At 37.5% G+C, this 211,974-nt stretch overlaps 31 protein-coding genes, 2 long non-coding RNA genes and 2 pseudogenes across 55 annotated transcripts in view; 21 read left to right on the top strand and 14 right to left on the bottom strand.

The window, feature by feature from the left end:
* Window positions 1–1,293, bottom strand: part of LOC103325136 (pyruvate dehydrogenase E1 component subunit beta-3, chloroplastic-like) — a 2,726-nt gene extending 1,433 nt beyond the window's left edge. The window contains exons 1-3 of the mRNA XM_008227274.3: window positions 977–1,293; window positions 791–894; window positions 620–663 (exon numbers count right to left, since the gene is read on the bottom strand). Of these exons, the coding sequence (XP_008225496.1) occupies window positions 620–663; window positions 791–894; window positions 977–1,076 (248 nt within the window). The 5' untranslated portion in view covers window positions 1,077–1,293. The remainder of the gene's footprint in view (window positions 1–619; window positions 664–790; window positions 895–976) is intronic.
* Window positions 1,294–2,226: 933 nt separating this feature from the next.
* On the top strand, window positions 2,227–4,660 carry LOC103325137 (DUF1365 family protein). Its single transcript, XM_008227275.2, has 5 exons — window positions 2,227–2,596; window positions 2,704–2,809; window positions 2,887–2,979; window positions 3,620–3,820; window positions 4,075–4,660. Exons 1-5 carry the CDS (start codon window positions 2,301–2,303, stop codon window positions 4,309–4,311), a joined length of 933 nt encoding a protein of 310 aa, XP_008225497.2. The 5' UTR covers window positions 2,227–2,300; the 3' UTR covers window positions 4,312–4,660.
* Window positions 4,661–8,039: 3,379 nt separating this feature from the next.
* Window positions 8,040–9,151, top strand: JAZ8 (jasmonate-zim-domain protein 8). Its single transcript, XM_008227276.2, has 2 exons — window positions 8,040–8,269; window positions 8,721–9,151. Exons 1-2 carry the CDS (start codon window positions 8,102–8,104, stop codon window positions 8,925–8,927), a joined length of 375 nt encoding a protein of 124 aa, XP_008225498.2. The 5' UTR covers window positions 8,040–8,101; the 3' UTR covers window positions 8,928–9,151.
* Window positions 9,152–11,116: 1,965 nt separating this feature from the next.
* Window positions 11,117–14,770, bottom strand: GOX3 (Aldolase-type TIM barrel family protein). Of its 3 annotated transcripts, XM_089048303.1 has the most exons (13): window positions 14,629–14,739; window positions 13,902–13,979; window positions 13,619–13,792; window positions 13,351–13,475; window positions 13,134–13,180; window positions 12,888–12,965; window positions 12,613–12,737; window positions 12,414–12,480; window positions 12,247–12,309; window positions 12,092–12,161; window positions 11,882–11,982; window positions 11,538–11,642; window positions 11,117–11,425 (listed from the first exon to the last, which is right to left on the bottom strand). In XM_089048303.1, the coding sequence occupies exons 3-13, from the start codon at window positions 13,753–13,755 to the stop codon at window positions 11,240–11,242; spliced, it is 1,104 nt and encodes a 367-aa protein (XP_088904429.1). In that variant the 5' UTR covers window positions 13,756–13,792; window positions 13,902–13,979; window positions 14,629–14,739; the 3' UTR covers window positions 11,117–11,239. The 3 variants fall into 3 exon arrangements, with proteins under 3 accessions (XP_088904429.1, XP_008225499.2, XP_016648659.2); XM_008227277.2 differs by lacking the exon at window positions 13,902–13,979 and having other exon boundaries at window positions 14,629–14,770; XM_016793173.2 differs by lacking the exons at window positions 13,902–13,979; window positions 14,629–14,739 and having other exon boundaries at window positions 13,615–13,730.
* Window positions 14,771–16,216: 1,446 nt separating this feature from the next.
* On the bottom strand, window positions 16,217–18,136 carry LOC103325140 (uncharacterized). Its single transcript, XM_008227279.2, has one exon. It carries the CDS (start codon window positions 17,913–17,915, stop codon window positions 16,497–16,499), a length of 1,419 nt encoding a protein of 472 aa, XP_008225501.2. The 5' UTR covers window positions 17,916–18,136; the 3' UTR covers window positions 16,217–16,496.
* A 992-nt stretch (window positions 18,137–19,128) lies between these two features.
* On the bottom strand, window positions 19,129–22,177 carry LOC103325142 (uncharacterized; annotated as a pseudogene).
* Window positions 22,178–26,739: 4,562 nt separating this feature from the next.
* LOC103325199 (cotton fiber protein) lies at window positions 26,740–27,824 on the top strand. The gene has a single exon (XM_008227344.2). It carries the CDS (start codon window positions 26,852–26,854, stop codon window positions 27,620–27,622), a length of 771 nt encoding a protein of 256 aa, XP_008225566.2. The 5' UTR covers window positions 26,740–26,851; the 3' UTR covers window positions 27,623–27,824.
* A 2,094-nt stretch (window positions 27,825–29,918) lies between these two features.
* DEG5 (DEGP protease 5) lies at window positions 29,919–32,614 on the top strand. Its single transcript, XM_008227281.2, has 8 exons — window positions 29,919–30,239; window positions 30,507–30,656; window positions 30,822–30,884; window positions 31,029–31,118; window positions 31,480–31,602; window positions 31,841–31,928; window positions 32,033–32,107; window positions 32,377–32,614. The coding sequence occupies exons 1-8, from the start codon at window positions 29,976–29,978 to the stop codon at window positions 32,481–32,483; spliced, it is 960 nt and encodes a 319-aa protein (XP_008225503.2). The 5' UTR covers window positions 29,919–29,975; the 3' UTR covers window positions 32,484–32,614.
* A 502-nt stretch (window positions 32,615–33,116) lies between these two features.
* On the bottom strand, window positions 33,117–33,759 carry LOC103325143 (Small nuclear ribonucleoprotein family protein). The gene has a single exon (XM_008227280.3). It carries the CDS (start codon window positions 33,569–33,571, stop codon window positions 33,224–33,226), a length of 348 nt encoding a protein of 115 aa, XP_008225502.1. The 5' UTR covers window positions 33,572–33,759; the 3' UTR covers window positions 33,117–33,223.
* A 214-nt stretch (window positions 33,760–33,973) lies between these two features.
* On the top strand, window positions 33,974–38,884 carry LOC103325145 (RNA-binding KH domain-containing protein). The gene is made up of 8 exons (XM_008227283.3): window positions 33,974–34,320; window positions 34,680–35,294; window positions 35,981–36,472; window positions 37,038–37,277; window positions 37,545–37,811; window positions 37,899–37,954; window positions 38,057–38,153; window positions 38,304–38,884. Exons 2-8 carry the CDS (start codon window positions 34,704–34,706, stop codon window positions 38,433–38,435), a joined length of 1,875 nt encoding a protein of 624 aa, XP_008225505.1. The 5' UTR covers window positions 33,974–34,320; window positions 34,680–34,703; the 3' UTR covers window positions 38,436–38,884.
* Window positions 38,885–41,379: 2,495 nt separating this feature from the next.
* DELTA-OAT (ornithine-delta-aminotransferase) lies at window positions 41,380–47,150 on the top strand. The gene is made up of 10 exons (XM_008227284.2): window positions 41,380–41,748; window positions 42,254–42,362; window positions 42,625–42,855; window positions 43,207–43,366; window positions 43,570–43,625; window positions 43,832–43,984; window positions 44,273–44,370; window positions 44,899–44,979; window positions 45,765–45,998; window positions 46,851–47,150. The coding sequence occupies exons 1-10, from the start codon at window positions 41,591–41,593 to the stop codon at window positions 46,987–46,989; spliced, it is 1,419 nt and encodes a 472-aa protein (XP_008225506.1). The 5' UTR covers window positions 41,380–41,590; the 3' UTR covers window positions 46,990–47,150.
* Window positions 47,151–53,047: 5,897 nt separating this feature from the next.
* Window positions 53,048–55,549, top strand: LOC103325147 (F-box protein At5g46170-like). The gene is made up of 2 exons (XM_008227285.2): window positions 53,048–54,539; window positions 55,134–55,549. The coding sequence occupies exon 1, from the start codon at window positions 53,311–53,313 to the stop codon at window positions 54,517–54,519; it is 1,209 nt and encodes a 402-aa protein (XP_008225507.2). The 5' UTR covers window positions 53,048–53,310; the 3' UTR covers window positions 54,520–54,539; window positions 55,134–55,549.
* A 3,917-nt stretch (window positions 55,550–59,466) lies between these two features.
* On the bottom strand, window positions 59,467–67,896 carry TCP2 (TEOSINTE BRANCHED 1, cycloidea and PCF transcription factor 2). 7 transcript variants are annotated; one of them, XM_008227287.2, is made up of 5 exons: window positions 67,566–67,896; window positions 67,404–67,447; window positions 67,071–67,225; window positions 64,549–66,561; window positions 59,467–59,726 (listed from the first exon to the last, which is right to left on the bottom strand). In XM_008227287.2, exon 4 carries the CDS (start codon window positions 66,089–66,091, stop codon window positions 64,592–64,594), a length of 1,500 nt encoding a protein of 499 aa, XP_008225509.2. In that variant the 5' UTR covers window positions 66,092–66,561; window positions 67,071–67,225; window positions 67,404–67,447; window positions 67,566–67,896; the 3' UTR covers window positions 59,467–59,726; window positions 64,549–64,591. The 7 variants fall into 7 exon arrangements, with proteins under 7 accessions (XP_008225509.2, XP_008225511.2, XP_008225508.2 ...); XM_008227289.2 differs by having other exon boundaries at window positions 67,137–67,225; window positions 67,566–67,889; XM_089048225.1 differs by lacking the exon at window positions 59,467–59,726 and adding an exon at window positions 61,552–61,715.
* A 6,909-nt stretch (window positions 67,897–74,805) lies between these two features.
* On the top strand, window positions 74,806–76,389 carry LOC148918498 (uncharacterized). The gene is made up of 2 exons (XR_016125695.1): window positions 74,806–74,942; window positions 75,068–76,389. It is a non-coding gene; the product is annotated as an uncharacterized LOC148918498 (long non-coding RNA).
* INT2 (inositol transporter 2) lies at window positions 74,821–78,250 on the bottom strand. The gene is made up of 6 exons (XM_008227290.2): window positions 77,861–78,250; window positions 77,658–77,728; window positions 76,711–77,046; window positions 76,509–76,616; window positions 75,620–76,222; window positions 74,821–75,504 (listed from the first exon to the last, which is right to left on the bottom strand). The coding sequence occupies exons 1-6, from the start codon at window positions 77,991–77,993 to the stop codon at window positions 75,022–75,024; spliced, it is 1,734 nt and encodes a 577-aa protein (XP_008225512.2). The 5' UTR covers window positions 77,994–78,250; the 3' UTR covers window positions 74,821–75,021.
* Window positions 78,251–83,259: 5,009 nt separating this feature from the next.
* On the top strand, window positions 83,260–84,553 carry LOC148918499 (glutaredoxin-C9-like). Its single transcript, XM_089048988.1, has 2 exons — window positions 83,260–83,758; window positions 83,875–84,553. Exon 2 carries the CDS (start codon window positions 83,933–83,935, stop codon window positions 84,359–84,361), a length of 429 nt encoding a protein of 142 aa, XP_088905114.1. The 5' UTR covers window positions 83,260–83,758; window positions 83,875–83,932; the 3' UTR covers window positions 84,362–84,553.
* Window positions 84,554–86,320: 1,767 nt separating this feature from the next.
* Window positions 86,321–90,801, top strand: LOC103325151 (endoplasmic reticulum oxidoreductin-1-like). The gene is made up of 10 exons (XM_008227291.3): window positions 86,321–86,798; window positions 87,181–87,312; window positions 87,558–87,813; window positions 88,027–88,137; window positions 88,393–88,511; window positions 88,899–89,003; window positions 89,165–89,367; window positions 89,470–89,593; window positions 90,079–90,257; window positions 90,347–90,801. Exons 1-10 carry the CDS (start codon window positions 86,652–86,654, stop codon window positions 90,348–90,350), a joined length of 1,380 nt encoding a protein of 459 aa, XP_008225513.2. The 5' UTR covers window positions 86,321–86,651; the 3' UTR covers window positions 90,351–90,801.
* Window positions 90,802–91,168: 367 nt separating this feature from the next.
* Window positions 91,169–93,215, bottom strand: LOC103325152 (uncharacterized). Its single transcript, XM_008227292.3, has 3 exons — window positions 92,868–93,215; window positions 92,068–92,180; window positions 91,169–91,530 (listed from the first exon to the last, which is right to left on the bottom strand). Exons 1-3 carry the CDS (start codon window positions 93,007–93,009, stop codon window positions 91,450–91,452), a joined length of 336 nt encoding a protein of 111 aa, XP_008225514.1. The 5' UTR covers window positions 93,010–93,215; the 3' UTR covers window positions 91,169–91,449.
* A 655-nt stretch (window positions 93,216–93,870) lies between these two features.
* On the top strand, window positions 93,871–96,355 carry LOC103325153 (Transducin/WD40 repeat-like superfamily protein). Its single transcript, XM_008227293.2, has 3 exons — window positions 93,871–94,621; window positions 95,035–95,332; window positions 96,042–96,355. Exons 1-3 carry the CDS (start codon window positions 93,965–93,967, stop codon window positions 96,110–96,112), a joined length of 1,026 nt encoding a protein of 341 aa, XP_008225515.2. The 5' UTR covers window positions 93,871–93,964; the 3' UTR covers window positions 96,113–96,355.
* Window positions 96,356–96,745: 390 nt separating this feature from the next.
* Window positions 96,746–98,922, bottom strand: LOC103325202 (pentatricopeptide repeat-containing protein At1g11290, chloroplastic-like). The gene is given in 2 exon segments (XM_089048182.1): window positions 96,746–96,863; window positions 96,865–98,922. Coding segments are annotated over 2 exon segments (2,091 nt in total). The 3' UTR covers window positions 96,746–96,830.
* Window positions 98,923–99,072: 150 nt separating this feature from the next.
* LOC103325154 (LEM3 (ligand-effect modulator 3) family protein / CDC50 family protein) lies at window positions 99,073–104,668 on the top strand. 3 transcript variants are annotated; one of them, XR_016125152.1, is made up of 10 exons: window positions 99,073–99,378; window positions 99,600–99,945; window positions 100,660–100,721; window positions 100,813–100,887; window positions 100,995–101,111; window positions 101,911–101,981; window positions 102,752–103,049; window positions 103,632–103,921; window positions 104,086–104,169; window positions 104,309–104,668. XR_016125152.1 is itself a non-coding variant. In XM_089048183.1 (8 exons), exons 2-8 carry the CDS (start codon window positions 99,870–99,872, stop codon window positions 103,923–103,925), a joined length of 993 nt encoding a protein of 330 aa, XP_088904309.1. In that variant the 5' UTR covers window positions 99,073–99,378; window positions 99,600–99,869. The 3 variants fall into 3 exon arrangements, 1 of the variants encoding a protein (XP_088904309.1); XR_513618.3 differs by having other exon boundaries at window positions 104,101–104,169; XM_089048183.1 differs by lacking the exons at window positions 104,086–104,169; window positions 104,309–104,668 and having other exon boundaries at window positions 103,632–103,925.
* Window positions 104,669–114,459: 9,791 nt separating this feature from the next.
* On the bottom strand, window positions 114,460–128,110 carry LOC103325206 (uncharacterized; annotated as a pseudogene).
* LOC148918500 (uncharacterized) lies at window positions 118,738–120,870 on the top strand. Of its 3 annotated transcripts, XR_016124902.1 has the most exons (6): window positions 118,738–119,256; window positions 119,373–119,422; window positions 119,529–120,190; window positions 120,265–120,348; window positions 120,459–120,581; window positions 120,721–120,870. It is a non-coding gene; the product is annotated as an uncharacterized LOC148918500 (long non-coding RNA). The 3 variants fall into 3 exon arrangements; XR_016124900.1 differs by having other exon boundaries at window positions 119,373–120,190; XR_016124901.1 differs by having other exon boundaries at window positions 119,373–120,190; window positions 120,773–120,870.
* A 5,742-nt stretch (window positions 128,111–133,852) lies between the features above and the next one.
* Window positions 133,853–134,501, top strand: LOC148918501 (galactosyltransferase family protein). Its single transcript, XM_089048942.1, has one exon. The coding sequence runs from the start codon at window positions 133,984–133,986 to the stop codon at window positions 134,266–134,268; it is 285 nt and encodes a 94-aa protein (XP_088905068.1). The 5' UTR covers window positions 133,853–133,983; the 3' UTR covers window positions 134,269–134,501.
* A 2,085-nt stretch (window positions 134,502–136,586) lies between these two features.
* On the bottom strand, window positions 136,587–141,083 carry RH1 (RNA helicase 1). The gene is given in 10 exon segments (XM_008227296.3): window positions 136,587–136,874; window positions 136,876–136,949; window positions 137,205–137,310; window positions 137,954–138,158; window positions 138,757–138,944; window positions 139,343–139,520; window positions 139,720–139,871; window positions 140,088–140,342; window positions 140,444–140,678; window positions 140,812–141,083. Coding segments are annotated over 10 exon segments (1,563 nt in total). The 5' UTR covers window positions 140,931–141,083; the 3' UTR covers window positions 136,587–136,823.
* Window positions 141,084–142,808: 1,725 nt separating this feature from the next.
* CIPK23 (CBL-interacting protein kinase 23) lies at window positions 142,809–148,682 on the top strand. Of its 2 annotated transcripts, none has more exons than XM_089048939.1 (15): window positions 142,809–143,605; window positions 144,590–144,652; window positions 145,054–145,125; window positions 145,197–145,331; window positions 145,480–145,560; window positions 145,774–145,827; window positions 145,897–146,022; window positions 146,141–146,230; window positions 146,345–146,464; window positions 146,550–146,675; window positions 146,845–146,961; window positions 147,132–147,188; window positions 147,287–147,361; window positions 147,988–148,066; window positions 148,180–148,682. In XM_089048939.1, exons 1-15 carry the CDS (start codon window positions 143,426–143,428, stop codon window positions 148,206–148,208), a joined length of 1,404 nt encoding a protein of 467 aa, XP_088905065.1. In that variant the 5' UTR covers window positions 142,809–143,425; the 3' UTR covers window positions 148,209–148,682. The 2 variants fall into 2 exon arrangements, with proteins under 2 accessions (XP_088905065.1, XP_008225519.1); XM_008227297.3 differs by having other exon boundaries at window positions 145,224–145,331.
* Window positions 148,683–149,192: 510 nt separating this feature from the next.
* Window positions 149,193–155,355, top strand: LOC103325157 (IAP-like protein 1). 8 transcript variants are annotated; one of them, XM_008227298.2, is made up of 8 exons: window positions 149,193–149,380; window positions 149,787–150,054; window positions 150,531–150,654; window positions 151,292–151,638; window positions 151,741–153,517; window positions 153,843–154,096; window positions 154,300–154,401; window positions 155,033–155,355. In XM_008227298.2, exons 1-7 carry the CDS (start codon window positions 149,325–149,327, stop codon window positions 154,369–154,371), a joined length of 2,898 nt encoding a protein of 965 aa, XP_008225520.2. In that variant the 5' UTR covers window positions 149,193–149,324; the 3' UTR covers window positions 154,372–154,401; window positions 155,033–155,355. The 8 variants fall into 8 exon arrangements, with proteins under 8 accessions (XP_008225520.2, XP_008225521.2, XP_088905058.1 ...); XM_008227299.2 differs by having other exon boundaries at window positions 149,194–149,380; window positions 155,039–155,355; XM_089048932.1 differs by having other exon boundaries at window positions 149,194–149,380; window positions 154,300–154,385.
* Window positions 155,356–155,847: 492 nt separating this feature from the next.
* On the top strand, window positions 155,848–157,047 carry LOC103325158 (Mitochondrial transcription termination factor family protein). Its single transcript, XM_008227301.2, has one exon. It carries the CDS (start codon window positions 155,923–155,925, stop codon window positions 156,865–156,867), a length of 945 nt encoding a protein of 314 aa, XP_008225523.2. The 5' UTR covers window positions 155,848–155,922; the 3' UTR covers window positions 156,868–157,047.
* A 670-nt stretch (window positions 157,048–157,717) lies between these two features.
* Window positions 157,718–164,723, top strand: GPS1 (geranyl diphosphate synthase 1). Its single transcript, XM_089048940.1, has 12 exons — window positions 157,718–157,898; window positions 157,980–158,075; window positions 158,461–158,541; window positions 158,683–158,754; window positions 160,208–160,336; window positions 160,759–160,845; window positions 161,478–161,549; window positions 162,104–162,189; window positions 162,976–163,108; window positions 163,389–163,478; window positions 163,944–164,042; window positions 164,222–164,723. Exons 1-12 carry the CDS (start codon window positions 157,755–157,757, stop codon window positions 164,399–164,401), a joined length of 1,269 nt encoding a protein of 422 aa, XP_088905066.1. The 5' UTR covers window positions 157,718–157,754; the 3' UTR covers window positions 164,402–164,723.
* Window positions 164,724–164,750: 27 nt separating this feature from the next.
* On the bottom strand, window positions 164,751–168,039 carry LOC103325159 (Chaperone DnaJ-domain superfamily protein). Of its 2 annotated transcripts, none has more exons than XM_008227303.3 (7): window positions 167,246–168,039; window positions 166,094–166,659; window positions 165,933–166,009; window positions 165,764–165,829; window positions 165,477–165,566; window positions 165,181–165,357; window positions 164,751–165,068 (listed from the first exon to the last, which is right to left on the bottom strand). In XM_008227303.3, exons 1-7 carry the CDS (start codon window positions 167,722–167,724, stop codon window positions 165,024–165,026), a joined length of 1,500 nt encoding a protein of 499 aa, XP_008225525.2. In that variant the 5' UTR covers window positions 167,725–168,039; the 3' UTR covers window positions 164,751–165,023. The 2 variants fall into 2 exon arrangements, with proteins under 2 accessions (XP_008225525.2, XP_008225526.2); XM_008227304.3 differs by having other exon boundaries at window positions 166,094–166,638; window positions 167,246–167,906.
* A 4,764-nt stretch (window positions 168,040–172,803) lies between these two features.
* On the bottom strand, window positions 172,804–176,512 carry LOC103325160 (Tetratricopeptide repeat (TPR)-like superfamily protein). 2 transcript variants are annotated; one of them, XM_008227305.3, is made up of 3 exons: window positions 173,798–176,512; window positions 173,583–173,651; window positions 172,804–172,946 (listed from the first exon to the last, which is right to left on the bottom strand). In XM_008227305.3, exon 1 carries the CDS (start codon window positions 176,368–176,370, stop codon window positions 173,893–173,895), a length of 2,478 nt encoding a protein of 825 aa, XP_008225527.2. In that variant the 5' UTR covers window positions 176,371–176,512; the 3' UTR covers window positions 172,804–172,946; window positions 173,583–173,651; window positions 173,798–173,892. The 2 variants fall into 2 exon arrangements, with proteins under 2 accessions (XP_008225527.2, XP_088905064.1); XM_089048938.1 differs by lacking the exon at window positions 173,583–173,651 and having other exon boundaries at window positions 172,807–172,946.
* A 658-nt stretch (window positions 176,513–177,170) lies between these two features.
* LOC103325161 (Metallo-hydrolase/oxidoreductase superfamily protein) lies at window positions 177,171–181,685 on the top strand. Its single transcript, XM_008227306.2, has 10 exons — window positions 177,171–177,542; window positions 177,632–177,767; window positions 177,999–178,126; window positions 178,545–178,692; window positions 178,782–178,887; window positions 179,552–179,610; window positions 180,240–180,275; window positions 180,352–180,461; window positions 180,649–180,710; window positions 181,220–181,685. Exons 1-9 carry the CDS (start codon window positions 177,379–177,381, stop codon window positions 180,704–180,706), a joined length of 945 nt encoding a protein of 314 aa, XP_008225528.1. The 5' UTR covers window positions 177,171–177,378; the 3' UTR covers window positions 180,707–180,710; window positions 181,220–181,685.
* An 897-nt stretch (window positions 181,686–182,582) lies between these two features.
* Window positions 182,583–184,282, top strand: LOC103325162 (uncharacterized). Its single transcript, XM_008227307.3, has 3 exons — window positions 182,583–182,885; window positions 182,974–183,039; window positions 183,594–184,282. The coding sequence occupies exons 1-3, from the start codon at window positions 182,712–182,714 to the stop codon at window positions 184,113–184,115; spliced, it is 762 nt and encodes a 253-aa protein (XP_008225529.2). The 5' UTR covers window positions 182,583–182,711; the 3' UTR covers window positions 184,116–184,282.
* Window positions 184,283–188,739: 4,457 nt separating this feature from the next.
* LOC103325163 (Remorin family protein) lies at window positions 188,740–192,342 on the top strand. Its single transcript, XM_008227308.2, has 6 exons — window positions 188,740–189,055; window positions 189,682–189,850; window positions 189,992–190,678; window positions 190,850–191,285; window positions 191,444–191,525; window positions 191,793–192,342. The coding sequence occupies exons 1-6, from the start codon at window positions 189,026–189,028 to the stop codon at window positions 191,997–191,999; spliced, it is 1,611 nt and encodes a 536-aa protein (XP_008225530.2). The 5' UTR covers window positions 188,740–189,025; the 3' UTR covers window positions 192,000–192,342.
* A 2,961-nt stretch (window positions 192,343–195,303) lies between these two features.
* On the bottom strand, window positions 195,304–202,147 carry ARF6 (auxin response factor 6). The gene is made up of 14 exons (XM_089048937.1): window positions 200,944–202,147; window positions 200,266–200,378; window positions 199,955–200,053; window positions 199,813–199,869; window positions 199,575–199,730; window positions 199,327–199,411; window positions 198,980–199,070; window positions 198,536–198,700; window positions 198,333–198,455; window positions 198,105–198,177; window positions 197,803–197,950; window positions 196,544–197,673; window positions 196,198–196,388; window positions 195,304–195,719 (listed from the first exon to the last, which is right to left on the bottom strand). The coding sequence occupies exons 1-14, from the start codon at window positions 200,984–200,986 to the stop codon at window positions 195,524–195,526; spliced, it is 2,670 nt and encodes an 889-aa protein (XP_088905063.1). The 5' UTR covers window positions 200,987–202,147; the 3' UTR covers window positions 195,304–195,523.
* Between the last annotated feature and the right edge of the window lie 9,827 nt (window positions 202,148–211,974).

The raw sequence follows: 211,974 nt of genomic DNA on the forward strand, positions 1-211,974 counted from the left end.
CAACTCACAAGATAAAGATACACCCGCTTATGCATAGGGGACCATATGCAGTGGAAAGGGAAAAAAAGAAAGTAAATTCAATACATTTCAATTCAAAATATAAGTCAACCTACAAGGACACATCCAGCATGATTGTCAACTATTCATATTTTTATCTAATTAAGGAAATTATGAGCGTCTTATACTAAACAGTAAACAATGCATGTCTTCATTGCAGACCTAACAAATACACTTCCTTTGCAGGCATGTCGAGACTCAAGCATCAATGTAAAAGATTGCAAATTTTCGCATCTACGCACAGTAGAAAATGTAATTCTCATATTGTCATGTACAGACCCTGTTTTACAATTGCTTAAATTTTTACTCTTAAACAATTGAAGATAACAAATAATTGGAAATAAAAAATCTGACAAGGTGTAAATGTCATGCTAATGCTAGCCTACAATAGCGATACTGAATCTTAACACTGAATTACAGGCAAAAACCGCACGTTTGATAAGTGCAAAAATGTGAACTTGTGATGCATGAGCATCAAGTTTAGCCAAAAACAAAAGCTCACAAGCAAGCAAAGAAAAAGCAAAAACTGAAACTTTGCAATCCCAACAATATAAAAACATACCCAGGTTTCGATGCCGTCGAAGCCGCAGCGCTATCAGCCTTTGTCTAGAAAAAAAAAACACCCACAAGTAAAATCAGAACTCCACGCATTATGAATAACAAATTCAACACAATTTTCAAATCAATAGAAAAAAAAAAATAAAATTCAAAGAGAAAGAGAAAGATGATTAACTGCAACAGCATTGGTAATTAGCTGATCGGCCCGACGAGCTCTTGAATTCGGACCCGACTTAGACCCGGAATCAGATCTGACAACAAAGAAGCTCGCTTTCCTCCCTGAATCAAATCAATGAGCAAATAAGTAAACAAAAATAAATCAATGGCGCTGAAGAAAAGGCTAAAGAGGACCAGGGCAGACCTGGGAGGGATCTGCGAGAAGGGAGGTGAAGCTTCCTTGAGTTGGAGGAGACCGATATAGCAGCCGAAGTAGCTCCAAAACACTGAGAGACGGTAGCCATTGAATTTCAATTTTCGAGCAGAAATTGAAATTCCAAGAAACCAATTGAATAAAAAATGAAGCTAATGAATAAGAATTGGAGCGAGAGAGCAAGTTTATATGAGGATTTGGGCGGAGGGATTGAGAAATGGGTTTGGCGATTTAATTGAGAGGGCTTTGCATTCACAGAGCGTCCCGCTTAGTTTTCATCGCCTCCATCTGGCGTTCTCATCCTCTGCATGTGGGTGTTGCACTACAATAGTGGAGAACAAGCCACGTAAGGGAGAAATGGTGGAGAAATTACGGGATTGGGTTTGTGTGTTTGAAAGGGGTTACGTGGAGAGTTGTGAGTGGGGGTTGTATAGTGCTGTGGAGGAGGTTATACGGTGTGGATTAAAGTTGCCGTTGGTGCTGTTCTTGTGTGAGGCACCATTTGGTGGCCTAGCTTAACCAACCGAAACGGGCAGCTCGTTAATGTCAACGTGCAGCTCACGTGATACCATTCATTAGAGAATCAAACGGCCCAAATTATTGGGTTCTAAATTCGCAAGCCCACCTCGGTTTAAGTCGAAATTTTGGGTTCCAACATTTGATAACCAGAGTCATTCATTGATAAATGATCATTAAGAGTCATACTCGATAGAATTGAAACAAGAATTCTCTTTCTTTATCATCAATTGAATCATTGTTCGAGACCCATAATTCTATTTTATCGTTTGCCCAAGAGTATTGAGTTTAAAGAGGAACCCAATCCTATAAAGTCACTCTATAATTACTCTGATCCCTAAAATATATAGCCTCATTTTAGACATGTGTGTTATATTGTTTGATTGTCAATTAAAATCAACTATTTAGATATAACCAAATTTGTTCGATAATGGTATGGAAAAGTATTTTAAATAGTCTCATTATATCGATATCATCCCGATATGTTGTCAAGATTGTTTATATTGCTTATTAATAAAGTATTAATATTTATTGATATTTTAATTTTGTCAATTTGCTACCGCAATAGTGATATTTGAGATATCTAAAGTACTTTATTTACTTATAATTTTATTATATAAAAATATTTTTTGGTCAAATTATGGAACAAAATGTAATGGGTCGGCCCATTAGCCCATAAGGTCAACCCATATGATTTGTGGTCGTTATTATTTTCAGACAAACCAATCCCCTTACCTAAAATGGGAAATGGGAGAAGACGAAAAGAACAAAGAGGAATAGAAGAAAAGGCGCGTGGACAATGGAGCTTTTTTATCTCCTATGCTCCATCCTCTCCACCTTCCTCACTTCCCTCACTCTCTCCCTCCTCCTCCCCTTCAAGACTCTCCTTCACCGCTTCTCTTCACGCGCCGCCTCCTCTTCCTCCGTCTCACTCTACGGAGGCACCGTCTGGCACGAGCGTCGCACCCCCGTTCACCACTCTTTTCGCTATGACGTCCGCTACGCGCTCATTGACTTGGACCACGAGCCACAAGGCCTCCCCAACCACCTCTCCGCCGACGAAGCTCGCCGCATTGCCGGCACCAATGGCCGGACGTAATCACTGATTAGCTAATCACTTGGTTTTGCTTATGCTTAATTACTGATTAGTTATATGCTAATAATTCATGTGTTTTGGTGAATTTGGTGTTGATGATGAACAGTTTGCTTTTGACAATACCGCAAAGTGTGGGATACGAGCAGAACCCATTGAGCTTGTACTACTGCTATGATAGTGATGACCAGCTTTTGCAAAAGTGCATTGCCGAGGTTTGTTTTTCACTTTGCTGCTTGTTTAAGTTGTATTTTTTAAAGATTATTGCTGCTGATATATATGTCATTATTAGGTAACCAACACACCATGGGGAGAAAGAGTGACATTTGTTTTCAACCCAAATTCTGATTTAGTGGCAAAGCCATTGCATGTCAGTCCTTTTATGGTATGTTACTATGTTTCAGTAGTAAATTGCTGTGCTCAATTCGTATTTGACAATTCTTGGTGTTGATAGGAACTTCTCTGTTTTGAAATTGATGAGTTCATCTACAGATTTTGTTGTAATGTTATCTCACTCATTTAGTAGTAGCTTTGACCAATCACAAGGACAGTGTCCTGTTTCCTTAAGTTTAGATGCACAATGGATGAAGTGGAGCATATAAGATTTTAGAAAAACATTGGTTGTGGCAGAATATCATACCACATTGTCATGTAGCAAACAAGAAAGCAAAAACTTTGAGGGGTACATTATACTAAGATCTTTCTATGTGCTGACTTAGAGAGTGGAAAATGCGCGGTATGTGCATTTTGTAGATGGATGGGTAAGGGAAGCTAGGACGATTTTTGGGGGGAATTCCCTCAACATGTGGTTGTGATTTCTGGCTTCTGATAGATGTTGTACTTTGTCTAATTGTAGTCATTTCACTGTTCCATTCTCAGCAGTAGGAAGAAAGTGTATCTTGTGGTCAGTTGAATTGTAAAAACTGTAGTGATCAACCATTTGCTAAGTTTTACTGAAATGTGTGTATGGTTTGTATGCCTTGCTCATTGTGCCAACTTTGAGAAACCATTTATAACATTTGCAGGATATGTTGGGGGATTGGAGTATCAGAGCAAATGCTCCTGACGATGATCTATTTGTTTCAATTTCAGTTCAACACCCTGAGCTTGGTAATTATTTCACAGCTACCCTAAAAGCCAAAAGGGTATCCTCATCATTGGTGTTTGATCATGCACTGTTTTTCTGGTTGATGCCGCACAAGGTTGCAGTGTGGATATATTGGCATGTAAGTATAGTAGGATAGCTGCTTTATTTGGTCTCTGCTGCACTCTAGATCTTACCATAAGCTGAATCTGATAAATTTAATGAAAATAAAAACTTTGGTTAGGAACTACTTATAGTTGGATCAGTTACACTAAGCGGACTTACCATACTTTGGACTAATTCAAGATTTAAGTCGGCTCTTCCAAGTTGAGAATATGTCTATGCTTCAACATTGAATCAAGTGCGGTTCTTTTTCTTTTACCATTTCTTTCCCAGGCCTTCAAACTCTGGTGGAAGAATGTATCATTTGTCCAACACCCAAGGTACACCAACCCTGCATACAGGGAGGAAGCTTTGGAACGTGATGAAAAACTTCAGTGCCGTCAGGCTGCCGGATTGGACAAAGATAAGCAGCATCTGCAATTTGAAGGAAGTGGTCAAGGCTGTATGGCTAGCAGGAAAAGCGAGGCTCGTTTTTGTACATGGAGAGATGCAAAGTGGCCTTGGTCTTAACTCCGAACGGTAGGACTTAGTGTTGTCCTCTATGTTAACATGGGAAGCAGCACTGGATTTGGGTAGTTTTCTTTGTTCTTGTTCCCTCCAAAGTTTGTATTTTGGTAGTATACTACACAGTAGAAAAGCCCATTGAACAATAAAATACATAATAATGCAAGCTATAAACCTAGACTGTAGCAGATTTTAGGAAAAGATCAAAGCAGATCATGTTTATGTCTCTTTTTGGGACACAAATTATGTATCAATCTATGTGGATCAGTTAAGCTCCCCCTTGACTATGAGCAGCTACCTCTCACACTTTTTCTGTATATGATCATGTGCGCTCAAATTTTCTATTTTTATTTAATTTGATTTGATTTCTATATTGATGGACTGCTAACAACTCTTTAGTTTTTCTAAATAAATAGTTTGGCTTAAAATGTCGTGGTGTCCACTAATAATTTTTTAAGGGAATTTAAGGTTTTATGAAACTTTAAAAAATAGATCTGTCAATTGTCAACCGCAAGAAACGTTGTATTTCGATCCTCTGATTTTTCAGGCTTGTTGGGCTGCTTTTTCAGCACGCAAATGAAGAAAGAATATACAAATACAATACAAGTAGTAATAGTATACTAGTCACAGGAAAGTAGAAGAAAATTCGAATTAGCATATAAGTTGAAAAGATTACGCAGTTGTTTGTTGGCCAGCTTTGGCAGTTCACCAATAAAATAAAAAAGATTACGCAGTTCACAAGAAAGCTTTTGCTATGCTGCGACTCTTCTTACCGTGGGTCCAACATTTTCAGGAAATGTAAGTAAGAGCACTTTAATCCATTTTATCATGATAAAGGGGTTTGACAAGGAAGGGCAAATAATGGTATACATTATTCACGTGATTTTACTTTCCCATCCATTACCATGGTGGTAAGTAAAGGCAAACATTCACATGAGATATGAGACGAAGAATTTGTATAAAGTTTTGGCAGTGAAGAACATGGCTAGATATTTATATATATAAATTGACCATTATCATCACACTGACATCAGCATGAGGAATGCAACAATTCAGGTAATTCTTGCTTTTGGGTTGATCTGGGTAAATCTGACTTTCCTTGCTGGGGGGCTTCTTCCAAGCTCGAGCCGCCTTTTGCCCTAGAAATAAGCACCGCTAGAAGTGCTCTAATTGGCCATGGTTATTTTTAAGAAAAAAAAAATTGTAATTTTGGATATGTTGTCCCATTTAATCGATTCAAATTTTATAAAATTAAGAATGAAAGAAAGTTTCCACAATTTTATTGGGAAATCTGTGTGGTGTCCAGTTGCAACAACTTAATGTAATAATGTGCACATCATCGGGAAATTTTATCGGGTCGGCATCGCACTATTACGTGCATCGAACAATTTACTCATGCTATAACTCGTGTATTACGATACCCAAGTGCATAACATATTAACTATGTGATCCACTCATATATAATATGTGGACTAACGACACCACGTGTCACTATGCCTCGTGATTGACTTGATGCGGAGCAGCAATCTGTTAATTTTACGGTGTAAGCGGGTGGCGCACGGCAAGTTGGCAACCAATAAATAAACCCACGCACCAGCCGACGAAGCTTTTGTCGAGTCACGGCTCAGCACCGCTGGATTTCTTTGGAGAGGTATCGATCACGTGCATGAAAATTAGAAAATGAAGTTGCCTTTTTTCTCAGGTCAGGCGGGCCAGAAACAAGATTAACTTCAACTTGAAGTTAGAGGAAGGACTCAATGTTTGGCGGCCACCGAATTAATAGAAAGTATGAACCGCCGCTCCTCTACACTGCCCAATGGGCATGTTTGGCACCCAAAAATTACTCCATTATGTTATTTACATGTTATAAATACATGTTCGGTACACATATTTATTTGGTGAGAGCATCTAGCAATGCTCATAATACCACTTTTCTTGCTACAAAGTTTTCAAATAACGTTATTATACATGTACAGGGACGGAGCCAGGATTCAAACTTTGAGGGGGCCAAAAAATTAACATGTACCAAATATTTAGACCAAGAAAAAAAAAATATAGATTGTAGAAGAAAAAAAAGTATATTAAACTTATTGGTGAAAACTTAGAAAACATTGGAGGGGTCAGGGCCACCTCTGGCCTAAAGGTGGCTCCGCCTTTGTACATGTACAATATCGACATAATATTGATAATTTATTTGACTATGTTTATCATCGAAATAATGAGACAATATCGACACGTAATATTGAAAGAAAAGTTTTTCGAAAACTCACATTATCGTGATTTAAGGGAAAAAAAAAAGATGCTTGGAAATAGAAAAAATGTTTTCCTTACAGAAAAGAATTGGCTTACAAATGTTGATGTGGTGAATCATGTGAGAAATGTAATGTTAAATCGTAGTGGGTGGAAAACTATCATATGCCGTAGACGTCGTGTCCATTGATGTGAGGTGGTAGGATAATGTGATGCACATGGTATAATTGTTATTTTAGTTGTCATATCAATTTATAAAGAAATTTTAATAACTAAAAAACTTTTGTACGAATAATTGGTGGTGACAACAGTTTTGCTTTTTCATATAACTAGTTTCTTAAGCACCAGAAAAGTAGATAATAATGACGTCGTTTCAGTAAAACAGCACTACTTTTTATCTTTATGGTGATGAAGATAATGTTTTTATTTTATTTTAATCAATAACAGAAATAAAGAAGGAGAAAAAAAAAGCTAAAAAAGAGGTGCTCTTTTTTCGTTGGAGTAAATTTTGGGCATCATGGACTTAATTTGTGTCCAGATATTCGGAGGCACTAGGTTTGACGTGGGAGGGTTTTGAAAAGTAAGCAAAGAATTATCGAGTGTACAAAGCAAATAATATCATCTTCAGTTAAGTTTTTTATCAAGAGGCTATGAGGATTAATTTTAAACAACTGGTGGTCTATAAATCAAGATCTTTTTAATTGGGTTAGATCCCGTTGGCATTCGGTTATGGAATGATGAGAAAAAATTATGTTTATGGTAAAAAGAAACCAAGAATTTCTTTTTGCACCAATGTTCAATTCATCTAACCCTTCCTTGATCCATAAATAAATTAATAAATTGATACAAAGTTTGTGTGTGGTTCAACTTTCAAGAAGTGACCAAGCCGACAGGCAGCCACAGAAACCAAATTCCACGTCCCCTCCCAGTTTTGGTATTTACACATGTAATTTGTTTTCTTTCTATTGGCTCGTATTCCTTGTTTTCTACCGACGCACAAATACAAATACCAAAACAATTCTTTAAAAAGAAAGTACAGGTTGAGGTCGATGGTGAAGAAAGTGGTGCTCAGTCTGCCGACTAAAAGGCACGTGACTGAATATGATAGCAGTCGAAAATTCCAACCAGTGAAGAAAAAAGAACGGCACAAGGAAAATAAAGGAGAAAGCAGCGGCTATGGGTAGGTGTACCGTTTTTGGAGGGCATAATTGAATGAAGAAAAAAAAAAAACGTTAAAATAGAAAGAAGTTGAAAAAATTGTTTTTCACGTGCGTGAAATGAAAATGGGTAGCTCCTCCTCATCCATCCTCGTCCGCCGCTAGCGCACTGGCCACCCTTTTGGTTTTAAATTAAACGTGCGTGCGTTACGTGTTTGATAGGTGTTGTTTAGTTTTTAGCCCCAAGTCACATTTATGTGGGGCCCTTGAAACACTTTGTTTTTCTCCCACAGCCACACACGAGATATATAAATATAAGTCTCATTTGATAACACTAAAGACTCACTCGTTCCTCCATCTTCTTCATCATCTTTTATAAAGAAATCAGAATGAGGAGAAACTGCAACCTGGAGCTTCAGCTCCTTCATCCTTCTTATGAAACCTATCAAAAACAGCAAGAGCAAGAACAACACGAAGAACAGCAGCAAAAGCAGCAGCAGATGATGACTATTTTTTATAATGGAGCGATGTGCGTTCGTGATGTTACAGAGCTTCAGGTATGTCATCTCATCTGCGTTAAGAGTTTTTCTTCTTGTTTTTTTTTTGTCTTTTCTTTTGTTTTCGTGTTGGTCGGACAAATTTTTGCAAACGGATCAACTGGCTTAATTCACGTCTGTTAGGAAAATTAAGTATAGATTAAATGAAATATTAGCTATTTTTAGCAAGTTGTGCAGATATGTTAAGCATGAAGAACTGTAGAGATGTGTGGCTGCTTCATGCCGACAAGTGGGTGGCCTGCCAATATCGTGTGTTGACTCAAAATTCCACGGAAGATATTTTGTTCATCATCAGAATCATAGAAATTGAAAATAGACATGTACTTGGGTTTTGACCCAAAAAAAACCCACAGATTTGACCTACCTAAATATTAGTACATTTTAAAAGTTGAATTACTTGAAAGTTTCTCATTAATCCTCCAACTAATTATGCTAATGAAATGTTTTGCAGGCTAGAAGCATCCTTTTTCTTGCAAACAGAGAAATGGAGGAAAGGGTAAAGAGTCCATTTACTCCAAGTGGATCAGAACTATCTTCACCAACTGTGATGTCTCCACTGTGTAGCCCTGTTGCTGGCTTGTCTATGAAGAGATCACTCCAGAGGTTTTTGCAGAAGAGGAAGCTTAGGGTTCAAGCAACATCTCCATACCATCACTAGAAACCCAATTTTCGATTGATTAATTGCAAATTTGGTTGCATTTTTTTGTTTTTTTGTTTGTTAATCGAGGCGATAAGGGAGATTTGTAGACAGTTTCTAGCTAGGAATCCTTAATGAAATGATGATATATTAGCCTTCTTGTACATAATCGCTTCAAATCATGTTCATCCATATATTTAAAGCCAAAAAAATCCTTATGATATATTATGTCTTGATTGATTTAAGATCTTCTTGTCACATGTGGTTTTATTTTGCTATCGGATTATGACACGATTTTTTTTAAATATATTTATTTTTATAAGGGGATGATGAGATGAACAGATCTATGAAAATTACATAAATTTTGGCAAAAAAAATGAGTACGAACTTCTATGAACAGATCTCAGAAAATTCTTCATGATTTGTGCATGCAATAAACAATCTCCTTTTATCAATGCTAATTAAGCTTGGTCAGCGAACACTCACAACAAATTGCGGTTCAAATCGCCTAAATTAATTAGCAAGTTAATAGTGGAGGTGTACATAGCTTGAATGATAGACCACTTATTTCGGGCAAAACTTATACCAACATGTTTATTTATCAGGAATGGGTATTGGAATGATTCCAATTCATGCTTCTCTTGTATGAACTAATATATGGGTATTGGAATGATTCAAATCTTGACTTCTCCGCGTTTACTAACACTTAAGGAATAAAAAATTATGTAGATTATACCTTAAAATCCATAATTAAATACCCTCAAAATCGGGAATGAGATCAACTAGGGGGAGTAGTTGATTCGATTCCAATACCTTGATTCCCTATCTAAATTCCTCAATTCATGACTTCCCCCATTCCTAATAAGTAAATTTAGCCAAAGTAATTAACATGATTCAAGAGAATTAATTTCTGATTGAGATCTTTCTGTATTCATAGCCTTCTCGAACTAATTTCTGATTCAAGAGAATGGGAGCGACGGGAGTAGATTTGATCTAGCTAGGTACGTAGCCTTGGAGTTTTTATACGAAATTCATATCACTATATTTAGGTGGCCAATTACTCAAGTATTAGACATTCTGACCTAACAAATGGGCAAAAAGAGATTGAAAAAAAAAACCCTCCCACCAGCTAATTTAATCATAATATAAATACATATGTAGTTAACTGTAACTGTGGAGATTCGAATGCAAGACCTCAAATAAATAAGAAAATACTGCTAACCACTTAAGGTCAAACCCCTTTATTTGACTTAGTGAAGTGTTTAGACTTATTGAGACTTTTGGGTTTTCACATAAAACTAACCAATAAAGGTTAAATTGAATTATAATTAAAGCCAAGGAAAATTGGAAAATGGTGTTGGAGCTATAATTATTGGAAATAGGTGTCTGTCATGCGAAATTGCATGGCAATTTCCTGGAAAGATATTTATGTTTTCACTCATAGCTAAGTTACGACTCAAATATGAGGACCACTTGTCTGCTTTTCCAACTTCCGTTTGGAAAATTGCACTTCGTGGGACACAAATTGGAAGGGTTCGGCCTTACAGTTACATGCCATCATTTAGCATCACGAAGCTGGAAATGCCACCATCATAATTTAAAAGGGTTTGTAATTTTCTTGACCGATAAAACTTTAAAGCAAGAGAACAAAAGTGGTTGCAATTTCTTGTCACTGTATTTCACGTCAAATTGTTGAAAACTTTTGTGCAAATCAAGTTTGCTGTTCTGCCCATGATTTTGAAGAGATCGATGAAACGTTTTAAATGTCTTTATTGATCTTGATCTTTTGTGGTTAACGGCTAATGAGAATGAGGTGATATGACACAACAAATTGGAAATTGGCTCTCTCCACCACCTCCCATTTATGCTTTCCTCAATTTCCAAAACTTTCTGGTCTAATATTTTGGCTCCACTCATGACAAACTTATATAAAACCTTTCAGCAGCCTTCCTACCTACTCTTATCTTTTCTTATTCCCTAGCCTGGCTGTCCAAGAAAATTGTGTTTGGTGCAGCAGCAGGAGGGGAGTTTCTTTTTTATGTTCTGCCGAACTGTGGTTAAGAATCTTTGCAAGAAGCTATGTTTTTTTTACTGTAGGGAGGGATAGTGAGGTGAACTAGCCATGAGGCTTTTAGTGCTGATGCTGTTAAGCTGTTTTGTCTGCAACAAATTAATTAGTGTAGGGCTGTTAAGCCAATTTTCACTTAAAGTGAACTAAGTAAAAGCTCTTTATTGAACACCATTTATTCCCAATATAGAAGTTGAGTTCTCAAATATATAATTTCTGAACCATGAGGGTTCAAGACAGGAAATTTTTTGACAGTTCAATGCAATTATAATCTGGGAGCAATCCGAGGACGATCCCATTCAGTCACAATGTGGTCGCGGGTGATCTCCTTCAGCGAACGACATCCACTTAACGCCATTGTTAGCTCAAACTCATCACGAAGCATTTGAAGTACTTTCCTTACACCAGCCTCACCATCAGCAGCTAATGAGAACACCACTGGTCTACCAATCTGAAATATAGGCATTGTTTCAAATTCATTGCTTTACTATATAAATCATAGACAGGCAACAAAATGTTTCCTATTTCTGATGTAAATTTTAAGTGACATATGTTTTACTCACAAATACACCAGATGCTCCAAGAGCCAGAGCCTTAAAAACATCAGTTCCTCTCCTCACTCCACCATCCAAAAACACAGGAATTCGGCCTTGTGCAGCTTTGACGACCTATAAGCCATCTCAACAAAGTCATAATCTCAGAATACACCAAAGATATAGTCCTAGAAGTGTTCCAAATAAGGGCAAAATAAAGAATAAATATAAGGGAACTACTTGGGATTTAGAATGGCAAAAGTTGAAGAGGATAATACTCCTCCGTAACATTTATAAGTCATTCAACAACTTCAGGACACTAATATAAGTGTTAAATGAATCGATAAAATCAGATTTATGAATGAAGAATGTACCTCTTCCAAAACCATAATAGTTGCAGGGACATAATCAAGCTGGCGAGCTCCATGATTGGAGACGACAATTCCTGCAGCTCCATATTGTACCGCTAGTCGTGCTGCATTGTTAGTAGATATATCGTGAGTTGGCAATAAATTTTCGATAACAGATAAAGCAGGGAAGTTAGTTTTGTATTGGAATGTTGACTCAGGGATATGGTTACTTACCATCCTCAGCAGTAATTACACCCTTTACAAGAATTGGTAATTTGGTGATTGTCTGAAGCCATTTTACGTCCTGTGCATGTGGCCAAGAGAATCATTTGAATTATTAATTCAGATTTCTTGTTTGAATTATCTTATATTGAAGCAACCATCTTTACCTTCCAGCTGAGAGACTGGTCGACTTGTCCAGCAACATATGATGCAAGTCCAGAATCATTGGTCTAGAATTTAATCACCAAAATGGTCAAGGAATGGATAATAAAAAATGAAGTTACCTATACAGTAAATTATTTGTCTGATATCTAAAGTCATATAAGTCACCCACCTTATCCATCTTTCCGAGAAACAAATCCTCAAAGTTTTTCAATGTCAAATGTGGCGGCAAAACAAATCTGTTACATACAATGAACTTTTAAAAGATACATAAAAGCCTAATGATTCTGCTGCGTTTTGAAACAACCTAACATCTTTGTAATAACTGTTTTTCTTTCATTTCCAAATAATATTCTTGAATGAATGCTCACCTGTTCTTGATATCAGCCTCCCTGCGCCCAAGCCTTGGAGTGTCCACAGTAAGAACTATGGCCTTGAAACCAGCCCTCTCAGCTCTTCTGACAAGCTGTGTGACCACACTCCTGTCTTTGTACACCTTATCAAGAAGCACAACAATCATGGATAGAGTTAACAACACAAAACAAATGAGAACCTTGAAAGGAAATATATAATTTAGCCAAAGCAAAACAGGAAAGAACAAGAAAGAAAGTAACAGAAAATAGTGAGGGATGAATTTGAAACTCACATAGAGTTGGAAAAAGCGAATGCCAGGTCCTGTTGATGCAACCTCTTCGGCACTGGAAGTAGCCCAAGAAGACAGTGTCTATAACAACCAATATGCATATATGAGTTACTGACACAGCTATTATGAAAGCCACAGAACAAAGCTATCCATAATTGGCTTGCACCTCAAAGGCAACACTTAAACAAATTGTGATAGGAAAACATAATTCAATATAAGATGATATAACAATATGGTGCCAAGCCAAACCATAATTGTGTCAGCCGCGGCTGTTGCTCTTGCCGTTGCATACTCTCCTGATTGAGAATTACAAAATTACATTTAGCCATCTCTGCTTAATAGGAAAAACTTGACAAATAAAAACTTTAAAGAGCTTTGAATGTATTCCAATTGTTGTTTAAATATTTTTATCCAACTTACACAAAGAAGTATGTCACAGAAAAGTACAAATAAAAGGGGCTTATACCTTCAGGATGAGCCATCTTCTGCATGGCTGTAGGAGCAATCATGATGGGCATTGAAATATTGAAACCCAACACAGTTGTTCTCAAGTCTATCTTACTTACATCTATAAGAATACGAGGCCGAAACCTATTCCATCAGAAACAAAACAGCAAAAGTACAACTTGAGCAAAGAGATTCAATGGAAAAGTACAATGAAATGTAGCCCAAAATACCAAGAAAAAGAAAACTACTTTTTGAGATGATTATCAATTAGCAAGAGAACAGCTTACAAAATCCTGGAAAATGCATGTTGGTTCTCCTTGAGAGTCCACTGATCCTCTGCACCAGATGCGTAGTAGTCATAGACCATCTTTGGCAATTTCTGCTTTGCAATTGCCTCATACTCAGAAACATTGGTTATCTCCATCTCTGCAACTATATGCTTAAGCTATCCTCTCACTAATCTGAAACAAATTCAAATAAGTAATTGGAATTTGAAAATCAAGTGAATCTTATGTGATGTTAATTGAGACAGTGAAATAAGTGAGAATAAAAATTCTGATCAAGACTTACATGGTTTGTGTGCCCAAAACGCAATCCTAAGTTCTAGGTGCATAGTAATAGAAGAAGCTATGAATCAGCAAAAGCAACCTGGTACTAAAAGAGAATTAGAAAACAGCCCTACTGCCTAATTGGGCCTAGAGATATACACACTTGGATGCATCTTCATTTGGGTGTTTCTGCAAAACTCATGCGGAAGGCAACAAACAAACCATGTAAAGGGCTTTCAAGTCTCACACGAGTCCAACCACGAAAGCTGTTTCCAAGTTTCCAACTTTCTTTGATTTTGACTGCAGGGTATGTGAGCCCTACTCTCTTAATACATTATTTGGCCATCTTCAATTGATTTTTTACGATCAAACTCATGAGTTATGGGCTACTTATGTAAATTAAACGTGTAATTAGGCCCACTTAATAATATCAGAATTAAGCTTGAACAAATCTAATCATAAACCCAAAAAGCAAACACAAATTACAATATGGGATTGAAAATAACAAAGAGAAAATACTCAAACAAGAAAGAAATGGAAAAAATGCCAATTTGATTAGCAAAAAAGAAAGAAATGTATCCGATTTGATATAACAGGAAGAAAACAAGACTTCATTTTCACAGTACCATACATGATTTTGATCAAACCCATGTCCAAATTCAATCATTTAATCTAAACACAGAATCAAATTGTGTAAGGACAAATTCAAGAAGATGAAAGCTGCATGAATTGTGAAGCAAAGAACACACCTTTTGGCTTTCCTCCACTTAGAGAGAATGAAGGAAAGAAACAGAGAGGAGCTGGAGATAACCTTGAATGCAGAGAAAAAAGAGAGAACGACAACTCCCGCAGTGATATTGATACAATTCTAAAAACAAAGAAAGACAGTGATTGGAGAAAAGTATTAAAGAATGATGGGTGAAGACAAAAGAGGTAAGCGTCATCAGATAAGAAAAATAATAATGTGACTGGATTGGATTAGTTTTTGAAGGTGAGCAAATTGAAACCAATCTGTTTCTTGGAAATGTGAGACTTTTGCTGAGACCATTTGGTTGACCATCATTGCTGCATGCTCGTTCCATATGTACACAACGGAAAAACAATTTTGTGGGTAATATATTAGTCAAAATAATAATTAGAATTTAGACAGCACAAGCATAATTTTTTCCTTCTTTAAAATCAGAAATAGGTGACATGAACATGTGAATGTGAATGTGAATGATCCTGCTGTCCTGCTCTGAAAGTACATAGGTCACATGAACATGTGAATCTTCATCCTTGATGTGAATGCTCAAAAATAAAAAATAAAAATGTATATTATATTTTTAAAATTCTTTTGGATGGAAACTGATGTGGAAATACATAATTCCTTAATGCATGACAAGGACTGTTACTGTGTTAATGGTATTATCTTTTAAGGTTAGTAAATTAGAAGTTCACATTCTTTAATTCAAAATCATTCTAAATACTTCCAATTTTACCTTTTTTGTGGGCCCATATGAGGTGCATGTACTGAATCATTTTGTTTCCTTTTCCTCTTGTTCTTATTTATTCATTCAATGCATGCAAGTTGCCTTTGCTATATATAAGACACAAGGCGTAAGGGAATCTATGCTTTTGGACAGTATTAAACATTTGGATGATGTCATTGATGAAGAATATAAGTAGTACATCGAAAATTTGAAATAAGTTACAACTTATAATAAATGGTTTTACTTCTAATAGTACCGAAGTTTTTTGTGATAAAATTTTATACGTACGAGGCTTTGTAAGTTGTTAAGTTAAAAACAATATCGATGTTCTTAGTAGTGAAATTGTCAATTGACCGTCTCTCAGATGATCCGTCCTTCTGAAATTTTAAGAGTCATGCTTGAAAGAAAATCATAGGACAGAGTTTAAAAATAACAATAATTAATTTGAATATTGCCATGAACAAAATTCAAACTGCTCTTTCAGGTTTCAGCAACTTGTGTTTCTGATTGCAAATTGATGAAGCTCACTTCTTATGAACAATCTGTTGATGAATCAACTGATGTTTGTGATTTCTTTAATTTAAAAAAGAAAAATATTTGAAACTAGAATCTCTTTCTTTGTCTTTACTATGCAGGCCCTTCATTGCTAGATCCCACGCCTTTGCTTCCTTTGTAAAAAGGCTGTAAAAATATAGACAACACACTCATCGAGAAGACCTGAGAGTTAAGACTGATCATCAGCTTTTGATACTAGATACCACTACCAGAACTCCATTAAAAGCCAAAGTCTCTTAAAGACTGAAACTTTTTTTGGTTAACAAATAAAACACTGCAACACTGCAACACTGCAAGTCCAATTCAGCAACTGATTATGTTATGATCATCAAACCTACATTGCAAAACCTTGGTTCTTATTCAAATTCTTCAAATTACCTTGTAAGTTGAAAACGTCTCTGGTGTCTCAGCTTTCCTTTAAACTTTCCCAAAGGATCAATATTTAAACCATTGCTAATGTAATGCTAATCATTAAACTCAAAAACTTGGTTGAATTCTGTTGATGCCAAATATCCAAATGGACTCATGAAATTCAAAAGAAAATAAGTTCCTCAACTTGCCTTCAATTGGAAAAAAAAGGAGAGTGTCGTTTACAGCATGAGATACAAGAAACATACAACAAAACTACATGAATTCAGTTTTTCATATGACCATGAAGAACCTGAACTTTTCTGAAGAGGGTACTGACTACATGGCTTCATTGTGTCAGACTCATTTGGGTGTTCACCAGCCAAGGTTTTGCCATCTCTTGGTCCACTTGCATTCAAACAAAGAGGGGTTATCACATTAGAAGAACTGCTCTTCTTCTTGTAAAGTGGATTGCTTGTACATAGACCATCATTTCCTCTTACATCCAACCTCTTCCCAAGCCTTTCAATGAACTCCTCTGGAAGTGATAGATCTCCACTTAGCTGATTGTTGCTCAAATTTAGCTGATTTAAACTTGGAAGAGTCCCTAAATATGGAGGAACTGTCCCAGTAAGGCTATTGTTATCCAGAGAAAGAGCAGTGAGATTTTTCAAGGAAGATAGAGAGTTGGGCAATGGACCAGTCAAACCACATCCTGAAAAGCTCAGTGATTTGGGCTTCATGAGCTTCCCTACAAACTGAGGAATTTCTGTGTTGATTGGGTTGTTATCAGCTACCAAGTACTGTAATTGCTCCAAACCTGAAATGGTTTCAGGGATTGGCCCATTTATCAAGTTATGGCTCAGATCAACCAACACCAACTTGTTGAGCTTCCCTATATCTGGAGGCATGCTTCCTGTAAACCTATTTGAACTTAAATCAATCTTCTGGATGAGCTGAAGCTGACCAACAGAGCCAGGCACCTGACCTTCTAGAACATTCCAACTTAAATCCAAAATGCTCAAAGTCCTCAACCCTCCAATTTCTACTGGTATTTGACCACTTAAATTGTTGTAACTTAGGTCAAGTTGCTCTAAGTTGACCATCCCACCAATGTTCCCAGGGATCTTGCCTAGTAGATTGTTCTGTGACAGGCTCAGGACCCTTAAGTTGGAAATTTTGGCTAAACTTGGGGGAAGTTCTCCTGAGAGGGCTGGATTGGACACAAGGGCTAGGTGTTCCAAGGAAGACAGTGCACCAAGAAGAGTTGGAGAAAGAGTGACTGGTGATGTCAAAAAACAATTGAAAATGGAAAGTGTTTTCAAGTAAGGTAGTTTGAGCAGGGACTCTGATAGGGTAGCAGAGGATTTGCAAGCAGGGGTTAGAATATCAGGGCCAATATGAATCTTTGTGACATGAAACATTGGAGGGTTTTCATCACCAATCTCACATTGAACACCAGGCCATGGAGTCTCGTCACATGGTTGTGGGTGTTCTTGGGCCCAGCTGGAGTCTCCTAGAAAGGCACCCAAAACTTCAAAAAGCCCCAAAAGCTCCTCCTTCCCCATCTCTATTTGAAACCCATCTGAGCTTTGCTGTCCTAACACTACCTCACCTGCCAAAACAAGGAACCCAACAAAGAAAAGAGGGAAAGAAGCCATGAGAGGAGAGCAAACCCCACAAGTGAACAAGAGAAAGCAAAGGAGAATGTGGCTTTAATTAGAACCAACCAAGAGACTGTTGCTTTACTCTTTTTCTTGATCAATGGCATTGATGACAGAAAGTAAAGTGTGGCATCAAATTATCTCAATTCAGAGTCATGATCTTAGTGGCTGTGCCTGCCAGTGCCAAGGCTGCTGTGAAATAAAAAAAAGTTGTCGCCTTTGCTTCCCACATTGTGCAGAGGAGGGGGCAGGGATTGACAGTGGTAGTTTTGCATGGAAAAGAGTGCGATGTAGGAAGAGAAAACAGTTACTAGAAGTAGAAGAAGATGTCAGAAGGGTCATGATCGATTGGTATTTTCAAAGAAGGATTTGTAAAACATTGATGGGACTTAGCCATCTATCAATCTATCTCTATCTCATGTCTCAGTAAGAAGCCGATAGATCATGGCCTTTCATGCTTTGCAGATATACACAGGTGACACATGTGACTGATGTCTCTCTCTTCTTCTCTCCTATACCATTGGCATTGGGAATTTGCATGCGTGGGAATCGATGTGTGTGTGTTGTACAAGTATTGTCATTCTTGGTAAGATTCTAATTAGACATATTTAGTGATGTATGCTGAATAAGATACTTAAATTTGGATTAATTTTTCGGTGTGAGTGATCGATTTATAACTAATCCACTCATATTATAATACATGTATATGTTTGTTAGTATACTAGCAACTATGTCATTTATAACATGTGAATCAATAAAACCCGTGTGGGTGGATTATAATTTATACATTAGAAAATTATAGAGATATAATTTTTTCTAGTTAGACTTCTATCAATGAAATGAATGAAGAACCATCCCTTCCTATGAAATAATACAACAAAATTGAAATGTCTCCTAATTTCACGTAGCTCTTTGAATGAGCTTGAGAACCCAAATGAAACAAACCAAAACGCTAAATTCGAAATTCTAGTTTCATGCAAGCCACAGTCTAATTATTTAACCTCCCACTTTATAATTGCAGCAGAAGCGATCAGTGTCCAGTGATGGGTCATTTTGATGCCACAATAAAACTTGACGACCTACCCTCAATAGGCTGATCAATCACCCATGTTAGGCAAGCCAAACCCTAGATAAGTGTGCACCTACATATTTATACAAATTTGCGTTTTCCATGAACTTTTGGGTTCTTCTCTAGAAAGGGGGAAAGCAGTCAAAAGCCCTGCCAGGTGCTGATGCGTTGAAAATGCCAGAATTGTTGCTTCAATTCATCACAAGAAGCGGATGCATGCATGCAGGGTGCGGGTTGGGATAATTCTTCCCAATTTTCTTTTGTGTTGGTCCTCCACATGATTTTATTAAAGGTGTACATGTTGACGTCCACTTGGCTTCTATGAAGCTGGAAGGCGGGGGTGATCCAACTCCCACAACTGCATTGGATGCCTGACCAATTGACCAATTGAAGTAACCCAAGTGAGCTTCACAATGTGCACATGACAACTTGCACTCCACTGCTCTCCGTCTTCAACTGCTGTCATCCAGCTTAGAGGCTCAACAAAAATGGATGAACATTCAGAATCCTCACACAAGTTGCTACCTTTTCATTTTCGCCACTCAAACAATTTCTTACTCTCGCCTATGATGGGGATCGGGATCCAGACATAGGTCATTAATAACACACACGAGTACTGAAATCTAGGGTTAGTACAAACTTACATATATCGTAGCAAATCAATGCCACAAATAAACTATTTCATTAATTATCAACCAAAACTCCCTTACAACTATTACATGCTTTATTTATAGGTTTTACAAGACTTGAGTACCAAGGTTACATGGTCCAAAAGTAAATTAATTATGGATTAACTACACTTTAGTCCCTGGAGGTTTAGTGTCAGTATCGAAATGGGCCCCAATGTTTCATTTTAATCAATTTCGTACCCAACATTTCGAAATATTACCAATTTACACCATCTATTCGTTGACCGTTAAAGTCAGACGTTAATCTGCGACGTGATATTATGGGACCCACCTCATAACCAAATAGTAGTTAGAAAGAGACGAAATGAAAGGCCATTTCGGAAAAAATAATAATAAAAAACTCATTAAAAATATTATTAAATTAGATTTTTTTAAAACAAAAAAAAACCCTACTTTCTCTCTCCCTCTCTCTCTCTCTCTCTCTCTCTCTCTCTCTCTCTCTCTCCTCCTATCTCCCTCCCTCTCTCCGCCCAGAACTTGAAAATCCAACAGACCCAAGAGCTCGAAATCCTCCAAAGCCAATCGGCCTCTGGACCCTACCACTGAGCCATTTCCTCCCCCGCCGCCTCACCTCGAGAATCTCAACCTTCCACCGCCTCCGCCGCCTCTACCCACTTTCATCACCCTCGCACACTTCACATAACTGTCGAGAAATTATAAATGGAGGGTTTTGGAGAGGAACGGAAGCAAGCAGTACTACTACTAGCGTGATCTTTATCAGAGCCAAAATTCAAAAATCCCAAATTTTGCAAGTTTCCCTGTTATACTCCACTAAACCCTAACTTTCCCTCAAACCATACCTCATCTTCAGTCCTCCTATCCCAAAACCTAATTTGGGGTCCTCAATCAGTGAGCACATTTGCAATGACGAAGGTGTACGGAACAGGGCATACGATTTCAAGCGTCACCATGTCGCCAAGTACTCGATCGAGCAACCCCACCAGCCGAGCAACAAGCCGTTAAGGCCAAACCTAGTTCGGCGCCCGAGCTCTATAACCTTGTCGGAGATTCAGCGGGACCGCCTTACGATGATTGCCGCTGCTAATTGGTCCAAAACCGCGACACCTCACCCGGTGCACGACCTATCTCGAAAAATCGAACGAAAACCGGCCAATTTTCTGCGGTTTTGGCGAGCCGTGGTCGGCGACGGTGGAAACCGGTCGGGACAGGGACGATGGTAGGTCGGCGGTTCAAATGGGTTCGATCTCGTGGTTGATGGTTCACGGTGGCGGCGGCGGTGAGTCTCTAAGCCTTTCTTTGTTTTAGAAAAATGGGGACGAGGTTTACAGTCGTAGGAGAGAGAGAGAGAGAGAGAGAGAGAGAGAGAGAGAGAAATATATATATATATATATTTTTCTGTTTTTAAAAATCTAATTTAATTAAAGAGTTTTTATTATTATTTTTCCGAAATTGCCCTTCGTTTTGTCTCTTTCTAACTACTGTTTGGTTATGAGGTGGGTCCCACGACGCGTCATCGATTAACGTCGACTTTAACAACGGATGGTGTAAATTGTAATATTTCAAATGTTGGGTACGAAATTGATTAAATGAAACCTTGGGGCCCATTTCGATACTGACACTAAACCTCCAGGGACTAAAGTATAGTTAATCCATTAATTATCTATAAAATCACACATAAATAATAAAATATATTCTTAAACTACCCAAATAAGAAATAACAATATCTCGTAAAATAACTAATTAATCTTGATCCCATCATTAGCTTGGAATGTGATCCACAACATTGTCCTGCAATGCAAACACTTCTTCAGCATTTCTTGCATGGAATCTGGTGTACGTTTTTCCTCCATTTTGGGCTGTTTTCACTCCAGAGGCAACTTCGCTAGGCAACCCAGGATCTGCCCAAATTTGGAACTATCTATTTTATCCCCACAATGATAAGATTCACATAATACTTTCAGGCGAAAAGACTTATATATGGAGCTGGCACGATCAACCTTGAAGCCCATTTCCTCGTACATTTTGAGCTGATCTAGAAAACCATCATTGGGGCAAACAAACTCACAGCTTTGCCTCAGGGATCCTAGTGCATCTTCTTGTGATAAATGTTCTGTTCTCATCAGATATGCTGTAATGATAGATGCACTTCTGGAAACACCAGCAAAGCAATGCACCAAAACGGAACCCTTTTTTCTACTCTCATCAATAAAATCCACACACACGTCCAAATAATCCAATAAATTCTCATCGTCCATATCTCTTAGCGGAACCCCCATCCTCACCAGCTTCAAATCCTTGCCTGCACGTTCTAACGAGTAAGAAAGCTTATCGGAAAGCAAACAACTTTTCGACCCATCACAAACAGATGCTGATCCACCAAGAGACCCGCCATCATAGACTTTCTTGCTTTCCTTTGTGGGAATTGCACAGAGAATATGTGTGATCTCTTTGCTGCCATTTCGAATAACCTTTGCTGCATCACCGATGTTGCCGAGGAATAGATTCTCACGAACAAGATACAGCATGACCACTGAAAAAGATTTGATGTTACCCTAAACCCGAGATTATCAAAGCAAGAAAAGTGGAACAATATGCGGCAAAATTTAAGATTCTATTCTTTCCTACAATGAGGTATATATAGGAGCTTACAAGTGTAATTTACAAGGAAATAGATACCAAAACTAATTAGGAGAATATCTCCTAATTATACAAGGATGTGTCAAATATATAAAATAATGAAGTAAATCACCTAATTAACTTAGAAAATAAATCTCCTTGATTTAGTAGGTTAACTCACATTAACAGTACATACCCTTAAAGCTTGAAACCCAAACAGTGAACAAATCCGACACTTCAAATCAGTGGCGGACCTATTAAAGCGCAAGGAGGTGCAGTGCACCTCCTCTCACCGGAAAAATTATTGTGGGTGCTTCAAATTGCCAATTTGCTCAGCTGGTAATGGTGCACAGATTACCTTATTTTCATTTTTAACATTTATTAATAAATTGAGTAATATAAAAATAAATAAAAGTAAAAGGACAAAGACATTTACTTAAGTTTATAATGTAAATAAGGAAGTACTCCCAATTTGGATTCAAATAAAAATACTAGAAAATCAAATTCACACCAAATCAAAATATGAAAAATCGATTTTAGTGCAAAATACGATTTAGGCTAAAAATGATGGCTCATTAAGTCAATATATAGTTCATAATAAAATCTCATAAAATCAAGTTTTCTTATTTGATGTGTAAGTAATAAAAGCCGCCAAAAATTATCTTGAGAAAATGATTATTTCGAAAAATCATTTTTCATACTTAGTCAATATTTTTAGGGCTAATGACAAAAGACACCATGATGGTTTGGGGTCATTCTCAATCTGGATCCTAGGGTTTCAATTTCATCAATTTACACCCCAATATTTTCAAATATGACCAATTTAAGCCATCCGTTAAGTTGACCGTTTGGTCAAATGTTAACTGATGATGTGTCAATTGTGGGACCCACCTACTGACCAATCCCAAAAAAATATATATATATAATTAGAAAGAAAAAAACTTAAAAAAACTCAGCGTCTTCCCTGCCTAGCCCCCCTGTTCCCCATCCAATCTCGAAGCCTACTTCCTAACCTCCGTCTCCCACCCCCTCTCCCTCCAGCTCTCTTCGTCCCTCGGACCTCCGCACACCATTTCACTACCCCAGAAATGCCAGAACCCCAATCTCTCCGTCAACAAGCTCTGCACCCAAAGCGATGTCGATTCAATCCTCGCTCACCTACATTGCCACATCATCGAGATATTGATCAAGTGGCTTCCTTCCCGACGTTGACGCCGAGGTTTGCTCAGTAATTATCAAATTAGTGGCCACTCATGGTAATTATTATTCTTCCAATTTTTTGTGGGTTTATATCTATATATATAAAGAAAAAGGCAGAGAATTGTGAAACATTCAAAATACCAGAAAATGCCCTTGATTAATGCAAACATTAAGAATTAATTAAATAAAGATAATATGGTGAATTCACACTTTTTCATATTTAAAAAATTAAAATTAAAAGAAAAATCAGATAATGATTCCTATTTTTATGGAACACAACTACCCATTATTTTTTGTAATTCTAAAATAAATTTAAATTTTTTTTAAAAAAAGACTCTAGTAGGAGCAAAAGCACATGCAGAGGCGCGAAAGCACATGCAGAGAGGCTAGTTATATTAGAATATTGAAAGGGTTGGGAGATTCTCCAGATTGTATCGCAGGGGTTGGGCCACCATGTCTGGTTCTGTATTTTTGTTTGTTCTCTGTGATTTTGTTGGGATGAGATTATTGCTAGGGTTGTATGGAATCGAGTTGTGGTTTGGTGTGACTTGGTGGGTGTAGGTGCTGGTTTAATCGTACAAATAGAGCTTCATGAGTATCTACTATGTTTGACTCAGGTTGTGTTTTCAATGATCCATAGGAATTCAGAGATTTCATCTTGCTATGTTTCTCAATGGTGGAGGTGGCTGAGTTGAGGGGATGGGGAACCGAGGGGAGGAGGAGCTGGGTTGTTGGGCATAGAAGGGGTTGAGATTTTTTAAGTTTTTTTTTCTTTTTCTAATTTTATATTATTTTGTCATTATATATATATATATATGTTTTGGGATTGGTTAGTAGGTGGGTCCCACAATTGACACGTTATTAGTTAACGTCTGACCAAACGGTTAACTTAATGGAAGGCTTAAATTGGTCATATTTGAAAATATTTGAATGTAAATTGATGAAATTGAAACCCTAGAGTCCATATTGAGAATGACCCAAAACCATCAGGGTGTCTTTTGTCGTTAGCCCATATTTTTACATAAAACAGTTTTTCATGCATGATATAAATGAATGAAGGGATTTAAGGTCAATCTAGATAAAAAGTCTTAAATGTTCAATCTAGATAAAAAGTCTTAGATGTTTAATCCACACAAAAAAATTTAGTTTTTTAAAATTGCACATCCGCTACAAAAATTCATGGGTCCGCCAATGCTTCAAATCTCAAAATGAAAGCAAATTAATAAATAGATTGTTGACTAAACCAACGTTTCACTGTTAGAGAAGCAATGAAAACGTGGAATTGAATTTGAAAGCATTATAGCATATAAACGTCAGCCAATCGACATATGACATATAAAACTCCATCAGAGTCAATTTCTTGAAAATTCAATTCACCCTTCATACAATTGTCTTTTTTATTATTATACAAGCTATATTCTACTTTTTTTAATAGATAATAAGCGCAACAAATTTTTATTTTTATTTTTTATATAAGCGATAATTTACTTTAATCTAATCTAAACTATTGACGAGGGGATTCGAATTTGGGTGCAGAGTGAGGAACACATCTACTCTAGTCTACTTGTCTAAGCCCACGTCATCTACTATATTTGTCTTGTTTATAGACTGAAATTCGATAATCATTCATTGTACAAAATTAATTAGTTCGTTGATTGTGGAGGAAAATATGGATTCTTATGTAACCTTAAGCTAATTAAGTCCATTCATCTCTCCACATTAATGATTTTCTTTGCCTTAAAACAACAAGAAGAACCACCAAAGTAAACCCTACGTATGCATGCATGGTATCGTTGATCATATTTCAATCAATTTAATATTGGTCGTAATTTAAGTAGAATTTAAGATGAAAATGTATGAAAATTAAGTTTCCTGAGCTTCTCGATCTCGAATCGTACTTGTTTGATCACAGAGAGCATCAAAAGATACGCATACGCATCGCAAATCATGACCTTTTTTGTTCCGTGATCAAAGCAGTATATATATTTAAACCTCAGATGCTTCATCCTTCAGTCTCAATATCTTTCTTTTTTTCAAGTCTATGTTGCGAGTTTACAGCTCGAATGCTTGACTAGTCTTCTCTTCTGTTGTTTGAGTGTTCCTCCCGTTACTACAAAATCTGGCTAATTGCATACATAAAATATGATTACTTGGTTAATAATATCATCCACGATTCAAGTACGAAAGAGAGAGATGTTGAAGTAACCAATCAGCAAGTGACACACCAGGGTCCCCATGAGTGATTGTTCCCCAGATTTTAATTAAAATACAAAGCAAGTCACAAGGACAACCACAATAAATTTTTTACACTATATTGTACTTATGTACGAGTCATCTAAATGTCTCGCAACAATTTCAGTATGGTAATCAATTATCATGATTAATTGTCAAGTAAGTAATTTATTAAGAAGCTGAGGTGTTAGGGCGGCCCCACACCCAACCTAGCATGGCTAGGATAAGAAAGGGTTTGCAGACGAGACGACTTTTCGACAAGATGAGTAACCTTAACTTCATTTTCTTGATTTCGATATCCAACTACCATGAATCATGAATGTTCAGACTTGCAGACTTTTGGTCGCTTCTCTATAATTTTGATGTTCCTACTGTCTTATTATGTGGCCTGTAATCTCAAATGACTGGGTACCATCCATGCGTGCATGTTGTCACAATCTTATGTGTACAAGATGATATCCGCCGTCAAATTAACGTCTTAATCCTGAAATATTAATTAGGTGAGCAGTTTGAAGGAGGATTTTTGCCCACCATTTTAATCGAACGTGTAGTCTTAAGCAACTTAATAACAGCAAAACAAGACTATCAAACGAAGAAGTGCCATGTGTCATCCTAACAGCAAAACAAGACTATCAAACGAAGAAGTGCCATGTGTCATCCAACGTGTACTCTTAAGCAGCTTAATAACAGCAAAACAAGAGTATCAAACGAAGAAGTGCCATGTGTCATTGTGCTGTCTTCCTGTGCAGACATGGCTTTGGCTATTTGCCTGGTTGACTTTCTTTATGCAATTGGATTTTGAGCTGTCGCAAAAGCACCGAGAATTACGATTACTTCTTTTCAATGCTTCCAATCTTCTCAGTTAAGGATATTTATCCAAATGGTTGTTTCTGGGTCTTTCTTGAAGCCGAAGTGATGAGGGGCATACATGGTAAATCACATAATTAAATAAAGGTGACACCGTGACACCTCTAATAATTGAAGTGATTGCTCAATTATTAATTCAGCAGTATATCCAAATCTCACAAGTATTTAAAACCCCTTCATTTGGAACTTCTTCTACCAACCAAATTTAAAACCCACATTTCTATGCTTCTTTACGCCCCACAAGCAATATCTCAAGTCCTCCTTCTTCCACTTGCATCTCTTCTCTTCCACATAATAACATGGCCAAACCACCATCAACAAATCTTGTGCAAGATTCAATGAAACCCTACAAACCCAAAGAATATTACCCTGTAAAAGCCAAGGGCGTATCCTTCTTGGCCTTTTTCGTCTCCATATGCTTTTACATTTCCATCTTCTACATCTTCAACCTCTCTCTCTCCACTCTCTTCCACAACACCAAGTTCTGGTTTGCCATATCCAACACTCTCATCCTCATCATTGCAGCTGACTATGGCGCCTTCTCTTCCTCCAACGATAATATACAAGACCAGAATCTTTACCAAGAGTACATGATCCACCGTCAAGCTCGAAGTGTTTCCTCATTTGTTTCTCGATACCCTGAAATAGCTTTCAAGAAAAGCAGCTGTCCCAATAAGCAATCAGAGGTGGACGTGGACGACATGAAAGCAAAGAATGAAGAAGTGGCAGACACTCAAAATAAAGAAGTTGTCCAAGAAAAGAGTGTCGTCCACGTGTCGAAAGGCGATGTCCAGAACAAAGATTGCGCCAGAGAAAATGTTGCAGCAAAAACTTACCAGCGAAGTAAGTCTGAGAAAACAAAGACAAAGGGAGCTGTGATCGATGAGAGGAAGAAGGATATTTTGAAGAGGTCAGAGGATGAGAAGAAGTACGAGCCAAATACTGTTGAAGACAATGAATTTTCGGTCATGTCAGATGAAGAACTGAACAGGAGAGTTGAAGAATTTATTCAGAGGTTTAACAAGCAGATTAGGCTTCAATCAGCAGCTACAGACTCCCACCAAGTCTAGAAGTTAATGTTCCATGCATATATGGAATATGAAAGAGAGTTCATCTTCCAAAAATTTTGTGTTTTTATTTCAGCTCTCAAATAATTTTGTAAATACTCTGGACTTCATGTTTAGTATGAATAATTTTTGTATGCATGAATGTGTATTTTATTCTGAAATCTCCTTTTTCTTCTAAATATATTATCTTCTTGATGCATTTTAATTAATTAGGTAAATACTGTTTTGTTATCCCTAGTATATATTGCATTGATACGTGAACAAGTTATCCTGCATATTATTGCACTATTAATTGAAAATAACATAAATTAATATCGCCGTTGCATGAAAGTCTCAATAAGCTGCCAGAATATGAGTTCTAGGCTAAAATTGAATGGAACAGAAACTCACCATCAAACCCCATATCAGTGATGTGATTTTAGTGGGGTCTCTTCCTTTTGCAATCTTCCACAATTCTTTCATAATCCATAGAGAACGACCTTTTCTCTGATGTAATTTTCATTTAGCTTTTTTGATTACCGTAATATAAGTAAACATATATATATAAGATAATTGAAGACAAGCCACAAACACGGGTGATAATTGTAAATATAAAATTTTGAACTTTGGTCGACAAATCAATCAAAATCTATAAAGACCTATAGCTACCTTTTTTTTTTGGACGAAGGCCTAAAGCTACGTTAAACCACAAACAAGCACAAACCAAAAAGAAGCTTCAAATAAGTATCCTTTAAAAAAAATACATTTTATAGATTCACCACCATGGAAGGAATTGACACGTAGCCTAATGCCCAAATCTTCTAAGGTCCCGTTTGGATTGCTTTTTTTGGCCAAAAACTTGCTTAACTTTAAAGTTAAGTAATTTAAGGTGTTTGGTAAAAATAAAATATCCCGATTATTTTAAAAGCAGTGACTTTTAAAAAGCTCTGAGTTGCTTTTCAAAGTGCTTTCAAAGAAGCAGAGATGAACCTTTAATGAATTTTTTAATTCCTAAATACCATCATTCATTTTAAAAAATGACATCACCTCCACTTCCACATCCAACTCCACCACTTGCACCACCACCACCACTACAACCACCACCACATCCTTCTCCTCCTCATCCTCCACCACACCTCCACCACCACCTACAACCACCACCACATCCTTCTCCTCCCATCCTCCTCCACCACCACCACCTCCTCCACCACCACCTCCTCCACCTCCACCTCCACCTCCACCACCACAACCACCTCCTCCTCCAAAACCTCCACATCCACCACCACCTTCACAACCATCACCATGTTGCCACTACCACCACCACCACCACCACTAGTGGTGGAGCCACATAAGGACCAGGGTGGGCCCAAGGCCTCTCTCATTTTTTTTATTTTCTCATATTTTTACTTATATGTTTGCTCCTTGGAGTAAAGACTTTTTTTTTTCTTCTCCTTATGTTCCTCTTTTGATTAATTTAAGCTTTGTGAATTCCCCTTCCCCTATTTTACATGTCTAAGTAGGGTATCTTAATATTGGAATTTATGAACATTTTTTGTATTTCTTCTTTCTGTTGAAGTATAAATTATTAAATTTTGAGTCTTTAATAGTGTAGATGATGAGATTAATATTCAACCATGTTAAAATATGAAATTCAGGACAATTATGATTGTAATAAATGGATAAATTATTAATCAGTATGAAATGATATTATTAACTTATTAACCTGTTTAGCGCTTGAGGACTCCTATTCGAATTATTTTTAAATTTTTTGTAAAAGGCCCCCTCTAATGTGAAATCTTGGCTCCGCCACTGACCACCACCATAACAACCAACTCCACCTTCATCAGCACTACCACCTCCACTCCATCATTACCACTATCACTACATGATTAGTACATAACACTTTTAACATCATGTTTATTTTAGTCATTATTCATAGTTACAACAATTTTATATTAAAATTTACCAAACCGTTTTGACACTGTTTTTTGTACTAACAACACTTTAAAAATATTGTTTACCAAACATGGAGCTGCTTTACTTTACAACTGATTATTTTCAAAGCATAACATAAGTAACTTTTTTTAAAAGTGACAACAATCCTAAACTGAGTCTAAGTAGTTTCAAGAATTTGATCAACACACCCATCATACATCGAAAACCCATTTGACCCAAATTGAGCTTTAACTCTCTTTAAATGGATCTAACCCGGCCCATTGAACCAAAACATTTTTCTTGAATTAATATTTTTGAAAATTGTCTGCAAACGTTTCGTTGTGAAGCACATAGACAGCCGTACTTATCCCAAAAATAAAAAAATCTGTTAAAATACCCGGGAAAGAAAGGGGGAGAGAGAGAGAGAGAGAGAGAGAGAGAGATGGTGTTGTTGGGTTTTCTTAGCCAAATCAAGCCTTCTCCAATACCAACCAACTCTTCTTCTTCTTCCTCAAACCCTTCACAGAAGGGTCTTCTTCTCAAGAGGAGAAGAGCCATAGTGCTCGGTCCAAGTGTTGTGGTGGCATCTTTGCTCCATTTCTATAACCCCATTGCCCCACAACCTTCGTCTCTCCTTGCACTTGCTCAGCAGCAACAAGAAGATGAGCTTCAGCAACAAGAGGACCGCTCTGTGCATCTCTTCCAGGTCTCTCTCTCTCTCTCTCTCTCTCTCTCTCTCTCTCTCTCTCTCAATTGACACATTTTTCATGGTTTTCTCTAAATTGAGAGCTCCTTTTTTAGGAGAATTGTTGATATTACGCAGAGATTACAATTGGGTCACAGAGAGGCCTGCATTATTTGTTACTCATATGATCTTGATCTCTTTACCTTTTCCTAATCTGATACTTTTTGCATCAATCTGCTGCTCAAAATTCATTTTTCTTTAATGTGTGGGGAATGTGTTTGTTCGTAGGAAACTTCTCCATCAGTTGTTTTTATTAAAGACCTTGAAATAGACAAAAGCCTCAAGGCCTCTCCTGATGCCATCTTCCTAAGTGAGGATGGAAATTCCAAAGTTGAAGGAACAGGTTCAGGCTTCATTTGGGATAAGTTCGGTCACATTGTAAGCATACCTATCTTCTGCTTCTCCATCTGAACTCAACTTTAGATTCTGGTGCAAGCGAGTTATAGTAATTTGCATCTACTCCCAGATAATTAGGTATAGTATTTTAGTTTACGAATCTCTACATCCATGGTACTGAAATTAGTCAATCCTTTGTCTCTCCAGGTCACAAATTACCACGTTGTGGCTAAATTGGCCACAGACCAAACCGGATTACAGCGTTGTAAGGTTTTGTCCTTTTTATTCGATTTAAAAGCCTTGTAATAGTTTTTTTTTTTTAAACTTTTGTTTTGACTGATGTTGAATGTTTTAGTTTGGAGCTCAAGTCATTCGTCTGAATTTTCAAAGTTTCTTTCGTGTCCTTCTTTATAGGTTTATCTTGTAGATGCAAGAGGCAATGGTTTTTACAGTGAAGGCAAGATTGTTGGTGTGGATCCAGCCTATGATCTGGCTGTTCTTAAGGTATTTATTCTCTTGGTCGTTGCTCTTCTTAGTTCCTTATTGTTGTATGCTGATAACTTTCAGCCACTGTATCATAATCTACCAAAGACTTTTCGTATATGACTGGAACCACGTAATATGCATATGATACTGAGAAATCATTGTATTGATGTCAATCTCATTTCTTAAAATCTTGTAAACTAATGCACCATGTCCATATTCATTCATTATTTGCATAAAGAAGAGCAATTTGAAATAAGGAACTTCCCAGGCAACATTTCAGTTTTCTCTCCTACTGCATTCATTAAACTATCAAGTACATGTGAGTGTCTTTATTTTGGCTATGAAGTGTTGGAGATTCTTAGCCTAATACCATGTGCAGGTTGATGTTGAAGGACATGAGTTAAAACCTGTTGTTCTTGGCACATCTAATGGTTTACATGTGGGTCAGAGCTGCTTTGCCATTGGGAATCCTTATGGATACGAGAACACTCTAACAATAGGGGTAACTTTTCTAATATCACTATCTACACTTCATTTTTAGAGTGTTTTAATGTTTTGATCAATTTCGAATGATATTTCCTTATGTCGACAACAAGAGGGAGCAAAATGTCAAACTATTAGATGGTTTAAATTTAAATTTAACTAGTTTCCTTTCCTAATACTCAAAAAAAAAAAAAAAAAAAAATCTTAGTTTCTTTGTCTAATGTGTTATGATCTGATGGGTACTTTGGATATTGCAGGTGGTCAGTGGATTAGGCAGGGAGATACCCTCACCAGATGGAAAGGCCATTAGAGGAGCTATTCAAACAGACGCTGCCATTAACGCTGGTTACATTTTCAATTTGCATAATCTTCTAGCCTTTGCATAAACTTTCACTCATTTTCTTATAATGTCAAAGTTTTCAGCCTTATATATGTTAGAATTTCTGCAGGGAATTCAGGTGGGCCGTTGATTGATTCATATGGTCATATTATTGGAGTCAACACAGCAACTTTCACTCGCAAAGGTAAAGCATGCTCTTTCATTTGTATTATCAAATGTTCCTCGAATGAGCTCTAAACTAGTTGGCAGCACCACACCAGGAAGAGATTTTGAATCCCAAGTTCTATTACCCTATTCAGAAGGCTGGAACTCGGAACCTAACAAAATTTTTAACCAGCAAAACATATCCGAACTATAAAACGTAGTCAAAGCTTCAAACCTTTTCATGAAAACACTGGAAGCTAACTTACTTACTTCTTTTAAATGCTTATATTTTCTCTCTATATTTTGCAGGAACAGGAGCATCATCTGGTGTTAACTTTGCAATACCAATCGACACTGTTGTGCGAACTGTACCGTACCTTATTGTATATGGAACACCGTACCGTGACAGGTTTTGATCGATTTACCATTGTACCTAAAACATATTCCTCATATCCGATATGTCTCTTGGAAAAACAAGCTGTATAAATTTCACAGAACACGATCCAATTTCTAAATGAATATTGATTTTGATGGATTGTGAAGAACATACATGATAACCTCACACAAGATCTGGTTAACTTTTCCAATGCACCATGGTGCTACCAAAATTTCCTTTGTCATGCTTCAACAGAAAACTTTGTCATTTCCATATGAACTTCACCACATCATGCAGAAAACCTTTTAACCATAGTTGTACCAGAACAACAAAAGAAGTCTCTAAATCTATAATATCATCCCCCTACTTGTAAAGTTTTGTTCATGATTGTTCAAAAGCATCATACTGTGTTAAACACAGAATTTAACTATGATGACAAGCAAGAATCATAACACTTAACTATTAGCAGATATCTCAAATTCGAAGAATGCATGCCAATTTGGTCAAGAATTATAAAAGCACTATGTGGCAAACTAGTGATCCAGTAACTCACCTGAATTCTTCGATGGACGAACATCTACGAAAGAAAAATCGAATTCATGGGTAGCCACACAACGCTCACAAACAATCTGACATGAATGAAGCTTGTATGAAAGCTAAACACAACATAGGATTGCAAAACGTTTTAATATTATTGATAAAATCAAACATACATGAGTAACAAACACTTGTTCTAGATATCCCAATAGCAACAGGACCCTAATATGTCTAGTTTTCTTCCTAGAATGAAAGCAGAGACAATTGTTCTTCAACAGAGCAACCAACATGACAAGAGACACGGCAAGAAGAAGGGATAAGAATGAGACCGAGGAACCGCTGCTCCATCGGAGAAGGCGAAGACCGCCGCGTGCTACGATACTCGACTGCATCTTGAAGAATGATGTTTCCTTGTTTGTCAATGCAGTGAAAATTTCCCAAGAAAAACCGCCCATCTCTTATCCCCACCAGCACCCGCCGAAACAGCAATTTCCTTGCCCGGTTCACAGCCTCCGACTCGTCTGGCCCCTTCGGGTTCGAACCATCGGAGCTCGCCGCCTGAACCAGTGTCTCCGCCGCTTCTTGTTCCATGTTCGTAGTGCGTTTGCGTTTGAGTTCGCAGATGCTCGATGAAATTCGTAATAAGCCCAGATCGATGATCTTTTTAGTTTTGTGCCCAAATAGTATAAAACTCGAAATAAAAATAAAAGGTTGAACTGAAAAATACTAAAGTACCCATATGTTGGCAATCCCTGTGAGTGTTAATCTTTGGATTGGAAAATACTGACTTTCTAGAAACTCATGTATTTGTCAATGAGAGTACCACGTGTGTAGAAGTTTTTCTGTTTATATTTTTGATCGATTATTTTTGCACATTCCGTCAAACTTCGATTTGTAATTACGAGACATATAGTATGATTTGTGTGTGGAAATATTTTTTTGAAGAATTATTTTTACACATTTATAAAACTGTGATTTATAATAAGAAGGAGCATCTCCTTCCATGGAATTATTTTATAAAAACGAATCTCTAAGTAAAGAAATTTTTTGGCTCAAAATAGAAAAATTATTAGAAGGGAATAATTTTTTTTAATAATTATCAAAAAGGGAATTTTAAAGGAGCAACTTGATGGCAAGGCCGTCCAAAGATGACGCACTCAGTATCAGAACCATCTAACCGTTCCTTTCCTACTCCTACGTCAAATATTTAATTAGAGGAAATAACAAGCAAAAACAAAGAAACAAAAAAACCTAAGGAATCTAAAACTCGACTACTTCAAGAATCCGAAAGGCTTCAGAGGCCTCTACCTCTGTCTTGGGCAAACTTATCTGATTATAAGGTACGTTTTTCGACTAGGGTTTGGGTTTACCATTGGATTAGCCGCTTCATCATCTACTTCTGATTTCCTTGGAAGGTTTTTCCTTTTTCTCTGTAAAAATACCCCTACTTTAAAAATGGAAGACGACCCAATTTTATTTTTTCCTTATGGTGCACAGAAGGCCAAGGGGGATTGGGAGATTCACACTCTGACATTGGTTGTGATAAATTCACATAAACCACTGCAGCTAGAAAACCCCCCACGAATGAATGAAAATCAATATTGTTCTTACTTGCCTTGCCACTATTGTTGTATGGTAATTAGTGGTCTTCAATTAATTATAGGAGAGTGCTTAAGTTTGTTTTGTGTTGTGGTTTCAGGAGGAAAATCCTTTGAGAGGAATAATGGGTGAAACGGGTAAGCGTTATCGTTCTCAGAGAGACCATGATGGGGGCAACAAGAACCAAAAGAGGCGTTTTAACGACAGAGAGGAAAAGGGTAGTGATGAAATGGTTGTTTATAGGATTCTATGCCCTGATGGGGTTATTGGAAGTGTTATTGGTAAGAGTGGGAAAGTGATAAATACAATAAGGCAAGATACTAGAGCGAAAATCAAGGTTGTGGATCCGTTTCCAGGTGCTAAAGATAGGGTTATAAATATATACAGCTATGTTAAGGATAAGGAAGAAGTCGAAGTTGATGATGAGTTCAGTGATAGGGAACCTCTGTGTGCTGCCCAGGATGCTCTTCTTAGAGTTCATACTGCCATTTCAAATGCATTGGCTTCTGTTGGAGACTCTGACAAGAAACGGAGAGATAGTAGGGAAGACTGTCAAATTCTTGTTCCTTCTAGCCAGTCTGCAAATATAATAGGTAAGGCTGGCTCGACTATAAAGAAACTGAGAAGCAAGACGAGGACCAACATTAAGATTGTTGCAAAAGATGCCACTGACCCAACACATTCATGCGCTATGGACTTTGACAATTTTCTTATGGTTAGTATTTGTTATTAAAAAATAATAATTCCTGCATGTTTCAGTTTTGCTTTTGATTTTGGTCATAAAAACATTTAGGAATATGGCTTTTACAATTTTGGTGTTGTTTTTGAAAGTTGTCATTTCCATTCGAATGTTGGGTTGTCGATACAGTACCTCTTTAGTTCTGGGCCATATTCGTTGTTTCTTGCCTTGGATGTGGCTCTTTTCCCGAATCGTGATCATTTTTTCTTCTTTTGTTGATGAAATACTTTTATTGGATACCATAGAATGAACAGTCTATAGTGTGCATAGAATGAACAGTCTCTAGGGACTCTACAACATATAGAGAAATTGTGTAATTGTTTGAACATTTTACTTTGAAGATCCTTAATAGTTGTGTTAAATGGACCTTCTTTGTGCATAGAATGTATTAGATGTGAGAATGTGAAGGTGACAAAGTCCCGCATTGGAAAGTTGAGAAACCTAGCAAGGGCTTATAAGGTGTTGGCTACTCCCCCCATTGCCAATTGGTTTTGGGGTGGAACCTCAACTTTCCAATGTGGGACATTGTCACCTTCACATTCTCACAATAGATTCGTTATTTTATACTTGTCAATTTTCTCTAGAGGTTTCACTTTCCCGTTTAGTTAACTTCTTATTTGGTAATGTTTTTGTGTTAAGAGTTCCTTTCCCTTTGTAAACAGATAAATGGAGAATCCGAAGCAGTGAAAAGAGCATTGTTTGCAGTCTCTGCAATTATGTACAAGTTTGCTCCGAGGGAAGAGATTCCTCTTGAGACATCAGTACCAGAAGCCCCTCCAAGCATAATTATCCCATCAGATGTCTCTATTTATCAACCAGGTGGAATATATCAAAGTGCAGATCCTATCGTCCCTTCTAGATCTGTACCTCCAATTATAGGTGCTACACATGTACAAGATCTTCAAGGTTACGCGGATACAGGGAATACATGGCCCATATATTCATCTGCCCTTCCTTTAGTTTCTGGTTTCAGTGTTGCCTCCCGATCCGAGGAGTTAGTTGTGCGAGTACTGTGTCCTTTTGACAAAATTGGTCGTGTAATTGGCAAGGGTGGGGGCACAATTAAAATCATTAGGCAGGCAAGTGGCGCTCGTGTCGAGGTTGATGATACCAAGGACCGTGATGAGTGTATAATTACTGTTGCCGCAACAGAGGTATGACCGTGACGAGTGTATTATTACTATTGTTGCAATAGAGGTATGACTATGATGGCATGATGACAAGGATGAGTATACTCATCCTTTATGTTTTGGTATACTTTATAAAGTTCAAAAGTTAGGGAGAGTCCTGTATAAATCCATTTGCCACTAAATTCAGTATTTTGCATATGCTAGATGTACTACTGATGCGTTTGCATAGTATTTCCTAAGACAAAATTACATTTCGTCCTGGAAGTTCTATCAAATCCAATATTTTACTTCCTTAAGCTGTGGGTTTATGTAGATGTTAGCAACGCCAAGATCTTTTTGTGAGCATGTGCTCTTGTTTATTTACTGTTATGATGTCAAAAATGGATTTGGTTCTGAGAAAGACTCATTCTTATCCATTCCTCTGCATTTAACATTAATGCTGGATTTGTCACTAAAATTTCATGATCAACATTGTGTTGGGTGATTAAGTTGTGAATCATCTTGACTAGCGTTATCCATAGGACACACATCTGTGCTTGGTATTCATGTTCTAGTACATGTTGATCATGTTGGGTTTATTGTTTGGCAGTCGCCCGATGATCTGAAATCCATGGCAGTTGAAGCTGTTCTGTTGCTGCAAGGGAAGATAAATGACGAAGATGATGACTCTGTTTCTATTCGACTTCTTGTTCCATCTAAAGTTATTGGTTGTATTATTGGAAAAAGTGGTTCAATTATAAATGAAATCCGAAAGAGAACAAAAGCTGACGTCCGTATTTCAAAAGCTGATAAGCCTAAATGTGCTGATGCTAATGACGAACTTGTTGAGGTTGGTTTTAAATAAATACGTCTCAGCTTTGCACATACCTAGAAATTTTGTGTATCTCCAACTCCACTATGTCTTTCTTTTTTTCTTGATTCTGATTGATTGCTTGATACCTGCAAAACGAAATAAGACCACATTTTGCACCCGTTCCTGTTTTTGGAGGTTCAATGGTCGGCTTCGGTTGGAAGCATTCTTCCTTGAGCTTTATAGTTCACTTTTTTCTTGTTGATCACCTCTTTATTATTATTATAATTATTTTTCCTAATTTAGGTGGCAGGAGAACCCAGTAGTTTGAGGGATGCACTTATTCAGATTGTTCTGAGGCTCCGGGACGATGTCTTAAAGGACAGAGATGGTGGTCATAACCCCTCTGGTGGTGCTGAATCCCTGTACTCCGGTGGCACTGGTCTCTCAATCCCATCTGTCCTGCCTTCTGTCCCCCCAGTTACTTCATTGGGTTATGATCAGAGGGCTGAAAGTGGAAGTGGCTTGGGCATGCATTCTTCTGGTAGCCTCTATGGATATGGATCTATGTCGGTATGTCAATTTTAGTAATTTATTTTGGAATTGAATAAATATCGTAAATAAATCTCTGATAGTACTTGCTTGATTTTTCTATTTTAGATGGGAGAAAATGGCTATGGATCCATGTCGTCTTATTCATCCAAGTTATATGGAGGGTCAGCGTATTAAGTTTTTTTCTATTTTCTTTTGAAGCTTGCCTTTTTCGGTTTCTATTCTAGCACCCTTACACTACTTTTCAATAACATGCCTCTATGCAGGTTGCCACCCCCTTCAACACTTGAGATGTTAGTTCCTGCTAATGCAGTTGGTAAGGTGCTGGGCAAAGGAGGGGCAAATATAGCCAATATTCGGAAGGTGAGAGAATCTTTCCATTTTAGGATCTGCATCTACTGGTTGTTTATTATTTGGAGAAGGAGCAACATGGAAAATCTAGGTTGTTTCTACCTGAACATATTCAGTATGCGTCTTTGATGTCATTCCCATGTATATTTGTTTCTCCTACAGATATCAGGAGCAATGATAGAGATCTCTGACTCCAAATCTTCCCGAGGTGATCGTATTGCTCATATATCTGGCACACCTGAACAGAAGCGTACAGCAGAGAACTTGATTCAGGCGTTTATAATGGCCCCCTAACTTCCTAGGGTGCTTCTTGCTGTTTAAAGGTGAATAGTCCTTTAGGCTAATATATGTCCGATGTGTACAGCAGAGAATCTTGGGCATTTCTCTTCCTATCCTAGTCCTTTAGGTTTGGTTTTGGAGAAGGCTTCTTTTCTAGGCTTATTCAACTTGACTCTTCCTGATTTTCCCACTAAAGCGGGTATTGAGACTGAGCCAGAGGATTCACTGCAGGGTTTATGCTTAGGCATGTAGCCTTCTGTCTGTCGCCGAATCTATTCTTAATCTACAATATTAGTTCCTTTCTTTCCTGTCACATCACTTCATCTGGTCTTATCTTCGCTAATATAAAGTTCATCTTTTTCGGTATTGTCACACCCTATATTCTATAATTTGATGTTCTTGCCAGTTTCAGTAATGACCATGATTGTCAATCTTATTATATATGCATGTTATTTCTCTGGCCATTCAACTCTTGCTCTCAGCATCTTGCTCTCAGCATCTTCTCAATCAATTGTGCAAGTGAAATGCTATTGGTAATGATCTCTTCTTTTTGCTGTTCTGCGTAATTTAGATGCATACAGCAGCTTAAACGGAGAGGAACCACTTTCTGCAATTAGATAAACCCAAGGGAATCTTTTTCCTTCTTTATTCTCTATCTTCTGTCCTCATCTCGGGCATGTGAAACATCTTCACATAATCAAAATTTTGAAATCACTGTACATGTGAAATACTAATTGATCTCTTGACTTGTTTTGCCGCCATCCTCACGACAAGCATAGTAAATCTCTCAACATTTCTCTAACATTAATCAGTGTGCCCTGCACATTGAAATCTTTTGCTTCATAAGATCCTTGGATAAATCAATATTCACAATTATGGAGCTGTCTTTTTGACAGCGTGACTTCATATTGCCCTCTTGATCGCAATGGTTTTGAGCAGCTATAGGATTTTGTTTTTGCTATCTGAATCTAATCCATGAGTGAACTACTGTGCTTCCAGAGCTACTTAGTTTCTCTTTTCACAAATTCAACTAAGCTAGGTATTCAATATTACTAATTGCAAGAAACAGATTATCTGCATTAATGATGTCAGCGCATTCTCTCAACCCATGTTATCTCCTCATAGATCAAACTGCTTGCAGATTGAGATGCCATCTAGTTCTGGTGGAGATTGAGTTACCATATTCTAGTTCTAGTTGTCCATTTCGTGGTCGAATTTTTGTCTGCAAATGTGGCCTGACTGTGTTGCAGTATTGCTGTTTAGCGATGATGCTCCCCTAGAACCTGCATGCTCTTTGACATAATGCCACTCGGATCATGTCTAGATGGTTGTTGTAGTGGTTTGGCACTAATTGTTTACAGTGCTGAAACTTCTTGCTTCAGATATAGATAGATATAGGTTGTACAGAACTGTAGAATTTTAGATCAGTTCCTTTACACTAGCCATAAAGAGGATGTATCACCAAACCCATGAAACTCAAATCCATTCCCTTCATATTGATCACAATGAAAAGCTCGTAGGTTGCTGAGATAATAGGACGTATCAACAAGCCACTTGAAATTCAATTTCTTTCCTTCATATTAGTCCCAATGGAAAGTTCATATGGGTGTTCATATTGGCTCATAGGTACTTAAGACCGTCTTTTTCAAGGTCTAGTTACTTCAGCTCCATTTCGACTTTAAGATTGTTGTCAAGCCACTCTCCTCAAACAGACCTTGTACTCTCTTGTATTTTGACTTCAAGTGCATTTCTAGTGTTTAGAGTGGAAGTCAAGAAATCCAATTAAGATGGTGTTCCACTGTTTGGGGGGGTTTTGTTTTGAATCACTCATATATACGGTACATGTGGCTGCATTTTACAGGCCATTGATTGTTTGAAACTGTAACCACTGTAAAGGGGGGATCAGTTTGGGAAGGGGATGCCAAATGTGGCAACACTGAATAACTTGTATATTTGTCTGTACTGTGAAAGATTTTGTATGTACAAAGAAAACGAGTTTGCAGGTTTATGACCTTTCTCTTAACAGAGTCCAGAAAGTATTTACTTTCAACTTTGTCAAGTGCTAGATTGAGGCTTGATTATTGATTGTGAATTTTCGATCAAAGATGCTTTGTTTTGCAGCTAGCTTACATATGATAAGAGAACTCAGGAACTTAATCCAGAATTAGAAGAAGAAAAGAAAGAAAATTATAACTCCATTGAAGGGGGGAAGTTCACACACATAGATACCATAGGGGCTTAAACCGAAGACCACTTGAGAGCGCATTAAAAGTCTGAGTCAATTCAATTAACATCTCTCGATTTCCCATTTATTAAGACCTAAATTTCAAAAGGGTATCTTTATCCTATGGATTCATATGTGTACTCCACTTGATTAGATAACTTATCAAAATAAGCCAAGCAATTATCAAATGACACGTCGAAAGTAATGTAATGCTAAACAAAGCTATGAATTAGTAATTAATTCTTCACCATATCTTAAGTGACATGTTGTCTAAATGTATGTGCTTCCTTTTAAAGGATAAAATTGGTCTCCTACTTCATATACCTTTGCTTATCCATAAGAAAACACAAATCAAACATTCTATGTGAATTTAGAGAGCATTAAATCCGCGTTCAAGCAATATGTTTCACTTGAATATATGTTTGGGCACATTCAGAACATTATTTAATCATAATAAATAAGAAATTATCATATCATCATATGTGGTATTAGTTCTAAAAATAATAGTGATTTCTGGTGAATTTTGTCAAATCCTTTTGGTTAAAATATTTGTGCTTAATTCTAATGTAGACTTTTTTTATTAAAAAAATAAAAAAAAAAAAATTGTACAAGGGGAGGAGGAGTTTGAAACTATTACTCTTAATTGCTTGAACTAAGCGAAAATGAAAATATTTGATAGATTGACATGTGACGTGGCACTATTATTTAGGATCATGAATATCCTTTGGAAGGCGTATCACTGCGTCGTATAGCGACAGTTATGCCAAACTCGAACAAACATGCGCGTCATTATCGTCTTCCACTTTGACAAGTGGCAAATTTACCCAGAGAAAAAGGGCGGGTTGAACATCTCATTCTTCCAAAATCACATCCAGGAAAGTTTGGTATTTAAGGAAACTGATCGCAAGAATCTAGAGGCCCAGAGCATCTCAACCATCCATCATCAATGGCGAGCAGGAGGCCTCTGCAGAGTGTGCTGAGCAGCTTGAGCTTGAACAGAGTGATCTGGAGTGGAAGGAGGAGCTTTGGTGCTATTCCTCAAGCTACTCTTCCTTCGTCTTCCCAGGAACTCATCAGCTTTGAATATGAACACAGCGCCCACAAGTCAGTTCTTTATCTTTTTCCTCCTGATCTTCGGTTCTCGTTCAAAAATTTCTCTTTTTTTTTTCTGTCACTTAAGTTGTTCTTCATTTTGCAATCTGGGTTTTTCTTGTTTTCATCTAATTCCCTCTTTATGGATTTTGGATGTGTGCCTGATGGGTTTTTTTTGTTTTTTCTTCGTGTCTTGAGCTCGGTGTGATTGAATTCTGTGTCTTTTTTATACTTTTGGAGCCTTTGTTGATTGATCCGAGTGAAATTTTCTTTTTTCTCTTCGTTTCTGGAGTAACATTAATTCTGATAATCACGGAAAAACTATATAAAATGAGGATATTGGTATGGGATGGTTATGACAAGGTCAGGCCTCCTCCGTGAAAAAGGTGTTCTGGAGCCGCCTTGCTCCTTCTAAGTTTTTGCCTTGATGGTTTACACGTGTTAAATTCTTTGCTTGGAGTAATTTACAGAGTTTCAGTGATATCGTTTTGACAAACTTTCCTGGTGCAATTTGCAGTTACCACCCAATTCCCGTCGTATTCTCTCAAGCAAAGGGGTCATCTATATGGGATCCAGAGGGAAACAGATATCTGGACTTTCTTTCAGCTTACTCTGCTGTTAATCAGGTATAGAAAGTATGTAAATATGTTACAGCACTCGTGCTTGCCGCATGCGCATACTCACTCATACATTTTGCTTACATATTTGTAACTAGCCCATGAGTGGAACTGCTTTCTGAACCATATACATTTTGCATGCATATTCATTTGACAGTGGCTTTTTTCTTTAAATCTGAGTAAATGTAAAGCCAGTGAAGAAGCTTGTTCGCATAAGAAACTCCAATTTTTAAGATGTTTTTCCATTATTTGATGGAGCATCCTGCTGTAGGGACATTGTCATCCAAAGATCATGAAGGCATTACAAGAACAGGCAGAAAGGCTCACTCTTAGTTCTCGAGCTTTCTATAATGATAGATTTCCACTATTTGCTGAGTATCTAACCAGCATGCTGGGATATGACATGGTGCTGCCTATGAACACTGGTGCTGAAGCAGTGGAAACAGCTTTAAAGTTGGCGAGGAAATGGGGTTATGAGAAGAAAAAAATTCCAAAAAATGAGGTAGAATTCAAGGAGACTATCTATCTTTTGACATAGATTTTATTTGTTTTGGCTTACCTTTATATCTTCAAGTTTTTCTAGACGGGGGCACAGAGAAATGTTTCCTGAAGTCGGTTCACTGACCAGAGTAGTTCTTATTGTCTGCACCCACCGTAGAGAAAATAACTATAGGCAAATCTATTAATTTAGGGAACTAGATCACCCTCAAGTTAGAACACTTTATATTATAGCTGGCTTGATTGTTTCTCTTAGAGCTGTGCCTTTCTAGTTTGGTAACCTGCACATTACAAGAATAAAGGTACTAAGGTTATTGGCTCACATATGTCCCTAACTCAACTGAGCCATACACAGGCTATTATTGTCTCGTGTTGTGGCTGCTTCCATGGTCGTACATTGGCAGTCATCTCCATGAGCTGTGACAATGACGCAACCCGAGGTTTTGGACCCTTATTGCCTGGACATCTTAAAGTTGATTTTGGTGATGCAGTTGGCCTTGAAAAGATTTTTGAAGGTTTGGATACATTTTTTCTCCTGTTTAATAGTTTCTGGTGCTTGTTTGATATGTACTTCATCCTTCGACTAAACAAGATAACATCTGTGTAAAATCATCATATGGTTCGCACCTTTTTTTTAAATATTTATCTGTATTGCCGCAACACTACCAGATTTGTGTACTAAAATTGAACTGACAAATTTCTCTGTTTTTGGGCGCAGAGTATGGAGATAGAATAGCTGGATTTCTCTTTGAACCCATTCAGGGAGAGGCTGGGGTATGTTTTTTTTGGAATTTCAATATCGGATTGAGTTAGGATGTTCCAGAGGAATGCCATCAACTTAGACTTGTTGCATGCAGGATTCTACCATGTGTTCTAAAGCATAAAACTCAAGAAATGACCAAGTCGTTCAATTTGTTTTACATAATCATTCCCACCTTCAGTCAATTGTTTTGAGAAAATTGTCTGTTGTGTGATCACAGGTTATAATTCCTCCAGACGGTTATCTGAAATCTGTCAGAGAGCTGTGCTCAAAATATAATATTTTAATGATTGCTGATGAAATACAATCTGGTTTAGCACGGTCAGGGAAAATGCTGGCTTGTGATTGGGAGGAAGTTCGCCCAGATGTAGTGGTGAGTATCTTTAAGTATTGGTAATTTTTTTTTACTGCTGATATAGACATACCAATATTATTTCTCATATTTTATTTTGAAGTCGCCTAGCTCTAAGCACATATTTCTTCTTTATCCAAACCTTTGACAATGCGTTAAAATGCGGAAGCTATTTAGTCTTCATGATTCATAATTATACCTCTTCTTCTTTTTTCGTGTAGTTAAGTTTTTCTCCACACTGCGAGACACTGGTTTATAATTATGCTAGATATGTTTCATACTTACTAAGACTTTATGGGTTTTATTCAGATACTAGGAAAAGCATTGGGCGGTGGAGTGATACCTGTAAGTGCGGTGCTCGCAGACAAAGACGTAATGCTTTGTATCCAACCTGGAGAGCATGGAAGGTTTGCTTTTATAACTGCTTCCATTTATAGATATTTCCTTAATCCACTTACCATATTAAATTCTGTAGATGTATTTCTGGACACTAATTTTTTGACTCGAAAGGTATTTACCAGGACTGATCTCCTGATCTTTAATAGTATCCCATCTTCTGGACACTATAAAAAAGAAAAAAACATATGACATAACAGAAGCTTTCCATTCCCCTTGTGCTAGTATATCTGGTTCGAATGGATACGGAAAGAATTACTGCCCTTGGCTGTGTCCAGATGGTTGGAATAGGAATGTCCCTTGGTCCATTTGTTCCACAGGGTTCAAAAGAGTAAAAACTTTTAGGAAAAACCTCACTTTTATAAGAGTTCTAGTTTACGATGTTACACCTATTTGGGTATTAGTTTATGGGAGGTCTTCCATCTTAACCTCAGTCAGAGGGATGGTGAGATGTCGATAGTCTATTTTGCACTTGCTTGCCTTCCTTTCGGTTTTATTATAATAGAGCTCACCCTGCTATTATTTGGAATTATTTGCAGTACTTTTGGGGGTAATCCATTGGCCAGTGCAGTTGCTGTTGCCTCACTAGATGTAATCAGAGATGAGAGACTTGCTGAAAGGTATTACATAGGTAGCGTGATGTTTTTTAGTATTGAGATAACTGAAGACAAAAGCTGGAAAGTGACTAACGAAGTCTTGCTGAAATATTTTATTTTTGGCCATGTATATTATCAGGTAGTGGAGAACTAAAATATGGAGAATGCATTATCTATTTATATAATCAAAATCTGTTGCTCAAGCTCACAGAGAGATTTTGGCATGCCAATCTATGAATGTGATAGTGATCCGTGGTGATCCTTGAGGGTGTTTCTTCTATCCTCTACTCCTAGAGTTTATATTTGGGGATTTATATTCAGTTGACATAAGGAATAAATGTGTAATTATCCTGCATTCAATCCTAGCTAGTTATATCAAATTTTCTACAGAAATTGATTTGGGAAATTTCTTTTCATCAGCATGTTTTGAGAGGTGATACATAATGTTTTCTGATGCATCAGTGGCTTTAAGTTTTTCTTTTCTGAACTCAAGTTTGAAGAACTTAGCATCAAGATCAATCTTTAATGTTCAGATTGCAGTCAGGCTGCAATCAATATCATTTTGCAGTCAAGCTGCAATTAACATGATAAATAATAAGAATACTTCCTGAAATAACACAGGTCCATACATTAATTTTGGTAATGTTATGTGTATTTCTCCTCTCTCTCCCCCATAATTTTTTTCTTCCTCCGTGCTTTTCTCAAGTGTATATATTGTCTTCTTTTACACACACATAACCTGTGTATGAGTCTAGTCATTATAAAATCGTCATAGAAATTATGTTTCTTGATGTTCAACTATCCTACAGATCCGCCCAAATGGGACAAGAGCTTAGGAATCAGTTACTCCAGATTCAGCAGCAATACCCAAACTACATAAAGGAAGTTCGAGGAAGAGGTTTGTTCAATGCTGTGGAGCTCAATAGCAAGAATTTGTTCCCCGTATCTGCTTATGATATCTGCCTAAAGTTGAAGGAGAGAGGAATTCTTGCCAAGCCAACACATGATACTATTATCCGATTGACTCCTCCACTCTCCATGAGGTAAATGCAGATGTTGATGATAAATCATGTTTTAATCTCATTGAAACTAAGAACCTGACAAGCATAACTATGGTCCGGAGGTGCCTTTTTGTGCACTCTGTTTACCTTTATATCAGTGGAATAGGGATTAATGAGGGGGGGGTTTGGATGCTCTATGATGAACACAGGTTATCCTAGAATAAATTTATATCATATTTTCTTACATATATCTATATGTTTGGTTGATATTTATATGTATGTGTGTGCAAAAAAGATCAAGTGCGTGCATGTCCGCATGCAAAATGTGAGAGGCTGGGTGACCGGCCATGTATTTCTTAAATGAGTGAATAGTTCAGTTGCGATACCTAAAGTAGTCTGCTTAAGAGATAAGTCCCTAGTTCATTACCTATAGTTTACAAGCTACACTACTCCGGTAACTAGATTTAGCATTGGCAAATGCTGAAATCAACCAGGTAGGCCTTTTAGTATTATTCTACAGTTATGTCGAACCATCCTTAGTAAGTTCTATTGCACATTCAGCTTCTTCAAGTACTTATTCCTGCAACTAGATTGATATATTACTATATATCCACAAGTTGTCATTTCTGTTTTCTGATATTGAAACCTGAAGTAACCCCCCAAGTTTACTATATAAGATTTCATGTATGCTAACATGAATTCCATTTCCTCTCCATTCGTTTGTGTCATTTCTATTTTCTTACAATCTCCAAGTCAATATGTTGAGTAATATCTTTCGTGGGCCAACATAAATGACAACTTGTGTACCTTCATTTTTTTTGTTTGTCAGTATTTACCTTCAGTTTAAATACTTGATTATGTTCCAATCATATGACTTCATACACTATTTTTCAGTTTGGGGGAGCTCCAAGAAGGATCAAAGGCACTTTCTGATGTTCTGGAACTTGATCTACCAAAGATGCAGAAGGAAAAGCCAAAAAACATTTCTTTGGATGCGCCTAACATATGTGACCGTTGTGGTCGAGACTTATAGGATAAGTAACAATCTTTGAATCATATATCCTTGTGAATCCTGGGAAATTCCATTTTTTTTCTTTTCGAACTTATTCTCTGTTTCAATATTTGTCCCAATACCTTACACTATATGGATGGATGAATAAATGTAAAGGAAATATCATAGGTCTAAGTTCATCACATTCACTGTTAGAGTTTCTGGTTTTTATTTTCTATTTTATCTAGTTGAGTTTTAAAATGCACAACAAACTATGTTACACAGATGCATTTAGTTTAATTTTGTCCATTTAATGTTATGTTTTTTTCCTGTAACTTTCTGATTTGCACATTCAAGCAGGAGAAGAACTTGAATGATACGGGAATAGCACTGTTTTGCTATCCCCAACCAATCACATTTTGCTATCCCCATAATATACAAGTTTTTCTCCAAGCGGACATGAATCTCTTGTCCGTCAGCTTCTTCTATCTTATCTTGTACTATATACAACTTCAAACAATGTTTTGTTTAAACCATTTGAATTTTGAACCATTGAGGACAGACAATGTACAAAAATCTTAGGTAGTACCGGTCTTGTGCTTGTTAGTTGATGTCAAGGTTTCACTTCAAGGGTATGGCTGGAATTGGCTTCTGAGTTGGCCCTTCTATTTGGCTCTAGCAATTTCTGTGAACTTTCTTTCTTTTTTCCTTATTGGTATTTTGTGAACAGTTTGTATTCAAATAATTTCAGAAGTATGTCCCCTTCTCTCTTTCGTCTGGTGTGGTTGCTAATTTACTTGCATGTACAGTGTAGGTTTCCACATGCGAGAGAGAGCATGTCTCTGTTAGATATCACGTGTTTGCTTCTACATCATACCAAGGGATCATTATATATAATTTAATATAAAGTAAAATTATTCATAATTTACAATTCTTGAATTCTATCTATCCTTTTTTCTTTGTACCAAATGAGTTTTTGTCTTCATGTCCCTCTCAAGTAGTAACTTCAACTTTATTTTCTTTTTCTTTTTTAAAGTAGAAGAAATCAAAGGTAGATCAATTGGCCCCAATTAATTTTAGATTTGTGATGCATGCTATGATCCAGAATTTTTAAATTAAAAAAAATAATTAGTTGTTCTAATGTTTGATTAAGTGATATAATACTATGGCTTTATTTTTTGTTTTTATTGGTATTGTTCATTAAGGGGGACATGGTAGAGACACAATAATGGAAAACTTTTGGTGGTTAAGTATTTATATGGCAAGAGACAGCTTCTAAGCTTTGTGAGATTAAATAATGCAAACAGATCATGTATGAGAGAGAGAGAGAGAGAGAGAGAGAGAGCTTATTAAAATTGGCCATAGTCTACTCTATTACCTAGACAGAGTGTGAAGCTTAGCTGGATTTCATTACTTCTTTGTGACCGGTTGGAAGGAAGGAAGGAAGGAAGAAGCTGAGCTGTTTTGGAACCCATTATCATATTGCAATGACTATTTTTTCTGCACATCCACTAAAAATCAGATGTGCCCAAAATACCAAGTGCACCTAAATATTCAAATCCCAATTGCAAAATGGTATTGAGATATCAAGCTTAGCTAACATGCGGTCACCATTTTTGTTGAGATTTTCTTCAAGGACTAGTGGATTGGTGGTTGTTTGGTTTGGATATGAACATTTTGTAGAATGGATTGAAATCTATGAAAAGGGTTATCCAGTTAAGGTGAAACACCATGCCTCCTTAGGCAGAAAAACTTGTGTGAAATGGGAATAGCATAGTTTCGTTATCTCCGACCAATCACGATATGCCAAGCGGAAAAATTATCATGTGTAGCATGCCGTAGTCAGTCGGGAATAGCAAAACAGGGGATGCTATTGCGATCCCCATTTCAGGAATTTGGAGCCATGAACTATGTTGTTTCTGGGTCAGAAGTAAAGTTGGGCAGTTGAGTTGGTGAGCCAATGAATTGTCTTAAACAGATTGTCCTTCCCTTATTATGGAACTTCGAATTTGGAAAAGCTGTGTCTTTCATTCTCCAGCTGATATGATTCTTTATTCATTTTTATGTCCAGCCCTAAACAACCCACAATTAATAGCACTCAAGTGCTGCCAAAACTATCATAGTCAAATGATGATGGTGTTCATAGTCTCATAGATGCAGGGGCCAGGCTGGCCGCATGCACCCAATCTGCACCAGAAATACTTAAATTGCAACCACAAAGGAAAGAACCAAAAAGAAACTACAGAAGGAAATTTAGGTAAAATACCATATTTTCTGACATCTGTTCTAACTTGTAGCTTATATCATGTAAGCCAAAACTAAGAGGAGAAATAAAAAACCTGTTGACAACAGTTTCAAATTCTAATGTCTGGAACTCTTTCCATTGTTTAATCTACCCTGTTGGGTCAAACTTCAAATCCTTTACTTTCTCATTCTTTTGTAGATCAAGTTCCTCTACATGTTTACAAAAGCAGGCCCCCCATTAGGTTTAGTTTATAAAAGCTTCTAAAGCAGATGGAAATATTAGGTGTTTGTGGCCAGAGTCTTGTCTATTCTTGATGTGGATCTTCCACCATGCATGCTGGCTGGCTGTATAGGAAATGATGCTGGTGGGAAAGATGTCTTTGGTTTGTTTCCAATTCATGGCTTCTATGAATGCTTTAATTTTATTCATATCATAAGAGACAACAAAGAAGAAGCAAATGATCATACATGTTATAATAAAGGTATGTATTCATAATTGCATACATTATAATTATTGTAGGCAGTAAATCAGTCTAGTGGTGAAAAGGTTTACATTATTTTTTTCTTTAAGACAAGAAAAGGTAAAATTGACATGAGAATTTGAAATGTTGGTCAAAGGCTGCAGCAAAATAAATGGCGTTCTATGGACCAATGCCTACTCTAAAGACCTTGAAAGAGTATATTGGCACCAATCTAATTAGAGGAATCGTCTTTATAGGTGTTTTATATGTGATGCTGTTAAGCTCCAAATCAATTAGGTATATCTATCTGTCTAGAAAATGATACACTTTACATAACATGTCTACCAGCCAGCAACAACTAATTCATTCTTAATAGTTTCACACGCAACTAACTCTAGCATTCTGAAATAAAGAAATTGACCTTACATAATTTGTTCTAATTGATCGGCAGAGTATCCACACAAAACGAAACCTTTCCTATAGGCAACATGTGAGAACTCAGAACAGAGGACCACTTCCTAGGATTCCCTAATAATAGCTTTATGGGTCAAATTATCCATATTCTTCAATTCCCATGCCTAAGGCACATGAAAAATACATATAAAATTAAATATAAATAATCTTTTGTCGAACTGTCTGACAACATAAACATTTGCATTAGAAACGAAATCTAACAAAACAACATTAGATTTTTTATGAGGTTACTAATCCCCACAAGTGATAAACCCTCAGGTTTAAGGATTGATTAGAGGGAGGTTATGTGTATCCATAAATGTGCACCTCCTCTTGTGTGTGTGGGGTTGGGGCATATGGATGTTTGCCAGGATTGTCACTATCATTACAATGAAACATCATTAAACACACCTAATGATTCATAATAGGAAATGGAAAATTACTCCCAGTGGTGTGGTGGGTGCTCTATCACCAAATTTAAGGTAATCATGTTGTATCATAAGCTCTCATTTCCATTAAATGCCCTGTTTAAATTAATTGGAGGCCAATAAAAATGAAGAATAACAAGAGGTTAGGGAGGGGGCCACATGATTAAGAGCATGGGCACATATGATCAGAGGCAGACTTGGATGCCACACACTCACAAAATCTTATAATTGTTCCTTCCTTCCCATGCTTTTAGCCAAGTTTTTGCCTTTGCCTTCAATTGCAACTTTTATTTATTGCTCTCAACCAGACACTCTGTCTGCTTGCTTGTGTCATGAATTTAATTCAATTTCCCAGGCCCATTTGTATGCCTCTATGTTTTTACAGTCTCTCCTCTCTCCTCTCTCCTCTCATGGCTCTAATGAGTGGGTGGTGTGAATGGCATTAAAAGGACAGCTTGTCTCCTTCTGATATCATGGGCTACAATTGACTATGAGAATGATATATGGTTTTGGCTTCTCTCTTTTCCATTATAAAGTTCCAAAGTTGCTTTCAAACCTCTCTTATTTTGCTTAGCTTCCTCCTACATGACAAATTAACCCTATGATGAAAAGGAATATTTTCTTGCCCTACCTTAGATCATGCTAAATATATAAATAAATAAATAAAATTTATGAAAAATATATATAATAAATGTGCTCTAAAGATTTTTGAATTCTATGTGACTTCTATTTGTAAACTACATTTCCAAATTCAAAACGAGTAGAACTAGTGCAAGTAAAATAGTGACTTTTACCAAGAAAGCAAAGGGTTCATGGGGAGCCTTTGGAATTTTTTATTTTCCGCTTAGATTAGAGGTTAAGGATAGCTAAGATAAGAATACCAACTCCATTCAAAAATGAAATAATTTGATTTCATCATAAATATTCGACGTTATGGATTAAACGCACGTTGATAAGAATACCAACTCCATTCAAAAATGAAATAATTTGATTTCATCATAAATATTCAACGTTATGGATTAAACGCACGTTGAATAAACTTATGAATTTAAATAAAATCATCCAAGTCGTTATCAATTCGAAATCACTTTGAGTCAACTCAAGATTGACCAAAATATTGAATTTTGTCATGGAATTTGGGGGTGGTAAATGAATTAGGTAAATTTTTATGTTTGTGGTTTGTACCATCAAACTAGTACGGACGCCACGGCATCATGTGTTTGCTTGTAACCATGGAAACGTTTTTATGAACACATGGCACATCACAAGGCCCACAACGTGCGTGTGGTTTTCTTTTATTGGATATATATTTTTTATGCTTAAATTTAATTGCACATGCTTATGTGACACCTGGATGGGATACAATCTGCATTTTATTTGGGCTTCCAAGGCAATGATCGAGTAATTAATGAATTAATTATAAGGTATTTGCTTGGCATTACGTGTGTAATTCTGAAATTATGAGTAATATAATTGGATTTTATTCATCTTTAAAATTTGTATGCATGATTCGGACTTTATTTGTTTTGTTGAGGACTAGTCATCATCACCATGTTATTATTTTCTGACATTTTATACTTCAAATAACAGCTATACTTGATCACATTATTGGTATTCTTTGTTTCCTAACTCGTTCTTATGTGGATCTTCAACTCAAGTCTAAAAAATCATCGATACACATTCAAATTATACGCTTAATCATCCCGAAAACACCTCAATATAGATGATTATTTGAGGAACGTCTTTGTCCGACATACTCTATATCATATTTTACTAGCCAAATGATAGAATTTCCAAGATTAAAAGATAATTTTGATGTGGCCCCAAATTAATGGGAAAGAACAGGAGGTGGGTTCCATTTCCATACTTTGCTTTCATCTGAATCAAAGTTATCTTCTTTATTTTCTGGGTTTATAGTTGAGACCAAAACGTCATTTCAGGTACAAAATAGTAATAAATTTCGAGTAAAAAGAAAGTAAAAGCAATTTGAAAGAATAAAATAAGATAGATAAAAATAGAAAAAGGAAATAAAATCGGGCCAGAGAGCGCCAAGCCGAAGCCAACCCCAACTTGACCTAAATACTTTGCGGCCTTTTGTTGCGGCTTTTTACGTCTTTACCCGACCACATTTTGCAGACAGCCCTACCTATCCACCACCATCTTACTTTCCTCACCTTACAAACAAATTGGAACTTGGAATTTACTATTATTCTAAATGAGCATTAGTATCTTCACAGAGTCGTTAAATTGTCACGTAGGTCATCAAATTTCAATTTAACATTTTTTGAGATACAACTCCACAATGCCTCGGAGAAAAAAGGCGTACATACAGCTAAATAAATATTTTAATTGAAAAAAGAAAAAAAAGCTAAAAATATTGATTCCATTTAAAATTTATTTTCCAAGCTGAAATAGAATTACCAAACAAGGTAAAGAATCAAGTTAGAACGAAAAAACGAAAAAGGCAGAGCAAAGTCTCTGTCTCTCTCTCTGTCTCTCTCTCTCTCTCTCCGCGGATCCTAAAATGACAGGATCAACAAGCCTATAACCCATAAGCGTGCGTGGATATATCTCCTCCTCCCACCATTTCCCATTTCCCATTTCCCCTCTCTCTATCTCATCTCTCTCTCTCTCTCTCTCTCTCTCTCTCTCTCTCTCGAAACCTCTCGGAAATCTGCCATGCCATTTCTTCCGCTCTCAGATCTATCCACCTCAGCCCTAATCTGATCTTCTCCTTCATCTCAAACCCGCAAACCCACTAGCCCCAAATCGAAACGATGTCGTCTCTGCGCTCAGATCTGACGACCTCCTCCCGAGTCTACCCAGAGCCCTCTTACATGGACGACGACCTCTTCGATCGCCTCCCGGACTCCCTCCTCCTCCTAGTCTTCAACAAGATCGGCGACGTCAAGGCCTTAGGCCGATGCTGCGTCGTTTCGCGCCGCTTCCACTCCCTCGTCCCCCAAGTCGAAAACGTCGTCGTCCGCGTCGACTGCGTTATCTCCGACGACGAATCTTCCCCCTCCTCCGCATCCTCCTCATCTTCCTCCGACAAGTCCCGGACCCCCTTCTCCGCCCTCTTCCGCCTTGTCCTCGGCGGCATTGTCAAGCCTCTCCAGGCCCTCGGCCAGTTCCTGGGCCCCACAAGACGATCCACAAATGGGTCCCACTCCGCTCTCGCCGTCGACGACCCCGACTCATCCGCCGCTGACAGTAGCAGCTTCGACCAATCCGGCGTCACCCACCACTCCCCGACTCAAGTCCTTAAGAACTTCAATGAGATTCGCTTCCTCCGGATCGAGCTCCCCAGCGGCGAGCTCGGCATCGATGACGGCGTTTTGCTCAAATGGAGGGCCGATTTTGGCTCCACCTTAGACAACTGCGTCATCCTCGGAGCCTCCTCGGTCATCCACCCGGGACCCACCAAAATTTCCGATGTTCAGGACAATGGGTCAGATGGGTTTTGCGCCAACACCAACGGCGCCGTTTCGGACGACAACGGAAGCATACCCGACTCGTTTTACACCAACGGAGGCCTGAAGCTGAGGGTGGTCTGGACGATAAGCTCGTTGATCGCTGCCTCGGCCAGGCACTACCTGCTTCAGCCCATCATTTCCGAGCACAAAACGCTTGATAGCTTGGTACTGACCGATGCTGACGGGCAGGGGGTGTTGTACATGAACAGGGACCAGCTGGAGGAGCTGAGGGTGAAGCCATTGTCGGCCTCTTCTGCGTCGAAGAGGACGCTCGTGCCTGCCCTGAATATGAGGCTTTGGTACGCGCCCCACTTGGAATTGCCTGATGGGGTTGTGTTAAAGGGTGCGACTTTGGTTGCTATAAGGCCCAGTGAGCAATCTGCGACCTCGAAGAAGGAGGTCTCTTCTGATCTGTCATGGGTTTCAACCGCCTTTGAAGAGCCGTACGGGACGGCGGCCAAGATGCTGATCAAGAGGCGTACTTACTGTCTTGAGATGAACTCATTCTGATTCAATTTTGGGTGTCTCAGGTAAATTTTGCAACTTTGTGTTCATGTATGAAAGATGTCTTATTATGCATTAGAACCGGAAGGCATTCACAATTAGATGATCTCTTATTCGTATGATGAATCTTTTATATGATAATATCTTGAAATTTCTTCCTTGTCGCTCGAAATTTAACTTTAATGGGATTATAGGGAAATGGGTTGGTTTGCATATTTTGTGGTTTTGGAGAATGAGAAAACAGAACTTGCATTGGGTAAGGTCCAAGGATATGAATGAATTATAAAGTAGTATTTTTGTGTGCGCCATTTGATAAACAATCGAAAGAGAGGAGATGGGCTAAACCCAGTTGGTATTAGTTATTGTTCTCCACATGTGAATGCATATGTTTTACATGAGTTTTGAGTTTTCTACACTTTCTATGTTTTATTGTTTTCGCAAAGGTCTCATTCTGTATTGGTTATCTTTGTGAATGCCTACTTTTAGTGTAATTACTCAATCTTGGATTGGTACTTAATGTGATGCCTCAATCATGGTTATCTTAGTGATGCCTCCCTACTTCTAATGCAATTACTCAATCATGGTTTGGTACTGATTTAGTTCGACATTGTAATTATCAGGGTAAAACAGTCCTTGGAGGGAAATGGGGGAGATTGCGGATTGCGTGAGTTTGAAAGTGGAGAAGGAGAGAACAATTTTGCCTCATTGGTGGCCAGGCTATGTTGACTGCGGTGCCTCTTGATCGAAGAATCTGGATTGGACTGTCGCAGAAGAAAGCGATGCTCTGTTGATTATGCACCACAGATCCTCCTCCCCTACGCCTGAGCTGGTGATCGAAATGCATCTGGCGGTTGCTGTTGTTTCAGGCATATGCTTGTAAGAGTGAGTGCTCACATGCAACCTAAGATTGATGTTATAAAGATTTTGGGGTTGTAGTGATCTACTTTTTATCTTTGTTCCATGTATGTGAATATTGTAGGTACAAGTACAACAGTGTTATGGTTATGTGATGTAATGTCAAAAGTTCATTTCAGCACTCTAGTTAGCAAGCAACAAGTTTCATTCCAAGTTTTTCTGAATCCAATATAGTCATAACATTAGTATACTATTTATCATGTAACAATTGCACCAAACTTCGGTGGAGTTTGGTGTTTGAGTTCCTTTTGCTTACATGTTGAAATAGGACAGTCAAATCAAAGCTTCACAATTGTTTGTTTGTTTAATACAAATTGTTAATGCGATTCTTCTTTGCGTCTAATGGGTATCTTGACTTTTCATCATACCAAAACAAACCATTTTCCCATTTATACAATCACCAAAGCTTAATTAATTACAGAAAAATTCACTTCTTTTTTTGTCTCATTTTGAGGAATAACCATCACTTTCTGGCTCCCAAATATGGGAGGCTTTTTTCACCTCTTGGTGGGTAAACTACTGTTTGTCCCCCAATGGATGGCAGGTGGCTCATTAACAATTAATAGTTCCAAGTGGTTGAATTTTGTGTCATTAGGCTAAACCAAGCATGACAAAGATGGTTTCGTTTCCTTCTTATATTCGTTGAAACTTGCAGTGCGCCAACATAGTTTATGATTCTTTTCAATTAATTTTGTATTTTCGTTGGGCATATAGTCCAAGTTCTAGACGTATTCAATCGCATCTTTAATGACCTTGGAGGCTGGGAGTTGGAGATAACGTTGAGATTGTAAAAATGGTTCTAGACATTGAGCAATATTAGCTGCTCTAAAAGTTTGTTCATAGAAGATTTTATTATTATTATTTCTTAAAACAATTGGTTGAAAGAAACACGAAGGAGGTGGTCGATTTGCTCTTCCACCCAATACTTTTATCAATCACATCGGACATCACCAGAGAATGCATAGTTTGGTATTTGAAGGTGACAAGATAACTCAAGAAGCGACTAGTAATTCTCTGCATCAGCTATGTTACGGTCATTCGCTTAGGAACAAAGTCACAACAAGGCACATCAAGGCACATCGTGACCCCAGCCGCCTATTCATTTTTAATTTTTATGCAATCAACTTAGCATTAGTCTTTTTATCTGCCCTCGTATGAGTAAGTGACTTTTTATAGTTAATTTATATGATACCGCATCTCATCAATAATCAGAATCGTCGTACCGCCTTTTCATTTTTAATTTTTGTGCAATCAACTTAGCATTAGTCTTTTTATCTGCTCACGTATGAGTAAGTGACTTTTTATAATTGATTTATATGATACCGCATCTCATCAATCATCGGAAATCGCCCTAGTTCAAACGTTACTATTTGTTTCCCGTCTCTAAAACAACCCACCTAAAGGACATTTAATCAGGAATAATGGGGGCTGTTTCCAGGTAACATTTATCGGTCACTTTGGTTCCTTTTGATTGGCCAAAGCAAATTAATTAATAATTAAGTAATGAGCTGGTTGTGGTTCTGCCTTTATCTGTTTGGTCACATGAGATGTCAAAACTTTGTAGACTCGCGAAGTCACAATCCACGTGAAAGTACTAGAACTCAAACCTCACACGCTCCATTAACATTAAACACAGCTCCTGCTGCTGCTCTGCTGCATGCTTATCTATTATAAGCTTGAAGCTTCCATCAACCCCCTCTATTGACTTTGTTCTATGTGATCTACTATTTTAATTCTTTTTAGCAATGATTATTTTGTTTTGTTTTTTTAATTGAAAGCCATCCATTTGTGTATGTCACCAATTACATTTAAGGTTTTTTAGGTTTTAGACATAAAAAAAATTTCACTTTTGGAAAAAGCCAAAGCTTTTTCAAAAAGAAAAAAAACCACTCAACTTTCAAATCAAAGCGTGCAAATGTATTGGATTTAGAAATCTAAAAATAAATAAGGGCATTTGTCCATTTTTGCTTCTTTTAAAAATTTTCTCTCTCCTTTTGCTTTTTCCAAAATGTCCCTTAAATTTAAAACTCTACTACAGGTGATTCATGGAGAAGAGGTGCAGTGTTGGATAATAAAATTGAGGGGAAAACCCAAACCTCATTTTCAATTATTGCCCATGACTCGCCCAATTTGGGACATTTCACATGTTCCTTGATTTCTGCAGTTAACAGTTGGGAGTATGTTCATTTTAATAATTGACATTCATTTCCTCTACTTCTTGTTTCTGATTTGGGTTTCAATTACTTCCTGAACTCTATACATAACATGTGCTAAGAGCGTCTCCAATTATGACCCTTTTTTAAGTTTAATTTTTGCTTAAGAGCCTACAGAGTCTAGAGATATCCCGGTTTTAGAAGTTGAATTGGAAGCATTATTGGAGTCTAAATTTTAACTAATAAACTCATTTAGAGAGCTCATTCAAGATGCTCTAAATGCTTATGGATCGAATCGATTCTAATCCATCCCCCCGTGCCCTCTCTTTAAGGAGGTTCTTGCCTTCTTAGGCAATTTGAATTTTGAAGTTTGAGCTCTTTGACAAGCTACAAAATGAAGTGTGAATTATACGTATACATCTAGGCATTATCGTTTGGTCACATTCCGGACATGAGCTTTAGTATGCATGTGTGAATTAAAGCAAAAGTTACTTTGAATGTATGCTCTCAAAAGAAGGAAAGTACTTTGAAGAAGCTTTCTGAAAAAGCACAAAATGCATTTCGATAAATTTCTAGTGTTGAAAACTTCCCAATCTTAACATATGGATCTTCTTTTTTGTTTTCTTAAAGATCCAACAAAATCTGTCAACTTTTTTTTTTTTTTTTTTGGTCTGCACTGCATATATGGCTATCTATCAACTAATAATTATACTTTTCACTCACAGGTTTTCCATAATTATGTTTTTACTTTAGCCTGATTTGCATGCCTCACGGATTTCTGCAGTTAACAGTGACTGACAGACATTCATTCTAGTTGATGTTCTGGTTTTAGTTTTAGCTTTTGTCTCGAAATCTTTGCGTGGCATCTGCTAGCTAACCCATTGATACCTTCTGATAAATTGCATATTGATGTCGCTTGTGTATGCATAAAGCACTCCTAAGCATCTTGGACTATTTGAATTTTGAAGACTCTAGAAAAGAAAAGAAAAATCTGAAACTTCAGCTTGTATATCAACACATAAATGCATTTCAATATGTTTCTATGTTAAAAAATACAAGTGATATTGAAAGCTATTAAAAGAGGGGGTGATTGAACATAAGAAGTTGATTGCATGGATAAATATTCAAAACCTTCACTATCTAGTATATGATCCAACATATGGACCCATCAACTTAAACCATACTTTTCATTCGTCGTAGGCTTTCCAAAATCAATCTTCTTCCTCTTCTTCTTTTTTCTTTTTAAAAAAATAAATAAATTTGTCACACGAGTTTGAATCCAAAAATATCTTAAGCCTCACAAGTTTTGGGCCAGATTCGCGTATTTGAGGAGCTTTTGGGCTTACTCTCACTTGGGTTTCAACTTCCAAGTTCCAACAGCAAACTTTGTTGGGAAAACTCTCAAATTTTAAAGTTAGTTATATAATAACGCCTACAATTAAATTACTTTGGGGCGACTAGAAGTTCTGGAAATTAGATCATATCTGGTCTTCCCCAATTCACAAAATCAAGATATCCATTTTTAACCTTTAACCAAAAATGGTTAAGGTGTGAGATAACATAATTCAGAGACCTGGATGAAAAGAATAACGTTTTTGGCCTTCTAAGTATTGGCATAAAATGCAATAGGCTTAGAACTCAAATGATTAAGAGCATTTATCCATACGCATCCAAGATTCTAAGCATTGGCGTATGAAAAGACTAAACAAACATTTGCAAAGAATATGCTTGCACATATTGATGAGCGTACCAGGTATTATGGGTTTTCAAGTTGAACTTATCAAGTCCAAAATGTCAGCTTCAGGAGCCAAATAGTCACACGGTGTCTTCACTTAAATAATTGAAAAGATAAGACATTAAAGAACACTTGTAGAAAGGAAACAAATGAAGAGAAAAGAATAACTGCAATCGAATTGTCAGTTACATCTTCTTTCAAAACAGAGACGATGCTTTTGCACACATAGCTAGACAAATAAATACATATCCGATCGAATATAGCAAATTGAAGCTGCAAGACTTCAAAATGGTTAAAGCAGAAATACCAACAATTTCAGAAGGATAATAATGAGTATCATCCGATGCGGGGGAAGCATGCATGCATTCAGTTCACTCACAGGTGGCCACTGCTTCTTTAGCTTCACTTTCCTGCAACAATGAAGAAGAGATACATGGATCAATTACGAAGTAATCTAATGAACAAGGAGGTTTTCGCATAACAATAAAGTTTTCTTGGTTAATGAGTGAAGATTTTGATAATAATGAGGAGAACAGCAATCATTATGAGGGATTTCCATTTCCTGTACAATATTCCGTAATTCCATCATATAACTTTTGGTATAAGGATCCTAATATACAGAAGTTAGTCAGGCAGATATGATGCTTAATTTGAGCAGTGTAAATAACAGGGAAATTGACACTTAATTCACAGTTACTTGGAAACTCTTTTGAGAGTCTTGCATGCTGTAACATGGAAATACCATAAGCATCCTATATATCATGTCTACCCAACAAAAGCAATCATCAAGAAATAACTGTCATTAGAGATTTACTGAGACCTTCCCCAGCTAGGTTAAGTTGGTGCCACCTTTAACTCAAACAATTTCCTGACAGAAGTTGATCACTTTATGAAGGCTATTACAATCTTACTGTCATCAAGCAACTCCATTCACTCTCATTTAAGTGAATTCATAGGTTGGAAAACTTAAAGATCAAAAGCTGCACAACTGATATGAAGGTTTCAAGGCCTAAAATCTCACAAGTTCACAACACTATTAAAGGCAAGCATATGCAGCAATCACAAACAATACAAGGATCACAACCGACATGGACTAGGTATCCGAGAAACTCTTAAGATGATCAAGTATCCAATAACATGATCTGCCACCAGTAAAATCCTAAGAGATATCAAGTATTGGTCTGATCCCCACGATCACGAGTTCACAAAATCGACAGCATGAATTTCTCCTCTCTTCCCATGGTTAAAGCAGAATCTTGTAACTACTTGACATTAGACATCAAACCAACACTAATTTAATGAGACTGAAAAAACCAATGTAGAATGCACATAGGTGGGGTGAGGTTGATGATTCAAGTTTCTTCGGCCGCACGAGTTTCTTTTCCATGCAAAAAACAAAAATCATTGTGAACTCCATAGTAAAATTTGTGCTTAGCTTGTTCGATCTACTTAAAACAGTGTCACTAGCATACCTTTGAACAATCTGTTTAACTTCCTCAAAATATCACAAACAATGCAAAGCTTCTTTTACCCCTACCCTAGTTCTGAAAGCGATGCATCTACTACAATGCTAAACCAGGGATTAAGTACTTATTTATATACGGCTCGAAACTCTCAATTGCGGTTCAATCCTTTACGACAATCTCCCATGCACTTGTCTAAAGTATTTTTTATCTCACCATCTGACATACTCTACATCTATATAACATTTATTGAGGCTTATATCCTTTATTATTTGTTTTGCTCGTGCCCTAATCCTTCAATCTGGAAGGATGAAATAACCTTCTCACTGTCCCTTTTTTTCACAAATTTGTTTCCTTCCTTTTAAGCAATGAACTGTTGCAATATTATTTGCCTCATATTGGCTTGCCTGTATCACTTAACTAGCCAAACTAATACAAGTATTAAAAGAAAGAAATGCAGGAAATTTAAAGAAGACACATGCTTCATCTCTTTCTTCCAACTGCCATCTTATGAGGCTTCCTAGTGTGAGGGGTTTGTTTTTTGAGAAACACTGTTATCATTGTTGTTCTTATGTCAGTGTGAGAATGTGGTGAAGTGAAACAAACCAAGTTATAGTGATTCATGTGGTACCTTCATGTAATCAATTCAACACAAGAAGAACAGAAGAACATCTAGGAACTCCGATCTGTACCTATGACTAGGCATCTCGATTCTTTGTAGTTACACATATATTCACATATTATAATTTTAGATTCTCACAGGATACACACATCACCAAATATATTTTATTTATGGTATTATGGTCTCTCTCACATGGTACGTTTAAGTGGCACCACAAGTGACTTCGAGGTTCTGATAATTCCATCTTCAAGAAGCATGTCCCAACAAAACGTAGAACATGGTAGGATGAGAATCTCGAACAAGAATTTGCAACACTAACCAATACAAAACAAAAATTCAAATCAATTAGTCAAAAAGGTACTACTTTAGAATACTGGAAAACAATAGCTAAAGCTTTCAAGGAAGTCTAAAGAGTGAGACATAACCAAGCAAGCATTGAAAAGGTGATTTGCAAGAACTGGAAGCAAAACTTGGAGCTGGGAAAACCAAGAAGAAAGGGTATGTTCTATTGTCAAAGTCTCAATCTAAACAATTGATAAGTAGGTACTTGTCGAATGTGCGGTTCAGAATGATAGTTTAACACTGTAATATGTTAAATTCTCTTGACAATAGACCATTATTTGTACTTTATTATTGCTTTTGCTACCATAACTAACATAACCACTATATAGCCAGCTTTGTATTAAAAGGATGATCATATTTTACATCATTATAAGACTCAAATGATTACATGAAGCTTACTTGTTATGTAAACTTCCTATTAATGGCAGTTATTCAGATCTGCCACCAATTTGTCAAATACGGAATCTCTTCAATTTGAGATAAAACCATGGAAATAATATAATGGGGCCATTGTACAATTAAATGCTGAAATTCTTGGCTTGCCGAGTACAAGCATGGATCTCAATTCTAGAGCATATGACCCCGTAAACATATTACTAATAAATTCAAAATATTCTTTAGAGAATGATGAACTAGCTCCCTTTCCAATGTTGGAAGGATCCCGAGCCTCTGCATTTAGCATCGGTGCATTTACACACATTTAAAAGAATGCAAACCATTAAATTAATCTAATGATTTTAATAAGTCTATGTCAGCAAACTTGTATTAAACTAAAAACTAATTAGTTGCACGCAAACCACAACCACACCCTACCCCACACTACCAGCCATGGCTACCACCTCCGTCTCCCTCCTCTCTCTCCTTCCCCCTCCCTCCCTCCCTATTTCGGATAAGTGGCTCTCAACAAAGCCTAGGAATTGATAATATCAAATTCTTATCTTTAATACTATTTTCTCAACATCAAAATTACACCTGCAAAATCATAAACGACAAACCTGTCTCTTCCTCTCTCCATGATTGTACAATACCGTGTACATAATTCCTTCTTTTTGTTTTGCAAATAGAGAGAGAGGATGAAGGGGGGAGGGAGACGGAGGAGCAGCCATGGCTGGCACTGTGGATTAGGAAGTGGGGGAGGAGAGAGAGAGAGAGAGAGGAAGAGAAGGAGGGAGGGAGGAAGAGGGGAGGGTTGCGGGGAAATAATGTGGTGCAATTAATTAGCTTTTAGTTTAATACAAGTTTGTTGATGTGGACTTTCATCCCCTAATGACCCACTTACAAGAGAAAAATAATATTTCTACCCGAAGTATATGTATATATATGTATGGCATTTGAGGAGCTTTAATTAGATCACAATTTTACACTACAAAAACCATTGTCAACTATATTAAGTGATGTTAACACAATATGGTATATAAATATGGTAAGCCTAGCATTATCTTATACGTAAATATAAGTTCATGCTAAGTGTTAATTAATCACTTTAAAAATTGTGATCTCAAGCTTTCGTATATATGTAAATTATCTATTCTCCTATGTTTAAGGATTCGTTTGATAACATTTTTGGTTTTTGTTTTTTCTCAAGCAAACAAAAAAGGAAACGACATAGAAGAAAGGATAAATAGAGAAGAGCCATATGAGAAGTAGAAAGGGCTGAGACTGAATAAAACTGAAACTAAATTAACATCTACGATAAAAGATATTTTAGTTCTTTTACTCATACTTTTTCTTACCCTTCTATCATATTTCTTCTCCATTTCTTACCTTCTTTTCTTCTCCGGTGATGATTTTTACACACCTATTTTATACATTTGCATTTCTCCCTCTTATTTTTCTACTTTGTTAATTGTGTAAACAAAGTAATCAAAGCATAAAAGTAAGAGGGTTAGTGCAAACCGATAAAACAAGAGTATGAAAATCGCTACCCTTTCCATAAATTGGAACTTGTTTTCCCTTTTCATAATATATATACATTTTTATATTTCTCGTATAGATGAGAATGTATACATATAGATTAAAGCAACTTTACTAATCCCATAACAAATCTTTCTAAAACAGAAATCCAGCACTTGCATACGTGCATGGGCTGTACAGAGGAAAGGAACCAAAGCTAGGTCTCATGGCAAGCAAACAAAAGTGCTGAAAGTTTAGCTGTCGAATCTCCATGATAATTAGCAAAAGCAACAACTCCAGGCTCCAGGCAAACATATATATACAAGTAACGGCCGACAGTGCGCCGAGCAGTTGCCATGTGGTGCAGCTTGGAAGGGCAGAAAAGAACAAACTAATTAAGGATCCTAAAGCTAACCAGAAAAGGGGGCTCTGAGTGAAAAACACATGGCCCGGCCAAGTGCAGGGCAACACCTGTCAGCCATGGACTCATTACTTAGAAGATGCTAAGAGAGAAGGGAACCAACAAGAGAACAAACGAGGAGACAACCAGCCGATCCCCATTCACTCCAATCCATGCAGGAATCAAAAGCAGAGGCATACAATATATTATAGGTAACACCCATATAACGCTTGGCCCAATGGCCTCACTTGTTTATGATTACCAAGAAAGCAAAACAAAGGTTCAATGCAAAACACGTAAATCCAAAAAGGCAATCAGAAAAATTAAAAACAAAACAAATTAACATATGTGCTGGCTAGGTTATAGCTCTAGACTGTATCCTAGCTACTCAAATATCAGGCAAAGTTTATGAAACCAAACAATGCAAGCACAGAAACAGAGAAGAAAACAATGCAGCAACAAAGAAAATATTATATTATTGGGAAAAAAAAATTATGACTGTTGACGGTTACCAGAAAGAAGCTTAGATGGGCTGCCAATGACTGATCATGATCATCAGTGCTTTGCTTTTCCCTTGTGGTCTGAATGCCGGCTTCCGTCGCCGTAGGGATGTTGCAAGCGGCGATCAAACCCAGCTGGGAACTGCTGTTGGTGTTGCTGATGGTGGTGGTGGTGGTGATGGTGGTTCTCCATGGTTGGAGCCGCCGCGGCTCCGATGAAGAAGGGTACATTGGATGATCCGTCTATGGGAGAAAACCTCTGAAGGTGGTGAGGCAAAAGAGACGGTGATGAGGAAGAATTGGACTGAAGGGTCCCCCTATTGAAACCAGCAAGGCCGCCGGAAGAAGAGATCGAAAAATTCAGATTGTAGTCGCCGCCATTGCCCGGCTGCGACGACGTCGTAACGGGGATGAGGTGGTCGGGAACAAACGAGAAATGCTGAAGCTCCGGGTTGTGGTTGTGATGATGATCCCCAGACACACTGAACGGGGACACAACCGACATTGTCTGCGGAATGGAGTTCATCCCCAACTGGATTTGACCCGGGAACCCGGACGAGTGGTGGGTTCGGGTCGACGAGGACAGCCCGAGAAGTCCGGAACTGAAGTAATCCATCGGTCCCCCTCCTCCTGCCGCTGCTGCCTTGTGGAACAAAATGGGCTCGCCGCCGCCGCCGCCGTGGTTCTGCTGCTGATGAGCAGCTGCGGTTGGACTATTGTTGTTGTTGCTGCTGTTGGTACCGATGCCACCAGTGAGAAGCTCGGTGAACGAAGCGCTTTGAGAAATGGAGTTGTTCAAGTTGCTGCTGTTCTGCTGGGGGTGGTGAGCAATGTGTGAAGCTGACTCGTTGCTCTCCTTCTCCTTATCCTTGGCTGCTCTCTCCCGGGCACGCTCCCGGGCCTTGACCCGGTTCACCCGAATCTCGGACCGGGAGAGAGACAGCCCGGATCCCTTGCTGGTCTCGGAATTACTAGAACAAGCAGATTTGGACAGAGAAAGGTACTGGCTTTGGTTCTGAGTCTGGTTCTGGTTCTGATGGTGATGATAATTGGGGTCGCCATGGCCGTGCCCCTCGAGCTCAACCTCAGCTGAATCAAACCCATGCTCACAACTCGCCCTCTTCTCATCACTGAGCTGCTTGGGAGTGTCAGGGAAGGAATTGTTGAGAGATGGAAGCTCAGCTATGGCCTCAGCAGCAGCTTTGATCAGCCACTCCACTGCTTTGCTGGGTTGGTCGTAACCCAGCCGATCTTGAAGATCATAGAACTGAATGGCTGTGGTTACAGACAACCGTACCCTCCGGTCTCTGAGTCCCTTTGAAGTCCACACCTTGCTGTGCCGATCTTTGCCGCCGGAGGCCCTCGAGACGCGGATGATGCGGGAGTGGTGCCACCCGCGGAGGCGGTTGCCGGCGTCCGCAGTGGTATCCCTCTTGAAGTCTAGGCACGATGGGTCTTGATCTTCATCGTCGGCAGCTGGGTTAGTGGCTCTGCTACTGCCATTTCCAATTCTTGGGAACTTACAGGCTTGGGCTTGAATCTCCTCCACCTCCATATCAGTACTTTCATGCCTTTCTCAAACAAAGACTCATTCAATTTGGGGACTTTCTTGTTTTTTTTTTTTTTTTTTTTTCTTTTTGGCTCTGCAACCACCAGCTGCTCTCTAGTAATATCTATAGAGAGAGAGAGAAGGGGGGGTTGAATTTGGGAGAGTGAGTAAGTAGTATTTTAGAGAGAGAAAGAGGATGTGGTGGTGTGATGAGAGGAGTGCAGGTGGGGTTGCTGTGTCCTATGCATTGATGACGATAATTCAGAGAGGGTACTTTGGCTGTGTTGTGATAAAAAGGCCTTTTTTACGCTGGTGATATATCACGGTCCAAGTCAGGGGGCTCTCTCTCTCTCTTCTTTCTCTCTCTCTCGTCTAAAGCTTTTTGCAGTTTTGCAGAGTGCTTTCAAAAGCAAGCAGCAAACCAAAGCCTGCAAAATTTAGTCTTCAGAGCCTCAGCCTCTCTCAGCCTCTCAGCCCTGCAAACCCAACAAAGCAAAACAGTCAAATTTCCTTTCCCATTTTTCTCTTCTTTTTTTCTTCCAAATTTAAAAATGACAACAAAGAAGATAAGTACCTAATATATATATACATATATATATGTATATATATATCATAAAATACAGAAGTAAAAGCCCCTTTTAATTATACAACAAAAACACAGTCACAGACTCAGAGCTCAATGCCTAAACCTAACAAAAGGGTTTTAAAGAAGATGAGCTTTAAATATAACCAAAGTAGAAACAGAAAAAGAAAAAGAAAAAAAAGACCTATCCTCCCCCTTCCCTCTCCCCCATAAACCTCTGATGTATGTGAGCTCTTTTCTGCTTCAGATTCAAGTTGAAGCACAAAAGCAGAAGCAGTAAACAGCTTCTGCTTCCTCATTATATATGCCAAGACATATTCTTGCTCCACGCTATATATATTAAGCAATAACACACCAACAGCAACAGTGTTGGTTTTAAAATATGGGGAAAAAAATTCAAACCTTGAACAATGTTGTGTGGGTTTTGATTTGGTACAGGTGTCAAAAGCTCTGATTGTTACAACTTACAAGTACAGCCAAACAAACGTAGAGCAGTGTGATTCTTTTGTCTGCAGATTCATAAGCACTTGAGATTTGAGCATCCAAAGCTCACAGATCTGCGCATTAAAAGGTGATGGGATCAGTTCCTTTGCTGCAAAAACATCAATTAAAACAAAACCCTTCCCATTGCCTCCCCTTCCTCTCCCTCCAAAATCTCCCAACCCCCCATGCTAGTTACAAAATTTACAAATATAGGTCATAATAATAACTAGAATTAAAGCTGTAAAATTCGACCTAAACAAAGAACCAGGCTTTTTTTACACACAACTCCTGGCTGCCTGTAAAGATCAGAAACCACCATTAACTAACCTAAACAAAGAACCCAGAAACAAAAAGGTTGAAAATTTGAGCTTTGTTTTGCATAAAGATGACAAATTGAGTGACAAAAAGACTCACAGAAGCTACACGTGTGCTTGTGAGCTTAGAATTGGAGATGGGTTGGGAGGAGGGAGGGAGGGTGTTAGGGTTTTTGGTGTGTTTGGCGGGTAAGAAAATAACCAGAAAGAAAAAAAAAAATGGAAATGGAAAATGGGAAATTGATGTGGAGTGGAGGGAGAGGTTCAAAAACTGAAAACTGAAAAAAGAAAAGTTGGGTTTTTAAAGGGTTAAGTAGTTGAAGTGATGAACAGTGAACAGGAAGAAGAGGAGGAGGAGAGAGAGAGAGAGAGTGAGTTGGTTTGCTTCTTCCCCATTTGAGCAAATCACCGGGCTTATCGGGAAAGGACAGCACACAGCGCCGTTCTCTCCACTTTATAGATATACCCTCTTATCTCCTTTTTACCCCTCGTTCGCTTCCTTTTTACTCTATTACCCTTGACCTTTATTCAATTGTTAATTTACTTGATTTTCTTGGCCGACCATATTTTAATTCCGACAAGAAAACTAGAAAAGGGCTACTAAATATAAAATTTGTAATTTCCATCATTTAGAGGAATGAGGAGCTTTGAACTAATTTAGGTCAAATGTTCCCTTCCACCCTACATAACCATTTCTATTAATTTTTTCGTATTTCTCATAACATCGATATTTCCATCAAGCTTTTAGTTTTTTTTTTCCCCTTTTGCTACATGTTTTCATTGAGCTTGATTTTGAATAATCTCAACTGTCGAAATGCTTGCGAAGTTAGATAAAGGAACAAATGAATAAAAGTATGTGTTTGATAACTAATTTATATATCTCAATTTATACAGAAAACAAAATAACCCCGAAGTATAAAGGAGCAAAATGTAACTTGCAACACAGAGTTCTACAAGATATATATATATATAGTTATTCTTTTATTATAAGCAAGAAGAAGTAGTAGAAAATACATGGCGTATGCACGATAATAATATATGGATGTCCGGAGAATTTATATACATATATATGGCTGCAGAGAACATGGCTTACCATTATTGGAGTGCAGCCCATGTTAGGAGTAAACTGTACAAATTTAGGTTGCAAAGTTCTATTCTACCAAAAAAGCTGAAAACCCATCAAGTGAAATCAGACTACTTTAGATCCCCCCTAATTAAATAAAGCAAGAAAATCTAGAGGGTTTTCTGACCCCTAAATCAGATACCACTGCTTTAGACTTGTATACGTACTGCCTTAGTTTTCAGCTACCACTGGTATTAGCTGTCATCTAATTAGAAGCAAGTCTGCCTGCTCATCTAAATAATGTCCACCAAAAAAGATCTGCCTTTGATAGCTTTTAATTGTTTGATGAATTGTGGACTGATTTGTTGGTTTTAGGATTTGTATATTCTCCACACAGCTCTTAGTTGTAAAGGGTTTTTCTTTCGGTTAAGTTTCAGCAGTCATTATACATGAAGCTATCTCCTTCCTTTGCAGTACTATACCCAGCTACTTTCTTAGATATTACACTGTGTGAGTGTGATATGCGTACTTTGAAATCAAGGACAACAGCTAACCAACCTTGAATCAGAGAGCACAGTAGTGACTAAACAGTACTCTTTCCCGATACGTGCTTAGATGTGTTCAAGCAACCAACTTCACCATCTTCATCAGTCGCGGCAGCAAGAGAAAAGTTCAGGTAGAAAGTTCTTGATCACATAACAACACGGCAGAATGAGCTGCATACAGTGAAAGGAACCCTAATTGATTAGGGTAGGAAATGGTAACATTGTAATTGTAAGTTAAGCAAGAGGGTTAATGACAGGGATGACAAAAAGGAGAGCACCTTCACACAAAGTCTCCCAGAAATGATGTGAAAAAGAAATAAAGGAGTTTGCCACCACCCAAATGTCGAGTCGAGAACTCACTCATCCTCCCCCCCAACCCCAAACTACTCAAATCAGACTTCAAAAAAATAGTGTTTTGTGGGGGTGGTTTATATTTAATTCAGCTGATATTATGTTCAATCAAGGATTTAAGATTTAATTAATGGGATGAAACTTATTGGTCCGTACGGGTATGATGTGTCTCTTTCCTACTAGTACCCATCCTCAATATATAATATGATATTCCATAATTTAATTATATACAAGGTGGCAGCATTTGATGGGCCATGGATGCAGCAGCAGCAGAAAACCCCATTATGTAATGCATGATCTCTTTGCTGTAAAAAATAATAACAATGTAGCAACAGGAGAAAGCAATTATTTGGCCACTCCCCTCATGAATTGATTTATGGTGCACCTCAAGGGCATTAAATAAAAAGAACATACCATATAGTTTTTTTCTCATATAATTTAGTTACATGTATTTTGGTGTAACAAGGGAATTGATGACATAAGTACTAATATAGTACTCTCATATGAAAAAATATATATATGTTTGTGTGTCTGGTGAGGCAAGCTACATGACCCACATCCTCATATGCACAAGCCGACACAAATCCCTTGTAGGCCACTAATTTCTGTGGAAAGATTATAAATATTGTACTATATGTACAATATATAATAATAAAAGTATTTGTTCAATCGAATTTGTGTTATCATTTTCACATCATCTTTCATACGTTCATCACATGTCAGTGTGGTGATATAAATCGTAAGTACCATAGCGTGATTAGAGTTTTTCTCGTAATAATGTTACATAAATGATGGTGATAATGACAATGAAAGCAATGCTCAAGGCAACGTACGCCAAAATTGGTGGAGATAAGGAGGGCCTTTTTCTCTTAGTGTATGTGATTTGTTAAATAAATTTGAGAAGTTTTGTATTACATACTGTCTTATGCTAAAGCATGAGAAAACATCACTCCTGACTTTGACATGTGGATTTATCTTTGAAAGTTAAAGTCAAAACTGTCCCTTTCTCTGGACTTATATCACTTGATTATATTTAACTGGATGGCACATTTCGTATTGGTAGTAAGTAAGGATAAGAAAGATACCACACTGGATTGTCTGGTGCCCATGTTTTTTTTATTAAAGCCAGATTACAATTGTATGTATATATATATATATATAAATTTTAAAAAAATATTTCATTTTCATGGCACTACAAGGTGGAGTCTTTTTACATAAACACAATGTGTTGTGAGTTTTTTTGTGTGTGTCATAACTGAAGTAAATCTTTTGCCTTTGTGATCCCTAACTAGGTCGGATCCATTAAGACGTGAGAAATACAAACGGATTTCACCTCTATTCAAAATGTGATTAACAATGTAATCAGTAAATTCAAATTTTTATTTTGATGACATTACACAAACACTTTTGAGAAAGAAAAAAAAAACCTTTTAAAGACCTCATATGTAATGCTCTGATAACACATTGGCACGAATAACCTAGCCTACACAATATCTATGAGAGCAGTAGTCACGGACATCCATGGCGCATATGTAACATTTACGAATTTTTTTATTAAAAAAAGAATAAAAATTTTAATTCCAAATTAATGTTACTAAATAAGTGGAGGGGTACAGTTAGGCATGAAAAATCAGAAATTAGTGGCAGTAGTGTAGAGAAAAATGAATTAAGCAACAAAACTATTTCGTTAATTAATTTCCCATGATTAAAACGGAATCATATTCTTTTGTTAACGTCAGACAGCTTTACAAATTAGACACATAAATTAAAAACATGAAGGAAAATAATAATAATAATAATAATAATAATAAGGGAAAATAGTAGGTTTTGTTGGTTATCCAAAAAAATCAGAGCAGTATGCATAGTCTCCGACAGTAATTACCAAAAAGCGAAATTAGATGTACATGTTTAGATTAATTAACTACAGAAAAGCTTGATTAATTAAGAGGGCGTGTTCTCGAAGTTCCATGCTAAATCACTTGCCGGGTAAAAAGAAGCCAACATTTGTTTAATCCTCCCCAAAAGAAAGAAAAGAACCCACTTTATGCAGTACAAAACAATTCCTTTATCGTTTATGAGACATAACACTATAATAATAACATAAAGAACAAACTTGTAGCTCGACTGGTTAAGAACGATTATTCTTGCATCGGAAGTTCTGAGTTCGAATTCACACATTTCTAATATCGCTTTTATAAAAATATCAGAGTAAGAAACACACAAATTATTTAGTACTAATCACTAAACAAAAACCAATTATATGTACTATTAGTTAATAATGTTAATTAAGTAATTAATTAGTTAAAGGTATAAGGTGGTGAGTGGGAGATGCAGAAAAGTGGGTTAGTTTTGAGTTGATCAAGGCAGATGAGAAGCTTAAAAGCCAAGTTGGTTTGTGTTGTGTGTGTGACAGAGACTTTGTGACACGCTCGAGAGAGAGAGGAGGCAGGGGCACGTGTCGTGGTTGAAAGGGAAGGGAAAGGAGAGGGAGAAGGAAGAGGGAAGTGTGTGTGTGTGTAATGCATCAATGCGTTGGGTGAGTAATCGATGAGTGGATGAGGAACAGAGACCGGAGCACGTGTCACGGTCTTCGTGAAGCACAGCACAGTACAGCACATCCACCCTTTCCCTCCTTCAACTTCTGTTTTTCTTTCTTTCTTTCTTTGTACTTGTTTTACCTTTACTCCATTCGTAGCCCTAGGTTTTTTCACTTTTTTCAGTTTGGAATATCAATTATTTGTGATAGCAGAAAAGAAAACTCCCCTCCTTTCAAATCAAAACAATGATAACATAATCTAAATTATTGAGATTCATATCCGTACCCGGGTGGGTAATTTTTGACCGAATATAGACAAACGGTTATAATTTAGTTAAGGATGCGTGGATGAGTGATTATAGCAATAGCACTATTCATTTAGATTTTTATTTTTATTTTTACAATTATCAGTGTGTTAATAATTAGAATTTAGCTAAACATGCATCGTCGAGTAATGAGTAACTGTAACATTATTCATTTAGATTTATTAATGTTAACACACATTAATGGTCAAAGTTAAGCCAAACACATCTAGTGAGCTACTGTAGTATTATCTGTGAACTCACAAACACAGGACCATATAGGAGCACACCAAAAATATGGACTAATCCAACGGTAAAATAATATTACATATAATTATAACCTTTTTTTAGGGTACTCAATAACCATTGCCTTTTATTTCAAGGGTAACCCATTACCGAATTTGACATGAAAAAGGAAAAAAAGAGAATCTTGTGTTAGCAACAATCAAGGTCAAAGTTCAAACGGACATTTCATTGAATATACTTCTGAAATCATATATGTTGGATTAATGTTGGTTTCTATCATTTTCAAATCAGCATATTTCTTGAATTAATAAACTCTTTTTGTAATTATAATAATTTGACTGGATTTATAAAAAGAAGAAAGCCATGTTTGCTTGTGCTGCACTAGAGAGGGCTCATCGGCCAATCCGAAGCCCTGAGAAAAAGAAAACTAAAAAGCTTCTTTTAGTTTTGATGGGGCATGCGCCAAGCTTGGATGGATTATCTGCTAATCTCAGTCTTAACAAACATGCTCAATGATGTACACGCACAAGCTCACTCATTAATTAACATTATATTTATATTCTCTCCTAAATCCTAATAATATCCCCCCTGGCCATCGTACTGGATGTGCTTCTTTTTATGGCAGATTAAATATCATATCTCAATTTAATCTTGTTTTTCTTTGAGAGCAATTGATCAAATGCTAATGTAATTTATATGCACTTTCCGTATAAAACTAAGAAGGGATAATGTGATAATTATATTCTTAACACGTCTCCTTACGTGTAACCGGATGAATCGAACTTGTTGACAGCACGAGAAGAAAAAGAAAAACATATATTTTATAATGAAAATGAAAATCCAGAAGGGGTTTCCAAATACAGAAAGAGATGTGATTAGCAAGTGAAAGCTACAAGTGGTCGGTTTACTCTTATAGCAAGCTAGATATAAATAAATAAATATTACATATCTCTAGCTAGATATTTTGAGTTTGGTAGAGAGATAAAATCCAAGCCTAGAAGTTTGACTATTTTTTCCACAGGCTCAGGGGTTTTTTTTTCTTCCTGCTTTCGTGCAGTCAAAAATGGACCATGCATTTGGCTGCCTGCCTGCTTAGAACTTGGTTTGCTTTGCTTTCAAAATCATGACCCATGACAAGTCAAACACTCATAGAGATGCATAAATCATATTCAACTGAGGTAGCGTATAGCTGTAACAATCTGTTTTTTTTTAATAAATAAAAAATTTAGGGAGAGATTGACTACTCTCACCACTATGCCAGAGTAAATTCACAACATAGAGTCGAAAGAACTTACGCGTGGCATTCAACTGCTAACTGACCGATATGGATTTATGTAAGAAATTACATATCGTGCATCAATAAGAACTGCTAACGATAGAACTTAAACACTGATAGGGCTACACAGAGTTCATAAACCTTACTAACTGAACAAACTCTCATCAACTGTAACAATCCTTTTAGGGCAAGCTAACAAGCTCTTGTTCAATTTGACCTAAAAAGTCTAGGTTGACTCTTCACATTTTTACTTCTACGTTGTGTTTTCTCTCTTGTTGTAGAAAATGGTGGGTTAGATTCGTTAAGATTTTCTGCTCATACAAATTTCGACCCCAATCCTTCCCTTTTATGTCAATCTATTTTTTTTTTAAATTTCTTATTTTTATGAATTCTGTTTTTAAATCTCAATATTTTAACTTTTATTAATTATTTAGTTACGTTCATAAAATTCTTATGATTGATAGTTTCGATTCGATTAATAAACATAATATGTCTGATTGTCTGACGAGAGAATATTTTCTTAGTTATATACATTATTTTCATTGCCTCCAATGATAGCAATAAAATAAAAAGCCTTTTGCAATAGGTAACCATCCTTTTCCGTGGGTTAAGCTCCCACTCAAAAGGCTAGAGATAAGGAATTAGTTATCAACAAATTCACCGACCTCATGATTACAACAAATTGTTGGGCAAAACCACCAAAACTTCATGATTATATTATATTTTACCATAATCGGATTATGCAATTTTGGCGCCAAAGTGAACCCAAATTGGGCCCCTCATCTCTTTTATTTTTCAGAAAAGAAGGCTCCAAATACTCTTATTGGGCTATTAGTCAAGTTGGGCAGGAACCGCCCAAATCGGATATTTTGGTAGAAAGGATAATCTTTTTGTCTAGCTGTTTAGTTTTTTTTTTAAAGAAGAATAGCTGCTTAGTTTTTTTTTTTTGGATTACTGACTCCAAGCACAACAGTATCATAGGAGATTCCAATGCTGCAGACTATTCTGATAGTTTCTTGTCATTGATGCCTCTGTGTGATGAGAACAAGTCAGAATTTAAACAAGTCCAGATCCACATTCAATGAGAACAAGTAAATTTAGGCACAGCCTTCTTCCATCAAAGCTGGAGTTTCTTTTGGTTGTTTGAACTCAATACAGGTTATAATTCAGTTTGCTCTCTTGGAGATTCTATTGCCCAATTTCCATGCTTCCCTATTTCATGCACGAGTTTCTATTTTCACAAAGCTTGGCTTTTTTCTAACGTCTTAGGCCTTTTCTCCCAGAACTTGAAGTGCAAAGCTCTAAGCTCCAGCATCTTCTCAACCTCTTCAATTGGAAGCCCCTTTGTTTCTGGTACATAAATGAGGACAAAGATCAAGGCTACAACCGAAATGAGCCCGAATATCAGGAATGTCCAAGAAGTTCCAATTGCCTGTGTTAGAGACAGGAAGGACTGAGCAACAATGAGGTTTGAGATCCAGTTTGCAGTAGCTGCTATCCCTCCGCAAACGCCGCGGTACCTTAAAGGATAGATCTCAGAATTGACAATCCACGGGACGGTGCCCATGCCAGGAGAGAAAAATATGATGTAAAGTGCCAAGCCAGTTAGTGCAAGCCAACCATATTTGCTTGGACATCCTCTTGTGTACCACAACCTGTGTTCTACATGGCAGGTATCCTTTGTTGTGTCATTTGAGATCAGACAAGCTCCAGGAAGTAGCTGCAAGATATCAACGATAACGATGATGATGATGATGTGTGTGACCACAGCAAGATAAAACAACAAAAGAAAAAATCCTGGAAAACGACCAATGTATAGGGAAAATGTGAATTACCTTGTCAGCTTTTGAAGCACAAAACCCGCAATCTGGAGAGGAAGACTTCAAACACTTCATGCAGTCCCAAGCTGCAGAGTTTCTGGCTGAACTATAATCCGGGCAGGTGTAGTTTGTGAAGTGAGACGTTTCGATCGGGCTAACAAGAGGAGAATGGGAAGTAGTCTCGTGGAAAACTGCTGATAAAAGGCCGAGTGAGATAATAACTCCACACAAACTGATGATGAGAAGCTTCTTTCTGCCAGTCCTGTCAATGAAGTATACGCTCACAATGGAGCCCAAGGTATTGAGACCAGCAGTTACAAGTGAGAGAAGCAATGCAGTTTGATTGGATGCAATCCCTGCCAGCTGAACTATGGTGGGACTGTAATACATTACTGTATTTATGCCCACAAACTGCTGGAAGACCTGAAGGCCAACACCAGCAATCAGTCCTCTTCTCACCGTTTTCGTTTTGAAGAGTTCAATAATGCTAATTTTGTTTGAAGAACCTATTTCTCGGATCTCAGTTTCAACGGACTCCTTTAAAGCTTGGATCTCTGCTTCAACCTCATCAGCTGAGTATATTCTCCTCAGTATGATTTTGGCTTCTTCTTCCCTCCCCTGTTAGTAAGAAAGACAAGTGTTCAATATGATAAACCTAAACCAAATGTGTGTATAAATATATAAATATGTAAGTGTTCAAGCCGTTATCATCAAGTCTTCATTGTCTTAAGAACATGTGTGTAACCTTTTGAAATACTTGATATGGAGTGCTTATATATGCATAATCTTAACACTTCAGGACTAAGATCAATGGAAACTCTACTACATATACGTATTCTTAAGTAACTTTTTGATGGAAGTACAAAAGACTAAAATTACTAGGCTTATAGTGCAAAAATAGAACCTTGCGGAACAGCCAACGAGGAGATTCTGGAAGAAGCAGCATTAGGATGAACTGAAGCAGAGCTGGAATTCCTGCAACACCAAGCATCCACCGCCATGTCCCGGGGGCCTAAACAAAAAACATCCACAATTTAAAGTTTAAGTGCTAAGAAGCCACTGAATAAATAAACCAATTAAGCATGAAGAATAACACCCTTGTTTACCTTGGTGAAGGCCAAGTTGATGAGGTAAGACAGGAACTGGCCGCCAGTAATGAGAAACCCGTTGGTACTAACAAGGGCACCTCGGATTTTCGCAGGAGAAGCTTCCGAGATGTACAGAGGAGCTGTCATTGATGCCATTCCAACACCGAGTCCAACGAAAACCCGGCCAACAATGAGAAGGGCTGGGTTAGGAGCAGAGGCCATGACCACAGCACCAATGAAGAATAAGAAATCTGCTATAAGAATTGCAGTTCTTCTTCCAAACCTGTCATTCAACCATCCCCCTATTGCAGCACCAATGATGGCTCCAGCCACTGCCATGCTCACTATGCTCTCCTATATATTTGACAACACCATGCATATTGAATGAACATCTTTACTACTTTAAATTGAAATATTTTTTTTTCTGCAAATAAGTGGCATGGTTATATTGAAAGAATGACATATAAACATGAACAAATCCCATTTGCACTTAACAAGTTGGCTAAATTTTCACACATCTTATTATTATTATTTTTTGGGTCAATTTTCACACATCTTATTAACACTAAACAAGTTAGCTAATTGTCAGATGAAATTTATTAGTCTTTTTTTATTATTTTTGTGGATTGACCCAAGGTTTGTTGGGCCCATCTTTTGGCTTGAGGTACTTAATTGTAGCGGTGGAACCAATTGGGTTTTTGTTTGTTGGTCAAATTGAAGCTCAAGCCAGCATGTGTCAGGCTGAAGCATCTTTTGGACTCTTACAAACTTACAAATTTAAAATGGATTAAACATAATAATTTATTCAATCTGTGCTGAGGTGCATTATTTTTGTCAACCAGCACAAGAAAATTACAAGGAGAACAAAAGATGATTGAAGTGGGAAGAAGAAGAAGAAGATAAGGAACACAACACAAGAAAGAAAACTTGGATTATGTGCTGTGTGTGTTTCACTTTCACCTCACCTGCAAGACTGTCTTTCTATCCACAGATTTGAAGTCATCTCTGATGTAAAGAAGAGCTCCTGATATCACTCCTGCATATGTTTACCAATTTACCCACAGTTAATTCACATGAGTCACTGAGCCACAACATAATGGCATAATGAGAGAGAGAGAGAGAGAGAGAGAGAGAGAGAGAGAGAGCATTTGAGTATTTGAGTTTTGACCTGTGTCATAGCCAAAGAGAAGGCCACCAATTCCAGCAGAGAAAGCAAGACGAAGAACATAAGGGTTTTTCCAAGCCAAAGAGAAACAGTCTCTGAAGGCTGATGCATCTGCCTCTACATGTACTCCTTCCATTCCTTTACAAGAAAAAGAAAACACAGAGCCAAAGGCATAACCTTTTTCTCCTTTTCTATGAGAGAGAGGTGTACTAGGTAGCCATAAAAGGGCTGGCTGATTGGTTTGAGAGAAAGTGAAAGAAAAAACTAAGTTTGGAAGATGGAAGCTAGGAGAGAAAACTGAGAAGGGAGTGAGGCAGAGAAAGGCAGTCAGTGAGAATTTATGTTTTGTCTTTCTGTTGAGAGAGAGAGAGAGAGAGGTGGATGGATAAAATTACCCAATTAATTATAAAGAAGGGAGAATTTGAATTTGAAATCTGTTCCTTTTCTTTATACACCAATATACCTTCTAACGTTGATCCCATCCAATTTTTTTTTTCTGAGAGATTGATTGTAAGTGCTAATAGAGTCTCATATTTTTGGTGAGTATTAGGTATTCTACACTCATAAAATTCATTAAATTCGTATTGTCCTAAAGGGTTGTCACCCTTAAAAAGATGCAAAAAAAAAAAAAAAAAAAACAAACTTGCCGAGTTTATCAAAGTGCATGCAACATCAAGTCATTGACAAGTGGAAAGCCAAAATGGATAGGCTCAACTCCTCTGAACTGACTGACATGCATGCAATGCAACAAACTATTGCCACTTTGCCTATTTAGAAAGGGTTTCTTCAGCATGATACCTGAAACCTAATCAGTTACAACCAAGCCAACTGAGATCAGACTAATCAATAGGTGCCCAATTAGCAAACAAAACATATACATTTTATATCACTTGATTGTGTGTTTCGGGAAACTGTTATTAACACTACAAAAATGTTATCGTGCACTCTATTTTTACAAAAAATTGAGGGTTGAAATTTCAGTCCTACTCATCTCGGGCAAAAGAGCTAACAAAGGCCTTTCCAAAGAAAAAGAAAGAAATTTTTGTTGGTTTCTTACTTTGTATAAAGTGAAAATGAAAAGAGGATAAATAAAGAAAGAAAGGAAAAGAGTGTTAGAGTTGGCTAGGAGTATTGCTAGTTAAATTTGAAGCGTAAGGCCATCTCCAATTATGGGCTATATTCCAAATATAGCCCTAAAATAATGCAAAACCCATCTTCATATCTAAATTTTTTGGCCAATTTGGCCTTTTAGCCCTCCAAGCCACATTTAGACTTTGCTATATGCCAAATTTTTGTGGGATCCATGCATGTGCTTTTGAAGAAGATAAATTATCAAGTGTGGGCAAGAGCACGAATCATCTCGTGCAAATGCACATCCAACAGCCAACAATAAAAGCGTTGATGTCATCGATATATTTTTAAAAGCCTTTTTAAATGTTTTCAATTTGTGTTGTTTAAGAAAAATTTATAAAAATTATTGGTCATGATCATTGGAGGTCAGACTATTGAAACCCAACTAATTTTATTTTATTTTAAATGTGGTCACCTTTTTAAATGTTTTCAATTTGTAAAAAAATTTATAAAAAATTACTGGTCATGACGTTGAAGGTCAGACCATTGAAAACCATCTTTTTTTTAATAATTTTTTTTATTAATAAATAAGTGTGGTCACCTTTTTAAATGTTTTCATGGAATACTGTCTCTAAATAGTAGTTTAATTAAATTAAACAATACATAGTTGTGGAATGCATGAGTGTTGTACCATAGTTTTTCTCAAAATGGGGAATGCTATCAACCTTCTCTCTAATCTTTTCTTTTGGACCTTCTCCATTTTTGCTTGACATGTGTAATTCTTTTTACACTTAAATTAAAACAATGTCATTAATATATTATACAAGCTAACTTTTGCTTTCCAAGTTTACCCTTATTAAATATATTCAATTTATCTAAAAAAAATTTACAACTTTCTTACCAATTTTTTTTAATGTCAATTTTTTTATTTAAGAAAATTTCTGCTTAAAAAAAAGAAGAAAGGAAATGTCCCCTTTTTTTAACGTCAAGTTTAGACTTTTTTTTATTAAAAAAGAAGAAGAAGACATTTCATCTTCTTTTTTTTAAAAAGCAAATATTTCTTTAAAAAAAGTAATTGACTTTAAAAAAAATTTAATAAGATGGTAAGAAAGTTGTCAATTTTGGATAAATTGAATATATTGAATAAAGGTAAACTTGGAAAACAAAAGTTAGCTTATACAATATATTAATGACATTGTTTTAAGTATAAGGAGAATGACACATGTCAAGCAAAAAATGGAGAAGGTCCAAAAGAAAATATTAGAGAGAAGGTTGCTAGCATTTCTCTAATTTTGATGTCAAAGCACATTATGATGTCAAAATAAGAAGAAATTCTTCCGTTGGATGGTTGATGCGATGGATGAACCATCACGAGTCTGTCGGCACACATAAACAAGAGGACTCTCTGCAATGCGATGAGTAGGAATTTTTATAGCAACACATAGATTGAGACATGCAGCTAGCTTTTCCCCACTCCACTGGAGTCTGTTTTTACTTAAATACAGCAATATCACAAACGCAATAGCTATATGGTGATAATCATTGATGATGGGTCTCTGCTACTGCTTGGCAAAAGCAATCTATTTTTCCTCTACAAGCGACTCGAAACATTTGATCTATAAGGGTTAAAAAAAACCAAGGCAAAACATGAACATCCTAACAGTCATGGCAAAACAAGGCAAAGCTGTTGTTCGTTTGTTTCTTAATCTCTTTTTCATGCATGAACTCATGTGACTGATTAACTAGTCAACCTATCAATTGTTTAATATGAACGATTATCATGAATTCTGATATGAAATATTTTGAGGATAAGATAGCTGTAAACAAGCACAAAAATAGTCTTATCCTAATTTGGCCTCATTTTGGTCCATACGATTGGATTGAATTAGATCGAATTGTAAATTGTACTACTTACCCTATCATGGAGGTTACTTAGAATGAGTGGTTATTGTCATCCAATTTAGTGCATTTGTTGATTGAGAACCCAAAGGTGAAATTCAAGCCCAAATTAATAAGTACAACTCCAATATGCTTGTCCAAGTTATGAATGTTGTTATGCACCAACTTGTTATGTTTGGAATTGCTTCTTTAGGAAGCATTTCTGCTCATAAGTAATTATAACAAAAGTGCTTTATTATAAAAACCTTGAAATATTCATAAGACATCCAAGTGCTTTTCCAGAAAACACATAGCATATGCTTCTCCATAAAGTGTTTTTATGACGCATAAGCACTTCTAAATTTTTTTTGCTAAACGCTATCAGAATTTTTTTTTTAACCCTTCCGAAAACATTTCCAAACAAACCCGCCATACCAATATTCCAAGCAAATATGCATATAATTTTTATTCATCATATGTGGAGTATCGAATTAAATTCATGTTAGAAATTTGTCCAAGTCTCCAATAATGTAATGTGTGCTCTAAATCTTCCCATGCATCCCAAATTACAACAAGTTCAGGATATTCTGTCCAAATCTTAGATATATATATATATATATATATATATATATATATATAGAGTGTTCTCTCACAAATATGACAAACTTGCAAGAAACATAAATTTAGCACCATCGATTACAAACCGACTGCAAGTTAAATAAAAACAATCTTTATATATCAAGGGAAAGCCGTATAAAATGGAGCTCCTAAAATCTACCAATCCAAAAACTTCCTCTCTCTTCTCTCTCAGATTATAACCAATGAACAAAAATATGAACTGTAGCATTTTCCCTCCATCACAACAGCTAGCAACCAAAACCAATTAACCTAAAAACCTCCTCCTAGTCACATGATTTTAGGTACTTTCATTGGTCCTTTCTCCAAAATGCTCACATTTGTTACACACAAAACACCATCATCAAACTTTCATGCCTCGTAATTATAATGGACACAGAGCTGCAACTCATAAAAAACCTACCTGCACAAATACTGCGCAGAAATTCATCATCAAACTGCAGGCCTGACCCGGAAATCGACGATGAACATCGATACACAAGCTTGAGGGACATCATATTGAACTCGCCACAACACAGCACCACAATCCCGGAGGAGAGTGACTTTGAATTCGACCCTTCGAACATCACGATTCGAAACCAGCTGGTGAAGCGTGCAGCCTCAGCATATGTGCAGTCAGCTGCAATATTGGCCAGCGGTAGAAACCAAAACTTCATTGCGAGCTTCTGGGGGAGGCTTAGGGGCAATGTGACATCAGGTACACGCTGGTACGCTTATGTTAGGAGCCCAATAGAAGCTTGTTTCAGGCCTATTTTGCAGTTTTTAGCTTGCATGGTTTGGAATGTGATGACCACATTGAACATTCCAATATCTTGAAGCTAATATATATGGTGAATGTTTCTCTTCTCCAAGATGGGTTTATTTTCTTTTGGGTTTTGTCCTTAAATTTATAGGCTTACAGTTCCATTTGTATGTAACACAATGTTGGGTTTGCGTTATAATTTCTGAGGTACATAATGTAAATTATGTGTAAATAGTTGTCTATAATTTATGATCAAGTATATATTTAATCTTCTGCTAACCCATTAATTCATTCATGGTCACCATAACTGAGCTAATTGGTTGCTCATGGCCTTCATCTGGGCTTGTGAGTCGAGAGCCGGAGCCCGGCAGCAGGGCTACATTTTCTCCAACCCTGTCTGTCACATGATGTTTGGTATTGAACCTCTAGCCAGTTTGCTGCACCATTCATCTAAGGTGAGCTTCTATAATGAGGGGCCTATTGTTGAGCGGTTCAATTCATCCGCCCCCAATTCACCCTTTCATTATTGTAACCCCTCGTTGCAGTCTCTCTGTTATCTTGGCCCTGGTGAAGCAGATATTGGGCCTCATATAAGGACACATTTTAACACCATGGCCTAGTCCTTCTGAAGCAATCTTCTTAACTCATGATTAGGCACTTCTGTTTAGATGCAGAGGACTTATTTATCACATGCAAGCTCTGTAATTATGAAGTACACTTTTCAACACTCCTATCCTCTATGCATGCCTTTTTGATAGGCAAATGAATGATCAATTAACTCCACTGTTTAGCGCAATTTGGAAATTGACAGGCTTTATGGAATTCATAATTGAATCTGACCAGCTAATGGATGTAAGCAAGCACAATAATTATCTTGTTTTATTGAATTTATAAATAGCTTCAGAGGCTATAAAAACTGGTCGACGTTGAAAAAGCCGTACAAGGCTCACGCGTTCAAACTTTAAAGACATGAGAAACTGAGTGTGAGTAAGCAAATTACAGCAATGCTCGTACTCTATATATCCCCCGTCTGCTCTTTGTCCCCGCCATCCAAATCCCATGCCTTTTACTATTACAATTAATTTGGTCACTTTTCTTTGATCTCTCTCTCTTTCTCTCTCTCTCTCTGCAGCTTGCCTTCTCCCAACCCAAAGTATTTTTGTGTGATCAAGCAAACTTTTAATTTCTGTTGGGATATTTTTCCTTTCCCTCTTTCTTCTGTTTCTCTCATGGACCCCTCCTGTAACTTACAGTTTGTAAGAAAATGATCATCGAAATGCATATGGCTTGTGGGTTTCGTTTGACTGACGCGTGTACGGTGGATGATCAATCATGCATGGCATTGGTATGTAAAACCCTTTAAAACCCACCCTTCCATTTTGCCCCAATCCCTCCCTCTCTCTCTCTTTCTGTTTCATTGGGATCAAGTGCCCTGCTAGCAGCAACCCTGCCCTCAAAAGCTTTTAGATTTTAAGGTGAAAACGTCCCGACACTTGAAGAGGAAGAGGAAGAAGAAGAAATTAGTACAGCTTAAAATTATTACTACGCCCTCTTATTTTGCCTCGTTTTCCAAGGTACAACATAATAATACACAGCTATATCTACCTAGCTTTCTCATCTTTTTTGTTCTAACTTCTTACCACACATTTCTAAAGTTTCTTCCTTTTTACTTTGTTTTCTTGCTTCTCAGGCCCTCTCCTTTTCCTTTTCTCTCTCTCAAGGGAAAGAAAAAATATATCATACCAGCAATGCAGGTGGCGAAGAAATCAGCAGGGATTCCAATGGACCCCATCACCATGGCTGCTGAGTCAAGAGCGGGGAAACTGGCGGAGAACAATATCATGGGGGCGATGATGAGCCCTTATGAGATGGTGAGGCAGCTGGGGGCGTGCAACGCGGTGGTGGTGTTCAGCATGAGCGGCTGCTGCATGTGCACCGTGGCCAAACGCCTCCTCTTCAGCCTCGGGGTAGGCCCCTCCATCATCGAGCTCGACGAGCACGTGGCCGGGGCCGACATCCAGGCCGTCCTGTACGAGCTGGCGGTAGACGGCCAGCAGCCGATACCGGCCGTGTTCGTGGGAGGGAAGTTCTTAGGTGGCGTGCAAGCGCTCATGGGTTGCCACATCAATGGCACCCTCGTCCCTCTCCTCAAAGACTCCGGTGCTCTCTGGCTCTGATCATCAACATCATCATCATCATCATCATCATCATCACCGCCATGATCGTCATGTCATCATCTTAAAAGTGTTTAATTATTAGGTTTTATTAATTTCTAGGCTTATTACATATATAGTCTGAGCAGTAAGGTGGTTGTACAGACTATATGTAGCCGAGCTAGTTAATATCAATATCTGACAGTTAATTAATATTACAACCAAGATTATATATTATATATGTTGCAATAATATTTCTCTCTATATTAATTTCTTGTTTTTTGATACACGCCACATTAACGAGCGAGGGATTTGAACACATAATATGCAAAATACCTTTAACCACTTGCGCTACAACCTCTTTTCCTAATTTCTTGTTATAATAAATTGATGTTACATATGCTCTTTTTTATATTTTATATATATTTGTGTTTAATTAATTTTATGATATTGTTATATTCTGGAGAGGAGAGGAAAAACATGAACATATATAAGATAGTACCTGAACTGCATGTTGCCGGAAAGATGGTATATCGAGGATATCTGGAATGTAATTCAAAGGGGAGTGACACGTCAGCTGGACCCACCGGACTTAGCCGTACTCAGATACTGAGGGCATGCATGCCATGCGAATACTGCAACTGCCTGTAGTTTCTCTCTCAGGCTTACATATTTGCTAACGGTATCTTTGAAAGAAAATGATATGCATTTGACCCAAACTCTGCTTTTTCTTTTTCTTTATATTTTCTTCAATTACTTTCCTTTTCATTTACCAAAAGTAAATAGCTAAATAAATAAATAAATAACAGGATTTTTTTTGCTTTCTGTCTGAATAAAAAGCATGTGCTTTTACCATGGTTTAATAATGGTTTATTCTATCTCAGAAAAGAGCAGACAGTATGAGTAAGAGAGAGAAAGAAAGTGGCTGTAACCCTATAGGGGCAGTTTGTACGACTGAGATCTGCCCCCTCTGCCGCAAATGTGATCAGAGAGAGAGAGAGAGAGAGAGAGAGAGAGAGAGAGAGAGAGAGAGCTTTCAATAATTTTATATTTTGTTGACTTATTTTCTTTTACTTTGTTTTATGTGAAATGAAAATGGTTGGTTGTGGACAGGAAATCAGAAGATATGAAAAATTTGACCATGATGTGTTGCCATTTCCTGAAACAGAGTACATGTGAGGACTCAAGAATCCCCAGCATTTTTGTTTCCCTGACCTTCATATCCATTGGGATTGACCACTTTCAGAACTGATCTTGTTCTCATTTGACTCTTTGACTAGCCGCTACCTACTATATGACTATCTACTCTCATCCACAGATAAGGCACTTCTCATTTTCATTCTATGAAAGTTGAAACATTTACAAGAACACTTAATTTACTCCATTGAAACACCCTATTGCACTTTCTTGTTTAATTTCAAGTAAAAACAAAAAGTAAAACAATACATCTTCAAGTTTTCAAAGGAAAATGTTAGAGGCACTAACGAATTTCCCAACTGTTTTTACAACTCTCTCTCACATGACGTGAAACTCATAAGATAATGAGATCATACATAACCCATATGGGGCTCGATTTATGTGTGAGAATTGAGAAAATAGTTGGTGTGTGTAGTATTACTCATCACACGCATCTTTGATATTCAAATGGAATGGGCTGGACCTTGAAGGGTTCAGGACTAGAGTTGGAGGGGCGGGCTGGTGGTGGGATTTGGAGTGGGTTGTGTGGGCTTAAACCAACTAAACATCAGCTTTAATGGTAGAACACTTTTCTCCACATTTACGATAAGAGTTCAGTCCTCCCTCCCCTCATTTCCCCTGAACCAACAAAAACCCAAGAAGAGCTCATCGCCATCTTGAAATGGTAACCAGGCATATATGCAAATTTGGGCTTTTGAACCAGCTGAGCCAAGTATTGGGCTCAATTTCAGCTGACCCGGCCCATCTCATAGAGCCCAAAATACTGAGCCCATTTACCAGTTCCGCGGATTTTCTCCGACTTTTCCCACCCGCCCATAGTCGGCCGTTGATTTTCATGGAATTTTCCTTTCGCCCATCGTCACGCTGCAAATCAAACCAATTCTCACACAAAAACCATCAAACCCCACAAAACAACGCCTAAAACTTTTAATTCCCTCTTTGATCTTTCCAATTAAAACTAAATCCACTGTAATTTACCTCCTGTATAAATACATTTCCTTACCAGCTAAGTTACAGAGATCACAAGACTCAAGACTTTTCCTTCTCATTTTCTCTGGAACCAAGCAGGGTGGGTTTTCGAAAGTTTTAAGGTTTTTGTGTACCATTTGTTGCAGTAATGGCTGGGGAAAAGGGTAAAACAAAGCGATGGGGTTGGGCCGTCGGAGCGCTGATCGCTGTATTTGTTGCCGTGGCCATGACATCGAGAACTGCTCCTAAAATCTCATTCTTCGGACGCTCTAATAAGCCTTGTAACTGTACTCAGGTACGCTTTCTTGCATGTTCTGTTTGGTTACCGAGAAAGTAGAGAAATGACTTCCTGTGGAAGATGGGAGGTTTAAATTTTGAAACTTGATCGTGTGTTTATTTAAGGTGTGGAATTTTTGAACTTTCAATTTCAGGTCATTGTAACTAAGATGGCACATTGTTGAATTTGGGATAATTGGAATTGTGTTAAATTGAAATCCTGCTTTACATTATTCAGACGAATGCGAAGCTTCTTAATTCATGAAATGGAAATGATGTATTGTTTGAATTATGTGGACTGGGACTGGATGTTAGAAAGACTTTTTTTTGTTGTTGTTGTTGGTGGTAATTGGGATTATGATTTTTCTGCTGCTTGATTTCCCCCCTCATAAACTGTGCAGGAAACACATAAGTATAGTGGGATAGTGGAGGATTGTTGTTGTGATTATGAGACCGTGGACCATATTAACAAGGAAGTTTTGCATCCATCACTCCAAGAGCTCGTTAAAACTCCGTTCTTTCGGTATTTCAAGGTTAGATGATTTCTATAAGTTGGCTAGATTTGTATGCTTGTTAAGAAATAATGAAATATACTATTCTAATTTTATTCTGATTAATTAGTTAGGGACATATGTGAATCAGACTGATAAATGATGTTTTAATCTGTTGTGAACTTTGCTGCTGTATGTCATTCTTGAAATATATTATTATTTTATTATTCTGTTGTTCTGCTATGCATCTGATTTTTCTGAAGCATGGTTGATAAAATTTGTTTTAGGTTAAGTTATGGTGCGACTGCCCTTTCTGGCCTGACGATGGTATGTGCCGTCTGCGAGATTGTAGTGTATGTGAATGCCCAGATAGTGAGTTCCCAGAATCGTTCAAGAAGCCCCATCATGGCCTTCCATTGGATGATCTTGTTTGTCAGGAGGGAAAGCCTGAAGCAGCTGTTGACCGTACACTAGATAAAAAGGCATTCAGAGGCTGGACAGAAATAGACAATCCCTGGACGAATGACGATGAGACAGACAATGGTGCGTATCCTTGCTTTTCCTTCTCAGCTTAACAGTTCCGGTTGTTATATGATAAGTTATGTCCTGCCAGTTGTATTTTCTTTGAAAATTTTAGTTTGTATAATGCAAATTTGAATAACTTTGGTGTAAAGAACACACTTGATGATTCATGATTTGAATGATTAGAATAGTTTATTGTACTTGCAATGATTGGTAGCACATTTATATTTGCAGCTGAGATGACATATGTGAATCTTCAACTGAATCCTGAACGGTATACTGGCTACACTGGTCCATCAGCTAGAAGGATATGGGATGCTGTCTACGCAGAGAACTGTCCCAAATGTAAGCTTTTACTCTCTCTCTCTGCCCCAATGCTAGTGAAAATGGTTGCATATTTTACTCAATTGACTCTTGTGCTTAATTTGAAAAGTACAAGTCAGCAATTCCTCCTTTTAGAAATCTTTCAGTGTAAACACTTCTTCTTACAAATTTTTGGGGCACTTACACTGCATGTTTCATTGTATCTAAGATAAGATTCCACTGAATTACTAGTCCTTATTATGTGAATGTTGTGTTCACTTTCAAATTCTTCTCCAGATCCATCTGAAGAGTTATGTGCTGAAGAAAGAATTCTGTACAAGTTGATATCTGGTCTTCATTCCTCTATTTCAGTCCACATAGCTTCTGATTATCTCCTTGATGAAACTACACAAATGGTACAAGTTCTGATTCATCATTTCCTTTAAGACTTATATTTTACACAGAAAACAGACAGTTTCCCTGATTTCTGAAAGATTTCATACTGTACCCATGCCCCATATATTTTATACCCGTGGATCTTGATAAGAGATATCAACGGAAAATTCCTCTTTATGACGCCTGGAAATTTGTTAACTATTCAGAATTTAAATAAGTCTATAGTGCTAACCATCACTGCCATTATCTCAGCAATGAGTTTCTTTAAATAAAAAGTTGGCAATCTTGGCTGTTTCGTTATTAGATGCATCATGAAGGCAACCATAGTCTTTCACTAGACTTATCATTTACATGCCTTTACTTTAAGATCTAACTTTATTTTCTTCTTTCTAAAATTTCTGTTTCAGTGGGGTTCAAATCTCCCATTAATGTATGATCGGGTCCTAAGATACCCGGATCGTGTCAGAAACTTGTACTTCACGTTTCTCTTCGTTCTCCGAGCTGTGACAAAGGTGAGTCTAATAAGCTTAAATTCTTTTCAAAGCATTATGTTATGCTTACTGGTAGGCATACTGAGCATACTAACAGTAGTTTTCACTTTTTGTATATTGTTACTTTTGATATTGTTTATCTTGCTGAGATAATAATATCAATCTTGTTCAAATGTATTTAGGCTGCAGATTACTTGGAACATGCTGAATATGACACTGGTAATCTTAATGAGGATCTGAAGACGCAATCCTTGGTCCGACAGCTACTCTATAATCCCAATCTACAAGCTGCATGCCCAGTCCCATTTGACGAAGCTAAGTTGTGGAAAGGACAACGTGGACCTGAACTGAAGCAGAAAATACAAAATCAGTTTAGAAACATAAGGTTTTTTTTTTTTTTTTTGGGGCTTAGTGTCTTGATATTGGTAAGATTCATAAGTATCATTTTTATGTGACTATGATTAAACTGTTTACATTGTCATTGTAGCGCACTGATGGATTGTGTTGGATGTGAGAAATGTCGACTTTGGGGGAAGCTTCAGGTCCTTGGTCTTGGCACAGCACTTAAGATCCTCTTCTCTGTTGATGGCCAACAAAACACTGATCAGACTGTAAGCATCTCTTTAAAAGCTAATTTTATATGGCTCTCAGGTGAAGAAACATGTTTTGCAATGTTATTTAGTCAGGTCTCAAAAAATTGCGTATGGACCCTTCTTTATCTTTGATTTAGAGACATGTTCTTAAGATAATAACAGCCAAAAGTAGTTACCAAAATTTTGAACTATTTTGACAAAGATTTTGAACAATTGTTAGTTATCGCATATGGTAAAAGGTTCTAATTATGAAACTAATTATGGAACTCTAAGCAAGCAATGTCGACATCATTTCCTACTCTGTTAAAATGACATAGCATGTACAAACTTCCCATCAATAGTTTTTTGGTTTTTTTGGAATGGACAGTCTGATCTTTACTCTGTGAGTCATGCATGCACATCCATATGTTCTTTGTCATTTGTGATTACATCATTTGTAGGTGTAATTGAGTGTCCAACATACTTTTTATTTTGACTGAATTCTATATTGTATTGCTCTTCAGCTGCACTTGCAACGGAATGAAGTGATTGCCTTGATGAACTTACTCAATCGACTCTCAGAATCTCTCAAGTTTGTTAATGAAATGGGACCCTCAACTGAAAGGCTAGTAGAAGGGCAGATTTCTCCACCCACCGCCCCTAGTTGCCCCATACAAAGGATGTGGGCATCTTTAAAATCTAGGTGTGCAACTTGCTGTTAATACATTTAATCTCTCTTCTGCTGCAGCACTTTGATTCTTGCTGTTATTAAGCTGATTACCTTACTTGCAGGTAAGGAGAACTAATTGGTGATACCTCAAAACAGCACACTTCTAAAAATAATTTAAGAAACCCAGTTCGGGTTTTCAAAAGATTGACCCATGGAAGGACAGAGGCATGTAACATGTAGATGGCTAGATACAGAGATGCGTACAAGAACCTCAACAGAATTTTGTACTTTATTGAATTATGAACTTTTCAAATAAAATTAGCACGACACTTTTGTTGTTTCACAATAGGTTTGCTGAAAGTTTATAGTAAAATTTGGTGGCCAAGGACTTCGACTTCACTTGTAGCAGAATGATTTTGTCGAAGTCCAATTCAATCTTTCTTGTTTCACTTGACTCTTCTTTCTTGTGAGGTTAATGAAATTGTTTTATGCATCATTCATTGAAAACCTTGTGATGTAAGATTTTCTATATGAGCAAGGGCCAGTAGCGCCAGCTGAATTTAGTTCTTTTTGTTTCCATGGTAAAGTAATGCGTGTTTAAAATTGTTCAATCTGCAATGACATGATCTGTCAGCCTTTTTTGTATCCAGCAAGCAAACCACTATTGATGCCCTATCTTTCTTCAGCCAACAATGCAACCTAATTTGCACAAATAGGATGCACTTTGACAGAGGTATTTTGTTAAATCTGAATTCATGGTGGTCGCACTGATTAAATACGATCGTACAAGGTAGATCACTAGAACACATTTCTTGCTACCCAACGGATCTGTCTGCCTATTTTATGCTACTTGCTAGTGGTCAGATAGGTGCTTTGGCAATAACTCTCAAGATGTACAATTATAGACGGGACTAAAAATATTGTCAATACCACAGATCAGCTAGTAAACCCACAAATGAAGCAAAGCTACATAATTAGGCAAAGGAAGCTCCCTTTCGGTTACCAATTTTTACAAACTACTAGTTGTGCAACCATAGTGAACCGCAATAACCGGGCACTTTGTGCATCATTCAAAATTTACATAATATATCATATTGATGAGGTAAATGTGGGTATGCTGTGTTGTGCTCAAACAAGTTGAAAGTCAGGAACTACATAGCAAGTACACTCCAAGGGAGTTTTCTGTGCAGATTTGACAGTAAGCCGCAAGCAACAGTCTCAGCAGCTAGCGGGTTTTCTTTAGCCGCTTGGGGGGTCGCATTGTCTCCTTCTTCAAATCTTCTGGAGGTTTCAAGTCAATAAATGGCTGCAAGCATATTTAAAATCCACCAATGGTGAGAATCAATCAAAAGGCATGTCATCATTCGGTAGAACTTAAAACCAGCAATCATCGATATACAGCAGCGCAAGTGCTTAATCACGGATTCAAGTCATACAACCATGAATTTTTTCAATTGACAAGAAAAATTAAAATGGGTGCCTTTCAACTATATTATCCAACTAAACTATATGATGGCATTAAAAGTACAATAAAAGTAACAATGCGAATGACCAGCCAAAACCAGACCATATGACCAGCCAAAACCAGACCTTATGACCATCCAGTCTAATTTTCAAGCCAAATAACCTTTAGATTCTGGACCTTCAGATATAGGTCACTCCTGCTTACAGTTGTTTAAAAATTATTAACCAGAAGATTGACAAAGACTAATAAATTTTTTCAAGGGCATAACAACGTTCGTGCTTTATCAACACTAAGACCTAAGAGATCCACCAAGCCATATGAATGGGAAACAACACTTGATCAAATTAGTACGAGAAACAAGAGGGCACCATATCTGACCTCATCACATTTTCTTTGAAGTTCCAAGAGCTCTTGACAGTATGCAAGGCATTCCGCATGGTATACAGCAGCTAACTCCTTTATCAAGGCCTTTCTTTTAATGATGCCAATCACTTCAAAAAAGAATATGACATAAGGTTAGAGTCATGGCAGAGGTTCATTATAATAAATCCAGTGCCACAAGGAGCAAACAATAAATCTCAAATCTGCCACGATATATGGCAAGACAAACACACATTATCTGAAGTTTTCACAAGAGAGGTACCACTTAAATTAGGGAATGAAATCGCTAACTGTGATTAGACATATCAAAACCATTTATGCGTGTTCCGTGCTTCATGTAAAAACCATCTCAAAGAGCACCAGAAAGACTACAGAGTTGTCAACCATAAATTCAAGTGAAATATGAAAAAGAAAACAAGGGTTTATCTTTTGTTTCCTACTTCCCACAGAGAATAGATTACTTTTACACGCATGTAGTTACACAGGATTTGCAATCACTGAGCCGATGTATCAAGAAAAAACGAACAAGAATTTGAGCCCAAGAGAAAATTTAACAGACAAAATATCTAAGCCTTAGATTTTAACAATGTGACAACTTCCCAATTAAAAAGTCAAGCACTCTCCTTAGAAAATCAACTTCAATTGTGAAATTCCACATCTTTCAATAAACCCAGATGGGAAAAATACAAATTGAAACATAAAAGAATCCTAAAAACCTAATCACACTCGCAATTTCAGAAAGAAAAAAAACCCAAACAAGAAAAATACAAGAGCGAGAGAGAGATAGAGATAAGTACTTCGACTGGGATCGAATGGGGGAGCAGGAGGGTCGGCCTGAGAGGAGGAGGGTTGCTGAGGGGTCGCATCAGAATGAGGAGCTTCAACTTGTTCTCCCTCTTCTTGTTCTTGTTGTGGTTGTTCTCGTTCTTCTTGACCCATTGAGGTTGTTTCTCGGAACTCCCAGAATCCTCTGAGGGGAAATCACTAATCAGCAATTGTTTTGATTAGCTCTTACCCGAGTATATATAACTTCTGTGACTTAGGAACGACTCGACAACATTGTACGGCAAAGGAACCACCCTCTACCACTTCACACCATGAACAAGTGTTTTGGGGAATTTTGTATATTTTCCTGTACATGTGTTACGGGTTATGCTTTCCTCTTGCCTTCTTCCCGCTGAAGTCGACGTAATTGTGTTTGTTTGGGCCTGTGCTCAGCTTTAGTCGTGCTCTGGTTTTCGTTTATGCCTCTGTGTCCTTTGGGCTTTTTGCTAGTTTCGGTTGACTGTGTTTTGAGCAACCCATTTGCCTAGGCATGTTCGTTGGTACCCAATTATTGAAGATTGTACTACTTCTGTGGACACCCACAATCTTTTTCAGATTATACCAACACTATCCTCTAAATAATTTTTATCTTAAATAATGAACTAAATATATGAAATAGAAATAAAAAATGGGGAAAAAAAAACACCGACTGCCAACCTGGCCCGGTCTCCCTCTGCTGGCCACTCCACTCCTACAATAGAGTAGTTTTTATCACGTGACGATGTTGAGTGACAAGAACAATCCTAAAAGAGTCAGCGACCTTACTATAATCCCTCGTTATAGTCTTCCTATATTAAATAAGATAACAATTGGAGTATCACATGCCCACTTAGCTACAAGGCCCATCACATTTTGTTCATGATATACCAATTCTTGGATTTTAATATTACGAGTTATACAAAAAAATAATTCAGAATGGCTTTTTGGTCATTTACAAATTTTATAATTCAATTGTTACTAAAAGAAAACAAAAAAGAAGAAGGGAAAATTATAGTTCAATAAAAACCCTTCTTGTTTGCCTAAAACCCTCAAAGACACAGCAAGCAATCGCAACGCCACCACCATCACCATGAGTCTAATAGCAGGCTCATACGAGAAATTCATATGGGGCTTCAAGCTCAAATCCCTAAAAGCTAACCCTGATTCTCAATCCCTAACCCTAGCCCCACTCTTCTCCTACCCCTCCCACCTCTCCTCCATCACCACAGTTGCCACCGCTGGCTCTGCCGCGGCCTCCGGTGGCTCCGATGACACCATCCACCTCTACGACATGTCGTCCGCCACCTCCCTCGGCTCTCTCCACGACCACTCCGCCACCGTCACCTCCCTCTCCTTCTTCACCCCTCCCCATCTCTCATTTCCTCTCAACCTCGTCTCCGCCGCCGCCGACGGGTCGTTTTGCATATACGAGGCCGACCCTTTTGTCCTCCTCAAGAGCCTTAAGCCCCACAGGAAGGCCATCAACGACGTGTCGTTGCACCCTTCTGGGAAGTTGGCTTTGACCGTTGGAAAAGACGAGTGCTTGTCGATGATCAACTTGGTGAGGGGTAGGAGGAGCTTCTATTGCAGGTTGGGAAAGGAGGCTAGCTTGGTGACCTACAATGGTTCTGGGGATAAGTTCTATATGGCTATGGAAGACAAGGTTATGGTTCATGAGGCTGAGGATGCTAGGTTGCTTTGCGAGTTGGAGAATACAAAGCGGGTTCTTTGCGTCGAGCCCGGCGAGGTTAGTTTCTTGGGCATTCTGTATTGGTTTTTTTTCTTTCAATTTTGCCTCCTTTTTGCATTTTTCAGTCTGCACATCGTCATGTGAGTGCATTGTCTTACACTTATCTACTTTAGTTGTAAGAATCCCAATATTGCCTTCTTTACATCTATCTGTAATTATTTACACTGCACAAAGCTATATATGTCTGCCATATATCTGAGGTTACTTGTGTTGGGGGGAATATTAAACCATTGATAAAAGGCATTTCTCCATTTGCATTTTTTGTGATAGCTCTACTGGCAATTCACAGTTCTCTTTTTGCTAAGATATTTCTGACTATGCAATTCACAATATTTCTTGTCTCATACTGAAGCAGTTTGTTAGAAAGGTTATTCAAGTTTCCCTAAACATTACATTTTAATTTTTGATAGAACGGAGTTTTATATACTGGTGGTGAGGACCGCTGTATTACAGCATGGGACACACACAGTGGGAAGGTTGCATATCGCATTGAGGATGCACACCCTGCTCGTGTGAAAGGAATTGTTGTGCTTACAAGCAAAGCTGGTGCTGTAGCCGATGATGACCCATATCTTGTAGCATCTGCCTCGTCAGATGGAGTTATACGCCTTTGGGATGTTCGCATGGCTGTTAAGGAGAAGCCAAATCCATTGGCCGAGGCTAATACAAAATCAAGGCTTACTTGTCTGGCTGGATCATCTCTTAAATGTAAGATTTACCTGTGTGTGATGGCTTGAATTTTTGTTGTTGGATAGCATGTTTTCCCCTTAATGAATTGTAAGTAGTTTTGTTCTAGAGTTTTCTTTTTCTCCCTTCATTTCATTAGTCGTTGTCGCTATAAGCTTGTATTGGCATGAATCATGTAGGATAAGATTATCATATAACTTGGCAGTAAATATGTTATGTCATACGAATTCTACACACTTAACCAGTGGAATTTCTGGATGAATGGCTTTGACTTTTTAATTGTTGACTTGGTGTGTTGATTGAAGGTATAAAGAAGGATCTGACTATAGCCAAATTTTGACTCTTATATACACTCCATGTATGGTCCTACTATACATGTTGCCTTTAGCCTAGCCTTAGTATGGGCTCCAACCCTTTACCTGATAAATGCTAAGGTGAAATATGAATATCCAATTCAAACACTGATAGGAATCTATTATGATGACACTAGGCCTGTTGGATTTGCATGTTAAAAGTTCAAAACTAAAAGAAACTCTTAGTGTTATCTTTGTACAATCTCAAGATCAGCATTATATTGTGTTGGTGAGCTGTAGTACCTATCTTGATGTTCCAATATACCTGTCCTGATGCTGCCATATGAACATGCAATTATGGATATAGGAATTTTCTGTAATTCTTGTGTCAACTGATCGTTAGTTGTCTTATTGTTTTCTTTTTCCTTCTTGTACAGCTTTCAAACGGCCACAGATTGGAAAAAGCGATAAAAAGAAGGAGCATGATGCAGCAACAGAAGGCGTATAAGTTATAACCAAATCAAAATGTCTGACCCAACCAAAATTGGCTTCACAGTCTTTGTAAAGGCTTTATATGTGCGTGCCTGAGAGATTCTTCAATTGCTGATAAACAGTAAAGGGAACTTCCAACGTATCAATTTTGTCGTAGAACTTGTTTGTATCAATGTTAGTTAAGTATTGGTTAATTCTGGGCCTCTTTGTATCTCTGGATTCTTTTCAAATTTTCTGGTAAAGAGATTCCTTTGTGTAATCCAGAGTTTTGAGTAAATTGTATGGAAGCGAATGCAGATCTCACTACGAAACTTCAATGTGTTCAAATGTAGTTGCACACATTTCCAAAGATAATCCAATATTTTTGAGTAAATTGTATGGAATAATGGAAGTGAATTTAGATCTTCCTTAAAACTTCAATTTGTTCAAGATGCAGTTGCATGCAAAGCGAAACATTAGCACATTAATGCGTTACTATACCTTCCCAAATGCGTCTTTTGCTTTCCTTTTATTTTCCTCTCTAAAATCATATAGTTCTCATACCGGGTGAAGTTTGTTAGTCCTAGGTAGTCGTTAGTCAAATGCTCTATGAACTGGTTTTTCTCTTTTTGACCTTAAGTCTTGTACTCTTCTGGGTTCAAGGCTAATATGTGGCTCTTGGAAATCCATTTACACAGAAGAAAAAAAACTTCAATATGTTCAATGAATAAAATTGTCAAAAACGAAACAGTATTTCAATACTCCATCTCTGTCTCTTGCATCCTTGATTTCCCACTCCAGGTTTCTTAATATGGCATATATACCATCTGATCTTGGATGAGATCGATCCGCTACTCGGAACTCATGTAGACATCCATTTATCTCTACCCAGCTACAACCGGGAGTTTTCTTTAGTCCTCTATCCCTGAGGAAACTCCTCATCTTAGCAACTCCATCCCACTTTCCAGCTGCAGCATATATGTTGGCAAGCAATATGTAATTTCCAGCATTTTTCGGTTCCATGGTTATAAGCTTCTCAGCAGCAAACTCTGCAACCCCAGGCTCTGAATGCAACTTACAAGCACTTAACAAAGGGCCCCATACCCGAGCATCAGGTTTGAAAGGCATAGATTTTACAAGTTCTCTGGCTTCATTGACATGCCCAGCACGCCCTAGTAGATCCACCATGCAAGCATAGTGTTCCTGGCTTGGTCGACAATTATATGTCTCAACCATCTCCTTGAAACACTCCTTCCCTTCTTGAACAAGACCTGCGTTTACGCAGGCTGTCAGTACTCCAAGAAAGGTTACTTGATCTGGTTTCAATCTCAGTTCCTTCATTTGGTTATACAACTCAAAAGATCGATCCCAGTCTCCATGCTTAGCATACGCACCAATCATAGAGTTCCATGTGACTAGATCTTTATCATTGATATTCTCTTCATCAAAAAGCTTCCAGGCCATCTCTATGCATCCACATTTTGCATAGCTGACTAGAAATGCCGTATTAACAGACGAAAGTGTGTTGAGGCTAAGTTTCACCGAGTACCCATGAAGGTATTTTACATTCTCTAGTGCCCCTAGATTCACACAAGCAGGCAAGATGTTAATAACTGTAATGAAATCGACACTGATTCCCTCAGATTTCATCTTGGAGAAGAGAGAAAGAGCATCAAGTGACTGATCATGATTGACATATCCTTTAATCATTGCACTCCATGAAACAACAGTCTTGTTTGTCACAACATCAAAAACCTTTCGAGCCGAATTTAGACGATCACATCCACAGTACATGTCAATCAGAGAATTATGAACGGACACTTGATAATCTGAACCATTTCTTATCACATGAGCATGCATTTGTTTGCCCCAATCAGTAGCTCCTAACTGTGTAATTGAAGAAATTGCAGGGATTGCAGTAAATAAATCAGCTCTAATGCCTGAACTTCCCATGCATCTTAGTAGCTCCAGTGATTCCTTAGGGTACCCAATTCGAGAATAAGCTGATATCATTATATTCCAAACAACAGAGTCCTTCTCAGGCATTTCTTCAAATACCAATTTGGCATATTCTAAATCACCTAACTTGGCATACATAGACAACAATGCAGTATTCACAGACAAATCCACACACAAATTGCTCACAACAACCAAACAATGAACAGCCTTTCCCACCTGCAATGAGTTCAAATCCACACTTGACCTCAGCAAGTTAATCACAGTAACTGAATCAGGTTCAAATTTCTCTATTGCTTTTCCGCTTTGTGAGCCCTCAGAAGTCAGAGAATTCCATTGCTTTCCCTCATTTTCAAAATTACCATAGCTTCTATACATATCAACCAAAGCAGCACCCACCAGATCATATGAATCAAAACCCAATTTCACCACATGCCCGTGAATCTTTGCCCCATTTCTAGCATCTGAACACCAAGAACATGACTTCAAAACATAAGGGTAAGTATTTCCCTCTGGGTACATAGATTTCATAACCATTTCATTGTAAACCAAAAGGGTTCTCTCAAATTCACCACACCCTGACAACTTTCTTAAGATTGTATTATACAGAAGGGAACTTCGGTCACTGATAGAGTTGAAGACTTGTTGGGAAAGACTGAGGGCGCCAAGGTTCGCATAGCAGTCGATGAGTTTGGATGAGAGTGTTGGGTTTTGGTGCAGACCATGAAGGACGAACCTGGCGTGGATTTGCTGGAGTTTTTTGGGATCGTTGCAGAGGTTCAAGAGGGAAGAGAGTGTGTTCAATGGTCTTGTTTGGGTCGCGGGAAAGTGTAGAAATTTGAGAAGGAAGGGGTTGTGGAGAACATGTCTTGACCGTTGGGAGGGAAGCATGTTAGGCAGAAGTTACCCCAATCAACATCTTGGTGACGAGTTCACATAAAAATTGGGTCTTTAGTTGTTTAGTGGAGGCATCATTGCTGGCATAGTAGAATAGAAAATTCACTTTTCTTTTTTTTTTTCCTTTTTTCCAGACACTTTTTTTCCTTTTGAAACCAAGAAAATTCACTTTTTCAAGGGATAACTAAACAGAGAGAAGAAAAACAGAGAGAGAGAGAGAGAGAGAGAGAGAGAGAGAGAATTTATTTCAGTGTTGAAATTGAGAAGGGAGAACTAAACAGAACTTTCCGTTATTTCTGGAGTTGCTGTCCTCTAAAGCTAAGCATATTGGACAACACCGATGAAAGATTTGAGCTTGTCTCAGCACCAAGTAATCTCTTTCGTCTTCCCTCGTATTTCTCTCAATTCCCAGTAAACCCAACGCTCAATTTTTCACTTCAAATTCTACAGGTAATTCCAGATCTCCCTTCTCTCAATTATTATTTGCTTTTCTTCGTCTTCTTCCATGTTCCTTTAGATTTACCGTTTTTCTGCAACAATCTCTTCTGCTTCATTTTAATTTTATGTTCCCAATTTGATTCTTGATTGAACATATCGGGTGTTTGGTTGCTGAGAAAATGTTGGAAAAGAAAAGAGCAGAAATTGATGCATAATTTTTTTTCGTCATGTAGGAAACAGGGGAAAACTAAAACCCTTAAAGCAATTGAGCTTCATCCTGCTATTTAGATTGGTTAGCTAACTAATTGCTTTGGTTAGTGCGGTTGGCAATTCGGTTGCTTAATTAAAAGATTAATTTGATATATACAATGGGAAGTTGAGGCTCGTTCTCGATGGGGACATATAACTAAATAAAGGTTTCACTTCTGGTGGTGTATCCTTGGAACATAGTGCTGGTTAAAGTTAGTGCGTTGTTGGAGGTGTAGTGTTGAAGATTGAATTTGATGGAAGTGGATGGAAGTGCCTCAACAGTTTCTAGGGGTGCTCAATCAATTCCACTACAATCCAGGCGGCAGAGAGGTATGTTTTTCGGGCCTTCCCATTCCTAGTCATGACTTGGTTGCCTTAGATTCTGCTCTGAAACTTTATTTAGGTTCTTTTCATGTGGTTCTGTAGCACAGATTGTTAAAAAATTGGCGTGAGTGGTCATTAACCATGTTCCCTCTAAATACATTGATTTATTGATTTGTGATATCTTAAGAGATAAGACATTGTACTTTTGTCAAATATATCTAGCAGTTCAGCAGGAGGCTAATGCCTCGGATGATTATTTTTTTTTCCAGGGAATAGGTTCATAAAAGATAAGACTTTGTACTTTTGTCAATAAGAGAAAAATCTAAGAATATGTTATCAAATTCCACATGAAGAAGGAGAAATTAACTCAAAAGCTTGAAAAGGCATGATCATTGAAAGTAGGGAAGGAGAAAGTAGAATGCAGTTTAAGATCAAATTGTTGTCATGGATTTTGGGAAGAGGCTAACCCGAAAAGGCCTTAAAGTCTGGTTGCACATATGCATATGCTTTAAGCAAATGTGTGACTCATCTAATTTTATCTATGTATCCCTTCTTTGACCTTTTTGACATTTGGAACAATTGTTCAACGTTAATGGCATGGAGCCATACAATCTGCCAATTCTTAATTTGCTTTTAGCACGAGTCTTATTTGAAAAGAAAGAAGACTTTGCACTTTATTCTTGTTCACACAAAATGGTTATGTTTATGGTGGTTTTGTAGCTTTCTATCAGTTTACACAGCAGAGCCTCCCCGCTTGTAAGCCTGTCCTCACACCAGCATGGGTGAGTTATTAAATATCATAAGCAACTTCTTCTGTAGTATGTTTATTCACTTTGTATATGTGCTTAGTGATATGGACTATCTTCTCTGCAGGTGATTACTACATTTTTATTGGTTGGTGCCATTTTCATACCAGTTGGGCTTATTACACTTCATGCCTCCCAGAACGTAATATCTTGTCTCTGTTGTTCATTGGTTCTTGTTCTCAGCTGCACCCATATTTATAGTGGAACATGAATCTGTGTGTAACCATTTGTTTGACATTGGATTCATAGGTTGTAGAAATTGTGGACCAATATGATACAGAGTGTGTCCCGGAGGCATTCAAGAGCAATAAGGTGGCCTACATCAAAGATAACTTAATCTCTAAAAACTGTTCTCGGTACTTGAAGGTAATCTTTTCTTTGTTCTTGTCTAGAACTTTAACTATGACATTCCTTGCGACTTGTTGATTGGATATCTTGTCTGCTTCATTTAAGGTTGTCACAGAATATGAAACTATATATTGTCCATTAATCTAGATAATGTTTATCATCATCATCATCAATAATTGATTCTACGGAGCTTGATCTGTTAGGGTTGTTTAAAGAGGCAAGGCCATAAAATAACATTGTGTAGTAGAACCGTAGATGAGGAGCTGGTGGTAGGCATTTTTAAGAAATCAAATATAGGAAAGGAGAGAATTAATGCAATAATTGCTTGCTACCCGGTGAGCGGGCAAACTTTTTTTATTATTTTTATTATCCAATATCCCATGATGTAAGAAACTGATGCATTTCTGCTAAGCTGTTGTAGTTTCATTATTCAAGTTTCTTTTAAGATTGGTTAAATCTTAATATGCCACAAAACCTACGGCTGCTTATTCAATTGTGTTGACTTTGAATTCTTCTATAATAAATTGGAATTATTGCACAGTTTTATAAGCTATTCCCTGGGGTCTTGGCACATGCCTTCCCAAATATTTTCCTAAATTCAGAGGCTCTGATTCCAGTAGTTTGTGTAGTTTCCAATAAACCAAAAGCTTCACAGATTGGTCTGTGTATGTATTCACTTTAGGAACATTTGTTTATTAAATACTCTTTATTTGAACCTTATCATGCATTGGTTTGACTGCGTTGGTTTTATTCAATAATGTTGTTTTTCATTTACTTTTTTTTTCAAATTTTTTTACATATTGGTCTCTCTTTGAAGGTTTACAAGCATATGAAAGCTCCAATTTATATCTACTATCAGCTTGATAACTACTATCAAAACCACCGACGGTGAGAGCTCTTGTGTCTTTATTTTTGGCATAGCAAGGAATCCATCACTTGTTCTGATTTATCTTTCTTCCTGCCTTTTTTTTTCCTTCATGTTTTTCTTTATTCCATTATTCTGAAATGACTTGGTTTCTTTATTGCCAACAGTTGCCTTCTTCTATGAGATTCTTCATGATAAGCTTATAGTGCTTTGAATTCTTTCAAACAACTACTGCAGGATAATATGTAGTGCACCTGGCCTTCATACTTTTGTCATCATACATCTTTATTTTGTAGATCCTTTTGGCTCCGTCTTTACCGTTATGAAAAATCTTTCCTGAAGATATATCACAGTGGGGGAAAAAGAAATTTAGGTGTAAAACCTTACACTGTCCTTGAACCGTTGTAATAACATGTTCAAATTTACTGATCTATATGGATCGTTAGTATTATAGGTATAATTTAAAGATTAAATATTTTGCCACTCCAATGGAAATTATTTTGGAGAAATTTTTTGTTCTAATTTTTTTGGTTTTTTGGTGAACTTTTCAAAGGGAAACTTGGAGAAGGTCAATATTGTCTTTGTTGTGCTGATTTTGAAATAACAAGATTTATACCTGAAGATCCTTTCTCTTCTTTTTTCTTTTTATTTTTGTTCGTCATGAAAATTCTGTAAAGCCAAATGTTTACTAAGTATTGTTCCTTATTCTATTAATCAAGAAAACTTAACTTTGATGTTACTTGTTTTGATCTCCAGCCTTACAGTTTTACTAAGCTGATTCCCAATTTTTCAGGTATGTCAAAAGTAGAAGTGATCAGCAGCTTTTACATGGATTGGGGTACAATGACACAAGCTCCTGTAAACCTGAGGAGTCCAAGAATGGTCTTCCAACTGTTCCTTGTGGCTTGATAGCGTGGAGTTTGTTTAATGATACCTATACTTTTATTCGTGGAAGAACTGAATTAAAAGTCAACAGGAAGAACATAGCATGGAAGAGTGACCGTGATCACAAATTTGGGAAGCATGTATATCCCTTTAATTTCCAGAACGGGACCTTGATCGGTGGTGGAAAGCTAGATCCAAGAATTCCTGTAAGTACTAGAGCTGTATAACAATCTATTAATTTGCTTTCTGTGCAACTATACCTTTGGATATGATGCCACCATTTATAGTTCACGGCATGGTACCTTTATGCAAGTACTCCACCTGAAGTTGCCGCCCAAGATTTGTACTGTCTAGTGAAAAATATACCTTCCATTTTTCGTTTTTTAATTGAGATATTAAAATGATAATAAATGGTTGCATATCAAAACACATTAGAATGCCTCCATTTTGCGTCTATAACCAAAGTCAAAGAAGTTATACCATGTTTCCAGTCCCAAAAATCAGTGCCTATACCTCCATAATATGTGATATATATATATATATATATATAAATATATGCATATGTTTCTAGAAATATATTTAAAGTTTTTATCAGGCTCTTCTTTCGGGGGTGGTCTCACCTGGCCAACTGGGCCATTTGCAAAGGATGCTGTTAAAATAAAAATAAAAAACCTCCCTTGTCTACTGCTACAAATTTTCTATAATTTCCTTGGAGTAAAACTAAGTTCTTACGAAAGTACAATTTTTCTGGAGTTTTCATGAACTGTAATTTTTCTTTATTTAATTAGCTAAGCGATCAAGAAGATCTTATTGTATGGATGCGGACAGCTGCACTCCCCAGTTTCCGGAAGCTGTATGGTAGAATTGAAGAGGATTTGGATGCAGATGATGTTCTAGTAGTCAATCTAACGAACAACTACAATACTTACAGTTTTGGTGGGAAAAAGAAGATTGTCCTTTCAACATCAAGCTGGTTAGGAGGAAAGAATGACTTCCTTGGGCTTGCCTATACTTTTGTTGGTTCGACTTCCATATTCATCTCTGTTGTCTTCTTGTTGCTACATATGAAAAATCCAAGGTAAATGTGATATATCATGCTTGACTTCTCCATCTTCTGCGTACTTTCATTGTTGCTACATCTGACATGTAAACCCCATATAGTACTAAATTTTTATTTATTTTTATTTTTGGTAAATTACCTCCAAATATTACTGACTTCAGTCTTCGATTTTGCTGATAAAGTGCTTTGTTTTCTAGAACTCTTTAATTGCCGTAACTGGGTTGCCTTCTCAAATTTTCCCTGTCACTGGTTTCAATACTGATTTGGTTAGTTCCTCAATTCATATTTGTTTTTCATGCCTTAATTCTTTCCCTGATAAGCTAAATGGCTAGATCTTCTAATCTGTTTCTTAGACTTTAATGCTGTCTTTGTCTGTTGCATTATTTGATTTGTTTATGTTTGCAGGCCCTATAGGGAAATACCTTATCTGCCTTGGAACAAGCAAAGCGTTTCCAGCAGAAGATGTGATGATACTTTATGAATAGTTTGAATCTGTGGATTTAATGTGACCTCAACACCTACACGTGAATTATCAAAATGTCGAGCGATTTCAAAATGTACTTGCAAAAGAGAAAGGGGTTCTTTTGTGTAATATAGAAGAAAAACAGCATTCGAGCTAGTTACATGTTGTACATGCTACAGAATTTGTTCAGTCATTGATGACTGGTTTTCTCTGTATTCTTGTACTATAAGATGAAAAATTAGTTTGGATGAAACTTTGTATTCAAATGGGGGTGAATGGAGCTTGGTTTCTATTTTCAATAATCTGAAGCAATCTTCGTGCTTGATAAATTTCAATCACAGTCAGTTTGTAGGCCTCCTAAATCAGTCCCAGTCACTAGCCAGGATGAGATTGGGTTTAGGTCTGGATTCATTTTCTTCATTTTTTTTTCTTTTACTATCTTGGGACTCAATTCAATTCTTAATGTCTTATCTTATCTGATCCATGCACAATTATGCCGATGTCTATTTATATATATAAATATAACAAAATAGGAATAGGATATATAAAGCAGCATATAAGATGAATTTTTATCCTATTTTTATGAGGATTTTGCATCCTTTCAGCTAAAAACAACCTTCATGCAAAATTTAGTTTTTAGACATGTTCAAATATGGGTTTACTTTGCATAACTGATTGGTGTGCATTCCTAACAAAGCTTTCCAAGGCCTTTCCTCCTTACCCTATTTTTGGGACCCTATTATCTTTGAGCCCTATAAAACCTATGCCTCTAGCCCATAGCTTTCCTAGTTAAAAACAAAGGCCCCCTACACCATTGCATTGCTAGTTCCTTCCTCTTTCTTGCATCCTCCTCCTCCTCCTAGAATCAAGAAGAATAAGGAACTAGCAAGGATCTTCAAAAGCATTCTTTTTGGAGAGATAATGGGGAAGAGGTTCAAAAGCATGCAAAATTGGGGAGAGGTTGCACCTGCAGCCCTTTCAAGAAAATCTTCTAGGGTTTTGACAAAACTAGAGACCATAATTGAAGAGGGGTCAGAAAGCAGCTTTGAAGGTGGGCAAAAGGGGATGTCTTTGTATGTTCTTCCTTTGCTCCTCACTGGGTTTATGTACATCATGTTGTACACAGATGTGGCTTGACATGGTGCATGAGAGAGGCATGTGGAGAATTTGAATGGCTCATGTCATATGTTACCTCAAGGTAATCAATGTGTGTGTTAGGAAAAAAAAAACCTAAAAACAATGTTACAATGTGAGGTGGAATTTGTAGCCTATGAACTTTTTGTACTAGTGCCATTAATTGATATAATTAATTGGCTTTTCACAAGGTACCATATCTTCTCTTCTCTTCTCTTCTCTTCTCTTCTCTCTCTACATGTATAACGAAATTATATAATCCTTCAAAATATTTCTGGTGTCCGATCATAAACGGCCGTGGTCAGGTTCATATACCAATAGACTTGGTACATAGAGGTTGAAAAAATTATGCTCAAAACAAATTATAAATTTCCCTTGATCGATCCCATTAGGCATATAAACCATAGCTAGACTAATTTGCCAAAGGCCACCACTAATGGAAAATAATATATATGAAAGGACAAATAAACGCCGGACACAAATTAAGCTCCCTCGCAAGAAGAATATGAAATTAGGTGAATAAATAAAGAGAACATATATATTAGATGAACATTTATTCTGAGACATGACGCGTTGAGAGAACACATTTTTACTCAATTTTTTTCAAATTTGATCCCATTTATTGCATGGTTTTAGAGCGTGCTCTAAATTTATAATCTTAAATTGGTTAATCGCTTTGATTGATTTTAAGTAACAAATTTTAGGCTTTGATATTTGAAACCTAACGTTGAATCTCTAAATGACCATTTTATAACCTAAATGGGGTCGAAGTTGAAGAAAATTGTGGAGAACTGAGGTTTTCCTATTTCCACGGTTACCTGAAGTTTTTATGATTTGGTAGGGAGAAATGAAAAGAAAAGAGAAAAGAAGTTGTGATGGAAAAGATGAAGCTAATTCTGATTTCAGCAAGGCTTTTACAAAATGCTTGATTTGATATGAATTCGAATTTAGTAACTAGAGCAAACATCACATATTAACCAGAACAGGTGATTGATGAAAACAAAAACCATTCCTTTCATATCTCTCACCTCCATTCTCATTTATAAATTATATTTTCCTTCTCCACCTATAATTCAGAAAACAGAAAAAACCAACCACCAAAAACAAAGAAGACACGAGCTTAGCCAAGTTGGCAGCAGATATGCTTCCTACTCTGTATTCGAGTTCAAATCCCCCTTCTCGTAGTTTAGATTAGATTAAAGTAGAATATCGTTTGTATGAAAAAAAATAAAACGAAGAAACTATATTGTTAAACAGACCAAGAGTCAACGTATAAATACCAGTGAAACTCTGAACTTAAAATAACTATGCAAAAGGCCAATAGAATTCGAAGAACCTGCCATTGATTTTCCAATTAGAATGCCATGAGCATATACACTGTTCATATATATGTCTTTAGAGACGAATCTACCCTCGATCTTTCAAACTATTTCATGTACAGTTTCCTTTCCAATTCGCCTACATCTGGTAATTGGTCTATTGTCTGTACAACAAGAAATAAGAAACAAAAGAAACAAACACAGGAAGAAGAAACAAGGCCCTCTTCGGAATCGGTGCAACTTCAATGCTAATTTGAGACCCCATAATATTTCCTGGTCCTTCTTCAACAATGGTTTCCAGCTTTGGACACTTTGAAGATTTGTGGTGGGTTAGGAGCAGAGTTGGTGCAACTTCCCCCCAGTTGTGCATGTAGCTTACCTCCTTCACCATCATTATCTCTCTAATCAGATAATAATATTACTGCTCTAATTACTCAGATAATTGTAATTAACACAAATATGAACGATCTTAGTTGGAGATTTTTGGCTTGTGAGAAGAGATTGGTGAAGTGTTCTCTATATATAATGGTGATTAACGCGAGATTATAGGAGGTGGTAGCTGGCAAATGACCATGGAGCATCCATCGTGGGGTGACACATAATGCATGGAGTTTGAAGAAGTCTAAGGAACTTTCTAAATTTGGCAAATTTCACGTGCTACAACGTTGTAAATTTCACAAAACCACATGTTTGGGAAACCGCGTCTGATGACTCTCAGCCATTTGGAATTTGACAAGTGCTCGGTGCACAGGAAAAATCGATGAAAAATAAATCTAGAAGACATTGCAAAACAAATATATTTAATGGTAAAGCCGTGCGGCCGTATAGCCGACCGGCTATACTTAAAAATTAAACAGAAAAACTTTACAGCCGAGCGGCTATACTTAAAAATTTAGTATAACCCGACGGCTATACTATTTATTTTATAACAAAACTGGTAGCCTCGCCCGGCTATACTCTTTAACTCCAAATATAGCCGCGCGGCTATACTATTTATAATAAAGAGAATAAGGCGGTGCCCAGGAAAAATCGATGAAAAATAAATCTAGAAGACATTGCAAAACAAATATATTTAATGGTAAAGCCGTGCGGCCGTATAGCCGACCGGCTATACTTAAAAATTAAACAGAAAAACTGTACAGCCGAGCGGCTATACTTAAAAATTTAGTATAACCCGACGGCTATACTATTTATTTTATAACAAAACTGGTAGCCTCGCCCGGCTATACTCTTTAACTCCGAATATAGCCGCGCGGCTATACTATTTATAATAAAGAGAATAAGGCGGTGGTACTCTTTATATATAAAAAAAGGACGAGCACAGTGCCTAGGTGCCATGTGTCAAAACCGTAACGCCTGGCGGCTACACTATTTTTTAAAAAGAATTAAGAAAAAATGAGTATACGCTATTTCTTAAAAAAATTTCAAACAAATCTAGTATAGCCGGGCGGCGATACTATTGCTTGAACAAAATTAAAAACGGGTATAGCCGTACGGCTATACTATTTGTGAATTTTGCGTGTCTTATTGAACTTTTTGTCAAAAACATGTGTATTAAAATTGAGAAATACATTATTAAACGTGAAAGTACTAAAATCTTTATACGGGTAACGACTTTAGAAAAGTAAAAAATTAAAAGGAGGAAATAGAGACTCGGTAATACAAGCAAACGATTTCACAAAAAACTTAATAAATAGAAATTAATTATTTTGTGGAATTTTTCTTTAATTTTTTACATTAAATCATAATTAAAATATAATTACTAATTAAAGTAATTCAGAAAGACTAAGATATTACCTAATTACATATATTAAATTAAAGAAGTAGGCCAAAAAAAGAAGTAAAGAAACTAATTTTTTATAAAAACTCACTCTCGACGACATTTCGTCCGAAGCAGGTCTATGCCGTGAAATGTTCGGCTATACTGTTTATTCCTAACAACCTTACCTTTAGATTCTTAGCTTGCACACAAATAATTTGACCATTGATACTTCAACTCCAGAAGCAAACTTCATTTCTTGTTTGACTAATCTTACGAATTTGCAGAGATTGACCTTGTCAAATAATCCATTAAATGACACTCTTCCTGTATCCTTTGGGAATCTCTCCACATCACTTGTATATCTGGAATTAAGAAACTGTAGCATGAGGGGTAAGATTCCTGATTATATCGGCAACTTAAGCAGCTTGATAGCCTTAGCTATGAGAAACAATCAATTAACTGGCTCAATTCCAACCTCAGTGGGAAGACTTAGGAATCTCCCTGGTTTGTAAATAAATAATTTTTTTAAACGGAGTATAGCCGAATACTTATGAAAAAAAGACCAGCCTAGCAGTAGGCGTCTACATGTCAAAACAAGTATAGCCGCCCGGTAATACCTTTTCTTAATTAAAAAAAACCGAGTATAGCCGTTCGGCTATACTATTTATATATAAAAAAAATCCGCCAAGCTATTAGGAGCCCACGTGTAAAAACGGTGTAGCCGTGCGGCTATACATTTTTTTTTAAAAAAGGAAACCTTAATATAGCCGCACGGCTATACGATGTAAATATATTATATTTAAAAGGTATCGAATGGTGGTATGTGGTGAAGCCCGACTCCATGTTCAACCATGCCAAAATAGTACACTTCAACCAAATTCAAGGAAAGCTAGAACATCCAACTTGAAATATATTATTACAGGGATCGTATCAACAATACTTCCGATGGCCTCTGTATCAATGTTCATACTGCGCAGGAAAAGGAAAGTGGAAGTTGCAACAGAGACTGCTTTATTACCTTGACTTCTTTGGAGAAGAGTTTCACACCTTGAACTTCTGAGGGCGACGAATGGATTTGATGAAAGCAACTTATTTGGCACTGGTGGTTTTGGCTCAGTATGTAAAGGTACAATTTTAGATGGGATAGATGTTGCTGTAAAGGTTTTCAATTTACAGCTTGAAGGGGCTTCCAAGAGTTTTGATAGTGAATGTGAAGTGCTGAGCAATATTCATCACCAAAATCTTATCAAAATTGTACTGTTGTGGTTACTTTTCAACTTCTAATTTTATTTTCATCATTTATAACTAAATTGACGTATATAATATTGCAGAGTTTGGAATGGAAGGAATTGTTTCAACAAGAGGGGGATGTGTATAGTTTTGGTATTGTAATGATAGAGACATTCACAAAAAGGAAGCCAACATATGAGATGTTTGTTGGGGAAATGAATTTAACGAAATGGATTGCAAATTCATTGTTTCCATATGCTGCAATAGTTGAAGTTGTGGATGGCGATTTGCTTGGGACAAAGGAAGATCATGATATTGTGAGCAGGAGGGATTGCTTATCATCCATTATGAGATTAGGGCTAGCTTGTTCTGCAGAATCGCCCGAAGAGAGGATTAACATGCAAGATGTGGTTGTCACACTCAATAAAATCAAGATTAAGTTTTTAAAAGGACTGTGGAGGAGTGGATGAATGAATTAGCCATTGATGAAAATAAAAACATCAACCTTGCAGCTTAAGAGTCCACGAATCTCTACCGTACCCAAGAAGAAGAACAGAAGCAGGAAAGAAATAACAGGACCTGGCAGAGCTAGCTTAGCCATTGATGTTATGTTATACAAAGTAGTGTAATTTCTATGGTTGACTAATTCATGAAGAGGAAGATGGGATATTTGTAGCAGTGCTGCAGAGGAGGACACATAATGATCATGCAAGAACAACTGAGTAACAATCTGATATTCTCCATTGCAGTCAGATTGTATATAGGCTGGCATTTGTACTTTTGGGCCACCTGTTACACACAATAAATTGCTTGCCTCACCTTCTTTAGTTTGGTTATAACTTACAACCAAGGTTCAATTAATTCCAGTCTTCCCTATCATATAATTCCAAATTCAAGTTAAACGGAAATTTCAGAGAGTGTAAGACTTTTCTTTGTCTGGGCTTGAGCTTTCTTTGGTCATGTATTCTCCATTCATGAGTAAATTCAAATACCATTTTCCTTTCGGTCTGACTCAGGCATAGATGAAATCACCAAAACCTGCAACACATGATCATGAACAGTTCAATGGAAAAATTGATGGTAGGGAGCTTAGGCACTGATTTGAGTAGTTCAGATCATTAAAAAAAATTAAAAAAATAATAATAATAATTACATAACGCCGTTCGGCTATACTATTTTGGAAAAAACAAGGGTATAGCCGGGCGGCTATACTATTAATAATTAGAAAAGGGCCCGCCTAGCGCTGTAGGGCCACGTCAAAACCGGTATAGCAGACGGCTATACTTATTTAAATAAAAGCCCAAATATAGCCGCTCGGCTATACTATTTTTTTTTAAAAAGTAACGCGTATAACCGAACGGCTATACTATTTTGGAAATAGTATAGCCACCCGGCTACACTATTTGCTATTAAAGAAATGTCAAACCTTTCCTTCAAAATTATAAAAGGCCATATGAGTCCACAAATATGGCAAATCACAAAATTGCACTCTCACCACACACACGTAGGAAACATATGGCTGCACATACGAGAGAGAGAGAGAGAGAGAGAGAGAGAGAGAGAGAGAGAGAGAGAGGAGTTTTATGCAAAGTGTGAGAGGGTGGGGAGGAGGGATGGTGATGCGATGGGTTTTGGGTGGGCGGAGGACGCTGCTGCGCAGTAAGGGTTTAAAGTTGTTAGAAGGGGCGGCAAGAAATGAGAAGAAAATCTGTCAACATATATTAATCTCTCTCTCTCTCTCTCTCTCTCTCTCATTGCAGGTGCATATACTGGTAGCAGATGAAAAGCAGAGGCTTCTACAAGAACATAAATAAACGACCAAGATTATAAAGTTATGTAGGACAAATCTACATGACTTAAAATGGGTCTGGGAGGCGCTAGGAGGCCCTAGGCGGCGCTAGGCGGGTTTAGGTGGGTCTAGGCGGTGCTAGGCGGGTCTAGGCGGCGCTAGGCGGGTCCAGGCGGCGCTAGGCGGGTCCAGGCGGCGCTAGGCGGCTCCAGGCGGCGCTAGGCCGGTCTAGGTGGCGCTAGGCGGATCTGGGTGCCAGGTTGGGTCTGGTTCTTTTCTTTTGTTCTTTAAGCCTACTGCCTAGCGATTCTTCTTTGAAGCTGTATCAGATGCACCACCTTTTGACCCCAGCAATATTGTGTCATTGCAGGCACATTTCTGCAGCCACTTTCTTTTAGTCTATTCTTTCACTTCATTTTCTTCTATGTTTATTGATGGGATTCAAAATTATGGCAGCTCATGTTTAGCAAGTTATTTGATGGGAAACTGAATCCTACTTTTGCGGAACAGGAAACATAATTGATCTGCTGGGTGCACTTTCTGTTTTAGTCTTTAAAGAATCTCTTTGCTTGTGTTCTGTGTAGGTTCGTACACGTAGGTTCTGTAGGAGTTACCCGACCTGACAGGCCTAGTAAACAACCTCCTGCTGTTCACTTAAACGAGGAATTGGATTTTATCCTGACATTCAAGTTGCAGGTTTCATACTAATTCAGTGCAAGCTGTTTGATATTTTTATACATAATCAGTGTATCAAAATACCACTTCTCAGCTCTTTTCTGTTCTTTTTCTTTTTCTGGTCGGATTTAGCTCTTTCGATTTTGTACATTGATAAGTTTTGGAGCAGGGGGAGGATTAAATACGGGGAAGTGGTACCATATACAATTGTGAGGCCTTGTGCATTAACTGAGTAGCCTGCCGGAGCAGATCTCATTTTTGACCAAGGAGCAGACAATATAATGGTATATAATCAAATAGAAGATCACTGTTCTCTCTTTGTTGTATGTCTGTGATGACATGTATTGCTCTTTCTTTCCCTCATAATAGTCATAGTATCTGAATGTTATGATTTATAGTATTTATATATATGCAGGGTAAGATATCAAGAGAGTGTAGAAAAATAGACAAGAGAGAAGTTTGGGTTGAGTCACTCGATACTTTGATCATGTTGAGATACACCATATATACAGGACGCTAGCGGTGGTCAACTATAACAAAAGAGGAAAATACATGATTACAGGGATTTGTACATAAATTGTACCAATCACGTTGTAGGGTTTAGGCACTGGTCTGTAGCCCAAACATCAACATAACACACATAAAAATCATCATTAAAAAAAAAAGAAAAGAAAGAATAGAAAAAAGATTGTTAATTAAAACTTTAACTTACTCACCACCACCAGACTTTAGTGCTCATTGCTGGGGCTGATCAGCTATAGTAGGAGTCTTACCACCATCATCCTCATCTGTACCATCACATTTCTACAATCACATAAGCAATTTATAAAAGTGTGATTACAGCACAGAACTCAGAAAGAACAATTTGGTATTACCTCTGCCTTTATTGTAGATGGCATCTCAAGAAATGAAATTTTGTGATATTCATTTATTATCCGTTTACATCCCAAAAACATATCCTCAGACGTCACGTTGCAGTCCCGAAACATTCCATCTTTTTTGAAGCAGATTCGAACTTCCCACAACGTTCCATTATAACACCTTATATTTGCCAATTTGTCAGTCTTTTGCCTTATCACTTGAATGATCAAGCTAGGATAAAAATCCATCCCAACTGAAACTCCAGCATCCTCAAGCATCTTTGTCACATTAACGTCTTCAAAATTTGAATGCTAAGTAGTCTTCAGCAAGCAGATCAGAGTATTTACCATGGACTTTCTACCGTTTTTTCCAAAGTTTTCTAGTCTCAGTCAAATCCTTCGCTGTTGGAGTTAACCAGTACTCTTTCAGCTTGATAAAACAAGCTATTTCCTGCAAAATTTGAGTCATATGTGTAAAGCTGCAAAAGAAAACGTTGAACAAAAACCAAAAACAAAAAATAATACCACAATCTTGAACTGTTCGCCAATGAAAATCCCTTTGAATAATAAATAGAATAATAAATATTCTTAACAAAGCAGCGGCAAAGCACCCAAGAGGCCGTAGTTGCAGGCTTGCAGCAACCACCAAATAAGACGCATTGAGTTTCCATCTATATATTATTGTCTTTAAAATTTAAATACAATTATACCAAAACAAAACGGCATGAAATATATGTCACAGGATAGGATCCATTAATTAAAGCTCTGAACAAGAGGGCGGTTTATTTGAGCAGCAGCGGCGTCCTTCAAAAACTGTCTTCATTTTGTAGAGTGTGGCTACAGCTTCTGTCATACTTATCCTCTCTTCTGGTGATTTTGCACAGCAAGCAAGAGCTTGATCATCATCTTCCTGCTTTGTCCCAATCCCAAGCAAATTGGCATCCACAACTTCATCTATCATTGCATCTGGTAATAGTGAGTTTGCAATCCATTGCTTTAAATTCATTTCCCCAACAAACATCTCATCTGTTGGCTTCCTTCTTGTGAATGTTTCCATCACTATAGTTCCAAAACTGTACACATCTCCTCTTGTTGAAACCATTCCTTCCAATCCATACTCTGCATTATGAAAAATCGGCCTAGGCGGGTCTGGGCGGGTCTGGGAGGCGCTAGGCAGGTCTGGGTGCCAGGGTGGGTCTGGTCTTTTGTTCTTTAAGCCTACTGCCTAGCGATTTTTCAAACTTATGCACTGCAGGATTGGTCTATGCGGCGCTGGGAGGGTCTGGGTGCCAGGGTGGGTCTGGTTCTTTTCTTTTGGGCAGACTCAGACATAGATACAATCACCAAAACCTGCAACATATACAATAATAAGCACACACTTTGTTTGCTAAATTCATGTTAAGAAAACATAAGATTTTGCAGTGCATTATATCAAACAAAATGGCTTACTTGGATTAGTGACAACGATAAGGCCAACGCCATTGAAATCACAATTGTAGCGCCCATCAGTCTTATAGGAAAGATTCATGGCAAATGAGGCATGGTTTATGAGGGTATTTGGAAAGTAGCATGAACCATGCTCTTGTATTTCACTGCATTCTTTTAATATTCCACAAGTGAAGTTTATGATGTTCTGTAATGCAGAGTCTGGGGTTCCTGGCTTAGGCACACACCAAGTATCCTGCAAACCCAACACAGCATAATAGTAATTAATTAAGTTTAATTAAGCATTTGAAATGATTTTGATATAATTAAGATGATTTGAAATCTTGGTTTAAATTATACTGTTTGGATTTGAGTTACCTCCTTTTCCTGCGGCAGTGGAGGTCCTGATCCTCCTACAAATTTCAAAAGGGAAAGTGAAAGTAAACTTATACAAATATTTTTGCATATGAAAAGGTGCAAAACTCATTATAGTTATAGGCACATGCCACTCACAAATTGGCATCAACTTTGCAGCTTAAGAGTCCACGAATCTCTACCGTACCCGAGAAGAAGAACAGAAGCAGTAGAGAAATAACAGGACCTGGCAGAGCTAGCTTAGCCATTGCTGTTATGTTATACGAAGTAGTGTAATTTCTATGGTTGACTAATTCATGAAGAGGAAGATGGGATATTTGTAGCAGTGCTGCAGAGGACACATAATGATCATGCAAGAACAACTGAGTAACAATCTGATATGCTCCATTACAGTCAGATTGTATATAGGCTGGCATTTGGGCCACCTGTTACGTACAATACATTGCTTGCCTCAGCTTCTTTGGTTTGGTTATAACTTACAACCAAGGTTCAATTAATTCCAGTCTTCCCAGAAATTTCAGAGAGTGTAACACTTTTCTTTGCCTGGGCTTGAGCTTTCTTAGGTCAGAATTCTCCATTAAATTTATTTTGGAAGGTTATAACTGTCAACCTTGGATCCTGAGAAAATTTGGAGAGTTGGTGGAAATCGATGTGAAGACATCCAAACTTTTCTTCCTTTTTAACGACATCTAACTTTTCCCTTTTTCTGTTGCACCAGTTGAGGTTTCTTGCATTAGAATTAGATTTGTATTCTTACAGAACGATCAAGTTGGTTTTTATCATGGTAATTCTAGACTACAATCCCCACAATGGGTCCATCCCATTCATGAGTAAATTCAAATACCATTTTCCTTTTGGTCAGACTCAGGCCTAATCACCAAAACCTGCAACACATGATCATGAACACTTCAATGGAGAAATTGATGGTAGGGAGCTTAGGTACTGATAAGAGTAGTTTAGATCATTAAAAAAACAAAGGAGTAAAAAATACTTGATGCTATTATGGGAAAAAAAAAAACCAGTATAGCCGACCGGCTATACGATTTATATAAAAAAGGGGCCCGCCTAGAGCCTGGACGGCCACGTGTAAAACAAGTACCGCCGTTCGGCTATACTTCTTTTTTTAAAACAAATGCCTTAGTATAGCCGACCGGCTATAGTATTTATAAATTTAAAAAGGGGACCCGCCGAGCGCCGGAGCGCCCACGTGTGGAAACAAGTATAGCCAATTTATTTTAAATAATGCCCGAGTATAGCCGAATGGCTATAATATTTTGAATATGGGGTATAGCCACCCGGCTACACTATTTGCTATTAAAGAAATTTCAAACCCTTCCTGGCTGCACATACGAGAGAGAGAGAGATGAGTTTTATGCAAAGTGTGAGAGGGTGGGGAGGAGGGATGGTGATGCGATGGGTTTTGGGTGGGTCTGCTGCGCAGTAAGGGTTTAAAGTTGTTAGAAGGGGCAGCAAGAAATGAGAAGAAAATCTGTCAACATATATTAATTCTCTCTCTCTCTCTCTCTCTCGTTGCAGGTGTATATACTGGTAGCAGATGAAAAGCAGAGGCTTCTACAGGAACATACATAAGCGACCAAGATTATAAAGTTCTGTCGGACAAATCTACATGACATAAAATGGGTCTGGGCGGCGCTAGGCGTGTCTGGGCGGTGCTAGGCAGGTCTAGGCGGCGCTAGGCGGGTCAAGGCGGCCCTAGGCAGGTCTAGGCGGTGCTAGGCGGCTCTGGGCGGCGCTAGGCGGGTCTAGGCTGCGTTAGGCGGGTCTAGGCGTGTATGGGCGGTGCTAGGCGGGTCTAGTCAGGTCAAGGCGGCCCTAGGCAGGTCTAGGCGGCATTAGGCGGATCTGGGTGCCAGGGTGGGTCTGGTTCTTTTCTGTTGTTCTTTAAGCCTACTACCTAGCGATTATTCTTTGAAGCCGATATTTCGAGCAAGAACTGTATCAGATGCACCACCTTTTGACCCCAGCAAAATTGTGTCATTGCAGGCACATATCAGATGTTTAGCAAGTTTGAATTTGAAGGGAAACTGAATCCTACTTTTGTGGAAGGGGAATTTAAGCTCCCATTATCAAGCATACGAGCATATCTAAAAGAGCCTATTACTCCCAGAGGAAGATCAGGATTTTGTGAGCAGGAGGGATTGCTTATCATCCATTATGAGATTAGCTCTAGCTTGTTCCACAGAATTTCCAGAAGAGAGGATTAACATGGAAGATGTTGTTGTCACACTCGATAAAATCAAGATTAAGATTTTGAAGGACTGTGCTGGAGTGCAGCCTTAGTTTTTCTAGTGTTTTTGTTTTGTTTTTTGTTTGTTTCTGGATCCATTTTCTTCTTGTTTTCGATCTGCAAAGACTGCATTAATTTGTCATAAAGAATTGCCTTTCTCCACTAATCTTTTCTTCTTCTGTCTTCATATGGTGGAAAACCCTATTTGTTCCTCCACGATTACCTTACTTACAAACAATGTAAGTAAGAGCGTAAGTGGCCATGACAGAATTTTATGTGCAAAACATATTCTCCCTGGGTTTTGCTGATGGATGCTAATACATATTTGTTCCTTTTTGTTACAGATGGTTATTTATATGAATTTTTAATATGTAAAATACGACACCCCCCAAAGGTGCATGACAAAACAAGATAAAGAAAATGGTGATGGATGTGTCAAATTGTGAATTGGTGGCAAAAGATTATTGGCTGCCAAGTGCCAAGAAATTCTAACCACATACCCACTCCTTCCATGAATTGACAAAAGTGGCAAGGCCTATATATATATATATATATACTTTGTATCACACTTTGCCCATAGAGAAACAATGGTCGGATGGGATGGTATTTAAGTTGTATATTACCAGAACATAAATTCAAGTGGACTTAATACAACTCGAGAAATGACCAACGTATTAAACTTTTAAAAAAAATATCATCTCTAATGTAGAGAATAAAACGAGTTAATCGACCGTCACGTACTCAATATTTTGTTTAGTAGAAGCGTGATTGTGATTTAATTGCATAAACTAATTATTGTTATTTAGTGGATTACGTGGAACTCTATGAGGGCTGAAGTTGTTATACGAGCGAGTATAGCCGACCAGCTATACCTTCCTGAAATATATGTTCCTTCTGCGATAAATCCTCTTAGAGATCTTGGAGGCAAACCCCATTCTGAGAGGTAGATTCTTGCCTTTTATGTTGGAAATGTGCAGGCTATCTACGTCCAATTCTGCTAGAGCACTGGAAGGACAAAGACCATGTTATGAAGATCTTTGGTCCAATGCCTCCTAGTGTTGCAATCAAAATTAACTACATCCAGCATATGAAGAGAAGCAAATACTGTATCTGCAACAAGGGTTACGAGGTCAACAGCCCACAGGTGGCTATACTCTTTATAAAAGATAAAAACAAGGACCCGCCTAGCGCTGAGAGTGTGTTTTGTGAAAATCGTACAGCCGGGCGGCTATACGCTAGAGATAGAATTTTTTTAACAGTACAGCCGCGCGGCTGTACCCTATAAATAAAATGTTTCCACAGTATTGCCTGGCGGCTACTCCATAAATAGAATTTTCCAACAGTATAGCCGCTTGGCGATACTCCATATAGATTTTTTTTAAGTATAACCGCCCGGCCATAGTGTGCGAATAGAATTTTTCAAAGGTATAGCCGTGCGGCTATAATTTGTAAATAGAATTTTTCAAAGTTATAGCCGCTCGGCTATACTTAGTGGACATCATAATCTGAATTTCTCTTTTTTTAATGACTTTAATTTGTAGTCCCAGAATCTCCTACGACATCGAGCAGATCCAAGCTCTTCGTACTCAGCCTTGGCGACACACATTGATCATCATCTTCTTGCTCTGTCCCAATCCCAAGCAAATTGGCATCCACAACATCATCTATCATTGCATCTGGTAATAGTGAGTTTGCAATCCATTGCTTAGAATTCATTTTCCCAACAAACATCTCATCTGTTGGCTTCCTTCTTGGGAATGTTTCCATCACTACAATTCCAAAACTGTACACATCCTCTCTTGTTGAAACCATTCCTTCCAATCCGTACTCTGCATTACGAAAAATCGGCCTAGGCGGGTCTAGGCGAAGCTAGGCGGGTCTGGGTGCTGGGGTGGTTCTGGTTCTTTTCTTTTGTTCTTTAAGCCTACTGCCTAGCTATTTTTAAAACTTATGGCAGCTCATGTTTAGCAAGTTTGAATTTGATGGGAAACTGAATCCTACTTTTGTGGAAGGGGCATTTAAGCTCCCATTATCAAGCATACGAGCATATCTAACAGAGCCGATTACTCCCAGGTTTCACATTCTTTTCATTTTGTTGGATTATCTTCTTATGAGTAAACATAATTGATCTGCTAGGTGCACTTTCTGTTTTAGTGTTTAAAGAATCTCTTTGCTTGTGTTCCGTGTAGGTTCGTACACGTAGGTTCTGCAGGAGTTACCCGACCTTCATGAGCTGAAGGTTTCATACTAATTCAGTGCAAGCTGTTTGATATTTTTATATATAATCAGTGTATCAAAATACCACTTCTCAGCTCTTTTCTGTTCTTTTTCTTTTTCTGGGTCAGATGTAGCTCTTTCGATCTTGTACATTGATAAGTTTCGGAGCAGGGGGAGGATTTAATACGGGAAAGTGGAATACTGATGCAGAATGCATATTATTAGTTTTCCTTATTCTACTTGGATTAGTTTTCCTATTATTAGTTCTCCTAACTCTTAAAAGGTTCCTTCTTGGTAAAGGATTTCTTATTAGCTAATTTGCTTTCCTATTTCTTAAAGATTCCTTCTTGTTAAAGGATCTCTTATTAGTTCATTTGCTTTCCTATTTCTTAAAGATTACTTTTCCTTGTCCTAGGCTAAAAAGGGTTTTGTCTCTATAAATAGAGCTGTTTGTAATCTTTTAAGGCAGACTTGATTAATGATAAACTTCCTTACTTTAAACTCTCTGATTCCTTCCCTTTCCCTTCGTCTCTTCGATCTCTAATTCTTCTCTTCGATCCCTTATTTCTTCCCTGCTCTCTTGCTCTAGTGTTTACTCTAAACCTAAAGGCTATTTACTCTAAACCCACGGGCTGTTCTACATCAAATACCATATACAATTGTGAGGCCTTGTGCGTTAACTGAGGAGCTCGCCGGAGCAGATCTCATTTTCGACCAAGGGGACAATATAACGGTATATAATCAAAGAGAAGATCACTATTCTCTCTTTGTTGTATGCCTGTGATGACATGTATTGCTCTTTCTTTCCCTTATAATAGTAATAATATCTGAATGTTATGATATATAGTATTTATATATATGCAGGGTAATATATCAAGAGAGGAGATTGCTCAGATTTGTGATGCTGCGTTGGAAAGCCCGACCTATGCATCTGGCAAGACATTTGAGGTCACACAGCCCGACTTATGTCCCTTAATTGTGCGCTGTGGCTGTAATTTGCTATTTTTGGAAGTTAAAAGCTTTTGCAGATTCTGAGATGCTTATAAACTCATTTGCAGGTTAAAAGGGTTGTGCCATTTAGTGAGCCATTTACAGTGGACACTCAAAATCCACCCCCCGAGAAGATCCTGTACCAGTGTAATGTTTTGCATGCATAGAGCTCTAATTTCAACCTTAACTCTGTAAGTATAATGGAGCTCAATATACTTCCATTTTCATCTGAGATAATTCTCTCATCAATGAGTCAATGACTGATGAGAAGAAAATCTGTCAACATATATTAATTCTAACCACATACCCACTCCTTTCATGAATTGACAGAAGTTGCAAGGCCTATATATAATATATACTTTGTATCACACTTTACCCACAGGGAAACAATGGTCGGATGAGTTGTATATTACCAGAACATAAATTCAAGTGGAATCCAAGTATGAGTATATATGATGCTTCCATTTGTTTATGTACTTAGATTCTTTGTTACTTGTTTACCTTTAAATTTTGTTTTTATATTTATATCTTGTTTTTAAATACTCATTATTAGGTCAAGTCAAACCGAATCTTACATAAGCTTGTCTCATACAAAGCCAACTCGACACAAACTCGTCATACTCAATGGGGTAAATTTATTAGATTAGATAACAAAAGAAAATGGACCTTCTTCATCATCCATCCGATGGAAATTACATTACAATAAACTTATTATTCTGATGCATCATCAAATTACACTTTCCATTTTCCTTTTGGGCAGACTCAGACATAGATACAATCACCAATTTGGCTAAAATACAAGAATAAGCACACGTTGTTAGCTAAAATCATGCTAAGAAGACATAAGATTTTGCAGTGCGTTATATCAAACAATTTGGCTTACTTGGATTAGTGACAACGATAAGGCCAACGCCATTGAAATCACAATTAGCGTCCATCGGTCTTATAGTAAAGATTCATGGCAAATGAGGCATGGTTTATGAGGGTATTTGGAAAGTAGCATGAACCATGTTCTTGTATTCACTGCATTCTTTTAATATTCCACAAGTGAAGTTTATGATGTTCTGTAATGCAGAGTCTGGGGTTCCTGGCTTAGACACACACCAAGTATCCTGCAAACCCAACACAGCATAATAGTAATTAATTAAGTTTAACTAAGCATTTGAAATGATTTTGATATAATTAAGAATTAGATTTGTATTCTTACAGAACGATCATGAATTTTCCATTCAATTAATTCCAGTCTTCCCTATCATACAATTCCAAATTCAAGTTAAACAGAAATTTCAGAGAGTGTTAGACTTTTCTTTGTCTGGGCTTGAGCTTTCTTTGGTCATGAATTCAAATACCATTTTCCTTTCGGTCTGACTCAGGCACAGATGCAATCACCAAAACCTGCAACACATGATCATGAACAGTTCAATGGTGAAATTGATGGTAGGGAGCTTAGGCACTGACTCGAGTAGTTTAGATCATTTTTAAAAATAAAAAAAAAATACTTGCGTAAAGCCGATCGGCTATACTATTGTGGGGAAAAAAAGGGGTATAGCCGGGCAGCTATACTATTAATAAATAAAAAAGGGCCTAGCAGGGCCACGTCTAAAACCAGTACAGCCGGTCGGCTATACTTTTTATTTAAAAATGCCCGAGTATTGCCGAACGGCTGTACTATTTATAAATTTAAAAAAGGGAGCGCCTAGTGCACGTGTGAAAACAAGTATAGCCGTGCGGCTATACTATTTTTAAAAAGGGTCGGTGATATACTATTTTGAAAAATGCGCGAGTAGAGTATAGCCATACGGCTATACTATTTGCTATTAAAGAAATGTCAAACTCTTCCTTCAAAATTATAACAGGCCATGTGAGTCCACGAACATGGCAAATCACAAAATTGCACTCTCACCACACACACGTAGGAAACATATGGCTGCACATACGAGAGAGAGAGAGAGAGAGAGAGAGAGAGATAGGAGTTTTATGCAAAGTGTGAGAGGGTGGGGAAGAGGGATGGCGATGCGATGGGTTTTGGGTGGGCGGACGAGGCTGCTGCGCAGTAAGGGGCGGCAAGAAATGAGAAGAAAATCTGTCAACATATATTAATCTCTCTCTCTCTCTCTCTCTCTCTCTCTCTTTCATTGCAGGTGTATATACTCGTAGCAGATGAAAAGCACAGGCTTCTACAGGAACATACCTAAGCGACCAAGATTCTGTAGGACAAATCGGCCTGGGCGGCGCTAGGCTGGTCTGGGCGGCGCTAGGCGTGTCTTGGCGACGCTAGGCTGGTCTTGGATGCGCTAGGTGGGTCTGAGCAGTGCTAGGAGGGTCTAGGCGTCGCTAGGCGGGTCTAGGCGGCGCTTGGCGGGTCTAGGCGGCGCTAGGCTGGTCCAGGCGGCGCTAGGCGGATCTGGGTGCCAGGGTGGGTCTGGTTCTTTTCTTTTGTTCTTTAAGCCTACTGCCTAGCGATTCTTCTTGAAGCCGATATTTCGAGCAAGAACTGTATCCGATGCACCACCTTTTGACCCCAGCAATATTGTGTCATTGCTTTTTCTGGTTCTTTCTTCAGGCTACGAATTTGATCACAGAGTGTGCGTAGGTGAGTTTGGGACAGTGGTGAGAGTTTCTTTTCAAGGAGGGTCCAAGCTTCGTATGCTGAAGTGCAAGAGATTAGGAGGGTTCTGATAGAGGGAGATGCGGTTGCTTATATCCACCTGAGGACTAATTTGTCCTTGGCATAGGTGGGGTTGATTGAGCCATCCTCAAGCCTTTTAGCAGGACGATTTTCATTCTTCACGACATCCTCCAAGTCATGGATTTCCAGGACATCAAGAAATTGCGATCTCCAGGAGAGGAAATTGTTACGATCCATAGGTGTATTGAATATGTGGGAGATATTGAAGGAGGTTAGAATTGTAGCCGTTGGAAAGGGTAGAATTTTGAGAGGTTTGAGAATTGACAGAAGAAGGCATAGGTGAGCCTTCATCGATGGCCATAGGAACTGTTGGATCGAGTCTTGAGCCTTCATCATAGCGTCCATCGGTCTTATAGTAAAGATTAATGGCAAATGTGGCATGGTTTATGAGGGTATTTGGAAAGTAGCATGAACCATGTTCTTGTATTTCACTGCATTGTTTTAATATTACACAAGTGGAGTTTATGATGTTCTGTAATGCAGAGGGTTTCCTGGCTTAGGCACACACCAAGTATCCTGCAAACCCAACACAGCATAATAGTAATTAATTAAGTTTAATTAAGCATTTGAAATGATTTTGATATAATTAAGATGATTTGAAATCTTGGTTTAAATTATACTGTTTGGATTTGAGTTACCTCCTTTTCCTGTGGCAGTGGAGGTCCTGATCCTCCTACAAATTTCGAAAGGGAAACTGAAAGTAAAGTTATAAAAATATTTTTGCATATGAAAATGTGCAAAACTCATTATAGTTATAGACACATACCACTCACAAATTGGCAGCAGAGATTGTAACCTGCAAAAATGGCATAGAACCAAAATGTTTAATTTGCTGAAAAAGAAAGTACAAATTATTATTATGAAATTGAAGGCCTACTTGGATCTGCCAAGGAAATGAGACTAGTATTGTTAAAATGACAATTCTATTGGTTTCTTCCCATCCTCTGGTAGTAAGCATTCATGGAAAATGAGGCATGGTGCACTGGCCTATCCGGGTCATAGCAAGAACCTCCTTTCTTTGTAGGGCTGCAATCTGCATAGTTACAGGCATAGTCCAGAGCTGACTGCAGTGCTTGTTGTGGTGCTGCTGGCTTTGCCACACACCAAGCTTTCTACAACATCATGTATATATGTAAATTAATTGCTAATTCATTTAAGAATCGTTCTTTTTAATTCTTTCCTGTCCATTCACCAACATCAAAATCTCCCCTGCAAAAAAAAAAAAAACAAACAAGTCATGGATGAACATAGGTGAAAATGTAGAGAGAGAGCAGAAAAGGGGGAAAGAAACTACAACAATGTGGAATGCTCTATAGAGTTGTTGAAAATAAAAACATCAACTTTGCAGTTTAAGAGTCTACGAATCTCTACCGTACCCAAGAAGAAGAACAGAAGCAGTAGAGAAATAACAGGACCTGGCAGAGCTAGCTTATCAATTGCTGCTATATTATACAAAGTAGTCTAATTTCTATGGTTAACTAATTCATGAAGAGGAAGATGGGACATTTGTAGCAGTGCTGCAGAGGAGGACACATAATGATCATGCAAGAACAACTGAGTAACAATCTGGTATGCTCCATTACAGTCAGATTGTATATAGGCTGGCATTTGTACTTTTGGGCCACCTGTTACACACAATAAATTGCTTGCCTCACCTTCTTTAGTTTGGTTATAACTTACAACCAAGGTTCAATTAATTCCAGTCTTCCCTATCATATAATTCCAAATTCAAGTTAAACAGAAATTTCAGAGAGTGTAGCACTTTTCTTTGCCTGGGCTTGAGCTTTCTTTGGTCAGAATTCTCCATTAATTTTTTTTTGGAAGGTTGTAACTGTCAACCTTGGATCCTGAGAAAATTTGGAGAGTTGGTGGAAAGAGATGTGAAGACATCCAAACTTTTCTTCCTTTTTAAAGACATCGAACTTTTCCCTTTTTCTGTTGCACCAGTTGAGGTTTCTTGCATTAGAATTAGATTTGTATTCTTACAGAACGATCAAGTTGCTTTTTATCATGGTAATTCTAGACTACAATCCCCACAATGGAACCATTCATGAGTAAATTCAAATACCATTTTCCTTTTGATCATGAACACTTCAATGGAGAAATTGATGGTAGGGAGCTTAGGCACTGATTTGAGTAGTTTAGATCATTTATTAAAAATATAAAATATAAAAAATAAAAAAAAAATACTTGATGCTATTTTGGGGGGGAAAAAAACAGTATAGCCGAAGGGCTAACTATTTATAAATAAAAAAAGGGACCCGCTTAGCGCCTGGATGGCCACGTGTAAAACAGGTACAGCCGATCGGCTATACTTATTTTTTTTAAAAATGCCCGAGTATAGCCGACCGGCTATAGTATTTATAAATTTAAAAAGGGCGCCTAGTGCCGGAGAAGCCCACGTGTGAAAACAAGTATAGCCGGCGGCTATACTAATTTATTTTAAAATGCCCGAGTATAGCCGAACGGCTATACGATTTCAAAATGCGCAAGCAGAGTACAGCCAACCGGCTACGCTATTTGCTATTAAAGAAATGTCGATTCCTTCAAAATTATAAAAGGCCATATGAGTCCACGAATATGGCAAATCACAAAATTGCACTCTCACCACCACACACACGTAGGAAACATATGGCTGCACATACGAGAGAGAGAGGGAGGAGTTTTATGCAAAGTGTGAGAGGGTGGGGTGGAGGGATGGTGATGCAATGGGTTTTGGGTGGGCGGAGGAGGCTGCTGCGCAGTAAGGGTTTAAAGTTGTTATAGAAGGGGCGGCAAGAAATGAGAAGAAAATCTGTCAAAATATGTTTAACTCTCTCTCTCTCTCTCTCTCTCTTATTGCAGGTGTATATACTCGTAGCAGATGAAAAGCAGAGGCTTCTACAGGAACATACATAAGCGACCAAGATTATAAAGTTCTGTAGGACAAATCTACATGGCTTAAAATGGGTCTGGGCGGCGCTAGGCGTTTCTGGGCCGAGCTAGGCGGGTCTGGCGGGTCTAGGCGGTGCTGGGCTGGTCAGGGCGGCGCTAGGCGGGTCAAGGCGGCGCTAGGCGGATCTAGGTGCCAGGTTGGGTCTGGTTCTTTTCTTTTGTTCTTTAAGCGTACTGCCTAGCGATTCTTCTTTGAAGCTGTATCAGATGCACCACCTTTTGACCCCAGCAATATTGTGTCAATGCAGGCACATTTCTGCAGCCACTTTCTTTTAGTCTATTCTTTCACTTCATTTTCTTCTATGTTTATTGATGGGATTCAAAATTATGGCAGCTCATGTTTAGCAAGTTATTTGATGGGAAACTGAATCTAAAAGAGCATATCTAAAAGAGCCTATTACTCCCAGAGGAAGATCAGGATTTTGTGAGCAGGAGGGATTGCTTATCATCCGTTATGAGACTAGCTCTAGCTTGTTCCGCAGAATTTCCAGAAGAGGATTAACATGGAAGATGTTGTTGTCACACTCAATAAAATCAAGATTAAGTTTTTGAAGGACTCTGCTGGAGTGCAGCCTTAGTTTTTCTAGTGTTTTTTTTTTTTTTTTTTTGTTGTTGTTCTGGATCCATTTTCTTGTTGTTTTCGATCTGAAAAGACTGCATTAATTTGTCATAAAGAGTTGCCTTTCTCCACTAATCTTTTCTTCTTCTGTCTTCATATGGTGGAAAACCCTATTTGTTCCTCCACGATTACCTTACTTACAAACAATGTAAGAGCGTAAGTGGCCATGGCAGAATTTTATGTGCAAAACATATTCTCTCTGGGTTTTGCTGATGGATGCTAATACATTGCAGCACTGATTTTACACCCCAAAAAAAAAAAGCACTATCATAAGTTCATTTGCAACTTTGTTGACTCATCTAATCCAATTTGTGCTTATATAATAATACTATTAATTAACACCCAAAAGTTAATGTGGATTGTATATAATCAGAGATTATATGACCACGGTGCAGTTTTCAATAAATATATATAATAAAAACCAGCACATTTGCATGCTTACCCTCCTTATCAACAAGACCCCAAAAGACAAAGCTGTGACTGCCATGCTTGAATTTAGAGAATCTCAATCTTCAATTCAATGTCATTTTCTGCTATGCTCAATCCATTCTCTGTTCTGTACACTCTACTTGTTGTGCTCATCTTTTCAGCACACCAAAAACAACTTCAAAGATAAGCCAACTCATTACTCTGGTTTTTTATATGCAAGTTGTGCATAATGGGCACACTGTATGGTTGAAACCGCATTTGGCCACTGGCCACAAAAAACAGAATAGCACACTTCACAGAGTTGAGAAGGGAGAATTCACACTCCCTACACCCAGTCCAGTCCCCCATCACAAGCCTACCAAGAGTCTTTGTATTTAAGTGGCAGAATGAAAAGGTATATTATCAACTTAATTTTGATTTGAATTGAGATCTCTTTTATTTTTCTTTGATATATGCCGTCATGGTTGGTGGGGAAACAACTAGCTTTTCTGGATTTTTATACTTGGGGGATGTTGGGTTGAGTTCAAAGTCAAATTCTACTTCAAAGAACTTCCTTTGATCATTGTTTGACGATTGGACTTGATGATTAATGAGTCCACACTAGCTTTTGTGGGGACCATTGATCAGTTAAAGCTTTGTATATAAAGGCTTCATTCCTCAATTATCCAAAAGGCTTTATCTATTACAAATGTTGTCTCAAAGATTCAGTTTGGTCGTAGTCCTAGTCTGTTCTGCTCTATTTACTGCTCTATCAGCTCAGCCAAGCTTGGAACTTGAAGTTGAGGCTTTGAAGGCATCCAAGAAATCCATCACCAGTGACCCTTATGGAGCACTTGCAGATTGGACATCAGATTCAAACCATCACTATTACAAATGTTGTAAGAAGCTTGTTAACCTTTTGACCCCAGATTGGCTTGCAGATTGGACAGCAGATTGGCTTTATCTATTACAAATGTTGTAAGAAGCTTGTTAACCTTGAACTTTATGTCAATCAGTTCACCAGAGGCATATTCCTTCTGAGCTTGGAAATTTGGCGCACTTAGAAACATTGAGATTGTACAAGAACAGGCTAAATTCCACAATCCCACTTTCCATTTTCAGCTCAAGACGTTAACCCATTTAGGAGTTTCAGAAAATGCGTTAACCGGGACTATACCATCTGAGCTTGGATCTTTAAGATCATTACAAGATCGACCATGCATTCCAATCAGTTTACTGGAGAGATCCCTTCATCACTGACAAACTTGACAAATCTAACATATTTGTCAATTTCTTAACAGGGGAACTTCCATCGAGTATAGGGATGCTTTATAATCTGAAAAACCTGACCATGAAACACAACCTTCTTGAGGGATCCATTCCATCTAGCATTGTTCTAGTTAGAACAAAGAGAATAAGGCGGCGGTACTATTTATAACAGTATAGCCGGGCGGCTATACTATTTTTACACGTGTCGAACTGTGCGCTAGGCAACAGGCGGCGGTCCTTTTTTATTATAGGTAGTATAGCCGGGCGGCTATACTATTTTGACCACGTGGCGGAATGGCGTGGTCCTCGGCTTTTTTTATAGTATAACTAGTATCGCCGGGCGGCTATACTTGTTTTTACACGTGCAGCGCTAAGCGCCAGCGGGTCTTGTTTTAATTATAAGTCGTATAGCCGTTCGGTCATACTTGGTTTTTTATAAAAAGTGTATCGCTGAAAAAGAGTAAAGCCGCACGGCTATACAGTTTTGACACGTGGCTATGCGGGCGCTGGGCATTGGCAAGCGGGTAGTCGTTATTTTATTTATAAATAGTATAGTCGCAACTTAAAAATAAAAATAGTATAGCCGACCGGCTATACTACGGTTTTTATTATAAAAAATAGTATAGCCGTTCGGCTTAGTATAGCCGCGCGGCTGGACTCGGTTTTTTTAAAATAAAAAGAGTATTAGTGAAAAACAGAGCGCATATATTTATATAGCAGATGTTCAAAATTCGAAGTTCTCAATTTTACTTAATGAAAACAAACACAATTAGGTTCTCAACAAAAAGAAAAAGAAAAAAAGGCTTTCAGGACTTTTTTTCTTCGATTTTAGCATTTTCTCTTTATCGTTTGGAAAATAAGCCCAAACAGAATAGAAAGGAAACTCGAAAAGCGCTGAAATTATTATATACGTGAGTCAATTAGCTAACTGGATGTACCAGGCAACCAAAAGGTTAAGCTTACAATTTGGAAGGAAATAAATTATTAAACTAAGAGTCGTATAACTCAAGTGTTTAAGAGTATTTATATTCATAGGCAGAAGGTCTTGATTTTAATCATGTATCTTGATCATAATAATCTTAGATCATTTTCTCTAATTCAAGCCAGGCTATGCTGGGCCCTTTTGAAGTTAAAACACATCAAATTCATGGAATAACTCTCAATCACAGCCGGCAAGAATTGAGCAAGAGAGATGAAACTTTTCCGCAATAATGAAATTATGGTTTATAATGTGCAAAATGTACCATTGTATTTGTAGAGGAGAAAACATCTCAACTCTAGTCTGCTAAATACAATCTACTCGACACACAATTTTGCCTCTTTTTCATGATCATCTACATGAGATCAACGTCCCATGAACAAATCAAACAATCTGTCTATACAACATGAAGTAATAAGTCATAAAAGAAAGAAACACCGGAAAGAGAAACACCACTACGTTTGGCATAATCTTAAAGCTCTCGGATCCTTCTTCGGCAATGGTCTCCAATTTCGAAACATTATTGGAGGGCTTCTCGTGAGGTATAACAAGTGCTGGGGCCACCTCGCCCCAGTTGTGCATGTACTTCAGTTCCTTTGCCATCAAACCCATAATGAATATCTCACTAAATCAAATCTCAATGTGGAAAAATAAAATCAGAGATGGATGTGCTTGATCAATACGTAATATTGCTATTTGGGTTGAAGAGAAGGGTTTGTGATGCATTGTATATATAGATGAAGTGAGTGAAGGTTGAGATGGAACTAGAGGTGCAAAAATAGAATGGTGGGCTGGCCTTGCTATAGCTAATCAGCGGTGGACATGAGGCCACGTCATCGGATGAGCAACGTTTGGAGATAATGTAGGGATGGATAGATTTGAATCTTTACAGTTTTAAGCGGAGTGAAACCCAAAATGGCAAAAGCACGTTACAACGCACAACAGCTAAGCGTGTAATTACCAAATTGGCAAAACAGCGTAACACAAAACCGCGTGTTTAGGTTTTGCGATCACAAGTGGATGGTGCATGATATCCCTAGATTTTGGTTCAAGGAGTTTCTAGATTTTAAAATATTCTATGCTATAGTATAGAGGAGTGAGGACGAGATTGAGAGAGAGGATTAGAGGGGGATGAGTAACAAAAGTGAAAACAAAAACTTGAAAGTGAAAACAATTTTAAATTGATTTCAATTTTTCATTTTTGTTTTCACTTTTGTTATTCTTTCCTCCCATCCCCTCTCTCATTTTCCCTCTCAATCCCATCTTCACCCTCATTCTCACTTTCATGCTCCCTCTTTTTTTTCTATATTCTTGCACAAAAAATGAAAAATGAAAAATAAAAACTAAAATTGAAATGGTTATCAAACGGACCCATAATTTGTAATTTATATATGATACAACTAGAATTACCAGTTTACAATGAGAAAAAGGCTTCTAGCGAGGTACCAAAATGATAAACATGGAAAGCGTACAATATGGCTTCCATGCATAAATATGGAAAGCATATATAAGATTAACAAACCTAATTAAACACTTCATAAAAAGGAAGCATTAATTAGCTAATTATGGGTCTATATTGATTTCTTCCCTAAGCACAGTACTGGCCATGGCATGCAATTGAACTAGTGTGATTGTACGACGACAAAGGTTTGTTCATCACTTGCAGGAAGCATGTCGACGGCGACGACAAGAGCGATGATGCCGGTGAAGAAGCCTGAGGGAGAGAATAGTTTACCTCAAGATTATTCTCAACAATAATATTAATATCATCAGCTGGTTCTTCCTCATGGATTGTGTCCAGAGGCATATGAACTTGCACCCTAGAATGTTTAAGTAGTGGAAGAAAGCGAGAGGGTGCAACTGCAGACAATGGGGTCAGTCGGGAGGTTTCAGCCTTGGAAGCTTGGCTGATGATTGGAAGCCGTGGGAGGCCTTCCAAAGCTGTTTCTGTAGAGTTGGCCATTTTGGCTGATGAGGAAAGGCAGCTATATGTAAGGAATTTGGTATGCTGTGGTCGATTTATATAGAGGGTCTGAGACTTAAGAAAAATGTGAATGAATGTAGCAAAATATCAGAAAATATGAGTTGCCTAAGTGAACTTTTTAGATAAAGGTCGGGCTGGTAGGGACCTATATATCATTATCTTTCTGCCGCCCCGTATGACTGAGGGCAGCTTCAACTACAACTTTATTTGAAGAAATAATTTTCTAATTACAGAATAAGCAAACTAATTAGTTCCCTAGGCATAAGCATGCATGCATGTTCCTGTATGTTTCTTTTATTTTCTCTCTGTCTTGTCAAGATATCATTTTGGGCAATTTTCCATGTGAATGATGGAAAAACAGAGGCATTGCTGAAGTTATAAGAACCTTGTTGTCAAGGAGATGAACATGTGAGTACTACTACTTTAAGAATTAAATGCAAATCTTGGAGCTACTCATCAATTGGGGCTCTTTTTTATCCAAATATTTGAGGTCTCATTTGACAATCTGGGTAAGGTGGGCCATGACAGATTGTTGCCCTTTTCTTTCTGGCGTTTTGGAATTTGGGTCTCAAAGAGACTTAACTATGGACCAACATGTGCATTACAAAGTCTCTTCAACTCATTGTCTGGAAAATGAAATTTTTTCTTCAACTTGCTATAGCTTTTTGCATTTAATGGTGCCCTACTTCATACGGCAGAAACGTACGTGAGGAGCAATTGCATTCTTGGTCTTGGATGATGGCTAGCCATGTGTGTGACGGAAACTGGCATTGATGCGACAAATTGGCATCGATATCGCAAGTGCAGAGAAGCTCTTCCCTCTTGCAGAATGATACAAAGTAGTTAATTTAGATGGATGGATCACATTTTTATAACATTATGTGATAGATCAGATATCGATCTATCAACTTATTACAACCATTATTATGATCATCACTTGGTAGTTAACACATAACGTATCAGATAATGTGGTTTGCTAAGCTAGACCATTATTTTTCCCCCTCTAATTCTGTCTATATTTTACGATGTAATTCATGTATTCTTAGGTCATGAACTCTTTTCTTTATCATGATCTCTTTGACAAATGCCAAGTCTGGAGAAAATAGGTGGAAGGAACCAGAAAAGGCCCCTGAATATGGGAATGTCTGATGTAGACGAAAAAGAAAAGAGCGTGGAAATTAGGGTGAATTTGGACCATTAACACTTTTCTCCAAGCATGACTGTTCATGCATCGGATAAGAAGCAATTAATTCACCCAGGAAGAAAGCAAAAGTAGACAAATGTAGGTATGTTGACTAAGACAAAACCAATCTATATATATATATATATATATGTATATATGAACCAGCTGAATGAAGATGATGATGATGGGGCCAAATGTTTTGACATCCATATCCTTCGAAATTTCAATTTCTAGCATGTGATTTGTGGGACCATATATAAATTGATCTGTGTGACTCTCTTTTATTTTGCAACTCACTTTAGGATCATTGGGACAGGTTAGCCTTTAATTTTGGATCTTGGGCTAGCTGGGAAGTCTAGCCAAGGTGATAATCAAGCTTCTATTCATTACATGCCCAATGACATATAGCCCATCCAAAATGTTCACTTGCAATAAAAAGTAATCGGGAGTTGTGCTATGGTGAATCGCTCACTCTTTGAACAAAAATTCGAGATGCAGACTCACATTGGCGATTGCTGATATGAGCCTCATACTTTACCAATAGTTTGAAATCACCCAAGTGCTAGCAAACAAATTAGGTCATTTTGTCGAGCAAGTCTTAAGTAAGACTACCGAATATTGTACCCTTATCTTGAACGCGAGACTCATATGTAAGAGCTCACATATGGGTTCCACGTTCCGACAATAAGCCGTGCATAAGAATTTCTACATTCTTTTGCCAATGCTTCACTTGAAACGAACATAATTTCAAAGCTGATTATTTAACAAATAATCCATCTAGATGTAGCCGCACCAACAAACAAAGCCGATTAATTACAAATGTACTTCTAATAGCTGGGTTCAAACTTTTAACACAACTATACACTAATTAATCGTAAAGCTTAATTGCAATCCCATAATTTGATGGGCTAACTAAACTGATTATCAAAGTCATTGTCATCCTAAAAAACACGGTACGTACATGCGTACTGCTAAAACAATGATTAGGATATTTTCCTAACATTTCACCCTAATTAAATCTGAGCCAACCAAATGGAGGACCATATTTTCTCGGATCAAAGAAAGGTCCCCAAGAAAGTTTTTGTCAGCATCAATCTGCCGATAAGTAGCTTCATGAACTAACACGTGGCAGGGCCAATGGCTACTCCCAGTTCAACTGGGAAAAGTGCAATTTTGGAAGCCATCGTCCCCAACGCAAAGCATATCTGCGGGAGATATCTGATCTCCATCCAAGCATTGACACCTACCATTGCGTGGGTCCCACGGCAGGCCATCCCAATTAATGGCAAAAGCAAGAGGCGGCACTAGATATTAAAACCTGATTTAACATTCTTGGATTGACTAGTGGCTGAGTGTAAGCCTAATAAATTTAGGTTATGAATTTTTATCTATAAATAAGTTGTGTTCATACGTTCAAATTTGACAAGCGACCCGTTTTCTACAAGCTCATTTCTCTCTTGGGTTTTCTTCTCTTAGCTACTTTTTCACTTCTAAAGTTGTAAATTTCTTTCGTTTTTCCTCTGGAAAAATGGCAAATTCACGGCTAGCAAGGTTCATTACAGAGGTGGCACCACCACAATTTGTGAGTGTCATGAGACACAGAACCTCAAAGGTGTTGGATACAATCAATGAGGAGGAGAGAGAATATGCTAATACCTCAAATGATTCTCTCATCAGTTCATCACCATCCAAGGGCTGTGCTTGTTCCACATCATCATCACCTAGCTTTGCTTCTGGTGCTGCAGCTGCTGGTACAGATTCTAAGTACTTTCTCAAGGAGGTTCATCGGGCTTTTTCCATGTTCGGTCACTGAAACTGAGCCTTGAAGAGATGATCAACAAATAAAAGCTGAAAGCTTGCTCTAGCCTTGAAGGCGTTATTGCGTGACATATATATATGAGCTGCAGCCGTCTTTTTGAGGCCCTGTTTATATTCTGTCATTTTCTTGTTTTGGTTCAACTAACATGGCCATGAAGAATTAGTGAGATGACCAAACCAGCTGAGCTGATGAGATATGGAATATGAGACATGCATTATGTAACTTTATGCTGTACAAAGTCACAAAAAAAATTATGTAGTTCATATTAATATGTACCTCTTACTTACTTCTGGAATTGAGGATCAATATATTATATATATATATATATATATATGCTTTGGCAAATCTTAATTATTATCCAACATCTATTTGGGTTAAGGGATGATTAATGATTAACACGGAATTATTATTTAATATTTTGATAAGAACAAGTCGGGAAGTTTTCTGAGAAGAAAGCAAATCATCTTTGTTGGCGGACTAACCTAAAATGAGGTGAACGATGTCCTGTCAATTACCTACGCCTATAAGTCCAATAATTAGTTGTGCAATATTATTCATCATCGCTTTAAAATGTGGAATGTCAATAACTTTTGCATGATAAGTTGGTCATAATAAAAGTGATCGTCAATAAGTCTGTCATAATTAACTTATTTTTAAAATTTTATACTTTAGTGTATGAATAATTTAGATATATATTCAAGATATTATATTGGAGAAACGCCGATATGAAGGCGTCTGAAAAAAAAAAACACTATCTAGGTAAAGAAATATTGCGTTTATACGAAGCGATTCAATATTTAGATATGTTTTTAAGATATTGGAGAAAACTAAAAGAAAGATGCAATATTTAGATACTGCCATACTGGTGTTTGTAATAAGAGTAATGCTACACTTACCACAATTATATCCCAAATTTTCATACCATCTTATGTGGCAAATGAAGTGGACAATCACATCAATTAAAAAGTGTCAATAAATCATAAAAGTTAAGAAAACTTTAAATTAATTTTAATTAATGTGTTGTCCACCTCATCTGCCACATAAGGTGGTATGAGAATATGGTATACAAATATTGTAAGAGTAGCATTATTCTTGTAATATGTGTTTGCAGATGGTCAATGTCATTCTCTCCTTTTTCTTTGAGTAAGCGAGGCCCAACAAACCAAACCCATTTAGATGGTCAAACGTTGACCAAACCAATAACTTATTGATTGGAATTCTCTTCTTTTCCCAAACACGTACGTTGCTTAATTCCCAATTAACAACTCGTGTGTTGGAATTACAGTGTTATTGTTTGTAATCTTAACCAACGTAGTATGGTTTTAAAAGTTGGTTAACATTTCCAGCTTTTGTATAGTCAAACTCGTGTCTTAACCAATATACTATAGACACTATTGACAGTTTCGATTTGGACACATTGCATTCTGAGGAAATAACTCTAGTAATTACATGACAGAGCGCATGCCAAATTTGCATGTTTGAACCCTTGCGTATTTCAGGATCCCATTCAACCTTTCACTTGTCATCTTGGCTTTAAGAATTTTTGGATCTGATTTTTAAGAACCCAACAATCTTCTATCGTATCACTAATAACCCGATGTAATTAGCAGTATTTGGGATAACTGGCTGATGAAAGACATCCCCAGAATGCCCCTCTCTGTGCCTATCTCACTTGTCTCTTGACTCCTCCAAAGATTTCACTGCACCAGGTTTTTCGTGACACTATGCTTTCACTCCGATTCCAGGTTATTGTTGATTCTTGTTAGCCATTTTTGGTTATGTAGTACAGAACTAGAAACCCAGAGTCACAGAAAGAAAATATCACAGAGAAAGTGAAGAGTCTTTCTTTAGGGATGGTAGGCTGGTAATTCTGTTATGCGGGTTTTTACTTCTATTTTTCTGTTTGTCTCAAACCTCATTACAAGCTTATTAAGTGTGGGTTTTGCCTTGGTTAGGTAAATAAAGAAATGCAATCTTAAAAACTAACTGGAAAGCCTAATGCTGCTTATGATGCCATGGTCTTCTGCATTCATCCAACCGTTCATCATGAACTTGTGGAACTCTAGTCTCATTTCATCGTGCTGCTTCATCGCTTTACCAAAAATAATACACACTACAAGCTCATTAGATTATTTTATCTAAAGAATGAATAAGAGAATTGAAATTGCATTTCAACAATTAACTAGTCGCAATGAGAAGTGGTTCCATGGAGGAAAAGTTTACAATTTTGTCTTTAGGCAATTTTATGCAATCAGTCCCCAGGAAACAAAAAAACAAATAACAAAAAAAAAAAAAAAAAAAAAGGAAGGTAATTTCATACGAGGACAAATTTCTAAGAAATTATTATTATTTGGAAAAATAAGAAAGGGAAGAGAGGAGTACTGAATATACAAAAGGTGGACATACTAAAGTTTACAGAGCATCCCTCATGTTGTATTCCAGGACTTCCTTCAGTTTGCACCAACTCACGCCATTACTTTTAGCCACTAGAACTTGCTTTTCATTAACCACAAATTTGAAACTCTCAGGCAGTGCCCACAAAACTTGCTTCACTGATCATTTTCTTTTGGAGGATGCTGTGTTTCATTTCCTTTCGCCGCTCAAAGAAGACTTGAAGCCAGTTTTTCTCTTCCTGGAGGTTTCCATTTCAACTGTCTCCTTCAATTTCTCCAGTGCTGTCACATTGAGGGAAAAAAAAATATAAAAAAGGGAAAGGAAAAAAAAAACAGAGCCAGTGCTACTGAAGTATCTAAAGTCATTCCAATTGGTCTAGCTGACGGGGCTCAAACAATGGGTAAATTTAACGGAGGGCAAACATTCACAAATCAAGGATCAAACTGTAAATTCACCACAATCAGTGTTTTTTTATACCAAAAATCACAAAGTGTAATTAACCTATAATTAGACATATAAATAAGCCAAGCAATTACCAGATTCATAGACAGAGTGGAGCGGTTCAATGTAGCTGGAAGGAAGGGAGTACTTAGAGCAAGAGTTATTCTCAGCTTTGCGTAACAGCTTGTTAAATCGCTTAACCTGGCATAAAACAGAAAATTACAAGTATCCCAATAATTTATGAGTGATTAACGACATTTAAGCTTAAGCTTAATCTGAACAGAGCACGTTCTTTTTTCTTCAAACTTTTCTTCTATTGTTTTTTTTTTTCCTTTTTCCAATTCTTAACCATGATTAACACCTAACACCTTTGTTCTGGCAAGAAAATAAAAACACCGACTTTCACTCCAACATCTAAATGACTTTCATTCCAATTCTTAATGATGATTAACACCTAAATTTCATTTGTCCTTTGAGCTCAAACCTGCATCAAATTGATAGGTAAAATATATTTGTACATCTGAAAATTGACAATTATGTGGGACAAATCAAGTAAATACAATTCCAGTTTATGAATAGAACTCAGCTGAAGTAGGATGAGATAAAGTTGTCCCAAACTCAAACCAAATGTCTACTTTATATGACAAGCTCACAGCCAATTGACACTGACCATGTGGCCCATCCAAGTTGCACCCTTGGACATAGAAAAATTGAAGGAAATACTAAATTAGGAGGGGAAAAAAAAACAAAGATACACATGGTATATGGTAACAACTATTTTTTATCACACATAACCTTCACCTAGAATGTGCGTTGGTCTGGAGGCTAACAAGGCAACACATACCTCGTCTTCACGCAACAATGTGAAGCAACAACCAGTTTGGCCTGCTCTTGCTGTCCGACCTGCTCGATGTATATACGTCTTTATGTATGCAGGCATATCATAATTAATGACATTCCTCACTCCTTCAACATCCATTCCACGAGTCATTGCATCAGATGAAACAAGTACTTGAATATCTCCTTTCCGGAATGCCTTCAGTGTCTTGCTGCCGTGAGAAATATCATTGTCATGATCTTGTCAACAGTTTATAAATAACCTAATAACCATATGCTGTGACAAGTTACAGCCATCTATTGGGAATGAAAATATCGAAGCTAGGACATGTTTCTTAGATGCAGATAAGAAGTGTTTATATGGATAGCAATACTTGGAAATGAGAACTAATCTTAGGCTCTTGGCCTATGAGAGTCGGCATGAAAAAGAGTAGTCACCTCCTTTGAGGCTTGAGTAAATTTCATCATGGAAGGTGATTTGACATTCAGGACAGTAGCTTGTGCCACACAAACCATGGATTGAACTGACCCTAAAGTTTGTTTCTATCACAGTCTAAATCAACACACTCTTAAAAATATAGTAATATCATGTTTGTATAAACAAACACAGACACTACACCCAAACAGATTCCAGAATGCCGTTTATCAGATTTATCCCAACTTTAGGTGTGTGTCCACATCTTTGTGTTATTTGTAGAGAACACAACCTAACTACATCAGGACACTCCTAATTTGTAGAGAGACAGAGACTGCTGTTTATCGTATCCCTTAAATTTACATACATAAAACAAGTGAAAGCCCAGAAATTACCTTCGTACAGATTGCCGTTGAAGGCCTGAATACTCCTTGATCTTGAAAGGAAAATTATCAAAAGAGTTCAATAAGGTGCATAGACGATGAGTCGACTCCACAGATGATGTGAAAACGATGCACTTCTCTTCTCCTAAGCTTTGCAAGAGCGCAACCAAATATAGTGGTTTGTATTTTGATTCGCAAAACTGTAGATAAGAAATGGAATATAAAATTAGGAGAGGGCACTGAGTTCTCTTTAGACACGTATTTTAGAATTTATAAAAATATTATGCCTAGATTTTCTATTTTAGTTATGCTACCGAAAGATACTAAATCAATCTAGTGTAAAATCAGAACTCAACTACCACACAGAAAGATATTCTTACCCTTGCCATCATCCCACACTTGCTAGGAAAATACGACTACGGTTTACAAAGTATCATTTTAGATAGAGGCTTAGACATTTGTCATCCCATCAAATAGGTCACTAATCTATTTATCCTAAACACTAAATAGGTAAAAAGCATTATTACTTCCGTGCATAACCGAAACAGTGCCATTCTCACAAGGACTCGTGTTTGCCAATAGAGTGGTGATGAAATACCAGTTTATAGGATTGTAGTTTTTCTGGAAGCTGATAACGCTTTTGACCAGTCGTCAAGAATAAAGGATGATGCAGATCAAGCTGAGCAAGCTTGCTTGGATCCTGGGTTAGCGTGGCAGAAAGAACCATTTTCACAAGCCGGGGGTAAGGTTTACCCTTAAACCCCCTCTCAAGACCACTGCAACAAATTTGAGATAATATTAAAAAACATGGCAAATGTCATAACTATAGTTTCATTTATGAAAGAGCAGTACCATTGCTCAATTGTGTGTCAGTACTGTCAGTATGAAACCATGCTTGGCACAAGCCACATGACAAAGATGCAGTTCTGTAACATAAAAATTTCCAAGGGAAGAGAAAATGCACATAGAACTCACGATCTCCTTATGGTTTTCAAGGAAAATGGGGACGGTAGAAAAGTATGTGCACAAGGAAGGAAACTTTCATCGTTAGCGCGAGTGATTTGAAGAACAGTGGGTAGCCAAGACTGGTATGCCTCCCTGAGCAATCGATCTGTTTCATCAACAACCTATAAACCATCGTATGCTTTGCCTTATAAGAGATTATGAAAAAGTTGTTTCAACTCACATCAAACATATACATATTCTGAAACCATTTTTTAAATATAACAGGCCTCATCAAAGGTTTCAGTTTGGAAAAAGATATACTGTAGCATAAGAAATATCTGTAATTCCAGTGTCACAACATATGAATGAAAATTGCAGTACCATAATCTCCTACTTACAAGATAACAGAGATGCTCAAGCGTAAATCCTTTAGTGTTATTGATATGGTCCATTAGCCTTCCAGGGGTAGCCACCAATATATCCACCGAGCTTTGTAACTCAGGCAAAAAATCTTCTGGGTCAAAAGAGACACCCAACTGAAGCTTAGGTCTATTGATAAGTTCAGAAATTTCATCAGCTATAGAAGATTGACCAACTGCAAGACCAACAGATAATCCTACAGCAGGTGCAATTGCAGAAAAAACCTCTTTAACCTAATCCAATAACACATGAAAATCATTGATTTAGTTAATATCACACCCAAAGGCCCATACAAAGCTTTCATAACGTTAGTTTTCATGGGAAGTCATGAAACCTGCAGGGCTAAATCACGAGTAGGCAACACCACCAGAGCGCGTAGACATTTAACAGAGCGAGTTGACAACATTTGTACAATGGGCAAAGCATAAGCTAAAGTCTTCCCACTTCCAGTTGGAGAATTAATACATAAATCACGCTCAAAAGATCCAGGGCCAATAGTCTCTTGCCAAACTGCAAGCTGAACTGGGAAAAGTGAAGAGATTTCCATGTTCTCCAAAGCCACCTTCAGCCTAATCCACAGTAAAATGAAGTGAGTATTTCTATAACACAAAGTAGAATATGAAATGGAACATTTTGTCAATTGGGTAATTTTCACAAAGCTAATTAGAAGCTAATTTTGGCCAACTGGATTGGTTTGGTTACCTGGGGTCAAGGCAAGGAAGGAGAGTAAGAGGGCATTCGTCAAAGGAACTGACATCAATTGGGCTTCGCATCCATGGCAGAACTGGTATGCTCTTTTGTTTATCTTCTTCTGCACCCATTTTTAACAATTATGAACAGCTTTTGATGCTTGCTTCAAATTTTTAAGAACCAGCTTCAGGGATTTTGTTTTCTTTGCCTGAACTAAAACCCTTTCATCAATGGCTCATTCTAGGGTTTTAGAAACAAGTTTCAAAGACGGGGACTAGCTGGCCAACAAAAATTGAGGTAGGAAATAGAATGGGAATTTATATTTGAACTTCAACGAAGCCCAATGCATTAGAGGCCTGGACCAGAAACGCAATCTTAAAAGTTTGGGTTCGACCAAAAACAAAAGGTTTGCAGTAGTAGTGTTTCGGGCTTTCAGGCAGCCCAAAATTCATAACCCAATTGGTTTCTTGTCTTCATCAACGGGAAGGATTCGATCTCTTTCAATATTGGAAGTAAAATTATCATATCTCTTTCAATATTGGAAGTAAAATTATCACATCTCTTTCAATATTGGAAGTAAAATTATCATTAAATTAAGAGCTAGTTGATAACAAGAGAGAGAACAAAATAGAAGTAAGGGTCTAAAGGGAAACTCAGTGCCGAAAAGGAAGCCCAAAAACGAACATTGTCGCGTAACGCATAATAGGTTGTTTATAGTTCAGTCTTATTTTGCGTTGTGTTGTGACTTGTTTGTTTCATGCTTGTGTATAGGGGTGGGCATGGTACGGTATAGTACGGTATTGAGCCCATACCGCTACCGATCTTGAAAATTTAAATCGGTATAGTACGGTATGAGATTATAGTTTGCCAAAACTAGTACCGCATCGTGCCAAATCGATATCGATGCGGTATTGGTATCATTTCGATACCAAAATGATACGACTAAAAAAAGAACCAATTCAATATTCAACACCAAAATAAGTGATGCCTAAGTTACAAATTCAAAGATTCAACATATTCAATATCCAAATCCTAATCAACATATTCAATATCCAAATCAACCAAATCAATATTTATCCATCAACAAATTCATCAAACCCAAATGATTAAAACTCATGCATTATGGCTTACAAACCAAAATAGTTAAAATTATACCTTATGGCTTACAAAAATACAAACATAATCCAAACATAAATGACAAAAACATAAAGTTATACTATTCGGTACGATACAGTATTGACCGGTACCAAAATATTGATACCACTATCATACTATATTCTATTGGTACGGTGAATATCTCCCCATACCAAATGAAACTGTATGAAATCGGTGCGGTTAAGGTACAGTTTCAGTATTTTGGTTTAAGATGTCTACCCCTACTTGTGTCATGATGCATTAAATATAATGATCAATTGAAAATTCACATAAAAATAATGCTTGTGTCATGATGAATAAAAAATAATGATGAATCGATAATTCACATAAAAGTAATATTAAAAATCTCGATATATTTACTTATTCATTGAACAAACGACAATTAACAAATAATACAATAAAAAAAGAAGTGGATAAGAAGAAAGATGAGGGAAACAAATAAAATTTAATTGCTACCCTAATTAATGTTGATATATAATTGAAAATTTTGAATTAAAATAGTGAGATTACACATGATTGAACAAACTAATTTTAAAAATTGAGACCACACATGATTGGCCCTTTATGGCTGCCGGTGGAATCCTTCCTATTTAGATTAACTTTTCGTGATTAATGCGCTATGTATTTGTAGTGGTTTTTCAGTTGACGGAGTTTGTGCTTGAATTATAAATGCAATCAATTGTCTAAGTTGACAACCCACACAAGCTATATGGCACATCACAGCCGATACTTTATAAGACCAAAGAGAGATGAAGTAGAGAACATGTGGGCTGCAAAGCAGGGAATTCCAACTTCTCAGCCTCCCAAACCTCCAAAAAGTAAATTATAAAATGTCCTCAGATAGAGCCTTCCTCGTATAGACACGAAGAAACCAATACAAAGTCCAAAGCCCATCACCTCTCCATCCCCCAAATCATCGCCCAAAATATTCGATACATTCAATTTGAAGCCTGCCATTGTTCCCCATTTCTTACCAAAAACAGCAAACACAGAGATAAGAGATCAGATCGACGGCCCTGATTCAATCTCCCCATCGGGTCGCTGCCCAATCAACCTATTTCTGATTTTTGCTCCAAAACAAAGTTTCCAGTTTTGTGCACGCATCACCGCCATCATCATCAGCATCCGTTTGATTCATAATTAGGGAACCGAATTGATGGGGTTCTTGTCGGATCGAACGGCCAACGTTTCTTCAACCTCGTGCTTCGGTGTTGGCTTAAAGGCTTCTTCTTTCCCAGTTTGAACCTCGATTTGGGGATTGATTGGCTCAGAAAATTAGGGCTTTGTTATTGTTTTTTTGGATCAAAACATAAAAAGGAAGAATGAGAGTGACGAAGTCTCAGGTTTGGCAGCCTTGCAAGAAGAAGAGGTAGAGGGAACGCTGTATTAAAATTTGGAAAGGAAAGTTTGAGAGGAACGATTTGGAAGATTCTAGAGATAGAGGGGGGAGAAAGAGTGAAAGAGATTGGAGATGGCGTCGAGGTCGGCGACTGGCAGCAGGACCCGGGTCGGGAAGTACGAGTTGGGTCGGACCCTTGGGGAGGGCAATTTCGCCAAGGTCAAGTTCGCTCGCAACGTCGAGACTAGTGAGAACTTCGCCATTAAAATACTCGACAAGGAAAAGGTCCTCAAGCACAAGATGATCGGCCAGGTTAATTTTTTTTAATAATCATTTTTACTAATTTCCCTTTGTGTTTCCTGTTAATTTAATGATGTTCTGGAGATTGTAATGTTGGATAATCCGCTGTTTGGTTGGTTAGAAAATGGAGGAAGAATCAGGGGAATTTTTAGTTTTATTTGCTAAGTTAATAACAAGGAGAGGAAGTGAGGGGGAAAAAAAAAGTCAACTTCGGAGAGATTAACACTCACGACTGGATTGAGTTTGTCGTTTTCTGACCCCGAATCATTTTACTGTTTGATTATAACTGTTTTATTGACTCTTTGACTTTGGAGAAATTTGTGTATTTATAAGAAATTTATTGACTTTCTTGACACTGAAGAATTTTGTATAGTTTTAAAATAATTCTTTATTTTTAATTTCCAAGTTAACTTATGAGAAACGAAGAGAGATTTAAAGATTCACAATCAAAGTTGAATTAGAGAGATTATGATTTTTCTTAAACATATTTAAGTTCCACAATTTACGTAATATAACCTCTACTGCTGTTGTTTTATATTAGATATTTCGTAAAGCATATATTGTGGAAAAATAAAGGAAGAAGAAATGGAATGTGAGCATTTCATTGCAACTATCATGTGAGTTGCCTTTGGAGGTTCTTTGTTTGTGGGATGTTGGAAAACCCAGCTAAACTTGACTAACATCTGAAATTGAATCGATGTCAGTTTGCTATCAGCATACCATGTTAGTAGATGTACCAACTCCAATGATTTTTGGAATAAAGGTTTACTTGAGATTAATTCCAACCAATAAGAAACAAGCCAATCACATGGTCTGACTTGACAGATATGCTTTTGTTACCCTCACCTTGCCCTTTTGATATCTTTAACATCTGTACTTATAAAGCTAATTTAAGAAACAAAAGTAATAATTTTATTTTCATGGTCATTTTTGTTCTCATTTTGATTTATAAAATTGAATGAGTATTAATTGTTGTTATGCCCTCTCCTTTTGCAGATCAAACGAGAAATATCAACGATGAAATTAATAAGACATCCGAATGTCATCCGTATGTATGAGGTTAGACAAAGCAATATCCGTATTTTGATTTATAAAATTGAATGAGTATTAATTGTTGTTTTGTCCTCTCCTTTTGGATTCCTAATGTTTTCTATTTGTATTCTTAGAAAATAGTTTAGAAGTTTGTTGTTTTCTTAATCATTATCTGCGATAAAATACATGTTCGGCATATACTTGTACATGTTTTTAATCATTATCAAAACAAACATGTACGAGGAGGTGGTGCAGTTTTTCCCATGCGGAGTTTTAAAACTGTGATTTATTTTAAACCATTATATTTATATTCTAGTGTTTCTTTATTGTCCCATTTATCTCTCTCTCTCTCTCTCTCTCTCTCTCTCTCTCTCTCTCCTGTTTTCTTTGGTACTTGGAAGTGACTTCCTGCTGTGTTTATGGTATAGGTGATGGCTAGCAAGACAAAAATATACATCGTTTTGGAATTTGTGACTGGTGGAGAACTGTTTGACAAAATTGTAAGACATTGCTGATTTCAATTCTTTCTGGACTTTCTTTTTACGTCTGATGATATATTATATATAATCAGAATCCTTGTGCTATTTTCAATTGCCAGGCAAGTAAAGGAAGATTGAAAGAAGATGAAGCAAGAAATTATTTTCAGCAGCTTATAAATGCTGTGGATTACTGTCATAGCAGAGGTGTTTTTCATAGAGACCTAAAGGTGGGAATTATGATTTCCCCCTTTGATATATATATATATATATATATATGTATGTATGTATGTATCTGTGTGTGTGTGTGTGTGTGTGTGTGTGTGTGATGAGCTATTCTACCATGTAAGACTAAACTGCTGTGGTTGTAAATTACAGCCAGAGAATTTGCTGCTGGATGTTAATGGGATTCTGAAAGTTTCAGATTTTGGACTGAGTGCACTACCTCAGCAAGTTCGAGTGAGTATTATGACTTAATGCCTTAAGCAAAAGTAAACCCTTTAAATCCCTTCAAAATTTGATAGTGAGGACTGGATGGCTTCTGAATCTCATTCTGTTTTGACAATACCTATCTCACACTTATAGTCATAATATACCATGGTGAATAATTAGGCAGTTTTACATTTATTTGTTACAGAATATGTGAGTGATTATCTTATCCCTTTCATTTAGGAAGATGGATTGCTTCACACAACATGTGGGACACCAAATTACGTTGCCCCTGAGGTATGTTAGCTTAATCAGTTATTTCTTTCTCTTATTACCCTGTTCCACTTAATGACACTCTTTTTCTAGGTGATAAACAACAAAGGGTATGATGGAGCAAAAGCCGATTTATGGTCTTGTGGTGTGATTCTTTTCGTCTTAATGGCTGGCTATTTGCCTTTTGAAGATTCCAACCTCATGGCATTATACAAAAAGGTGAATCTCTCTCTTTCTCTCCCACCTATTAATTCTTCCTCTTTAAATTTACTTTGCTTTGTCATCCTATGGCAGTGTTATCCTTGTTTTACATCTATGGTTTTTATGTGACCACCAGATATTCAAGGCCGACTTCACATGTCCTCCATGGTTCTCCTCAAGTGCAAAGAAGCTAATTAAGAGAATATTGGATCCTAACCCCTTTGCAGTATGTCCTTTTCCCTTATAATATAGAATTTTCCCTTTTCCAGGTGTTTCAATTTGTTTTTTGTACTATTATTTATATGTTGCATTTACCATACAAGCTAATTTTATGAAACAGAGAATTACAATTGCTGAGGTCATTGAGAATGAGTGGTTTAAGAAAGGATATAAGCCACCTAGTTTTGAACAAGTTGATGTCAGTCTTGATGACGTGGATTCTATATTCAATGAATCAGGGGTAAGAGTGAGACATTATGTATTATGATTTACTTTGGTTTATGATGCCAGGGCTTGACTATCTACTCTATTCTTCCAAAGCACAGGAATCTCAAAACCTTGTAGTGGAGAGGCGAGAAGTACAAAATGTGGCACCTGTCACGATGAATGCCTTTGAGCTTATCTCTACATCCCAGGGCCTGAATCTCAATAGTCTTTTTGAGAAAAAAATGGTATGGTCAAATTTTTTTTTTTTTTTTTATATAAAAAAAGTAAAATTGTAATTGTTATATTTCACATTGTAGTTTCTCTGTTTGCATTATTAGCAAGTCTTATCTTTTCCTCTTTGGTTCTGCTTGCGTAAAATTTAAGAAGACGGCTGACATTTCCTTAACTAACCAGGAACTTGTTAAAAGAGAAACAAGATTCACATCCAAACGTCCTGCTAATGAGATAATTTCGAAAATTGAGGAAGCTGCAGGACCTTTGGGTTTTGGTGTAAAGAAAAATAACTTCAAGGTACAATGACTGCTCTCTCTCTCTCTCTCTCTCTCTCTCTCTCTCTCTCTCTCTCTCTCTGTGCATGATGTGATATGATTTTCCGTTTCTCTTTCCCTGGTAACATAATTTAAAGCTGAGGAAAATGCATCTATATGTAACACAACCTCATTTCATTTTATCCATCTCAGTTGAAGCTTCAAGGTGAAAAAACTGGACGTAAAGGTCATTTATCTGTTGCAACAGAGGTATGCCTCTTTCATTTTCAGACCTTTCACTTTCTTTTTTTCCTGTTGAGTTGACGCCCCTTTTGACAAATGGGATACAAACAAACTTTCTTTTTCAGATTTTTGAGGTGGCCCCATCACTCTACATGGTTGAGCTCCGCAAGTCTGGGGGAGACACTCTGGAATTTCACAACGTATGTTATTGCAATGTTGATGCAATTGTGGCATCTAATAAGTATTGTATATTCATCTAATTAAGAGCGATTAGGGGCTCTTCACAAATAATAGCCTCTGGGCTTCACCTGTTGCTTGCAAAATTTAATTGCTAGCAGTTGGTGGGCTAAAGCTGGGTCGGCACCCCGCTTGCTTTATTACATAGCAAGCAGCAAATGGCAAGGGAATCTTATGCTGATTTAAATAAGAGGATTTATCCTCATATGGCCACATGATGTGGGCTGGATATAGAAGTGAGAATTATTTTCAGTCTGAGTTTGGTATACCCATCGGCCTAGAAAGTCAGCACCAGATTGAGTTTTACCGGGTTGAGCCAGACAGGCCAGACTGATCACGTTTGGCCATGCATGTTTTTTCTTTTCTTTGATTTTTCAAGTAAAAGTAAGAAGATGTAGAGCGCCACTCAAGGATTGGACATGTATTATTAGTCCCTACAACGTTAGGTTTATTGCCCATCTAGCTGCTGGCTTACGTAACGTTTAAAACTCCCGTTACAACAGAGCATGCACAAATCCTTTTTATTCTTGTTTTGTGTTGTGAATTTTTTTCATTTGCATGTTTTCACTCGACTGTCATAAATTTACAGTTCTACAAGAACCTGTCGACGGGGCTGAAAGATATTGTTTGGAAATCAGGAGATGAATCCAGGAAGGAAGCAGAAGATGGTAAGTCTTAATTCCTCATCTGTAGAAACTCAAAGGATTAATCATAGTGTCTTGCTCTCCTTTCCTAATAATCACTTTGAAAGCAAGACCCTCAGACACCTTTTCTCCTGCAGGTGCCGGTGCCCGTGCTCTGCCATCTTGATGATTGGCTTCCTTGACAGAACATACTGATGGGTTTCGTCAATATTTTCTGTTTCTTTATTCAAAAAATTTGAGTGAACCTCATCAGATGTCAGTTGTTGAATGAATACAGATAGTATGGCTTGCAGAATTATCTATAAAAAGTACTTGGGGTATTTGCTTTGAGTGAACCTGTCATTCAGAAGTCATTTGTTAGATACTTGGTGCAGTTTGGGTTGGGAATTGAATGTATTATACTTGTTAGTTGTTGTTGTATCCTTTGAGAGAGAACAAAATAAAACGTGAAATCTAATTTCTCTCTACAAATACAAACACATTCCGCAGGGAAAATATGTAATCAAACAGTTGTTCATCCTCTCTCCGTCCCCCTCTTTCTATGTTTATTACATCTGTGTAATAATACATGCAAGTTGTATTTACTTTTGGATTCAACTTGGGGTGCAAAATAAAGAGTATTCGAGGTATGTTTTCGTAATATCTTGTGATCGATAAAGGAGTATGGAGTTGTTATTGGCACTTCAAAATAGTAATCTTACAAAGTGAAATATAAACGCATCAACACCAAAACACAAAGAAAAAAAGATATAAACACATCACTTGAGATTTAAAGTTTTCAGAATAGTTTTGGCGATTTCAACATTTTTTTTTTGTCCAGTAATTTGGGAAGCGTTGAATCCCATCCAGTCAGATGATTCGCTTTGTTGGTAAATTCCAAATTCAACCGTTGAATGCAACGCAAACATATATTTTTTTTTGAAAAAAAAAACACTCTTGAATAAAAAATATCAATAAAAATCATATTGTCAAGTTTTAGGTAAGATATTAATAAATAAATATAAAAGTTTTATATAAAATAATTGTCCAAGGCCAACCAGGCTCGTCTAGTCCCATTGTCCAGTAGTGAGGTCCAACCAACGAAATTTCAAACCGAACCCGCCCCGCCCAACATATCCATCAGTCGGACCCGTAAAACCCAACCCAGATTTGCCCAGAGGAAAAAAAAAATAGTGAGTATCATTTACGCGCCACGCATTCGGTACTCGCTATAAAACGAGCTGCCAGTACGCATTCTCCCATTCTCTGCTTTCGAAAAAAATTGTGGGGAAAATCAACGACCATGAGAGAGGAGGTCATCAGCTCCGGAGGGACCATTGATCCTACTCCTGCTGCCAGGTACCCTATCCCTCCCCTTGCTCTCTTCTCTCTCGGTCTCCCTGTTCACAAGGCTTTTCGGTCTTCGTTTTCCTTCAATTTCTCTTGCTGATCTAATTAGGGTTTTGCATTTGCTTGCTGTTGGTTCGAGCTGTGAGTGTAGTATACCAATTTGTGTTGTCAGTGTTAGGGTTTTGGTTATTTCTGTGGTGAATTGGTCAATTCACGCTTCTGTTTGGTTACTGTGAAAGTGGAGTGCACGAATTTCAGCTAAATTACCAAGTGTTACATGTTTTTTCAGCTTAATTTAGATTAAGCTTTTGTTATTTTCTAGGTGAAAGAATTACACTCTACTCAGTTACAATTTATTACATGTATTATTGTTAATTCGATTTTCCTTATATATGTTTCATTTCTGCGTTATTAGTTCGGCGGGGGCATCTTCACCGACTGTTCCGGCAAATGTGGGGAGTGTAGATGGGTCTATTCATGGACAAGGCTCCAAAGGAGCATCTATATCTTGTGTTGGTTCACAACCGCCAATGACGTCTTTGAGCACGAGTGCTGCTGGTGGTGGTGGTGGGGGTAGTTCTGTTTTTGGATCATCAAGACTGTCGTGTAGACCTTGGGAAAGAGGAGACTTACTGCGTCGCTTAGCTACCTTTAAGCCTTCAAATTGGTTTGCAAAGCCCAAGGTTTTCACTTTAGCTATTATTTCCATAAACAAACATTTTAAATCTGAAATCTTTCTGTACTTATTTGAGTTGTAACGGTAAACTTTGCAACACTGATACTTCCATTATAAAGTCATTTCGATGCATAAATGTGTGCATGTATACATACACATAAACATATACCTATTATATGAATATATATATATATATGTATAATGACTCTACTTTTTTTTATATTTTAGTTATATGTTATCGAAATGAAATACCTTTTCTTTTGTTGTTTGTTGTTTTTTTTTTTTTTTTGGGGCTATAGAATTGTCATATCAAGGGATTTATATAGAAAGATGAAATATATGGTGATATTTTTAAATATTCAACTGGTTATTGTGATTTGTAGCTCAAATTATGAGTTTATTTTATAATGTTACTCAAATGAAGCTTTTTGACATTTAATATGTTTCATAGCGTCTAACTGTTGCTTTTCTCATTGCCTGCAGGTCATCAGTTCATTGGCATGTGCTCGGAGAGGTTGGGTGAATGTTGATGTTGATAAGATTGCATGTGAATCATGCAATGCATCCCTGGGTTTTTCTTTATTGCCATCTTGGACTCCTGATGAAGGTTAGCTACTGCTGTCTTAGGGGCTTTCTAGTTATTTGATTTTTAAGCATTGTTGTTTAAAGTTTATGTTTATAGACCTACATGCTCTGCATTTATTGTAAGAAAAAATTGAAACATTCCGCTAAGAATGTGACTTCTTATATTGTTAATGCATTATGTTACTTTGGTTTCAAGTGGTTGTTTAGTCTACAATATCTATATTTGATGGTTGCAAAATTACCATCTAACTGGAAGTTGCTGTAGTCCAAACTGTGGGACAGAGTTGAATTCCTTGCTTCAAGTTAGGCTTCCCTGTGACCTTGTCTAAGCGTTTGAAGGATGTCCCCTGTGGTTTGATCCAATGTATGCTGTTTGGGGCTAAGTGTTGTTTGGATTAGTGTGGTCTTGTCTATTTTTACTTGGGTTTTCCTGTTGGACTTCTTGCCCACCATGCTATGTACTTCTCCTTTCACTTGTTAATAGAATTATTGTTTCTTATAAAATATAGTATAATAATGCAAATCTTCAGTTTTAGAATAAGTTATTTGCCTTCCTATTTTCCTTCTGATAAAAAAATTAGTTAAGAATACAATAACTTTGTCTGTTCCTGTTTTTTAATCTTTTTTTTTTGTTCTTTCCTTTTCATTTCAATGTGAAGTTCAAAATGCAGCAGAAGTCTTTGTCAAGCAGCTGGATTCTGGTCACAAAGTTGCTTGTCCTTGGAGAGGAAACAGCTGCCCAGAAAGCTTGGTGCAATTCCCTCCTACCCCTCAGTCTGCCTTAATTGGGGGATATAAGGATAGATGTGATGGACTTTTGCAATTCCACTCTCTACCTAAAGTAGCTGCATCTGCAGTTGAGCAAATGTGGGTTTCTCGGGGTCCACAGGTTGATCGCTTTCTGTCCCAGTCGCAGAATCTTATGGGAGGGGAAGTAGATTTTAAATCAGAAAGTATACCAGAACTGGAAAGCTCCCGAGATGGAGCAATCTATTTATATTCTCGTGTAAGATTTATTTATGAACCTCCTGCTTGTGATTTGTTGACTTGTTCAATTACGTACTACTCGATTACATGTTCTTCTAACCCAGTTCCTTTCCTTTATCAGGCTCAGAGGCTTATAAGTCTTTGTGGATGGGAACCGAGATGGCTTTTGAATATTCAGGACTGTGAAGAACATTCAGCCCAATCAGCTAGGAATGGATATTCCATTGGGCCTACGTATGCCCAGATCCATCTTTCACAGGAACCTGGATCAAGCAGGAAAGCAGTTTCTGCTTCTGCTAGAAAGGATGCTGGAAAGAATAAAGTGTTAGTTAAGGAATCCAGAGGTGATCTCAGGTCACCTTTACTAGATTGCAGCTTATGTGGTGCTACAGTTAGAATTTTGGATTTCTTAACCATTCCTCGCCCTGCACGATTTACTCCCAACAACATTGATATTCCTGACACAAGCAAGAAAATGGGATTGACACGTGGGGCAAGTGCAGCCAGCGGGATTAGTGGTTGGGTTGCTGCTGATGATGCAGAGAAAGAACAGACTGAAGACCGTGATGAGGTAGCAACAACAACTGGGGGGAGTTTGGTTCCAAAATCAGATGTTGATTTGAATCTCACAATGGGAGGTGGTTTCACTTTTAACCAATTCGGCAGAACAGAAATGTCTGGAAACATTCACGATGTAGATATGGGAAGGGATCTGATGATTGGGCAACCTGCAGGCAGTGAGGTTGGTGATCGTGCAGCTTCATATGAATCAAGGGGTCCCAGCTCTCGTAAACGGAGTTTGGAAAAAGGTGGCAGCTCTGTTGATAGGCCACATTTAAGGACGCAGCAGGCTGATAGTGTTGAAGGAACTGTCATTGATCGTGATGGTGATGAAGTTACTGATGGTGGACAATATTCAGCTGGGCCTTCAAAACGTGCTCGTGATTCAGATATTTTCGATACACATTGTTCATCTGGTGCTGGTCCGAGTCATTCAATGGGTCTTGAAATTTATGCTGATGGTAATAGAGTTGCTTCGTTTCAGCAAGGTAGTGATCAATTTGCAGGAATCCATTCGAATAGGGATTCGGCACGTGCGTCATCAGTTATTGCAATGGATACAATCTGTCACGGTACGGATGATGACTCTATGGAAAGTGTTGAAAATTACCCGGGAGATGTTGATGATGTTCATTATGATACCCATTTCCCCACTTCTAGTACGTATGGAAATCTGGACATGAATGATACATCAGAATTGAATAATAGTAATCAAGCTCAGCAGAGCATTGGTTTCCAACCTGTTGCTGATGTGATTCCTGGGGAAATGGGTGTTAGTAGTACAAATGATGGGGAAGAAATTTTCAACACAGAAACCGTGACTGCTCAGGCGCGGGATGGGTTTAGTTTCGGGATTAGTGGAGGAAGTGTTGGAATGTGTGCTAGTCATGAAGCCGAGATTCACGGGGCTGATGTATCTGTCCATAGAGCAGATAGTGTAGTTGGTGATGTGGAGCCCAGAACAGAAGATGCTGAAAATCAGGGCCAGACAGGCGAATCTGCCCCAGATCCTGGACTGATGGATGAAATTGTTCCTGATGAAATAAATAGGGAAGATCCACATGGTGATAGCCAGGAGATGCTATCTCGATCTGTAGGGAGGGCTGATAGTGGCTCAAAGGTTGATGGGTCTACTAAGGCTGAATCTGTGGAAAGTGGTGAAAAGATTAGTCGAAGCTGCAAGTTAGAGAACAATGCCCGCCCTTCTCTTTCATGCAATGCTAATGTTTACTCCAATTATAGAACAACCAAAAAGGAGGTCAAAAATGCTGGCAAATCTTCATTTACGAACAATTGTGTGTACCAAGAATCAGAATATGCAGTTGCCAATGGGATAGGTAAAAATCTATATTTTGGGCAGTTATGTTCCTGTATCATATCTCACCTCCCAATTCTTCTAAAGAAACTTTGTACGAATATGAAGACAGTTTCTTTTATTCTTTCTTATGTTTACTTTTAGGGGTGGTGAATGATTAAGATTTTTAGAGCAATACCTTTTCTTCATTGACTTTTGTTATTGAAGTTGAAAAGTGGTGCTTACTGCTTAAGATATTTGTGACTGACAGTTTAAAATCTTAAATATATGTTAAAAAGGATTTAGTCATTTATATATATTTGTATGCTTTTTGATTGGTGTTATGTTAACTCTATTTGGTTATTCAGGACCTCCAAAAGGTGAGAGCAATTATGAAGAACCTATGGAATTTGATCCAATTGGCCATCACAACCAGTTCTGCCCCTGGGTCAATGGGAATGTTGCTGCTGCTGGCAGTAGTGGCTGTGGCCCTGGTACCAGTGCTGATGTTGTTGCACTTTGTGGCTGGCAGCTGACCTTAGATGCGCTTGATGCTTTGCGTTCTCTGGGGCAGGCTGCAATTCAAACGGGACAGTCTGAGTCAGCAGCATCTTTATACAAGGTTTATTTCTTTTATATTTATACTTTGGTGTTGTAGACCCCACATTTATAATTTGGTTTGGTGTTATAGATCCTACATTTATAATTAAGTGTGTGCATCCTCTGATCCAACATTTATAGTTTAACCAGCTTCTCTTTTCCCCATACCATTTGAACAATATCTTCTTGTTGCGCCATATGCATTGATTGCATTTCTACTTACAGGATGAACACCAAAACCCTGGCCAGAAGCTCCTTCGACACCACTCTACGAGTCGAAGCCAGGGGCAACATTGAGATGAGCAGTGAAGGTACTTCCAATTACATGTAAGTGTTTCACTAGAATGAAGCTCTTTTAATTCTCTTGAAAAGACTGATGATTAGGAAACACCTGGTTTTATCTTCTGTCAAGAAGTTACAGTTCGATCAAATGATTAAGACTACCACCCACCCACACACATACTATGCACATGCACCCACTAGAAGCTCTAGATTGTTTATGCTCCGTGTGAATATGATGGGTAGGAAACTCAACTTCTGTTGTTGCTAATTGCTAAGTATGATGATGTTGCAATTTTCAGTCTAGGTAGTTGCATGATTGGATATACATTGGTAGTAGGACATTATTTTCTCTTTTGGAAATTAAATGTATTTCAGTTATCAATAACATTTCCATTGGGTACAGGAAGACTAACTAAACTTATTTGGGCCACGTTGTCTTTCTGTTGTTTGAAACTTTTGATGTCATAATTTTAGCAGTTGGGTTTCAGCTTCTATAATATAAAGCAATTACAGTTAAATGAGCATCAGCCACGCCTTGTCTGACATTTGCTGATGCATTACGGAGTCCCAGTTGAACTGTCTGTTGTGCACCTTGTATATATCTTCATGGGAAGCAAACAATCTTTTTCGACGGCGCTTTTTATTTTAATGATACTCATTTATGCATTCTTCGTAGGATCAGAAAACTCGCTCAAAGTCGTAAGGAACTTGAAGAGCAAGTTTCACTGGAGCCGCACCCCCTTTGCCCCTCCTTATGGTGGTGTAATTTATATAAAAGCAGGAATCTTAGATGCATTTTTTGGTATGTAACTTTAGACGCATTTTCATGCAGAGTTAACTTCCTTGTCTGTATTTTTGTTCAAGATATATATATTTTTTTCTTTGGTTTACTATTACTTAGAAAATTAGTGATGTGATGGACCGATCGGATATGGACATGTTCGAACAATTGTAATCCCCCGCAACTTGCTTTAATGTTATATCATCTTAGACTGCAAATATGGGTTTCTGCTTGAGAGACTAAATATTTGTTCCCCCTTTGTCCTAATGTGTTCATTTAAGTTCAAAAAATTATTATTATTTTGTAAATTTTGTACTTTTAATAGCTATTCTCACTACGGGGAATTAGATTTATGTAAATATGTCATCACAGATTTAACATATATTTTTCTGTTTAAAACTAGCGGTAATTAAAAAATTGGTTGCTATACAAGCTTCATATTAGCTCCTTCCTACTAGAAAAGATTACATATAAAAAGAAGCAAGGGGAAGGAAGAACATGATCTGCAATGAAAAGCAATTCTTAAATCCAAGGCTCTCAATCTTGTTTCCACTGATATTGTGACTTGTGAGAGGGAAAGGCAAATTTGTAAGTTTACTGGATGCAGCATAAATTGCTTTGGTCTGGATTTAATCCCAAACAATCTATGAAATCCAAACTCAACCAATCATATTCAAGCAAATTGCCAGGTGTGCCTCACAGTCCCATACCATTAAAACCACTCAGATGATGATATTTCCAAAAGAAGGCCATCTCCTCCCTTCTCTCTCTCCCCTCCAAAAACCATGCCATTAACAACAGCAGCAGCAGCAGCTTTGCAGTCATCTCTGTGCTTCTCTTCTCATAATCCTCCATCATCATCATCATCTACTGCCTCTAATTCCCAGGCATTAAACACAAGCACAAACGCCCAATTGGCTGCAAAACCCAAAAGCCTCCTCCAAAAGCACCCTCTCTACACACCCACCCATACCAAACTCTCCCTCCAATTCAAAGAGAAAATCCTATGCCTTGAAATCATGGGAGTTGATGCAGGCAAGGCACTCTCCCAAAACCCTTCTCTCCACACAGCCTCTCTTCACTCCATCCACTCCATAATCTCCTTCCTCCAATCCAAAGGCATCCACCAAAAGGACCTGCCCAAGATCTTTGGCATGTGCCCCAACATTCTCACCTCCAGCATCAAAAGTGACCTCAACCCAGTTTTCATCTTCCTCTCAGAAGACCTCAAAGTCCCAGAACACAGCTTCAGAAAGGTCATCAACAAGTGCCCCAGATTGCTTGCTTGCAGTGTAATAGACCAGCTCAAGCCAGCTCTGTTTTATCTTCAGAGACTTGGGTTCAAGGACCTGGATGCCCTGGCTTACCATGACTCTGTGCTGCTGGTTTCAAGTGTGGAGAAAACCCTAATCCCCAAACTGGAGTTTTTGCAGAGCTTAGGATTCCCAAGAGATGAGGCTGTGGGGATGGTGCTGAGGTGTCCTGGACTGCTAACTTTCAGCATTGAGAATAACTTCAAGCCAAAGTTTGAATACTTTTCTGCGGACATGGGGAAGAAGTTGGAGGAGCTGAAGCAATTTCCTCAGTACTTTGCTTTCAGCCTGGAGAAGAGGATAAAGCCAAGGCACATGGAGGTTGTGCAGAGGGGAGTGGAAGTGCCTCTGCCATTGATGCTCAAGAGCACTGATGATGAGTTCAGGGAGTTGCTGAGGGAATTTGGGGGTGGATGAGATGAGCCAAGCTATGCCAATTTGTCCTCTCTTCTTTCTCCCCTTGCAAATCTTCAAGACTCTACTTTTTTTATTTTGTTTTACAAGGTCATCTTAGATTGTGTACTTGCACAGTTTGGATAATTTTTAAAGCTGTTTGTGAATAATTTTGTTGGCCGAGGGTTCCAAGTGGCTACTTCACTTTGCGAGTTTACTTTAGCTTTTTTGTGTTTTTTAAACCTTTCTTACTTATAGTAGCGATAATATGCTAAACTCATAACATGAATTTGAATCCATGATCTTGTGTGGGGAGCAATTACTCAAAACCACTACACCAGTAGGTCCTCCACGCTAGTTATACATAAAATAATAGTCTATCAAAATATAAATAATTAAAAAAAAAAAAAAAAAAGTCAATATCCAACAATAAATTCTATAATATAAAAATATAAAAATATTGACAGGGCTAAGAAACTGTCTAAATTAAATTTCCAAAGTTCAAAGGAAAATGTCTTAACTATTTGTTTCTTATGTGGATATGAAACCTAAACAACCCTTCAAAAAAGATTGCAAATTTCCCCTGTATTAGCAGCTAAACCTTCAGAAAACTCAATGATTGAAATAAATAAATAAATAAAAATGGGGAGCGTCGAATTAGCAAATCTAAACTAACCCTTAATAGAAATTAGAAAGTGAAAGTGCGCATTTTATTACATGGCTCTGTTTGGCCGTTGTGGTTGTGGCGCTTACACATAAACTCAAAGTCGATTATGTTCTTCCACTTTGACCGACCTCTCCCAAAAACCCCTCAAACACACACACGCACGCTGTAACTCTCTCTCTTGCTCTCTCGCTATCGGCAACTCATCCTTTTGAATCGTTTATAGTTTCATTGGGGAAGCAAAAAAATGTTATTTTCTCGGGGATTTTCTCGGATTGGAAGAAACAGCTTCAATGGGTTGTGTCGGTGTTTGCTCTCTCGTCGTATGGACGCACATCAATTATTTGTCTCCAGCATTTATTCTCAGTCTCTAAGTGAATCGACCCAGAAGGTAATTTGGGTCCATAAAGCTTTGGATTTATTGTTTAAGTGCTATATATATTTCACTGCTTTAATTAGTGTATGTTAGTAGATTTTGGGTTGCAGAGATTTCTTTTCTTGGGGATTGCCGCCTGTTTTCCATGGCTATGGGCACCAAATTCACCATCAAAGCAGCTCCATAGTTGAGGTGAGGTGTTGGGTATTAATATTTTTACTTTTCTTTTGGTTGCTACATACCCATTTGTTCGTTCAATGCCAAGTGTGAAAGCTTTGAGTTCCCAAGTGTTCAAAAGACACATTTTTTTCCTTGATTCCTGGTTGATTATGCAAAAGTTTAAGTCGTTAGGGTATGTGATCAGCCTCTGGATGGAATGTATGAATGATGTATTGTTGTTTGCAGTACAATTACAAAGAAGATAAATTTTAACTTTTCGATGCTAAATTGGCTTATGCCTCTTTCTCTTAGTGAGTTTTGTTTATTTGTTTATTTGTTTTTTGTTTTTTTCTGTTTTTTTTGGTAAAAGATATTTGTTTTGTACATTCTATTAAGATGCTTAGATACTGCCTTACAGGAACCACTTGACCCATTCTCCCTTGTTTCCGATGAGCTGTCACTTATTGCTGACAGGTTGCGGGACATGGTAGTTGCTGAGGTATATGTAATTTCTTTCTCCTTTGGCTTTAATTAATTTTACTCTAAGGATGTATATGTTTGAAAGGGAAAGTTGATATTAATGGTTTCATAAGATTCAAATGTAATATCATAGATCATAACTGATCTTCTTTCTTTTCAGGTCCCTAAGCTTGCATCTGCTGCTGAGTACTTCTTTAAAATAGGGGTGGAGGGAAAGAGGTTTCGTCCCACGGTAATAGCAATAGTACTAATCAATTGTTTGACTTTCTCTGTTTCACTGAATATCAAGATGTTCTATACCTGGATAGCAATTTATCTTCTGTCTCTAAGTTCATGTCACCTATTGTTAGGAAAATCCGGTTGAATGGATATATGGCTTGTTTTTATTGCAGTGTCCTTGGTTTTATATGTAATACTATCACAAATCTTTTAAAACTCTTGAGTTCATTGCTCTATCTAGCCGTAAGTGACTTGAGGCTCACACCTCAAGTTGAAAGGTTATCTCTTACTTACATTACACACCCCTTGTGGCTAGACCTATATACATGGTTACCCTCTAGTTTTTCTTTTGTTATGCTTGTATTCCCTGTAGTTTAATAAAGGGGGAAAAGTGAAGCCTATTTTCAGCCACTCCCTTGCTTTTCCCACCCCTCACAACAGTTTGAGGAATTTTTTTATTCATCCTACTTCACCAATATTACTAAAGTACCCTTAATCCTAATGCTCTGTCTCGTCGTTTGCTAGCTTTTGATGGCAGCAACCCTACATGCGGGCAGAGGGTGTTGCACCGATGGCAGCTGCTATGGGGCACAATCATTATTGTTATTATTTAGAATCTCAAACATGTCCTTTTAGGTAATTTGCAGGAGGATAAAATTGTAATTAAAATTTATCTTAAAAAGGTGGGTGGGGTGAGTAGTTTGAGGGTGGCAATAGCACCATTCAAGAGGAAAACAATGGAATCTGTTTGATGGTACAGGTACAGTTTCAATCTTGACCTTGTGTGAGATTTGTTTGCTCACATTAGTTCAAAATTTTGAAGAAGGATTAGGAGAGGGAAGTTGTCTTTTGCTCAAAATTAGGTAAAAGTTTTGAAGAATGATTAGGATACATAAAGTATTTTGATCCAACGTTGTTTTTTCTTTTTTCTTTTTTTGGCTGAGTAAAATCTTATATTCTAAGGAGAAGGGGCAAATTTTCAGTGTGCAAGTAATGGTTTTCCTTAAAAATATGAAGCAAACCGCAAGGTGTGTGTAAGTATTAACAAAAGAAAAATAAGAAAACCACTTGGGATTCAATATAATTAGGCCTGGCCACAGGGTTGTTTCTAAACTTTACCCTGAAACACGTCCAAACCATAAACCTTTAACCCAAAATCTTATTTACGTTTATATATTATTGTTGTAACTTTGACTGCAAGTCAAAGAATCAACATGCGCCAACAGTCTATCTAATACTTAAACATTAGGCTAAAACTTTATGTACTTAAATACTACTGATCTCTGTTCAGTTATTTTTTAAAATTTTAAAGTTACTTTACTTAAACACAGGGCTGATACCCTATGCACTTAGTTACTACTCTCTCTGTGTCTAACATGCAAACACTTCATCCCTACCTTAGGTTTTCCAGAATAATGATTGCCATAAAGTCCAAAAGTTATTCAACAATTTTATGCTATATGCAGGTCTTATTGCTAATGTCAACAGCTCTGAATGTCACTGTACCTGAACCTCCTACACTGTTGAGAGAGGCTTTGTCAACGGAACTGCGTGCAAGACAGCAATGTATTGCAGAAGTCACAGAGATGATTCATGTTAGTATTATCTTTGCTGATGATCCTATTACTGTTGCTTTTATTTTGATATATGCTACATAAAACTGGAATAATATCTCTGCAATGTACTAATAAGAAGCTAATTCATTTGTGTCCTTCCAAAACTGTTTTCTAATGGCTTGTTCTAAGCCCCGCATTGAGGTGGACGTGCACAAATAACAAGACTTTTTCCCCCAAAGCTAGTGCTCTGAGTATAAATTTATCATCTTACCTTTTCGTCCCTCCAACTTATCTACAATACTATAACTTAACTCCTATATCTATGAAGTTTCTAGTTAACTTATTAGGAATGAAGTCTGTATTATAATTCCGGGATTCAGTTGTGCACATCAAGGATATGATAGTGCTCTTAAGACTTCAAGCCTAAAAAAGCTTCTAATGTAATTAGTTTCATTTGTCAGGTGGCAAGTCTTCTACATGATGATGTATTGGATGATGCAGATACAAGACGAGGTGTTGGTTCATTAAATTGTGTAATGGGAAATAAGGTGTACTTTTGGTTCACTAAAATTGATCAAGTTTTCTGTTTTTCACTTATAAGAACATAATTTATTGTAATGCCTCTATTCTTCTCTCTTCAAAAGTTTGATTATAAGTATAGGGATGGAGGTGTTTACTGGAGTATTGGAGAGTTTATATTGTGATAATTATATATACATGTAAGAGTGTCCACATGCATAACATTAAGTATTTACTAGGGAAAGTATCATGTTTCTTATTAACGGTTAGATTTTAATCTAACGACTTAGACCAGGATATGCACCTTCTTCAGTTTGATAAATACTTGACCTTGGCAGAAGTGTGTAATCCATGGGACTCTTACCGTGCCCTTGTCTTTTACACTGCTAGTCAACTGATATCTCTGTTTCTATTAGAGTTTAGTTTGTGGCCTGTATATGGCTGCTGCTGATCCCCTTTACTGCTAAATGACATCTAGTATTAATTCTTGCGAAGTATTGGACATTTTAATATTCCATATGCGATTGGGTGCTACAATATATCATAATATCTCTTTCTTTTTGTTTCCCTTCTTATTAATGATTCTGTGCTGGGAATTACACAGTTATGGAAAGGTTTTGCATGATATGATAGTTGATCTTCTGTCCATCATTGAATGCAGTTAGCTGTTTTAGCAGGGGATTTCCTGCTTTCCCGAGCTTGTGTCGCACTTGCCTCTCTAAGGAACACAGAGGTACGCATGTATTATTATGTACTAATGCACTGAAATGAGCAATAATACACGGGGCTATGTTACATGGACTCTGGCTTGTCTTGTTTCTTGTATAGGGGACTCTGCCACAAATGGTCAAAAAATTCGATACGCTGTGCTGGCACTCCATTCTTAGAGTAGTTGTATTTCATCTCCATGTCATAAAGAATGTCAATTAACTTTAAGCCAGGATCTTGATGCTTATTAACCTACAGCTACAAAGTTTTTCTGGTGGGTGGGGTGGGGCCGCGGGGGGAAAGTTTGTAAGTACCTATATGACAGAGATATGGAGCTCACAGTCAAATGGTAGATTGCCAGGGTCCATAATGTCCCTGGTCCACCTCAGAGCCCATCTTATTACTTTTCATAAAAATTAGTCTGGCAATTCAAAGACAAGGATGCCTATCCATTATTATATTGGGTTGTATTGAGATGGGCATGGACCAAAGTGCCTAGTCCAAGCAACACAGATACAGGGATGTGTGTTCACATTAGTTTTTTAAAATATTATCTGCATATTTTTTGTGCATTTGCAGGTTGTATCATTACTTTCAACAGTTGTAGAGCATCTTGTGACAGGTGAAACCATGCAAATGACTACCACATCCGATCAACGTTGTAGGTACACTGCTCTGCTGCTTCTATCATATAAATACATTTTGTTTGCTTTTCGCTATTTGCTCGGTAGGTGATGTGAGTAGATGTTTAGACCAAGTAGTGATTATGATGCATTGACTTCTTGATCTTTGTTCCGTTTTTTCCATCGTCAGTTACAATCCTATTCCGCTCATAATTTGCTTTTGAGTTATTAAACTACTGGGTCATAAAAGTATATCTGTAGGCGTTCATGAGGTTTGGAGTTGGCTTGCTATGTCTTGTAGACTGTTTCTTTAGACTTTTTAATGTAAAGAAATTTGTTGAAAATTGCCATGGGGCACTCTAATTTTGTGTGCCCCCCTTTTTCTTCTTCAATTAGTACTTAATTCTTAAGGAAAAAGAAAGGAGAGGCGGTTGGTATGATAATTTCATGTTGTTTGAATTTTCTTGCAACAGCTTTAATTTAGGGACTTTCAGCCTGTTCTGGACGACCATTTGACAATGTAGGGGTGCTGGTAGTATGTGGGGTTTAGGGTTTAGGGTTTTGAAGAGAAGAAAAGAAAATTGGGGGGGCTATTACGACGTAGTGTGCTGTGTAGGGAGAGCAGAAGAGTGAGAAACAATTTTCCATTACCAAAGTACTCAATGTTCCATTATCTATGAGTGCAAGCAATTCAGCATATATGTAGTTTCAATTTATCCTTGTTCATGTTATATATATATATTATTTTTTTCTGATGATGTTTCTTGATTTATGTTTCATTAAGATTTATACGTTGCTAATAATGGTAAATTTTGATATTGACTGCAGCATGGAATATTATATACAAAAGACGTATTTCAAGACTGCATCATTGATTTCAAACAGTTGCAAGGCAATCGCCATTCTTGCTGGGCATACAGCAGAAGTTGCAATGTTGGCTTTTGAGTATGGAAAAAATCTGGTTTGTGAACCCTTGAAACTCCTTTCCCGATTATTTTCTTGAGGAGCAAGCTAAGTTCTAAGATCTTTTATGAGTTTACGCATATATGGAGAAATACTAAAAATAATCAAAACTAGATCAAAGTTTCCTTCTAGAGCTCAAATCATGGATATTTTCTGATGGTGCATGCATGGGCATAATAACCATCAGAAAATATGTATGTATGGATGGATGGGTTGATTTGTGTTTGTTTGCTTATGTATATATCAAGCTGACTCTCTTTTTTTTTTTTGCCCCTCAGGGATTGGCATATCAATTGATTGATGATGTTCTTGATTTCACGGGTACATCAGCTTCTCTTGGAAAGGGCTCTTTATCTGACATCCGTCATGTAAGTATTTGATTGGTTGTGTGAGATTTCCTTGTTTGAACAAATGAGATTTGTCTATCTATCTCGCTTTCTTACTCGTTACTGAGCTACTTGGTGCCTCTAATGGCTAAGTTTGCTAGCTTAGCTTGAAATTGTTGCTGTGTCTGTCGGCCTTAAGAATGGTTTGAGTTGTACTAATTAGTGAAAACAGTATTGGTTTTCATTCTTTATCTTTTCAATTTTGGAAAGCTCAACAAGCTTGCTTTTTTCTGTCAGAATGTATGGTATGCTTGACCTTAAGAAAATTTATATTTCAGGGCTAGCATTTTTTCGTTTAGCGTGTTGAAGCAAACTTTCACTTTTTTATTCATAGCAAAATGAGAGAAGTTGTCAACTATCATTTTCCATGCTGCTTTGTTTTGAGCTTTCATGTTTCAGATACCTGGTTTTGTCATAATTATGTGAAAATATATAATGATTTTGTAGGGCATCATAACCGCGCCAATATTGTTTGCCATGGAAGAGTTTCCTCAGTTGCGTGCAGTCGTCGAACAGGGCTTTGATAACCCTGCTAATGTTGAACTCGTAAGTTTGTATAATCTACTGGCAAGTCCTGAAAGTCTGGCTTTTCTTTTAAATAATATTTCCTTCTGCCAATGTCCTACTACCTTATATTTGAAATTCCCAAGTTGTATACGTACGCCTTAATTTTATTAAATTCAATTCTTATTGTTGACTTCATGATATATTTCTGGGAAACACAGGCTCTTGACTACCTTGGTAGGAGCCATGGGATACATAGGACAAGGGAGCTAGCCACAAAACATGCAAACCTTGCCGCATCAGCAATCGAATCTCTGCCCGAGAGTGAAGACGAAGATGTCAGAAGATCAAGGAGGGCTCTCCTAGATCTCACCCACATAGTCATTACAAGAATCAAGTGATGGAAAAGATATGCACCATAATGGCATAATAATGTGTTGAAGCTCAATTAATTGGTCATTGTCCCTATTAAGGATGAGGGACAATATTCCGTTGTTTTCATCATATTCTTTCAATTCTTCCCCTATTTTTGTTTTTCATATTTTTTTTAGAGGACTACATTTTGCTTTTCTTTTTTCTGTAAAATTTTCCTTTATCCCTCGTTATATAAATTAAACTCTGGGGATATCACAAAATTCTCCCAGATTCTGATAAAATGATGTACCTGGGGTCGCATTTACTCTGCTTTAAGAATGAAGCTAGCAGTAAATTTCATCTCTGAAAGGCTGTGTTGGGATGCTTTCTCGAGTCTTATTTGAGCTTTCTTGTATTAACAAATAAATACCAAAAATTTTGTTTAAACACTCCCAACAAAAATATACAGATAAAATACCAAGCGCAGTTAATCGAAAAATGTACATTCTTCATGAAGACATGCACTAATTTACATTTCACCTATATCCATGGTGCAGAGATTCTTCATGAATATTGCAAAGTTTGAACATTTTGCGTACTTAAACTTGCTGGTTCTTCAATTGCCACCTTCAAGCCAAAACTGAGTTCCAAGGGAGTTCAGATGATCCGCTAAATAATGAACACATCTTGGGAGATGAACAGAGCCCATGCATCCTACAACCGCATAGCATCACTTCATTACTCATCATCATAGTTTCCTGGAGTTATTTTTGTTTTAATTCTTTATAATTTCTTCTTTATGTTCTTTTAAAGGTTAACTATATACCTGGAGGATGGAGAAGGCCTTTTCAGCAAGGTGCTTTTGAGAAAGTGTTGCTCCTCTTTGTTGCAGTTTGTCTGGGTGGAGACAGAGCCTTGCTTTCTGGTAGGCTTTCTTGACCTGTGAACTTTCTATTAGGCTTGTCAAAGGAATTGCATACCATCCACTATCAGCCCATAGAATCTGATTAAGTCAACACCAAACAAACACACCACCATGTAATTAACATTAATTTGACTTCGGAGAGTTGAAAAATAGTATTGAAAGAGGAAAAACTACTTAAATTCCAAGATCTTAATTACATGGTGTAGTGTTGAAAGCAGCAAACGAATGTTGGATTCTCTGCCAGCTGACCATAGCCTTATGTCTTCATCCAAAAGCTCCATTTCAATCTGGCATTTTAGACACAGCATATTGATCAAATTTTTGTTCTTCAATCCGCATCTTACGAAGAAGGGAAGAATTCTTCGTTTGCTCATATCGTAGCTCAAATATTTCAGAGAAGTATAAAGTTTATGTTGATTAATTAAACTGATGTACTTGAACTAACATGACACAGTTATGCAGAATCGATCGTAAAAGGACTTACCTCTTTTTCTGAATGTTGGTTTTCATCTTCAGCAACCCATGTTCTTTCTTCTTCTTCTTCTTCTTCCTGCAAAACATGTAGATTGGAAGTGAGATGTCATTGAACCCTTGTCCTTGTTAATACTTAATGTTGCTACATGCCCGTTCAAAATAAACCAATAGTACTTTACCTCTGGAGATTGAGTCATTTCATGAAGTTCATCTCTCTGCTGATTATCTGAGAATTCATCCACATTATTAGGCGTACCTGAATCATATCAAACACACAAATTACATCTACTCTTATGTTTATCTTCATGAAGTTTCAGTTTAAAAAGTAACAAGTGATCACCTTCTTGATCCATTCCAACAGACTGCTCATTCTCCTGTTGGGTCAAGCTCCCTTCTTTCTCAGAATTACTCTGTGTTTGAAACTTCTCTTTGGCCCAAGCAATTGCTTCTTCAATACCACCTGCTTCACATGTACCCTCCCTATGCTCAGAATTGATCTCAATCACATAAGAGCTCATTGCTTCATCGTCTTCTTCTCGTTCTACTGCTCGCATTACTTCCTTTTCATAATCAAAAACACGATCCCGAATCCCAAATTTGACCTCATGTTCTTGACAGAGTGAAGAGACTGCCGAGGATGGGGAATTGAGCTCTAGATCATCCACAGATAGCTTGACGCTTCGATATGAATTGGGTTCGAGACTAATGGTTTCTGGGGACAAGACCTTTTTTGTAAATCCAAAATAGGAGCTTCTAAAACCTTCATCATGTGCATTTTCCATAACTTGGTTTTCAGTGAAAGACATGCGATTGCAATGCAGAGCTGCTGTGCCTTGTTTCTTCGAATTTTCTTGTTTGGTAGGCAGCATAGTCGATGAGTTCCATCTACATGGTACATTTAGTGGTCTGTAGCAATCAAGAATGTGTTGACTTGAGGAACTCATAATAGTTGGTTTGCTAAATTTTTCAAACCAATTGGATAAAGTTTTGGCCTTTTGGTTAGATCTAGGCTGTCAACTCCAAATAAATAAGAACCCAACTCATCTTCATTTCAACACATGTTATGAACATAATTTAACTTATATGTTGGAAGAGATTTCGAGTTCAAATACTAACTAATTAATTTTAAAAACAAGACTCTATTCGCACGGATTTATTCGATCAAATTATTTTAGCGTCAACCCAATAAATCCAAAGCATAAAAGAACTCAATAAATCCGTTTTTCAAAATATTAGAATGAAATCTATGGGGGAAAAAAACAGAAAAATAGAAAGAATCAAACGATTTTTTTAAAGTTCCCCTATCACGGACAAGAACGAAAACAGACACCTGCCATCATTATTTAGTTTTCCCTCACTATACCCAGAACTTAAGCAAATCCAAGGCAGAATAGAAGCAAATATAAAGCAACGACAGGGGTAAAATCGTCAAGAAAAATAACCGCTGTTAAAAAACGGTTGGGCATACAGCGAAATGATCAAGTCACACTACCTGAGCTTTGAAGCGAAGGAGGACAATGCCACGTCATCTCCGATGATCGGCCGGAGAGGGCTGAGCTCCTCCGAGCTCAGCACCGACGACGAGTTGGATTTCGCCTTCGAGTTTGGCCTCGATCGCTCTCTCGACCTCCGCTGGCCACCGTCGTCGTCCGATCCAAAGATATCGCTATAGAACCCCTCGCTCCTCCCTGGAATCCTGAAAGCCGGCAAGCTCCGGCCGCTCTTATCCGCCGGTAAACCAAACTCTGGTGGCCGGAAAATCTCCTCGTAGAAGGAAGTTGTGCGGCCGGAGAATTCGCGCGGGAGGACGCTACGCGGCGGTCCCCCAAAAACGTCAGCAAAATAGTCCGGATCGAGCGTCTGGCAGTCATCCGCGGCAGCAAACACCGAACGAGTGGAGACGTGCTCAGCAGAGCGCCGCCGCGGGAGGGTCGGCATTAATCCCATGCGCATGCGCCACGACTCATCCATATTTGCAGCCAATCAACTGGAGAATTTTAATTACACAGTGAAAGAAACTAAGAGAGTGCAGTCTAATGCGTTGTTTAATTATATATAGAAGAAGAAGGGATCATATGAACAAAAGGAACTTTGAGAGAAAGCTATCAACTTTTTTTCTCTGTTTTTTTTTCTCTCTTCCTTTTCTTTGTAATGGGGGTTGGCTTGGCCCCTCTTAACTTCTTTATAGATTATTGGGGTTTTAGGATGATTGAAATGTTGATGATGGATGGAATGTAATGTGTGAAAGGTGAAGCCTTTGTTACCTGGAAAAGATGGGTTTAGTTTGGTTAATACGTCGTATGATGGGGTTTTGTTTCATTGCTTTGTCCCCACAAATATCATGCTGGATCATCTTTCACTGCTTGCACACCAACCTTTGTTTTTGGATTTGGATGAGTTTGTATTTGTTGGATCACTATTTTTGTTCTTTCTCTACCATCTAATTGGTATAAAATGAATTATCTTTGCTCAAATCATGTAATAAAAATTTATTTACATATCAGAAAACAACGCTTCCCCAAGACGGGGAGATTCTTCAATAAGTATTTTATGTTAAGGATTGGTTACGTACTTCTAATCTTGGCCGTTGGATTGCATTCATTAAATGTGTTGGTAGTCTCTTAGATGCAATCCAGTCATTAACTTAAATACTTATCGGAGATTCTCCTCCCGAAGACAATATTTACTTTTGAGTCAAAAGCAAAAACTTGAAAATAAACACGCCATATTGTAGATCATGCGCCGAAGTCCCAAAAGTACATTTTGAGAGTCTCAATTCGGTGTGAGAAGAGTGAACAAATCCAATCATATCAGATTTTATCTGCCAAAAAAGAACCCTAAAGACTATTGTTTTCCTAGAAAAAAAGTTGATGCTATTTACCACTCAGGAGGGGAAGGGAAGAAGAAATGTATTCAAACAGAAAATTAAAGCAGAAAGTGTGGGTGACTAATGTATTTGTTCAACATCTAGGATTTGTTGTCTTGGATAAAGCTGATTGAATTTATAGCGTTAATGAAATTTGTTCAACATCAAAGATTTGTTGTCATGTATGATTTAAAAAAAATATCAGTCCGGAAGGGAATAATTGAGGGAAAGCAAATCATGAAAAGCACTTTCATGTTTCTTTTACCTCTTTCCCCTTTTTGCATAGCACTTCAAATTAATATATCTTTGGTTCGTTTGATTGATGGTGTACATTTCCAGCGAAATTGATTTCATTAGCTTGAGAATCTTTCTGATATGAGACTTTTGGCCTCATACATGAATTTTGTTTGGTAAATTTGAAAAGAATTAAAACAGTTATTATATATCATTGAAAGTGAGGGGGTTTTTTTATGTTAAGCGTGGCCTACGGTAAGAAAAGTGCACACTTCCTTTTTAAAATTGTTTAACAATGTATTTCAATGATCGGAATCGTCTATAATATGAGTTATTCTTCATAAATTCCGTGTAAAAAATCATTTAGATCTGAAGTTGTTTGGTGCCGTTTCATTTGTACCATTGTTATCTCTTGGAATATTGTACTCCAAGATTTATCAGATACATCCCACATTCATTTTAGCAGTACTCTCTGGTTTACCGTTTCAAATAATATTGTAAGTTTATCCGTTTTACATGTTGTGTTGGAGGAAGTAAAGGCATGTTAGTTACCTGAAATACTATACAATTAAGAACAGATTAACTATATGTAGTAGTAACCTATCTTTTAATTACTTTATTAAGATAATCATAACCAAGAAAACCAGACGAAGCCAAATATTGTATAATATCTGAGGAAAAGTCAGCTATCAAAAATAAATTGGGGAAAAGCTTTTGTCTCCAACCATTTCTGACCAGCTTATAAAATGTCTGTCTGAGCTTGTCATAGATGCAATTTTTTTCTCTTAAATTTCTTGTTAAAGGTTTCCTAATTTTTAGATATTCCTTTAAAGATCATTTCCGTAAAAATCACTTGAATCCGAACTATTAACCACTCAATTCAATACTTGAATCCGAAACTATTTGACTACTTATATTGAGGGATCCCTCAAATAATTTTATTTGAGGGACGCCCTTTAGGGTACCCTACAATTTTTTTTTCAATGATCCAAATCATCTATTTTTTAGGTCTTCATTCATAGATCATCCTTATAAAAAATTAGACAAATCGGAAACCATTTCGACATCCAATTGTGTCCTACAAAATCAATGAACACGGTACTTCAAGAAAATACTAAAATTTCAATAAATCAATTGAATGGTCAAATGATATCGGATTCAAGTGATTTTTTGTAGAAATGATCTTTGAATGTGTATCTACAAAATAGACGGATTGGATTAGTGAAATACAATCCAGAGTGGGCCCTACAAGGGGTGTCCCTCAAATAAGCTTATTTGAGGGATCCCTCAATGGAAGCTCTCTGTATATATATATATCATGATTGCTTCTGTTCTGTATATGGTACTATTTAGATGGTATGGTGGAACAATAATTTAACAATGTACTGGCAAAAAACCCTAGCCGCTCTCTTCCTCTGTGAGTCCTAAAGGAAAACTCCATAGAAGGGGGAGGAGGAGGAAGCGTCAATGCCCCTCCTTCCCCTCCTCTCTTCTCGTCTTTTCCTTTTAGGTTAATGAATAAATCCACTGGGGCGTTTGAAAAAAAAGCCTCTTATGGTGGTTTCTTTTGAACCATGGTTAGATTGAAGTTCTCCATCACCCCTTTTAGTTTATGTTCTCAATTAAATCATGCTCCCAAAATCCGCTCCCTGATGTCGCTCATGTTCTCTAAATTTGATTCTACATCGTCTCTAAATTGTTCTTTGACAAAGTTGTTGTTTTCGTTTATTTGTTCGCTCTTATGCCCAAGTAGATTGTTGGAAATCATATTTTCCCCAGATCTATTACGGATGCGGTGGTGGGTGTGGCCGCGACAGCGCTTCATCAGGTGGTGGTGTTAGGGTTCGTCTAGGCTCATGGTTTGTTTTAGGATTTTGGTTATGTTGGGTTTGTGGGCTTTGTTTGGGCTTATGGTTAATTGTGGTGATGTAGACTAGTAGTTTTAGTGCGGCTTTATCAAGTAGTGATGGTATCGTTGAAGTTTATCTAATGAAGTTTCAATTTGATAAAATTAAAATAAATAAATAAATAAATAATAATAATAATAAAACAATTTACTGACAAAGTGTTAGGAGGTTAGGTGAGGAAAAGGATGGCTGATACCTCAAAAGGGGACACTGCTTGGCACAAGTTGATTGATAAGAAAAAGCTTTGTCTTCACCTCTCTACTTTACAACACTTGTGCTGCTAATAACCATCATTCTTTCAAGCAAAGCTAAACCTCAGTGCAGAGAGAGAGAGAGAGAGAGAGAGAGAGAGAGAGAGAGAGAGAGAGAGAGAGGCATAATTGATGCCACGAGAAAGCATAACCTGGCGGGGCCAATAAAGAGAGCAAATCCCGTATTGCTAGTGGCAACTTGAGACTTTTCAATAATAATAAACATAATCAAATATATTTCCTCACGGACTTTGTCTGCTGTTTTTGTGATGTGGTCCAAAAACATAACCCAGAGACGAAGTGTAAATGGAGCTTCCATATGTATCAGCTTGATCACACATGCTGGTCTTGCTGTTTGGTGTCTCAAGTTCTGCATGCATCACTTTGGGCTATTTATTTTAGCATTAAAGCAGCTTTTAGGTTTGACCACATTGTCTGCCCAAGGCAGCTTCAATCTAAGTTCAGGCTGTGAATTAACCCAGTTATATGATTAACGTTGCCTCAGCAAAGATTGAAAAGAACAAATGCTACACTGATACTAATACTATTTCAACCCTTTTTGTGCATGTAATATATGGCCTTTTCATTAATCAAATTCAAGTTCTTGCATTTATAAAAAAAAATCCAAAATACGGTTCGAGCATATGCTTCCAACAAGAATGGGCTCAGTCTCTCAGACATCTTACATGACAGGACACAACGTGGGCAGAGACTAAATGCAGAGCTGGTGTTTTAGTTCCACACAAGATTCATCAGGTGCTTCAAACACTAATGTAACTTGGGTAAACAAAGATTAGTCACAAGTTAATATGAATGATGATATTAAGCTAAGATTAGTGACAGATTAATATGAACAATGATATTAAGAAGCAATTATGCATGCAACAATAGATTTTTTTTTTGACAATGGGATATTCTAAATTACTCTAACGTAGGACATGGTGATCGAACTCGAGTACAAAGGGGCGGACATACTACATTGGCCAACTGACCCAACTCCCACAACAGTAGAATATTTTGTAGTGGGATAGGTTGGCCATGAAGCAGACATGCTAGGAAGTTCCATGTGTGGTGTGGTGTGGTGTGGTGTGGCTCTCAACATAAAGACGCCCTTTTTATATCCTTAATGCAAAAGTAAAGCCCCCCCACAGCATATATATTCCTACACGAAGATTGCTTCCACCTTTTCATCTTTCCAACTTGTGTTGAATGTGGATATGCAATTATGAGATGGCCTCGATAAGCAACACTAATCAACAAACCCTATTTTTGGTTCCATGATAAACTCTCCGATAAATATTTTAAAGTACTATACATTTGGTTTGCATATGAGATATGATCAATAATGGAGGAGACAATATTAAAAGTTGTCAAGTGGATCACGTGTAGAGGGGACCTTTCAACAATTTCCAGAAAAACCATGCTTTCTGTCTTTCTTTTTGTACAATTGATTATAATTCCAGTAAGCAACAAATGAGCAGAAACGAAAATAGGAAGGCCACTCAACAACATTTTGGCTGACAATTATTTGTTTCCTTTTACATATTGAAGAAAGAGTGGTGGGGGTTAGGATTATCATGTACACATTGGAAAAACTAGGACCAAAACTGTCAATCTTCCAAATGCTATCTAACTAGGCGCTGGAATCTGTTACGAACTTATGAGTTAATGAAACAGTCTCCTGAAACCATGAACTGAAAGCTCAAAAAAGCGAATCTTTGAAGGCAAGCCTCTGAGATAACCAGAAAGTGATTCCTCTATATGATGGCACAACTGGTGTTGTCAAACATGCGCTCCCGAACATGTGCATAATCATGTAATTGCTGTACTGAGTCTCTTATTCCACTGTCGGGTTCCATGTGCACAATGATGTAATTGCAGTACCAAGTCTCTTATTCCACTGTCGGGTTCGATTACGAAGTATATGCGCATCGCCTGCCAAAAAAAAAAAAAAAAGGAATTGCATACTTGATGTTAATAGAAGAACTGAGTTATGAAGCGAAGGAAAATATCAGATTGCTGTTCTTTGCATTTCATATGACCTAAGGAATTAACTACAGATTGGAAACTCTGGACTGTAACCTGACCCTCTGACTCCTTGCAGTTGAAAACACCCTCTCAACCATGCATTCATGTCGGTCTTCTCAATTCTAAATGCAGAAAGGGGATCAATATGCTTTCAACGTACTTACAAGGGACAAATTTGAGGGTTCAGTTTCCTTACTGGAAACAATCACCTCTCCTGACTACCTCACCCTTGGCATGGAAGTTAACGCAGTAGGGGTCAAGTACATGATTCCGTATCTGAGCCCTTAGTCTCTATCACATGTTCTTTAACATCACTCTGTTTTTCCGGTTTTTTCTTTTCTGTTGTTTTCTGTAAAGAAATAATTTACATTTTCCTTTTGGGTCAAATGGCTGGACTACACACAACACGGGGTTGAGAAGAACTATCATGTCCTTAAACCCCTAATCCACCTTTGCCTGGATTTGAACCACTTTCTACCATATGCTTACAAAATGAAATTTCTTTATTTAAAGGAAACTTTATAGAAACTGAAGAAATCTTACGAGGTAAACGTTCCCGTCTAATCAAAATATTCAGATGAAGATCCAACGTTGTAAATGTTCCCTCCTCATCTGTAGCCAAATACCAACTCTATCAGATGTGCATGTTCTGAATCTACAACTAACAGATAAATACATTCTCCGAACAGAGCAGAAAGCTAGGAAAACACAAAGAAAAAATACAAATGGGAAATCAATAAAGAAGAATAAGGCCTTACCATATTAAAGCCCTCGAAGACAGAATCTCAACAGCAGAGAATGCTGAGTGGAGAAAAATTATACTCTTCGCAGTCTGAGCTCAGAACAGTTCTCGTTAGCTTTGCAAATGTTCCTGATGTTGGTGTGATAGGCATCCACGCTCAACAAACCGTAACATAAGGTTGTCTGCCTCTTTGGAGTTTCCTTCTGACATCAGTCTCTTGGTCACCCTCTCACACAACTTCAAATCAGGAATCAGATTCCGATTGAACATTCGACAAGCCACTTTGTATGCTGATAGAGGAGTCCCTTTTCTCAAATAACTATCCACAAGAACATGGCATGTCTTAGCATCAACTCTTGAAGCTGTTCTCAACACCTTACCCAGTAGTTTATCAGCCTCCTCAAGCTTCCCAAAACTACAAAGCTTCTCAATCACTTGATTATATGCTGTTTTGCAATTTTGCCTTAAGAACATCTTCTCCAATAATTTTACTAAATCGTCCACCCTACCCGTTTGACAATACCAGTGGATGACTGTCCTGTATGTGACTGGAGTAGGATCCAATCCCTTACCCAGCATCTCAATCATAAGTTTGGTTGCCTCTTGTATTCTACCTTTCTTTCCCAACGCATTGATCACTGTTGTATAAGTGATTGCGTCTGGATGTTTGTTGCTGAGATACATGTCATCAAGCAATGACAAAGCAGTTTCCAAGTCATCCTTTTGACAATATCCATGAATAACAGTTGTAAAATTGACAACATTAACAGCACACCCCTTGTTTAGACACTCCTCCATGAAACGTTTAGCCTCATTTATCTTCCCTTCTCGGCAGAGAGACTGAATTAGTAAATTAATTTCAACTGGGTTAGGGAGAAAACCCTTATTAACCATTTCTCTGACCATATCACAGGCCTCAACCAGTTTCCCTTCCTTACGGAGTCCATGCATCAGAACACTATAAGTGATGGCATTTGGTGTCCACCATTCTTCCTCGCTCATGTTCATCATCTCTCTTGCCTCTAATGAGTTCTGACTACGACAAAGCCCGTTTAATAAAGCCGTATATGATACGGTATTTGGCTTGCAACCATGCTTGTACATGTGCTGAAGCATCTTTTTAGCTTGATCCACCTTTCCAAGCCGGCAATAGCCGTTGAGAACAGCAGTATATGTTACAACATCTGGTGTGCAACCTTTTGCGAACATTTCATTCACAATTTCTTTTGCCATGTCAATCCTACCATCCTTACAGAACGAATGAACTATTGCACTATACCCAACCTTATCGAACCGAAATCCCTTCTCTTCAGCTTCCCTTAAAAACTCAACAGCCTCATCTCCATAACCATGCTTAGAAAGCATATGGACAAGATTATTATAAGTAACCTGGTCTGGTAATAATCCACCATCCTTGGTCATCTTCTCAACCAATTCCCTCACTTCTTTGACCCTTTTCTCCTTACAAAGGAAACCCATCACAGTATAGTAACTAACTTTATCCGGAGGGCACCCTCTGCTTGGCATTTCATCAATCAGCTCCAATGCATCTTCAACACGATGCACCTCACAATACCCCTTTATCAAGCAATTATAAGTGACAACATTTGGTGCAATTCCTACAAGTTGCATCCTTTCCAAGACCCTCAACGCCTTCTCCAACTTATTCCCCATCACCAAAGCATGAATTGCAGTGTTACATATTGACACATTAAGCTCAACCCCAGCTTTCTGCATCAACGTCAACACACGCATGGCATGCCTCAACTTGCCGGCCCGGCTATACGAAACCATCACATAGCCAAAAGCTTCAGGGCTACGCTCAATTCCCCTGCGGGCCATGAGCCGAAGAACCCTCTTAGCCCCTTGGCACAACTTAGTCTTGCTAAGCACCTCAAGCATTGCACAGTACACAACTGGGTAATGTTTATACCTCCACTGCCTATCAGCCCAATAGAAAAATTCCAGAGCAACTCTCTCATCAGCCTGAGACCTCAAAACAGCACAAACTTGCCTTGCCTTCAGGCTTCTTAACAAGTTCCTTAATTGTCCTTCAAGCTTTGGGTTCCAGCCTGACCTAAGCTCAAGTAACCTGCAAACCTCTCTCACCAATGGGTGCCTAAACTCATCTTCATCTCCTTCAACTCTAACAAAGTTTTCCTTTTGTTCATGAACCCTATTCGACGAACCAAACACCATTAAATCGTCGTCGTCGTCGTCGTCGTCACTATTCTTTTCTTCTTCACCATCAGGCTCTTCAATGTCATCAAAGATACCAAATTTAGAGCTTTGATAATCTTCGCAATCATTCTTCGTACTTCCTAAGAAACTCCAGTCCCCCAAATCTGGAGCACCCAATTTCCCAACTCCATCATACCCATTACTGGTAGCATCAAAATCATCACTTTCAACAGAACGAGCTTTGATTTTAGAGTCAAAATCAGAACTGGGGTCAGAGCTTCTTGAAGAAAATGATGAGAAAAATGCAGCAAGCTCCACACAGGTTAATGGGTGCTCAAAAAGATGGCTGGTGGGTTCAAAGGCAATTGCTTTTCCGATTCTAAGGTAACAACTACGACCAAAGAACATTGCAGTTACTATTCCAAACAAAAGATGAATAAAAAAACCAATCTGAGATGAACAATTTGACCAGCGAATGTGACTAGAAAATGTTTGTATGAACTAGGTAGGAACTGTGAAGAAGAAGAAGAGGAAAAAAAGAAATGAAAAAGGGAAATGGCGAGCAGGTACAAAACGACGACGTATTCATACGTTACATGCTGAAAGTATAAAAAGGCGCGGGCTCCCGATGCATAACAATCCCAACCCAAGCCCGTCCACAACAATGTCAGCCATATTGTTTTGGGGAGCTTCTAAAGTGAGGAGTTAAAGTGAGGCCGATCCGATCAAAACATTTAAAATATTTAAGTCTCATGATTTCTTTACATTTGTTGATGGTGAGATTTGACCTCCTCAAATAACCTCCTCACTTTAAACCCTCATTATAGCCTTTCCGATTCTTTTGAGCCTTGTGTTTTTTCCTCTCCTCTTGCTTACAGTCCCTAATTTTTTTTATAGGCTTGATTATTGTTTTCCAATGGGCTCGAATATCAGTCTTAATTTATTATTTGAAACTCAAATTTTCACACTTAACTTAAATTTCTTAATTTATTACGTCATTAATTTAACGGTCTTGCAAATTGAGTAGACGAAAAATGGTGAAATAGGACATGAAGTAAAGTTCAGTGCGAAATTTTGAGTTGTAAGCAATAATTTGAGAGCATGAAGAACAACAGTAATTAATCATTAGCAGAAAATTAAGAACAAAAATGGAAAAACGTAGAAATTAGAAAGCCTATTTATTTATTAAAGCCTAAATAAGATTCTTCAGTCAAGTTTTTTTCCTACCAACCTGCCAAGTAAATTAACGTAGATACATAGAGCCAATAATTCTACGCCACGTAGACAGACGCCCACCGATAAGACCGTCGCATTTCCCGGGCCAATGTGCAAACCAAATATTCCCTTTCCTTTGCGCCACCTCTCTCCTTTCTCTCTGAAAAACTGAAAACCTCTTCTTCCGACTTAGACTCTCCAATGGCGGCCGAGGACCACAATGGCGGTCGATCGGCGCTGATCTTCCTCGGGACCGGGTGCTCGAGCGCCGTCCCCAACGCAATGTGCCTGATCCAGCCCTCCAATCCCTGCGACGTATGCCCTCAGGCGCTCTCCACCCCCCCGGACCAAAACCCAAATTACCGGTAATTGAAGTTCAGATCTGTCATTGTGTACTTGTTTGTTTGCCGAGAATGTTGAGGAAAATGAACATTTGAGTGATTTGTGTTTGCAGGTGCAATACATCGCTTTTGATTGATTATTGCCCAAGTGATGGCAAGCACTGTTATATATTGATTGATGTTGGAAAGACGTTCAGGGAGCAAGTGATTCGATGGTTTACTCGCTATAAGATTCCTAGAATTGATTCTGTGAGTTTTCTTTATGCACATTTTTGTCTCTCGCGTGTATGGTAGCTAGTTATTATTTTCAGAACATTTGGCCTATTAAAATCAATGTTTTAGACGAATGCATGTTTATTTTTTGGCTTGGATAGTTGTACAAGAGTTCAACTTTATTTACAACACTATACGTTTCGTTTTGTACTTGAAAGCTTGTTAATGCTGGGACTTTATAAGAACTAATTTTTGTATTAACTGCAGATTATTTTGACTCATGAACACGCTGATGCAGTTCTTGGTCTGGATGATATACGTGCCGTTCAACCACATAGTCCCACAAATGACATTGACCCTACTCCCATCTACCTAACTCAGTATGCAATGGAGAGGTACTTTGGGTGAACTTGGATATTGTTCTGTTCAACCGTTTTGACCAACGTCAACTCCGTTTGCTTTTTTGTTTTATCTAGATATAATTGTGATACTGACGACCATATGATTCTTTGATGTGCTCTTGGTATCTAGTTGCTCCATCTGCTTTCATTGAAATAGTTCCTAGAGCAAATTTTTTTGGACGTATGAATGTAAAATTTTCCACCATGATAGATTGGTCATGGCAACACGAGCCTTAGTCTGCTTTCATGAATGCAGACTCAAAACTTAGGATTCACATCATAAAATGAAAATTATAGATGTTACTCATGAGAAGACTACTCTAGGCATTTTATCTGATTTTTGTTTTTTGTCATTCAGTTTTTATGTCTAAATCGCAGTTCACCTTATTATGCTTGTTGTACCTTTGAATAGCATTGCAGAGAAATTTTCTTACTTGGTGAAGAAAAAAGTTGAGGAAGGAAAAGAACTGAGACGAGTAGCACAGCTTGACTGGAGGATAATTGAGGAGAATTGTGAAACATCGTTTGTTGCATCTGGCCTACAATTTATTCCTTTGCCAGTTATTCTCGCCAAACCTGTTCTAGTCAGACATGAATATCCTATTCCTTGTTTATCTTCTAGTTTCATACTGCTATTCCTCAAATGTAGGTGATGCACGGGGAAGATTATGTCTGTTTGGGTTATCTATTTGGTGAAAGATGTAGAATAGCCTACATATCTGATGTGTCTCGCTTTCCTGCAAGCACAGAACATGGTGAGTGTTGATTAGTTCCTTGTACTTTAGGGATATTCCTTATACTATCAGTGCACATTGAATTTTATACCTTAATTAGTTAAGTACCCTTAATCATCTCAATCATGATTAAGAGAAATCTGAACTTTGTTAGAGTATTTGAAGATAAGATGTTTAGGATCCCTTCTTAGAACATCGTCCTATTATCTGAGTTGGTTTTTCCCTTTCTACTCCCAACTTCACCAACAAAGCACTGGGAGAAACCCTTTACGAAGGAGAGTATGAATACTATGGGTCATTTTATCCCTTCCATTTTAGTTTGTACTTTTGTGATGAATCCATTAATATATGCAGAGATAATGATGACAGGTTATCTATCACTTTTAATAAGAAAAATGTTTTATTAAGTGAATTAGTTCATTGGCTACGGGGATTGTTCCTTATGGAGAAGCATTTCGTTGAAACTTTCTCAGCCTGTAGTAGGGACAGTCAGTTTTTGACATAAAAGGCCTTCCCAAAACATCTCGTGGTGTGAACACCACCCCCCCCACCCCTCTATGTAGTTCACCATTGTTTTTGTCACGTGTAAATATTGATGTGCTTTGTCATTTTCAAGGCATTCTCTGTGTTTATTTGGAAAAATAAAAACGTACATTTGAATTTATATTCTGGCCTAATTTTGCAGTCATTTCAAAAGATGGAGCTGGGCAGTTGGATCTTCTTATCTTGGACACTCTATACAAGGTCAGTAGAAAGTCTGTTTTCACACACCATCATTTGTACAGTTATTCTGACTCACCCTTGTAGGCATGGAGATTGCATTTGGGATAATACGCATGCCATGCAAGTAAAATAATGTCTCTCAACAGATGCAAATGTACAAGCACAAGCATAGACACATGTGCACAAATTCACGGTGCTTGGTTCTAGTCAGATTTTTTTTTTTGCCAGTCAGTTCTACATTCTCTTTTGGAAATTTTATAGGGAAAACTATATCTTCCATTTCATTCTGTTACTCCTCCATTGCAACTCTCTTGCTTTTCATCCTCTCACTCCTTCCACCACCAACCCCACCATCTTGCTTTCTCTATTTGGGCAGCCCCTAAGTCAAGGATGCTGCCATGGCATCCCCCAATTGATGTTTTTCCATTTATGTTGTCCTTTTAGGAAATTTCGTAGTGTCATTCTAAAATATAATTGTATATTTTCATTCATACATCAATCTGCATTCGTGTATACTAGCGGAAATTGTGATTTCAAACTCTGCTAACTCATGTCCGTCCTTTCATTTTTGGAGGTTCGCTTGTCTTGCATTTCCTATTATTCTCAAGGCATATTCTTCATAATCTGCTTTGCCTTTTGTTTCATTGCAGACTGGATCCCATAATGTTCACCTTTGCCTCCCACAGGTTTGTTTTTTGCACTAAAAAACATCTGCATTTCTTATAGCCAAATGTTCGTGCTTGTGAACTATAATGTTTGCAGACTCTTGAAGCTGTGAAGAGGATTTGTCCAAAACAAGCCTTGTTAATTGGAATGACTCATCAATTTGATCACCACAAGGACAATAAATTTCTTACGGAATGGTCTGAGAGGTAAGAATTATGATCACTTTCCTTTATTCAATTGGATAGCAGTCCCAGTGTTCTGTGGCATTAATCTTCTAGCTTTAGTTTAGAGTTAAGACTAAATTGAACAATTTGTAATGCACTTTCTGTATAGGTGAGAAATATCGCGACTTAAGAAACTTATGCTTTCAGCATTTCTGTTGTTTGAATATAGGGAAGGGATACCAGTGCAGCTTGCGCATGATGGTTTGAGAATCCCCATGGACCTATGATAAGGTGTGCTTGCATTCTTAGAACTCTTTCAATTAGTCGGGCAATTTGTGAATTTTGGTATTAATGCAAGTACATATTTGAACTGCAAAGAATACTGAGAAGTTAATTAAATGGACAATGAAAATCTGGTTCTTATTATAACTTATTTAAAGAATATAATATGACAATTTTGTTTCTTTTGTTTCCTTTATTTTGTTCTTTCTTTTCTGTTCTCCTTTCTGTATATCTGCTCCCTCTTAACCTAGCAAAATTGTACATCCTTCATCGATGGAGTGATGTTCCTCGTTGAATCCTTTCCTCAACCTCCCTCCAACTGAGACCACATGCATCTTTGAGTTTTTAAGTGATGTGAAATGAGAACGCATAACAGTGGGATTCGAATTGAACAGCATTAAAGTCGTTTGAACTAATGAATTAAAATATATTTTTGTGTCTCGTGTTATCTTTTGCAAATATCAATAGGGTTGTAAGATGAACAAAACTGCTCATGTTTTTCGATGTTATACATGCAGGTTAATGTAGGTGTGTTTTAAAATGATATATAGTATATACTATATACAGTTTCCATCCCATGTTGATGGGAGGAAGCAGATGCAATATTCTTGAAGCTCACCTTATCGTTGCAGTGACTGAAGAGGTAAAATAATTTTACTAGGATTAGGAAATTTATGCTCAAAAAACTCGAATTATGATGTGAGCCTTGTAATTTTCTTAGCCGGGGATTGATGAATCATAGTTATTGAAGAGAGTGGATATAAATTTGGAGGCACCTCAAAATTTAAAGCTATGTTAGAGCAGGTGGAGCTCCTGGAAACACTTGCATTAAATATTTCTTTTCATTTTTTCCACTCGGATAAGTGTTCAATCCATGGAATTCTGTAGTTACTTTTTCTTTGTAACAACAATGGAGGGAGAGGAATTCGAATTTATGAAATCTTTCATCGATGGAATAAAACATCGCACTAGATTAAGAGCTAATTAGTAATAATTCAAATGATGTGATGATTGCAGTGTACAAATTTGATAAACAGATTTGGTAAGCCTCACGAGGAACAATAATTGAACACTATTAGTTTAAGGTTTCGAAGCTTGAGCCAAATTATAATTATGTTTTAGGCAAAAGCTTCTATTAACCGTCATCATATGGCCATTCTATGCCTATGAGTAAAAGCCAAAACATGCCATGCGATGTAGACTTCGGTGGAACTGTGGAAGCATGGCGCTTTGATGAAGAAATTTCAGGAATCTCTGGTACGGTAGAGAGATTAGACAGAGACTTGTCCTTTTTTAGAAGGCATCCTTCTGGTTGACCAGTCAAACCCATTGTTTTTGTGACTGCCAAAATTCTCCAACTAATCAAATTTCTTGGGATTTCATTGCTGACATTGCCACCATGACTCATTTTCATTGTCCAATCAGAACGTGCCACCTGTGTGTAATATGTCAAAGAGCATTAATTTAAAAAAATTCATGAAACATAGGTTTTATTAAGTTTGCCATCTCCCCTTAAAATATAATTGTATCAATAAAAAAATATTGGTAAAAGAACATAAGCAGCTCGCTAGTTTTTCCAACTACAAGGTCCTGGAAAGTCTTGACCCGACAACACCCATTTCTAATTATATTTCTCAATAATACTTGATATAAAAAGAGAATTCGAAAACATATTCCATGCATTTTTCTAATGTTTTTATAGTTAAATTTAGAACGTAAATTCAACAACTCCATCCATCTAGAAAGAGTCAAAGCATGCACAAGACTAAAATGCCAAGTCTTTTTAGTCTCCCTTTCGCCGCTTCAACACAAGCCAAAAGAAAGACGACCAGGCAAACTGCAATGACCCTTTGATCAAGTTTCATTTTCCAAGCTTTCCAACCACCCCGTACTTAATAAGGCCACAACTTTCCCACACTTTCTCGTCGAAGTTTCCAGTTTTCTGCTTTTGATTATTTTCACACATACACACATAGAAAGCTAGAAGAGGAAAGAGAGAGAGAGTAATTTATGGCATGCTTTGTGCCTTTCAACAACAGGAATTTGGACATAAGTATCTTCGTGTTCAGACCAACTGTTGTGCTGGTTGATGACCTTCTTAATGCCCTCAAACAATTCTCTTTGTGCACTGAGTCCCTTGGCTGTGTACAAAGCTCCATCTTGCAGAGCATCCATGGAAATATGGTATGTTTAAAATAATATTTTTGTTTAATTAATTTCATCTCAGTACGTAATTTGATATTAATCTGGTTTCTTTCCCCTTGATATTCAGATCATATGGTTTGGAGCATGGCTGAAGAGATCTTGTGAAAACAAGGACTCATTGACTGCAAGCCTTGTAAGTCCAGTTACTAGCTACTCATACCTTGCTCTTATAAATTCTTTTCTAGTTCTTTTTCTTTTTCTTTTTCTTTTTTCAAGACAAAAAAGGTAGCTTGCTTGCTGTCATGTATGCCGTTACGGTGTCGTTTTAATCTTGATATATGCATATTACTTGGAGATGGAGCAAACCAACTAAGCAATCAATGGATTTTACTCCAAAAACTTGTTTTATTAAACTTGGACTTACTAATTGAACTTGAGGAATTAATCCAAAGTCAATTCCATCAAGAACAAAGATTTAAAATATCCAATAGCCAGAAATTAGGGTTAGGATTTTAGTGCTTGTATCTTGCATTACTCCATAAAATTGTTCCCTCTTATTATGCATATAAAGTAATGTGTGCGCATTTCGTCATGCCTGCTGAATTGCCAACGAGTGCGTTGTTGAAATCCAACAAGCTACGAAACGCTTTTGATCATGTCACAATTTTGAAAGTCATCAAAACCATTCATTGCAAATAACTTTTTCCCCCATGTTTCTCATAGCTAGTGATTTTTCTTCCCATTCAGCTCTCAATGTTAACAAACATGTCGAGCATGGCTATCTTACTCGAACACTCCTTCTTTGATGCGTACGGCGGAGAATCAAGAGACAGGTCTTGTGCTGCAAAATTTTGCAGAGGTGACACGGTGTCAATGAGCACAGCGGTTGTCAATGGCGGCAACATGAACAACGTCTCTTACGCATGCTTAGCGATGTTCAAGTCCGGTTTCCAGAAGATGGAAGGCGTGGCTGCCGGTGTTTGCTTGAAATGCCAAACCAAGCCAAGAATTGCTTCTCTTGTTGTGTGGAAATCTCTGCAATATTGTTACTCATGGATTCTAAATTCAGACCAGAGAAAAGCAATGCTGCCCTATTTTGAAAGCGGGTCAATTGAGATTAAGTACGACATCTTTCGAGTGGTGTATGTCAGTGGTGACAATGATCTCAAGTTTCAGTTCTTCTATCCTCCTCATCAAATGTTGGAACAAACAACTGGAGGAGAAGGCAAAGAAGAAGGGCATCTAATGCAAAGCACTTCCATAGTATGATCATATACTTAATTAATTAATCTGAGCACTAGCTGGCCACTGATCAGATCATAGTTTTTTTGTAAACTCACCTATATATATTTATAAATGATATATATACCATTGTTACGAAATCTTTTTTCTTTAACTTGCAAGGCAAGTAATAAAAATATGACAAAGTTTATGAATGCATTGATTCATTAAGATTAGAATATAAACAATGGAAAATTCTTGTGTTCGAATCCTACTCTCCAATATCGCCGGTATGAAAAACAAAACAAAAACAAAAAATTTGCCAGCAAATTCTACATTTTTTTGCAGACAATTCGACATCAATATGGAAATCGTTTTAAGGACCCAATTAAGTAGTGGGTAGCTAGTCAGCCAATCTAAAGGCACCCACTAAAGCTTGGTTTGATGCCGGCATGCATATTGGTTGTGTCAAATTTGAACATTTGATGCTCTTTACAGTTTGGGATAGTCAAAAGTGCAGGCCAATATTGCATGACTTTTCAATGATTTAATGACCCTACTGTCATAAAATCTCTCGAAGAAAATTATAACCAAACAAATTGTCAAACTTTCCAAGACAATTCACCTTTGTTAGGTATATATCCCTTTGCTTTCTCTATCTCTATCTCTCTTTAAGAAACTAATGGCCTGCAATGAAATGCATCCAACTTTAAGTTCCTTAAAACAAGTTGTAAACCATAAACTAATGACTGAAAATCAAAGCTAAACCAACCTTATCCTTGTGTTGAGAAAAAAATAAAAAAAAGGAATCGCATAAGAATTAGCTTTTAAAAGAAGTGCTTCACATCAAAACAAAAGCTATGAAAAACTTTCAAAGATTAAGGGACCCATAAATCAGAAAGCCAAAAGGTCATTGTGCCCTTTTAATTCATTTCATATAGGGGTCAAAACAAACTTAGTATCCTCTGCCCCAAAAGGCCTAACACACTCCTTCTCCCTCGCCTAGTTTGTTCTTCTTCTTTTTTTGTATATAAATCTCTTTTGATACCGCAATATGTGCAAGTATTGATGCTGATGTAGTTTTCCATGGACAGCCATGTGGGTGCTTTTGCTAGGTCTTTACCCTGGTCTACAAGTTCTACAGCCAAAAGTCGGTAAAAGTTTGAATTATGTGACTAAAGGAAAGGAAACTAGGGCACAATTCAAAATTGACTACTACTTCAGTCTTTTTGCCTATACAATATGAAATATAATTTACTTTTGCTAGGTCCTCTACCTCTACCATTGATCCTACGCTTTTACAGAACAAAACCTCACATCAGTGCATTGAAGAAATAGGTGAGGTGATAGCGAGTTGTGTTTCCTAGGCCTAATTGTGGGTTTAACATGGACAGTTGGTTTTGCCCATAATTGAATAAGAAATTGTTAGTAATGCAATCGAGTATCAAGGCTCAGCCTTTTCATAACTCTTCTTATATATGCCCACATGCCATTTCACCCTATGATAGGCAATGAGCCTACAATCTGTCATCCGTTTATGTGTAAACTGAGTGCTAATTGTCCATACGTGCATAAGCGATTGTCAGTTGTTTATACATTATAAGAATTATAGAATTCACGATGCATCAACAATTACAATTCATGTAAATTTTAGAGAATCCCATCTAATATAAGCATCACATATCATAAGAAGGGAAATCATAAACAATCAACATAAGAAAATATATGTACATATTACTACAAATAAATATATATATAAATAATAATAAAAAAGAGTTGAAGATAAACACGTTTTAATGAAAGGAAAAGCATTGAATTGATTATGATGTGGTTTCTGAAATATTAAAAGCACAAATACTCCCATGATTTGCCACCCAACGAATGAGGCCTAAACAAACATGATGAGCACAAGAAAAAATAGCAAAACGGGGAGGTTAGCCGACTTCTCTAATCTCTGCCATGTGGAGAATGTGGTCAGAGAAGTAGGCTCATGAAGCAACATTTCAGTCAAATTTTCAAACATTTGGAAGAGCCAAGTGGGCACATTTCATCCATGGATTGATTATGCATTTGGACCATTTGACAAGGAAAACACAGCATGTGATGAGTAGGGCAACAAGTCACAATCCAATGGATCCATTGCAAATGTAAATTCACACATCCACATTTCAAGTTCTGCGTGAAGAATGTTTTTGGGGCTCAAATTCTTTTCTTAATAAATTGAAGAATCGTAAGTGCAGGACCCCAAGGATTATAGAAACAAAAAAAACGATGGGGGGACCCCCTTACTTTGCCTCCTAGGGGATAATGTTAATATATTTTGTTGATGGAGTAGTAGGGTTTTATATAGTGAGGGGGAAAACCAAGAGTGTTGGGATTCGAAGTCCTATTTACATAGATATTAGTATAATTTTTGAGTTAATATGTTGTTTAAATATTTTTGTATACAAGCAATTGTAGAAATTACTCTAATCGATGAGAGGAGGGTTTCAAACCACTGTCTGTTTTAAGTGATTTGTTACGTATGTGGAGGTAAAGTCAGGAATTAGGTAAACTAATGACCCAAAGAACAGGGTTTAAGGGTAGAAAAACTTTCTTGTTACGGAGATAATACTATTCTGCTATTTCTGGCCAAAAGTGATATTATTGCAATATAAATGAAATAGCGAAAAGTAATATTCCCATTCCATGAAACTCTCTCGCGCAACTTTTAGGGGATGAAGGCAAAACAAAGGGTGGTCATTATCAGCATTAATTTATAAGACTAGCTTATAGAATTCTGAACCCCACAAGAGACAACCCCAATGCAACGACCCATCTGACTCTGACTGGACACTATTCCATGTGCAATCACTCACATTCACATTAGCAAATAAAAATGAGTCTGCATTGGACTGGAGCATGTGTTTACCAAAAGTATCTTTGACACTTTGACTGCTGACCTCACCTTCACCCTCAGGAATAATGTTCATTCTTTTTCTTACTCAAATTCATTTTTCATGTTCCTCCAATCACATCTCTTCAACTAATCGCCAATACCTCTGTAACTGTGATTAAAAAACAAACCCTTTGGCATTTTGCCCTTTTTCTTCTTCTTTAATTTCCTTTTATATCAACTATGTCCACTGGTATTATGCCGCTGTTATGGGGGAAGCCATTTGTTTTTTTATTTCCCACCAATTAGGTATTTGTTTATTAATAAAGGATACAAGTTTATTTATTTATTTATCTATAATATTAATGATGTTAGGATATAATTTTAAGAGAAGTGGCAGAGTCTCCTCCCACATCATATGTGCAGAAAATCTTCTGCTAAATACACACATGATCTTGTGGAAGGAGGAAGAAGAAGAAGGAAACAACAAACAACCATCCAATTTCGATTGTACGGATGCAGAAGAAGAAGCCATGCTATCATCAATGTCTAAAATATCTTCCCGTGATTATTAATTGAAAATTTCCTTTTTATTTGGTATATATCAAGGGGAAGAACATACACAATTATGAACTTAAGATCCTTTTTTGGCTAAAGAAAAAGACAACACGCAAAGATTGCTCACTTGCTCATTCCCAACAAGAAAAAACGTAACCTTTCACCATATTAGAGTGTCCTATGGAGCTTTTCAAAGGGTTAAACAATATTGTTGAAAATTAGTGTAAGAAGTAACTGGTTCCGAACTTAATTATGTGATTTTGTTTAGGACAACATAAACCGTAATTGATTTTTAGCACATTACACAAAACCGATGATACCCATTGTTTTATAAACTAGCAATTGGTTTAGTAGTAATCATTTGTATTTAATTAAAGGATATCGATCGTAATGAGTTCAATACATAATTATAACCAATCTATAGTCTATTACGATTACGTAAGTTTGTTCTTGCAAATATTCTACCCTTTTTGAAAAGCAAATCATACTTACTATTTTGACTTAGACTGAGTTTAGTTATATAATTTGCCTCTAGATTCAAATCACCAACTTGTTTAATTGGCTGCCTGCCTTTGGTTAGGTTCATCAACCAATTTCAAATTTCACATGAAATGAAACAGAGGAATTGGGAGAATTGATTTGCAAATGCATTATTAATATAATTTGGTTTTGTTCAAACTTCAGAGTGGAATAATTGGGTGGAGGTGGGGGACCATCGAAAGTTCAAGTAGACAATCAGTCCAAATATCAAGGTGATAATCCATTAAGGGAAAGCTTGATTTATGATAAACTAAAGCAGAATTAGGGGCCACTAATTAGGTGATTAGATTGGCCACTAAACATAATGGTAAATTTTTGTGATTGATTAGTCTGACCCATTTGCTTTCCACAGTAACTATGCAGAGAAAATTGAAATTCTACTTTTCATCATTGCCACTGTTCAAAACCCTCTCTGCCTTTAATCATTTCCATACTTACCTTTGTCCTCTTGGTAAAAAACAATCAAAGAAGAAAAAGAAATATAAATTATTTTAGAGAGTAAAACTGTAAAAAGTCGGCAATTACTCGTTTGGTCCGGTGGAAAAGCCCGCCGACCACCGTTTAAAGAGGTCGGCAAAGAATGGAAGTTACCCGCCGCAGATTTTGCCACGTCATATGAGGCCCACCAGACGTGGGTCCCACTGATGACGTGCCAATATTAGAAATAAGTACAGCACGGCTTGTGTTGCAGAGGAGCTCAACTAAACAAAAGATCATCCCATCTTAATAAGAAGGGAACTGTGAAACACGCCTGTCTTTGTCTGCCTACGAAAAGAGTCAAAATACACACACAGCGAGAGAGAGAGGGAGAAGACTGAGACTCAGATGTTTTCACCCATTTTAAAGGTCTCGCTTTCCTTCTTGTTCCTCCTCTCAGTATGATAATATTGTAGAGAAAAATAGAAACTTCTTACAGAGAGAGAGACAGAGACAGAGACAGAGACAGAGACAGAGGCAAAGAGAGACAGAGTTAGAGAGAGATCTAATGGAGTACGAGAGGATACACAAAGTTCAGGTTAGTTGCTAACTTTTGTGCATGAAAGAAAAACAAAGACCCATGTCCCCTTTTTTTTTCTCAATTTCTTTTGCAGATGAATGGAGCTATTTTTCATGTTCAGTTTTCTCTTTGGTTATGGGGGTTTTTTTTTTTTGGGTGTGGTGGTTGTTTCTAAAAATGGGGTGGTGGGGAAATGAGAAAATGCACACAAAAACCATGAATTTTGATGAAACTGGTTTCATCCTCCACTGGCTTTACAGTATTTATATCCTTACTTCAATTTGGTTTCCCCTTTGCTTCTTCATTGTAATATTTAATTAGTAGGTAATTCTGTTTCTATCATTTATTAATTAGATATTTCTGTTGTTGTTTTTCCTGAGTTTACTGTGTTCAGAGAGGTTTAACTTGACAGTATGAGTCTAGCGGGAACAGAAAAGAACTTGACATTAAGACTTAGGGTGATATGAAGAAGAGATTGTTGATTTTAGAAAGAAAAAGAAAAACTCAAAATCATGAAGTGATATGATTACTAGAGTTTGCTTTATCAGTTGATTCTTTCACAAAGATTATAACTTTTACCGTCTATTTTTATTTGTGGGCTGAAGGGTAATAATGTTTTGTCTCCTTTTTCTTTTCCTTTCCAGACTGGTATTATTTCCCCTAGTAAGCTGAGGATGAAGCTCATGGGGCCACCCCATCATAGAAAGAAGGATGGATCAAACAGTAACTCCTCAAGAACTTCTCCTTCCAAGCTTGATGATTCCGAGTTTTTCAAAAACAGCTTGTTAGACCCCATGAATGGAGACGAGGAAGGTCAGTCTCTCTTATTTGTTTTGATAGTAATTAACTTTGTTTGCCATCAGAACCCTAGAGCATCTGTTGAATAGGTTTTATATGCATTTCTCAGGCTTCTGTTGTCTAAACTGTTTACTCATTACGTGTTATGCTGTCCAGTTGCATCTTCCAGTTTAGAAGTTCTGTCTACAAATTTGTCTAGTGAACCGGCATTGGACCTGAGAGAAAGTGATCAAACTTCTTGCCAAATGAAGGAGTCATTACCACGAGAAAATGGTGATGCCGTTCGTGTTAGATTGCAACAATGTACAAATGGTGACAGTGGTAGTTTGAGTGCAATTCATCCCATGAGAGCAATGGAAGATGAAAATCTTGACTATGACAGTAATGCTAGTTCATCCAGTTTTGAATTTCATAAAGGGGAGAAGTCAGTACATAAGCACATTTCAAGAGCACTCTCGAGAACTATGCCGTCTAAGTGGAATGATGCTGAGAAATGGATAATGAATAAGCAAATTGTACAAGCTAATTTTCCTAGAAAGAGTGCTTTACAAAACCAAACAATTCGGTTGCCGGTGACAAATATGGTGAGGGTGGCTCCGGAGTCTGCTAATTATGATTATAAGCTAAATGGAAGAGTAGCAGACACAAAGCGGGTCGATTTCTGTCAGCCTCCATCACATATTGGATTCGATAAATTCTCTTTTGTTCCTTCTGTACCTCAATCGAGTTCAGGTCAAGCTTGTGGGAATGCTCTGATTGATGCGTCCTCACAAAGTAAAGATTTAATGGAAGTGGGCCACAGGAATTTTCCCTGTTCGAAGACTACTGTCGAAAATAATACAGGTTCACTTTCATTCGCTTAATAACTTCACATTGGTACTTTGTTATGTTATATAAGATTTGTCTTTCTTTAGCTGAGTTACAGGGTGAAGGATTCATGGGAAATTTACAATAACATGTTCAATGTGCAAGCAGAGACAGAGGAATTTAACCTTTGTTTTTCTGTTTATGTAGGCACTGCTGCCATAAGATCAGTCTCAATGAGAGATATGGGAACAGAAATGACACCTATCCCAAGTCAAGAGCCTTCAAGGACTGCTACTCCTGAAGGGGCAACAACCCCACTCCGCAGCCCAACTTCTTCAATCCCGTCAACTCCTCGAAGTGTTGCACCAGCTCCCACACCTAACACTGATGGGGAAGCACAGCCACGAGTTGAAAACAACAAGAAACAATTGTCAGAAGAAGAATTAAAGCTCAAGACAAGGAGGGAGATTGTAGAACTAGGTGTTCAGCTTGGTAAGATGAACATTGCTGCTTGGGCAAGTAAAGATGAGCAGGAGAAAAAATCTGCTGCTGAAAAAATTGATATGGCGGAACTTGAGCGGGTTGAATTTGAAAAACGTGCAGCTGCATGGGAGGAAGTTGAGAAATCTAGACATACTGCAAGGTTTCTTCTTTAACCCAATAACCCACATACTTTGAGAAATTCGATTGGATCACTTTTTCCTTTTCTTCCTAATAGAGAACTCTTTTGATTTTGTACTATAAACCATGTGCATATGTTCTACCATCCTAACATAACTAGAGAATGCTAATATTTCTCAGATATAAGCGTGATGAAATCAAAATCCAAGCATGGGAATGTCAGCAGAAGGCAAAACTAGAAGCAGAGATGCGGAGAATAGAGGTATTGCATCTTTACTCAGCACAATTGTTCTATCTTTAACTCTGAAACCTTTACCACTGTTTCTGTTGAATTGTGTAATGTAACTGATTCAGTGAGCTCCACTTTTTAATTCTATATCCAGCGATTGGAAGAGTCTTGTAAATTATGCTTGCTTGACCTCTCTGTTAATTGTGTTTCATACTTTACAATGATTTGTTTTTTACATGGAGGGTTGTGTAGATGGAAACTTTTATATGTCATAACTAATTTAAGAGGACCTCTTGTTAGGCTCAAGTTGAGCAAATGAGATCACAAGCACAATCCAAGATGGTAAAGAAGATAGCGTTAGCTAGGCAAAGATCCGAAGAGAAACGAGCAGCAGCTGAAGCCAAGAAAAATCAAAACGCAGAAAAAACTGCGGCTCAAGCAGAATACATCCGCCAGACTGGACGAATGCCATCATCTCATTACATTTGTTGTGGTTGGTTGTCATAAACCAGAGAACATATAGAGCAGAAGACATTGCTTTTTCATGCAAAGCTTGGCAGAAGTGACCTCTTGTATGTGTTCGGGACACACCATGCTTCAAGAAGTGCTGTTGTGCATGCTAATCAAATTTGTATCTACAGAGCAACCAGAGTGTGTTACTTGTTACATGAAGTGAATTTTTCAAAAGATGCATATGAATGTTAAGCATATATCTTCCATCATTGTTTGCACACATCTAAGCTCTCTTCCCTACTTTCTGAGAGAGAAGTGTGAGGGAAGAAGATACTAAATAGTATAAGTTGAGTGAATGACAATACTTGCAATGAAAATTTTAGCCTATAATTTGATATGTGGATTCGGTTAAAGAGAGAGGAGACAAAGGAGAAACAGGAGAGTGATCAAAGAGTTGAGAGAAAGAGAAACCAACAACAGCTATTTCAAATTATTTTTGGTTCTGTTTCTACTTTTTCTTTTGTGATGAAGCTAAAGCCCGTTTGATAATTATTTCAATTTTAGTTTTTGGTTTTCATTTGTTTTGCTAGAGTAGAGAGGAAAATGAGTGAGAATGGGAGTGAGGATGAGATAAGAGAGAGGATGAGAAGGGAAGAGGGGAGGGAGGAGGAACAAAAGTGAAATAAAAACTTGAAAGTAAAAACAACTTCAAATGGATTTCAGTTTTCACTTTTGTCACTCCTTCATCCTTCCTCTCATCCTCCCTTTTCATCTTCTCTCTCAATCTCATCTTCACTCTCATTCTCCTTCTTTTTCCTCTGTACTCTAACACAAAAAATGACAACTAAAAACTAAAATTGAAATGGTTATCAATATCAACGGGGACTAACTTTATCATCACCATTTCTGGGAATGGTGGTTTTTGTCACTAGACTGACGAGGGTGTTTGTAGCTATGAATTCTTCAAGGTTAGTTTAGCTCATGTTCAGCCCACCACCATCAAATTGGGTTAGTCTCTGGACATACAAAGCATTGAAAGGCAGCCCAAAAATATAAAAAGTATTCTTGATCCGGCAAGTCCTAAGCCCTTTGGTGCCCATTTCCGCTTGAAATTTGTTCATGCACATCTTTCTTTCTTTTCTCTCACACTTTCTTCTGATTCTTGTTAAGTTTTATCATTATTATTACTAATCCTACTTTGTATGAAATAATTATTCCCACTTCATATGACAAAGGGTTTACCTTTGTGTGTTATTTAATCAAACTCCACATGCTTGTGCACACCCCTAGAGTTGGAGCTCTTTTTAAATTGGGTACCTTAACTTGAAAGACCTCTTTTTATATTTGTCACCCCCCATGCCCCAGGCCAGGCCACATAACCTAGACACCTCTAGGCATGCTGCAAACATGCTAAACATCCAGTAAGCATTCACTTTTTGAAACATGTTTTCAACTAAATTTAAGAATATTTCCCTGCATACTATGGGTCTACAAAACCCACCTACATTATTGATTTTGAATCGGAAATTACAAAGGTGGTATTAAGTATTAACGGCAGAAACAAACTTTTTGTGAGTTCTGTTTATGTTTTGCAGGACCAGAAATTTGCTTTCAGTTCATACCATCCCATGTGGACCAAGGGATGCCCAATTCCATGAGGGGTAATCCCTACAAATTATACAAGGGAAATTTTGTTTCACAGTAACACGTTGTACTTTACGCAGTGTTATGAATTAAGATATGAACCCTAACCAAGTATATTGTTTTAATAATTGTATATGTTTTGTCATTTGGGTGGACTTGTAGCACCATATCTACATGCTATCATATGGTATTTCCGTTACACAATAATGTATCCATAATCATGAATTAGGCACCAATAATAAACAATCTCCCTGTGATCATGAAACTGTCAGGATCATGACTCTATGAAAACTTGGCATTACCATAATATTAGAAGAGAAAAAAAAAATCCTATAGAAGATATTCAAATCATAGTGCATAGAAGTATTGGTATTAATTTCCTCCTCCACAGGTTGGACTGAGGTTTAATTCAGGTAGACACAAGAAAAATGGGCAAGAGAGAAGCTCATCTTGTCTGTGTTAAAGAAGATGGGGACTTTGATTTGGTCATACTGTGGAGATGACAGAGCAAGGGTCATGTAAAAAGTGTAGTCATACAAATTATTACAGTGTCAGATCAAGAAAAAAGTCCCTGCCGATAATATAAAGTGAGTTTTGAATTGTGGGGGCTTGTTTGCATTGCCAACCAACCTACCCTTTATTGGTCCTCTCCGAGCCCTATTATTGTTGATGGTGTGCCCTACCTTTGTCACCATTCCATCCCTCAAGAAATCCCGTCTCTGCACACTACACACAGACCGCGCCCACAACATGCATCAAAAAGCCCAAACCTTTCATATCTATTTTACCTTTACACAGTGACCACTGACCATCCAGTCCAGTCCCGCACTGAAAAAAACCAGAGTGCTCAACTATAACTTTGCCTCTCTTTTTCGAGAAACACTTGTGTAGAACGGGAATAATACTGTTTTGTCATTTTCGATCAATCACAATATATTACGCATGACAACTTTTCACCTGATATATCATAATTGACCGGGGATAACTTTTCACACAAGTTTTTCTGCTCTTCCTCACCCAACGTGATTAAAGAATTGGAAATGATACTCCATCCCAATTTGTAAGATTTGAGAAAGCAGAGTTTGCAAGGGACTTTTAACTCAAGTAAGAACGATGTGCATAAAAATAAAAATAAAAATCTTAAAAAGAAAAAGAAAAAACAAGACTCAAGGACGACATGCAATGCCGACACCACATATGGGTCCTCAAATAATTGTGGATAAAAAGAAAACATTAGTAGTCATGATATTCGATTTTTGAATGCCCATGTGGATGGATCATCTGTGGATATGAACATGAGGAAGAACCCTGATATGCAATTACAGCGTCACAACAAAAAAGAAGCAAACTTGAACATGCAGACATGTACTTTTTCCGGCTCACATACAAACAGAGAGAGACATTCAAAGTTTCAGCATTTCAGAGGAAAAAAGGGAAGAAAAAGATGAGTAATTGAAAGCAAACGTGGGGCTTCATACGTTTGTCTTCCACAGAACTTTCGAACCAAACAAGGCTGTCAAATTAATGGAAGCAAAGAGAGTTGCTTTCCACGCCTAGCTGGTAATATAGACCCATCACATGGCATTTAAGTCTTAGAAGTACTGTCAGAATCAAGACAGGGTCAAAGTATACTATTAACATTTTCCAGTACTTCATGTCTCAGCATTATGTAAACTCTTATCAGAAATATACTGCAATATGCTTGTTAAGGCTATTTTCACAAACATTAATAACCTGATACATATATGTATTGTAGTATTTCGACAGAAGGAAATAACAAAAAATATATATGTATCACTTAATTACAGTATTAGCTTATATATAAAACTAAGGTCTTGAGCTAAGTATTAGGCATCCCTTCCCACTCTAAAAAGGGTTGGAGGAGATGCAAATATTACATAAAGAGAGAACGGTATATTAACCGGTTAAGTCGTTCAATACTCGAGTGACCCCACGGATGTTATCCCACTCAAATTTCTTGAATCCTGCCGGCTTCCATAGTCGTCGCAACTATTGTTTGAGAGCCTCTGAGTTGGGACTGACTTCAGAAGGTCTAGGCCTCGTTTTCCCATTTGCTGCACTTCATGTGGTGAGAGTATTTTGATACACCACACACTATTTACAAACTCCCTGGTATCAGCATAAAATCAATGAATCAAGAGTCGGCTAATAACCGAATTTAATTGCAAATTCCAAAATAAAGACAAACAATTTGGGTTTTTTATGATGTGCCAGAAAGTTTCACTGTCAAGTGGTCAATGTTTCAATTGAGCCCAAATAGATGCAAGTCATTGGTTACAAAATCCTAGATAGCGTGAAAGCTAACTCTGGTCTTGTGGGGAGTGTCGTATTTGCAAATGCCTAGCAACACGGAAATAAGTCTTTCTTTCTTAGCAGAATAATAAAACAAAGACAAAAATACTAACAAGTTTTCTCTACAACCCCTAGTCTTAACTCTTCACAACTTATAGCAATACAAACTCTTGTATTAAGTCTTTCAAAGTTCAGACTAGGGCACCAATTTTAAGACAAGCATCCTACAATTCATAGCTAGGAGAATATGCCTAAAGTTTTCAACCAAAAAATAGTGATAGAAGTGGGAACTCACGGCCAGGGGTCATCCCCGAGAAGAAGAACATCATTCTCCCGGTCAACAAATACAAGCTGCCAGCCTGATCTCACAGGGTCCTCCAACTCGCCTTCAAGGCCAAACATACGAGCAAGCTCACCGCGCAGCTCATGGTAGCTGCTGAACTTGGTAATATCCAGTGACCTCCCGAAGGACCCTGACTTGTAAACCTGCAAATAATTATGGAGTTTGTTTAAAGGACGAGAATGAAGACAGACTGCTTAAGGCCACTATCAGATCACTTATAATTGAAAAATTCCTCACAAAACTAAATAAACCAAAAGATATCAAAGAGACAAAACTTCAAAAGGCCACTGCAACTTACCTTAACAAAATTATTGTTTAGTGTGTTTCCATGGCCCACATTTTCTGGAGACTGCAGGAAACCTGATTCATCAATGCAACTGGAAGGTGTAACTGCTGGATTAAGTGAAAAATCAGTGCCTGTAGTACTCAAGTAATTTGGAGGAAAATGCATGGTTGTAGAGTCACTATCGCTGCCAACTCCTCTAAGGTTTGACATCCCATTCTGCATTAGAAGAGATGATGACTCTATATTGACACCAAACAAAAGATGGCTTTGTGGATCAGTGCTCCCTTCTTGGTCTATTGAGCACTCTCTCCCAGGAAACGGTGGCAACGAAATAGAATTCTGAGATATAGTAGTCTGGGGAGGTCCCAACTGTTCCACATGCGGCAGAACACATTGAGAAACTCCAGAAGAAAGAAGAGGTTCAATTGCAGCCCGCTTTGATGGCCATGCGCCAGAGGATACTAATTGATTGGTTCTAGGCAGGTTGAGAAGGTGGGATGGTTCATCCTGTGGAAATGAACCCATGAGACTGTGCAAGGGAGATAAAATGGTGCTGGTTGCAGGGTTCCCATTAGAATCAGAAAAACTCTGTTGCTGGCATAGAGAGGTGGCGACTTGCAAAGACGGTGACTGGGATTGAGAGGCAGAAGAAAACTGAGTCATGGCAGAGACAGCACTTGGAATCTGCTGATGATCAACTAGCTGCTGTTGGTTACTGAAAGAATTCTGATGCTGCAGTTGCTGCTGAAGAAGGTGCGACTGAGTTTGAGTCTGAGGCTGTGACTGACGATGGTTTTCCTGAACACTTTGGAGAAAGGCTTGTTGAGATTGAGATTCTTGCACCATATGGGGATGCATCAAGGCAGTAGACCTGCTAGGTAGGCTTTGGGGTTGCTGGAACTGCAGAAGGGATGTAGGAAGCGGTCTGGAAGGATCCACTGCCCTCATCTCTTGAAGTGCAGCAGCAGCCATAGCTTGGTACATGTCTGTTTGCAAGCCAATCATGGAGGCATCAAGCCTCGGCTGCATGTATGGTGTGACCCCAATGCCAGGAAAGTTCAGAGATTGGATTCCACGGTCTCCATTATCTCCTCGAAGCCACATAAGTTGAGAATTCATGCCAAGATCATCATCCCTGATACCTGAGAGAACAAAGGAGGCAAGTAGAGAGGAAAATAAATTATTAAATGATTTTTGTAGTGCATCAATGCAAGTAGATATAAACTAGAGGAGCTGAAATTAGCCCTGGATGTAGCAGTAAATGAGCATACCATGGAAAGAGGGTAGTCCAGGTGGCCACGGTCGCTTAAGCCTAAGTGGGAATGGAGATGGATACATGGGGAATGTTGTTAATGGCTCAATCTCCCACAGTGAAACTCTTGGCTGCCTCTCCCCAGCAGTGGATTCATCCCAACCCACCTGAATTAAGTGAAAAAATAATAAATTTCCAGCAAAGTTATAAAAGATATTAGGTAATATCCTGAAATAACTACATCTATCAAACTAAATAGTCACTTTGCAGTTAATCTATCTAGCAAAGTTATACATAGATATGAAATTAATCTCAACAAACCTTGACTGAGCGCCAGTGCGAATTAGGCCACCGAGGATCTAGGTCACTTATGCCAGTTATTGTTCCCATGTAGCTGATAACATATAATCGTCAGCTATCAATCAATAACATTTATAACTTCTACAATGAAATTCATATAAAGGACGACAGCAGTCTTCAATGTATTGAAATCCCATCTCGTTATTTTGAATTATTCTATTTATATAGATTATATAGATAATTCCCTACCGGCGGACACTTGATTCTTCTGTTTCGAACAACATTCGAAAACGCATCCCAACAGAAATGCAAGTATGATAGACTGCTTTGATGTACTTGGTCAGGGGAATAACGAACTCTGATGGGCTAGCCCTACACGAAAGGTGCTGTAAATATTAAGGGAAGCAATGAACCCAAAAGATTTGATATCATCAGTCTGCAGAGACTCATACCTTGGATTATAAAATATGGTGAAACGACTATTTGTTGCCGCTGCGTGAGCTGCGGCAGCAAGAAGTCCCAAGTGCATGCTGTCACTTGATAAAACTGATGAGGGCATCACAGTTTGTGGTCGGTTGGCTCTCCGGATACCAAGGAGTAGTTGATTCTTTTCATTCCTGAAGCAGGCAAAAAACAAGTACGATAAGCATTGCAAAACATCACATAACTTAAGGTGAATCATATGCTCAGATACATATGACAAGCCAAGATAAAAAGTTAAAAGGTTTTTCATGTCATAGAAATACCATCCATTGCAGCAAGATAGTTTGAGGAGAGGGAGAAACGCAGGGAAGAAAAAATCAAATAACTCAAAAATGCATAGACAAAAGCAGAACACTGGATCGTGCCAGCCAAGCCAAAAAAGACATACAGCAGAGAATAAGTGAACAGCCTACCAGATGAAAAGAACTGAATCTCCAGCAACAAGTCTTTTAGCACTCACAAAGACACTCCACCCTGTAGTAAGGAGGTGCCTTTTGGGCTGGCCTGAAATATAAAAAAGTCAACAACCATTCCAATATGCATATTATAGAATGGAAGTCTTGTCAACATGGTAGTTCCATAATTCAAGTCAGAAAACCAGCAGAATGGCTGGAGAGCATCAACAAATGTATAATGAGGTGTAAACTCGTACTCATCTCAAATCAAACTTGATTCTCACTGTCTACTTCACTCATTCAAGATTTTGAAGAGAAATTGAAAACTTTCTTCATTTTTCATGAAAAATACTTAGAATACTCACCACGAAAAATGTGTCTAAACTTCCATTCATTATCATGAAGATCCCTCGCAATTAACTCTTGCGCTGGCGGTTGTTGGGAGAAATCCTGCATGTCAAAGTTCATGAACTCAGAAACAAAAAGGAGATAATGGAACCAGGGAAAATTCTATAATGTGTAGACAGGAAGCAAGTGCCAGAACTATTGCACGAATTGCAGCAATTAGCTTAAAATTGATGGCCGTAATCCATGTAGTAATTAGAGAATTTACCAATGGAGGAAACACTTTTTCAGCTGCCCGACGAGGAACAGAGAAACCACCATGGGTACTTGTGTCACTAGCTGTCAAGGTTTTACAAAAATAATTTGTTGGCTGTTTGTTTGGGTTGCCCAACCCCGCTGGGAGGTACCCATCCTTTTGCTCTTGCTGCAGAGATGAAGGTTATTTACAATGAGAGCAATCAACAAGATCAATAACTCCAAAAGCCAGTTAAGGCAAAGTGGCATACTGGACTTAGCGGTTGCAAGGTCATCTGTGCATATACTTCATCTGTCTCAACATCGGCCTGAAGTTAACAATATTTAACCTTTAGAAACCTGCATATAGGAATTTTCAAAACCAAAACTAACCAAATTATAAGCAAGCCTTACATGCATTGTCACATTGTGGAGTTGACAGATAAGTTGTGGAGGTAAGCTTGGGTAGTTGGGGATATGGGCATCCACTTCCTTGTTGGTTGATGCAGCAACCTACATTATGAAGCACTTCAGTTTGCATAGGAGGAAAAAGAACAAAAAAATATATTACATTTGCAGAACACTGATCACACAAAATATGACATTTGTTGCCAAAAAATTAGACAAACAAATTCATCCTTTCACTAAGGTAAATTGGCGATATGTAAATAAATCTGCTTCAACCCGTTATTGCAAAGCAGAACAGACGAAATTATTACACAAACCTGTTCACTGTGACCTTGAGGAAAATAAACTACACGGCTCCCAACAGCCGGTAAAGAAACAAGAGGACCCGCACAAGCATGCCAAAGTTCAGAATTCAAAACTCTCTTCTCCCCTGCAAAATTCAATTCAGCAAAATAAATACCCATAAAGAACAAGACTTGGTTTCAGAATATGATTATAAAGCCACCAATTAGAGAATCTAAAGAATGTTTAAATGGCATTCAAGGGCCTCATCAAGAGGGAAATAAATTTTCCGTCAGTATGACCTGGAACTCATGGTAAACGACCAAATTTCACACTAATTTTTGAAGTTTACGATGATTGTGACAAGATATAAATTAAACCCCAAGCATAAGAAAAAGACAGAAACTGATAAAGTAATCCAAATCAAGCCACTGCCAGCTGAGAAAATGGAGGAAAGAGAAGATACGGAACAGTATATATTAAGCTTGATGAAATTTTGGTCTCCAGGAGCAAAAAGGAGAAGTAGAAAAGAGAGAGAGAGAGAGAGATGATAGCTTAATACAACTAACTGGAATTATCTGGCTAATTTGGGTTATCAACATCCCAAATCTTAATTCATACAACATATTAACCATATGACTCAGTTTAACATCCTGACAAAAGAGAAGGAAAATACACACAGAAAAGAATTCTACAAGCAACATTCAACATACCTTCCTGGGATTGAGGACTAAAACCAGCAGATGAGAGCCTCATCTATGCAGAGATTCAAAAACGTCGAAAGCCTGAATTTGAGCGCACAAAAAACTATTCAAGCCCGCTCTCAATCACAATAATTTAACACCAAAATTCACCCAAAGTGCTGGACAGTCCTTTTCTTCAGCTCCCTTCTTTTTACTGCATAAAATCATATCTTCACCGGCCAAAATCCCTTCAAACCCCCAAAAGAAACAAACTTCATGCACAACTTTGTCAGGAAACTACTAAAGCATGAAGCTTCATATTCATGCAAAGATAACCATAAGAACCCTCAATACCCCCACTTCTGTAACTTCAACCGAAACCGGTTTCACTACAAAACACAATCAATTTCAGCCTCATTCGCACTTGGTCAACCTCAACCACACCCCCCAAAATGTCCAATCTTTAATTAAAGTCTTCATGCCACAATCTTTTAACAAACCAACCTCAACATTTGAGACTCACTTACTCCCACCTCTAGCACAAAGCTTCATAGTCACAGCTTTACACTCCCTAGATAGCTCAATCTCAAAAACCAAGCATTTACGGCAACAACCCAACAAAACCCACGAGCCTAAAGACCCAATAGTGCTAACAGAAGCACCAGATCTCAGCCTCAGAACACCAAAGCTTGTGCCACCAATGAAAACCAGAAAGGACCAGATCTCAGACCATAAGGAACCCAAAAGAAAGCAAGACACAAGCACACAGCCTATGCATTATTCTGAGAGCAAATTGAAAGCTACGTGATGATCACTCTGCATAAACAGCCTAACAGATAACAGAAACAGATATTCTTCAAGAAAGAATATATGCATATAATAGAATCCGAGAGTTGGGTTTGGTTTCCAGTTTTCAAGTAATGGATGGAAACACAAGGTTGCTCGGTCAGGTATGCGGTGGTGGTGATTGTTCTAGTACACTACTAGTGCTTGCTGGCTTTTGCCACTATTGCTTTACCTCTCTCTCTTTTCTCTCTCTGCTCTGCTCCAATCAATCAAAGCACAACCGCCATTATTTTTGGCTGTCTTTTTTATACCATGGGAACAAGTAATTAAAGAAAGACTTTAGAGACAGTATGAGAGAGAAAGTGTCAGATTTTTTGAGAGAGAAGGTTTTGCAAATTTTTCTTTGTTCCTTTTGATTGATGGGCGGGTTACCCTTTCTTTTCTTTTCTTTTTCCCCGCTAGCGGTGATTTATGCAGTGAAATAAAAATGGGCACGATGGTGATGGTTTTTGCAGAAATACCCTTGAAAAGCAGAGAGAGTGGAAAATGTTCAAGCATGAAGAAAACAGTTCGAAATTGTTTTAACATGCATGGATTGATTAGATAGCACTATACACTTAAAGTATGGTGATAGGCTCATAGCCGATAGCTGTGGCTTTTCAATTTGCAAGTTGGTCGAGATGGGCCAACACGGATTCCATCTTCACATTATATTTTTAAGTGCTTAATTTAATTTGTGCCCATATTATGTCTGCGACCAAACTTCGACTTTAGCTGCAAAGTGAATATGCAATAACAAAAAATTGCAATAATAGGCCTAGCCCTAGTATGTGAAAGTCCATGCATTTTTCATAACATCTTACCCTTTGAATCCTGTTGGGGAAACAGTGAATATGGCATCTAGGGTCATTATAGAGTGTGATGTTAAGCGATGACGACGTAAGTAGATAAATTTTATTATGTATTGTACTTGTACAGACGATCTGAGTCGTATTAAAGAATATAATTTGTAATAATCGTAATATAATATGATTCTTTGTGTTGAAGGATTCGCCTTACATAAATTCGAAAAATTCCTAAAGGCTTTTAAGAAATATATGAGAGATGTTTAGTAAGAAAATCATAATAATGGGAGATTAACGTCTTGAACTATAGTTGGACAAAGAGAAGTGGGCAGGCAGCTATGATCATTTGTGAATTTTTCTTTGAAAAAAAGGCAATGATTTCCTCACTTCTATTTTATCCACTTACACTCCTTTTTAGTTATAAACAATGAGTGTAAGTGGATAAAATAGAAAAAAAAAAAAAAAAAGTGGAGAAATTACCACTCTAAAAAAAAGTTCTACAAGACTAGAGGAGATGTTGGGTTAAAACTTACACGAATGGAATTTTTGGCGCTTCCTCATTCATGGTCTTCGTCTTAGACTTTAATCTCTCTCCCATTCTAATTCTATGGGCTCGGGTATAAGACAAAAAATGTTAATTAAAAAAGAAAGGAAATTACACGAAAGCTCTGAAAAGGAAAATAAGAGAACATAAGGAAAAAAATGTTATTTGGAGACTGGACTAGCATGTTAAAACTACACACCATATTAAGACTTGTAATTCTGAGAGAAAATGCGCATGCATGCATAAGACCGTCTGGTTCAATAATTTTTACTGTTATATAAGTGATAGTCTAAATTACGAAGGAAAATAGGGTCTCTCATAAATATTACTAAGGTGTTAAAGGAGTTCAAACTCAAGATCACTGATCTACAAATCAAGATTGTTTTCCACTAGACTATAGAGCTCGTTGGCAAATCCCTTCTGTTAACATGGTTGATAATAAATTTTAATATGATCATATTATACGTAAGCGTTACGTCAAAAGTCAAACGAATGAGCGTTTATAGTTTTGACATACGGGAGCTAAACTCTATTTATTTATTTTTGGTCGATTCAAAGACTAAACTCTTTAAGCCTTAAATCGCATGGGTGCAAAGTGTAGTTCATCCTTAAATAAATTTTTGTTCTAATTTCTGAACAACAAAAAGGATATTTAAAAAAATAAAAATAAAAACTAATTATTAAAGAACATGCATGACTCACGTTTATTGGTTCAGCTTCGTAATTCCGATCCATTTTGGGGGTGTATTAACGGAATCTGATGATCGTACGGATAACTGAGGGAATCGCGTACATAAACAGAAGGGAACAGGACGAATCCTAACCTTTCACTGGGCAGAAAATGGGTCCAGTGGGATTATGATGAGACATGACGGAAAAACTATTGCGTTTCGTATTGGTCACTGTCATCCGTACGGTGAACTCTACCACAGACAATACGTTACCCCACACGTTATTACATTATTACTACTACAGCTACAGGAGACGTCAGTGGCAAAATTGTAAAATCGATCCTCGCTGTGAAATGGTTGTCACAGAATTGGATAAATCTATCATTTCCTTTCTATTTCTTTTATTTTTGGTTGACATTGTCTTCCTTTTCATCTCCAAATTTATAATTTCAGATTTCAAAGGATAAACCCATTAAATACTACTAAAGAAAAAAATAAAGTTTTTTTCTTAATTAATTAAAATGCTTAACTCGTTCTTTTTTAAATTCACGCACTCCTTATGCGAGTGTATATAAATTATAAAATATTCAATTTAAAGTGCATATGACCCAAAAAAAAAAAAAGGTCAAAATATTAGCATTACGAAGGCCCCTATAAATTTAACATCATATTGTATACATTTTATGTGCGCGTGTAAGATCTTCGGATCTTTCTAGTTAGAGCTTATGATTTTGCATTTTAACTCGAGACTCAATAAAAATTCAGCTAACATCCGACTCAATCCAGTGTGTCTGTAACATCATGGTAGATCTAATTTAGAGCGTGACCTACCTCTCTACTCCCTAGTGAGGACTCATATTCGATAACAAGAGGATGAAACTCCTGCATCTATAGAACACAATAGACTTGCTTGCCTGCATGTGTTTTATTATGCCAAAAATATACATCGGATATTAACCTATATGAGTCCGGCACACCAGTTTGACCCGACCCGAATACACTGACCCCACATGCCATGTATTAAGGATATATCAATATCATGGTATTTCACACGGCAATAATACCTGTAAAATAGGAAAAAAAAATTCCTAATGTTAATTTGATGACTCCATTTGTCAAAAGAAAGGTCCACACGTAAAAAGTATGATATCAATTTGAACAGAAAGTTCCACCAACAAAAAAATTTGAACAGAAACTGGCCAAATCATAAATCACAAAAAATAAACGATATTAGAGAGGAAAAATTAAATACGGAACTTCGAGTACATAGATAACTTATATTAACCATTTGAATTACAAAACAAGTAATGTTTTGCAGTACATAGGATACGTTAAAGCATCACCTTCAAAAAATTCCAAATTCTAGTGTACATGTGAGCATTTGTAGCTTCATGGAAGGATAAGAGATGTGCCCTTTAAATCTTTCATTTTCACTTACAACTCAAGCCACCATTGTTCTAATTTTGGCAAAGAAGCCAAAGCCAAGGCCATCTATATATGCAGATTTTGGCAGCAGAGGGGAACATGGCATGTCTTGTTTCTCTTGTGAATTGAAAGGATGTTGGTTTTGTTCATGCATTCAAACTCATTGTTCCCTGTAAATTTCCAATTGCATGCATAAAACGAGATTTTATTTCTGGAAAAAATCTGAATCTGAATTAAAACCCTTCATCTCTTGAGAAATATATTTTAATATACCATCAGAAAGTCGGCACCTCATATTTTCAATTAAATTCCCGTCATTTTCAGTTTGGCATATAAACAGGTCCATTATATATCTAATCGGATTTCATCTGGGAAAAGTACAAAACTTGAGAGGGAGAGTGTACGAGCATTGGATGCATGCACTGGGCCATGCATATCTATATGTATATTCTTCCAGGAGATTAGGAGCCAGCCAAGAAGCAGCTAGCAAAAGTTTAACCCTTAACACACAACCGACACCTTAGAAAAAAAAAACTGTATCAAACATTGTTCAATTAATGCGTTACTGCAGCTTGAAAGATTTGAGAGAATGTCAAAATCTATATATATGTTCATCTTCCACCCAACATAACACAAATTTGACTATTCGCCGTTAAATTAGTCTCTCATGATAAGTATGCATACCTAAACTATTCCACTTGCCCCCATGTGAGAGTGAGAGCTAACTAAGAAACTATTTCAAATGAGTGGTACGTCTATTGGTTTTGTTTTTCAAGAGGCGAGTTTGGTGCTCGTAGACTAGTTCGTTTTGCCTTGTCTTTACCTGATGCATCTCTGTGGTATTGGAGGATTCTCGCTATATCATTCAAGATACCCTAACTAAACATTCGTTTTGAAAAGAAAAAAAATTAGGTTTGTTATTATTTGTGATTAGAAGCGGGAAATTTTTTTTAAAAAAAAAATCACAAAAGGGTGGGATTTTGCTTAAAAGAGATGATACTGCCAAGTAGCTGTAAATGCAAAAGGTTTAGACCAAATCACACTAACATAACATATATACTCTTTCAAATGATATGGATTTGAATTGTAGCTGAAGTGGAGAATAATACCGTCCCTGTCAAGTTGTAATCATATTCCTAATCAAATCATGTTTAGCTTTTGATATCCAATGAAGCACGCAATTTAATAAAGAAAACCAAGGTGCCCAAGTTTTTCTTTTTGTTTCATCCTCTCAAATTATGAGCAAAAAGAAAAATTAAGCAACTTTTTCCTTTGCGGAGAGAGTTTGTTCTTGAAAATTTTCTAATTTAATCCGAATATTCAAAAAGTATATGTTCCCTATATATGTCCAATGAAGGCCAAGATGTGACAAATGTAAAATATGATTTATTTTAAAATAAAAAACTAATTCACCTTTATTTCACAAGATTATTACATACATAAACTTTGGCAAACCTCAGATTATACCTACATAGGTGCAAAATCATTTTTGTTATTTTGTAACACAAAGGGCTCATTTGTGAGTGATTTTGGGAGGATCAGAATTACTTATTGGGAGAACTACCTCTCACGTGCTTCTCCATATAATCACTTATTTTGGGAGTGTTTTTGCAAGAGCTAAGATGTTTTTTGACAACTGAAAGCGTTTTTGATAGTGTTTGACAGAAAAGTTTAGAAACGCTTCATGGAGAAGTACATGTTATATGCTTCTTCAGGAAGCACTTGGATTTTTTTAATTAAAATTCAAGATTTTTATAATAAAAGTGCATTTGTTAGAAGCGCTTATAAGCAGAAGTACTTCCTAGAGAAACAATTCAAAATGAGCCCTAAGTGATTTTGGGAAGAAGCACAACCATGTGTTTCTTCATAAAATCACTTAAAACCACTTTTTATATATATATATAAAGAAATGATTCTCTATAGAACTTATTATTGACACATTTAAAATCACTCTCAAACGAGCCCAAAATCAACTATAAATGTAGAATTAATACTATTAAAAAAAAAAAAAAAAAAAGGGGGCAAGTATAGGATCGTATTATTTATCCACTATTTGTACAAGTATATGTCAAAAATTTAGCATCAATTTATGGATTCTATTATTGCGTGGCATTTGAAAACAAGCATCTAGTTGCTATCAAGTTGAAAGCCTAAACCTACCCACCTCCAAACCATCACATCATGAGTACGAGAAATTAGGAAAAAAAAATATTGGACAAGAGAAACACCACCGACTCAAGTTGCTTATATATAAACTTGAAGATATATGTTGTATTGTAATTATAGACAAAAATTCAAATTTTTATATATATTTAAATACAAGCGATAATTTTATAAAGAAAATAAAATTTTTAACACACACTACTAAGGTGTCGTGAAAGTTCGAATCTGTAACCACTAATATATAAGTGAATGTCATTTTCTATTGAGCTAAACTCCGTTAACATAAATACAATATTTTTTATTGAGAGGATATTGAGGACGGTATGGGATTTCAGTGAGAGTAGGGTCCCTTGCTTGAGTTAGCCGAATTATTAAGGACCTCTTGTATGGCCAGAATTCCAAAATTAATGAACGTGTCTCGCAAGTAGATCAGACCCCGACAATTGGTAGGTCCTGAATAAATGGATGAGAAAAATTAACACATCAAAGGCATTTTCTACGATTTTATTCTGCTTGGGTTAATTGATGATAAAATTACTGTTATTTTTATTTTTAATATTTTAAAAACTTCATAAGTCAATTGATTTGAATCCATGTCTGTATGCACGTGATCGCATTAACAGTTTGATTGAAGAATTTCAAATACATTATACATGGATTCTTTTCTAAATATTCTAATTACAGTACTAAATTGTATTAATTTTGATGTTAGATTGCTCCGTTATTGTAATGACTCTTTTTGATTAGTTTGTATGAGCCCTTTATAGCTAGTGACTTTTTTAGCTGAATTATAAATACAGTTCCAGAGTTTTAAAAAACCAAAAAAAATCTAACTATAGTATATATTTGGTAATGAGAGCTGGGGCCTCAGCTGGTTCCTTTTTTAATTCAATGCCTAGTTTGGGAATATATTTATGTGTATTCTAGCTAGGAATAAAATTTCTTCAAACAGATTGTGTTGGAAGCTCGAATGGATGAGGATCCAACTCATTTGGATTTGGAAGAAAAAATTAAAATCGTGATTAGAGTAGTGCTATATTAATCGAAATTTGTTACGGTACGAAACTATATTTAATGTAAAATTACGTGGTTGAAAAATTGATGAGTTCATTATAATTGTAAATTTACGTGGTTGTAAAAGTTAAATTGACGATTTCACTACAATTAATTGAATTGTGTTGTGATTAAATAAGAATGACATTGGTTTAATGAAAATTTAAAGGAAATATCTATACTTGGGGAGAAAAACTTACATGTAATACTATGACAATCGGTATCCAAATCTATCACATATTGCCATATTAGAAAGTTGGTATCCCATTACATGTAAGTTATTGGTATCCCATTACATGTAAGTTATTCTCCTATTTGTGGTAGTTACCATAACTTAACTTGGTGAAATGTAGAAGAACATCTAGAAAGTCGGCTGAGATATTTTTATTTTCCTTCTCATTTCAAAGGAAATACTCACGTTCTATAAAATAAGGGTTATTTACTCAAATGATCCTTAAATTTATACCCGAGTTGCATTTTGGTCCTTTAACTAAATTATTTGTTCAAATGGTCCACCAACTTTTTATTAATAGATAAATTGGTCCTACCTTTATATTTTTTGTTAAATTTAATCATGTGAGCAGCACATACTATATTTGTAAGAGTAAATAAGACTTTTGACAACTAAAGAAAAATATACTGTTAAAAATTAATACAAAATTTTCTTTATTTTTAAAATTAATTTAAAACTATAAAAGAATAAAACAACAACAACAAAAAGTAACCCTAAAAAAAATAACAGCCCACCAAACCTCTTTCTACCGACCTCTTTCTCTTTATGTCCTTCTCTTCCTTGCTCTACTCTCTGCCTTCAATTTCCTAAATAGAGCATTTACAGTCAACATCTCCATCAAAACAGTCGTTGGGAAAACCACCATAGCAAGTCGACCCGATGAAATCTTGAAATCGTGGGTCTACAACATCCTTTTAGTCGTCTCTGCAGGTCTTTGAGTGGGTAATTTCGGGCATGTAACTCCATCACCATACCACCAAGAAGGCACACAATCAAGTTCACTCAGTTCGTGATTTTTTTTCTTTTGATTTTTAGTTTTTAATTTATTTAGTATTTTATTTAACTAGGTTGTTTTATCCCTATATTTGATGGTAATATTGATAGAATGTAACGGCAGGACCAATTCGCCGATTAATATAGAGTTGGTGAACTGTTTGAACGAATAATTTAGTTGAAAATTAAAATACACCTCTAAATTTGATGATCATTTGAGTAAATAATCCTATAAAATAATTAATTCCGACTGTGGCAAAAACGTTATTTTCCATATCTACAGAGGGCAAAGCATAAGTAGAAAATTAAAAATAAGACTCACAAAAAATAAATAAAAAGGGTGGTGGTGGGGTGGGTGAAAGATAGATAATGTCACATATCCCCCTTCCCATACAACTAAAATTAAATTAAATTATTTTTATTGAATTTATTTAAATTTTGAGTGAAAGAGCAGCATGCCAACAACAACAACAACAGCTTGGGGGGTTTTGAGTTGAATGATATTCTCTTCTCTTCCTTTCGTAGTCCAAATCTATGGGCTTGCTCTCTCCTCTCACTCTCAGCAGGAGAGGGGAGAGAGAGAGAGAGAGAGAGTGATGGTGGTGGGGAAGGGGAAGGGGAAGGGAAAGGGGAAGGGGGAAAAGCGATAGGTGTCAAGTAAAGCAACAGCTCACCTCTTAGATTTGTGGGTCCCACGCAATTTCTCTCTCTAGATTTCCTCGTTTTCCCTTTTTGACGCGACGTGATTGGAATGGGCTCCCCCCTCCCACGCGCCACTCCACTCGCGCGTGTCTACACTTGCTCATAATAATTCATCATGATTCATCATAATCTGTTATCTATCTATTCCCTTCCCTTCCCTTCCCTACCTTATTAAATTCTCCAAAATATGTAGAAATTAGGTTTTTTTTTTTCTTTTTCTTTTATGATATTAGTTATTAGGGGAGGAGAATTGAAGCTAAAATGTAATCTCACATTTATTCTACACCATTCAAAATTATTAGTTTTTGTGTGCATGCAAGTTGGAAATGGGTCTTGACTGAGGAGACCCATTGCTCTAAGAAAAGCTATGAGATGAGATAGCTCAACTTCAAGCCCAAACATTTGTTGTGCTTGCACAAGCTACAAGGGGACTGGTGAGATAAGTTTAACTATGACGACGAAAAAAAAACGATAGTTTAAACTATTATAACAAGAGAGGGGGAATTGAACTTGAGTGTAAGGAGCATGCGCACTGTCTCGCCAATTGTCATGACTAATATCAGGCTACGTATTTATTATTTGTGTCGAAATGTCATATCATTTATGAGTTCACATCAAGTGTCGGTCAATATTATTCCACTAAATCAAGTCTTATTGAGTTTGAGCCGTGATTTTTGAAATTTATAACGCTCTAATCAACATGTAGAGGCATGTACGCCTCTAATTGGGCGCGGTGGAAACAAGACAAGACACAATTGAACTTGCATGCATAATCAACTAAACAGATGTAGAATGTGGAAAGTCTCTAATGACACCAAATGGACAGGCACGACTAATGATAGATGATTAGCGTGGAGCCCATTTGTTAATCATGATTGTGGGTTGCTTAAACACGACTAATTAACGAAAAAGAAAGGTCGAAAGGGCACTTAAATTAATGATGACAATTAACATAATTAAAAAGATTAGCCACTAATGTGACTAGTGACCGGCCCTCCTCAAAATGAGCCACATCCAAAGAGCATACAATGCTGGAAAGACACAAACACAGAATCAAACATAGTTGACCAGATGTTTCTACCTCAGCTGTTATATGTGATTCTTCAAACCCAAAAAGAAAAAAAAATGGTGGTGAGAGAGAAGGGGGGGAGGGGGGGCAAGGCAAGAAAGCAGGCCAGCATTGCTTAGATTTTTTCTTGACCATGTTTTGGGTGACAGCACAACCAAAATCCCTCATTAGTAAAATTTTGTTGTGATTAGTTGTGATGTTTTGCTGCCAACATCTCTAATCATTTCTGTATCATCTGCATTAGCCCGCCAATAATTAATTTGTTTAATTTCAAGTCAAACTCTCTATCATCCACAGTAATCAAAATTTGTCCCAATTAGAAAACCCCAAATGATAATGTGTCTTCTTTTAAGGGATAAATGTCTGCACAAAAGGGTGTTTGGTTTATACTCAATTGAATTATGGACCACGTTGTTTTATTTTATAATGCAATTTTAAATGGGTCCACTTCATAAATCCATCAAATTTGGCCCCAAAAAAGCATGATTTGTACTAATTAATTTATTTTAAAGCTTTAATTTCGGCTTTTTATATTGGTGGCTGAACCTAAAACAGAATAATGGTCTCAAAATGATTATTATATTAAGGTATAATGACAACTTAAGTATAGTATGAATGCTAATGTGAAGCAGGAACAGGATAATATAAACAAAAGCACTTTTGATTTAAGATCTTGCATAGGCATCAGATAGATAGTGTAGGCCAGGAGAGAGGGAAAAATAAATTAAGGTTTGCTAAACACCTGGGCATTTTAATTAGCAAATACTTAATGTGCCCTGGAAGTCACTAAGCTCCAA

This window comes from Prunus mume, linkage group LG3, assembly GCF_029339155.1.
Source record: "Prunus mume cultivar Tortuosa linkage group LG3, ASM2933915v1, whole genome shotgun sequence".
Lineage (NCBI taxonomy): Eukaryota > Viridiplantae > Streptophyta > Magnoliopsida > Rosales > Rosaceae > Prunus > Prunus mume.

Excerpts from the sequence above, each read along its gene's own strand:
- LOC103325157 (XM_008227298.2), top strand. The coding sequence starts at position 149,325 with ATGAGAGAGGAGGTCATCAGCTCCGGAGGGACCATTGATCCTACTCCT. Across the intron at positions 150,655-151,291 it reads ATCTTGGACTCCTGATGAAG|TTCAAAATGCAGCAGAAGTC; the intron begins GTTAGCTACTGC and ends TTCAATGTGAAG. Across the intron at positions 151,639-151,740 it reads CAATCTATTTATATTCTCGT|GCTCAGAGGCTTATAAGTCT; the intron begins GTAAGATTTATT and ends TTCCTTTATCAG.
- LOC103325159 (XM_008227303.3), bottom strand. The coding sequence starts at position 167,724 with ATGGATGAGTCGTGGCGCATGCGCATGGGATTAATGCCGACCCTCCCG. Across the intron at positions 165,567-165,763 it reads ACCAACATTCAGAAAAAGAG|ATTGAAATGGAGCTTTTGGA; the intron begins GTAAGTCCTTTT and ends CTAAAATGCCAG. Across the intron at positions 165,358-165,476 it reads TGCTTTCAACACTACACCAT|ATTCTATGGGCTGATAGTGG; the intron begins GTAATTAAGATC and ends TGACTTAATCAG.
- LOC103325137 (XM_008227275.2), top strand. The coding sequence starts at position 2,301 with ATGGAGCTTTTTTATCTCCTATGCTCCATCCTCTCCACCTTCCTCACT. Across the intron at positions 2,810-2,886 it reads TGCAAAAGTGCATTGCCGAG|GTAACCAACACACCATGGGG; the intron begins GTTTGTTTTTCA and ends TGTCATTATTAG. Across the intron at positions 3,821-4,074 it reads CAGTGTGGATATATTGGCAT|GCCTTCAAACTCTGGTGGAA; the intron begins GTAAGTATAGTA and ends TTTCTTTCCCAG.
- TCP2 (XM_008227287.2), bottom strand. The coding sequence starts at position 66,091 with ATGGAGGTGGAGGAGATTCAAGCCCAAGCCTGTAAGTTCCCAAGAATT.
- LOC103325147 (XM_008227285.2), top strand. The coding sequence starts at position 53,311 with ATGTCGTCTCTGCGCTCAGATCTGACGACCTCCTCCCGAGTCTACCCA.
- LOC148918499 (XM_089048988.1), top strand. The coding sequence starts at position 83,933 with ATGCAGGTGGCGAAGAAATCAGCAGGGATTCCAATGGACCCCATCACC.
- DEG5 (XM_008227281.2), top strand. The coding sequence starts at position 29,976 with ATGGTGTTGTTGGGTTTTCTTAGCCAAATCAAGCCTTCTCCAATACCA. Across the intron at positions 30,240-30,506 it reads GCTCTGTGCATCTCTTCCAG|GAAACTTCTCCATCAGTTGT; the intron begins GTCTCTCTCTCT and ends GTTTGTTCGTAG. Across the intron at positions 31,929-32,032 it reads AGACGCTGCCATTAACGCTG|GGAATTCAGGTGGGCCGTTG; the intron begins GTTACATTTTCA and ends GAATTTCTGCAG.
- JAZ8 (XM_008227276.2), top strand. The coding sequence starts at position 8,102 with ATGAGGAGAAACTGCAACCTGGAGCTTCAGCTCCTTCATCCTTCTTAT. Across the intron at positions 8,270-8,720 it reads GTGATGTTACAGAGCTTCAG|GCTAGAAGCATCCTTTTTCT; the intron begins GTATGTCATCTC and ends AATGTTTTGCAG.
- LOC103325140 (XM_008227279.2), bottom strand. The coding sequence starts at position 17,915 with ATGGCTTCTTTCCCTCTTTTCTTTGTTGGGTTCCTTGTTTTGGCAGGT.
- GPS1 (XM_089048940.1), top strand. The coding sequence starts at position 157,755 with ATGTTATTTTCTCGGGGATTTTCTCGGATTGGAAGAAACAGCTTCAAT. Across the intron at positions 158,076-158,460 it reads AAAGCAGCTCCATAGTTGAG|GAACCACTTGACCCATTCTC; the intron begins GTGAGGTGTTGG and ends ACTGCCTTACAG. Across the intron at positions 164,043-164,221 it reads ACCCTGCTAATGTTGAACTC|GCTCTTGACTACCTTGGTAG; the intron begins GTAAGTTTGTAT and ends TGGGAAACACAG.
- LOC103325151 (XM_008227291.3), top strand. The coding sequence starts at position 86,652 with ATGGCTGGGGAAAAGGGTAAAACAAAGCGATGGGGTTGGGCCGTCGGA. Across the intron at positions 88,138-88,392 it reads CGCAGAGAACTGTCCCAAAT|ATCCATCTGAAGAGTTATGT; the intron begins GTAAGCTTTTAC and ends ATTCTTCTCCAG. Across the intron at positions 89,004-89,164 it reads TTCTCCGAGCTGTGACAAAG|GCTGCAGATTACTTGGAACA; the intron begins GTGAGTCTAATA and ends AAATGTATTTAG.
- LOC103325163 (XM_008227308.2), top strand. The coding sequence starts at position 189,026 with ATGGAGTACGAGAGGATACACAAAGTTCAG. Across the intron at positions 191,286-191,443 it reads AAATCTAGACATACTGCAAG|ATATAAGCGTGATGAAATCA; the intron begins GTTTCTTCTTTA and ends AATATTTCTCAG. Across the intron at positions 191,526-191,792 it reads CAGAGATGCGGAGAATAGAG|GCTCAAGTTGAGCAAATGAG; the intron begins GTATTGCATCTT and ends ACCTCTTGTTAG.
- LOC103325160 (XM_008227305.3), bottom strand. The coding sequence starts at position 176,370 with ATGTTCTTTGGTCGTAGTTGTTACCTTAGAATCGGAAAAGCAATTGCC.
- ARF6 (XM_089048937.1), bottom strand. The coding sequence starts at position 200,986 with ATGAGGCTCTCATCTGCTGGTTTTAGTCCTCAATCCCAGGAAG. Across the intron at positions 198,456-198,535 it reads ACCATATTTTATAATCCAAG|GGCTAGCCCATCAGAGTTCG; the intron begins GTATGAGTCTCT and ends CCTTTCGTGTAG. Across the intron at positions 197,674-197,802 it reads TGGACTACCCTCTTTCCATG|GTATCAGGGATGATGATCTT; the intron begins GTATGCTCATTT and ends TTGTTCTCTCAG.
- GOX3 (XM_008227277.2), bottom strand. The coding sequence starts at position 13,755 with ATGGAGATAACCAATGTTTCTGAGTATGAGGCAATTGCAAAGCAGAAA. Across the intron at positions 12,738-12,887 it reads TTCGCTTTTTCCAACTCTAT|GTGTACAAAGACAGGAGTGT; the intron begins GTGAGTTTCAAA and ends CTTCTTGATAAG. Across the intron at positions 11,426-11,537 it reads TTGGAGCATCTGGTGTATTT|ATTGGTAGACCAGTGGTGTT; the intron begins GTGAGTAAAACA and ends CCTATATTTCAG.
- LOC103325153 (XM_008227293.2), top strand. The coding sequence starts at position 93,965 with ATGAGTCTAATAGCAGGCTCATACGAGAAATTCATATGGGGCTTCAAG. Across the intron at positions 94,622-95,034 it reads TTTGCGTCGAGCCCGGCGAG|AACGGAGTTTTATATACTGG; the intron begins GTTAGTTTCTTG and ends AATTTTTGATAG. Across the intron at positions 95,333-96,041 it reads GGCTGGATCATCTCTTAAAT|CTTTCAAACGGCCACAGATT; the intron begins GTAAGATTTACC and ends CTTCTTGTACAG.
- LOC148918501 (XM_089048942.1), top strand. The coding sequence starts at position 133,984 with ATGGCAAATTCACGGCTAGCAAGGTTCATTACAGAGGTGGCACCACCA.
- LOC103325152 (XM_008227292.3), bottom strand. The coding sequence starts at position 93,009 with ATGGGTCAAGAAGAACGAGAACAACCACAACAAGAACAAGAAGAGGGA. Across the intron at positions 92,181-92,867 it reads CCCATTCGATCCCAGTCGAA|TGATTGGCATCATTAAAAGA; the intron begins GTACTTATCTCT and ends TCTTTTTTGAAG. Across the intron at positions 91,531-92,067 it reads TTCAAAGAAAATGTGATGAG|CCATTTATTGACTTGAAACC; the intron begins GTCAGATATGGT and ends ATATGCTTGCAG.
- LOC103325161 (XM_008227306.2), top strand. The coding sequence starts at position 177,379 with ATGGCGGCCGAGGACCACAATGGCGGTCGATCGGCGCTGATCTTCCTC. Across the intron at positions 178,127-178,544 it reads ACTCAGTATGCAATGGAGAG|CATTGCAGAGAAATTTTCTT; the intron begins GTACTTTGGGTG and ends ACCTTTGAATAG. Across the intron at positions 180,276-180,351 it reads TTCACCTTTGCCTCCCACAG|ACTCTTGAAGCTGTGAAGAG; the intron begins GTTTGTTTTTTG and ends TAATGTTTGCAG.
- DELTA-OAT (XM_008227284.2), top strand. The coding sequence starts at position 41,591 with ATGGCGAGCAGGAGGCCTCTGCAGAGTGTGCTGAGCAGCTTGAGCTTG. Across the intron at positions 43,985-44,272 it reads AAGTTCGCCCAGATGTAGTG|ATACTAGGAAAAGCATTGGG; the intron begins GTGAGTATCTTT and ends GGTTTTATTCAG. Across the intron at positions 44,980-45,764 it reads GATGAGAGACTTGCTGAAAG|ATCCGCCCAAATGGGACAAG; the intron begins GTATTACATAGG and ends ACTATCCTACAG.
- INT2 (XM_008227290.2), bottom strand. The coding sequence starts at position 77,993 with ATGGAAGGAGTACATGTAGAGGCAGATGCATCAGCCTTCAGAGACTGT. Across the intron at positions 77,729-77,860 it reads TCTCTTTGGCTATGACACAG|GAGTGATATCAGGAGCTCTT; the intron begins GTCAAAACTCAA and ends AAACATATGCAG. Across the intron at positions 77,047-77,657 it reads ATAGAAAGACAGTCTTGCAG|GAGAGCATAGTGAGCATGGC; the intron begins GTGAGGTGAAAG and ends TCAAATATATAG.
- LOC103325162 (XM_008227307.3), top strand. The coding sequence starts at position 182,712 with ATGGCATGCTTTGTGCCTTTCAACAACAGGAATTTGGACATAAGTATC. Across the intron at positions 182,886-182,973 it reads AGAGCATCCATGGAAATATG|ATCATATGGTTTGGAGCATG; the intron begins GTATGTTTAAAA and ends CTTGATATTCAG. Across the intron at positions 183,040-183,593 it reads ACTCATTGACTGCAAGCCTT|CTCTCAATGTTAACAAACAT; the intron begins GTAAGTCCAGTT and ends CTTCCCATTCAG.
- LOC103325143 (XM_008227280.3), bottom strand. The coding sequence starts at position 33,571 with ATGGAACAAGAAGCGGCGGAGACACTGGTTCAGGCGGCGAGCTCCGAT.
- LOC103325145 (XM_008227283.3), top strand. The coding sequence starts at position 34,704 with ATGGGTGAAACGGGTAAGCGTTATCGTTCTCAGAGAGACCATGATGGG. Across the intron at positions 37,955-38,056 it reads TCATCCAAGTTATATGGAGG|GTTGCCACCCCCTTCAACAC; the intron begins GTCAGCGTATTA and ends GCCTCTATGCAG. Across the intron at positions 38,154-38,303 it reads ATATAGCCAATATTCGGAAG|ATATCAGGAGCAATGATAGA; the intron begins GTGAGAGAATCT and ends TTTCTCCTACAG.
- CIPK23 (XM_089048939.1), top strand. The coding sequence starts at position 143,426 with ATGGCGTCGAGGTCGGCGACTGGCAGCAGGACCCGGGTCGGGAAGTAC. Across the intron at positions 143,606-144,589 it reads AGCACAAGATGATCGGCCAG|ATCAAACGAGAAATATCAAC; the intron begins GTTAATTTTTTT and ends CTCCTTTTGCAG. Across the intron at positions 146,023-146,140 it reads TCATGGCATTATACAAAAAG|ATATTCAAGGCCGACTTCAC; the intron begins GTGAATCTCTCT and ends TGTGACCACCAG.
- LOC103325154 (XM_089048183.1), top strand. The coding sequence starts at position 99,870 with ATGGAAGTGGATGGAAGTGCCTCAACAGTTTCTAGGGGTGCTCAATCA. Across the intron at positions 99,946-100,659 it reads ACAATCCAGGCGGCAGAGAG|CTTTCTATCAGTTTACACAG; the intron begins GTATGTTTTTCG and ends GTGGTTTTGTAG. Across the intron at positions 101,112-101,910 it reads ACTGTTCTCGGTACTTGAAG|GTTTACAAGCATATGAAAGC; the intron begins GTAATCTTTTCT and ends CTCTCTTTGAAG.
- LOC103325158 (XM_008227301.2), top strand. The coding sequence starts at position 155,923 with ATGCCATTAACAACAGCAGCAGCAGCAGCTTTGCAGTCATCTCTGTGC.
- LOC103325199 (XM_008227344.2), top strand. The coding sequence starts at position 26,852 with ATGGCCAAACCACCATCAACAAATCTTGTGCAAGATTCAATGAAACCC.